We start from the raw sequence: 258,440 nt of genomic DNA, 5'->3' as shown, positions 1-258,440 counted from the left end.
GGTTTTACCCCTCACTCCCCGACACTCCCTTTCCAATCTTGCTTTTGGCCTTCTCTTGTTGTTGCAACACAGTTACGAGGACGGCTTATTAGCCTAATTGCGTGAAGTTGGCTTTAATGAGTCGAAAAACGGTGCCAAGCTTGGCCCACAAAAGGGCACAAAGCAAAAGCCGCCTCTGTTGTTGCTGCTGTCCTGCGGTGGCTTTGAATTTATGACACGGCTTTAATGGGTTAACTGGGTTAATGCTCATCCCTCAGCTCATCAACTATCCGGCTCACTCCCCCATTCATTGGGGCCTTTGCATAGTTCTCCGGCTCGAATTTTTGACAATTAAGCCAACATTTCGGTCCCATCTTCAATCCACCCCATTTCGGAGGGGGAGGAGATAAGAGAGGATGCTTCTTAAAGGACCCTCGCCAGCTAAAAAGCCAGAGAGTGCGAGTATCTTAACACGGCGACATTTTGCACAAGTCATTAGGCCCTGCTAAATGATAATTTTTGAAGCACTTTTGCATTTTCCAATTTTGGAAATACACTACGAAGGGTTGGATGTATTTGCTTGCAGCTCACAAATGATGCTTTCCCGCCATATTTATTCCAGTTACTCGTAGAGTTAAAGGATATACTCTAGTCTGAAAAAATGTATCAATTAGAAGGAAGCGTTTCCGACCCCATAAAGTATATACATTCCTGATGTATCTGTCAGTATGAAACTATAAAAGCTATAAAGTTGGGATTAAGCATGCAAATTCTAGAGATTCTTGAGCAGTGAAAGTTTGTTCCAGCACAGTGCCACGCCCACTCTAACGCCCAGAAACCGCCCACAAGCTTCCGTATAAACACGGTTATCTCGAAAACTATAAATGATAGATAGTTAAGATTTGGCATGTAGATTCTAGAGATTTTTGCGCATCACAAGTGTATTTTAGCAAGGTGCCAAGGTCACTCTAACGTCCACAAACCGTCCAAAACTGCGACGCTCACATTTTTAAAGATTACAATTTGTTTTAATTTGTGCTTAACAATACTTGTACTTGAGCTCCATAAGTTTTCTTTGGTTGCAAACTATATATTGCTTTCAAACATTTGAGTTGTTTGTAAAATCTCAAATTCCAATAAACACCCATGTGGAACTTACATCTTAGTTTTTATACCACATAACACTTAAAAATAAGTGACTCCTAGCCATCAAAAAGAGAATTGGCGCGTTCGACTTTTCTTTGAGCGTTAAATATTTGCTCTCTCCGCCTAACGCCTTCTAACTGATAACTCTGGGACTTCCCCTCGGGTTGGAGTGCAGCCAAATGAATTTGCTAATGAGCAATCAGGCTTGAAAATATGCAAGTCGACCGAGGGCACTTTAAAGAGTCTCCCCCAGCCATTAACCCTCGAAAGCCCGGCAGCAGCGTTAATCATTTACAGCATCAGTTGCCGCAACACCAGCTACAAAAGCCCAAATTATGATTATTTAAAGGCATAGCGTGGAAATTAGCGTTGGGCATTTTGAGATTCGGACAGTTGCCAAGGCAGCGGTGGGTTCGGTCTTCGGTATTCGGTCCGGTCCTCCGTCCGCAATCCCATCGGCCGGTTTGGCTGCAGCCCAGCGGCGAAAGGACGAAAAAATAAATGAAAATGAAATCCTTTTTGGCGGCTGCTGTTTCGGGGGTGTCCTCGACTAGAAAGAATTGCAATTGTGATAAAATTCAGCGTAACTAATGCCGACCACAGCAAAATGCGATAAATCGCTGGTTGGGTTCATGTTTGTACCCTTTTGAAAAGAGTCCTTGAATTGTACTAAACATCATGATGGCGAAATATTTTCATCACAAATGAAAAACCTTTCACTTCGAAATTATACTCACCTTCTTATTTAGAAAATTTCTGTCCAAGTTCTAGATTTTAAGAATTTGTAGAAGCTAGTACTGTATTTAAAAATTCTCAATCAACTAGAAGATTGCAGGTTAGGGCGCTGTTTTGCTGAAAATATTATTAGATCAAATAAATATTAACTTATTATTGACTATTTTATAGTTGTTAAGAAAAAAAAAAATTTCATATTTTCTTTTTTTATTTAAAGTTGTTGCAAAAACACAACAAAATTAAAAATTAAAAAAAATGGATTCGACGATACCAGCGAAATTCCATTTCCTTCTAAACCAGTACCGGTTGCGTTATTCAGTTAACCCTCTGATGCGCTAAGACGTTCTAGGATGTGAAAATCAAATTCGTTTTCGAGGATGCGCCGAAAACACAAAGTACTTTTTCGAAAAAAAATTGCGAAAGTAGGAATGTTATTTGGCCTTTGCAACCCTACCACCACTTGAAAAGCAAAGTATAACTCAATGTCATATTTCAGTTTTATTCAGCTTGTGGTTTTAAAAAATTAATTTTTATAAATTTTCTAAAATTTTGCAATTTTATAGGTCGATTATCTGACTGGATGTGCGAAGAAAAGCATAATTGATGGAACGTAAATAAATATAAACTATGGGACACTGATCACTGATGATATAATAGTACAGTGAACAATATTCACATATATAAATATATGCTAAAAAAAATATAATATTTGTGTTTAAAGTATATATAGATATTTATAAATATACTAAAATAATAAACTGCAAAAGTCAATGCAACACGATTAAATTTTAGGACACATATTAGGACCGTTAGGGCATTGTTGCTTCTGTCTTATAAATTAGCCCGCGTTCCGCCTATATATTCCTTGGATATCGCATTGCTCGATTAAAGGGGTAGGGTTGGGATGGCTGTTGCCTTTTGCGGTCGGCTCGGACGGTTTGTCCCCGTCTAAACTTTTGTCGACTTTTGTGCGGCTTTCCATTCCCTCAGTTCTTCACTTCGCTTCCGTTCCTTTTGCCATTTTTTTGTGGGTGTCTGTACATTTTTGTAGCATTGACTTTTGCTTTGTTTCCTTTGGCGGGCGGTGGCGGTTTAGTTTCGCTGGAAATGATAATTTTCACTTGAGCGAGCACGTGAAAACAGGGGCGGAGGTGGGGGCGTGGCAGCGGTTGGGTATCTGCTATAAATTGCCAATTAACGGCAGGTCCTGCTCTGCGGTGGATTTCATTTGCATTTCGATTCGATGCCACACAGTATAAATAACCGAAGAAATGTCATGTGCCTCGCTGCGTATACTTGATATTTGAATGCGCCTTCGCTTTAAGCGCACTCCTTTGGCCACTCTGCCCAATTTCTCTCGACCCCCGACCTGTCACGCTTCACTTGGCCGTCCGGCGTTGAATTCAAATGCAGTCGATCTTCAGACCCCCCCCCCAGAATCACCAGCTTTTTCTGGTCAAGCATCGTGCTAAATTCGTTGCGGTTTTTGCGGCTTCCTTGGCTCGTTCTTGCCCAGTTGTTTTTGTCCCTCAAAATACTCACAATAAATACACAGCGAATCGACAGCGGCCCGAATCCGGTTCATTTGCAAATTGCAATCGCAGCTGCAAAAAATTGCCAATGAATAATAGACCGTGTGTGGTGAATATGAATGAGTGGGCACACGAGAAACAACCTTTACTCTACGATTCAACCTTAAAAATTGCATAGAACATTTATTTAAGTCAGCTTCATATATTTTTGTTAAAATATTTAAAATCATTGCGAACAATCGCATAATTTGTTTTCCCTTTTATGTTCCATCTCTTTTTGGTGCAATGGTAATTGAATTTCACATAGTTTTTTATGCTAACACAGAGAAACAAGGATAATGTAAGGATATTTAGCGGCTTAAAGATTTGCCGCTTACCTTGACTTTAAAGGCAATATTTATTAAGCCTATTCAAATTTTTAGACATATGTCCTCAACAGAATTGAGTGTAAGCCCAAAGTGAAGTGAAAAATACGTACCACTTCTTTCAAACACTGGTTATAATCAAAATGAAGACTCATAAACGGAAAAAAAGCTTTGGTATTAACATGGTATAAATACAATTTAAAGCCTTTTTCCTTTACCTGCTCTGTCTATAACTGCGGTCAAGGTTTAAAATCGCATTCTAAGTATTTTACTTGAGACTTTAAAATTGTTTAAATAAATATTCCAATACTTTTTAAAGGACTATTTATCAAAGGATTAGCTGCAGACAAACCGAATCATAAACTAATTAATTTTTCAAATCCCCTTATCTCTCTCTATCGATCACTCATCGCCCCTTTTAGCTTATCACATTTCGGCTATCAAAAGTTTTATTTTGTTATTGCTTGTTAAACAACCAACGAAACAGACAAATAAATTATAGCCCATCTAACGTTCCATCGAACTGTGCATTGCGCATACGACGCGTTGGCCACTGCCTCCGTATCTATCGGTACATAAAACTGTCTGGGCAAAATGCTAAACAAATAGCCAACAACAACTTGGACAGTGCATAAACATGGCATAATATTAGGCGTCCTGCTACCACCCAATAAACGGCAACAGCACAAATTATGTTTATTTATTTATTTTTAACACTGCCCCTCTTCAGTCCACTGGAAGATAAGCCCTGAATGGCTGGCAATCGGTTGATTCGCCTAATGCATGTATGCACAGTTCGAGTATATTTTCCATAGATAATACAGTGCGTTTCTCAGCTGTGAGGCGTTAAAATGTTACTTTTTAGTTATTAACTGCCCATAAATAAAATATGTCATTTTATTATTATCATTATTATCATTTTATTTAGAAGTATGTTGCAAAGTTAAGTTGAGTTTATTTAACAACTTTTTATGTGCATAGTTTCGTTGTTAAGGTAAACAATGTATATACTGCCAGTTCAACTTCATTTAAGCACATTGAAAAAATTTGCAACATTAAAAATATTGTTATATTTTTAAAAGAATTCTCTCTCTACAGATTCTTGCGATAGAAAAAATGTGTGTGTTTCCCTTGGTTAATGTTTTTATAGTTTTAAATACGTTTGTCGATATTTGGTTATGCTTTTTCAATAAAGACGGAGTTTAAACACGGCACTGATATGCTATTTACAATCTTTGGTATCAATTCCACCGAGCTTAACTTTCGAAGTTCATGTTCATGGATGTTCGCCTGTATATATTATTTTCAGAATCATTAGAATGGTCGATATAGGCAGGTATTTCTTTTACAATAGCTTTTGCTCTAAAAACAGTTTTAAAATTAAACTTTTCCAAGGGTCAAGCCTATATCAATTTTAAAAAATATTTGTATTTATACTTTTTAATAACATTTTAATACTGAAGTGGTATTAGATATATCCGAAAGTCGGTCTCGTTCCCGTTTTTAGCTTATACTACTGTGCTAAACTGATTTATTTTTATATATATTTGCAAGTCACAACTAGATTCGCAAAGTCTTATTTATTAATAATAATTAAATTGTATACCAAACTGTTATCAAGTCCTGTTTTCTGAAAACTTTTACAAAAATGTCGTGCAGCTTAAAGCATGGCTTTATATTGGCTGCTAGTTATAAATAAAACTGCCGAATTAAATTGAAAGAGAGGGTTCAAATTGAAGCGCCACTCCTTTACCCAGCGATTATGCTATGTTTCCCCATAGCTCAATTGCGTTTTTGTCAATTTTGGTTATTGAGCGAGTTGTGATGTTTTGGTGTTCCCAGAAATTGTTTCTCATGATTTAATTTAATTTTCTTTTAACTCAGAAATTCATATTAACCGAACTTGTTAAGAATTTTTAAAGATAAAATCTGTTCCTGAATATTATGTTTAAGCAAACTGATTTCAGTTCAAATTGTCAATGTTCAATTTCGGAAAAATATATAAAATATATATTTGACGTTCGAGTGTTAATACACACTCCCATAAAGGCATAATTTACAAATAGCTGTTGAAGTTTTCGCATTTTTTTACATTTTTATATTGCATTGCAAATATACAGTCGCGGTCAAAATGGTAGTTGCGAACTAAGCTTTTAAAAAAATTATAATATTTAACATTCCAACATGAAGTACCAAAATCAGTACTAACACTTTCTTAGACATATTTTTTTCGTAAATTCATAACCTTAGCTTAAATCAGTTGTGACTTTATGAAAGAATTGTACCTAACGGTTAGATCCCAACCATAGCCTGGTAGATTACGCTTTTGTGCTAAATCGGAGGCTTACAATCATAATACATATCTATTCAAAAACTGCTACTGTTTTGAATACCACTGTAAATGGAAAAAAGTAAATAAATATGCGAATTGCTTGTGCATATCGGGAGATGAAGCCAGCTCCGCCCAGCCCGTTCCACTCGCCAATCTGGCGCTGCCAGTCGCATCCCAATTGAGCCGCACTGCGTGCTCTGGCCACAATGGAAGGCATTAAAATTAGTTTATTTGAGCCCGGTTGTGCCACTGGGCATTCCCAATCGGAACAGCCTTCCGCCCACTCTGCAGCCCGCCCACTTCCCATTTGCCCGCTGGTGTTCGGTGCATTTCTCATACGCAGTGTGTCCCATCAGCAGTTGTGTTTCTGGTTTTCCGTTTATCGCCTGCATTGTTTACCAGCCTCTACCCCTTTCCCCGTGTCTGGCCGCTTGTTATTTATTTTGAGTAATTATTGTGAGAAATTTAATGTTAAACAACTTGATAGGATTTGCAAAACCTTATCTTTTAAGAGGATTACGAATGCAAACTTCATGTGCTTCATACTTTCAAATTAGGTGAGCTTAAACGAACCATAACAAAAAACTGAAGTACCATCGAAATAAACTCCCGGTAAAAAACCGCTGTGCCTTGATTTATGTATAGCATTTCGTTTATTTATTTAACAAAATTCCTACACTGAATTGCAAATTGCCCAGCGGACAGTCAGCGTCATTGTCATCATCAACTTGCAATTGATTAATGGGCGAGCAAATAAATTATGGCAGTTTATTTAGCCACATCGGGCGGCGTAAAAAATACCGTCAAAAACGAAAATGCATGGCCTACAAAGAGTGCACATAAATTTCGCAGAGGCTTGTCAAAATCAAAAGCCCGGAAATGTCACATTACATAAAGGCACCGTATTTGCAGTTCAAACTATTCGATATTTATTTAGCCATTGATAAAGGCCGAGCAAACAAAGAGCCCAGCCCGTGGCACCGCCGAGCCGAGTTCTCGAGCAGCCATTACAGGGTATCAGACCCACTCGGGAGGTGCAGACACAGGCCTCCACAACCATGCCGGTTGGATGTAGCTGTCGGTAGCACCCGTTGCTGCTGTTCACATTGGCGCACATATACGTGATGTTCTGTACTGGAGTATTAAGTTTATTATATAGATGTTACTGCATTAGAGGCGGGAACAGACTCACTTCCGCCCTTGAATATGTAGGAGTATTTCACGCATGAGCGACCGGGCGACATTTGGCACAGAAAGTTCTCGCGGTTCTCCGTGGTATTCTGCCACAGAGCCTTCACATCCGGCACTGTGTCGTCGGCTGTTGGATTTTAGGGTACAAAATAAAGATGATAAGCAATACTATTCTCCTAGGAAGTTACGCATAAGCCTAATTTTATAAGGATTGCCTTCGAACTGTGTGCATTTTTATACCCGTTACTCGTAGAGTAAAAGGGTATACTAGATTCGTCGGAAAGTATGTAACAGGCAGAAGGAAGCGTTTCCGACCCCATAAAGTATATATATTCTTGATCAGGATCACTAGCCGAGTCGATCTAGCCATGTCCGTCTGTCCGTCTGTCCGTCTGTCCGTCTGTCCGTCTGTCCGTCTGTCCGGATGAACGCTGAGATCTCGGAAACTATGGGAGCTAGGCTATTGAGATTTGGCGTACAGATTCCTGAGCTTCCTACGCAGCGCAAGTTTGTTTCAGTAGACTGCCACGCCCACTCTAACGCCCACAAACCGCCCAAAACTGTGGCTCCTACAGTTTTCATGCTAGATAGAAAATTTTAACTGAAATGTAATGTTCTCATCAATACCTATCGATTGACCCAAAAAAAAGTTTGCCACGCCCACTTTAACGCCCACAAACCGCAAAACCCTGTGACGCCCACAATTTTCATGCTAGATAAAAATTTTTAACTGAAATGTATTGGTCTCGTCAATACCTATCGATTGATCCAAAAAAAAATTTGCCACGCCCACTCTAACGCCCATAACGCTTAAATCTGTATACCGCCGGTAGGTGGCGCATTTTAATCTCGCTTTGCTGCTTGCATATCTCCATTTAGCTGAGTAACGGGTATCTGATAGTCGAGGTACTCGACTATAGCGTTCTCCCTTGTTAGGTATACATTTTTAAAAAACTCACGTGTAACAACCAGTGGTTCCTCGCAGGGTATGTCGTTAAAGTCACCCACTCTGGAATCACAGGTTTCGGTCTGGATATTCGAGTGATTATCGTAGGCTCCAACCCAGGTGAAGTGAAAGCATTGTGGAACTGCAATCGCAGAAAATGGATTATGAAAAAATCAAATTGAAATGATGCAAAAATCATAAAACTTACTCTCAGCCAGTAGATGACAAGCGAACAGGAGCAATGGCAGACACAATCGGTTAAATTTCAGTGGCATTGTTGATAAGATTGTTAATTTCTGGGAATATTCTCTCGTATTTTTAGGGGGAGGTTCGATGATGCCACTGCGGTAGACAAACTGATAATGCGGCGATGGCAATCAAAACGATCGATCGATGGGGAAAGACAGGGTCTTATCAATAAGCTTGAAAATACTTGTTATTCACTTTGAAGAGGACTTCTTACCAACTTCAAAAGCCAGAAACTTTTTTAAATGACCACACTAATGGATTTCTTATCGTGAGTTTTTTAATGGGTCATTAAAACGAAATAAGCCCTAATTTATTTGTTTTTAAAATGAATATAACTAAACCTATTTAATTTTTAAACTTAACTTAAAAAAATGGTAATGCAAAAAGTGTGTTATATTTTATACCTTATAAAAATGAATTTTGCTCATTATTTTTTCTAAGTACCTTTTTAAATTCACTATATTATGAATGATATTGCTATTAAGTCAAGCATAGGGCTCTCTTTACATTATCAATTTTTGAGTATTTCCTATTGCTTCGATTGCAATCAGCACTTGATAAGCGTTGCTATCTCGCTTTTCCCACCCTATCTCATTGTTTTCTTTTCCCTCGATAAGGAAAGAAAGTGTCATAAATTGTGTATAATTCCGTATTCCTTTGTCATCCGAAACGAGCCAGGATGACGAACTTATGCAAATGGCATTTAATTAAATTCAAACAATCGAGACGGGTCGCCAGGGAAAACGGAACAATTAAATGGGAGCAGTTGCTAAAATTTTTAACTAAACTCTGGAAATTGTATTTGTTGTTAATTGTTCAACTGTCCTGCCCCGATCCTGCAAAGTCCAGCCCACAGCCTTTGCTCTCGCAAAATGAGTTTGAAAACAAATAAAAATGTCAAACGAATGAATAAAAGTTGTCTAATTTAATTTGTTTAGCAGGAGCAGCGGCAGCAGCCATTGGACACTGAGTCGCACAAGCACTCGCACACTCGCTCGCACTCACGTAGTTGCCAAACATTTTCGCAAATTGAATAAGCACGGAAATTAGTGTGTGGCATATAGCCGAAGCGCTGGCCCGCCCCTTGCACTATTTTTTAAATTTAATTTTTAATTGCTCAAAACAATTAAAATTTATTTGCAATTTTGTTTTTACGTGTTGGCCTGTGTTTGTTTGGCCAACTTTTCCAGCTAAGCAAACCAGCTGCCATCGCAGAACGTGCCCCGCAAACTTTCCTCCCCAGTGTAAATTGGAAAACAGGGCCTGGGGCAATATACACATAACACCCGATTCGGTGGCTTTAACTTGCACTTTGGTCTTGCCTCGCATCGCATCCATCAAACCAAAGCCAAACCTTTGAACTTTTCGAGTCAATTCGCCGTTAACCGTTACATGATAAGCGCATTTCCCAGCGTTTCCTTTCACCTATTTTCCCTCTAGTTACCATTGTCTTCCATGATGGATGGGTGTGTCATTGGCCCGGGGACTAGTATCAATCACGAGACGGAAATTAGCGTTAGTCACACATTTTCAGACCAAGCATTTTCGGGCATGCGGAAAAAATGTCACGTCAGATTCGCAACTAATTACGGGGTAGAGTATTGGAAGGATTATCGAAAAATCATTATTTTTAAGTTTCTTATTTTTGCTCAGTTGTGATAAGTCTTAGTGTGAAGGAGCAGAATATACTGGGTTGGAAAATCGTTCAGGACTGTCTATCCACAGAGTATTTAATGCCATCGTTTTGTTCAACATTACTGTGAACGGCAGTCCACGTAGTGACGAAGCGCAAAAGGAGAAGGCGAAGGCGACTAATATATATAGCCGCAGAGTTGAAAGTCTGCTGTAATGGTCTGATAGTAACGAATGATACACCAATCGAAAGATATCACAACCAAGACTTTAGAAATATCAATTGGTTTGGGAGGTAGAGCGGTGAAAGTGTAAAAATGAAAAATTAGAAACTAGGAGCTGTTAGCCTAGTTATAATTTTACTGAGAATACGCGTCGAATGACACCTCAAATGTTGAAATCCCATGCTCCGTTCAAAAGTTATTGCAAAAACAGGATTTTGGGGGACTTTTCAAAATGAAAATGTTTGTCTCTTTGTTTATGGATTTGTGTAAATCCCTTTTTTTGGTTTAGGGTTCTTGGGACTATATATGTGTATTAAGAAGCTCGAAATAAAAAACTTTTGTTCTACGACAACTAATGCTACAGATACGTGCTATATGTCGCTAAAAAGGTAATATAATTTGCTAATCACGTTACACTTACTTAAATTGATTTAATACAATAGATTTAAAGTTATATCTTAAAGTTTTTCTTTTTACCACTTTTTGGCTTTTTTCTCAAAATTGGTTCAAACAATTTTTTTTTTTAATTTTTAACTATATAGCCCTTGAGATTCCTAAACTTTTGATAAATAACACCTTTTTACATACAAATACCATTGGAAGATACTGAGCGAGAAAGAGAGCAATCCATTTAAGTTCAGTATAAAAAACATTTCTTGCTTACCTTGAATGCCTAAAACTATGCAACTATATTGCGGCAACTACTACTATTTTATAATTAATATAATATATATAACTTCTGATATCAAACAAAATCACCTCTTAACAAGGTAAGGGGTCATGACGATCGCACCTTCAACATACAAAAGTTCTGATATACAATTTTGAGACACAAAATGATTGTACATCCGACTAAATAAATACACTTTCTAAAATGTTTTGCATTTTGCAGAATATACCTTTGTATGCAAGAAGTTATAATATTTTGAATAAACCGGGCAGAACGAAAACATTTTGCCTGATGTACAATCCTTTTTTGTCAGAAATTTGTATATCAGAACTTTTGTATTTTGATGGTGCGATCGTCACGACCCCTTACCTTGTTAAGAGGTGCTTTTGTTTGATTTACAATAAATAATATTAACTTTAGTTAACTTATTCATAAAATAAAAGAAATTGCAAGAAATTTCTATAGAAATAATGTATATCAATATAGAAATATATATATATGTTCTTATTATTACGATTTCCTATTTAGCTTTAACTTTCAGTTAATTTCTTCCAACTACTAACATCCCTTTCGAGTCACCGAACATTCCCACTCATTAATTATGCAAATGTTTTGATTTGGTCATGTTTCAGGCTTAGGCACAACAATACAGCAAAAATTATGTTGCCAAAATGCAAATGTTGCGCAAGATGGCTAACTTAGGGGAAAAGAGAAGGGTTAGGGGAAGGTCGCAATCATAAAGAGTGCCATGTGATTAGCAGAAGCCTTTGGAGCAGCCTTTCGAATGGCCCAAAGTTGTTAACAGAACTGAACAGCCAGGCCCACACATCCTCCTCCTCTCCTTTCTTGGGAAATTGTGCGCCCAGCTTTAGCGAAAGCAAATGTCACTTGGGTCTTATGGCGGGCCTGCATAAAATTTGCATGCGATTAAAATTGATAAATTGCCAAGGAGGATGTGTGAATGGGAATGGTTTGCTCGACTGCCCCATACAAACACGCTCCGCCACCCGACGATGGGATTCAATTAAAAGTCGCACTCAGAGAAATCAAGGTATAGTAAAGTATCATAGGTAAACCAGCTATGAGTTTAGTATCAATTGGAGTCAATCATATATGTACAGTGTATTCACCATAACTATTTTAACTATAGTTAATATAATTGATTATTGTTGGGTCAGAACTTTTTAAATGGAATTCTACTTTTTTTCGGATTTTCATTTGGAGTCAATCTTATATGTAGTTAGCATAATTGTTTATAGTTGGGTCCGGTGCTTAAATTAATATCAGATCACAAAAAACTGGTGACACTCAGAACTTTTTAAATGAAATTTTTCTACTATTTTCGTGATCTCTTGTTATCTTAAATCGATAGCAAATTTGGGGTCAACAATTAACAACGATGCTTTACTGGTGATATAAATATGATTTTATATCAATAGCCTATAAGTTCTGTCTTTGCAGATACATTTGGTATACCCTATTTCGGCAGCATTATCGAGATCCGCACATCTTACACACACCTGGGTGCGAGAACTAATGAACATCACCTACAAGTGTAAGTAAGAAGCTAATGTCTGTAAATTTAATAAGGCGTGTTGTCGCGAAAGCTACATTTCCCCCACACTCCCCTCGGCTATTCCTGATGACTTGCTAAACCGATTTGCTAAATTACAAGGTCCCCCAGTTGGCAACGCAGCGTGGCATCTTTTGTTCGGCGAACACAGGTCGACCCCCGCGCTTCCCTCTAATTACGCCTCCGAGGCGCTGGCGAGTCCGGATCATTATGTCACCTGTACGAAAAATGCCGCACGTAATCCGGAAACTGCACGACGGACACGGAGAGGAGCTCATTGTGCGGAAATCGCATTTGGGGCCGATAGCACCGCCTAACTAACGACCAGCCAACTATACGATTAGTGTCATAAGGCGGAGTATCACCAGGCGGAGGAGGTCTTACACTGCACGAAAATTGTGTATTATGAACTCGAACAGATTTTCAAATCTTAACAAGGGAGAACGCTATAGTCGAGTACCTCGACTATCAGATACCCGTTACTCAGCTATATGGAGATATGCAAGCAGCAAAGCGAGATTAAAATGCGCCACCTACCGGCGGTATACAGATTTAAGCGTTATGGGCGTTAGAGTGGGCGTGGATCAATCGATAGGTATTGACGAGACGAATACATTTCATTTAAAATTTTTTATCTAGCATGAAAATTGTGGGCGTCACAGGGTTTTGCGGTTTGTGGGCGTTAAAGTGGGCGTGGCAAACTTTTTTTTGGATCAATCGATAGGTATTGACGAGACCAATACATTTCAGTTAAAATTTTTTATCTAGCATGAAAATTGTGGGCGTCACAGGGTTTTGCGGTTTGTGGGCGTTAAAGTGGGCGTGGCAAACTTTTTTTCGGGTCAATCGATAGGTATTGATGAGAAATTTACATTTCAGTTAAAATTTTCTATATAGCATCAAAACTGTAGGAGCCACAGTTTTGGGCGGTTTGTGGGCGTTAGAGTGGGCGTGGCAGTCTACTGAAACAAACTTGCGCTGCGTAGGAAGCTCAGGAATCTGCACGCCAAATCTCAATAGCCTAGCTCCCATAGTTTCCGAGATCTCAGCGTTCATCCGGACAGACGGACAGACGGACAGACGGACAGACGGACATGGCTAGATCGACTCGGCTAGTCATCCTGATCAAGAATATATATACTTTATGGGGTCGGAAACGCTTCCTTCTGCCTGTTACATACTTTCCGACGAATCTAGTATACCCTTTTACTCTACGAGTAACGGGTATAAAAATAACATTATGCTGTAACGAGGTATTTTTCTGTGCCTAACATTTACAAGTTGGGTAGGAAAATACTATTCTAAGCCATTTTTGAAAAATATCTCTAATTTTGTGATAAAAAAATTATAAGTCTCAAAAACTGTTGCTTATCGACTTCCAAGTTAACCATTGAAAAGTGATTGATAACGCAGTCTTTATTTAAATTAAAATTGGCATATATGATGATTAAATTCATGAATATTATGAACTCATAGTATACAGTTTTGTATACCCTTTTGACCATCATTAGATCGCGGTTCTTGCTTGTATATCCGTTTGACCATTTTCCGTGATGTATATGGTTGGTCAATTTTATATCAATTGGGCAAACTACTCATATGAAGAAGGTTTCTAGATGTAGCTACTTAGCTGCCTTTAAACATACTCCAATTTGATTTTCATTATAGCTTGTAAGGAGAATTTTCTTCGATGTATTTCCAATTTGGTGCTATTTATTACTTTTTGGATGATTGTTTTTTTTTAATGGTATCGACTATTGTTTTGAGGTCGTAGTACGAGTATCGATAGTAGCTGTAGTACTCCGGATTCTTGTAGGTTTTCTTCTTTCCTGCATTGGGCCCAAGCTTCTCCTCTTCTTCAACAATTCGGTAGGTTGATGGGGGTATGAAATCCGGGGAAGCGAAGGCCGTTGTATTCAAATGCTGGGGTGTGCATCCCTGGGGATGATCCCGAACATTTCGGGGGCTGGTGCCCAATCGCTTGAGAGCATTTTCCGCTCTGCTATCCTTTGAGTAACACCGAGTGATCCTCAGACGCCATAAAGAACGGGATAAAAGCGTGGTTCTTAAGTCACAAATCATTTTGGGAATATTGACTTTTGGTGATAGTTATACAGAGTAGGAATAATTTAGTTGGTTTATAACCGGGTAAGAGATGTATTTAGTTTCTGACAGTTTGAGTTTACTTGGAGCACTGAGATTCATAATTTCTTTTAAATGTATGTATCAGGTAGGAGGAAGTGATCGGGATCCCTAGCCGAGTCTAACTAGCCATGCCCGTCCCTCCGTCTGTCCATCTGTCCGTATGAACGCAGAGATCTCGTTTGGATTAAACATTCAGTTTCAAGAAGTTCTTGCGCAGCGCAACTCTATTCGAAGATATCTTTATTTTGAAGTTTGTTAGCTGACTAACGGGTATCTGATAGTGGAGGCCATTGACATAAGCGTTCCCTCTTCTTTTGACCTTTAACATGTGCGTTCTTTTAATAAAAAAAGTTTAAAAGTATTCTAAAAGCTTGAGGCAATCGAAAATAACTGTTCACCACAAATCATTTTCAGTTATCCAATGTTTTATTTGGCTTAGAGCTAGGCAAACTTAGGCCCCACTTAAAAGCACTAAGCCAAATATGTTTATTTTACCGCGCCCCAAAACTCGGGTCTGTCATAAACATTCGACTGTTCCACTTTAAGCCAGCCATAAACCAGACACAAAAGCCAAAACACAAAGCACACGTTGAATAATTTCGATCATTAAACTTATTCCACTTAAAATCCATTCAGGATTTGAGGGGACGAAGCGGCGGAGATAAATGCCCCGACAACCCGAGAGCTAACCCCCGACAATCAGGACCCCACAATGGACCTCCGGGCGGCGGTAAAGTTTTTAAAACTAACGTTCAACAACGGCAACGATGGCAATAAAAATCAACAACAACCCGAGCCGGAGAGCCGGCGAAATAAACGCTCGAGCGCTGAAAATTGTCAGGTCCTGGGAAAGGACAGGTAACACGTAGATGGTTCACCTGAACGCTTTTTAATACACTCTCAAGCCCACGCACATAACGGAGGCGTCCCTGATTGTGGCTTGTAAATTTATAGTTTCACCAAGAAATCGCTGCAAACTTTTTACTTCTACTGGGTCTCTGCCTGGAAACACACACTCGCAATTACATTTGCCCAGCCCCCAGCTCTGGGCCACTCGTTCCAACTTCCTGCGGCACATCCTCATCCACAATCCCAGCCAGCCAGTTGGCGACATCTAATTGCTTTTGTTTTCGGGCCAGACCGGCAATGCCGCACTACAAGTGGCTTACAAGTACAGTTGGGTCGCAAAGGTTACACCCGGGCTCCAAAGTCGTAGTGCTGCGGAAGCCCTTTCGTTAAGGTAATTTTCCGCTATAATTTCTATGCCCTGTGTGCGCTCTCAGTGTGTGCGAAAGAAATCGTAGAAAGTTTTTCGGTTTTGGAGGTTTGGAGTTAAAAGAGCTGTTAAAGCTGATTGTTGGTGGGGCTGAACCGGGTTAGTGCGTTTTCGGAGTTGAGTGGAGTAACATTATGAAATTCTTTTGGTTAAAATTGGCTTGCGCCAGAGGATATTGCCTTTTGTGTAATTCGGAAGTCATTTCTACTTTTGAAAATTCATTGTGTCAGCGCCACGGAGCTTAAAGTTTAAAACATGTTTATAAATACTACGTAATAAAAGAAAATATTTAAGTTTTCTTAACGAAACAAACTGAAGTTATTCGGGACAGATATAAATAAATAACATGAAAAGTTGTTCAGTTCTGTAATTCACCATACATTAACAAGAGAGAACGCCTTTTTTTGCAGAAAATAGTTTTGGGCACCTCTTTAAAGATATTCAAGCCTCTTCAGGTTTCGCTACCTTCACACAAGTTTATGTAAATATATTCGGCAACATTTCCCACAGTCGAAATCCTTTGTATCTGCATATTCATATTTAAAATTAAGCTCCAATCTGCTCCATACCGTATCCAAGTTCCTTTATTTAAGGCCAGATAATTTTCCTGACACCTAGAGTTCTGATAACTTCTGAAGACATTCGTTGACTTTTGTGGGTGAAATCAAAAACCCAGCGAAACAATGCTGCAGCTGCAGGAAAACTTTATGCAAATGCTACGGGAATTCGGGAACTCAAGTGCCGCTGAGTGCGGTGCTGGGTGCCGCAAATTGGGTGGTGGCTTTTGTGCCATTTTCCCACGGAGGCGACAACCAGAAACGAACAACGAACAAGGACAACCAACCGGCGAGGGGTAAAAACAAGGAGACACGACTACTATTTGGCTGCCTTCTTAATTAAAATGCGCAGGCAGTGCGAGCGCTTCATTTGGCCCGCTTAATCGCCCGCCACAGATTTGAATCGGCTTGGAGGCCGAGAACTGAGCACTGAGCACTGAGCACCCAAAACCGGGAACCGGGAACCATTTCGGAAAATCCGACCCCCACTTGTGTTCTTGCTGTTGCTTTGCATGTAAAGTGTCAAGTTTTTCATTATAATTTGCATATTTTTCGCCAACTTTTCGTCTGCCACCGCCCACCGCCCGCTGAGCAAATGACAACAATAAGCATTATGGCCTGAGCCCCGAGAAGATCCAGCTCGGCCAGGACCTAGGCAACATGCTCGTCTATCTGCTGGATACACAGAATGTATCTCTTAAGCTATTTTCAAGTTTAATTCCTTGACTCCGCTCCTTGGCCGCCTGCGTGTTTGCCCCAAAACTCCGAAGATGTTGCCGCGGCGCATAATCACGCGAAATCTGAAAACGTGTCTGGTATAATAATGAGCGCTGATTATAACTTGAAATTGTGTGTGAAAGTACAGTTGTGTGTGCAAGTTATGCTACGTGGCGCTCTTACTGCAAAAAAAAAAAAATACTTTCTTGCAACTTTCATAAGCACAAAGGTGGTAGTATCATAAAACAATGCAGCTACAGGGATTAAAAAAATAAGACTGAGTTCTAAAAAAAACAAATTAACTAATAAAGGTAGAAACCCAAAATCAAAGCAAATGATTTATTCACCGAATAATAATAACACAAATAAAAATAATATATATTAAGAAATATATATTATAACCGGCATGATTTTTATCACCCACTGTACCTCTCCCAACTCACACATTTTGTGTATTTAAACTCAAATAATGTCTTCTTAATCAACTACCAAGTTGAAGTGAAGGTGTCGATACAGGGAAGAAGAGAAAGTGGAAAAACGGAGGTCCAATATGGAGGAACTACCTCGTCCTTGTTGAAGCCCACTTCCAATTCGAGCCCTACGGCCACGTTGTTATGTCGTATTGTGCCAACATGTCCTGCCACCCACTTTCTGGAAGTCCTCCTCTCATCAGGCAGTACGTGTGGTGTGGTGAGAGCCTGCAGGATATTATATAATGTGTAGTAATTTGAATTTGAAGTGTGTGGCAGCGAATGAAGCTCATAAGCCGCAGACAGTAGACAAAGGGGCTCGCCGTGTGCCCTGTGTCCTGTGAGGATATTCCTTTCTTCTTTTCTTCGCCCACTTCGACGGGAAACATCAAAAATGTTCATGTCTCCAGGGGCGGATTAATAGGATTTTCTTTTATGGATTTATGTTGATTATTCTGATGTTATTAGTTTAGAAGCGTGACAGTCGATTCGACATTTTAAAGTAATCCGTTGATATACGACTTGGCGACGAGGGTCTAGATGCCGCCGCTTGAACCAAAAGCCCCCACTAAATCACAAAAATTGCATGGACCGCGCCCCATTAGCCCGACTTATTTATGGCAACGCGACATTCAATGGCAATTCAATATATTTTGGGGCGAAGAAAAAACGAAATCAGACTGAATTTGTATCTGGCCGTCGGTCATTTTTGGTTGGCTGGCTCGGTCGGGCCCGTTTTGGCCCGCTTTGGCCGGCCAGAAACAAACTCCGCAATCGCCGCACACAATAAACCATTACAGACGATTAATTTCATTATCCGCGGCGAGTGAAATCAAAAACAGCAACAGATTTATGCGTGCGACCGCAGGATCTCCATCGAAAGCGAATGCAATTGTCCAATCTTGTCTCGTTTTTTCCCCACTTTTGGTTTTTTAAATCCCGCATTTTTTGTTTGAGGTTATGAAATGGTATTTTAGTCGGGGATGGATGGGTTGCTTGATAAAACTGATGATGATTTGGTTTTGCGGTTTTAGGAGCGCGTACAAAAGTTCTTTTGTGCTAGGGTCTCGTGATGAATTACCCGATTGGGGAGCGCAAATGTTTCCGGATAGGCAAATCGGATCAAAGGCATGAAACGGTAAACAAATTGCTACGAAACGTTTACTGTGTCCCAAAACCATAAAAAACTGAAATTTTCAATTTTTTCTGCCATTAAAAGACGAGTCTTGTGGCTCGAAAAGATAAGTTTATTTATTGCCGAATAATTTATGATATATTTCAAAGACTCGCTTAACATTTTCTCAACCGTTTTTATTTTGACAGCTCAATTTGTTTTTTAATCATTTTTAAAATAAACTTTAGGTGTGAACATAAATCTTCGCTCAAAAATATGAAATTTAATATCAAATTCCTAGAGTTCTGTAGCATACTCAGTATTTTTTATAACTTTCATAGGGCATTGGCAAGTTGAGACAACTGGCGTAAACTTTCCTCTCCCTCAGTAAGGATTTTTTTCCTTTGACTCCCAAGGGTGCATTTAATTTTAATTGTTTCATTTGTTTGTTTTTTCGCTGTCTGTCTGTGCGTATTTCCTTTTGTGGTAAAAAATAATAATGTTGAAATAAAATGAAGTATATAAATAGAAGATTCAATTCATTAAGCAAACATCAGCAGATGGTACACATACAGCATAGTGGATTCCTCGCTCGACGCATTCCCGTTTTCGCTTCCGTTTCCGCTGCGAATGTGTTTCCCTTAGATACATTTTGACTTATTTCTATTTGTATTTGCCACGCTTTATTTTCGTGGTCGATGGCCGCCACAGGAGACATGAAAGCGGAATCCTCTCGCAGCTCCACCGCCTTCTCTGTGGCACATCCCAGTATCTGCGGATCGCTGGGGGTCATGTTTAGCTTTTTCACCCCTTTTGAATTCCTTGGCTCTGGCAGCCGACCCTCGAGGGGTTGAGCATCGGTCTCTATGGTGTTGCTGCTGCTGTTGCCGCTTGTTTGTTTGTGTCTCATTGAGCATGGATGCCGGCTGCACTGAAAGAAATCACTTTCGGGTCCTGTTTACTGATCCACAAACTCCTTTTGGCGGTTCCGGTGAATCTTAAATCGTTTAAAATGAGCTGAGTGCCAAGTTTCCGTTTGTATTTGTGTTACTGATTTATTCCGAAATAATGAATGTATTTGGTATTTTCAGAACGTTTGAAAATTGAGGTTCTCTAGAAAAGTGTAGATAGGTAAATATTTTTATCCTATCAATTTTAAGCCTAAAAAACGTTAAGAAATTAAGAGTTTAAGAGCTACTTTCAGTTTAACATGTGGACAAGAAAACAACCCCTACAGTTCTTGCTCTAAAAGTAAAAGTAGAAGCCGAAATTTTCACAGCATTCTTTTAGAAACTGTATTTAATGGCTATGTACGGCAATAAACTAAAATCTGAACTACTATTTTCAAATGATGTCCAGAATTTCGTACAGTGTAAGGCAAGTCTTACGAGCGCAGAGGAAGCCGGAGATACAGTGATACAAGGCGTGGGAGGAATGGAAACCGTTTTCGGACGGATTTATTTGCTTAAACCCAAAGTAAAAAGTTCACTTTGGCTGCGTGGCACGCGGTAACTGTAATTGTCATTATGCCCCCGGGCAGCCAGCCCAGTTACTTACTAACCCTTGCCGCCCAGCGATGCTGCCCCCTCCTTCCACATCGCCCGTCTCTTTCGCGCTGTCTGGGTGCCTTTGGAATGTTTGTCTTTGGCTTGGCAGCAAAGTGAAGGCGACTTGAATCATTTTGCCCCCTTGGACCCGCCCCGAACCAGAGCCCGCCAAGTGCTTTTCATATTTAGACGTGCTACTTATTTTCCCCACCGCCACCACCCCGCTCGTGCATTTTCTCATCATCATCTCGGCCATAATAATCATTTAGAGGAAGTTCGCCTGAGTTGCTTGGCACACTCAACAAAGTATCTATCAATATTTGCATTTAGAAGTTCCTTGCCTTCTGGCTTATTTGTTGAGTTATTAACTGGAATTAGGAAAATTGAAATGCGTTTTCCGCATAAGAGCGTGAAATTAAGCTTTTCCGCCCACACGCAATGGCCAACTTGGGTACACTTGGGTACTGTTTCGGCCATTCGCCTTAACTTTTCTAATTATGCGACACGATAATTAACTCAGTTTTCTGTCATGCGACAACAGCAAGTTAGAGACCAGCAATGGAAACAAAGGCCGGCAAAATGCCTGAATATCTCTGCCAATGTGCAATGGCCATGGCCCAAAACAGTTGGCAAGCCGCCGAAAGAGGCTTGGGTTCAGGGGGCCATAAAATGCCATAAAAACCGCCGAGAGAAGCTGAAGTTTCCAAATTGCTCTTCGATGTGGTCGGGTGGAAACGGGGTCCTTTTTTTGCTGAGTTTAGCCTGAATACCCAATGCCGATGGTCCGAAGGCAATGGCGTATAAATCCTTTGACTGATATCGCGGCCAATGTCAATTTGGAAAAGCTTTTGTTTGATTTCATTAGCTGGAAGTGTTTTGTTACATTTTTACATAAATTAATGTTTCGTGGGATAGACATTCTTTTGGTCATATTTGTCGGAACTTACAATCTACCGTTTGAGCTTACGGAAGTACTAACTGAAAGTAATACTTTTTAACATTCAAGTACATTTCGTTAGATGTCCTTACACTTCATTTAGAGCCAAATATTGCGTTCATAAACTAAGAATCTTCTTATCTGTATACAAATTATCCTGTTATAAACTACCCACCTCATTAGCAATCACATGAACCAAAATAAAATACATATCGTAATATTCCATATTCTATTACATTTAAAAACAATTTTACACACTAACTGAAGTAATACTTTTAAATTACCCTTACCCATTCAAATTACCCTGTAATAACTACCGGCCTCATTAGCTATCACACGACCCAAGAGAAAATACATAACGTAATATTCCATATTCCATTCCATTTACACCTTACAATTAAAAACAATTTGTGCTTGCTAAAATACTAACTGAAAATAATACTTTTAAATATTAAAGTACATTTCCGTGGATGTCCTTAGATTTAATTTAGAGACAAATATTGCGTACATAACCTAGGAAACTTTCTATCTGCATTCAAATTACCCTGTAATAAACTACCCGCCTCATTAGCAATCACACGACCCAAAAGAAAGCCCCTCAACCGACAGACATTCAAAGGTTAACCACAAGTGCCTGGGACCCCATTGGAATGAAGGGCTCCCAAATGTGCGATTGTCTCGGGTCTCCAGAATCCAGTCTGCAGTCCCAAGCCCTAAATTTCAAGGAGCAAATCTTAAATTAGCCAGTCACGGCGCCAGCTGAAGCTATTAAAAATTGCGAAATAATTTCCAAGCACGCTCCAATGGAGCAATTGGGGATTGTCGCGGAGTGTGGCTGCAATTACTTTGATGGTGACTGCGGCGCTGATGATTATGATGATGACGCGCACGATACACGCGGCATGCAAATACGCCGCAATCCCCCGACTTTCACAATGGGAAGCGAAAGTCAGCAGATCAACCACCGCCCCCGGATTCGCAGGGGCTTAGCCTCCGCCCTGTCGGCGGGGGGCGGGCGCTCATGGCGAGCCTTTAATCAGGGCGCATTATCAGCGAGCTATGATATATAGCTATTTGCTTGATGACTCTGGGTGTGTTTGGGCACATCTGGCGCGATAGCAGGTACCCAGTTCTGAATCGATGGGCGAGCTCTCGATGACAGGCTCGAGAAGTGCTCTTGGGGGTGCTAAACGAGTGCCAAGGGTTGGTCAATGTCTTCTTCGCAATTAACTTTAAGGGTCGGGAATCGCCTCGGTACTTGTTCTTTCGGTAATGAATCCTTTTGTAATGTGGCCATTTGTTGCGTGATCCGGTGTCAAGGGGTTAGAAACGCAGTTTGAATGAGGTGCCGGCATGAATTCATTATTTAAACACACTGATATCAAGTTTCAAAGGCAGCATATCGCTTGTGTTTTGTTTGTAAGACATTTGTAGCTTAATTAACGATACATTGTACATCATTATTTAAAATAATTGGGTAAATTAGGTTTTTGGTGAAGTGGAGTACACACTTGATTTACAGGGGGTAAAGATTTAATGAACGCATAACTCCTAGGACCCGATAAGTAACGTCATTTATACCCAGTAAACCACTTAAAGCAAAGTTCCTGCAGCCAGATTTTAAAAAGAAAAGCGGTTTGAAGAAACCAAGAAGTAAGAGAAGTCCTTAAGAAAAAGTTCAAAAAGCGAATACGTAATTATTCGAACAACATAAAAGGTTGGGGGAAGTGAGTGTACACACCGAGCCTTTGATAACTTAACCAAAAGTCCTGCGCTGCAGTTCTCCTGCGACATAACGCTATCCAATGTACACCGAAAAGTATGAAAACCGGGGTGTGGTGGTGCTGGGCAAATATTTGCCGATAATTATTCGCGGCAACTTTAAGACGCTTTAAAACAGGCGCCGCCAAAGGCCCCACAAATATCGGATCACAAAGGGAAATCTTCTCACACTCGTCTTGAATGGATGAGCAGGGAAGCCGCGCAATTGGGATGAGCATGAGGATGAGGATGAGGGTGATGAAGGAGATGGGATCGCGGATGAGGACGAGAACGAGGACGAGGACGAGGACGAGGTTGGGGAAACCCCAAAGAAGCTGTCAAGCGTTGAATGTAAATGCCAGGCAGCCAGGAGATAAGCTTTGGCCCGGGTGCGGCAAACAAGCCGGAGAAGTGTCCTTCTCATCGCTCTGCCATTGTCCTTGCGCGCGACTAAAATTAAAAAGAAGGAAAAATGATAAGGAATCGGTGCTGCCAACTTGACACAATGAACTTAATATTAATATGAAGTAAATAAAGGCACCGCCAAGTGTTGAAGTCGAGAGCTCTGCAGAGGTGGGGGTGCTTGGAGTGGGGTCGAGAAGTAAGCTCGGCGAGTCGAGTGTATTACGGAGTGCCTGTGTGGCTTGTATGTGCTGAAAAGATTTACGAGCCCGAAATTCGAACAAAACTTTAAGAGAGCGAGCCATAAATTAGCCGAGGGGGGAATAGCGTTCCAGCCCGAGAGCCGGGAACCGAGAAATGCGGAAACCCCGGCTTCGAGACTAGTATTTTGACAGGGCCCAGCCAGCCACGCCCATCTCCATCCCTGCGGCTCAACCCCTTTCAACGTTATCCCTTATCCTTTATGGTTATTGTGTGCAATTCGTGGTGGCTTCACCTTTTTATTTTCGTTTTGCCCGGGGTACCGTCGCTTATTGTTATTGATGTTGTTATCAGGCGCAATTATTTTTTTGATTTACACAATTCGATGGCCGTCGGTTTTTGGTGACAATTTTCTCGCCTCGTTTTGCGGTTGGAAAAAGGCTGGGAAAATCGCCTGGCTCATTTGGCTGGCTTAGTGCGGGTGAGGTCCCTTTCGCCGGGGTTTTCCCATTTCCCTGCCCACTCGCCCTTTGCATTATTGACAGTTGTTGTGGAATAATCAGATTTAAAACGTTAAATGTCGTCGCTACTTGGGCGGTTTTCCCAGCTTCCCCTTTCCTCCCTGTCCCTTCCTTCCCCAACTCCATTTCCATTCGGGCCCTGCCATATTTTCGCCGCCATTGTCTTCGGCTTTTATCTTTTATTTTCTGTTTGGCTTATTTTGGGAACATTTGCCAACAGAGATTGGCTTTGAATTTAAGTAGCAATTTCCAGTTTTGTTTCTGTCCCTGTTGTTCATGTCATGTAATGAATGTGGAAATATGTCGAAGCTGCGCTGGGGGTTTTTAAAGGACATTATCCTGCACAGGTTTACCGGCGATAATTTGGGATTATGATTAAGGCAATGAAATTTATTGAAATAAAGTATAATGGGGTAAAATGTATTTTCTGTTTAACAGTTTGTTTATCTTAAAAGAACATTTTGGATAAACTATATAATTATTTTATCAGTCAAAACAAGAGATATCGCTATAGTCGACGGCCTCGACTATCAGATACCCGTTTCTCAGCGAACAAAAAAGCGCCACCTATCGTTCTTTCCTATCGCACTCTATTGAGTTTGCTAAATATTAATTATTGTTTGGCTTTAAGTTTTTAATGAATTGTCCAACATTCATACAAGACGGGTTTTTAGCGTTACGGGCGTGGCACCCCGCTGAGACAAACTTGCGCTGCGCAGGAAGCCCAAAATCTGCACACCAACTCCCAAAATTCTAGACCTCATAGTTTCCGCATCGTTTATACGGAGAGACAGACGGATGGACATGGCTAGATCGACTCGGCTAGAGATCCTGATCAAGAATATATATACTTTATGGGTCGTAAAAGCTTCCTTCTACCTGTTACATACTACCCGACGTATCTAGTATACCCTTTTACTCTAGAAGTAACGGGTATAAAAAGAGCGAACCCTATAATCGAGCAACTAGATTATCAGGAATCCGTTACTCATCTAAGGATGTGCAAGGGAGACGGAGATATGCTAGTAGGAAAGCAACTGCTTCTGAGATTGCCCCCGAGCTCCACCTAGCGGCGGGTACATTGTTTGCTTATTACTTTTCAGTCCTTAGGCCTTTTCCAGACTTGACTTTCAAATATTTCACTGGAGTTCGATTTGCACTAATGTTGATACTTAGTTGGTTTTAAATATTTTTCTTGGAGAACATCATTTAATTTTATTATCTTCTTGAATAATGGTTCAGATGATATGACAATATTGAACAAATATGTTACAAATTGCATGCAAATCCGATTCAAAGTCAATTCTTATTCGACAAAATTTTTTTGGAAATATAATTATAATTAATAATTAAATTATATATATATAATTATATAATGTATAACTCGATTTGATTTATTTGTGGGATTTTGATGGATACATATTTTTGTGATTTGCAGGAGTTAGAGTGAAATAAACGTGCGCAAGAATCTCTAGAATCCGCATGTTTATTCCAAACCTTGTAGCTTTATAGTTTCCGAAATCTCAGCGGTTTGTGGGCGCTAGAGTGCGCCGGGCACATTCGGAAAACAAACTTGCGCTGGGTCTAGAGCTTAGGTAACTAAAAATGATTGCTAGATTTACTTTCGCATTGATTAAGAATATTTAGACTTTACAGGCACGTTTCTTTCTAAATGTTACGTACTTTCCGACAAAAACAATATACCCTTTTACCCCACGAGTAATTGCGGTATACAAATTTGGACTGAGATGTCGTAAAAAATGTTATTGAATTTTTTTGACTTCTACTTTTTGTGAATATATGAAAAGTTACATTATTGGAGCACAGCCTCTACATAGGCAATCTTTAATACGTTATAGGAGCGAAGGTTACTTAGTTAGTTATACTCATATGGATTGCCCGCTAATGAACCCCCAAGGTGGTCAAATTGACTTAAACAGCATAATGAAGCGTTCAAATGTAATCCCCGGCAACAACATACTCCAGCATAATTACATCACTAGTCAAATTTCGGGCAATCTCAGTTCGCAGCATAAGCCAACGTAAGGTGTTGTCTTATTTCACATAAGCCGCTTACCGTTTCCCATCTATATGGGCGAATCTCAGGGCCCCTGACTCAGACCCCATTAGGTAATGCATTCGAAGTTATTTGCAGAGCGGAGAGTCGGAGAGGGGGCGAGGGTGGGGGCTGATGGGCGGCGGTATGTCTTCACTTTCGAGGGAATTCGAGACATCCCCACACCCACACTTTGGTATAATCAAATTCAATTGCTCATTCAAAACATTAAACTGTTTATTTTTGGATGGGCGCATTGGCAAAGTGGGCGGGGCCGGGGACAGGAGGCGGCTCAAGTGGCAAGGCACTTCATCATGCCGCCTAATCATTTGACCCACTTGAGAGTTGTGCAAATACTTTTTACGTTGGAGTCCCAGCCACCCACTGCCATCGCCGTGCGACACACGAGCTGGTCTAATCCTTTCAAATGTCGGAGTCACAGTTGGAGTCGGAGCGAAGGGGAGGGAAAGTCGGAGTCGGAGTCCCTGCCAGTTTTGCATGCATGCAGCGGGAGGAAAACGGCGGAGTGGGTGGTGGAGCACAAGTGAAGACAAGGAATTCGGAAAATCTCAGCTCAGTGTAAGGTTGCACGTTGAAAATTTGTCGTCATCGTGTCTCGCACACAAAAATGGCGTTAAGCATAGAATTTTGCCAGGAGAAGGTGAAGGGAACCAAGGTGGGGTCCGGGCGAGTGGGAATGAATGGCTCCGGGGAGGGGGGACCCAGACTACGGACTGCGGAACACGGAATACGGAGTGCGGACTACGGACTACGGACCGGGGCCAAAGACAAACACATCACAGAAAAGGAGAGACGACGATGCGCCTTGGCTGCGGCTCAAGGATAAGGCAAGAAATAATAAATTATATTTTCCCTGATTTGTGTTCGTTGCCTTGAAGCATTCCCTCTCTTTCACTCTTTCACTGTTTCTCTCGCTCTGCCACTCGCCTCTCCTTGGGAAATTATTTTGCGAAATTTTCTTTTCCTCAAAAGCCGTAGAACAACAATAAAAATTATTTAACTACAAGCACTTTGAGGCTGTTGGTTTTTGAATGAATTTTCTGTTGTTGTCCAATAGGACGCAAAGAGAAGTGGCACGCCACACTTGGCACACTGGAAAATGCACTGCGCAGAGAGCGGAAAAACTCGGAAAAACCGAAAGAGAAGGCGCTCTCTTAGGCGATTTCAGGGTTGCCAGCCGTGGCTGCAATTAAACTTTGATAGATGTTGTCTGAGGTGTTTCCCCGAATTCGGGCGAAGGGCGCTTCAATCGAATGCCTGCAGTAGTTCCCATATTTCCACATGACTTGCTACTTTCGCAGCCTTATTAGTTGCGCTTTTAAGAACGTTTAAGAAGCGCTGCTGGGGTCAGAGTTCATTGATAGATAAACATAAACCCTTGAACAAACAGAAATGTGAACTGAACGCGTGGCAAATTTAATTTCAAATCCAAGATTTTAGCTCAGTCATTGGGGTTTGGCATTTTCGTTGCAAGTCACTGTCAAGGCGAAACGCAAACAAAATTGCATTTTCTGCGGAAATTTGTACTGGTTATGGGAGCTTTTTTATACACGGTATGTGAAGAGTCAGGGGGTATAAAAGATTCTTTAGTAAAGGGTAAGGTTACCAAGTTGAGAATGTACTTGATGTACTTAGTGTATTTCAAAAATAAATTTTATGTTAATCATCTACTAAAATTAAAAGATAATAAGATACTTATTATCAACTTTAAAAGTAGTTCTCTTACTTATCGAAATGTATACAACATTTTTTAAGCCAAGTGTCGGGTATTTAAAGGTCGGTCCAATTTTACTCGTTTTTTATATTTTCCCTGCTCCTCGGGACTCTGGACTTGGGATTATCGCACAGAAAAATCGCATTTAAGTGGCAACAATTGTCAGGCAGATGCAGCTTCAACCCCCGGAGTTGAACCCGAAATCTGAACTCGAAACCCCTCGAACCCCTCGCTCCCTCTCACTCGCTTCTGTGGCAACCGCAACAATAGCACCAACAACACTATTATGACTATGTATGACTGTAATGGCAATGACATTTCGCCCTCTCTGTCCCGCACATTGTCTTGCCCGACTCATTTTTCACATATTTTCGCCAAGTTAAAACTATTTCGGAACGCACTGGGGTTGTAGTTTTTGCTGTTGTTGCTGTCAGGCGACAGCCACTCGAAACCTTTAATTGGTTTTATTTTTAATGATGTTTAGGCGAGACGCTTACTATAAGCCCGACGAGATTCTATCCGTATCCCTCGACTGCCCACGCTCGCCCGCCATTATTTATGTAAATTCTGGGCGTTACATTGACGTGATTTATGTCGGCTTTCTTTCACCGCCAGTTTCCAGGGGAGTTTACTGTAAAAACAATTAAACAGCTAATTGACTGGAGGAGTAGTTTTCATTTATACTCGCACATCTATAAACAAAGAGTGAGGATGAAAGAGGAAAGTAGTTTCCAGCGGGCCAATCGATTTCGGTAGCTTCCTTTGTAATATATTCCTTGAGTGTTTCCTAATGAAGTGCCGGAAGTGCTAAATAAATATTTTTAACTCAAATTTATTGTGGATAATATTTGTTTAAAGTACGCTTGAAAGATGAGCTGGTAAGTTATGCAAAATAAATACTGGGAGTAGTGAAATACTTATGATTTTTTCATTACCCTTTGTTTTAGATGTTTATGCTACTTTTCCATACGATAAAAGGGTTAAAAATTTGATATTGTTCAATGAATGCTTTCCACTTGTACTTGGTCAATGATCAATTCAGATTATGTTTGTGCAAATAATAATAAAAACTTCATTCTATGGCAAATTTTTTTATTTCTCAATTTTATTTTTAAGAAGAATTCGTACATAATTTAAGCATAATAAATTCTTCGTTTAAGAATATTTCATAATTAATTTCGCCCGAAAATGTTCTTAAAATAAGAATGCTGGTTTAAGAATAAATCGTTCTTGAAATGAAAAAAAAACACATTTCGTGCCTTTGGCATCAGCCCAATGGGTTTGATTTTGTTCAGAGTGTATGTAAAATCAAACAAAAACATTTATTAACGATGTGAAGGGTCGAGACGATCGCACCTTCAACATACAAAATAAATTCGACTAAATAAATTCACTTCCTCAAAGTTTCTCATTCATTCATTGCTAGAATTTAAGCATCTTAAATTGACCTGTTTAATAGCATTAATAGCCTCGACTATCAGCTAACGAAAAACGCTCCACCTATCGTTCATTCCTAGCGGCTGAAACACTAACACGCCACATATCTTGGAACCTCAATCCTTCTCGCACTCTATTGAGTTTGCTTAATGTTAATTATGGTTTGGATATGACTTTTTAATGAATGAACCGATTTGAATAATTGTGTGCATGCAGATGGGTATTGATAATAAGAACAAAATCGCATTTATAATTTTAAAAAGTATTAAAAACCAAAAAAAAATGCAATCCCCATAAAGTATATATATCGTCACTAGGTGAGGTTAGTCAGTTTTAAAGCTACCGGGATGAAACCTTCCCAAAAGGCTTATTTCTATTGCAGGTAGTATAAAATATTAATAATGATAAAGGGTATCTAGCCATGTCCGTTTGTCCGTCCGTTTCTACGCAAACTACTCTCAGCTTTAAAGCTATCGGGCTGAAACTTTCCCAAAAGTCTTATTTCTTTTGCAGGTAGTATATAAGTCGGAACCAGCCGGATCGGACAACTATATCTTATAGCTCCCATAGGAATAATGGGAAAACAAATTATTTCTTTGGTGTTTTTTACCAAATAAAATCTAACGCTTGAAAATAACATTTTTTAATTTATTGTGAATTTCGAATTTAATTTTATAATAATCAGACGACTATATCATATAGCTGCCATAGGATCGATAGGAAAATTGGTGGAAAAATAATGTCAAACAAATTATAGCTTCGGTGTTTTTTGACATAATATCTTTTACTATAGGGAATATCATGTTTTGTATTTCTCAGAATTTCGAATTAAATTTAATAATTATAACTGCAAGGGTATACAAACTTCCTTTCTTGTTTAATATTTGGTAAAAATGTAAATGAGAGTTCGTTCTTATTATCAATACCTATCAACATGTCAACAATTATTGAAAAGTTATAACCAGCTCAATCGATTTGGCACACCACATGCAGAAAATAAGCTGTTTTTACTAATACGCCAACAAGCCGCTAGGGGCGCTGTAGGCTATTGGCTCTGTAGGAGAAGTGGCGCTTTAGAAGATGATGATAGGTGGCGCTTTAGGCTAGTTATGTTAGTGAAAAAAAGCAAAGTTACTTTAAGCATATCTCCATCTCTCTCGCACGCCCTTAAGCTACGTAAAGGGAAATTAATAGTCGAAGCCATCGACCATAGCGTTTTCTCTTGTTTTAACATATTATAATTTTGGAGATATCATTGTTTTAATATTTCAGAATTTCAAATGCAATTTTAATAAAAATCGGACGACTTTATTATGTAGCTGCCATAGGAAAGATCGGATAATTAATGTCAAAATAATACAAAGACCGTTATATTTCGTTTTCGGTAAACATATAGGTCATAAATTAATATGAAACACTATCCTAACATTTCTGTAATTAGTTTTTAGTGTTCTAAAAATCGGAAGGCTCTAAGCATACAACGCTCCCCCGGAAACGACCTGCAAGGGTATAGAAACGTCGGCTTGCCGAAGCTAGCTTTGTTTCTTGTGTTTTTTTTAAATATAGTTTCGGTGTTTTTTTTGACATATTAACTTATACTCTTCTACTTACTCGTATTATTCTTTTAATATTTCAGAATTTCAATTTTAAAAAAATCGAACGAATATATCATATATGTATGTATGTAGCTGCCATAGGAACGATCGGATAGTTAATGGGAAAATAATTATGGCTTTGATATTTTTCATCATATTCTCTACTACTCCGTAATACAGCATTTTATTTAATACATAAGAATCACGAATTATATTTGAGAGAAATCGGACCAATATACCATATACATAGCTCCCATAGGATGGTAGGTCAAAATAATAGAACTGTTATATTTCGTTTCGGTAAAACATTTAATCTGGTAAATTGAAATATTTCTGTGATTATTTTTTAATTTTCTAAAAACCGGAAAACTGTGTACATACATTGCTCCCATAGGAACGTCCTGCAAGGGTATATAAACTTCGGCTTGTCCAAGCTGGCTTCCTTTTTGTATGTATTTATTATTATATTCACAACCATTTACACTTCTCTCACTTTTAATATTTTCATAATAATTATTATAGTGAATGAAATGCCTTTTTAAAAACACCTTTGTCATTATTTCAGTTTTCGTAAAGATTTGTGTACCCACTTGTGTGAGCTCTGACAAGCTATTTTCCTGCTGATATCACAAATGTATTAATGCTGTTAAATTGGCCCTGCACTTCAGTAGTTGGCCCAATGCCCTTCGTCGTGCGCAGGGCCCTTCACCTGCACTCAGGTGGCCCAACAGGTGTGTCCTTGTCGCAGGGCGCAAAGACAGTTGTGTAGGTGCCCGTCCTGCCGCAGTCCGTCCGACTGCCACTCTGTCATGCCGTCACTCTGAACGCTTCAGCGCACATTAACACCCAAGTCAAGACATAATTTATAAGCAAATGCAGTTAAGTTTCCTCTGGAGGATCTCGGTTGCCGGCAATTGCGATGAAGTATCTGCTCTCATCTCTGAGAATCTGGCAAATGCCGCCAAAGCCAGGCGAAAAAAACCGACTGGGCGGTGGAGAGAGCGTCGTTCCCAGAGCGCAGCTCTCTGGCTGGAAGTCGTATAACACTCGGGTGGAAGTATAACACGCGATGCGACGTACACCCCATATATCCTCGCGGCGCTATGTCGTACCGTCAGTTTGCGAGCGTTGGTCGTCAGCAAAGGACGTGCGTCGTGGCGAATACATTTACTGGGTGCAAATCGAAGCGGAGCGTGCGGCGTGCGTAAGTCCGGAATTCCCCTTAACTTTTCGCAAAACAACTAAATAAAGTCCGTGCAGCAAGTGCAAACGGCAGTCCTCGCCGAAGTAACTCATTAAACAGTTTACGCAGACAAGATAAATACGCACAATAAATGCGAGGCACAAGGCAAACATAATTAATTACGCCGCTGTGAAGTGAGTGCGTGTGTTGAAAAAATCAAAATTAATTGCATTTCAAGCGTTTTTAAATACGCATCGAGTGCCGTTGTCAATCGGCTGGATTTTCTGCGGTTTCACTGGAGCGAGCATAAACAACAGAACTCCGAGCTCAAGTGAAGTGTTGTGAGAGTGGCCAGCGTTTCGGTGGGTCGCTTGTTGTGCGCGCAATTTCCGGTTTCCGTTTCCGCCAGAGCAACGTCCGTGTCCGGCCGACTAGGCACAACATTAATTTGCCAACGCCGAAGAGTAATAACAGCTCGCATAAAAACCCCAGTTTTTTGCCCAAAAACAAACAAGACAGAAAGTGCTACAGTTTGTTTGAGGAGTAGACTTTAGTCCCCAGAGTAACTTAGGAAAATATTTAAATACCCGGAGCGCAAGTGAATCTATATCTTCTGGTTCTGCAAAGTGATACCTAGTTAACAGGTACGTTTGGCTCACAATTTCTGGGAAATGAGTTGCTTACTTATTCCGCAGAACACTTCTCGCCCTAAAACATCCTCTTTAGCTATTCCCCCTTGGCAGGTTTGTTTCGCCCATGATTCCTGAGACCCCTGAGTGGATTATTTATATCGTGAAATACTTTCGGCATTTAATTTCATGCCCAGCGCCCAAAAGTATGCAGCAAGCATATTTCAGGCGTGGCAGGTTGTTGGCACAGAAGCGAAGGGGCAAAAACAAAGCGAGAACGAAACGGAATGGAATGACAAAAGCTGTGCCAGTGTGTGTGCAAGACAAGCAATAAAATGGCGAGCGGGCGCCAAGTTTTTGCGCGCCAAAAAGCGTGCAACAACGCGAGTGGCAGCTATGTTTATGTGCCACATAAAACTAGCGCGGCCATGTCGCATTGTTGGCTGAACGAAACCAAGGAAAAGACGGCCACACGGGGAGAAACTGTAGGGAAACTTCCGAGCTTTAGATTTCAGTTTAAATGGCCACCAAACACCTATAAAACTAAAGCAATTTAAAGAAATGAAACGGAAGTGGAATATACTAGCTAGTTTCTGATAGTGACCTCTGAACTTTCCCTTCATCAGAAAGGGATTTAAAGTATGTTGGACTTTTCAATAGGTTTTTTTCATGAATTTCTATTTACTTATAAGTAATATCAAGCCAAGATTTAAGTGGCAGTTATTTCCGCAACCTAAAAAACTGATGGAACCATTTCACCTGAGCAAATTTACCTACCAATGTCGGCTTGCAAAGGATTCTTCCTGTGCAGAACGGGCACCCGAAGACCTGGCTTCCAGGCCGTTTTATTTTATGAACTTTTATTATGATATTTGCCTTTACTTCTGCCCTGCCCTCTGCACCACTCCCCCCTCCCGGCCCTAGTAAACAATAATCATAATAATCGTAATCACAGAGCAAGGAGCATAAAGCGGAGCGCAGAGACCAGAAGGCAGAAAGCAGAAAGCACGGCGAACAATGAGCCGGAGTCGCTGGCCTTTTTGTGCTGCCTGTTTTTAGGCGCCGTTTTCGCACATGTTTGTTCGCACCTAGTCAGGCACTAAGACTGGCACAACTGCATTCACACACACTCACACCAGCACACACACGCCCAAGAGGTCCTATTGTTGTCGTCCTGTCGCACTAAATTGCGCACAATTGAAAGCATACTTTCAGGCGCCCGAGCATTTAGTGTGCACTTTTGAATGCCCTGCACCCGGCTCATCTCTCGTCCTTATTTATCGCACTTCTCCTCTTTGAAATGCCCAAAGGACGTCTCTGCGCTGGCCTTTTCGCATTCTTTTTTTGGCGCAGTCTGCAAAAGGTTTTATTATTAAATATGGCAGGGAGCATTAAATATTTCCCGGCTGTCAAGGTTCAGCTGGGAGATTACCTAAGGGAATGCTTGCTACTCGGCACACTCGCAAAACCGTTTGGCCCGAGAACCCCTTTGCGCCTTTGTGTGCTCCAACATGCGCCGAAATTAAATTAAGACCCAGATAATTTGGATTTTTGGAAAGTTTCGCTTGCCGAAAATTCCCCAGCTCGGCTAATTGACCCCAATTCGGCTAATCGATAATGCTCGAGCTGCATTCCGGCCCTTTGTCTTTCGCCATAATTTCATTAGATTGGCCTTGTCTACCGAAATGCTTTCTCTCTACGCAGGCTTAATTAGATTAATGAAAAATAGGATTAGGCGCAGTCAAAGGCCCCTGCCAAGCTGCTTAAATCAATTGTGCCCCGTGCGAGTACACTTTCGCATTTTGTCTTGCTCTTAAAGACGTTCGCTTTGGGTTTTGGGCCATGGGGCAACCGCAGAAAGTCGCAAAGTCGGCGGCCCGAGTCCTCATTATGCGTCGCTTAGCTGCCATTTGCCAGAAATGGCCTCCAAGAAAAGAAATTTCCATGCTGAACGGAAAAGTCGACTGGACGTGACACACAACAAATTCACAGCTATTTTGCCAGCCACCCTTCGCAATTTATATTTTCAAATTAATTCCACGGAATTTTCTTTACTCCAGGCAACTTTGGTTCCGTTTTGACATAATCTATTATAAGACCTCGTAATAATATTTGAAAAGTTTTTCTTTTCTTTCTTCGGGGGATGCTTTAATTGTGGGCGTGTCGGGACTTAATGAGATCGCTTGAAACCCAAAACAATTTTAATGTTTGCCTGGGGAGTGATTCCAAAGTGGAAAAATATTAATTAATATTTGCATGTGGCAAATAGGACTTATGGTCTTAAGGAGCCTGATCTTTCGGAATGTATGCCAATACGTCAGGCTTAATAAATCAACGGGCATGTGCAAAAAGTTACCTTCCAAATCTCAGTGGTTTGTGGCTGCCCCAAACACATACGAACTCATAAGTCGTGACAGTGACTTATTATAGCATTTGCGCATATTCTTGTGTATGGTTCGTCATAAATTTTATAAAACAAGAGCCCGGAAAGCTCTCAGTTTATGTGGGCTAACAAGGAAGGCGTGGGTCAAAGATTGCCGAAGATGGCAAAACTTTTAAATTTTAACAAAAGTCAAACAGGCACGTTTGCCATAACATAATCAGATTAGGTATGCTTACACATGTATGTTTATACTAGAGATTAAGGATAATACATGTGCTAGAAAGCTTTAATATTAGTAAAACCGGAAAATTTAAACTTTTTTAATAAGCTAAGTGTTTCTTACGTTGCCTTTTATACCAAATATATTTTTATCTTTTCTATGAACCATTTTTTGTAGAAGATCCTTACTTATCTATAGATTCTTTTCGGGTTTAAGTTATTCCGCATACTATTTCCATACATTTAAAATTTTATTTACCACCATTCGTTCCGCATTCATGCAAATTCAACTTTTCACCCTCCCTTTAGTAGCACGTCCATAAATTGTACCAATTTTTCAGAATTGTATTTTATATATATTTCCAAATGTTTGCGTAGCAATATTTTTCAATATTTTGCTAACGAAAACTAAGTCTATTGTTGGCATATTTTGGCAATTTCAGTTGTTCGAGTGCAGTTTAAAATGCCAGCCCATCCATGGCCTTAATGCTTTTAGCCAAAATTTTGGCCTGTTTGGGTGCCAAAAAATGCAAATTTAAAATGCGTTGGCATGTCAAAAATCCACAGAGGGTGCAAAACCGGGGGTGAAGAAAATCGATAAACGAGACATGTGAGCGTTAGTATCTGTGTGTGGGGTAAGCTTTTAGTATCTTTCGCAATGCAACTGCCACACACGAAATTTGGCAACTCACAATGCGGCGAAGTGGGGTATGAAAAGAGATAGAGCCGAAGAGAGTAAGAGCGATAAAAGAGAGCTGGCAACAAATAGCTTAATAGGAAATGGCATAAAAGCATCCCACCAACCACCACCCACGCCCCTCGCCGCCGGCCACCCACCACCCACCGCCCACTTTTCCCCCGGAGGAAAAAAGCAGAGAAAAGAAAATCTTCGCACGTATCGCACTCAAAAAATCAGTAAACGCATTGGCATCTCCTCCAAGACGATGTTGTTGTTGTTGCCGTCTGCAAGGGTTGACTCGCGGGTTAAGGGGTGCAGGGGTGCAGGGGGTGCAGGGGGTTAATGCTGAGGATGCTTTGGCTTATCGGATGGCGTTCGTAGCCCTCGTTGTCGTCGTCGTCTCCGAATATTTGGCATTAGTCAAATGCAAATTTTTATAGCTGCCTGTCTGTTTACTTGAAGCGCCGATAAGCTCGCGCATAAGCATATAGACCAAATGGATTCGGGATGCGCCGAGATGGAGCTGGGAACGGCGTCTTATGGCGGGCGGACTGGCCCTGTTCCCCGAAAAGAAGTCACTAAAAATTCCTGGGACTTCCAATAACATCGAGCAAGCAAATGTGTTCGGCTACAGCTGACAGTTGGCAAGAGTTTAATCCTAAGCCAGCACAGTCTTTCTGGATAACTCAAAAATGACAGCGAGCTCGATGTATTTACAATTTTATTTAAACTAAACCTTGATTTTTTTCTGTTTTATCACCCGTTTGATGTTTGATTATCTTAAGTATTACCGCCTATACCAATTTAATTTGAGAAATATTTACATCAATATTTATTTACTATACCAACTTAGTTTAAGATATATTTGTTAAAGGTCTTAGAATTTATTTAAAAGTAATAGCTATACTTAAATACTATTATAGAAAATGAAATACAAACATATTTTACTTTAATTTGTTTCAAGCGTAACTCTGTTTGGTTAAAAGAGGATTCAATTTAATTGAAATCCTTTTATTCTACCAGATTATGAATTTAATCAGGGAGTAAGGTATTTAGAAAAGGCTGAAAGGGGAAACCCAGTTTTGTCAAAGGATATTTCAATTAGCGGCTGCAAATACTGCGTGGATTATGGTGTATCAGTATTTCTAAAAACCTTTGCTTATTTATTTTGTAATCCATTTAGTTTGTTCACCGCGATCGGTTTGCGAGTGTTTAAAGCTCGCTCTTTAATAAACGAGCGACGGAACATCGACCTTCGCCAGCAGCATTAACGGCTACCGGAAGCACTCCCCCGCCCTATCGACCACTTACCCACACAACCGCGCCGGCCAAACACACACAGGCGAGCGCGTATCCTGGCTCTCTGCGCCTGGAAGTAGGCAATAAGCAGCGTGTTTATGTATGAGATACAAACATTTTAGCGTATTTTTATTACTCACACGGAGCAGGCTGGCCGCGCGTGTGTGTGTGTCGACAGGCTCATTGCTGAATTTATGAAAATTTTGCAGGCGAGGGTGGGACGAAAAACATTAGCACCCAATAGAGTTTAATGCGTGCGTGCCAGACCCTCAGTCGGTGCTTTCTGGGCCCAGCGGATGTGTATCCTGTCTGCCGGTCCCAGCTGTGGGTCTGTGGGTCGGACCACCCACCTTCGTCCCAATGCCACTGCCAATGCCAATTTGCGGCTTAACATCTTTGAATTATTGAGGCGCGCGGCGAGGTCGCAGTCTCCGGATCGAGAGTTCGAGGGTTCTCCACTAACGACCGCTCTCGGCTTTGGGCTTTTGGCCAAATTAAAATTTTATCAAAATGAAATTTGCGGCTTTGTGTATTTAGTTTAGTTTGAGAATTTCCAAAGTGATTTCGCTGCCGCCGTTTCCCGGTTGCGAGCGGAAGTATCTGCGAGGGTTCCAGAGGTGGGCAGTGGTTTTTGATAAATATTTCATATATTTTGCGGTATGTGTTCGGGCCCCAGAGAGCTGGAAAAGTGAAATATGAAGGGCATAGTTTGATTAATTTTCAGTGGAGCCATCTTTCATCTGGCTATACTAAATCTACAATCTTTTAAAACCTTAAACGTCAGTCGTGATTGATTCAAATACAAATCGACAGTGAGTGAAAGCATTCTCAGCGCCACTTTGCCACTTGTTTTATATTGGTAGATCCTTTGAAAAGTTTTACAATTAAACAATTAGCTTCTATGTGGTTAGAAAATAATGGGAAACGACAAAAAATCCATTATGCTGGGTATGCCTGTGGATTGATATGGATATTTCCTATTACACCTTGTTAGGGAAACTCAATTGCACGCTGTGCTCCCTAAGTCAACATTTATGACAGCATGTGGGCTCAGTACTATGGAAAACCTCAACCATTAATAAAATCAATTTTCGGGGTGACCTGCTCCTTGTCCTGCGAGTTTCTTATGGAGGAGCGGTGTGGAGCAAAAGCTTCTGGGACATATTTTCTTATAATCTGCACTTTTATTGTCTCATCTCCCTGTGACCTTTCCACCTTTGCAGCATTCTTCCATCCAGCTATCTGCCTCGTTTTCCCTTCTTCCGGCTTTTGTGTTTACATTACACTTTAACTAAGCCGTCGAAAATTATGCAATAAACTTTACTTTTACGTGTCCCCGCAGCCACTTGAACTCCGTCCGTCTCTTTCTTCTGCTCGCTCGGCGTCTCTTTCTGTCAGTCAGCCGGAGTATTGCTTTCTCTTTCCGCTCCTACATTTATTTATTTACTCGGCTGTTTGTCCTGCTTTTTTCTGCGCTTTCGCCGCACTTATCCTTGCGATTTTTGATGTTCGCGCATTGTAGCTCGTTAGGTGGGTGGTGGGCGGTGGGGTGTGGGTGGTGGCAATGGGGGGCGTTGCAAATCTTATTTGATGATGCCACGGCAAATACTTTAATTTATGCAGTAATCCTATTACAATAACAGCGGCGGCTGCGGCACCAACAACAACGGAATGAACAATGAGGAGGACAAAGGACGAAGGCCGCAGGACGCAGGGGGTGGCGCCATAAAAACAGTGGCAACAACAATGCATTTATTTCGGTCTTGTTGTCGAGCGCTTTTCCTCCTTTTTGGCTCCCTTTTGCTTTATTTTGTTTTCATTTCATGGGCCAGAAAAATCAAGCGAACCTATTTCCTGGCCCCCACTTTTCCGCCTCCTTTCCCATCGATGCGACTCATTTGCATTTTCCTTCCTGCTCCTTCTCGTCTTAGCGGCAATTCAATTTATTTTAATTTCTGCTTTTAACACAAAAAATTACCAATTCAATTTTATGACTTTATTCTTCTCCCCAGCCACGTGGCGCATTTCTCAGAGCCAACTGGGAAAAGCTGGGAACGCGGCGGAAAACCCAGAGATAGATCTGCGCTTTCTTGACACCAAATCGAAATGAAATCTGCGAAGGGCGAAAGGAAAAGGGGAGCGAAAAACGTGCGACAGTTTTCCCCCGGCTATTTATATAGATGACTATATCTTCCAACTTGTTTGCGCATTTTTGCACTGTCTTAGTTTTGCATATGCAAACAGCTTAGGCTGCGTGGAGGGACGTCTTGTTTCGGAGTATGCAAATGAGTTTATAAATAAATTTCGCAAAGAGCCCGGCAAACGGCGAGCATCTTCCAGCGAGTCCCAAGAGTGATGGCCCCTTTCTAAAGGGGCTTGCTAAACCGATTTAAATGTACTATATGTATGGGAAGTGCTAATGAAAGGGCGGCTAATCGGTTAATTTAATGGTAGAAAGAAGCATCAACCCATAGAACTTTTCTCAATTCTAGGCATCGCAATATACTAGGGCAGCAGGGAAATTTGTTAAGTAAAAGAGAAAGATTGTTTTTAAATCTTCTCAATTATTTCTTTTTTACATAGAGACTTCAATTATAGCCTTGAAATCCCAAGAAACAATTTGATCTATCTTGTTTCATTCTCTTTTGGAAAATCCCAATACCGCAATAAATTGTAAAGTCATTTGGCAACCCAGTTTCATGGCCTCGGCCATTCGGATTTCAGCCAATTTCGGTCGCATGTCGCCAACTAAGTAAATTTCATTGGCTTAGCGTTAGTTTTGCCCTTTTTCTGGTGTCTGCGTCTGCCATAAAAAGCAGATTGAGCCAGAGCCTTGCTGTTTTCCACAGATTTTGTGTCGCATAAAAATCGTAATCGACGAAAGCGGTTGCTGTATCTTTAGCTGGCACTGTATCTGTATCCATGCCAGCCAGTTAACGTTGGAATAAAATTTACATTTTATCCGAGGCAAGCTCAGAGGCAGGTGGGCAGGGGGAAAAGGCGGGTCGGGATCATTTAGAGACCATGCTAAAATTGGTTTTCGCTATTCGCAAGCTTGAGGTATTTACTCTATCAGAAGTATTATGACTATGGTGAATGTTTGTCTTGGAAAATATTAAATGTGATCTAGAAAGGCCTTAAATACTTTCTCTTTTGTTAAAACTCACTTAAATTGGCTTATTTAAAATCTTAGTTCAGCTATTTGCCAATGTTTTTAAGTTATCAAAGTTATACTTCTATTTTATAAAAATAAATAAGCAAGAGTATGTGAATCTGCGACTAGATCAGGCCGCTTCCTTTGGGTTGTATTTCGGGTTGTTTGCGGAATTTTCTTTGGCTTTCTGTCGCTTTTTGTGGGACAAAAGTGAGCGAATGGACCGTGTGGCTGCGTTTTGTAGTGTTTTGTTTGTGTTTTGCTCCCTGACCGCCTTTGGGCATATTCAATTTTCCTTATTATACATATTTCTGCCGTTGCTTGGCCTTTTCCCCGCCCCAAAACGGCGGGTTGGGAAATACTCGAGGCGAGCTTTCAATTTTTATGACTTCTGGTTCATTTTTACTGCGTTGGTGGTCCCAGTGTCTCGTGTTACCCCGATAAACGCTGCAAGTTTCCCGGCCATTTGCCCCTTTCCACTTTTCCCTCGAGCTCTTTTGATGCTGCTTTATGCCGCGCCGTGCGTTTTTTGTTGCGTCTTCAATGAAATGTTTATTGCTCTGTACTTTTATTCTGAGCCCCAACTCCTATTGATTGAATGGAGGGTCCTTTAGGATTCGTACTTCCCCTTTCCCGCCCTGGTTGATTGTTGATGTTGTCTGCGATGTTGCGACGTGTTTTTGCGACACAGAGCCGCGTTTAGGCCAAGCATGATACCTGAGAGTACAGGTAAATTGGATTTCTATTCAGGTTTTATATTCTTGTCACTGATTGACTGCTTTGTAAGTCAGTTCATTGTTGTCATAGATTTAGTCTGCGGTCCTTATGGGGTACTCATTAGCCCATTGGTTCTTACTTAGTACTTCCCTTGCATTTTGTATCCCTATTACTTCGCTGCCAACTTTATTTTCTCGTTTTTTTCCTCAGTTTTGTTGTAACTTATTGCAATTTCACACCCAGATTACGAATTACTGTTTGTTCTAAGTTTTCTAATTTGCCAAAGTGTAGTTGTTCGTCCTCAATCCTAGTGGCTATTTATTTTTGAATTTCTGTTCACATTGTTTTAAAACACTTCTGTTTTCCCTTGGCACTTCTCTTGGAAAATGCAAATTGTAAATAAAGCACAAAAGCGTATTTTTCACTTGCCACATTGTTTTTGAGTTTTTGCCCGAACGAGAGATTACACTTATGGTGTTTATTTATATCCAACTCTCGTATTATTCTTTTCCATTATTGCTGGCAAGAATAAAGCGAGAAATTCTCGGAATAAGAGATATTCACACTGACACTAAACGGAACAATAGCTCAAATAAAAATTAAATAAACTTAAAAGAACATAAAAATGCTGAATGCATTTCACCTGTTAAGGATCGGGCTTAGAATTACAAATTGTAATAAAACTTATTGGAATATAAGCCACAAAATACATTGATGTATATACAAATTTATGTTCTTTGAAATTCCTACACTGAGGAAAACAACAGATATAATACAATAAATCAGTCCTACATTTGCGGAGCGCACTGTACGTACATTTATTTAAATAAGACAGATATTTTGCTTTGTTTTTCACTTTGAGGCAACACTTCCCATCAGTATCGGTCATCTCTTCTTACCCTGAAATTGTATTTTATCTGATGTTGAACAAAAACAGTGCTTTAATATTTGTTCTTAATTAAATTCGAGTTCTCTCGAGCGAAAAGCCAAGCTAGAACAAGAATAAATAAAAAAGGAGTGCGAGCACGAATATCTTGCCAAAAGCTGCCATTGGGAAGTGGTCTCTATGGTAAAAACCCACTTAATCCAATTTAAGAATGCAACCACTTGAGTGCATACAAACTCAGACAGAGCTCTATATACACATGGTGGACGAGCTGCTAAAATTCACTCCTTTCTGGATTAAAGTATGTAAAGTTTGCCTCTCATGGGGTTCTTGGTATCACTGCTAAGCCGAAATCCCCGGCATTGCCTATGCGTTCAACAAAAAAATAAATGCTATGAAAAAACACCGAAAAATTACTGTTGTAAAATATTAGCAGCTACTGAAAACAGGGCCGTTTATTTTGCGTGCGTATAAGGAGGGTCCTTTATCCTCTTTTCTTTCCGCATTTGCCACTCATAAATTAGAGGCAATTTCTTTCCCGTTTTTACATTTTTCCGCTTATCCCACAGCCCAGATAATGTGTATATTTAGCATGTTTCACCCCGCCCCTGGAAATCCTATCAGCAAGGGATGTCGGACACACCCGCTGGTTCCATTGTTCGGGAAGGGATCTCTCGGCAGAAGTTTATATATTAGGTCATTAGGTTTGTAATAATTTGTTGGGGCCACATGTAAAGTGGCCCAGTAGTTGTTGCTTATTGGCATCATTGTTATCCCAGCTTAATGGCCCAATTGGGGGAAGTCAGGGAGTGTGTGCCGTGTGTCTGCCTGTGAAGTCCCTCCCCCAGCGACCTATTAAGAGGAAATTTCGTTTTAATTAAGCTCAGTCCCAGTCCCCGTCGCCTAAACAGGCATACTGCATTTTTAATGCCCGATTCGGCTCAATTAGCAATCTGCCCCGAAACTATGCAACACAACTTGGCCATGCATTTTTGATAGGCGCCCGGAGTTAGCTAAACAATTTTCCAATTAAATCATTTCTGGGCGCCAGAAAGTATGCCCAACTATTTGCGCCAAACATTCGATGGTCCTTCGCCCCTTCCTCCGCAAAACAGCACTTAATTAAGTTTGTTGCAGAACTGGAATTGGGGAAATTGAATTTTCAACTTTGACTCCGATTTTTGTTCTTTGGTTTTGGTTTCGGTTCTGTTCCAGTTTGGTTCTGGTTAATTCGCATGCTAATTCCCCCCAAAGTGGGCAATAAAATGGGGCCAACTGATGTCCATGTCCTGGTTCTCTGGGCCCGGATTCAGGTCTGTTTCTGATTTCTGCCGGTCTCAGCACAAATTTGTGCCGAGCGGAAATGTCTCAGTTTCGGTGCGTAATTCTCCAGCATACACACACAGCCCGCTGCCTAGTATCTGTGTGAAAGTCGCTTCCTTTTGCTATTTACGTTCACATGTCCGTAAGCACATGACCTCCATATAAAATAAATTACTTTAGTTATCTAAATGCCGTACATGTGTGGGTATATGGCTGCATGTGTGCGTGCGCACGCGTCTGTCTGTGTGCAGCTACGCCCTCTATTTCGCTTTCTTTCCCCTCACCCCCCACGCTTTATTCGTGGGTTCTTAATTTTTTCCTCTTGGCACAATCGTTGGGTATACGTACACGGATACTCTATACAGCAAAGCATCCCAACTACTGAAAGTATTTGCTTAATATCTGATTTCTGATTTTTGACTGCTACTTTTACTACAAGCATTTTTCGAAATCCGATAAATATTATGATATCTATTTTATTGTTATCCTTTATTCAGAAAACGTGTTTTATTTGCATCGGGGGTATAATCATTTTACAGGTTTTCTTATATACACAGAGAAAACTGTCCAAGAACATTGTTCTTGAATTGAGAATATTCGTTCTTAAAAACCGTGTAAATACGTTTTGCTATCAATATAAGAACGAAATTTATTTAACAACTTTATTTAACAACTTTTTTACACCGAGGACTGACTTAATAGTTTATTTGTACATTCAATGTACTTAAATGATTTTCAGCTTGATTCGAGCCAAATAAAAACATTTTTAATATTAAAATGTCGTTCTATTTTTAAGAACATTTTCAACTCAGATGAGAACGTCAGAATTTTCTTTGTGTACTTCATTAGAATTTTGAATATAAAGCTGGTTATTTTCACTTTTTGTAATTCATGTGTCATTAGTTACTTCCTTTAGACAATAATATCTTATACCACTTTGTGCCTCATAAGCAGAGCATCGCAAAGTTGGCATGACTTACTCGAACTTAAGCATTTCTTGGGTTTTCTGCTCGCCCTTCGTTGTGCTGGTCGTCTTTTTTGCTTTTAGCCAAACAAATGATAACAATAAATTACACTCTCGAGATTTGGACGAGCTTAAGTATGAAGTGCAGCCAGTCGATGTCGATGCGCTGGTCTAAATAATGAAGGAAACATGAGAGGGGGCTCCGGGGGCGGCGGAGGGACAAGGACGAGATGGGTTCGGTGGGCGGGGAAGTGGGGCGTGGCAGATTCGGGTTTCGTTAGATGCCACATCAAGTGGCAAACGCACTTGGGGGATTTTTTCCTTTTCGCTTCCCTTGCCATTCTCCTACTCATTTTTTTGGGCAGCAAAAATAAATGTTCTAATTTAGCGACTCAATTTGTGTAGTAAATTTATCAAAGGGCGGCCAGCCATTGTGTGATAGGGCCACGCCCACTCTTGGCCACGTTCTCTCACATAGACACTCGACTTACATTTCAGTTGCCATTTATAAGCACGACTGCCGTTTACCTTGTGTGTGCTATTTGTATATTAATTTTTGGTCTGTTGCGGTCAGCAGGTGATAAATCTACTCAGGTGATAATAAGTGCCATTGGCAGCGATTTGTTTGGTTTTTATTGCATATGCTGGGGCGCTTGGGCGTGGCCAGGAGTCGTTTTTGCCAGCTACTTAAGTGCGAAAGCCATAAAGCGAGACTGATTAAATGGGTCCTGCCGTGATGGGGAAGTTGGGGAAACAATAGGGGGACCGCATAAAACGAAACTAACGAGTATATCTCCAATCTTACGCTCGAGAGCGGAAAACTCTTAACCCACTTAAGCGGCGGCTGAAAGCAGATGGAAAAGTTTCAAGAAACAGGCGAGCTGCGCCATAAAGAAGGCTTTAAAATATCCCCACTGAATGTGGCAAAAGTCAACAGGAGCTCAAAAGTTTATTTCAAAACTTCTCGACCAATATGAATGCCTCATATAAAAATGGAAATACAAATATAAGCTGGAAAACGAGAAAATGAGGTGCCCAGCTACTGGAAACGCACTCAACAAGTGCACTTTGGCGCTGCTTAGCGCCTATTTGGCCGACTTTAAACATTTTTATGGCATTTTTACGGTCATAAAAAGTGAAACACAGCCCCCCACCGCCTGGCCTCAATAAAAGTTTTGTTTTGTGCGTTAATATTATTACGACATTACGGCAGAACCACTTGGGCCAGATGACCACGTCGACTGCACCTCAAGTTGGGCTTCATTATGCGGATGGCTTTGCGTCTTGCCCATAACTAGGCAGTAATTTTTCAGCCACTAAAGTTGGTAAGGACCCACGGCGTTTTTAAGCATTATAAATACTCTAAAAAGGCTTTGAAGTTGCAGGAATTTTTAGTTTTGGTCCACAACTGCTTGGTTATTTAGCTTTAACGCATTTGCGGTGGCTTTAAATATTTTCATATATTAGATTATTAACTTTTCACCTCTAAATTTAAATCTGATTAAAAAATAAAAAGTATATACCAAAGGCTCTGAAAAACTGTATCTCTTTATATGTATCTGCTTTTCATCTGTGACCCTTTAAGATTGTTAAATCCTGATGGTCGGCTAAAACCTCCGGGTAATGAACCTATTTTTCGAGGCTGCCTGCAGAGCAATCTATGAGGTGGAAATGTACTCCCCAAACAGCCTGATACGCGAGTCGAATTTTCCTGTTTCACACACTATTAGGAATGCCCCGAAGTGCCATAATTTTTTATCCGCTGCCACTGATTTGCGCAGCGGCTCGTAAACTTGGCCGGGCTAATAAACTCATGCATGGAGCCCGACTATCTGGGTCAGCCGAGGAGCCACTGCCATGCAGACAGAGGCACTAAATAGATGGTGGATTTCGGCTCCTTTAGTGGCGCCCAGTTTCCTGGCCCATTGTTCGCCACATCAATGGGAAAAGTGGGGAAAGCGAAAACGCATTTTCGACTCATTGTTTCTGCTTGCCTTCCTCTCGATTTTTCCGCCGTGGATAAAATATTATTTTTATTTGCTCCGCTGAGCACATCTGCAGCATCAGCGGTCGTCGGAAGAAGGAAACTGCTGACTTCACCTTGATGCATGCGCTTTTCATTGCAGGCCACACACACACCAGCCACGAATTTCCCCTATACTTTTTCGCTTTTCCTATTTTGGCAACGTTGGCAAAACATTTTCCCCACTGCCACCGAAATCAATATGCTTTCGTCGCCAGTCCTTGGCAAGTTAGCAAAGTGCCACAGATGCAGCTCTGCCACCGCTTTTCCACACACCGCCGCCGACCGCTTTTCCGACCTACTTGCTGCTGAAGCGAATTTTCTTGTCATATTTTCAATTTGTGTCGCTTCGCATTGGTTCGCAGAAAACGGTTGTAGGTGTCTGGATTCTCGGCTGCTTTATGGCCCCGGTTGACAATTGCAATAAAAATGTTGCCAGGGATTATAACAAGCGTATAATGTCATGCCACGACACCGCCCCACTCCCCACTCCCCACTTTCCCCACTCTCCCCATTTTCCCTTTTCCACCCCCCGGCGAGGTCAGTGGGCGATGCAGCATCGAGTTTCACCTGCTTTTCCTTTCGGCTCTCGCCCTGTTTCGGCTTTTCTTCCCGCTTTGCCCTGTCATGTGCAAAATGTCAATTGTGCTTAAGGGCAAAGGTATTTGATTTCAGTTTTAGTGTTTGTGGAGGGTTTGAATCTCTGCCTTCTACTCGCTCCCCCCCTCGGACATTGTTGGGCGTTGATGCATGAGATTTCGGCTACCATTTTTGTTGGCCCAAGCACGGAAAGTATCTTACGGGTGCCAGATGAGGGGTTGAGTTTCGGATTAACATTTCTGTTTACCCAGAGCAAATTGTGTGTTTTTAAAGCTTGTTTGAGCTACGAAGAGCAAACACGGTTTCTTTACGAGGGAAACTTGGGGGAGTCTTCGTTATTAATTAAACGTATGCAGTAAAACATTAGCCAAAGAAGTTTAAATAAGGAATTAACTGATATAAATACATACGTTTCTTAATAGGCTTTGCATACTTAGAACTTGCAATGCCATACCATTTAATTCGGACCTTAGTCATAATTTACAAAATCATAGATCATTTTACAGCAAAAGTTACCTATTATTATTGATTAACCAATACAAACTTATTCTGAACTATTATCTCTTTCAAAACTTTAGTTTATTATTACTTAGGCATTTATTAAGTACTCTTCTTTTCTTTAAGAATTGATGTTTTTCGTTTCCTGAAACTACTTAGCAACGGCACCTTTAAAACATTTCTGTGCCAAGTACCCATATCCGCACATCCCCGTATCCGCAAAAAGCGAATTCTCAGTCGGCGGATAATATACAGCTCATAGCCAAATGAACTTTTTTTATTCGGTGGCAGCCAAATGAGGAAAATTCCAAAAGCATTTCGTTTAGGTCAAATGAAGGCCGCTGTATATCCCGGCAATGAACAGCAGAATGCGAAAAAATTTAACAAGCCACGCACAAAATTAGAAACGTGCGTGGGACGCAGACCGCAGGGGGTGGGCTGGAAAAAGGCGTTGGGAAAAGGGGTTGGAGTGGGTTGGGAGAAGTGGGTGGCTGGGGGGACGACAGACAACTGAGCGCCATGTTTAGTCCGGCCAATACAATTACGATGGCCATAACCCTTTCGGCGTGTAATACGCACGTAGTGACCAACCACTCGCCCCAAGCCCGCTGACCACTCCGCGCTTTTCCGCACTTTCCCCCTTTTCACCCCCTTTCACCCCCTTTCACCCCTGCCACCGGCGGCCAAACACACACAATACGTGGTCAAATAAATTGACGCCAGCGACGACGCACCACAAAATTCAATTACACGTACAACTCTTGTATTGCTGTCCGGTTTTTTCCGGCGTATATTGAGTCCGGCATTTGACGCCACCAATCCGTACTCATGATTTTGATTTTTCCCATTTATTGGGTGCTGCCAACCCAGACCCCAGCCGAAAATCTTAAAATGAGCTTGCAGCTTGGAGTTGAAGCGTTCAACTCAACTTAACCCTCGGCTGGACTTCCGTGGGCGCATTGACCCCGGTAATGGGATTATGGCCAAAGCAGTTTTAGCCAACTGTTCCTCTGGCTTTGTTTGTGTGCTCTGTTTGGGCTTTGTTTGGCCAGCAGTGGGCAAATCCAGTTATTAATATTTTATGCGTTTCTTTCTATTGCCGTTCGCAATCCCTTCAAACGCCGTCCGCTTAGTTGGGCTTACGGTCGGTAGTTGTTGTGGGCCCGATAAAAGGGTTTCGGTCGGGCTTAGACCCCACACTCACAAACTCATGGGAAAACGCTTATGGAATCAGTGCATGCGCTTCAATTGCTCTCGACTCTATTATCCAGTTAGACACACACTCAATTTCCGAACCGTCTAGTCCGTTGGCCTTAGGGGCTAACGAGTTATAAATATATATTTTTTATTTCCACCATTGTTTCGTTCTGGCTTAGGTATTTATCCGGAATTTGGCAGCGAATACCATGTGTGAAAATTGGTAGATTATTTAGAAATAGGATTCATGTACTGATTTGCTGCACTCCAATAGGAAAATCTAAAATTAGATTTCGATGCCTAATTGATTTAAGTGCAGTAAAGAACTACTTGAACAGTAATACTTGAACTGTACTAAAAACTATTATGAAAAAAATCCCGATATCGCTTTTACAATTATTTTCAAACATTCAATATATGTTTGTTTTTTTCTTCCAAACCAATGCCTTTCGATACTTGTCTTAAGCTAAATATACTCGTTCTGTGTGGGACAGTACTCCAAATGCTTAGTTATCTCTAGAAAAAATTCAACAAAGTATCCGGCCTAATTACTTTTGAAAAAATATGTACAGCTTTTATAAAAAACTACCAATCTCTAGAGCAACTTCATCTAAGCGCAGATGAAACTGAAGAAGAGCTTTTTTTAACTCCATAAAAAAATTTAAAAAACTCAAAATAGTAAGAAAAAATCCCAAATTTTTAGAAATTTGAAAACAAATTAATACATCTTTTTAAAAATACCGTTTATTTAATGCCTATAAAAAAATTGTGTTGATGCTGGTTCGATAGTCGTTGTATCTTTGCCAATTTCCCCGTTACCTTTTGCAACCTTTCCTAACTAAAAAAATTAAAAGCTAAAAAACAAAATGGTTTAAAAATAAGTAATGCGAAGTGTTTTTTAAGTTTTGATGATTGCATTTGTATACAATAGCTGTTAAACAGCCGATCACATTTCAACAATCATGCAATAGTCTATCTGTTACTATAAAAAAATATTGTATTGAAAATGAAAAGAATAAAAAAAGAAATCATTAAAAACACTTTGTGTTCGACTTATATATACCAGTTTAACCGTTGAATTATTTCCGAATTTAAGTTATCGTTTTTAATTTATATTCTTTCTGTCGGCTTGTCTTTCCGTTTTTAATAGCCCTTGTGTTATAACTTATAAGTAGTAACAAGGAAGAACGCTATAGTCGAGTACCTCGACTATCAGATACCCGTTACTCAAAGGGAAATGGAGATATGCAAGCAGCAAAGCGAAATTAAAATGCGCCACCTACCGGCGGTAGACAGATTTAAGCGTTATGGGCGTTAGAGTGGGCGTGGCAAAATTATTTTTGGATCAATCGATAGGTATTGACGACACCAATACATTTCAGTTAAAATTTTTTATCTAGCATGCAAATTGTGGGCGTCACAGGTTTTCGCGGTTTGTGGGCGTTTAAGTGGGCGTGGCAAACTTTTTTTTAGGTCAATCGATAGGTATTGATGAGAACAATACATTTCAGTTAAAATTTTCTATCTAGCATCAAAACTGTAGGAGTTACAGTTTTGGGCGGTTTGTGGGCGTTAGAGTGGGCGTGGCAGTCTACTGAAACAAACTTGCGCTGCGTAAGAAGCTCAGGAGTCTGTACGCCAAATCTCAATAGCCTAGCTCTCATAGTTTCCGAGATCTCAGCGTTCATCCGGACGGACAGACAGACGGACAGACGGACAGACGGACAGACGGACAGACGGTCAGACGGACAGACGGACAGACGGACAGACGGACATGGCTAGATCGACTCGGCTAGTGATCCTGATCAAGAATATATATACTTTATGGGGTCGGAAACGCTTCCTTCTGCCTGTTACATACTTTCCGACGAATCTAGTATACCCTTTTACTCTACGAGTAACGGGTATAAAAAGATGTAAAACTATTTACTTAAAATGTTCCTTTCATTTTATAGTTGTGCGGTTTTTCTTATTTACTTAAAAAATGAATTCTCCACACTTCATTTGTTGGCTTTTAAACAAAACATTCATACACACAACTGTCTGATTCAAAAAACTACTTCCATATAAATAAATATTTTCATCGAACAAAAACAAACTTATTTACCGACCCAATTTTATTATACCAACACAGTATTTCAGTGGGAATTACCAACTCAAAATTAATGCTTTTTGGGTATTTACTTCACATTTAAGAGCCATTTTAATGTTTGCCCGGCTTAAGTAAATTTACAGTCCGTAAGGGAGTGGCACACACTGAGCTTCATAAGTCTGTGGACGCCCCGGGCGTGTCATAAAACGCAGTTGTAAAAAATATTTCATTTCCTGCCAAATGAAAATCTCTGCCACAGATGCAATTTTCCTGGGGCAACAATTCAATTTCACATTTTGCCAAGTACGCACCGAAACACGAAATATTTTAATTGGAAAAACTACAATTGGTTATCTAAATAAATGTGTGCCACAGTGCTATAAAGTATGCCGCTCGAAATTGTATATGCCTTGGCAACAAAGGACAATGAAGGCCAATTTATGTGAGTTTTATTTGCGCTTTCCAATTTTATAGACGGCAATCAAACGCAAATTATACGAGTCCAAGTGGGGGTGGCACAAAGCCAACAATCGACTGGGGAAACTCGAGGGACGCCGCCCACACCCAAAGCAATTTAAATAGGAAACCAATTAAATTTAAACACAAAAAAAGGTAAACAATAGCACACTGACCAGAACTTCTGCAGAGTGCAGCCATAGCAGTGCAATCAATTGCATTGCGTGTCATTTGTTTGTACTTTTTGTTTTGTCTGGGGGAGGCCTTTGTTTGATTGTTTGCCTTCGTGGCCAAAACAGCCTGGGCTGGGCATTGGTGGGCACTTTGAGCCCCGAATGGTTGCATTTCACGGATTTCAGCAGTGGGTTGATTATACAGTCGATTCAGCTGATGTGATTTGGTTTTCCGCACCGCCGGTCAGAGGGCCTAGGGTTCGCAGACTCCTTTGGGGTGTTGGGGTGACAGGCGGGGGACCGGTGACCTCCATCTGCTGCCGCCATAAATTAATGGCTAAAAAGGCAGGCAGGCAGGCACTAGACTATAATTTCCATTTGGCAAAAGTATGCCAACAAACCAAAACAGAAAGCCAAACACATGCCAGGCCAAAAATGCAAAAGGAAAGCCAGCAGCACCAGCAACTAGAAAAAAAACAAAGGGCGAGGCGAAAAAACACAGAAATCGTTGTCGAGCCATTGCTAATGGAACATATTTGCGTTGAAAAGGGTTTTCCAGCCATGTCTCCGTGTGTGTGCGTTTTGGCCTGAACTGTTGGCAAAACAATAACAAACAAAAAGGGGCGGCTGGACTGGCAAAAAACTATGCGTCGCATTCCGCATGAATAAACCCGAAGCTGGGGCGCATAAAAAAATATGGGGAAAAGAACGGGGGGGCATTTCGAGGCATTCATAAAAATGTCGCAAAAACAAAACGCAGCTGAAATAAAAAGAACTTTATGTGTCATTCATTCAGAGCCATGTGAAAGGCATCAGCAGCAGAAAACGGATTGTGGGTCGGAAAGTAGGGATCCGGGTCCAAAGTAGCCGCTGCCGAGCGGGTTCAGCGACATAAAAATTGTGTGACAACCAGGAACGGAATTCCCCCGACTGGGCGGGACGGAGTGTGAAAAGGCACGCATGTCCTGTGGTTATTGTTATCCTAGCCTGACAATAGAATTTTTAATAAATTAAAAGTGTTTCTAGGCTGGGCGGTCGTGTTTTAATTTTCGCTCGCAAAACTGTGCAATAATAAATTGATATTCCATTTGCATACGCATTCTTTTTCTGTTGTTTGCGGTCGGTTGAAGAGTTTTTGGCCGAAAATTGTTTGCCATAAATAATATGTTAAAATACGTGTGCCTGTGCCTGGCATCCGCCCAGAAAATAATGTGTTAGAGGCGCTGTGTCACTTACAGTGCCTGCAAAAGTGCTGGAGTGTGATAGATGGGGCTAACTTTTCCCAGTATCCCTGTATATTTAAATGGGTCAGCTGTAAACAATCAAAAAGTTAACCCATACCGAAATGTAAAGAAAACTTCTGCTTTGGCAGGGCATATTTTGTTTTCAGGAGAAAATCGGAGGGAAATCCCCTGATGATATTACCGTGCCAAAGTACCCAGCTTAAATTGGGAAAGTACGTCGCTTAAGCTTGGTGAAAGAAGCGTGAAATGTTATTACAGCCAAGCCTGCATTATATGTTATTTCTAGGCTTTTCAGGTGCTTTCCGATATTCATCTGGATCAATTTCCCACCTATGGCATATGCATGTTCAACCATACAAATCCCCGTAAAGCTCTGCTAATGCATTTCAATTAAACCACTCATTGCCAGCTGCAGACCATCAAATGGCTTTATGCATCAGCATTATTGCACTCTCGCTGCGAGATCAATATTTGTATAATTTTTAATGTTTCGGGTGCAATCGGATTGCAGGCGAGTGCGGAACGGAACTCTGGGCGAATGCGAAACTGCCATGGCATATAATTGGGTTTTTGGTAAAGTCGAAAACAAATACAATTTGTCTTATGCAAACAGCAAACAGGCGAGCTGCAATCGCAGCAACAAAAACAGCACTGGACAAACAAACAACGCGTCGTATGCGCAATCAACGACAGCATTTATTTAAATATTAAAATCAGCGCGTCGCCAGCGAAAACTATGACATCAAAATAAATGCAAACGCACGTGTATCCATGGGATCGCGTGTACAGTACCTGTGTTTGAGGGCCGTCCATATATGTGTTCGAATTATATGCTATTCATGCGACGAATTCACGCCATTTTCAACACGTGATTTTCACACCGCAGCGACGGCGAAAACAAATCCGGGCACACAACACATTCACAACATGTCGAATGTTTTCGCATACATTGACGCGCTTAATTAATCATTTAAGCCTTTTGCTTTGGGGCCCACGGTCCGGAAAAACAGTAACGACAAGAGCAAAGTGCCGAGAGGACTGTCGTTGCTCGTATTTGTTGTTAAAGCAGATACAAAAATTATAAATTACAAAGCTTGTTACTAATAACATGCTATCGTTTTGTCTTTTCAGGTGAGTGATTAGTGTGGTGACGTTGGACTTGATTGACAGGGGATTGATAGCATTTAAATGTATTCAAGCGCATTTCAATCAGGAGGTATTTATATGAATTTTTAATGCTTTCTTTGATTTGGAACCCACAGTGTTATAAGCTAGTTAGTTAACTTAGTTTAATTAATTATTTCTTGTTTATTAGTATTATGTACACACAAAAAATGGATTGGTAAAAATTTACCAATATAATAGTAAAGCGGTCTCCAACCATAGAATTGTCAGTTTTACCCATCAAATAGTTACTCTTACGTGAGGTTTACCATAAAAAATAGTTATGTAACTATTAAAATGGGTAGAATGGACCCAACCCATGACTTGTAGTTAAATACCTATTTTTATAGTTATCCAACCCATAAAATGTTGTGATGTGAATTTTCTTTTATTAAATATAAACCTATCAAAATATTAATTAAATTCATGGATAAGTTACTGTGTCATGGTAGGCAAAATAAAGATTTTTGAGAATATATGTTTTAAGTAAAGTCTACTACTCAGAAGCCTAGGTGTACGAGTTGGGAATTATAAACAACATTGTATTTAATTCTTTTGTGTGGAAGACTTTACTTTAGAATAACTATTTTTGGTAGTTAATCAACTATTTACAATTGCAGTAACAAAATACACATATCACTTGAACGCAACTATGTAAATAGTGGATGAAGTACAATATTTAATTTTTACTAATCTATCTGCATTGTTCAACTTTACCAACCAATTTCTTTGTGTGTAGTAAGAAGTTCAGAATCTTCTAACGCTGTTTTACCCTAACTTCTCTAATCTCAACTATCTGATTTGCTTTCCTTTTAATCATCCCCCATATAACCGCCGTGTCAACGATTGCCGGCGACACCTTGATAACATTGTCACCTAATTAACACGGCACACGCACTTGACCTGACCCAGGCACGCAATGTTCCGCATCCGCCCCGTGGGCCCTTGCAGAAAAGCAAAACGACACGGCATTTATGGCGCTAAATTGTGAATTATACAGGCAACAACTATTGTAGAAAGAGCATGAGCCCAGGTTAACTGCTTGGGAACTCGGCTAACAGAACCGGAAACGGAAGTCGCCCGTCAGGCGCCGTGGAAGGAGGAAAGGGGAGGGGGAGGGGGAGGGAAAGAGAGCCAGCCTGTTGCCTGTTGTGTGCCATTTAAATATGTCATAATTTCATTTATGTGCCCTCACACTGCCGCAAAAGTCAGACATGTCGTGTACATACTTGGTGTGTGTGTTTTGGGTTATTTTTATGGCATGCACGAAATGTTGTTGAAACACCTGTCGCCATTTGCGCCTGCTTGCCGGCTTTCTCTGCTGATGAGCCGTCATATATTTGAAAACACCCGACTGGCGGGGGATTTTTGCAGGACAGGGGGCTTAGAGCCAAACCTTCGAATTGTTCCGGGAACTACGGGCACAGGGCATCGCAGATTCGACTCGATAAACCCGCCTTGCGATCCGCCTGCTGGTTTTTTCGCTGCCTTACAACCGCACGGCTGCAAATTATTTAATTAAGTGGCACTCACCTCGCTAATTGTTTAATTACGGCCGCACATGGTGGGTGTTTGTGTAGTTCGGTTCAGGAGCATTTTGCTCGGCAACTTTCAGCAAACTGTTATAATTGACAGCTCCAGCCAGGACGACGTCGCAACCGCCGACCCACTTCCCTACCTTCCATCCATCACGACGGCCTGGTGTTTCCGGTTTCCGGTTTCCCGTTTGTCTTGGTTGTGGCGAGCGGTAATTGCCACGCCGCTAAGTAGGAGCAACTTTCCTTACGGGATGTTAACAAGTTACATAACTTACCCGCCGTTGCGGAGATTTAAGAGCAACAATTTGGGCTCATTCATGTATAATACTTACAGATTCGGAGTTCAAAAACATGGAACAAATTCGTTCGACATCCTAATTGTTTTGAACGCTGTCGGAAATCGAATTTTGTATTTTTATGCTGTTTGTATTCCCATGCAATTAAATTGAATGCCTCATTTTGGGGCAGCGTTTTTGTGGATCGTTTAATTAGCAAGGGCATAAATTAGTTGCCATGCTGCGCGGGCGAGTGCTCGATTTATTGATGTGTGCGGCCATCTAAAATTATGCAAAATGCAATTTTATCTAATTAAAATGGACACGGCCAGAGCGGGGCTACCTCCTATAGCGACTAAGCCTTTAATGAGCTTATATTTATAATTTTCTGCTCGCTGACCCCCGCTGGGATTGTGTGTGTGTGCGTGTGTGTGTGGGTGTGGGTGTGGGTGTGAGTGCATAATTCGTGGCATAGTTTTGGGCGCGCTTTGCTTTTAATTAACCTCGATGGCGGGTTAAACGCTTCGACACAACCACGACAGCAAATACCCACATAAATAAATTCGCGTGGCTCGCTGGCTATATTTTCATTTGGCACGCCACATAAGCGCTGGGAAATGGATAAATACAACATTTGTCTCTGTTGTCCTCTTTCGAGCTCCGTTCTCGTTTCCGTCTCTTCTCTCTCGACCTGATCCACTTAGGTTTATTAAAAAGCTTGCCCCACTGAAACTCAGACTCAGTGTCGCTGGCTGGGCTTCAGCTTTCAAGTGAAAGGAGCCCCATATTACCTATTCAAATAGATGACGCAACGAGCCGACTTTTAATAAGGTACGGGCGTATGAAAGGAAGGTAAGATAAGGGTTTAAATGTGGGACAATGCTATCCTTTTCCTACTTAAAGACAATCATTTCTGAAACACTTGTTAAATTTTGAATTTTTTTGAGTAATATTTTTTTTAAACGTTGATCAGGCAATAGTTACTTTAGAAAAACAAAAATAAACAATTTTTCTTATATTTTTTTTAAAACACTACAACTATAAACATTATATAATTAAGGAAATTTCCAAAATTCGAACTCTAAATTAAATTTAAAAATGGCTTAGTAACCTTAAGAATCAAAATATATTCTTGTTTACTAAAAATATCTTAACCAGTCCCCTTAATTATTTTGAAAAGTGAAGTTTTCATTCAGAGAGCATAACAGCCAATATAAAATATATATTTATTTAAGACCAAATTTTATTTGAACACGCATCCTTGACCCTTACATAAGCACTTTCTAAAGTGTATTACTTAATTCGTCGGCCTCGGTCGCAGCTTGTTGCTATTTTTTCCCACACTCTTTAGCTTGTTTGGCCATAAACAATTTGCGTTGATATAGAATTTCCGGTATGACGTAGATATGCGAATGAAATGCTTTTTTAAATGTTTGTCGCTTCGAAGTCGCCATCGTTCCGTGCCACATGCAAGTGAGTGTGTCTCCCTCTCTTTCCCCCGCAGCTTGCCCTTTCGCCTCCGCACACCACCTCCATGCATGTCGCTCCATTCTGATTTTGCAGGTGACTTTTTGGCTTTCATCTTTGCCGTGTCTCTGTCTCACCTTTTTGCCGTGTGTTTTGTTTGGCACGCAAACTTTGCCGCTTGTATCGAGGGTCATGTTTCATGTGGCTTCCGCTCCGCACCTGTGTGGGTGTGAGTGTGTGTGCAGGTGTTTGTGTGCAGGTGTTTGTGTTGCCTACTTCCAGGTGGGTCAGCAGTGGAGCGACTGTGTGGGGGTTGCGTGTTTGGCTCCAACTCGGTCGTGTTCCGCCGAAATTTATGACGACAATCGTGTCTATCTGACTGTCTGTTTGTCTTGGCCTGTTGCCTCTAAGCGTTTGACTGATAAAAATCACACTTTAATCATGGAATGCACGGAACAACGGAAAATAGGTTCGAATTTCAAAGTTTAATTATTTTACGTGTTTGTGAGTGCACGGTATTCTAACTAGTGTTTGGTAGGCTGCTAATTCGTCTAAAAATGTTATTGTTGGTGTCTAAAAATATGCAAAACAAGAATTTAAGCTAACCATGGCAAGCCGAACTTGATAATCCCTTGCAGCTTAAACCATGTCATGCACTCACAGAAAGCGTTGATTTGAAAGATTTGTGTATAAATTTAGCAATCGTCCCTAAAATAGCTGTCGTCCAATTTTTCGAAATTGTAAAATTTTAAAATAATGCTATACTCTAAAACTTTTACATATTATTTCTTAGTTTTCTGATCGTTTCTATGGCAGCTATGTGCACCAGTCGTCCATTTAAAAAACGATTTTATTCATAATTGGAAAATTGTAAGGAAGAGCTGAAGAGTATACGCAGATTTGAAAAGTATATATTCAAAAACAACGAAGCTACCATTTTTGTTTTACTTTTTGCGCAATAATCTTCCGATCGTTCCTAATTCAAGTCCTAAGCCGCTCCAATAAAATACTATTTTATTCAAAATCGTAAAATGTGCTGTACCACAGAGTTGGAGAGAATATGATCAATAACAGAAAAGCTAGAAAACGAAGACTTCTCGGAAAGGTTTATTCCGATATCTTCAAAACTGAGAGACTAGTTTGCGTCGAAACGGACGGACATGGCTAGATCGACTAGTCTAGTGATGCGTATACGTCTCCTTCACTGCGTTGCGAACTTCTGCCTAAAATCATAATACCAAAAAGGTTGCAAAAATATTATTGTTTGTTTCTAAAACTATTCAAAAACAATTATTCTACCTATGTGTCCCTATCGAAATGGTTCCAACTAATTCCTCATAACAACAAATTTCAACTAATCAACTTTAACAATGAAATACAATTATTAAGAAACTTTTTGTAGTGTGCATCCACACTTTTCTTATCTAAGCTTCAAAATAGAGCGCGAAGTCCCCCTGTTTTGTCTCTGTAGAGTTTAGTGACCTGGAACTGCACTCGCTGCCAAAACCCGGGTGAGCCAAAAATGCGCAGCGCCTAATGGCCGAAATAGAGCCATGCACCATCTCGATTTCTGAGAGGCCACCCATAATCGAACCCCAAATGAGAAATTCTTGTTGCACACTGAAAGGGGCCAGATTCCGGCCGTGCATTTGGCCTCGTTTTCATTACATTCCGCCTGGCATCGCGGCCGGCGCCTAAAAGTAGCCTCTGGCGAATTTAATGCACCCACATCCACATCCCCATCCCCATCCCCATCCACATCCACATCCAGATGCACTTCCACTTCCAGTCTCCCAGCGAAATGCAGACAGCGGGCGGCTTCGTTTCGTGTCCATTAAATCGGTGGGCTCCAGCCGCTGAGTGGTTATTGATTAATCGCCAGTCGGGACTTCCCCGCCGAGAGCTACGCTGTCTCCGTCTCGGTCTCCCCGGCGCGCTTGCCCCCTGACCCCGACCCCGACCCCCGACCCCCGACCCCGCCCCGTCGCGCTCAATCAGACCCCTCTTTTTGTGTGTGAATTCAAGTGTGCACGGAAGCGCTGATAGCTGATGTTGGCATGTGGGCTTTAAGGCAGCACTTAAGTTAACCCATTAACGTCGGATGTGTTGGGCGCCATAAAAAGTTCCTCAAAAATGCTTTTATATCGCGAGAAGAGACGCCGATTGCGGAATCAAGTGGAATCCCGTGGGGTATTTAACCTGATATAAAATAGTTGTGTTGGGTTACCGCCCTCATGCGGTTTTTCAGAATTCCTACGGCCCTCAAACGAAACTTTACAATATGCTATGTGTTGAAACATTATTATTTTTTTTACAAACCAGGCCAACGGAATACCCTTTTGATATTCGAAAAATAATCTTTCGGTTAATGAAGGAATCCACAAAATGTATAATAATGCTATTCCCATTAAAGAAACAAAAATTTGCCAGTAAATGTTGTTGCATAATTTAAAATGCAATTGTTTCAAACCTCGCAGGGGATTCCATGGTGGCCCGGATATGATTTCATATTGCTCTCCGTTTATTTTCGACGATTGGCTTTGGCGCTCATCGATTCATTACATTTGGCTTTCCACTCGCCAAACCGACAAATAAATGCGAAATTTCCGCGCTCGTGTATGCACATTTTCGAAGGCTGGCAATCAGGGGGTCTAAAACTATGCAGCATGCATTTTTCACCAGCCGCAGAACAATGATTGCCATTGTTCGCCGCCGGCGAGTTGTTTTGTTGATTTACTACTGACCCGATTTTCGGGCTTGTCAACACAATGGCCTAGTGACTAGCCGGGAATTGTCGCCGCTGCCCGGCTATGTGAAACTAATAGTTACATTCTGGCGTTCACACGGGTTAACATCCCCCACCGTGGGATGGCATAACTTTAGGCGCCACATATGCAGGCCATTGTTTCGGCGCAAAGAGGCATGCAACAGACATGCCACGCCCCGAGCGCCCCTTAAAGTTCCAGGAAAATGCCCAGAGTTATGCACTGCAATTTCTTTTTCGCCTCTTTTCCCACCCACAGCCCGAAACCAGCCGCGAAAGAATGTTCGGCTGGGATTTTCCTTTTTCCTTTTCCATTTTCCCCTGGCCATGCTGCTTCAAATTGTTGCATATTTTGCGGCACATGTGTTGCCGTAATTTGGTTTACACGCCCACGACTTGACAGGCGGCAGGAAAACTGGGAAAATGCGATGACGAGAACGTTGGCAGCATGGCAGTTTGATTTTAGTTTTCCGGCATTTCTTTTTGGTTGCCGGGTATCATTTTCGGGCCAAACGAGTCCAATGATCGCCCCGACTTTTCATCGAGCTGTGTCAGTTTATCTGCTGAGATCCCCAGGGTCCATTGCTTTTTCTTGCCCCTAATACAAACTCTCGCCTCGACTGCAGTTTGCTGCCTCTGCATTCTGTGATTTTTCATTGTGCCAGTCACTTGCACACACTCTCACCCGCTCATTGGAGGTCCTTCAGCTGCCTCTTGTGTGATATTGAGTGCACTTTGTCAAAAGTTATTTTGCAACATTTGCTATTATGCGCTCGATAACAATTTTATAACATTTTCTCCCGGCCCCGCTCATTCTGCCCTTGCCCCCAGCTCGCTTTTTGCGTTTCGCAATTTATTGTGTTACATATATTATTATTGTGTACTGAAAAATGCATTTTTCATGACATAGCAACGACCCGTTTGGCATTGGCAGCCCGAATTGGGTTGCCAGCCGCCCGTTCCCATGCCCCATTTCCCATTTCGCATTTCCTATACTCCCATATTCCATACTCCATCCTCCGTCCTCCGTACTCCCGACCACGGGCAAAGTTTTGGGTAGAAAAATGGCTCTTGGCCGGGGTTCTGGGCTCGGGATTCTGGGTTCGGGACTCTGGGCAGCACCACCTCCAGGTCCTCCCGCTCCACGGCGTGCGTATAAATTGTTTGCGACAGTAATTGGAACACAATGTTAAAGCATGAAATTTTAATTTGATTTCCGATCGAGCCCTCCGAGTTTATTCAGGCTTGCCCGCAGATGAAAAGCTGCCCCACATTTAAGTTTTCGGAGAGTCGTTAAGGGAAGTTGATACTATTGAACGCATAAATACGAGGCGAGATATTCGGATATCAAGGGGTTTATCGGCTGCCCCAACTATTTATTTCAGGTTTATAACAAGTTTGTTGGAATTTTTTATGGCTCAATTATTTATTGAGAGCTTATCTTGCTTATATAATTATATAAAAGTGTTATTTTAAGGATTAAACCCTTTAAAGGATTTCAAATTAATAATAATGTTAAAATTAAGTCTAACAATATTCGAATATGCAAAATAAATTCTGTCATTTACTTTTACCAATTTAAAATTCTCGTCTTCAAATTTAAGCAAAGAAGTATGTTTCGTAAATTCCTTGGGTTGCAAGAGTTAAATGCAAAATTTTTCTGTAAATATTTATCGAGAATTTGCAGAAGATGCACTTTAAACGATTTAAAGTTGAATACCGTCTCGGTAATTCGTCGATTCCCTTTGAACTTTCACATTTCCCTCGTATTTTATTTCCTGGGAAACTTGTCTGCAACTAGTTGTTGACTTCAATTTACCCGCTTGATTGTTTTTTGACGCTTCTTTGGCTTCCGTCTGCGGCCTCGGCCATATGCCATCACCCGAATGGGGCTTCCATGCCACTCCGCCGTAATCGAATGGCATTTTTCGAGACTGGTCTCCAGTGCCCAGGTAACCCACATGGCAACACGCCAGCTGCCTGCTGCCATGGCCATTGTCTTGAGTTGGCCTGTCTGCCCTGTTTTGACTTGGCATTCATCCGCCTTTGTTACGGCCCAATCGGAAGTGAAATTAAAGAGGGTCCCAGTTTGTGTACGTTTCTACGCCCTAATCCCATTAATTACAAATCCCTCTTCAAGAGGAGGCAGCCTTTAAGCCGCTTGGCATTATCAATCAATTGCAGGACTATCTTATCGACCTCACATGTGGAATGTTCTAAAATTCGATTAAAATTCAGGAAACCTATAAAAGCCAACGAAACAGCAACAACGAAACTCGCATCATTAATTTTTGCAGAGGGAATTTATCGGCTAGGATTATGAATGTTGAAAAACAGACAGAGGAGGGAAAGGGGAGGGCCGGGAAAACCCATTTCTAACTTTCTTTTCCTTTTTGAGAGGGGCTCGTTTTTCGCCTACCAATCATTATTCAATATGTTGACTTTTGTGCTTTCCACATTTGTTTCGCTCCAAGCCACATAAGTCATGTTGTCGGTGGAAAGGCGGAAAATGGGGAAAACGGGAAAATGGGGAAGGGCATGCAAAAGACAAAGAAAAATTTTGTACAAGTGGTTCGAAGGGGCGCAGCGCGTCGATGTGGAAATTGTGATAGTGAAAGGAGGATGGGGCAGTCCTCCCCTTTCGCCCGAACAATGAACTGTGCGGCAACACTGTCGAAGTTGTTTAACTTTGCATTTGTCCGGGCTGTCCTGGCTGCTGCTCCTTTTCGTCCTTCGTCCTTCGACCCCCCGCTTCCCCCTCCCAACACCCCGAGCAGCAGCTTAGTGTAGCCTTTGATTAAGGCCACCTACAAGTGTCAGCTGGGCGAGTGAAAAGGATCCAGGTGTCGATTCTCAGGTGGGAAATCACAGAGCTTTAACTGGCAATTTAAAGTTTGTTTGCCGAGGCCTTTAAAGGTTTTTTCAACGGCTCAAATATAAATCACGTAAATCGGAATAATCTGCAATAATGGAATGCATTAGATTCATTTTGTGTTTGTCCAGCGCAAATGCAATTAAAAGTTTCGAAATTAAAAGCAAATACAAGGACCGAAAAATTTAATTACGCGTATTAATTCAGCCGTGGCGGAATGAAAAATTAAGACTATTCTCCCGCCGCTCCGTATATCCCTGTTTATTTTCAGCTCTTCCCACTGGCAATTCATCTGCCATCAATAAAGCCACCGCAGATGGATGGCGGTGCCGCAGTTTTATTGTTTTTCACCCCGTCAATTATTGGGAAACTTGTCAATGGAATGATTTTCCAAGGCGCGCTCGGAAATAAAAATTGAAGCTGCAAATGAACTTGCCATCGAATGGAGCGGGTTTGGTTTTGTAAATTTAATTTGCGTTTGCCCCACTGGTTTGGCCCGGCACTCGCCTCTATTGCCTGATGTTTTGCGGCTAACCAAAAATGTTCGTCTGCAACACATTTGCAGTTCTGCATCCACAGCTCGACGAAATGATTTCGTCCGAATTTCCCCGTAGTCCCTCCGTCCACCAATTTCCCGGGATCGTTTGCATTGTTGCGGTAAATTGGTAAAATTTACATACCATTGGCTTTTATTGTTTATGTATCGCTGCCATCATCATGAGCTTGCTGATGATGACTTTAAAATTGCGGCGGTTGAAATGTCGGTTGCCGAGACATCCTTACTTTCAGTTTTGCTTTCGTTTTAATTGGTTTGCTCAGCCCTCAAAATAACACCAATAATTGGCATTTTCTAATTATTCCACAGTTTATCTGTGCTTTTCCACTGCTCGATTATTGATTTGTTCAGTGAGCTGAAAGTAAGTCAATGCATTGCTCATTCATTGGGGCAGAAAAGTGTTATACAAAGTAAAGAAAGTTCTGACAGTTTTTTCATTACTATTGGCTTTACGATTAGTCTTATGCTCGATTACCGACCAAGTTTTAATCAGTTAACTGTAGCCATTTATTATTACTTTCTCATCATTATATTAAAGTAAGGTTATGCGAATTACAATTAAACTTTGGTAAAAAATGGTCGTACTCCGTAATCTATACCAACTTTTCAAGCCGTCAAGCCGATGGGAATTAAAAATGTGCAATACAATATTCGAAAGATACGATTCATTTATGTAGTACATATTGCATACCACACTTGAGAAATTTATATTTTCTTGGTTTTTAAAGATTTACTTTCGCTTTCTCTCCCCATCGCGGGCCATTTTTAAGGCCATAAACCAAATGCCACTCCACATTTTGACCATAAATAAAAGAGCGCACCGGCATTTAAGTATTTCGCTGGGGAAACGTGCGGGAAATGTGGAGAACTAGTGGCTGCTCCCTCTCGACAGCACCTGCCCTTAATGGATTTGCCACCATATGCCTGATTTATGCGACAAAGAAAAGTCGAGGGACTTGCAATGCATCTGCCATTGTCCGATAAGTTGGCCCCCAGCCGCCTTTGGCCAACCTTGAAGCTCCTGTTAACATACAATGGTCGTGTAATAGTTTGTCACTGGGTTTCGTTGTTGGCCTGGCATAATGACAGCTGTGCGACATGTCATGGGATATCATGGGATATCAGGACACCAGGACACCAGCACACGAGGGGTACGGGGGCAGTGGGTGGCCGTATGCAGAGTCACATATTGATGATGTGCGTCAAATGTCGCTGCTGTTGCTGTCAATTTTGTGGGCCACAATGGCGGTGCTCCCTTTTTCCACTCCGCTTGTTTGTCAGTGTTTTCCCCATGGCAGCGGTTGCTTCATTTATGTTGCTCAGGGGTCAACTGTTGTTGTCGCTGCTCTTATTGCTGATTTTACTGGCCATGTTGCCGCTGTTGCTGCTTTTGTTGCAGCTATGCAGCAGCTGATGCCGCTGCTGCTGCTGCTGCTGCAGCTTGTTTGACAAATTGATCGCCTGATATGTTTGCCCAATGCTGTCATTGTTGTGCCGAAGTGGCCGCATAGTTGTTGCACCCACTGTTTGCTGCCGCACAAGCGTACTCGGAGCTGCATTAGTTTACACTACACTGTACACAGTGGTCTCCCCTGTGCATTTTGTACTCGAAATTGCTTTCGATGTAAATCGAAACCTTTGTGTCCGGCAAATACCAAAGCCGAGACACAACTACTCCAAATTGGTAAGCCCTTGTTGGACAACTTTGTAACGGACTTTAGATTGGGCTCAGATTCTCCAGTCCCCGGCTCTGCGCTTCTCCATCCCCTTGCCAGATTCACATATGCATAACCGAGGCCGGCTCGTCACTCGTCAGTTATGAGCGGGGGGTACTGGGAGTCCTGGGCGTCCTGGCAACGTCAATTCGTTAACAGCTCCGTCAGCTTTGCTGCTAATTTTGTTTGCCTTGTGTCGCTACCCAAACCCGGGCACCCAGTCGCAGTCACAGTGCTGGTGGAAAGTATGCGCACGCTTTGTGGAGTCCGAGTGCCACGGCACCCAGTCCCCAGCCCACACCCCTCACTCGCTGTCGTCTCTTTGTTTGCTCTGCACTCCAAACACTGCAGACAAAATGCTGTCGAAAATGTTGCGCCCGATGTCTCTATTCTGTGTCCTCCATCCAGTTAATCCGCCTAACGTTATGCAACAAAGTTTTTGTGGAAAATTAATTAATTTCATGTGCAAACAGTTGTTAGATTTTTCCCTCCCCTGTTTCACCTTTCCCTGCCCTGCTGTTTAATTGGCTTAAAACATTTTTGCTGCTTTCCGTTCTAATTAAATCTCCGTTTTGCAGATTCCTCTACAAATAGTACACATGTGCCAACCTGAAAGCTGAGCGGTTTCGGACGGGAATACGTCGCATAGGAAAATCCATACCAACGAACCCTGGACAAGTGATGAAGTCATGAGACCGACATTCGATCGACGCCTCTGGATATTATTGTTCATTATTTCAGTACAATGTAAGTAGCCAACAGCCGAAAAAACCAAGGCAAATCCCTCCTCACATATGTTTTTTATGCCCTGCAAGAGTGAGTGTGTGTGTGTGCGGGATGTGGAAATGAATGGGCCAAGTGGCCTCAGCAGGCCAAGGAGCTCGTATATTGCCGGGCCAGAGAGAATGGACCACTTTGTATGCCGGCAACGTGTGAAAAATAGTTCACAGATAATCGCAGTCAGGCAGGTCACATTATTTATGCGCCAGCACACCAGCTCAGCCTCGTCCACATCCTCATCCTTGCCACATCCTCGTCCGCATCCTTGGGATCCGCTTCTCATCCCCTTATCAGCTTGATATTCTATGCCACATGCAGCAAACAAAGCCATTTCTTTTATTTGATGTGCGATTTTGGGAGCTAAAATGGAGAAACGAAGCCGAAGAAAGCTGACCCTTGGCGTTTTCTGGTTTCTGGCATCATACAGGCCACCAAAAACAGGTCCTGCATATCAATGGCAACGGTCTGTAAATAAGCGAAGTTCATCCCCCTCTCTCGAGGAATTCCCCTCTGATGCAATGAGTAATATGCCATTGTCAATGTCTATTAGGTCCATGCGGCGTATGAGTAATATGCGACAATGTGATTTATTTTCAGAGGCTCTTACTTATTTTCGGCCCCACAGTATTCTGTTTCATTCCCAAAATCACGCGATTCCTCTCCTATAATGCGCCATATGTGGCTGTCACGTGAGCAATACTATCAGTTAGGAAACAATATGGGGGCTTGTACTGACTAAAACTAGTAAAAGTAGCTAAATACATGTATAATCAATTTAAGTTTTGTTTAATTTCTGAGTTTGTTAGGATTACTTTACTTAAATGACAATCAATTATAATTTAATAATAATAAAGTTTAATTTAATGAGATTATACTGAGAAAAGAAACGTGATGGTGTGGAGCGTTATCAAATAACTTCAGCCATGTGATCGGAATTACGTTTCGGCAAGCGACCTTTAGAACTCTAATCAAATCGGGAGAATATCTTGCTTAAATCCCAAACAAGCTGTCGCATTCGATACCAATTTTATGGAGTATTCCCAACCGCTCACAACTTCATTCACCGTGGGGTCACTTCAAGGTTGCAATCAGCACTGCAAACAGAGAGGAGAACCCGAACTGAAGTGGAAATTCAAGCACTCCCCCGCTGGAAATGTGAAGAAAATGCCCGGCATTTTCCCCGACAGTTCGCACACAGCGAGCGGAAACGGAAATGCGCGTTCAAGAATTTTAATCTGCATGCGCAATTTCGCGTGTGAGCTGTATGCCAAAAATGGCGCGCACATGTCGGCCAACTGGCGACTGGGCCAGCACCACCCCACCACCCCGCCACCACGATCCACTTCCACCACATGCCCCACTGTGGTGCGCCTTGGAATTTCACGCGTTTATTTGCAAAGATTACGAAATGCGACCGGTTGCCGCTAAAGTTTTGTATGCGCTTCCTGCTGCCGGCGCTGCCTTTTCCTTCTTGTCTGGCTGTGTGCGTGGCTTTCCTTCCCGGCTTTCCCCGTCCGCAGCCTTCTGGCCATTTTTTGCCCTGTTTGCTTGTCCGTCCGTCCGCTTCGCTGACTTGTTATGCATGCAAAAGTCTGTGGCAAATACACAGACCCTGGCCACCACCACCCACCGCAGCCCAACGAAGCCCAACCGCCGGCAGTCCTCGGCAGATGGGAGTGACATGCAAAATATTTTTGCATAAAAATGTTTGCCCAGCAACACGGATCGGAGTCCTTGCCGCATCCTGGCAGCTGCATCTTACCCTTGCTTTGATGTGTGCCGGGGAGAAATGTTAAATTTTAAAGCATTTCAATTTCGCATTTTTGACACACGCAAGTTGAGCATGTAATTTTGCGAGATATAGTACACTCGCCTCCGGTTTTGGCATTTTACCTTGGATGCCCATGCCTTGAACGCCCTCCCCGGGGACTTAATGTCCGGCATTCTATCTGATGTATTTAAGCGTACTGCGTTTGCTACGTGCTGGCCATGCTAAGAGGGCCCTCGACTCCTTTTTCCTCTGCAAACACGAGGCGACAGCAGCGACGGAGCATATTTCATATTTAATAAAGTGGGTCGCATTTTATTGAGGGGGCGCTGATAAAATCAGATGATGATCTGCCACATTCCGTGGATTATTGACCTGTTTCATCAGCTCTTGTAGGTTATTATTTGTGTCCCATGTTGTTTCATGGAATTTTTTATCGCAATATTAAGTCGGGTGCTCGGGAGCAGATTGTGCTATGCAGGCGCTTAAATTTTTACCATCAGGAGCATTTCTGTAAACCAAATGCCATCATTAAATGAAATCTGCTGGCCACACTACATTGTTTCTAGAGGGGATGAACATCAACATCAACCACAAAATTAAAGTGAATTTTTAATACCATTTTTGTTAAAGTTTTGGAGTACATCAAAGCGCGGCGCTCGGCTCAATGAAATTAGGGACAAAAGGAATATATTAGTATGATTAACAAGCTTCTCCCTTATTAAATATACCCCATAAAGTAGCCCAAATTTAGTGAGAACTTATCCGTGGAGCCGCCGGTTTTCCAAGAGCACCGACCGCAAGCAATATTTCTTGGCCCACAAAAACGGGCAAGACAAGAGGGGCTCTCGAAACTGCGGCCCTGATGATGTCGATGGGTGTGGTGCGGGAAGCTGCCAAGTCGGCGACTTAGTTAGCCACTTTTCTTTCATAGAAAATGCGCCTTTTGTGCCTCAAGTGGGCACCCCAGCCAAGCCCACGACTTTTGTCTACTCGCTAACCAACTCCAGCGATGCCGCCCTGCCGATCCCCTGGCGATCCGATGGAAAGAAAAATAGAGCTGGCGCAAGTTTATTTTAAAACTCGACTTTTGTACGCTCAAGTTTACTTTTGTGGCGAATTACTTTTCGGTTATTTTTGTGGCCCAGTCATCGCCTGTTCTCCCCGGCCGGCGAGTATCTCTTAGCTGATTGTCTTGTTGCTCGGGTGTCGATGCACAAGCTGCAGTGGTTCAGTGGGTGGCTGTGGTTTTGGATGGCCTTGGTGGTGGGTGGGTGGGGGCTATTGTGTGCGCCAGTTGAAGTCAGCAGAAGACTGCCTGCGCAGAATGCAATTATTAAAAGTTTTTCAAGTTGTCCGCTCCTCATACATTTATTCCTCCTTTTCGCCGCCGCTTTTGTCGAGCTCTGAAATTATAGCCGGCGCCATTTTGCTGTCCACAGTTCTCGTCTTAACCTTCTACGCTGTCATTTTTTGCTGTTTAACATGGCATAGCAAATGTAGTCCATTGAAAAGTTTCGCGTAAAGTTTGCTTCGAAGTTTTCGTTAAAGACGTGAGTGAAAAAATGTTGCGAGCGGCTCTTAAAGCCATGTTGTTTTAGCCGGAAATGGGCACGGATCGCGGAACGAGAGGCCAAAAATGCCAGCGAAGCGGAAACACAGCTAACAATAAGAGCCGCAAAGGGCAGAAAACGCGAACTTCCGTTTAAAATTTCCTAACATTTCAAGCTCACCCCTTGACCCCGGGGGTATGCCCCCCGAAAACCCCCAAAATACACCACCGTGTGGTCAACACGTAACAGACGCTCCTGGGCTTCCTCTTCCTGTCCAGACCAACCGACCAAAATTGGCCGCACACTAAATTGCACACCTGAGAATTAATGCGCCGGCCACTCGAAAGGCGTTTTCCGAAGCCCGAGCGGCGGGAAAATGGTAGATGGTGAATGGTGAATGGTAAATGGTAAATGGAAAGTGGAAAATGGGAGCAGCAGCCGGCCAACAAAAGGTGTGAAGGCCGAAAGCGATGCAACCTGCAGTCGCAGACAAATGCAAAGTCAAATGCTCTTTGCAGACAGACGGGAAGCCCGTCTAAAGTTGTTGCCGGTTGTTGGCAAACGCCTGCGGGCCTTGTCTTCTTTTGGCCAAAATCGGACAGTGGGAGCACAAAGTTTGGGTACCACTCAGGGTAGGTTAGAAACTGAGCTTGAAGAGTACACGAATTGAGAGATGAAGTACACAGAAACAATGTAATATTTTATTGGAGGTTATATTACGGGTAAAAGTCTCGCCCTCTTATTAATGAAAAGTAGAATAAAATATAAAAATATCAATTCGACACGCACCATATAAATAAAGACTGAACAAACCAATTAACGCAGAGCCCAAATGGAAGGGCCAATATTTCCGTGAAGTTATCATCCCAACGTATCTCACAGAAATGAAATATATATCATCGGCCGTAAGCCCTGGATGTGGGCAGACTTTATTGACCAACTGTATAATGTGCAATTCCCTCTGCTTTTCGACTTCTTTCCTTTTCCGAGGCTCAGACAAAGTTGCCGTCCCATCCGCTCGGCTTTTCCTTCGCTCGCCCTTTGCTGGTAAAAGCAAGTGAAAATAAATTAAGTGGAAGTAAGTCGTAACGAAGTGATACATAATTCTTTGTACTTTTCTTTTTTTGGCTGGTCGAGGTCCTCCGACCCTGGCTCCCTTTTGGCGCCGTTTTCTTTGTGTGCTTTAACAATTGAGTGCAAGTTTGGCGAACGAAGCCAAATCGAAGCGCTTTAAGCCGGGTATTTTCCAAGGTCCACAGCATCAACGATGTTAATTAGCAGCACTATTAGCTGTAGTGAAATTCCTAAAGAGCGCAGCAAGTCGGGGAAAGTCGGTCGAGTTTTCTCCCGCCGAGCTGTAACCTAATATACCGTAATTCGGCTTTAATGACCCAGCCGAGAAGCCCGAAGAGGTCTTCACTTGGCGTCTAAATAGCCCAAATAACTTAATATCAACCTGAAACGCTGTGATTGAGAGGTGGCGCCCAGCGAATTTCGGGCTACCTTTTCCACCTTATTGCTACTTAACTAAGCCAACGATATCATTTTATTACATGGCTTTTGGCCAGGACTGCCGACTTGCCGAGCCGGCGCTTTCACTTTCCCCGGAGCGTGGCTTCAGCAGGACAGCCTCTCACCTTTCAGGCGCCCGATCCCAGCCCCCCTCCCGGAGGCCATTAACGTGTTTCGTTTCATTTAACTTTTACGCTCTGCCACCCCCCGGAGTCCCCGCCCAGAAGTCCTGCTATTTAGCACAGGTCCAGGGCTTCCCGAGCGCCCCGACCTCCGAGTTTTCGTCCCGGGAAACGAAACTTTTACCTGCTATCCGCTTGACCCACCGAGACCACCCAGCTGTGGGTGTGGGAGTGTAGCGTTAGATGTGACCTTCGGCGCTGACAGCAGCCGTCATTAACCTTTCATGACGAGGGAGCCTTAGCAGGAGCAGGAGCGGGCGCAGGAGCTGGAGAGCCCGGAGAACAATCAAGCGGAACAGGTGGAACCCCCACGGAAGTTGACAACAACGGGAGCGGCAAAATCGGAGGCAACAACCAAAGTGAAACCGAAACTTTGTCGAGTGTTTTTGAGACAATGTTGTGTGCTATGGAGTGTTTGATGTTGTATGTCCCATGTAGTCCCGTTGAACTTTGACTGTTGCGGGCTGTGTTTTTGGGTCACCTTGCAGCGAAGTAATTTAGCTTTAATGCGTCTGGCGATGTGACAGTTTCTCCCCGGGTCCTGACCCACTTTTGCCTGGCACTTTTGTTTAACTAACCGCATGCCACGCCCACGCCGCCGCAGCTGCATATAATTTGGCAACCGCAGTTTCTGGTGCCTGCTTTGCATTTGGCATTTGGTGGGTGAAATGTGTGTGCCAAACGAATTTGGGTTGTCGCAAATAGCCAAATTGGGGACACGGAAAAGTGCAGCCCAGTAGCCAGGCCAAAGCAAATAGATGGACTTAAATATGGTACATGTAAGCTCCAAGGTCGCAAATGCATTTATAGCAGATATGGCAGAAGGGCTAAATATGCTGCCGGCATTAAAAGGCATCCGGCTACACTGAAGGAAAATGGCTGCCAGGGGTAGGAAGGTAGTATATTTATCTAAACATGGGAAATACAATCACAATGATCTTTGCTCTATAACTCATAGGTCAAATAAGTATTTCCACATTTTCCGAAAAACAATGCGTCTACTTCTAAAGCGGTTCAATTAGCATAATGGATTTGGCTGCCAGCAAAAAGAAGCTCAGAACATAGTTATCCCTTACCCTCACCTAAACTCGCAGTGCAATGCCCTGGCAACCCCAAGGCCGCACGGACTGCTCTCAGCACGGCACTCGGATGCATTCCTTACGGAAAATCAATAACCATTGCATAGTGCCACGTGTGAAAGGACCCCAACCCAGAACGCCTTTCAGTCGGGCTGGGACAACTGTCGCTACATAATCATAATCGCAACCATGATGAAGCAGCGTCGGTGACGACAACTACGACAATGTCGACTGACTGCCCCGAGTGTTTTATCCTTGACAAATCCCTGTGCAACAATCAGCAGCAACAGCAACACACCAGCGCCGCAAAAAGAACCTTGTGGAAATGTTACAAGCGCAGTGGAGGTGGGGAGCACAAAAGTTGACAATGGCAAATGCGCAGCAAAACGTCTAAATGAGGCCGAGGCTGGGAGGAGACCCGACTCGCCGTCTGAACGAGTAAACTCCACTCGTTAAGCTCCCAGCTCCCATTTCGCCACCTTGCATCCTCACCACCTTGCCGGCTGGTAGCCGCAAATCGGGGCTTGAAGACGATCTTCCCTGCCCTAGCCACCAGGGCCTTGGCATGATGGATGACAATAAACAAGACAAGCGGGCACGATTGTTTGCCGGCCTCCCCAGCCCACCCTTCATCATCATTGTCCCTCACCAAGTCTGTACTTAGCGGGTCTGTTGGCATTTCCCCGACCAAACAATAGTGGTTTATCCGGCTGGCGATGAAGCCAGTCTGAAATGGCTTTAATGCTTTAGTGTTGAGTCCATCTCAAACCAGAAAGACTAACATTAATCAGTCAACACGGTTCTTTGTAGAGCTACTGATCTAGATTTGGAAGCAACAGGCCTTGGATCATCGTCTCCCTTTAAGTTTTGTCGGATTGTAGTATTACATTTTATTAATGCTAGACAATTTAGTAATAAAAGATAATACTGCCATCAACTCATCTTTATCCTGGGACTCCATCTCCCACGTCTCCGTAAGCTTTGTTTTCGGACTGTTTTCCGGAGGTCTCCAACTATTTGTCTTTTTTGTCCTTACATTCCACTTCCTTTACCTTTTTTGAGATCTCATTACATTTTTTTTTGAACTCAGCTAGTTCACAATCTTTCTTTTTCTCGGCTTCTTCAGATTGTTTCTTTTTCTCGGCCTCACATTTCTTTTTCTGCTTGGCTTCCTCGCATTTCTTTTTAAGCGCGGCTTCTTCACTTTTTTTCTTTGTCTCGGCTTCCTCACTTTTTTTCCTTTTTTCTTGCTCACATTTTTTTAAAGCTGCAGCCTCTGGAGAATTCTTCTTAGGATCACCCTTTTCGCACTTTTTCTTGTTTTCTTCTTCCTCACATTTCTTTTTAGCCGCTGCTTCCTCACACTTTTTCTTTGCTGCTTCTTCCTCACACTTTTTCTTTGCTGCTGCTTCTTCACACTTCTTCTTGGCTGCTTCTTCTTCACATTTCTTCTTGGCCGCTGCTTCATCGCATTTTTTCTTACGCTCGGCTTCATCGCATTTCTTTTCAGCTGCAGCTTCTCCACATTTCTTTTTTGCCGCCGCCTCATCGCATTTGTTCTTTGACGCAGCATCTTTACATTTATTCTTTGCCGCATCTTTTGTGCATTTGCTATTTGGCGCCGCTTCCTTACATTTCTTCTTAGCTGCTGCTTCCTTGCATTTCTTCTTAGCCGCTGCTTCTTCGCATTTCTTTTTTGCCGCGGCTTCTTCGCATTTCTTTTTTGCTGCAGCCTCTTCGCATTTCTTCTTTGCCGCTGCTTCCTCGCACTTTTTCTTCGCCGCTGCTTCCTCGCATTTCTTTTTACGCTCGGCTTCCTCGCATTTCTTTTTCGCCGCTAGTTCTTCACAATTTTTCTTAATCGCAGCTTCTTCACATTTTTTACTAAGCTCGGCTTCTTCCTTTTTTTTACGCTCGGCCTCTTCACGCTGCTTTTGGCACTTGGCTTTTATTTCCTGGAGAACGCGCTTTAGTTCGTTTTCTTCTTTGGCCTTTTTCTTGTCAGCCTTATTCAACGAGCTATATTCGTCTTCCTCGTTAGGTTTACTACAGTCTAGTGGCTTACCCTCTTTTTTCTCCTTTTCCCTCCTCGCAGCTTCTTCGGCAGCAATCTCCTCGGCGTACTTTTTCTGACATACCATTTTCTGGGCGTGAACTGCACAGGCTTTCTTTATTCCAGATAACATGCACTTCACGAGGGAATCTACGGTTTTAGAATCTCCATTAGGCTTTGAGGTTCTCAGTTCCTCGCAGAGTGCCTTGTACTGCTTTCGCTCACAGTCTTTCTTCTCGGCGGCTAGCATGCAACTGTGCTTTAACTCATCAACGGCTTCGTCTAGACTTTTCACATCAGATTCCGTTTCCACAGGGTCTTTGGCTTCAGACACCTTATTCTTCTGTTCTAGTAAATGCTTTCGCTTCCTGGATATCCTTGAACATTTCGGGGGTTCTGGTTTTGGTAAGGGCTCTAAAGCGCAGTTCTCATCTTCCATCTTTTTGCAATAGCACTCTTCCTCATCGACCTTTTTGGAAAACGATCGTTGATGGCTGAGATGCAAGGGATCCGAAGGTGTGCCCGGGGCAGGAACATTCAGTTGGGAAAGGTACAGAAGACAGCCATTGACTTTGTCCCAGGACAAAGAGATCTTGACTCTACGCCTTCCCCTTATAAATACTGCTTTTGAGTAAGATGCATCCTCAGTTCCTGACAGGACTTTTTTTCTCTGATGCATCCTATGCTGGGTATTAGTTTGTTGGGATGTATCCACTTCCGCCGACCGATCACCTGCTTTGAAGATGTTACATGTCTTACTACTGCAATTTAATTTTAGTGGCTTATTTTTCGAATCAAAACCATCGTGTTCTTTGTTGCTAAATACTCGTGGCTGTCCTAGGTAAACGGATACGGAATGCAAATTGGTGTGGGACTTCAAAAACAATCGGTTCCATCGGGGCTGCTTTAGCTGGTAAACGAGAGATCGTGAGAGATGACGCCCCATCGACGCCATAACCTAAGACCAAATATTAAGAATTTAGAACGAACAATTTCGAAGACTTTAGGCTAAGGAGTTGGGTCCAAACTGAAAAGAGGAGGGTTTTTACATATTTACCGGAGACTACTTGAGTAATTTTTGAAGGAGCTTACTTACAGCAAGGTTAATTAAAACCGTTGCTTAATAATTGAAGCCAGGTGAGCCCATGCGTTGTGTCAATATTAGTGCGTTGTAACCCTTAAGCGGACCCAAGTTTCCTGGCCCACTTTCTCGCGAAAGTAGGCTGCGATTTTGATTCTCTCGGGGTGCTTCCCACCTGCCTGCTGGCCGACATAATAAAGCAATTAAAGTTTTACACTCCGCAGACCCATTTCACATGTTTGCCGCTCACATCAACAATGAAATGAGCATTTCCCCAGTACACATGTGCGCAATTAAAATGTAAACGTGTCAAACACATGGCAGACTGCTCGGGCAGAGCTTTCGCTTAAAAATTAACAGCTACAGTGCCGAACAAGTTGCAGAAATTAATGACAACATAAAGGAATTTAAATACGCAATGAGCCCGGTGGGCGGTCGGGTTGGGAGCACTCGTAATTGCGGTGCAAGTTCGCAGTGGCAGTGTGTGCGGCGGAAAGTTAAAGCACACTTATGTGCGACAGTGTTGCCAAGGCGGGCGACTCAAACTCACCTGTCTGCTGTTGTCTGCTTGGCGGCGCATGAAGTGAAAATTAATTTCTAAATGCGGGAAATTAACAAATTACAAACAACGCAATGAGGGGTGGCGTGATGGGCTGGCAGGCGGCGGAAGTAGACATGCCATAACTCACCGCACAGCCCCCCCACCCACATGGAGGCTTCGGAAGAGATGCAAAGTTCGCGGAGCAACTTCCTTATAGAGGGGGTCTGCGAGGCGGCGGCTCCTGCAAGGTGTTGAAGCACAGGTGAGGCACATTGTCTTGCCCTCGCCTGGGGCCCCGCCCACACCTCAACCACCCCGCATACTTCTGGCCGCACTCAACTCACAAACGCTGACAGGTGACAGGTTTGCTAATTTGAAGCAGTCCCCGAAAATGAAGTTAGCGTCTGTCAGCGTCTTCCCCGGCGTGATAACGGCCTTCCCAGCCCCAAAGGCCCTCCCCCAACAACCCCTTCGAATTCACACCTTTGGCAGCCACAGACGCGCTGCGGTCGCGCTTTTAACATTTAATTAAGTTGTGCTCGATTTTATGTTCGACAAAAGTGTTTGTCTGCCGCTGGCTCTCTCGAAGGGATGTGTGTGACTATGTCGTGGTTGCGGCTCCGCTGCGTTGTTGTCATTTCTGAGGTTTGTGCAAAGATTGGAAAACTGTTGATGGCGCCAAGGCGAGCTGTTTAATTCCACCCCTTCTACCTTCCTGAGTGGTGCCCCCGCTGCAGTACCACTCAGGAACCGAAACCACGCAAGTTTACATTTAGTAACTAACTGCTGTAAGTATTCAATCAATGCTTTAAGTGAATAAGCGATATTGGAAAAGAGCGGAACATAATAACTTCAAAGTCCGATTTCAATCGGAATTTTAATGATATGTTTGGCTCACCCCTTGAAAGCCGTTTCCCGAATTCTTAAGAATGTTAACTCTACCCTGCAATGTTTAGAAATATATATTAGATATATCTCTAGTTCCTATTGAGTATGTTTCAAATCTACTGTCATATGACATTAATAGTTAAGATATACTTTTATACTTTCTGCCAGGGACCGTTAGTAATAATTATTAATTTTTTTTAGATACAAGCGGAGCAGTTTAAAAAAAAAACAACTTATACCAGGACATTTCTTAGGCATCATATTTTCAATATCTGGTATAATTTTTTTTTTTCAATTTTTATTTAAAACTTGAAGGATAATCGTTACCTAATCTCATCAATATTTCTCAAGGAATAAGTTGTATTTTTCCATCAGAAAATAAAAATCAACAAGGAAGAACGCTATAGTCGGGTACCTCGACTATCAGATACCCATTACTCAGCTAAAGGGACCAAAGGGAAATGGAATGCTGAAACAAACTTGTGCTGCGCAGGAAGCTTAGGAATCTGCTTGCTAAATCCCAATAATCTAGCTCTTATAGTTTTCGAGATCTCTGCGTTCATACAGACAGACGAACCTGGCTAGATCGTCTCGGCTAGTGATCCTGATTAAAAATATATATACTTTATGGGGTCGGAAACGCTTCCTTCCGCCTGTTACATACTTTCCTTTTACTAACGGGTATAAAAAGTAAGCTATATTTGTCAAGCGGCAAATAAAACTCAAAGTATACTAATAATTTCTGGAGCTGAAAATTAAACTCAACATATAATCACTATTTTTTGATATTTATTAAAACTAAAAAAAATAACCATTATTTTTGGATTAATAAACAAACCTAACAAAATAATCATTATAAAATATTTTTTTTGAAATAACTTATAATCATTACAGTCCCTGCTTTCTTCCATAGACAGAAAAGCTTTTGTAAAAGGTTCAGGCAGATTGCTTTGGTACTAAGAGACGGACATGCTGTGCAAGAATTATCTGACAGAATATTCTGAAGTTGTAATACACTTATAAAGAGTCATTAACAGTTTTACTTTTTATTTTTTAAATATCAGAGTATTCGTTCCGATTTATGTAGTCTTATACACATTAGGTTTTATTTTCGAACCCGGGGTCAAAATTACATTTTATAAATTACGACAATCAAAATTTTAATTTTTTAAATTGAGGTTCGTGGGGGCTGAATCTCGGGTTTTAACCATGTGCTCGCGGTTTTCCGGCTGCCTCCTAACCCGTTTGTCCGCTCCCCAGACACGTGGAACCATGGGCATGGTGTTCAAGTGGCAGCTGCGTAACTACTGCGATCCACCTCTCATGGATTGCGAGGCTTACAAGGCTTTTAAGGAGCAAAAAGCCCTTGCAATGAAAAAGAAGAGGATGGCGGACAAGAAGGCGGCGGCCAAGAAGGACGCGGACCGCCTTAAAAGCCAGTTGAAAAAGTGCATCGAGCTCAAGACGAAGGCGCTGAAGGCGAAAGTGGAGTGCATGACGGAGGAAGAGCAGAAGGCCATGGGGGAGATGATGGACTGCGTGATGGCGGGTGTCAAGAGAGTCTGCCTGAAGTCAGTTATGCAGAAATACTGCAAGGAGCAGGAGCTGAAGCTCCGCTACGAGCGACTGATAAGGGAGAAGAAGATCAAGGAGCTGATGAAGCAGTGTTCTGCCACCCAAGAGGAAGGCTCTGCGAAAGACGGCAAGGATTCCAAGGAGAAGCCGCCCGTTAAGGCGGAGGAGAAGAAAGAAATAAACAAAAAGTCAGAAACGCTTGAGAAATGTATAGAAGAAACCACCAAACTCTTAGAAGACGAGTTGGAGAAGCCAAATCAAAAGCAGAAGGAAAAATCGGCGGCCAAAAATCAAGGGAACGAAAAGGACAGATCTAACGATAAGTCCAAGGGAAAAGTTCATAAACCCACAAAGAAAGCCAAAGATGACGCTAAAAATAAGCTCAGTGTAAAAGTTATCAAAAAATCATCCAAAATGAAAGACCATTCCAAAACAAAACTTAAGAATCAGAAGAATCCCAAATTAGATAGTTGTAAGGAAGAGGACAAAAAAGCAACCAAAAAGAAAGATAGTTCCAAAGTTAAAAATCAGGAACAGAAGGATCCCGTAATAGATAACTGTAAGGAAGATCGTCCTCAAAAGATCGAATCTGCAAGTAATGATTTCAAACAAGAGAAGAAAAAAATAAAGGACAAGAAGAACGAAAAGAAGACGGAAAAAGTGGAAGAGCAGGTTTCCGCGGTTAAAAACAAAGAATATAAAAAAGGAGAGGACAAAACCAAGAAAGCAAAAAATGACAAAAGTAAGGAAGAGAAACCAGAACAATATAACAGTCAGAAAAGCAAAGGTGATACCAAAGTTTCCGAGCCAAAAAATAAACACTCCAAAAAAGAAGATACGAAAGATAATAGTGAAGAACCACAAGAGCCTAAAAATAAGCAATCCAAAAATGCTGATTCGAACGCTAAGAGTGAGAAAGGGGAGAAGAAAGAAGAACCTCAAGAGCAGGAGGTATGTCCAGAGGAGCCCAAAAAGAAAACTGAATGTCTTAAGGAAGAAAGGAAACCCGGGACTAAATCTCCGTTTGAGCAAAAGATGGAAGAATGCATGAAGGAAGAATTGGAAGATGTGCGCCAGGCCCAGAAGCACTTAAGCCCCGAGGATAAGAAAAATGTGGCGGCCTCAGAAGACTGTCTTAAGGCGCAAGTCAAGCAGAGGTGCCGCATGATCGTTATCAAGCAAATGTGCGCAGAATCCTGGGGAGAGCCAAAGAAAGCGAGTAAGTGTGAGGAACAGAAAGAAGGAGCAGAGAGCACGAAATCAAAGGACTCTGTGAACGACAAGACCCAAAAGTGTGTGCATAAAAAATGGAAGGACATTTGTCCATTTATTCAAGATCTTACTGAAAAAAACGACGTCGATTTTAGCAAAGCTTCTGAGGAAGTAAAGGAAATGATGGTGAAGTCTTGCCAAGAGGAAGAAAAAAGTAAGGAGTCCGAAATCAAGGAACTGGAAGCGGATATCGAGAAATGTGCCTTCCTAAAAAAATGTGCAGATGCAAAGCTCAAAAGAAAATGCGATGAAATAGAGAAGAAGAAAAAGTGCAAAGAGGAGGCTCAAAAATTAAAATGTGAAAAGCAAGCTTTAAATAAATTATGCAAAGAACTAGACAAAACAAAGGACCATATAAAGAAAAAGGATGTAACGCTAAAGTCCGAGTGCAAGGACTCAAAAAAAGAGTGTGATGACGAAGTTAAGAGGAAGTGCATTGAAAAAGCTCAAAAGAAATTATGCGAGGTGAGGAGAAAACGGGCAGAGCAAATGCAAAGTGAAGAGGATGGTCAAAATAACGAATGCAAAGAGTTGGCACTAAAGAAAAAATGCGAAGAAGAAAAGGTAAAGAGGAAATGCGAGGAGAATGAGATAAAGACGAAATGTGAAAAAGAGCTTACAGAGAAAAAGTGCGAAGAAGAGGCTAAAAAGAAAAAATGCGATTGTCTAATTAGGGAAATCGAAAAGCTGAAGAATGAAGAGCAACAACTAATGCTTGCGTTAAAAGAGCTGGAGAAAAAAGAGGAAGACAGGAAGAAACAAGAGGAGGAAGAGCAAAAGAAAAAATGTGAAGAGGATAAAGTCTTGAAAGAATGTGAACAATTTGAAAAAAAGGAAAAAGACAAAAACCAAAATGAAAAGGAAAAGAAGAAGGCAGTCACGCCAAAGAGTGATTCAAAAAAATAAAATCTTAGAATCTTCGTAAGGAAGAGATTCAAAAGAATATAATTCGCATTTAAGGCAATTTGGCCTTTTTGGCAGTTTACGAAGGCTGCGGTTTCAGGAAGACCAGAGAATCAAGAACGGGCAAGATGACACACAGGCTTAGAGGACGACGGCGTTCGCAAGGCCGGTAGTCCTCCAGTTGATTCCGCTTCAAGGTTTGAGGAGCAGGTGAAAGGTGACCCGTGTCATCGACTTCAGCAACTGGGCGATCGTTCTTGCGACCGCCACCGTGGTCTTGGCCAAATAAGACGACAACAATGGAACGCATGCGGTGTCGTTAAAGGCCTGTGGTATAGAAGGTCTTCGTGAGACCGTCCAGTCTTGGTGGGTGCCCAGGCCATCATCATCATTGCCCGTCTGGCCCTCGGTTATCGGTTAATTCCATGCTGTCATGAGTAACCTCCACTTTGCTGAGTTGTATTATAAAATCTTTCCGACGCCCCCACGTAAACTTGGCCTTTGTTCTTTTAAGCGACCATTTAAACCGTTGCTTAGCATCCGCAGCGCTCGGGATCCGTTTGCTTCACAGGGGTATTATTTCGTCGATGAAAATTCTGCTGATCTGTCCTTGGTCTAGTTTTTTCAAAAGCAACGATTCACGCAAATCTTACAGTCTGCGACCGTCGCTTACCAGTTCAATTCTCCGATGACAAGAGACATTCTCACCAGTGACCTTAGCGATCTGAGTTTATCGTGTTATTTCCAAAGAGGTTTTCTAGACGGTCTGCATCGTTAACGGTAATTTATCCTCTTTACGACAAGAATATGGGGGAAGGCAAAGGATTTTCTGACTTGATGTATGCCAAAAAGCTAAGTGGGTAGTGGGTGTTGACGAATCACCATGAATAAATGTTGAGTGGAATGAAACCATTTGTACTGGGTAAGGTCCAGACGAGTCTTGCCGCCAACTCATGTTTAAGGGACAACGAAGGGTACTTCGACTGCCAGGAGCCCTGCTCGTGGCATTAACATTTGTATTTTAGCATTACAACTGTAGGACCCACAGTTTTGCGAGGCTTGTGGGCGTTAGAGTTGGTGTGACACCCTTACGAAACGAACTTCACCATTTATAGTTTCCAAGATCACGGCGTTAATACGGACAGACGGACAGACGGAAATGGCTAGATCAGCTGGGCTGGTGATCCCAATCAAGAATATATATACTTTATGGGGCCGAAAACGCTTCTTCGACCAGGGGTTACAGTAATGAGGAACAAAGTAGCTCACACAATGGGAAAAACTTGGATTTTAAGATTACAGTATTTTCGGGAATGCCTATTTGTGCAAGTTCTGTTTTAACCGTTTGTTGCCCCACCTGGAACCTAGCCTTGAGCATCAAATAACTTCTCCTAAACCTTAAACCGACGATAAATTAGTTACAAAATTTGGAAGAGGCAAAGGTTATCAAAGCTGCATCATACGAGTATTTCTTCAACAAGCTTAACTTAGTAAATTAAATTCAAACATACCTTAAGAAATGGGTTTCTGAGAGCCTACTAATTTGAAATTGATGCCCGTTTTCTAATATTGCTCCATGAATAAATATATGGATTGCACACATATGCCGTGTATTTACTTACGGGTATCTCTGCACCAGAATGGCTAAAGCAAACAAAATGGACAGCTCACAATATTGATTGCTGTGCTGTTTTATTGATGAAATAATGAATTTGCCACCGCACAGACCCACAGACATCTGATAATATGGCCAATGTCTGTCGTTGCCTTGGATATGAATTTTCCGACATGATAGCGAAACTTATCGGGCATCGGAGCAAACCAGCTCGAGGTGATGGCCTTGTGTTTGATCAGAAAACGGGCAGGACGTCGCTTATTTGGTTTTCATTTCGTATTGATTCACTGTTAGTCCTGGCATTTCTGGCTTGGCCAAAGCAAATTTGCAGACGCCTGTGACCCATCACCAACAGCCATCCGTTTAAATTATTAACGTATGAGTAATTTTTATGACATATAAACAACAGTCTGGGCTGGGGCACGGCTCCCAGGATCCTTGTTGTTTCTTCTCCGGCTGCTGCTGTGTGTCATGTGTCGTCTCTCCTCGTTTCGGGCTATCCATTTCCCAGACGACCGAGTCCCAGTCCCATGTGGCGCTTCTGGGGAGTGGTTTTTGTGTGCGACAAATGAGTTGTGTGTAATTAAGTTCGGGATGCCCCCAAAGCAGACTCCTAGTTGCCCCGGGAATTCTGGCCGAAAATGGAACTGATAATCTGACTCCCAAGTGCACCGGCTCAAACAATTTTTACCTCCGAGCATTCCTCATTATTCAAACTTTAATTAACACTCGGTGTTTTTTGTTCTCTCTTTAGGTAAGTGCCTTCCTGCTTTTGCGTAAGTCCAAGAACCAAACTCAATCACTAATCACGGTAAAGAGCCGCCCAGCCGCAAAACTTTCGGTCAAAGCCCGGCCTTTAATTTGAAAACTTTGGCATATCCAAAAATAGAATATATGTAGTATATACGTGCGGGAAGAGTCCACAGAGAACCAGGGACCAAACAATTCGAACACTGCATTCCACGCAATGGACGGGCCAAAAATCAAAGCATATTTCCCGGCGTGCCCGACGCAACCGCTAGACCTAGACTCCGTCCGGCAAACCCGTTCCCGTCCGGCCGGCCACATAGTTTAAACAAACTTTTTTGTTTGAAAGCGTAGAACGTGCGGAGCGAAAGGAAAAAATAATCATAAAAAGGCAGAATCCACTATTACATTAAAACAGAAAAATAATTGCGAAAATTTCTCTCCAACTTTTTCAACTTTCTCTGCGTTTTCCCGCACTTTTTTTGCCGCGCCTCTTGTTGTTTTTTTGGTGTCTGAATGGCAGGCAAATTTCTGTTGCCATTTGCCACGCCTCAATGGCGAACTTTAAAACGCGCTGACGACGCTCATTACAACTAATAATGTTAATAATCATTAAAGGAAGGAATTTCAAAATATTTCGGGATTGCCGGCCGCAGGGGAGGTGGGCCCCAAGACTTCTCTTTTCTGGCACTCAAATTGCAAAAATTAAAATACTTTTGCAAACTAATTAAAATTGTGTTGCATACTTTGGGGCCCAGCAGCCAGTCGTCCCTTTTTAAGTTTCCTAAGCCTTTTCCCCCGATACAAGGAAATTAGCCGGCCACCAAGACGTCGATGTCGATGTTCGACTCCAGAATCGATTATTGTGGCTGGTTTAATGGTCCCGCCCGGGCTGAAAACTTTTGCCATTTTTCTTTCTGTTTCCCTTGGGGATGATCGGGCAGCTCAATTGCAGCTTTCCGGGTCTTCAAATATCAACATGGCCGGCTCTTAAAGATGCAGAAATTAAATTCCGCTCCTGAAACCCAATTATCCTTCGGCTGACAACGGGTTTTCGCATCACTGGGCTGGCGCAAAAGTTACAGCATTTTCCCGTGCCCACAGCAAGAGATGTCTCCTGCGGATTATGTGGGATATGGGATATTCGTAGGCCCGCCAGGCTGTCACACTCGCAGGATGCATTAAATTTTATGGACGGAGGGCTCGAGGAAAGGGGCTGCCTGGGCTGGGAGCAAACATCAAACGCGTTAAGCAACTCGAAAGCTCAGCCGAGTGCATGAAATGCGTCGCCTGCCCCTCACTAGAACGCCATTCAACACGCCACGACTTTTGCAGCCAAAGCAAATCAAAAGGAAATAATGGCGCTCTGGCGAGAATCGAGGGGTATCGGGAATCGGAGTAGATGACAGCTACACTGCGGGAAAATGTTGCCTAGCACAGTCATCGATTAAATGGTTCCTCTTGTGTTTTGCCGGGCATATGCAAACTTTCAATATTTGTGGAACATCAAAAAAAAGTGGGTTTAAAATCTTCAAAATTATTAAGAACAAAAGAAAGCCCAAAACATAATATGCAATGAAAATCATACGTGTAATGTGTGTACTAGCTATATTGAATCAAACTAAAACACCTCATCCCGAGGTAAGGGATCGTGACGATCGCACTATCAACATACAAGAGTTCTCGAATTTCAAGAGAGTATGATTCAAAATAACAAAGTTTTAATTTAACTTTCCGAGTAGAAGAGAATATGATTTCATCGATCAATTTTATGATAGCTTTGGAATATAGTTGTTCGATCCGGTCGGTTCTGACATATGAACTATCGTAGGAGAAAGTAGACCTTAGGAAAAGTTTTTAACGAGAGCTTGAAAACTGAGAAAACAACTCGGCTGTTGATGCTGATCAAGAATATATACCAGGGCTCCCATAAAAAAAGGACAGATGTGGAAAAAAAGTCGTATTTCTGAGTGAACCCATAAAATTAAAAGGGATTGTTGACTACTCTTAAGCATTTAAAGCCAAGATTTATGGAGCACTCTCTTATGCTCAAGTCAGTGGTCGTCAGCAGAGTCAGAGCATACAATTACCTATTAGAGTTGTGGTTGCGGTTTCGATTTGCTCAGCAAACCATGTGGATATGTGTGCTCTTCTATAGTGCTTCTGTTGGCAGAATGCTGGCAAAGCGCCGGCAGAGAAAATGATAATTTCTAGAATTATACCATTATTCGTAGAATAAGTTTAAAAATGTAGTGCTATAAATCTACAAGAGTGCGTCGAAAATGTGGTTGAAGACAGAACAGAAGATCTTGTAAGACACCTAAATATTAATATACAAAATATAAATGTCTTGAAGAGCCAAAGGTTCGAAATAATATTGAACTGTGGGCCTAGGCGACTGCCGCTGCATTTCTCTCAGTGCTGCACCCCCACATCCGCCCAAACACTCGCTGGGTAAATGGCGCGCACGAAGTGCTCACATGCACCTGCCAGAAAGCATTCGCTGCGTACTCCCTGGCGGCTGGGATGGGCGGGGAGGAGCCTCTGCTCCTGGATGGATCCTGCTGCCTGAATGCTGATGCCGATGCCGGCAATTAATTAGGATTATGTGTGTCGTCTGAGCAGCGCCTAAAAGCATGCAACACATGTGAGGTGCTCGTTACGGCGCCCGCCTTCCCAGATCCCGTCCCCATCCCGTCCCCATCCCAGCCCATCCACATACCAGAGTCCTGAGTACGGAGATTGCACCGTAACCGTAATGGAGCTGCAGCAGCTTGACTTCCGATGCGTGACATCTACATCCACCGGCTGGCTAAATAGTTTGATTAAGCAAATTTATGGCTGCGCGCTCTCAGGCGCATTTAATGGCGGCTGAAAGGAGCAAACAGAACCCAATCAATCATCGGAATCGCAGCTTGCACATTTTTAATGATGTAACGTCAACTGCTCATTAAAAGCCTTCCACTTGGCTGCCTCTCCCCCGCATCGCCCACCTCTTCAGCATTTCCCAGTGTCTCTGACCGCTTCTTTTGACCATCCTAACGACTTTTTAAGTATTTACACACAATTTGGCTCGGCCAACTTTTATCGCAAGTCTGGGCAAACATTTCTATATTTCCCAGCTCACTTTTCTCTTAAGTTTACGCTTCATTATCCTGCAGTTGTCTGTGGCGAAGTGCAAGTGGCAGGACATCAGCTTGAGGTCTGAGCACCCCTTCACATGTCCTGCGCCCCGGTGCACTCATTTCACCGGGGAACTGTTGGAATGATAAGCCTCCGCCCGTCTGTCTGTCCGTCTGTCCGACTGTCTGACTGTCAGTCCAAAAATTTCCATGTCTCTGGTTCAGTATCTTGTTCTGCAGCGCCTCAAGGTGTGTCACCTGCAACCCGACTGGCTTTCCTGCTTTCTTACAACTTTCTGCATCTGACTTGAGCTGCAGAATTTGTGTTTGCCCGGTCAGATTGCCGTCCTGAGGTGTTGCACCTTTTTCTGAAGTGATATTCCTTGAAAGCGCCCCTTAATGTCTTGTTTTCGGACATCTCATCACACTTGAATGCAGCTCTGAGGGAAAACCTGTCTGATTGCTTACTTCGCAGCTTTTGCAGCTGCTCGAAGGGGGAAAAGCCCGCAAACGGCACGTGCCTGTCTATGCAAACAGCGTAGTATTTCGCCGGAATGAAGAACTAGCTTTGGTCAAATCGACACTTGCCTGGATATATCCTGGCAGCTGCCTTCCTCCGGTGCGACATCAAAGTGAAAGTCACGCATTTACGTGTATTTGCCACTTTGTCTGGCGTTTTTTCCGAACCACTTGCACTCGGCAGATACTGCAAAGCCGGGAGAGTCTGGCTCCACTTTTCCCATTTTCGTCTGGACTGTTGTCTGCCTCATTATGTTTTGCTCAAGCCCCAGCCACCGTCATCGTTTGTCGTGTTCATCTTGGCAATATTTTTATGTAAACAAGCCAAACAGACAGCGCCAGACGAAATTGGCAAATCATCGGATAGACAACAACACAAGGCCAGACGGCGGCTGATGCCCTAACGAACCGAGAGTCCTGGCTTCCTCCAGCCCCTTTGGCTTTGAGCAATTATGATTAATTCTCCGGCCCCATTTCGCCGGCATACACTTGCAAAAATTTGCCATGTCGATCAAGCATCAGCGAAAAAATCAACTATACAAATTTAATTGTTTTCCAAACAGTTTACCTAAAGTTCTTCCTCGAAGTCATTTATAAATATTAAATTGAATTATACACATTTGGTCTAAAGGCATTTCGTATTATATATTCTTACTTTAAATGGGCAGGTATGTTTTTGCCATGTGTAACATTTAAACATCACATCATTGTTGTCTGGCATCAGATCGAATTTCGCAGCAGCCCCGACCTTGATGGTTATTTGTGGGATAGGGAAACGGATGAAGATTTATGGGGGTTATCCAGCCCTTTTCTTCCGGCTTCAAAGATCCCACTTTGCATAAAACGCACATTAAGTTTCGTTAGCTGCCTGGCAGCCGTAAAGTGTGCTTTGTGTATTTCGTTCGGAGCTGGCAACGCCTTGGGTAAACACTCGATCGCAGGACTCAGATTCAGTGAGTCCTTGCTGGCATTCCGGCACTGGCAGTAGTGCCTCGGCTTTTGGAGCTCCGTTTGTTTATTTACGCACATGCGAAGGAGGACTTATTTCATATTCATAGAAAAATTGCAAACACATGTGCTTGGCGAAAGTCCTTGCAGGGTGGGGTGTGTATGTACAGATACACATATGTACTTGGCGAAGGAGAGACAGGAGTAAATCAGCAGCTAAGTAAGTAAAATGCTTCATAAATTGCTTCAAGTGGCGCATCTGGCTGCTGGCAGCTTTCTCAGGCGTAGTGTCCTGAACCAAGGACTCAGGACCCTGCCGCCTCTGAGCCGCCATACACCAAATATGCACCCCCAGCCACTGCCTTTATCCTTCGCTGGCTTCCGCTTTAAAGCATATCATCGTGCATAAATCTAAATCAGAGCGCAAATACAAGAAACACAAATGAGAATCAGACGCATCATGATGAATCCTTACACATCCTTGCTCCCCCAAAGTCTGTGGCAAATCCAGGAAAGCGTAAAATTTACGCACAGTCTCCAGAACCTCGCAAGATATTTGAACTTAAATGTTTTTGATTTTCAATGCCTTGCCGGATATGTATTTTGACAATATTTTCCCGGATGCCAGACCCATCTCAGCCCCTGCCGCCCCGGGCATAACTCAAACAATTGCGACAGATTTCCGAAAGGATTTCAGCCTTAGGAGCTGCTCGACGTTTTCTTTATTTATGTGTGAATGTGCTTAAATATACGTTTTGCAGGCAGTTAATAAGCGGAACGTGTTGATAATTTTTGCCCGGGTCCTCGATTTGGTTGCTTGTTCGGGCTTAATTGCTTGTAACATTTAATGGAAAATTAATAAGTTGAGAAATGTGCAAAGGAAGTTCGGACAATTTCATTTTAGGTCACTCCAAAATGGGTCAGTGATTTTTCGCTTGGGCGGAAAGTTTCCTTTATTGAATTAATTTTGTTTGGAGCCGAGTTGCTTAGATGGAGATAATAAATTTAATATAAAAGGCCCGACAAAGGCCGGCATTTAGGGAAAGTTTACTGTTACTCATTGGGACTAAAATGCATTTCCACTTGAGCGCCGAAAAGTATGACAGGGCAAACACTACCGAACTCGACCGCAAACATGCACCTAATTGCCGCCCACTTACCTGGCACCCCAGCTTAATTATCATTCGGGGTCGCCCGGCTGCTCCAGGACAAGTTCTTCGGTTCGGACCACTGCATCGATCAACACTTGGCTCCAGTCTCTTATTACATAATTGCGCCTAATGACATGCAACGAAATTACCTAAAATTCAATTTCCGCACTGCCAGCCCTGGCCACAGGACACACACAAAAGCCAGAATGGGATAATTATGACCCTGACAGTCCGACTGTCAGTCAGTCATTTCGTTCCGCTCGGCTCAAAGCCCGTTTTCCTTGGCCATCTAATTGATATTTAATGCTGAGCACAAGCGGCTGCACTGGCTGAGCCGGATGAAAATTATGATATTTAAATGGAATGATTAACCCTACACGGGCACATTCTGATGCACATGCACCTGCTTTGCGGCTTAATTAATCACCTGGCATGCAGCCGTAATTAGAGCCACTTTGATTTATGCTGTTTTGCGGCAATTATTCAGAGCCGAGCTGGGTGCCAAAAAAGCGAGCCACAAATTGAAAACTGTGTCAGAAGAACACAGGCAGAAGCGCCAGAGGGTCCTTGGACATTTGAAGAAAAACAGAACTTTTCCGGCGCCAGACATTCAACCACTTTTCCGACTGCTTCTGTGTTATGTGCTCATGATTTATTATTTTACAGAGCGGAAAAAAGGGACTCCACCTCCCTGCGCTTTTTTCTGCCAGTTCATTTCTAATGTGCGAAATGACCCAGTGACAAATTGTAGAGCCAAGTTTTGGAAGCTTCCGATTGTGTGTCATTCGGATGAAACTACACTCGGAATAATGCAATTTCCAGATTCTTTGTCCTTTGAAGTTGGCAACAGACCATTTATTTTACAGATCCTTTGCTTCTTTCGAGCGTGTTTTCGAAGACAACTACTATACATAACCGCAGAATGGAAATTCTGTGTTGTGAATTGCATGATGATCTCATCAGAGAGACAGGATTTCTTACATATTAATATTATTTTAACAAAAATATTTTCTATGTTTTAAATGAGACCTCCTGAAATTTTCATTTTATATGAATTTCACTTATTTCGGCTTGTGTATGGGGTGAAATTGGTCGGGAAACCGGGAAACACCCACTCGCGGTTTTCCTTGTGGCCTGTTTAACTGGACACTTGTCGACCGAAATTTATGTGGACTTTCTCCAAGATTTATGTTGGCAGAGGTCTGGGCGTGGCTCTGCCAAATATCGATAAATTATTGGCACAATTTTCAGTACTCGCTGTCTTCGAGCAAAAATTAAATTATTTTTGAACTCACTGCCCCGCTGAATGAACTTCAAAGCCTTGGTTGTCCGGCTGCATTTATAATAAACTTAAAATTTGTTTGTGCTGCTCATAAATCATTTAAACATGCCTCGTTAAAAATCAATTTCCCGACCGAAATCAAAAATTCATCTGTACATTTCCGAATTTTTTACCCGAATATTTCAACGCAATTTGAATGCAAATACTTTTGACGTCATTATTGAGAGCGTTGGCAGCCATTTAATCATGCTCTCCGCAGCTCAGCAGAAAAATATGCAGATGGATCTTCCTGCCCCTCCCTGAATTTTCCATTTCCCCTCCCATTTTCCCCGCTTTCCTTCTATGTTTGGGCTTTGCCGCAGTAATTTCTTTTGGCTTTTGAGCGTGGAATGCAAATGCCGAGCGAAAGTAGTTTAGAATTTTGCGGCTCGTTCGAGGGATGTTTTCTGCGGTTTTGGGGCGCAGCGAAGATAGAAGAGGCTGGGGACCAGGACCAAGTAGACATGATATTAAAATTCAATATGTTAATGAGAAACGGTCGCCAGGTGGAAGATGTATCCCTTCCCGAAGGTCAGACAAAAACTTTGTTAAGCTGTCGTGGGATATTTAAATTTGTTGCCGGAATGCGATTGCTGAATAGTAAGTTAACGACTCCGACTGCCAACTGGGGCTACTGGAGAAGGTATAAGTCCATTTCCAATTCCATCCATGTACAGATGTTTTTTCTATGCAAATGGAGGAATTTATGCATAATTTGAGGTAATTAAATTTATTCCATAATTATTTCAACTCTATTGGCTTATTAAGCATTTTATTCTACAACAATTTGGCTTGTTTTTTCGTTGACACATCTGTAAATCAATTCGTGACAGCTAATTGCCATTTCCAGTTCATTGGTGTCTAATATGCTTAATTAACAAGCGACATAAATTAAAACGTGACCAAGCAATGTCAAGTCAAAAACAATAATCACATTAAGGGCATGTAATGAGGTTATCAACAGGTTTATTGATGCCCGATTGAAAAAAATTAAACAATTGTTTGACCTTATGTAACACAAATTTAAAAATAAAATAATATCACAGGAAAAAAAATATAAGTTGAATTATAAACATGTTTTTTCCATCTTAAAGATACACAAAAGTACCATCGACTGCTCGTCCAACCATTCGTTTCCTATTCATGTATTTTATGCTTTTATTAACGTGAAAGAAATGGTACCACAATGGCAGCGAAAAAGAAGGAATTCATTTGTCAGGACGCTAAAAAACTGACACTAAATAAAATAAAGCAGACAACAAAAGGGGAATCGAACCAATCGAATCGAAGCGGGCGGCGGTAAAAAGTGCAATCGCTTTGAAATGCCTTTACCAGGGTCGGGCGGATATGGCCTTTGGCGGAAATCCGTTTAATTTGCAAAATGCCAACAATGCCAGCGCAATAAATGTGACAAAAGCAGAGTCAAAGCTGCAGAATACCACAAAAAGTTGTGAAATCAGCAGAGATGGCAAACACCAGTGGCATGCCTCCCATTAAAGCGTTCCAGCGAATTTAGAATGCATATATAATTCATTCGATTGCCATTTTTTAGCTGTTTGCCATGTCAACAGGCAGTGGGCAATAAAATATTATTACCGCGGAAACGGATGGCATTTTCTATTTTTTGCCGGCAAACAACCATGTTGGTTTGATACTCACTTGTATAGGATTTTTTTCTCGAAATATTTCTTAATCAATTTCTATTTTGGATGAAAATGATTTGCAAGTGTTTAATTTTGGGATTGGTATAAGAGATATGGCTTGAGCATAAAAATTTGAAATGTTTTTTGATGAATAATTAATGAATAAGTTGATGTTTTCAATAACGCTTTTAATTCAATTTTATTGAAATTAGTTTTCTCTTTTTACCGTACAATTTGTAAGATTTTATTGAACTGTCAACTTTTGAGGCCAGAATCGATGGAGAAGTCACTGAACGCTCTTGGACCATTATTCATCTATGCAAAAAATCAATGCGTTGGTCTGCCCACCGCCTTTGTCGTTGTTTTTTAATGGATGACACTACAAAAGTGGGAGTTGCAGGCGAGGGCGGCCCCAGCCACGCCCCACACCGGGAGAAATCGGGGTGTCAGGGAAAGGATTCGCAGCAGCCAGACAAAGACTGTGGGCCCACCCAGCATTGCGTCTTGTTTAATTTGTGGGCCCCACTGACAGAGAATGCATATGCATAATATTTTATACGAGTTTCCCCATTTATGCAGTGTTTTCTCCCTTTTTTGGCGGGTGCGACAGTCGTCGTGGGGCGACATTTCCATGTTGTGTCTGCCGTGTTGTTATGCCAGTGATTGTTCGTTGCTGCATGTTGTTCCCTTTATTGTTATATAAATAAGCTATAAATTTCGCCGGGAAAGCAATGCCCACAACACTGGGGCCAGACAGAGATATTTATAGAAAATTGTGATATTTTTTAAGGCGCACTGCACGCACTGAAAAAGGCAGACATTTTTATTTGCGTTGACAAATTGAACGGGGTTGGAAGACACGCTTAAGCTTTCGATAATTTAACCAGACACTTACTTTTTTGCAAAGGCTTTCTTAATTTGATTAGTTCTGCCTAGACAGCTATAAATCAAGTCTGGATAAGCCGGAGTGACATCCCCGCAGTGCTGAATCTGGGACAACAGCCCGAACTCTGGGATCTCCGCCCTCTAAGCCCGGAAAATCCCCCATATTAAATGCTCTGGCGTTTCGCGGCGGGTTGTGCAACTCAATTTAACGCTTAATGGCGAGAGCCCCTTCCCCGTTTGGTAATCCCGAGTGCCCACGGTCGTATCTCCCTGCATCTCCGGCCCAGGACACCCTCGTCCGAGCATCCCCTGTGCATTATGTAAGCAACACGTGGCACCTCCTCACGCCTCCCGAGTCGCGCTAATAAAGGTAATTTCACCGCCCACCCAACAACTTTTCAATGTCACCGGGATGACAAGTTGGGCGGTTGTAATTTGCATGACAAGGCGACGGGACTGGGTTCAAAATGCGTCCATTTGTTGGCTTTGACAGTTCCTAATTGCATGTGTGCACTCATCGAATCCTGATAAAAGAAATTAAGGTGCTAGAACACGTGTCTCATTTCGATTTATGCAGATGTCCCCCGTCAATAAATCTACACTCATAAATGCCAAAATACATGCGGATATAAATCCTCATTATGCCCTGTGCAAACTAATTAAATTCCATTTCTGGTTTTTAATTTAATTTTTACTGTTTCGTTTGTTTTCCTCCTTTTTCTTTTTTAATTGTGGTCAGGTATTTTTTAATAAGCCAGTAATTTTGGCGCATTACTTAATGTAATTCAGCCCAGTGGTATTAATAATAGCCCCCGAGCAAAGTCCGCATCAAAAGTAAATCCCATCACGAAAATCCTTTTTCGGAGTTAAGCCTAGATGATAACAGTCACTTAAGTTATATGATATACCATTAATTATGATTTGCTTTCGGCTGTGAATAGAGATAGAAACTAGAACTATTGTGAGATAAATTAGCTGCAAACAGCTAGACAAAGTGTGTCATATTTAAATGTTAAAATATTGAAATTGGGTATTTTATAGTTGGTACTCTACAGCACAGTCCCCACAGGACCTTTATTGTTTTGCAATATGCAAATATATAATTTTTTACGTTTTTTCCAGTTGTGTTTTTCCATGTTAATTTGCCGCTATTGTTTGTGTCTGTGTGCGGAATATTTTTTGCGGCAAATTGAAATATATGACAACCTCTTTTTGTGCATATTTATCCCTTTTTTACACTTTCCGACCTCCTCGTCCCAGTGCAGAATACCGCAGCTTTATTGCATAAATGTGGCGATTTAATTAATATGCTTAATGAGTTGCAATTAAACACACATAAATAGTGCAGAAGAAAACATTGGTGTTCGAAATGGGGCTGAGTTGGGCAAAGCAAACAAAGAAAATTAGCAAAAATGTGTAGCAAATTAAGAGAGTAAACAAATAGAGTGGAAAACCTGAATTAAATCAGACCAAAGGGGTGCCACATGGAGGTTAATTAAATCAAAGTGGGTTTTAATAGCCTGGACCCGAATGAATATAAAGGGCACAAGTAGCCAAGTAGCGGATCGTTATAGGGCGGCTGATCCAGATTTCTTCTCGGCGGGAGAGTCGATTCCAAGGACCAGCATCTGGCCGCATCCATCCTTTCGATTCAATTTCATTTCCATACCGCCAATCCTATCTTCCTGTTGTGCCAGGCTTGTTTTCCACCGTTTTTTCCCTGGGTTTTGGGTACCCAGTTGCGTAAGTCGTTCCCAGCCACGGCCTGCCGACTTTGCATTTGGCAATCAAAAAAATTGATTAGAACCGAAATGGCAATCGCTGGCGGCTCAGAGCGGGGCTGGCCAGGATTTCCTCCCGCCCAAACACAATCGCACCCCGGACACTGGACAGTGGACACCGAAAGCTGGAGATGGGTGCGGCCAATTGGCAAAATGGTAGCCTGCCCGGCAAGAAAAAATGCTGGCAAAATAAACTCCGACTCCGAACGAAAAATCTGAACCCGCAACCAAAGCCAAAAGCAAAACTATGCAACCGAGTTGCTCTGCCTCGGTCCGAAACTATTTTTTGGGTCTATTTTGAGGTTGGGCTGGGCACATCATCAATATGAAACAGGGGGACATGCATAATCGGGCGGATGGCCGCCAGTGGGCTGCATTTATGCGCTGCTTTGCCCGGATAGGAAATCCCGTCCAGACAGGAATTTCCAAATTCCATGGCGGGATTTGGGGATTCGACGCGGGAATAGGATGCACCAGTCACGTTGTTTTGGTGTTTTCGGTTCGTTGGCGGTCGGCAAAGATAATACACGAAAAAATTGGCTGCCAGTCTGGCCAAACGGAGCGGGAGGATACCAAAACAGGGTTTGGGGAGGTTGGCAGCGAGATATCTTGCAAATCAAATTAAATCAGGGCCTAATCCTTGGAGATGAGCTCCCACTTCAAGTGGCAAACGACCAACATTTGTCCTCATGAAGCCCCTTCCTCAAGCTCATTAAATCCGCCGGCAATCCCACCAGACCAAAGGATCTCCAGCTCCGGCGGTGTACGTGACTATTAATTAGAGCAGTAAATATTGTGTCTGTTCATGTGCGATTACAAGTAGACGGGGATGAGTCGGGGGTGTCGCGCCCCAGAAACGGGCTCTACTCCTTCTGGGTGGGCGGATACTCCGCTGTTGTTGAGCCAGTATTATGATAATTCGCTGTGGGCCGGCGGTGTCAAAATTGTATTTATTCTGGCCAAGACAAACAGTGCGTGTGCGTAGGTACTTACTGACGCACATGCAGATATGCGAATTCGATTATGAATTGCGGTGACCTTTAATCCTCCACTGAACACATTTGTGTTCTATCAAGAACGACAAGGTGGTGCTTTCCTAAAATATTGCTCTATTACTTGACTTTCTGGGTAATTATACGGGGAACATTAACGCGACTTGAAGGCCCAGCACCATCTTTCGTTCTTCCTTGCTCTTCTACTCCAAATTTTCAAACCACTGCCTATTCATGCTTGCAAACTTCTTAACTATACCAACACTATTGTTCGAATTTGTTCCAAGGAATACCTTTAAAAGCCGATAAAACTATCGTATTGTACTACAAACGCTTTCATGCTCTTAATATTTAATGAAACTCACCCTGTTTGCAAACTGTTGTCTTTGTTTTGGTCTGATTGCATTAATTAAATGCTCTGCACACAGTTACAAAGAGTTCTCTGGCAAACACACAATCGCCTGCAGAGGGATGTGGGACCCCGTCTTCCCCGTCAAAGATTTCTGGGAGTTTACAAAAAGTTAGCTACAACTTAACATGCCAAGATTTGACTACCAGAAACTTTTGTCATACCACACACGCCAGAAAGAAGAGCACTAAACGAAGTTGTAATCTCCGAGCTTCCAGTTCTCCCCTTTAAGGGGAAACATCCACCCCATTTTGGCTCGAACAATGTGCACTGGGTAGGCGGCCCTTCAGTTAATTATAAATACATTTATGTCGCCTCGAGGCCAAATTAAAGCATGGGAATCCAATATCGATCAAGGAAAGTTCTATGGGAACAGGGCCTTCAAGCCGGCTAATGCTGACAAACTGCAGCTTTGGCACAAAATTGTTGCAGAAATTTATTATTGGCTTAACGGAGCGTTGGGATGGGGCGAAGGGGAGAAGCTGAGTGCACTTTGGCGCTGAGGAGCGTGGGTTATGCACCCACCCACCCAATCCACCCACCCACTTCATCCCTTGACCTGGCCGAAAGCCCCTGTGGGAAGGTGGGAAGCGTCATCTCCATCTACGTGACTGGGAAATTTCTGCTGGCGAGTCTGCTGCCATCTCGCCAAAGTAAAAAGGGATAAGGCTATCCCAGCGAGGGGTACAAGCCACTAGATACCCCGAAAATATACTTTATGACATAAAGCCGAGGAGTTATCGTGCTGCAGCACAAATGCCAACTGATGGAGCTAGTCTAAGGGAGATAAATTGTGAGATGTCGAATTTATAGCTTAAGGTTTTATGGTTGCATGTCTCAAATCTTGGATTGCCGTGGCTGAAATATTTATTAAAAAATCTTCCTATTTCACTATCAGTTTTATCGATTCACGTTGAATAAATTCACAAATACGACCTCAAGTCTATTGTAATTTTAGTTCCACTACAGACATAACCTAACATATTTCATGTTTGCTTTACGAGGACGAAGTCTTTCCTAGGCGAAGGAATATAAACCCTCGACCACTTTCGCAGAGCTCTTTCCCTGCGTACCTCTCCAAATTTGTTATTTCTAACGAAAATAATTTTTAATTAAAAAAACAATTAATAGCCGGCAAAGTGCGACAAGACAACAGTGGCAATTAGCAAATTTCAGCAGCACACACGCCGGCATTTGTTAATAAAAGTGGTGTCCTCCTGGCTGCTCCGTTGTCGGTCGGATGGTCGCTAGTTGGCTGCTGACGCCACTTTAGCCAGCGACTTGCCCAATTACTATAACAACGGCGGGGTGAAGCGGGGAAGTGAAAGGGCGGGCAGGACGAAGTGTGGCATTCAAATGGCATGCCGCAGGACACACCGACACCAGCACTCGTCCTTGCATCGCATCGCACTCGCACTCACTCACACATGCAGGTTGGCGGGCGAACGGAAGAGCCAACTCAAAGTTTTTTCATATCCTGTGAAAATTATTATGCGCTTTTGTGAAATAGTCGAAGCCAGCGGCCAAAAGCAAATGTTTGTACTGCTGCTGCAGCTCTGACCAGGAGAGGGGGGACCGGACCCCACCCAGGATTCGACAGTTGGCATCCTTGACTCCGGCGTTCGAAACTTTTGTCAAATTAGTTTTTTCCTTTCTCTCCCTGCTTTTGTGTGGCTTCAACAGCTTGTGGACAACGATGTCAGCGTTGGTTTTAATCATTATCTGTCCTTAGCCAGGACTTTCGTGCACATGTATGCGTTTTGGCCGGCGAAATACGACGAGCATTAAACAAATGTATATACACACGTCCGCTATTTGGTAAATTAAATGGTTGCGATTTATTTAATTGTGGTTTCGAGAACCCAACATAAGATATGATATCACTTTACGTTCGTTGTTGAAATGGCTAAATGGTTGAATATGCTAACAAAATAGTTTTTTAATTGCTCTTTAATTCGAAAAAGTATTTATCAAGTTAAATAGAACCCATTTAGTCAGACTGATACAACTGTTTTAGAATGAATCAAATTCAATTGTTATTTTCGAGCCTAGCAAAATATAACAAGTACCTATAATATTGCATCCATTCAAATTAATTGAAATCATTTATAATTTAAAATAATATTTTTGTAGTCCCTGTTTTACGAAAATTCTAATTCTAAAACCCTCTCTTTTCTTTCAGGTAAGTTAAACCCTTTTTCAAACGGAAGCTGTGAGTAAATGAAATACCTTAAGTCATTGTCTGTTCCCCCTGATTTGTGTGACTTGGCTTGAAGTTGGACAGAAGACCAAAGGGAAAACCTTTTCCTTGTAAAGAAGAACTTTATCATTTTTCAAAATGCATTTAATTTCATTCCATTTTGTCGCATTTCACTTTTGGGCGCCGTGTCTCTTTCGCTCTTTGACAAATCAGACGGAGGTAAAGTTATAAAACTTCATTTGTAAAAGTGCTACGTCATGCCGGGGCAGGAAATGAGGAGGAAGTGGGTGGATGTGGGGTGGAAGTGGGGTGGAAGTCGGGCGAGGGCGTGGCCGGGTCGTGTGAAGAGCGAAGGGCACGAGTTAGACAAGTCATCAAATAAATCCCTTTTAGGTATAAAGTTCTTTGCTTTACTTTACTTGCCAGCCACCCACCACCTCCCACCGGTTTTTCCCCTCGGGTCTCTCTGGCAAATTTTTTCATGCCTGAACTGTTTGAGCGGAGAATTTAGCAAGTTTTTGCTTTGTTTGACAAGCGCCAAGGACAATGACAGCCGATTGAGAGGGGGCAAGGAAGTGCGGCAGGAAATGGTACACAGAGAAAACTATCTAAGAACATTGTTCTTGAATTGATCACATTATTCTTGAATTGAGAACATTGTTCTTGAATTGAGAACATTCGTTCTTAAAAACCGTGTAAGTACATTTTGGTATCAATATAAGAACGAAATGGTGAGAAGAGAAAAGTTAAATTGAGTTTATTTAACAACTTTTTGATAAGTATACACTAAGGACTGAACTAATAGTTTATTTGTACATACAATGTACTTAAATACCGCCAATTCAACTTGATTGGAGCAAAATAAAAACATTTTCAACTTAAAAATGTCGTTCTATTTTTAAGAACATTTTCAACTCAGATTAGAACGTCAGAATTTTCTCTGTGTAGTTGCATCGCCCCGCTTTTCCGACTTCTCCATTGATTAGTGGGCAAACAGTGCAGTGGAAATGGTTGGGTAATCATATCATGTCCACCCTCTGTGCCTATTTGAGCCTGTCATCAATCAGGGCATTATGGCCAATTGAGCAAACATTGTGAATTTGTCATGGTTTAAAATCGTTTAACTGCGATGACATCTAATTGCCATGCACTTACTCCTCACGTACCTATCTCTTTCGGGCTTTCCTGTCAATTTCCATTTGAGCGGATATTTGTCGAACAAACTTGATTGATTTTCCGAGCTCTCCGATTTCCTTTCCCCTGTCCCCTCTCCCCTCTTCGGTTCCCTTCCACCACGGCTCATAAGCCACAAAATGCATTTCTAGCAATTTCCTTGTTTGGCCCATTTTTATGGCGCATGTTGCATACTTTACGGCGTCTCTCTGTGTGCACCCGCCCTTACCTTCAACCCACTTTCTCGCCCATCGCCGCCCACCTCATCTGCTTAGTTTTTCATCCAGACTCAGCCTTGACTGAAGTTTTTCAGGAAATCATTGCACCCAAAGGCGGATACATCCCGGTTGCCCCGCCGCCCCTCCGCCGACATATATATGGTATGTATATGGTCCACATCCCCTGTCCGCACTCTCTTCGCCAGCTGTCTTCGGCACTTCAGCCGCCGCTTAAGTTGCACAAAATGTAATACATTTGATTGCACTCATGTTCAAGTTCTGTGGCCAAAGTGGCTGCTGGATCTGGAGCTTCAAGGGAAGAGAAAAATGCGGAGCTGCAAGGCGATCCAGACCAGGCCCACTTTCCACCCACTTCTCTGTCGGATTCCCTCCATCAGGTTGCCGGATTCATGGTCTCCTTTTCCTGCTCAAAGTCGTAAGTGAATACGGATGCCGTTCATGGGTGTGGGAGCCTGAAAATGTTACAAATTGATAGATCCGCTGGCACATTGGCAACAACAGCCAGTAGCAGCCAATTGCAAACTATCTGTTTATTAGCCCAAACACGAGGAAAAGCCTTGGCAAGCGCATTATATGAGAGCGAGATGGATGAGCTGCAGGATGGTTCATAATATAAGCTTCAGGTGTTTCATAACTTTTGGATGTGAGTTCCTGAGAAATTTAAAGATTTGCCAGTTGCACAACTATGAATTTTATCAGCACAAAGGGTTAGTCAGAGAACAAAGCTTTGCTAGTTATAATGTGCCTGGTATTATAATTTAATCCCTTCTAAGTATCATTGCATTTAACGGGCCTTTGACGCACTTCCTCCCCAACTCCCGCGCCACCAACCCCTCTCATTAATACCCATTACTGGCGTCTTTCGCTGTGAGTGGCCCTTTACATCATTCACAATTAAATCTGATTAGAGGGTTAGCGGGTCCATCAGGTTCAATCAAAACTGGCATGTCGAGAGCTCCGGAGAGGCGTGCAGGCGGACAAAGCCGGCGTGCCGGCCTAAATGGCCAAACTGGCTGCCTGTCGCCTGTTTCCCCCCACAACTACCCGTTTGCTCCATTCCAGAAGCACGGCTAATAGCCTTTAACCGACGGCGGGCAGTTCCACCATTAGGCTGCTGAACCGGGAGTTAGGCGGAAAACTTCTGTCGTCGGAAAGCGGCAGTCGGCAGTCGGCAGTCGGCAGTCGGGACCACATCGACATCCGTTCAGGTTGAGGCATCGACATGCTAATAGCTTTGAACTTTTCGCAAATTGCAGGCAGTGCGCCATCCCAATGGCAACCGCCTTTTTGCAACTGCAATAGCAACTGCAACTGCATTTGCGTTGGACTGTTAATTACCGTTATTGAACTTGTTTGATTGGCACAAGTTGAAAAGTTGGGCGAACCGAGGCAAGCGCTGACCGTCCGTCCGTCCGTCGAGCATTTACGTTTAACCCGTGGAAATCGAATTTCCCGAGCGGATGTATGGATGTTTGCTGGGCGAGGGTGCAGCAGTTTTCCCCACCTCCCTCATGCGATGTATGTAAATAAAGGCAGCGTGCTCGCCAGCCACTTGAAAAGGCGTGCGCCAGTTTTGCGATAATATTTCCTGCAATTAACCGGCTTTTACCTTTCCTTTTCTGGCAACATGATATCTTCACCACAGTATTCCAACAGTAATATCGTATTTCTTTAATTTTATAATTTTTATTTAACTAACAATTCTGCCTGAAAGTTCTTTTGGAACATAGTTTAAAGAGTATAAGATTGCTATTTGTAGCGCATTAACACGGATCTGGTTTTTTGAAGAGAGTGTACAAATGATCGCTGAACTTTTTCCAAAATTATTCGTTATAAAATTATGACCCATGTATATATTTTATTTTTAAGTTATATTTTTAGAGCCCATAAACCAAGTTTAGAAAGCTTTAAGAGAACCTTTCTTCGTTAAGACCTTCGGTTTTTAAGGTGTAATCAAATATTTTTAGATCCATCGTTAAGTGAAGAGATAACACAGTATAAAACAGAATTGGATTTTAAAACCCTGTTTGAGGTTTCTATAGCCTGGATAACGTTTAGATTGTGAAGCAAACTAAGTTTGTGGTGCATTTCTTGATTAGCATGGGAATATCTTTAAAGCCCATTTAAAGTTCAGGTATATGTCCTCAAAACTAACTAAATGAAAGGCATAAAAATAAACATTTTATTCCTATAACCATTCTTTGAATTTTCCAATTATTTAAATGCTTGAAAGTTCTATAATATGTTATCTCATTATAAATTAGTTTTTAATAAAATATGAGTTATGTTATATTATTTAGGTATATCAGTTAGGTATATCATTTGTAAAAAAATACATATGTTCCTGTAATATCCTTAAATTTGTAAAGTTGATTTTTTTAAATAAGAAGAAAATATAAAAATGGCTATGGACTTAGCTATAGGTAGGTGTAGCGGCACTGTTTTCAAACCCATCTCTTATTTTTCGAGTGTACAATCATACTTTCCGACACTCCTCGCTATGGCCACCACACACGAGTACCACTCTCGCAAGCAAAAACAAACTGCAGCTGGACAGGAAATGCATTCAGCGCCGGCTGTCAATTGGCAGGCAATGGCCAATACAAAGGCAGAACTGGGCAAAGCAAGATGGCGGACATTGTCCTTGTTGTCCTTGTCATCGCTGCGCTTTTCCCACTGTCATCGCCATGCGGACATGTGTGGCTGTGAGTGTGCCAGTGCGATTGCCTCGTTGCTTTCGTTGTTTTCGTTGATTTTTCCACTTGGCTTCCAGTGCCATATTGTTAACGCGCTCGGTGCGGAGCGTTCTGCCATCCCGCTCTCTCTTCGGTGCCTCGGATGCTAAAGTTGACTTTTTACTGATTTGAACTGCAAACTTTTGCCGTAGTTTAGTAGTTGTGGCTGTTGTTCTTTTTCGCAGCAACCGAGGGATTTATGGGGGCTCAAAGTGCTTCTCGGTTCTCGGTTCTCGGTCTCAGCTCTCGAATCTCGCTTGGGTGTGAAGTAAAAACTTTGTCCTGGCGTAAGTAGGAGAATCTATATACGTATACACACATAGACCCGTGTTACATGTGTAGGTGCTCGGGCACTTGGGCATAAACTTGTGCGAGTCAGTGTGTAATCAGTTTTAAGCCAACTGTAATGCCAGCAGATGATATCGATTCAATTTTCAGTTCTTTCGATTGGAGATCCAAAAATCTTGTTAAAGTGGTCAATTTATTAATACTGGCTGCATTTGGTTCGCTACAAGCTGGAAAAAATGTGAGCTTAACCCCGAGAAGTAAAGCTGGCAGAGGAAATATATCCAATTGGGATGCAAAGTAAAGCAACTGTCAACTGGGGCTAAATTATGTCCAATTCGTTGAAGAAATGGCAAAGAAGACTGGGTGGCTTTGTCGATGGCAATTGCAATTGAATCCAGCTCGTAGCCAAGCGGCGACAGAATTCGTGTGGGTTCTCCGAATGCAAATTTCGGATATTTATGGCCAACCCATTTGGTGGATTTATTGTTCTTGCATTAGTTGTACACCCACTTCGCTAAAAGATGCGATAAATAAGGGCGGGTCTCGACTTAAAGGCTTTTCTTAATTGCAACGACACAATCGCAAGCTCTCGATGATGTAATCAACCTTGCGTCAAGCTCGTGCGGAAAATTCCTCGTACGTAAGTTTTATAAATTTTGCCGGCACGAATTCAATTTCTTTTCCACTTTTTCCGCTTTCACTTTGCTTCAATTTATAAAATTGAATATCGGCAGCGAAACTCGATTTGTCCACACACGACCACGCCCACAGGGGCAGGGCGATTGGTGAAGGGCGAATAGGACCTACAGCTTTCTTGGCTATGTTGCGTAAGTTGGAAAATTATCCGGAGGGCCGAGTATCTTAAGCTACTTACCCAGTAAGTAACAGACAGTGGGCTGAGATCGACGTTTTAGGTAACATTTTCAAATGGATTGAAGTCGTATTTTGATGACAGCCGATAGCCAGGGGATAAAGTCCTTATCTTATCTATCTTATGTGATTTATTTAAGTAAAAACAATTACTTTCTTAAATTTGCTTAGCGTTGAAGTAGATAAATCATTTTTTTTTTCAGTTTGTAAATGTATGTAAACAGGTTTATGTCACCATTTCCATCCTCTGTGCTCGACTGTTAAATCGCTTAGTGCGTTTCCTTTTGGCAGCCTTTATCGCCTGCCAATTGCTTCATATCCTACCTAACACACACATGGAAATGCCTTGGCATTTCATTTAAATACACACACATGTGTGAGGTGTATAAAAATTGCCATTTCCCAGTGATTTTATGGCGCCCACTGCTCTTCTTAGAGGGTCCCCATCCCCCAAAGCCGCCCTATTTTCTGTTTTCGCCATCACTCTGAACGCCGTTGACAGCTTTACGTTTTGTGGGACGCACAGTGACTTACATAAGTACAGCACCCACCCACCACTCGCACACAACTGCTCCTTTGTGTGTCATTTAGCTTTTGTCTCACGCGTGCCAAGTTCCCCCTTTCCCTCGTTTTCCGACTTGTTTGTGCTCTTAATTTTCTTGCCAAGTTTGCAGTTTTCGCAACGTTTTTATATGATTTTTATACAAACGTGATATATTTTTCTGATGCGCCCGCTCGCTTTTTATTATCGCAGCATCGCCCCTTGTGTGTGTGCTTTTGGTCTTTGTCCTTCGTTCTTCGTCCTTTGTTCTGGCTTATTCAATTTCATTTATTGATTCCCTGCTTATCGCATATCTGCGGCCCAAGGGGAAAGTGAGCACCCTACTTCTGATTGATGAACGCAAACTGACGGGGATGGACGGCCATGTGGTGGTCCAGTTTGTTCCAGAACTCCGTCAGGATGCCGCAGTCCAAGTGCCGCTCGTGCGGCGAGAGGGCGAGCAGGTGCACCTGCAAGTTGGCCAGCTCCTTGCTCACCGGCGTGCCCCTAAAGTGCAGGTGGAAGGCGCACACCTGGTGGAAGATGAGGGCGGGGTTCCCGCCCTGCGGCCAGCCCTTGAACTGCCAGTGGGGTCCCATGGCGAACACGGCGGCCACCCGCCTCCACTCCTCTGGGGTCAGCCGGGTCACGTTGTCGATGACCCTGTAGCTCACCAGTTCGCCCTGAAATTTGCATTTGATAAAGGTAATTAAGCCACCAACAAGCATAAGTAGATTAGACATCCTAACCAACCGTAGATTGCACTACAATAATGTTCCGTTATCGACCCCTCTAGTGGGTAAATTATTTAAAGGAGCGAGTGGAAATGCAGGAAACTTAAGTTTCTTACTTCAAAAACATTTACTATACTTTAAACTACACTTTAAATATTTAATATTATTAGAGAACTGTGCCCTTTTCTGAAACTAACGACTTTGACGTAAGCATTTACGACCATAAGATTCCCCCTAATCCCGTTCAACCAGGAATTCCAACCACCACATTCTTAAACTGAAGATACTTGACATTGCCAGCAAATACATTACCCACCTGAAAGCAGTGCTCGATGGTGACCTCGTCGAGGCGCTGGCCGGGGACCAGGGCCTGACGGGCTTCTCCCACGGACACGTAGCGCAACTCCTGAAGAAGCTGCTTGGCATTGTGAACGGTGACCAGGCTGGTCAGAGCTTCCGGAACCACGATGATGGGCATACGGGATAACCGCTTATCCTGGCGGAGCTTCTTGCTGGCGTTCTTGGCTAGCTCCAGTTTTCCTTTTTCCGTATTTGTTTTCTCGGACTCGGTCTTCCAACATTCTGGATTCAAGCCCGTTGCTGCGACCTTTTCCCAATGGCTTCCCCGCGGGTTGATGCCAAACTCCTCCTTGCCCCTGAGGAATCTCTCCTGGCCATAGCGGTTGTACTTGGACTTGGGCGGCGGTTTGACCGGCACCTCTTGCGTCCCCCCAAGCGGCGGAGGAGCTGCGGGTTCTTCTTTCGGAGAGTCCTCAGGCTTGGACAGCATGCGACGACTCTTGAAGTCGTAGACGAGGGACAAGGTCTTCAGGACTCCAGGCAGCTCCTTCCCGCCCAGCAGCTGCTCCTCGCGAGTGGGATACTGCCTTTCCCGCTTTATAGTCTGCTTGCAAAGCTCCACCTGCTTTTCGTGCTTCTGGCGATCCTGCACCCGCTGCAGCGTTCTTATCCGCTTACCCTCGACATCGAGGTCCATTTTCATGGCCATGCGCTTGGCCTTGATAGCCGATATGGCCCCCACGGTCATGGTCTGGGCAAGGGTCTTTGAACTCAAGTCCATTTCAGATCGGTTGTTCTTTTAGACACTAAAACTGGTAGATGGAAAAAAACTAATTTTGTAAACTTCAATTCAATCTTACGTCTGATTGTTCAGTGACTTTCTGTATTGAAGGGAAAAACTCAAGGCATACTAGTTCACTTACCACGTATATTCAGTGTTGGTAAAGACATAACAGCGTTACCAGACTTTGATAACAGTCGACGAGTACCCTACTCGCCCGGTCGTAACCCAGCACTTCAACGTACCGCGTATAGCAAATTTTGTTAGAAATTAACATAAAATAAACCTACATATGACACTAGTTCTATTAAGTTAACTTTATACGTTGTATAGGAATTGTCAACTTACAATTTTGTAGCTATAATAGATTTGAAGTGCGACCCTACTTCAATAAAATTAAAAAGAACAAAATATTACGTAGAACAGCGTTTGCTTTTTGTTTATTATCATTTTGTATGCAATTAGAAACTAATTTAATACCAATTGACAAAAAATTGTTTTCCGTTTATAAAGCTAAATTTCTAAAGAAACTTGTTTACTTGCACTTGTGTTCTATTACAGATTCGAAAGAAAGCGTCTCTTATTTCTGGATTATGTAAAGGGTACTACGTTTACCTTGTATAAAAATCTTTCTTTTCTTGCATGGTATGGGTTCTTCGAGTTAGGGAAGATCGAGCTACGAAAGTTCAAATGTATTTTACTGTTTGTTTAAAAGTGATATGACGCGAATCGACTTTAAGAAGTTTGTTTATTAAGACAAAGATATTGAGTATTGGTGTTTTTTTTACAGTCACACGTAATAAAAACCTCTACGCCCAAAATATACTCATTCGTCTCAATGTTTCAATTATTCCATTCATGACTGCGAATTTTTAATCGCCAAACCTAGAGAGGTCCTGCTTTCGCTCTATAATTCTCATTCAGAGGCTGGCTTTCTTTCTGGCCGCCTCCTTTGTTGGCACATAAAAAACTCATAAATATTCAAACTTTCTCGCAGCCATCGTTTATTTTTGTGAAAGCCATTATTTATTTTTATTACATTGCCTTGGTCAGTTGTTTGCCCCGCTGCCCCTCTCCGATGATTTTTATTTTTCCGCCTCGAGTTGTTTTTATTTGTAAGCTATTTTTATTTGACAAAGTTTCACCCTCACCCACTTTCCCGGGAGAGCGTCGCAGAAGGAATTGTCCCGGCTTTGTGTTATTGACTTTAATAACATTTTAGCTGCAAGGCATGAAAATATTTTTATAAATTGTGTTTTGTTTTCCCCGGCTTTCTTGCATTTTCCCAGCATCGCTCCGCTTTGTTTTGCCTCCGAAGCCTGAAATTGATTTCTGCAAGGGGGCCACTCGAGGTCCCATCATAATATATGCATCCATCGTGTCGGCCAGCCAGCCTCAAAAGCTATTAGCTGGCTAAGCCCACCCTCCCGATTCCCCAGTTATCGCGGCCATAGCCCGGGGATGCCCGTAATTGCTAAAGCGAAATTTCATTACCAAAAACGACAAGGGCGGGCGGGGTGAAAGTTGGCTGGAAGTTGGCTGCAGACGGGTTTCGTTTCGCGTGTGATAAATACCGTGAAAGGTCGCCGCCATCGCAGCTCGTGAAATGAAATTTTCATCCAGACTCTTTTGGCAGCCATTTTGCCGGCGCTGCACTAGAAAATGGCTGAATGGCGGATTGGCGACGGTGGCAGCGGCATGGTTGTCGCCATTTTTGTTTATGGCCGCATTTGTCACGGCAAATTGTATTGCCAACCGGCGGGCCTTTGCCATTCCCCGGCTTTTTTTGTCGCGTCAAGAATGCGGCATAAAAAAAGCGATGAACCGAAAGGCTCACCTTGCGTCTATGGCACTTTTGCATGTTAATTAAACCGGCGGGATACCGGGATCATCTGATTGCTCATTCGGCTCGGTACTAATTAGGTTTATGGCATTATGACCGGAAAAAATATTGCCTTATGGGAGGTTTTTGTTTTCGGATTCATGTTTCACCCAGAAGGGGCCAAGGTTTTCGAAGTCCCCATAAGAGACCCCACAATAGCTGGTCCAATGGCCATGAAGACCGGGAATCCCGAAAACAATGCAGTGGAATTGAAATTGAAAACAATGGCTCACTGACATAGATATGGAATGCCTTTTTGCCGCATTTAGATAGCCATTCAGGGTTCTTTTTGCGAAGAGTCAGCGAAGCGGACACGAGAAGCGGGTGCATAACTTCAAATTTAATCAGAGAAGAATGCGACCACGCATAGCCATTCTGGCCGTGGGGAAATGGAATCATCGCTGGCCAGCGTTTTGCACTCAGCTGCAAGGAATCGCATCAAGGGGGAACCAGCAGGGGAAATGGAATCTGCTGGCCTTCGGGGATCCCCCTCGAAAACGGCAACTGATTTCGCCTCAGTGACAAGACAAGGCCATCAAATATCGCCCCAAACAGACCTTGGCCAATTATTGTTTGTGGCCCTCTCGTTTTATTACGTAGCCGCAGCGTTGCCCGTTTACGGCACACGACCCTCGACGGACGGCTCGGTCGAATCGCTTAATGTGCAGGCTGGAGGGGGGAAAAACAATTTTGTCAGCTTATAAACAGTAAAAATAAAATGCCGGGCTAAACAAATACGAGGAGCAACGACATCACTATAAAGCGCCATTGAGACCCGAACACATGTAAGCTCACACACAAGACACCCTGGTTTGCATGCATGTAGTACGTACACAGAGAAAAGCAGTGGAAAGTTATAAAGTGAAATGTGCAGGTAAGGGCTTTCCTTTGAGTCATCAACACTGCAATCCCTTCGTTAGGGTAATTGGTTTTGGTACACCATGAAATTAATTAGGGAATTAACTCCAGAGTGCACCGGAAGAAGATATTCCCTCATGCAGCGGATGGAGTCATGAAAGTTAAATACAAGCTTACAGAAACTCTAATCAATTTTTGCCAGTGCACATGTGCTGGCTTGGCTCCCTTCAAGGCTGACACTTTATTACTTTTCTTGGCGAATTATTTTCATTATGGTTTCGCTTTCGGAGCAGATTCATTGCGCAGGGCAGGGCAATTTAATGGAAACGAGATTGGCTTCAGCTGAAGGTGCAATGAAGCCACAGACGGAGAATGGAAATACGCTTGGCAAGCGGGCAAATAATGCCAGGTCTGATCGATTTCAATGACCCACTTTCGTCGCTGCCGCCGCGAGGACCACAAGTTCCGATCAAATTGTGACCCAAGGCGAGTCTCGACCACATCGAGACTACTTTTAGGGGAGTGACAGGCTGCACAGGATATGAACTGGAGATCTGTTTGTGTACTTGATTGTCCCGGCTGTGCTCACACACATTCCACCCAGCACAGAGTCCGCTAACCTTTTCAAAGTTCTTTAAAAGTCGACGACTGCCGCCGCAGCTGCAATCTGTATCTAGTATCTTTCCTTTTCCAGTCGCAACGTGTCCACTCGGATGTCTCTCCATCATGTTTGCACATTTTGATGTCTGTTTGATGTGCAACAGTTGCACTTCAAGTGGCCAGTTGCTGCCTGCCAACTCGCTTTGCGAAATATCAAGCATTCGCCATGTGGTCCGACTCTTGGCACTTCCGCCCGCAGGGGCCACTTGGCCAGAGAGAAACTTTTTATTCAATTTGGTTTTCCTCAACTGCAGGCAGCTGCTGTAACTTCCCCGCAAAATTGAATCCGAGAACGGATGCCAGCACACGAAATTAAGCGGAAACTCTGGAATTTATTTGCAACGGGTTATGACAGAATATTTATATCGATTTTCTAAAGCGTTGCCATGTCGCAGGCTTTAATCAAACAGCCACATATCTGCACATTCAACTCTGGGTCTTTTCCATCAAGCCAAAGTTGAGATGCGTCTTTCCTTCCCAGAGAATTCGTGCAGGCAATCAACGAGTCAGCCTTGACGAGCAGCTGCAACTTCAGGCACTCGGAAAAATAGTTCATCGGTTTGAACATAGTTTGTAATTTTCTGTTATAGCATTTGTTTTCTAATAAGGCTTTTTGTAATATAAACTGATTTCCTCTAAAATAATACCTTCAATATATATGAATATTTTCCGGAAGGTACCTATCTAATTTGATAATTGAAAACAAGTTCCTCATATACGGTTTTCCTCTGAGTGTGCAGGTGAGTAAAGACTGGCATGACATTTGCAAGCCTGCAGGAAGTGCTCTTCAGACGGAAATTGCGACACACATATAGCCTGCTTCCTTTGACTCATTTCTCTCTTTAACAATATGCGCACGTATGCTAATGCCTGTGTATCTCCCGCTTCCCCTAAATTACCGTAATTTATTACAGAAAGTGGGTGGCCTTTTTTCTTCTTCAAATGCATTTCAATTGCCAAGTGTGTCAAAAGTTTCAACGCTTTTCGGGCTTTTACCGGCTCACCTGCCAACTGTTGCCCTCACCTGTTTCTCGGCTCAGACTGTCTGTCTGCGCTCCTGGCCAAAAGCTCATCACATTCGCCACTTAGTCAGCTCGTCAGCTTTTGTTGCAGCATTTGCCGCTCCGTACACTGGGAAATAAAGTAATCATCTTGAAAAACTCAGTAGTTAATATCAGCGGTTTCCTTTTTTGGTTGTAGTATTCTTAAATAATTTTAGAAGATGTTGAAAATTTTTATTTTTGAATTAGCCTAAGTCATGTTAAAATCTTAAGGAGTTCTTATAAATTATATATAATTACTCCCTAGAATTAAGAAGCAAGTACAGTATTTTTGAAGTGCACATTCGTGCGCAGCTCGGTGCAAAATATTTTAGAGCGCTGTATGGTATGTGCAGCAACTGTGAACTGTGAACTGTAAAATGCTACTAATTGTTTTGCCGCCAATTACGTGCACAAGTGTGTGTGGCAACGAGCACGTGTGTGCGTTTGCCTGTCGTTTGATGTATGCGCTCTGTTTATTAAAATTTATTTTGTCGAGTACCTACTTTTCGCTGCTCGGCTCCCGAGCTCACCTAGCTGGTAATTTGTGCATTTTCGCATAGCATTTAGCACACTTTTCCGCACTTTGCGGCTTCGACTGACAGCGGAATGCACGAGGAATGCTGCCGGAGGAAAGTTATGGCTTCTGCTTTCAAATAGATATCATGACAAACGAAAGTTAAAATATTAAAGGGTTATACTAACGATTAGGTGATATCAATACATTCTTTCTAAAGTACATTAAAGACAACCCCGAGGTGAACCAGTGCAATTCAAATTAAATGGATTGCAGGTAAACGACCTCTTATTTATTTAACGGCGTAAATGCTCCCTAAACACTTTGGACAAAAACCATTATGCCTACCGCTGGCCAAACAGGCTGACCTGGTTCCTGGGGCTACACACCCACTCCCACACCCACAGCCACACCCTCAATCAAAGCCAATGCACTGAGGCGTTAAGCAGGAAGGCGATTCCGCCTCTCACGGCATAACGCGCATACGCACTGTTGTCCGGAGGGAGGTGTGTGCGTAAGTGATGGCAAACAAACATAAAAGCAAACAATAAATGGAAAGCAAACCGTACACTTTTTGTGAAAATAAATGATTATTTAATATTTATTTTCATGTTGCTTGAGCAAGGTAGACGGTGGCGGCTGCATCATTTTTCATGCCACTCGATGTGAGTCTAAGTGCCTCGTGGGCCCAGCCATTAATGCCAGTTGATTGGTCAGCAGAGGACTGCCGTTGGACCCGAGGAAGCGCCAGACAAAATACCCTCACACATGTATTTATTATTTAGCCAGCATTTCTGATTATTTACGCCTGATAGGACCGGGCTCTGGAGGGTGTAAAAATGATTAAATGGATGGGTCAGCCTGTCTTTGTTGTCTGGCCTTAGTTTTAGATCTAAATGGGGGTTTTTGCTTAGGCTAACGAACGCCGGGCTCGAGTGATTTATTGATTTAATTGGGAGCCGTGGAAGCTGGTCAGAGAATATGAAACATTAGCTGGCATCATAAAAAGGTAATAACACCGTGTGACAGACATTTCATGAGGACATCACTTACTGTAGCACTGACCGTATAATTAATTGTATTTTGCTAAGACGTCTTTTTCCTATTTAACTCACTGCTAAACAGCTTAGGAAATATTTTATATTTAGTTTCCTCAATAAATTATTATTGCAAACTACTTATAAGCATATTTCCAAGCCTGTGTCAAATCTTTATTGTTCTACACATATCCTTAGCTATCCATAACCACCTTCGTTTTTCAAACCAAAAAAATCACTGAACCGTAGAGACAATCAAAACTCGCAAACACACACCCTGCTACCTCAACCGCTCAGAAAAAGCTCGGAAAACCTTTTCAGTTTTTTCCACTTCTGCATCGATGGGAAAGTGAAAAGGGCTGACCATTTCGAGGAGGAAATTCGGTCTGAAAGGAAGACTCAAGTGGTTGGTCGGCTCGACGGCACGTTTAATGAATTGGAAGGTAATAAGCAAGGCATTACGGCTATTTCTTCATCAGGCCTCTCCCCTTCGTCCCTGCTATTGATTTTTATTGAATGCGAATTTTTTGTGAGCCACCCCTCCCCCCAGCTGTCTTATTGGATTTGTGTGCAAGTGGAAAAGCGGAAAAGGGGGTCTGCCGAAGTTAATAAGATTTGCCTTTTTGTTTTTCCCAGCTTAGCTCTTCCTGGGCTCCCTTTTGGGCCAGTGGTTAGGCGAATTAATTAAAGCACATAAAAAATGGTCGAGTGCTAGGAATGCAAAAAAGTCACCCGGCTTTGGCCTGGGAATCGGGGGCCCAACTACGGAGCCTCACAAAGTCGGGCGCCCGAGCACGCATCATTTAAGCGCTAAATTATAGCTTACTTTTATGCGGCAGGTTATAATTCACTGTACGTGCGAAATGCAGTTGCAGCCAAAACTGGCAGTGGTGGTGGTGGTGCCACTGTGGAAATTATCATTTTAATTGCGCATTTCCCAACGCCACATGAAAACAGCAAAACATTGAAAAAATAGTCGGCAAACCAAAAGCGCCAAAGTCAAAGCCCAAGTAAATAAATTATGCTGCAGACTTCTGCAATAACAAAAATTAACAAAAACAACAGCGTTTTATTGCGCGACTCGTCGTTTTATTTGCATTAATTTGCTCCGCAGCCGGGCAAACGGAGGGCACTAAAAAGTACTGTCAGAAAAAAGAGGACTCACATCTGCAGGCAAAAAATTGTATAGGAAATGCCACGCCCCCACGACCGCCCGCCCCCCGCCGTTAAATGTGCACAAATTAAAAAGCCAACGCCGCGAAATGAAAACATGATAAAGTCGGGGCGCATCCCAAACAAAGTTGCCATCGAAATTTGGTCACGTGCCACCTCGCTCCCGAAACCCCCAAAACCCCCGAAACCCCCAAAACGCCCGAATCGCGCCTGTGTGGAGTTATTTACGTGCCTCGCACATTTTTGGCGCTTAATTCATGCTCTATGGGGCGGAGGGGTTGGGGTGCGGCAGCAGGGGGAGCAAACAAACAGCCAAAAGGACGCCCAAACAAAATGAAACTTCTTGCTCGCATAGGGACAAGACAGGACAGGCCGGCACTTCGGTCGGAGGTCCAGAGCTCGAATCTCGCTGTTTGTTGCCTCAGCATTTGTTTGCTCGGCACTGCGAAACTGCAGCATACTTCGGGGCGCCGGCGCATCGCGGCGTATACTTAATTTGCGGTTGGCGCTGGTCACAGCACGTAGCCGCTAAGTATGCTACGCCTAATGACCAGCAGCGGCGAATGGCGCAGGACACCGTGTCCTTTGGCGGGGAATGGGAAATACCCTGTCTCTATTGTAAGACTGCGACCACATAAGTATGTTCTGGGGTAGTAAGTTGTATAACATCCATATGTCTTGAAGTTCAAGCTTAAGCAGTCTGTCGTAGGAACCATTTGAAATTAATAAGACTAAAAAGAGGAGCAAAATGTATTCTAAGACATTATTATTCGTAGTATACTGACTGAGACAACAAATACTTCTCAGTACTTCTACAGACTACTATACCATTCCATGTGCCCCCAAGCATATCAAGGTTCCAGCGAACCCCACTACAAAACAGGGATACCCTCACTGTAAAACCTCGCCAGGGCTGATGGAACAAAGTGCCGACCTTTTTGGCAGAGTCGCCGGGCGACATAAATAATACCGAAGAAGTCGTGATGGCAGAAATAGGAGCGGCAGATAGGAGCTCTTTCTTTTTTATAGATGGTAAATGACCCGACCCACGAGTTCCTTGCATTTAATATACCAGGACCAGTAATGTTCTATCTAATTTTTGTTATGCCGCGCGTGCTGAAGTGAGAAATATGGCCGCCGAACGTGGTCAGCTGGGCGGGGAAAGGGGGCTGTGGGGATGTGGGATCTCCGGGCCCTGAGAGCTATCAATTTATATTAGGCCCGCTCGCTTGCAGGCCAAGTCGGCTGTGGTCCAGACCTCGGTGTCACTTTAAAACTGCAGCCCGGCCAAATTGAAAGCAACTGCCGGGCAGAAACAGAAACAGAAACGGAAACAGGGCGAAATAAAAGGGGCAAGCTGGCAAAAACTGGCAACAAAATGCGGAGCAGCAACGGCAGCAAAAATTGCTCTTAATTGGCGGCAGCCATTAAATGCAATTTATCAAACAGACGACAGAGACAGCCGCACAAAGCACACACAGCACAACACAGGCAGTGTGTGTGGCGGCCAGGGGGCAGGTGAGCGGGGCTGCAACAGTTGACAATTAATTTGACACAATTGCAAAGCAGAGGACGCAACGCACCTGGCCAGGAGGAGCCCAATTGCACCGACTTGCCGTCCTGTCTTCACAGCGACATTGTGTAAACGTGGCCGACATTGTCCTCGCATTCCGTTTGTGTGTGTAATGAGGCAGCTGCCGCCTGTGCAATGAAGTGGCAGTCCCCGTAATAGCCACATACGAAGGTCGCAGCCCCAGCATGCATAATCGTAAAGAACCGGGCACGCAGCTACTCACCCATCCACTCAGTCAAAAAGTGGCAGGAGAAAGCATCACGTAGCTTTTAGCCGGCGAAAGTAACTAAAAGTGTTTCAAGAGCTGTTTCAGACCCGTTCTTTTCCGGGATTAAACTTTAACAGAGCCACAGAGACTGCAGCTCGTGCAATAAATAAGGCATCACTCAGGAACTTTCAGAAACAAATTACTACTAACATTAAAACCTGAAGCTATGTAATGTGTTATCTTAATTAAGAGTTAGGCAAGATTCAGCTATTGCCATACCGAATTATTGCCAGCGCCAAATTGATCCATTCAGATTGAAAGGCAGCGCAGAACCCCTTTTAGCTGCCTTCAAGATGCTAATTAGTCGATAACGTCAGCATTTCTCGTTAATATCAGGGACCATAAAATTCACTGAAGCCAGCAAAATGTGGTAAGATGTCAATTAATTTCCCGACAACCTTCGCATCGAATGAGACCGGCAAATATCCATGTTCACACAATAATTTTGTGAGAGCGTTCAGAAGCGATTAAAAGGCTTTTAGTTTCCAATGGCAGTAATGAGGGGGTGTAGTTGCACTTGCAGTTGCTCTGCTGTTTGCTGGCTGGCCGCAAAAGCCGCCACCGCATACCAGGCAAAGTGCAGTCTGCCACGCCCCCTCCCCAGCCGCCCCTTCCAGGACCCCGACTGCGAGCTCTGCGCTTGCATTAAGTGGCGGTTGGCAAAGTTGTCGACGTTGTGGAACTTAAACAATGCACGAGGCAAGCGACTGCAAGCAGGAGCCGCCTCTCCCATTTCACCAGTTGCAGGCTGCACCACTGCCCACCTGCCCACCCAGGGGGGGGGGGGGGTACCATAAGCTGCTCAGGATTCGGTTGGAGGTGAGACTGAGTGGAGAGCCCGGTCATGGAGACAGGGGATTGCCAGCTGTTCTTATGCCTTAAGGACATTAACCTAATCAACGCTGGGTGCCAGGCCCACACTCACACACACGCACATCCCGGCAGAACGGGTTGCATAACGAGGGCGTCTGTTGACACTGGTGGGGGAGGGGGGAAACCAAGTCGAGTTAAGTTGAGCCATGGTATTGACTGCCCGGCGAGTTATTGTTTAATGTTTGGGCCGTGATTCTGAACAAGTTGCGAGCTTGTAAGTCAAATGGGTGGGGCAGTCTTACACAGAAAGAACCGAGTCGATCGATTCAAGAATAAACCTTTAAATGGAAAAGGGTTTTCTGGAAAAATACATTATAATGAAATTGTGTTAAAAATATAGCCGGATGAAGCTCATTTCCATTCCGAAATCTAAAGTGTTGTCAAATAACAGTTTAAACTGAAACCCTTTCGTTGTATAAATTGCATCCATTTTTAATCTAGCATGAACATTAACTTCACTACCGAGATCTTGGGACTAGAGTGCATTCCCAGTGCTGGAATCATGCAAAAAAGTAAACACTCGGAACTGCAAATAGGCATACGCAATGAGAGCCAGACTAATTAGAAGCGGACTGGCATCAGGACAATGCAGCTTACATACATGCCAACCTTTTCCCTTTCAATTATTCAACTGGACGATTGGCATTTGCAGAAAAATAATATTATTAAAGACAACACAAACACGGAGATTCGAGTGCATTAAATTAATGTTGATGTAGTGAGAAAAAACTCTAGTGCCGCGAAATGAAACTCAACTCGATGTCATTTGCATGTTTGCCTGGACAACGTGAAAAAGTCCGGGAACGAGTGGAAAAAGTGGGAAATCGATGAAATTTGCCGGTTAAATGTGACAGGCACCCACACCCCGCGACACGGCAGTATAATCGGCTGACATATATATGTCTGCATATATGTGGATGCACGTTCGAACGCGTAATTATGTCAGCGCTTGATCGTCCCGCCCTTAGGCGCGTAGCCCCATCGTTTTGTCAGTCCATAAAAGTACACGGCTTTTTGCATATTGATAAGGCCGCACGTAATGCTCCATTGAACTGCCATAATTGTCGTGTGTGCGAAGGCCTGGAAAGCGGAGCGATTTTTACACAAAATTATTTGCAATTATTGCGTAAAACTGCCTGATTTATGAGGGCAATCGAAAACCAATATTATTCCGCAAAATGTTTGAAAAACAATGCAATTAAGCGGCTGACACCGCCTCAAGGCAGGCAATTAATTCGTGGCTGCATTTTTAAGTACACGTTTTATTACTAACAAGTGAATGTGGATAGATGGGAGTGGAATAAACGTATCTGAGTAAAATACCACTTACCACAAGCCAGATATGAGATGTGTTTATAGGTCATTTTTAAGTAAGTTCATTAATCATTGATCGCTTACTTTCGATTTCTCGGTAACGCTCTTGAACTAGAGGCCGAGGCAAAATTAAACAAACGAAAGTCGCCCAGTCCCGGGGGGCTAATGAGCAGAGTGTGGAAGGCACGTTTGATTGTTGTCAAGCACCGGCGTTTTATCAACTGTCAAACAACCCACTCCAAGTGCTCCGGACTCCCCGATCCCGATCCCGCCCAGAAATTTATGCGGCGCAGCGTATGCCACAGAAAAGCTTGAAGCTCGAGCATGCTCGAGTGTTTGCCTGAGTGTGAGTGTGAGTGCGGGAGTGGGTGTGCGGGTGTGCAAGTGTGCAGTGTGTGTGGCAGCTTCATTAAATTTGCACGCACATCTCATGGGCGGTGGGCGGTGGGTGGTGGGAGGTGGCAGTGGGCGGGGCCACGAAGACGAAGCCAACGCCAGTTCTGTGCAATTTCCAACGCAATCTTCATTTACAACTTAAGTTACAGCACAAACAACTACAGCTGCATGCAAACAAACACACACTCGCCGAAAGTGTAGCCGACTTTTAAGCTGTTGTGAAAACATTTTAGCGCTCACATGCTCAAGGACATGAATGCGAGTGTGTGTGTGCTTGGAAGGGAGTTACGACTAGTACATAACTAACCCCAGAACCCCCCTTAGTTATGCCTATGGGACTCGCCCGAATAGCAGGATATGCCAGGCAGAAATTTATTAGGCGCATTGCACACTTTTGTGCGTTCACTTGAAAAATGACAACTTTAATTTAGCTACAAACACAAAGCCAACGGGCAGCCGAGTAAGAGATGAGTAACGCCCTGCCGACGAGAAAAGGGCTGGAAGACAAAGGCGCCGGCCAGACAATGGGAACGGGAATGGGAATGGGAGTGGCAGGGGGAAGTGGAAAGTGGAAAGTCGAAAGAGGGCCGAAGGACAGCGAAGAAAGGGTTCAGAGACTATTCCCGGGGCTAGATCTGCTTTTGTCAGCTAACCACAGACATTGGCTCCGCATTCCGACACGAAGAGAAAATCATATCATATATAGATATCCATATCAAGTTCTATCTCCATATACCCTCAATTATCTTATGGTTGTACGGTTGGCAATAACCCTCACTACATTTACATATGATTACAGTCATATTGAACACCATATTGTTATTAAGTTTACTCTGCAGCAATCTCAGTTAGAGTGCGAGGGCCTTAGACATACAAAAATTGGAAATAATACTTGGCCTGAGCCTTGCTTACATTACTTATGTCACTACTGTATACAGCGAAATTAAAGATCTTGAGTGTAGGCCCTATCTGAAAGAGTGATGTAATAATCGAAAATGTTTAAACTGCATAGTGCTCCTAATTGTGAAAAACGGTGACAGATAAATTTTAGAAGACTTTAGTTATTTGGAAAGTTTGTGATATTATAGTATCAAAATTTGTTCCTAAGTACATTATAATGCAGTGACAGAAATAACGTCCTTCTTTTTAATGGATCAATCAGACCTTTGAGTTCAAAAAATATTAATTCATACTGTTAGAAGCCGTTTTAGGTGATTTTAAATCTTAAATCTGGATCTGTTTTGGATCCGATTTGGCTTTGTCCATCAACTGCCAAGGCGTTATTTCATCAAATCCGACTATTAGATATCTAAAATACAACAATAAATTTGTAATTCTAAGTTTGAGACACATTTTCTCTCAGTGCTGCTGATAGCTGCCGGCTACAGTTGACTTTGGGATCGCATAAGCGGGAACGGGCACAGGAAGACACCCGGCAGTTGTCCTTTGAAGGGAGTTGCCACACCCAAGCCGAAGCCCGTCCTCTTCGCAGCTCGTCTCAGATGAATATTAATTACCATTTGAAAGCTTGTCATACACTTGTGTAAATTTATCAACAACAACAGGAGTGCTAGCAGGAAGACATCCAGAGTGACAGGAGAGGGGCGGAAAAGGGGAAAGCCGAGGCTGGATCTGAAGGAGACAATAAGCAGACTTGTCAAAGAGCAACAAACGAGGGGCACAGAGCTAGGCATGAAAATAGCTTTGAAAGTGCAGGAGATTAGGCCAGGATTTGCATGCATTGGGAAAACATTTCGAAAGGACGCTCCACATCGTTCGACTCCTTCCTCGGCTTTTCAATCAGTGCTGCTGGCTGCTTGCCTTCTGAAAATTCGAAAATAAATGCATGAGCCCTGAACGCATTCTACATGCAACAAAGCAATGTAATTGATACTCCCCCCAGCATAAGTTGCCCTTGAGTCTTTTTCTCCTGGTGCCGTTTGGGACCGAAAATTCCAGTGGAGCTGGAGGTGCAACTAAGTACACAGTCACCAAATCCGGATCAGATACATCTGGATTTTGAAAGATGACAATTTCTCACTAATTGTCGTCTCCTTAGTCGGTTGCTTTTTAAGCCTTGCAAAATGTAGGCTTCTCTTTAAAAAAATATAACCTTGAAATGTCTGTATTTTAATATATTGGTACCCCAAATATCTGTTTTAACTATTTTCCAATTACAACATCAACTTTGTTTTTCCGTGTGTTTTTGACTTACCGACCTAATCGGCTTATTCTGTTTGCATGCCTTTCGATTGCAGGTACCACCTATACACAACCACAGAATATCAACGCCAAGTCAGTGCAGAAAACAAAGCCCTCCGAGCACCGGGAAGCCTTCAGCAGGAGCAGGAGCAGCAGCCCCAGCTGGCCCAGCATATCAGTCGGGTCGGCCGAGGATGCAGTTGACCACCGCGGCGGTGGTAAGCCGGCCAAATGCGGCAAAAACTGCCAAAAGACCAGGGCCAAGTGGGCCAAGTGGCGGGCGCAGGAGAAGCCGCACTACCAGGCCCACCGCGCCGTGCTGCACAAGGAGGCCAGGCAGAGGCAGCGCCGCGAGACGGAGGAGGACGAGCTGGACTCCCTGCTTCCGGCCAGCTCGACCAGCACCTCCACAGCGGTGGCCACCACAGTCCAGGCCACCAGCACGAGTTCCCTGGCCACCAGGAGCTCGGCCCACAACGAAACCAAGGCCAAGCGGCCGCGGTCTACGCTCCACCTGGCGCCCGAGGACCTGCAGCCCAAGCCCAAGGAGCCGGTGATCATCATCGACGACGTGGAGGAGTTCGACAGCGGAACCAGCACCAGCGACCTGATCGCGCGGAAGAGCCGCGAGGAGGCGGAGGAGGAGGAGGACGAGGGTCCGCTGGAGCCCAGGGTCCTGCCCCTGCGACCAGTGCCGCCAAACCCCTACGAGGCCGAGGAGATGTCCGTGGTCTACGCCGAGCAGCACTCCGAGATCAAGCTGATGTGCGAGGTGGACCTGGACATCGCCACCAGCATGTGGTACAAGAACGGCCAGGTGAGATGGGTGGTCCTCGCCAAACAGTTCGCCTCTCGCCAAGGTCCTGGAAATGCAAAGGACCTCTCAGGCTGTCAGGCGCCGCCAACTTGTGCTGACTTTAATTGCATTCTTAGCCTTCTGCATTCTTTTGCCCACTTCCCGTCTTCGTTCTTTGTTTGTCTGTCTGACTGCTCCTGGCTTTATTCTCATTCTGGCCGAGACGTCTCGAGTGGCAGGGCTTTTGCCCTGTGTCTGACTGCGACTCCGGTCCTTTGTCGCTTAACTGCCGCATTATGCAAATAGGATAATCGTTATTATTTGATAGTTTCTGATGTCAAAAGCGCTGGCAGAGCTCATCTTTCGAGGGCCGCATTTTTGCTCGATTGCCTCATTATGCAGCTACGAGGGCTTCTAATTACGAGTTTTTACCACGCCAGAACGCCCACAAGCTGGCTAGAAATGATGGCTACAGTTGAAATTGTTAAAAAAACAAAAACGAAAGCATGAAGTAAAAGTTAACCCGCCAGCAAAGCCGAAAGTTATTGAGTTGTAATTGCGAACGCAAACAGTGGCAAGCTGCCGGGCAAAAAACCTCTCAGCATAATGCAATTATAACAGTTTGCCGAGTGCTAAGAATGTTTTGCACACACTTTTTGCAAACAAATACAGTCCCGACAGAGATAATTCCTTAAGCAGGACATGGCAATGCCGGAATCCTAATGGAATCCCCATCAGTGATGTTGGAAAGGCCTTTTGAAATGATGTTTACCTTAAGTGTTGTATGATTTCTCAGTTTTTCAAAACTATGAATGTTTGTTGTTCCTGAAAGGGCCTTACCTCAGAAAAATTGTCCACCATGGATTATAGTTTATGCTCTGGCTGACAGCTTTGCACCACTTAAGAAACGAAGATACTTTTACAATTTAATTGCTTTGATAATTGTTTTCTACACGGCTATCAACAATCGCTGACTCGAAATTTATAACAATGGATGATAACTTTGTCTTTGATTCCAATTATAATATATATTCTGAACAATTCATTCGAGTGGTCATAGCAATCAAACAAAATTACCTCTTAACGAGGCCGTGACGATCGCACCTTCAACATGAAAAACTACTATTTTTTGACAAAATATTATTACAAAAAAAATACATTTCCTTAAATTGGCTCATTCGGAACTCTGCAACAGCATTTATTCCTAACAGATCAAAATTTCTACATTCTCCCATCAACACTTTCAACTGTCTTTCACCCAAACCAGTAGATTTTCTTAGTTTTTGCGATACACTCCCATGGTGCGCTTCGTCACTACGTGGACTGCAGTCCACTATAATATAACCAGAAAGCCGCGAATTCTTTAGCAAATTATTTTACTATAGCTCTATGTAGACCTCCAAAGGGAGCCAAACTGGTCCGAAAAAGAGCAGGCCCAGCACTTTATGAACCCCTACAATTTGGCGTTCAAGCCTCGCAGTTAAGTTAGTAGGCCTCTGCATTGCTGCAAATATGTGTGGGCCGCAGCCGAGGCACTCTCTTGGGCAGGTGTAAATACAACAAGCTGGCAGGCCAAGTTGTTGATGGGCAAATAATAGTTGCAACTAACACGGCAGCTGCAGCAGCAGAGTTGCAGCCAGCAGCAGCATTGCCACTTTGTGTACGTGTCGGAGCTATTTGTTGTTGATGTTGCCACTGGTGTTGCTGTTGTCTGTGGCAGTTAACTGGCTGCTGTTGCTGTTGCCTCTGCACTTGCCATCTGCAACCTGCAACATGCCACCAGCAACTCGACGCGTGGCGGTGAAAAGAGTTGCATACTTGTGGGCGAAGCTGGCTAACATTGTTAGGGCCACAAGCTGCGATTGTTTGCCTACTTGTTGTTATTTGCATATGCAAGCCGTATTGGATTCCGTCGGAGCCACTAAGTTGCCTGTCAGCAATTTGAACTCGGGATTGCCAACGGCGTCAGCGATGTGATTGCACCCGCATTAGCTATTTTATTTGGCGAGAAATGCGTCAGATCCCGCGAATCCCTTTCTCAACCAACAGGGTGTCCTTAACCGCGCTGTCTCTTGTCTCGCCTGGCAATTTGTTGGCTTTATAGAGCCATATTTTTCGCAGGCGACAATTGCCAGACATAAACCTTAACCCGGCAACAGAGTCGTCGGAAATAGGAGTTTTATGGTTGCAGCCGCCCTGCTGCACACTTTGTGGCGCTGGCAGCTTATTTATGGCCGGGTCTCAGGTTTAAGGTCAACAAACCCGCTTTGCTGGCACAAATCCTATCTAGCTGCGCCCCGATAAGCCTCCATTAGTCAATTAGGAGCGAACTTAAGACGCAGCCTTAATGGGCAACTTGCCATCCCGAGGCCTGGATGCAAGTGCAGCTGAGAGCGTAAATCACATCAAGCCGGCAAATTAATCAGTCAGCCTCAGAAATCCCAAATGAAAATGAGCGACAATGCGGTGCCACTTAGTGGGGAGTCGCGTGGTGGCGGCGGAAAGCGGGGGATCCCGGGAAAGCCGGGAAAGCGAGTCTTAAGTTGCTAACACGCCGCCGCTCTGTACCTTTGACAAGTTTATTAAGTTAGTTACAATGTCGGCGCTGGTCGACGGCTGCTCCTGCCAACTCTGAGTGCTCCGATGGCAAATAAAATCAACGCCAATGCAGCCGGAGCACCGGGAGCAGCATCCATCGTATCTCGCATCTCCGCCTGCCATCGCAGCCATTTCCCAGCGGTGCAATTGTATTAGTTGTGTTAAAACAAAGCCAGCCATGTGTAAGCGCCGAGGATGAGGATGGGGATGCGGATGAGGACGAGGATGAGGTGGCATCCTGGAGCGGGAGATAGAACAACAGTAACGAGCAGGCTGCGGCAATTACAACAGTGATGCGGCAACATTGTGGGCAAGTGTGTTGCAGGTTGGGGGCATTCGAAAGGGACGGCGCACCCTCAAGCGAATGCTCTTTCCTTCTGCCGAAATCCACCTGCAACATATAGAACAATCCGAAGAAACTTAAGGGGGAAACTTACTCGGGAATAATAGTTCGAGAAGAATCAGAAAAATCTTTTTAATGTGTAAATTAAACACAAGGAGAACTTTCGTCACAGCAACATTCTGAGCAAGCTACTTGGAAACGTGCTGAAAAATCTATCTTTACAGAGAAATCGATGGAAACTTAAAGTGAAACTAGAAAATCCAGCAAAAATCTACAGCAGAAATCTATAAGAAGCCCAGTAGCAACACATTGAAGAAACAGCAAATAAATGATACAGAATTAACCCACCAGCAACGTTCGGGAGAAACCCCAGAAAAAGAATATCAAGTCGTAGCCGAGCGAAGGCTTTAAGTTCTCTGGTCTGGTCTGGAGAAACACATATATTTCGTGATTATCCCCAGTTGCTCCATGTACCCGTTGACTCCGGTCCTTGGCTCACTCACCACCCACTCCCTCCAAGCCCCATTGCATTGCTACTGCGGCAATGACATGCGACAAGTGTTGCACTGACAGCTTGCAACATGAGCGACTTTTGTTGTACTTTCTAGAGCGTTGCACAATGCATTAGAGTCCCCGAGCGGGAACAACAGCTAAAGGAGTTCATCCCATCCAGGATACGGGGTTCGGTATCCTCCCACTTCGGGCGTCTGCTTGTGCGAGTGCCAAGGAATTTATTGTTGGAAATTATCAAGAGGCTAATATATTTGCCGAAAGCAATTTCGAGTTAGTGGCTCGGGGTCGGGGAGGATCAGGATGGGCTTGGGGATGAGGACGGGGCAGGGAGTGCGACAGTCAGTGAGCAATGTTGGCTGACAAGATTTTTGCAATTCCAAGCAAGTGATAGATATAAGTAGCCATTTCTCCCTGCTCCTTGGGCTCCACTCGAAAGAAATAAGCGTCTGCTCGGAATGGTTGGAGCTGAGGGATTGCCCTTTCGCGGAGGAGTATGAAGCTAATTGTCAGCGAGTGTCAATGAAGTGTGTGCTCAGAAGGGGCATTTATTATTTTCCCCATTAGAAGAGGGGAATGTGAATTTGGGGCCAGGATGAAACCGGAAAATGCATAACATAAATTTGCATTATTATTCATGCAGAAGGGAGCAACGGCGGTTGGGCCAAAATTAAATGTAAATCGCGAATCGCCGAAAGTTCGCCAACAATGCAATTAGAGAATTACAAAACCCTCAACTGTCCACCGATAACGTGGCCACAAATTATGCAAAGTTATGCGTGCTCGCCTTCAAAATATTCAGCAATTTATGCGAATCGCCGCAGCTGACAACACAGATGCACACGCACCGCCCCTCCGCCGAGGAAAAACAAAAGCGTCTGAATTCATAATTACCCGAAAACAGGAACGCAGTCAGAGGATCGCCAACAATGGCAGGCCCGAAACAATCGAGCGTGTAATCCGGCCAAACGCTCGACGCTGTAAACAAGGATTTGCCACGCTCATTTAACGCTTTTGTCCGGCGACCATGTTGCCAAACCAGAAAAATCCAACACGACCAGGTGCCAAAGGCCTGGTCGCTGGACACTGGACACTGGACACTAGCCCTGGTGGAAGTGGATGCAGTGGACGCCAGAAAGCCTCGGATCGCCATCGACCTCATAAATTTCCAACTGAATGCCCCGCTGCACAGGCACGCAAAATCCAGTTTCCACTTTGCCAGTCGCCAGTTTGCCATTGCCAGTTTGCCATTTTGCCAGTTTGCCAGTTTGCCAGTTGCCAGTCAAATGCGTCGTTGGTTAATAAATTTTCTGCAAATGGCCGTTGCGGCGACTGCGGCAAATGCGCGCCGGAAGTCGCCTCACGCACACATCGATTCTGCGGGGGGCGGGGGAAGCCCCTTTTGGGGAAGTGAATTTCATATACGCATAAATATTTGCACTGCATTTGAAAAATATACACCAGGCGAGTCGTACGAATCGTAAGCTCTAACAAAAACTGGCAACGGCAAACGCAAACGCACAAACGGAACCGGAAGTGCACCATACAAATATTCTGTTTACAGATTTTTTACGGATTTTCTATCCCGTGCCTCGTTCAATTTTTTGCCCGGTCAATATTGCCAGTTTTCAGTGGAGCATTTTATTTTGAATGAATAATCCTAGTGTAAAATTGTGGATTGTATTTCTATTTAAATAGCATTGATTCATTAAATGGATTTTATTTTTAAAAAATCTTTATTCATCTTTGTTTATTAAATGTTTGTAGGGTTGTAGGTGAATAAATCAAGTATAACAAGAATCGTAACGAAATATGTGTGGATCACATGGAATATACCCAATTGAGGGAGTGTATAGCCTGGCAATTTAATGCGCCTCAGACATCCGCCTTAATCCAAGCCCAAAAGTTAATCTCTCCGCCTGCAAATGCAATTAAAATCGTGTTTCATTTATGGCCGCCCTCTGCTGACCGCGCTCTTTTTAGCCCGACATTTAATTGGCACTTAAACGCATTAAGCGTGCGAAACATTTCCACATATATTCATATTCATATTCATACTTTTTTGTTCTCGCATTCTTCATAATTTTTTGTGCTCTGCGGCTGGAGCATTTGAATGCGCACATAAATTTCCGTTTGCATTAAGCCCGAGGCAGACAGGCAGACAGACAGACAGGCAGGGATGGCCAACAACTATTGGCTACAGTTTTTAAGCCGCCAGTTCATTGTTGCCACATTACCAGTGGATAACATGTGTGGCGGCGGGGGCCATCGTCCTCATTTAATTGTCATTACGAGTATTGTGTTTGTTTGGAGCGAGATGTAATAAAATTCCAGCGATGCCCAAGTGTAAATAAATGGATATGAAAACATTAAATGCAATTGTTTCGCCGCCCGGCTCGTCGAGCAGGGCGGATTGCATTTAATGGGGGAAATTTATGGGCATTTAATGCGCTGCATTAAAAGTTTCAAAAGGCGCTTTGCATAATTCCGCCAATGACATTAGCTTTATCGCCGCGCAAACTTACCAGCGCTCCTCTTTCCTCTTTCTCCTCCTGCAGGTGGTCCACGCCATGGACCGCACCGCCCGCGTCACCGACTACCGCTTTATCAAGGAGGCTAATGGCGCGCTAACCATCACCAACGTCATGCTCGAGGACGACGGCAAGTGGCAGTGCGAGGCGGAGAACACGAGGCGCTACACGGAGAACGCCCGACCCGTCAAGCTGGTCGTCCTGGGTGAGTATCCTAGTCTTACCCACTCTCCACTCTCCACCTTCCACCTTCCACTTCCCACTTGGGTGGGCCAGTCTCGACTTGGCCAACAGCTTAGACAAATACTAAAGGGGTCGTGTCGAGCCATTTGCCAAATTAGCCGGGGACGAGGCCAAGTTGGCGCTGGCAAATGCTCGCTTTTATGGCCACGCCATCACTGGCAGCAAAAAGCATCCTCGAAATTAAGATAAGGTCGTGCCCCAGAATTGGTAAACATTGGGTTTTTCTCTTCAGCGCATGTTCTGAATGCAACTTAACTGAGGGAATCTGCCCTAAGCTTCATTTATTGATTCAAAAATTACTGTTAGGGCTTCAGCTATCTTTGTCACAGGTTAAACATCATTCTAAAAGGAATACTATATGTTTTTAACGTTAAGCAAGATTTCGAAAAATATTTTTCGAATACCTAATATTAATTCATTATCGAAATTAAAAGCTTTCTTTTGTTCTAAGCAGAAACTATATAGACTCGTTAAGTGCCACTTGCAATATTATAATGTTTGTTATAACCAAAGTAATGATTAATCTATAAAGGAATATGATAAGGCAACACTTGGAGACCACAGATCTTATGATCTTTTATCATACAGTATTTATAATTTGAGTTTGCCCGTATGATATTAGACAAATATCAAAGTGCGAAACAATAATTTACCCATTAAAATTTTTTTTTCGAAATGATGTTAGCAAGGAAAAAAGATTTGGTTTTGCTATTAATTCATAATTAAATTTCTTTATTAACTTAGACATTTTGGTAATACTGCCTTTTTGTGTAAATATCAAATTATCAAATTTTCTTGCTTATCCATTTTACTAATGTTCCTCTTGACGCATCCCACCCACAGATCGCCCCAAGCCGCCGTATCTGCTGATCGACTCCCGCCGCCTGGACGCCAGCAACCTGTTCGTGCCCGTGAAGGAGAACTCCGAGCTGAACCTGGCCTGCGTGAGCGAGGGCGGCAACCCGCGACCCTCGCTCACCTGGGAGGTGCTCCTCAGCCCCGGCGTGGACCGGCACGCCCAGAAGGTGTCCGCCGAGGTGCTGGAGCTGGAGGAGATCAAGGGCGAGAAGGTAAGCCGGGCAGGGCTCCGATCCGATGAGTGACAAGTGGCGGGATGTCCGAATGGGATTCGTAATGGCCGTTCGGCTGGAGTGGAAAAACCACAGCATCGCCGGCCAACAAACACATTAGGTGTGGCCAAAAGCGGCTGCCGGCCAAACAACGGCTCTTCCGGACGACTGGCTGAACCCAGTTTGCGGTCGGGCCAAATTTGTTTGTCTTGCACTCGAGCATAATGAAAAGCAGACATTCGGTTGAGCAATGCAGGAGTTTAGTCAGCTCGACGCCACTCCCACTTCGCCCCCACTTCCACCTGTCAAGCACACACACACGGCCCCAGGCAGTGTCTTCCAGGAGACGAGTGTGTGTGGGTGCTTGTCGCTCGGACCCTAAATGCCACAAATTTGCGTGTTCGGCTGGTCACAAACCCAACCCCATCCCACTTACCACTTACCACTGGCCACCCACGGCCACTCCGCCCCCCGATGATTGATTGAAAACTGTGCCAACAAAATTTCCATGCCAAAGCCACAGCGGGCGGTGGGTGGTGGGTGGTGTGAGGTGTTTGGTGGGTGGGTGGTTGGGTGGTGAGTCGCACGGAGTAGTGTTCGGCAAGGTGGGTGCCCTTGCCCTTGGACTTTAATTTAAATTAATGATGTCGCGCTGATAACAGGCCTGACTAATTGGCCGCCCGAGCAGCCGCCTGTCATTTGGCCCAATTTGCCAGTGTTTAGCATAAATTTTGAATGTGAATTTATCTGGACTCCCCTCCCCGCAGATCGACAAGGACGGCTACAAAATCAACAGTGGGGCGAAGAGCGAGGCCCGACTTCCCGCGGTCTACAGAGCCCATCATAACGCTCGGATCCTGTGCGTCATGGAGCATCCCACGCTGAAAATTCGACAAAACGCCTCGCTTCTGCTGGATGTGCAGTGTAAGTTTGGGATACTTTTAAGTAGTCTTCATAGGAATATTTTTAGCCTTCCTTATGTTTTTATTACCACTAATTATTGTTTTGTGCGGTTAAAAAATATTTAATTATTTTATTTAAATCAGTCCTTTTTATATTACAATCATTTTCATACATTTAAACATGACAGTATAAAATTAATTCATTATCAAACTTTTCGGATCTGATTAGTTTGTCAGAACATGCACAGGGTACAAATGTAATTTATACTCAAATAAAAAATCCTAATTAAAACCCACTTGTCATAAAGTTCTCTCGAACTTAAGCCCATCTCACTGTTTATTGAGAAATTAACAGTGCTTCAGTGAGTCATCATGGTAAGGTCACCCGAACTTTTAATAAAACCCAAACAGGGCGAATATCTCACCACGTTTAATTACCTTAAGGAGGGCAAAAAACGAGAGTGGAATGATGCAAATAAAAGTGAAACCAAAAAGTAAATGTTGATTGAAAAGTTAAATTGCGAAAGTTAACACACGCCGCCAGCCGGGACCAGAGCTCGGCAGAATCGCAGCTGAGGGCCAGCTGGGCAGGGAATGAAACAACACAGAAAATTATTATGCACCTGCAGCGAACAAAGTCAGCGGAGTAACCGAAAGCAAAGGTGAAATTGTATTAATTGAAACAGCAAAAAGGGACCAGAAGGAAAGGTAAAATCAAATTGCAATGAGACCGGCCGGAGAAAGTCGAAAGAAAGCGCGACAGTTGAGAAAAGGACGCCAGCGAACAATTGAAATGCAGGGGCAAAAGCTGCGGAGAAAAGAGGAGAATTAATGGAAATTCGAAGCCCGAGAGGATTGCAGGACTCTCAATTAGCTTAAAATAAGAAGGTGTCGAGAGAAAGGAGGAAGGATTCGCAGCTTTAATTTTCATAAGCCCCGTAGCCTTCATTTTACTTGGAGATCTCGAGAAACAATAATGTTGAGCTCAGATAAGGACAGGCTATCATATGCTTATACACGCTGATATTGACTGGTGACCCCGATGGCCTTGTACTGGAATTATCGCAGCACATGTTCAGCAGCATAAACAATACCTCTATGAGAATTGGTTGTCGTGACCCCTAACTTTCCCATCCATCAACCGAATTGCACCTGAGATGATTCCCTCCGCGCAACAATGGAATCGCTTTAAAGGAGACCCTGCGAAGTCCGACTCGTGACCAATTGAGGTGGACAATATGCATGCCACGAGCAGCCACAAAATAACCGGGAAATAAAGATACGAGTCCTGGGGACACCGCAGAAGTGACGCAACCGGACATGGAATTGGGAATCAATGCCAGTGACCGGTCGGTGGGTCGATGAGGCGAGGCGACAATTGGAAGACTAGCACTAATTGGCAGCAAAAAGCCGCACACACGTCCTGGCCACCAGGACACCAGGACACCGAACACCAGCCGGGTCCTCGCCCTGAGGAGGGTCTCAATCAGCGCCAGGATCCGGGGACGGACCACAGTTATTTGCTTTATTAATGCCCGTGAAGCCGCATAATGCCCTGACAAATGCCCAGGTAGTGGAGAGCCATGAAAATGATTGGAAAATATAGAAAAGCCGTGTGGGATTTGCATGGCACAGAGTCCTTGATGTTTTGCGTGCTTTGGTGTGAGTGTGAGTGTGATTGTGTGGGTGTGCGGGTGTGTGCCGTGTGTGTTGTGTGTGGGCTTCGGCTCTGGCCAGGCATGAAAATTGCAAAAACCGCAATAACAACAGCACGAGGCCTCAAACAATAATAACGGGAGCAGCAACAAGAACAACCGCAACGTTTTCCGGGTTCAACAAAAGAAGGAACAAGTTCGTCCTGATTCGTCCTGTTTTTCCTTTTATTGTTCCCGCTCCCCTTTTCTGCGCTTGTATAAATTAAAATGCACACACATGAGAGCGTTTGCCCAGCCCATAGACATTGTATCCGCATCCCAGTCCGCATCCGCATCTGTATCTGTAAATGTATCTGTAGTGAGTGCTGCGTTTAATTTGCGCATTTTTATGCAGACAGTTGACAGACAAATCAAGGACATGGACAGGGATCACTGCTCCCCGAAATGCTGAACAATTTAAGCTGGAAAAGTCAACTGAAGGAGCAAAGAAAATATTTGGGTTTCCATTTAAATTAGAGCTTTTTAGGCCAACATTTTGCTTTTAATTTGAGCAATTTGAGAAGATGCCAAAGTGCATTTTTAAAACCGGCCCTTCCCCAGTAATTGTTTTCCTTGCCTGAAAACAATATGGCCAAACAGTTAAACAATTTCCAGCCTTTGTGTCGCCCGGTTTGAGTCAACAAATTGATGGACCACCATCACACACCACAGACACGGGTTGTTTTTCCAGCCCATTCATAAATATGTATGACGTCTGACGACTGACGACTGACGGCTGTCTGGCTGCCGGTCGTACTACTCGTACATCGACAGGATCGGAGGCTGAATTGAATAGTTTGGCAAACAACCGACAAACAAATTCATTTGTCCCTCGGCATCTGCAGACCCTTTCCGGGCGCCTAATCAAATTGTATTAGTTACAAAAGGCCACAAAGGCGACTGGTGCGCCGAAAAATTGAAAAGATTGAAATGAATGCAGGCCCATTTGGGTAGCATATTTTGGCCAGACCTGCCAAATGGCCAGCACTAATTAAAAAACATTTGATTTATGCCTATGAATATGCATTGAATAGGAGTGCACATGTCTGCCTGGGCGGGGCGTCCCATTATTTACATTTACATTTAGATTTACATTTTGTCGATGGCTTTTTGACATGCACTGAATGGATTTGTGATTGGCAGTTTGGGATTGAAATCGAAGTTGTATTTTGAATCGTATATCGAATTACTTTTGGACGAACCGGAATGAGTTGTGGCTGCCGAAATAAAGAGCGCCGAACACGCCAAAACTGAAAATGATATTACGAATTCAATGCCGCTAACTAAGTAAACTTCACGGGCTACTCTGAATGGAGCGCTGTATTAATTGACACCTGGTTCGCTGGTAATTGAGTGCTGTCAGCTTGGCTACACATTTCATTAATCAGAACCTATTTTGGTCTATTAGGAAAGCAATGACAAGTGTGTGGAGTTACAAACAAATCAAAATGAAAATTGCGAATTTAGAAGAGTATCGTGATCTCTTCGGGAGAACTCTGTCCGCCCAGCTTTAAAGATTACAAATTCGGCAAGTATTTCATGACTTAACCCCTCCTAATTTAAACTGCAATAAGAAATCCACTCGCAACTCGTACGACAATAAACGCGTTCTTATTTACCTTCCTCCCAATACAGACTGCGCCTAACGTTTGCATTTAGTTTAATTATAAAAGTTTTTCTTTCTTGCCCTCAGTTCGTACCCCTGCTTTTGAGTAATTTTTTAATTAAAAAACTATTTTGTTGATGTTGCCACAGTCTAGTCGGTGATAGCGCCGAAATCTGCGGAAGAGTCAACCGAAATAACCATCTGTCCCGTTGCAGACACGCCCTCCTTCGCCATATCCCGCACACCTGGCTTCGGCTATCCGCTCCGCGAGGGCATCGAGGTCAGCCTCAAGTGCGACGTCGACTCCAATCCCCCGAGCACTCCGCGCTGGCAGAAGGACGACGGTGACACGCCGGTAAGTTGGGCCATTGAGAAGTGCACAGGAAAAAGTTCAGATACTTTCCACTCCGTGGTCGTAGGCTCTATCGTTTAGGAAGTAAAGTTAGGCATTTCAGAGTCCTAATGGAGGAGTAAGTGATGGAAACAATTTAATTTAACTTGGACGGTATTACTTTTCTTTAATGGATTAACAACATTATATTATTTTTATATAATCAAATAAAAGACTTTACTTTATCTTATCTTTACATATCAATAGGTACTAAAAGGTATTAAAGATAATTTTCTCTATGACAAAATAATTCCCATTCTAATATAACATTATAATGTTAGTAATGTTATTTTAACTAGCTTTTTCAATAAATCTGACAAATGTTTATTTTATCTTTAAGAGCTCGTGTTAAATCTAGCCAAATTATTATTTTTTATATATGCCCACATTGGTTATTCAAAAAATATAGAATTTCTTCCTGTGCGTTTGACTTGCCAAAACTGGAAAAGTGGAAATGCGTGGGCCTCGTGCATTCGTAGGCCGCCCATCGGAGTTCGGCCTTTTGTGTGATTTTTGGCCAAGGAGCAAGTTTTAAATGGATTTTCGTGCAGTTGTCGCTACCTTGCGAAGCCGAAACTTGCGCGAAACTATTTGCCTTGCCTTAATTACCAAAAATTGTTTACGCATAACGAGCCAAACTCATTTCCCATTTCCCATTTCCCGTTTCCAGGCCAAAGTGCTAACACTCTGATTTCCCATTTCCGACTATTGCAGGTGCCGCAAACGGGCGATGGATTCCTCAACTTCACATCGATAAGGCGCGAGCATTCCGGCTGGTACAAGTGCACGTCCCGGCACCTCAACTTCCAGTACTCGTCGATTGGCTATTACCTCAGCGTGCGATGTGAGTACCCCCGTAAAGCAGGCCGTAAATTAGACCGCGTATGCGTGAAATTGCCTTAAAAATGGCGCGTGATAATATTTTGCCCATTAGTTTGTGTCAGTAAAATTGCTGGCAGCACCACCGGCCCAAGCCTTCAGAAACCCTGTAAAGCCCTCGAAAACCCTCGAAAAAAATGAACAAAATCAGCGAACATTTTACGACACTCGCACATGGCGCTGAGGACAATATTCGGTGATTTTTTCGGGGATGTTCCCGGCACTTTGCGAGGCGCCTTGTGGCGCCACCCCCTGTCATATGCAAAATGTGGCAAATTTCATTGGCATTGGCATTGGCATTGAGTGGGTGTCTGCCCCCGCTTCCTCTACTATTCACGCTTACGCGCCATTTTGCTGTCAATATTTTCCGTTTTGCGGGTTGGGTTTTATACCTCTTTGGTCGGGGGATGTGCGGCACATTATGCGCTCAGCGCGTGTTAATGCTGGTAAATATTTTTATTGAATTTGGGCCCTGACAGGCGGCCTAAAAGCAGCCATCAAACCGCCAAATCGAATTATATGTCTCGAGAAAACTCATTTGCAGCCTCATTAGGCGGCCAATGCAATCGAAGGAGCTCAAGGAATCGAGAACTGCACTGCCGCCCCTCGAAATCCATCTTAGTCCCCCCGAGAACTCGCTCATCAATCACGGCCAAAACGGAAAGCCGAACTAGAGAAATAAAATATTGGTAATAACAGCTTGACAAAGTGTTGCCACTTTTTATGCCGTCGCAGGGATCGGCAGGCCCAACTCCCATCCGTCCCCAGGGGCAGAGTCTTCGCCACTCCTGACAGCCGCCTGTCGCTGCTCATTACGGGGAAAACAAATGCTTTATTAATAAAAACAAGGAAAAATGTTTCCAAAAGGCCAAAAAGTGACGGAGACGGCCGCCCCATCGACATTATCGATGATTGATGGGGGCCGCCAGGAGGAGAAAGAAAAGAAAACTTTTCTCCGCATTTTCCAGCGAAATCTAATTGTGAGAGACGCTGAGCTGGCAACATGTTAAGCACATAAATCAATTTGTAAAACGTTTTATCGAACTCGAACTCCGGTCGAGGGATGGAGCGGACGGAGCGGAGCAAACTGCCGAAATGGCAGATCCAACTGGCAGCAGTCGGCATCTAAACCCCATTTGCGACAACCGGCGTCCTATATGTGTACCTATAAGATATGGCAGAAGCACAGACACGACTCGCCTGTCATAAACTATAAAACAGCTGCCCGACCCATGATAAATGGCGGCCGGGGAAGACTTTGATTTCGGGGGAGCACGGCCCACATTCAAGTCGGGGAAAACTGATAAATCGCATTTGGGCGGGGGAGCTGCGAGAATCCCGAATCCCGAGTCCCAGACAGACGTTTGAATGCGGGCTTAATTGCTGACGATATGTTTCCTCCTCCGGATCTCGCCATTGAGCTGGAAAACAGGTACACAGGTAGCAGCAGCGAGGGGAAAACTTTTCCGTCGACAACAACGAGGACAACGCTGACGAACTGCAATGAAAAAGCAATCAGCGATGCCCTGCCAAAAGAAAAAGAACGGCCAAGAGCGGAATGCGGAGGGCCCGCAAAAGTAGGCAATTGGACGCAGTTGCTCAAAGTTTTCTGCGCCGGCCACTTTCGCGTGATTGATTCGCCCGTCTGGAGGCTTCGGAACTGAGGACTAAGGACGCAGGACTCGGGGCTCGGGACACAGGACACGGAGAGCTTGTTAAAACGTCGCTAATTTGACACGTACGTCAACAGGAGCGGCGGGCGTGACGCGGGGCCAGGACTCAAGTCCTGCAAGTGGGCCACGTTCAGGTACACATAAGCCAGGCCCATTGACCGAAGTTCTGTTTGCCAGCCTCATTAATGAGTTAAAGTTAAAGTTCTCATTGGGCTAATTAATGTTGAGTGGCTTGCTCGAACAATGTGCAATTAGCGAAGTTTGCCAATCCGAGCAATCTGGCAGAAAAAGGCTTCTGAGGCATATCGAATGTGTGGGAGAAAATCAAGAGTTCTTTCAAAAAATGTGTTTCTATGACTTGGAATGTAGAGCAAAAATGCGAAGATGTTTAGACATCCATACATGCCGCAGAATGAACAAAAGGTGCTTTAATTGTTTACACGTTTCACTTAAAGGAAAAGTAAATATTATGTTTAACCTATACATACAGCTCTATCCATTTTATTAGTGTGTAAACTAATTTGGGAAAACGTTCAAAAGCCAATTATTTAATCGAACAAAGGACTTTGATTATCGTCTCGAGCAGTCCGGTGACAGAACTCAACTCCATCTTATTCTCCAGGGTCACTTTTGCGGCTAGCCCTGCCACCGAAATCCATGTGCAAATTGCATTCGCCTCGCCCTGAACTGATTTGCCCAGCCAACTGTCAAGAAAATGCACCACCAACACCGCAAGGCTCTGCCACATTGTCAACCACTCTGGAGGAGAAACAAACAGAAGCCCACACGTCCTTTGAAGCAGGGCCAAACGAGTCCCAGCGGATACAGGACACTCGAGCCTTTCCTAACTGAGGGCGCATTACAATAAAATTTAATTCTCCACGCTATCGTAAGCATTTCGATTGCGAGCCATTCCTTACGGCCCAACTGCGCCGATCGGAGAGTCCTGGCCATGTTATCCATTATCCTTCGTCATGCTGGTTATCGCGGTTTAACTTTATTGTCCTTCGACCATCCCCACAAGACGTCCCATGTCCTGCTCCTCGTCCTTCGCCACAGCTTTGGCCATCTTGGATTTCTGTGTTTATCGGCGCGCACGATTATTAGTTTTTTGTTTGCTGCCTTTGTTTTTATAGCCGGCGATTATGTTTCGGTATGTGTCGAGGGTCCCACGTCCCGCAAGGATTTTCAATAAAATTTTATTTGGCGCTGCCTCAGATGAAACCGAAACTCATTTCGACTGGGTGCCTTTTTCTGGGCAACTTACAGAAATATTAAAAACTCATTGCGGACAAATGTCTCTGAGCAGAGTATTTTTTATGGCCGCAAAGTTTCCCCCTCGCCTCGATGGCATAAACGTAAATTTGCCGAGAGATTATCTTTTATGGATGTGGAGCAAGACACAGTGTCTTCGACTGCGCCCCACCAATTTGCATCCGCCCTCCTCAAATGAACTACTATCTGCTGGAATCCCCGTTCCGCCCGCTGCATCTCGCATCCAGTGCAATCATCTTCAATTTCAACTCATTGCAAATTAATCGCGTGTTCGCTGAAAGTCTTCAGAATGCTCCCGGCTGCAGGGAAAATTAAAATTTATAACCAAGACACAAATGCAATCACAGCAGCCCGAGTTTGCTCTCTGCCGCTTCCGCTGGCTGTTTATGCAGCTTGTAAGTTAAGCTGATTGTATCCTGCGATGATGATGATGCTGCTTCTCGCCGGCCTCCTTCATATTCATGACTAACTGCGAAGATGAAGAGCCAGCGGAAAAAATGCAAATTAATCTGGGGCGGCGGGAGTGCTAATGAAAGTTGCAAGCAAAAAACTGCTGAAGCCCCTCGCCAAAGAATTTAATTTTTCACCTACAGCATTGCCCACCCGCCGTCGAGAGTGAAACTTTGCAGTGCTGAAGGATTTATGGATCACGCCGGCCGTCAAATTCACACTTCGGACAGCGGATAGGATGTGTCGACACATCGATACACTCTGCGAGGGTTCGGCAGTTCTCATGGGATCTCTGGAAGTGACAGGCGAGCACATCCCCCGAACTCCCTGGGTTCTCGGAGGCGAAACGCCAACGTGGCTGATGATGATGCGTTATGATTAATGATTGCTCGGTCTCCAGGCTGCCCCGTCGTATTGATCCCCTTGTTTGCATTAGTGTTTGCTGTTTGCCCTTCATATTTGCTGTTGTTGTGAGTTGGGATTTACTCGAGTGGGCCTCGTCGCCAAAAGATGTGCGGTAAGAATCACTTTCTCCCTTTCTTCAAGGACCTTTTCTCTCAATCCCCTCACTGTCGCCATATGGGCGGTACTCGATGCCCATTTGTTTGCCTTTGTTTATTTGTTTTCTGGCCCTTTTCGAAGTGGGAGGACACTTTTATGAATGGCCATTCAGTAAAATATGCGTGAAACAAGTGCTGAAATTATGAATGTGAGCGAGTGTTGGGGAAGTATTGAAGGAGTTGGGTTCTCGGGGAAGGGAATCGATTTCTAAGCTGAGTACTTCGAGAGCGTGGGCGTCTAATGTATCGTTTAATAATGTTCTTTTGACAGCCCTCTACCATCGTTCCTTTGTCCGTAGTGCCATCTATATAAAGGGATATTGTAAGATACTCTGACTGGATAAATACAAAGTAACATTTTCGGATGCTTTTAAAACAGGGTTTGGTGACCCCGCAGTCCTTACAAGTATAATTTCAATGGGCTAGAAACAACAATTTAAATTTTTAAAATGTGAAGCTGGCACATCCCAGATACGCGTCAAATTAATGGGAAATTTCAGGGATTTTTCTCTGCCTCTGTGGACTCCCTTAGACACTTTTCTTATCACATCGCCCCAAAACCGCCGCCAGCCTTTGGCCAATGACAAATGTCTGTCAGTTGAGCCGAGACGAGCAGAGCTCATTAGACATTTTCGCTGGCTCCGCGACAGAGGGTTCTTGTTTCAGTCAGGGCTGCACCAGAACACCAGAAGACCAGAACACCAGTTCCCTTAGCCGTAATGGGACTCCGCCCCGACCCCCTGCTGGCCATTGAAGTTGTCAATTTGGGCGACGACGCCTTTGTCCGCCTTTGTGTTGGCAATAAAAAATTTTATAACTACGTGATTTTGACTAAGTAACACGCCCGTCTGCCGAGGGGAGGACTTTTGCCATTGTCAGCAATAAACCCCGGTCGAGGGTTGGCTGTCGGCTGATTGACATGCGATGAAGGGTCTCCGGGGCAAAGGAGCTTACAACTAATTGTCTCTTTTGCTCTGGAAATACCCTACCCCTTCTCGAATCTCGGCAGCGGAACTTCGGGGGCTTCGCCATCGATTAAAGGTGCCCCGGTAATTAGTAGTTTCTGTTAATTGTGCGGCTCACTTTTGGGTCTGCTAATTTGAAGACTGCCCTGGCCCGAGGAGTTCGGTGGACTTCTCCCGGGATCCGGCACTTTGTAAGGCTCAGCGCTTTGTCCCCATCATCGCATTTTTCTTCGCCAGGTCGCCACTTGGCAACTTATTGTTATGATATCCGGTGGCAGACAAAGGACCCCGTACCTGCCGCACACTTTTAGGCACATGTCAGGAAAATTGTTATTTATACCGTAATATGAACAGCCCATAAAGTACGCCGCACAAAGGACGCCCTGAAATTTAAAGCCACCTCCCGGCATGGAAAGTGGAAAATATGCGAGTGTGTGCTGCCCGCCCCTCAAAATTAGAATGGAACATCGTTGTGGCCCCTTCCCGCCCCCGGAAACGAGCATAAAATATATGTATTTATGAATTTGCGGTGGAGAAGATTGCAGCCCAGGCAATTTTCCAGCTAGGCGAGCAGCGATTTTCACTTTTAGTTGGCATCAAAACGGAAGTGACAACTCATTGCGGAGTGACTCAGGTGTTCGCACCGCGTCAGCAATTTGTTGCTGGCTCTGTCATTGAAATATTGTCACATTTGACAATTGCCAACATCCCTGGGATTTGCACGGCACCAAATTGCTGGTCTGAAGCAGCGACTCTATGATTTTCAGTTTGTTTTCCGACACACATAACAAGAAGAACAAGACAAAAACATATTTGTGTTCCATTATTGGCGAGTTTTTTCCTCTGGATAAGCAGTGTATTTTGAAATGTTGTGTGATTGAGTAATTCAATGAAGCAGGAGTTTGTTGGTAATTATATTAAGCTCCTCACCCCATTTATTCTCCGTGTACCCTTAGGCCCCATGTGGTCGGAAGTTTGCAGCCCTAACTGACGGCTTCTGCTTTATGTCCTCTATATTTTCAGTCGATTCGGTGGATGTGACCTCGGAGCCGGATGATCAGGATGTTTCCGTGGCAGCTGCCTCGCACAACCCCAACAAGGGCCAGCTGGAAGTGCAGTTGGGCGGAGCGGTAACCCTGCAGTGTCCTCAAGGTAAGCGATACGAACGGCCGACTGCCAACTTCCCGTGGGCCCAGAACTTCAAAGGAATACGCTTCTTGGGCGGGGCGAAACTGCCGAATTCGTGGCCCATTTAGAATGACAAATGCGTCTGGGCCGTAATTACATTTTACATTTTACTTTCTTTTTCGATCGGGTCGAGTCGTGGCCTTTTGTCCGCCTCTTCATTAATTAGCGCAATTGGAAATTAATTATGCGTGCAATTTACTTTGCTCACTTTCGGCCAAATGGCGAAGATAGACAAATGGCTCGGCGTCCGTGGGAGTGACGCATCAATTAAAGAAATTAAAACTTGCGTGCCGAGTCCCTGGAAGTCAATTAATTAAATTATGCACTGGCTTTCATGTCCCTTCTCCCCTCCCCCGTTTTAGGCTCCCTGGGCTGCTGGTCGCACTTGGACCCCATTTCGGCCCGGTTGCGTGGCCTTGGCTACGGCAGCAGCCAGCCCACGGGCCAGTTCTCGCTGAAGGACGTCATGTACCAGGACGCGGGCATGTACAAGTGCGTGGGCCAGTCACCCACCAACAAGAAGAAGCTGGAGGTCCTGCAGAGCGTCACGGTCTCCGTGAAGGGTAAGTGAACGAAGATGCCATCTTGCCCCGAAAAAAGTTACTCCATAAAATTGAATTTATGTGTTTATAAGCCAATACAGAAAACACTTCCTAAATGTATTATTTTGGTCCTGTTTTTAATCAGTCCGCCAATCAGACATTGTACATTTGGGGTAAACTAATTTGCTAATTAAAAATTGGATGCGTGAATGCTTTTAAGTAATTAACACCTGGTTTTACATTTTATTGGCTGTTTAAACATTTTTAGTTATTTAGTATCATCTAGCGAAACATCATTAAAGTACAAAATAAAAGCAGTTATAAAGCTCACTAAATTAAAAAAAACTAGTGAAACTTTAAAAGGGCGACAGAAGTAGACATGTGTAATTTTAAATTCATCTATAGGGTCTTTATCTATAGCTTTTAGTCCATTTATCCTAAATGGAAGTCAATATCAAGGAAATTTATCAAAATATACACAATGAACTTTTATACCCGTTAGTAAAAGGGTATATTGTATTCGGGGAAAAGTATGTAACAGGTAGAAGGAAGCGTTTGCGACCCTATAGAGTAGATATATTCAGGATTACTAGCTTAGTCGATCTAGCCATCTCCGTCTCTCCCTCATTTTTGTGTGAACGCTGTGATCGCTGAAACTATAAAAGGTAGACAGTTAGGAAAACAGATCTAGATTCCTTAACTTTGTACGCAGCACAAATTCATCAATACCATTTAATTTACCTAATAAAAATCGCCACGTCCACGCTAACGCCCACAAACAGCCATAAACTGTGGCTCGTACAGTTTTGGTGCTAGAAACAAAGTATACATTTAAATATATTGGCTTCGTCAATACCTATTGATTGACCTAAAAAAGTTGGTCACGCCCACTGTAACGCACACTAACGCACATAACTCTTAAATCTGCCTGCCGCCCACATTACAATATATTGAAATCGCGCATAGATGGCGCTTTACAATCCCGCTTTGCTGTTTGCATATCTCCATCTCTCTTTTGCTCCCTTCAGCTGAGTAACGGGTATCCGATAGTCGAGACACTCTACTAAAGCGTTCTTCCTTGTTTTGGTTATATATGTTTGTATCTCACATTTGAATTCAAAGTACCCACACACATCCAAAATCTTTTGTTAAATTGATCAATTGTAATGTTTCCAACCCATTTAATTGTCAATATGACATATGAAATAGTTAGTTACACACAAATTACTATTTTGTAGTAGCCTTACAGGTAACCAACGCAACTACAAGACACCCTTTGTTTTTTTTACAGTAGTGAACTGTTTTTGTAGTTACGCAGCTATCCGTAGGGGTCCATTGTACCCCTACTATTTGTTCGTGTGAAGTTGGCAAAATAACTCGTTTAAGCGTGCCAATTCATACTCCCATTGGTCACCCGAGAGTTAGTCACACTTCCCTAAGAAACCCCTGACCCCTGGAGGCCCCGCGCGCAATCAAAGAAGCGAAGCTGAATCACCAGAAAATTGGGTGTGGCCCAGTTTCGACTGACTTTATCGAGGATGGGACTCTTGTGGGCGATGGGTGGTTTTTCCGAACGGGTGGCTGCTCAGGTGACAGCGAGGAGTTAAAAACATTAAAAACTTTGACAGCAGTTTCGGGACACGGCAGAGCCAAGGAAAGCAAATGAAAAGTTTTATTTTCTTGCTGTCAGAAGTTCGACATTTTACTTTGCATGTGATTTTCCCCAGCGAATCACCCTTCCGCCGCCCTCCCGCTCCTCTGGTTTCTGTGCTTTTTATAGTCGGGCTTATCGCTCGTTCTCTTGTCGCATTGACACTTGTCAAAATCTTTGCCTGGGCGTGTGGAAAACGACGCATGATTGATGACATTGCGAAAGGCAATTCCAATCAGCTTGCGCACTTCCTCCCGACTCCTGCCAGAGATATTAAGTATACGACGAGTGTAGGGGAATTGGAAGAAAAATTGGAAATCATGCTGCCGGAAATTAAGGAAAATGCGTTAGCTTTGACTTCACATCACCTCCAGTTGTCTGCCCCGGCAAAGCGCATTAAGTTGTCTTCAGGCAAAAGCCAAGTGGACATTGAGACAATAAAACTTGCCAAGTGGTCGAGGGGTGGTGATATGGGGCTGCGGGTGGGGGTGGAGATCCTGCCGTCTGCAGGAGCAGGACGAGTTGAGGACCTGGCCAAGCTTACCCTCGAGTGCAATCCAAACATGAAACAGCTCAGCTCCCAGATCTCCGGACGAGCGAAGCCAAGCAATCAAACAAAGTCCTTGCCGAGGACCGAGAAGTGGGCGTTGGGTGTGGCTGTGGATGTGGGTGTGGGTGTGGGCTGGATGGGATGTCGGTGTCCTACACGAAATGGAGACACTTATAATGCTCCCGCATGCAATTTCAAGGTAAGACAGTTTGTCATTAAAACTGCGAAATTGAGTGCTAGATAAACAAAATTCCAGGCAGCCGGGAAAGTGGAGTCCTGGAGAGGGAGTGGGGTGTCGGGGTGGCACAGCGTGGCTGCTAACACTTAACGCAAATAAACAACAAGGGCCGGGATGGGGTGCTGTCGGTGGAGGGAAGCGTGAAATAGTCATATTTATCAAAGGCAGGCGGCAACGGATTCCCGGGCTTCCAGTCAAAGACGTCAGGATAAGAGAGGGTTGAGTGCAGGACAGCCAAACAATAGATTAAATTCGGAGCCCAGCAGCCAAGAAAGGGGAAAATACTCCCAGTCAGGAGTTGTGTGTGCCAAGAATCCATGGGATGCTTAGTTGCTTCCACTATTTGTGTTTGCTTGTAAAATTAAACAAAATACAAAGAGCGACTCCGAAAAAGTTGTCCTCGACTGTCTGCAAAGTTTCGCATTTCTTTCAAAAGAAAAAAGCACAGGAAAAAATCATTGATTGTCACTTGTAATGCTCTCTGTTCAAGTTATGTTTTTATTAAAAAAACTTACAAAAAAAGCAATGTTTAAACTATAATAATTATAAAGCTCTTAAAGTCTGCTCCAAAATTGAAACATTTGTGAATACTTCTTAATCTGCTTGTCCAACGTTTTCGCATTCTCAAGAATGTTTAACTCGTTTCTTCCTGCAACACAAGTACCAATCAATTTCTTTCAATGCTGCCTAAAAAGGAAGGGAATCTGGAGACCATAAAGCTTTGTTATGAGCAACCGACCAATAGAACCCCGTAATCGCTCCTCAAACCGTGAGCTGCACTGATTACCTGTCCATAATTACCAAGTCAAATGGAGAAGGCCAGAAAGCGATGACAAAGGGATTACTGCGGCCTCAATCATTTGCTTCGTTGACATTTTTGATTAGTCCGAGCGGAAGGCGGGCGTCGGCAGGGCTGTCTTCATTATGCATATGAAAGTTGTGCGCCCCTTTGTTTTCCCTGGCCCTCCTAATGAACTCGTGACTTAAAACTGCAGCCTGTGTTGCCTTTACGCTTCGTTTAAGCCAAGAAAAAAGCCGGTGGTGGGCGGAAATTATGCAGCAAATAAGAAGAGAAGCTGCTGCACCTACTTGCATATGCAGCTACTTGAGAGGCGGGCTGCGAGTAAAATAAATGTGCATATGAATTTTGAAGAAAGCCAAAGGATTCGCGGCGGCCCCAATGCAAAGTGCACTTACTTACCCACACACTCGCGCCTGGAGTATCTGTGTGCGCCCAAATTTATGCTTGTGTTAAAGTTTAGTGCGTGTGCTGGCAAAAAGTTTGCAGCAAGAACTTGAGCAACAGCAGCTGCAAAAATGTTCAGCACTCACACAAATTAAATAACAATTTTCCCTCACAATTTCGCCATCTTTTTTGGTTTCTTTTGCCCTCGTTCGCTGTCGTTAACTTTATGTGGGCGTTTTCTTGTTGACAGTGTGTGTGCGGGGGCGGAGGAGGCGTGGCCGGCTATGCATATGTTAACTGGCAGTTGGCAAAAGTAGCTCAGTAGTCGACTTTGCCTCTCGCCAGCGTTTTTTCCTCCTGCCTTGCATTGCAGTTTTAAGTAATTTAAACAAATGCTGCGAAAAGTTGTGGCAAAGTAGATTTTAATAACGAATATCCATAAACGGACTGCCATGAAGGCCAGCTGACGTGCAGTCGACCATTTCCTGAGACTGACAAAATGATGAACTAACACTAGGTGTCACTTCCTTAACGGGCTAACAGGATGGTCTCCTTTTCGAAATCCTGAAAGGTTGTCTACAAAATTACCTAGCATTAAAGCTTAGTTATATCGCAAGTTTTTAAGGATCCATTCATCAATCTCCGACCCCATATTGCATTCCCTTTGCGTAATGCCAAGCTCCCTCCCAATGATTATTTGCGGAATTTTTATGAGAACCAGGAACCAAGGAACCAGAAACGGAAGAGCTGTCTGAAGTACAATGGGACCCAAGTTCGGCCTGTTTTAATAAAAGCTTTTCCACGCATATTCCACGCTTAATTTAGACCAAGAAGCGCGGGCCATCTCATCGCAACTCCCCTCAAGCGATACGAGAACATAAATATTGCTTTATGCCCTGGCACACTCGAGTCGCCCTCCCATTTTGGCCATTCCGTTCCCGGCCCTGTTTTATGCATGCTAATTTGTAATATGCATGTTGCTCGCTTTTGATCAACGCACGAGGAGAAATATTTTCGCATTTCCCCATTTTCCATGCGTAATTTCTCTTCTTGGCAAATTTGCTTTCGGAATTTGCCGCGTTTGCCAGCAAATATTGCTTTGTTTCTACTCATTAGGTTTGGAGTTCGGGGTTGGCCATTTTTTTCCTTTTTGGGTTTCCCTTTCAAAAAGTATGCGAACGATTTTTTTCGCCCTCCCTGTGCTTTTCATTTGTGCCTCATTTAAATGGCAATTTATTGCGCCCTGCGACAAGACTTTAAGGACAGCCTGGAATTTTCACAGCAGCTGCGCTAAATTGCATGTTAAATGCCTCTGAGCCCCTCCCTAAAAAACGATCTTGAGCACTAGATAAACGTTTCCGAAATGGATTTGCCGAGGGTTGAAATGAATTAAAAACTTCAAAGTCTTCTTATAAGGAAACCCAGGGGAATCTCTGATAAATTGGTAAATAGTTTAACCACTGTCTGCAAAACACTTTGAAGTACGATTTGGGATTTGAAAATAATTTGATTTCAGCTCAGCAATTTGCTGGAAAGGCCCTCACTTCGATTTCCGATTGATTTGCTGGGCAAATATTCCAACTTTCCCTAATTATAAGCAAGCCAAATGGCTCCGTTTCCTGCCAGCAAAGGGGATGTGCATTCGAAATAGTTTTCCCGTAAAAGCCAAAGAAAAACATTTGCCCAAATGCAATGCCAGAACTTTCCCTGACTCATTACTGTCGTCCTTGCTCCATGCTGTCGACAGTTTTGTGTCCTTTTCGGTGTGTTGTCTTTTGCACAGAACGCACCCAAGCATAATTTTTACGCTTCAATTTTCCTGCAGAGCACACAGTCAGACCTAAAAAATTGTTGACTAAATTATAATTTTCCATATGTGTAGCCTGCTCTGTTCCAATCTCTGTGCGGGTGGCTGTCTGGAGTCGTTAGTTAAAATATGAAGTCAGAAACTTGTCATCAAAAACACCCCGGAAAGCTAAAAAATGGCTGCCAAGGCTGCATGTGAAAACTTTTCAGACAGTTGCAGAAATCATTTTTGGCCATTTCCAGGAGCGAGAGCAAGCGAGACACGCTAAGTGTGAACGGGATAGCAGCAACAGAGCTGCCAACTTGTCGTTTTCCGGACAGATCTGACCCTTTTTTAATGGACTTAGCTGAAAATATTCTATCGGAATATTTTTGTTTTTCTTTAAGAAGTATATTATTTTATGTTTAAAAACTAAGTAAAGGGCCTAGCCCTGTAATACCTAACAGTGCATCACCTTTAATTTATTTAGTGCACTTAGTAGCCGAAAGTTCAAAACTTAGGGTAAAACGAGTTGTTGTGACTTTCGACCGGGAACTTATTATATAATTTATGTTATCTAAACTAGAAGCTTTCACATCATTTGAATTACAACTATCGCTTGTCAACGAACATATAAAATTATCAGTATAAGCTTTAAAAGATCTCTGAATATAAAGCTGTTCCATCCAAAACTTAGAAATCCACATTTGCTGAGATGATATTTCAAAACCGATTTTTATTTTGTTAAACTCCTCTTTTTATAGCCATTAGTGCATTACAACAGTGGCGGCCAATGCGTCGAGGGAAAGAAGGGCATTAGAATGTAAATAAATCAGAGCACTTTGAAATATTTTTGGAACGCTCCAATGCCGTAACTCGGCTTAACATATTTTCTTGAGTTGGCGGGCTTTTTAATGACATCTGGGCCGAATTTCATGTCAATGTCATTATCAGTAATATATTTACTCGCGATTTTTTTGCCCACAGAAGTACAATGTCATGTTCACTTGTAAACCTGGAAGTTTTTACCCTTTTTTTAACAAAGTAAAATATATACATTTATTTATTTATTTATATAATGAAAATGTATACATAAAACATAAATACATGTTAAAAAGCCATTATTAAGTGAAAAAAACTTTTTCTTTTGTTTTTATATACATTATATATTTTCCTTGACTGATTTGGGTAAATGGCATTACTGGTGGGCAACTTTTGTTGGGGTTTCGGGTTGTCTGCAGCTGCAGCGGAAATGAGCTGAAAAAGTTGTGCAAATAGACGCCACCAGACGTCGCAATGTCGCCAGTGGTCCAGCCAACCACCACCCCCTTTTCCGGGCGATCCAAGCCCGCCGGATGCGAGCAGTAAAACAAACTGAAAGCCTTGTGTGTGACCTCTCAGGGACAAAAATCAAGACTAATTCCCGCCACTTGACCAGTTCGCACTTGGTTGGCAAAAATATTAGCAAAATGCAGTTGATTTCCGCACTTGAGCATGCAAATTCCGCGCCACAAGACGTCGAGTGCTGCCAGCAGGAGGAGATTGGCTGGAGGGGTGGCTGTCAACCCGCCTGAAATCGCAGCCACCAATTGTGCCCAGCGGCAGCCACATTTGCTGGTTTTGCACCGAACTAATAAGTGGGCCGCTGAGAGGCAGCTGAGTTCCTCTACAAGGATGTCAGCCCCCTGCCAGTGGACCATGCCACGGGGAACCCATTTAACCCTGTCAAGGAAGCGGTCTTAATGGGCTGAGAAGGCAGTCGGACTTTAACGACTCATTACGGTTGTCAAAATTGGTGGCATCCGCATTTCAGGGGATAATGAGCTGTCCTCGCCTGTTTTTTGGGTCGGTCAACGGCCTGGCAAATTACTCGATGCATATTTTAATTGCATTTCTCTGGGCAGGAAGTGCATATAAAAATGTCGGACATTGTTCGCAGTGTGCAAAGTAATTAAACGCCGTCGCCACAAAGCTAATAAAAATGTCAAATGTCAGACGATAAAGCATAGGCCTGCCACACGCACCCCTCGCGCACCTACCACCACCCTTTTGGGGGCGGGGGCGTGTCTGGTTGGCATTGCCATAACCGCAAACATTGGCACCATTCGCCTCTGCACTCTGGACACGCAATTTTGTCAGGCGCCTACGCAAATATATGGGGTAACCGAGGGGTCCTGGCGCCAGGTGCGGCAGATTTTCGAGGGGGTTGAGGCCTCCCCTGGGTCCTTTAACCCCTTGGTGGCGAGGTTCTCCCGGGTTGACATTCGGAATTGAACGCTCAATTTCGTGGCCCCAACTCTTCAGTTAGCATTTTTCAAACACTTTGGCTTACTCACACAGAAGGGTCGTGGTTCAAACAAAATCCTATCCATTTCCTTTTTTACAGGTCGAACAGTATAAGCTAATAATATTCCAATACTAGATTAAATTACGTTAATACAGCGCCTTACAATTTAAATTACCTGTGCTTTACAGATCTTCAGAAATCTGTTCAGTGTGCTCCAAAATGTCATTAAAAAAGTGTCACTGTTTGACAAGCACTAGCAGTTATAATTTGTGCAAATGAACACTAAATGAACGTTCGATTCCATCAAACTTTGACTTCACTTTCATCTTGTTCAACCATAATTCTGTGTGTTTACCAACATCACTTAAAAGTTTTCTGACATCTCACTTTCACGGCCCAACGTAAGCAAACAAAAAATGCAAAAATTTATTAAATTTACAAGTGGCAGGTAGCCTGGAAACAGGGAGGGCGGATGCAGGAGAGGAAGAGTCCTGGCAACTTGCAAGTTGGCAAACTGCAGGACAGAGCCGGGCCAAAAACCGAAAACTTTAAGTGGCACATGTGAAGCGATTTTTGGCAACTTGTGCAATTTGCAATAGCTGCAGGGGAAAGGGGGACTGTCTCAAATTGGGTTGCCGTTTCATACGAAGCTGTTCATTCAAAGTTCGGTTCTATGCGCACACACGCTCATACATATTTGGCAAACTTTGCCGGTCCCGGCCAAAGTATCTACGTATCCGTGTATCTGCAAGTTGCAATCTTGCTGCCAGGCAAAAGTTGCCAACCAGCCACTCATTTGATATTGAAAGTGAAAGAGCATATTTAAATACGTAAACTACGGCGGGTGGGGCATCCCACATCCCACATCCCACACCCCACATCCCATCCCATCCTATGCCATACCATTCAGTTTTACATGGTAGCTTAATTTGTGTTGACAACGTTGCCAGCCATAGAAGCGCGCTTTGTAAATTTTCAAGATTTGGGTTACAGATATTTACACGAGTGTGTGGACGGGCACACACACAGGACCTGAAAAGTGCCAGAGAGAAAAGATAACCCTGGTACATCTAGAGCTGCACTTTACCTCCACCATATATCAATCTCTGTCTAGATCTCGGTCCGGTCCTCTCGCCACTTAGAGGTCATCGCAGCATCAAAGTTTGTTTGGCCACTCTTAATGGCCCAGTTCTCCTCTTTCGGATTTAGTACAGCAGTGCAGTTGTCCCCGAGCAATTGACTTTGAAGTCGACATACTTGAAGGGATTTCAATTAGGAAAAGTAAAGTATACCATAGGTGTTCTCGAAACAACAAGAATACGTACGTTAACACGGAAAAAAACTACCTTAGTCAGGAAAAGCGTTTTGAACTAAGAAAAATTGGCTTTGAACGAGAGATTTATTATTTCTTCTTCATTTATTAACATTTTAAGCGGATGAAAAAGCGTGATAAGTATTATTCTTAACTTATTTATACCTAAATTGGCAAGGAAATCTCCGTTTTATCTTTGGCGATTTATACATTTTATATCGGTCTTATAGAGGTTTGAATACATCATATTGACCCTTTGCCTATAGCAGTGTTCTTTGTCTGTACAACCAAGTCAATTTCATTTAAAATTCCTAATGCCGCAGGGCAGCCGTTCTTAAGATCGCCCGTAAAACGCGTGCTCCGACTTTCAAAACCGGAGCAAACCACACAAACACAAGATTACTTTGCAAAGTTTTCCAACCTTTTGGCTAAGTACAAGCGACACGGTGCCGCCGCCCAGCCCCTCATTAATTTTTGAGCAGCTAGGCCGGCCCAAGAAGTTGCCAAACTTAAAATAAACGCCGAAAAGCCCTGGACCTGCTTGAAAGTCGCATCCCTCACTGGGTTAACTTGTCATCGCGGCGATCAATAATTCAGCAGCCGCTTCGTCGACAATAAATTCAATTAAAAGCGCCCAAAGGTGGGTGCTGTGCAATTGGCAAGTGACAAATGGCCGGCTAAGAGCAAAAACAGCCCGCTAATCCCTCTTTGATTGCTCAGCCCGGGCACGTAATTTCAATTTGAGCCTCGGACCCGTTGCTTTGTTTTTTCAACGCCCGGCAATGATTTCGGTACACAACGAGCCGGCAGTTGGTAATTTTATTTGCAGCTTTTTGCATTAAGTGCACACAATGTTTATTAATTATTCAGGGCCAGGACATGGAACAAGCCAGTGGCCCTGCTCCTGGATCCAGGGATCCACGGACCCACGTCCAGTCGAGCTGCTCCTCGGGCAACCATTGCATAATTGAATATTATGATTGTTATTTTCACTTGCTGCCTGTCGGATTGCTGTTATCTTAGCGTTTACCCGTGGAGCTCTGCATACTTAATAACGTTTGCCGGACTCTCAGCCGGAATTTAAGGTGGAGCCCTAAGCCCCCGGGGCATGTTTGGCAAGCCGTTTAGGTCTTCTGGCCCGCTCACCTGTAATTGCTCTAATCCGAGCCGTTATGCCATCTCTTTGGCATCTTGGCACTTACAGCTGTCCAATAAAGTAAGCCCATGGGAGCGTTCTTCCCCAGCTACAAGAAAAGTATTCGTTGGGCTTGAATTATCCAAGAAGTATTTGTTCAGATTAAAAATTGAGCAAACAGACTGGGTCGAATGCTTTAAAGTGGCTGAGAGTGAGTTATAATTATAAAAATATTATGTTTTGCCCCATTTAGAAGCCGCTTTTCAGAACAAGCTCCACCATTCCAGCACTCCACTCTCCTTCTGCGTTTGAGAGCATTCAAAAGTGTAGCCAAATTCGGCTGGCTTAATGTAATTACATGTTGCTTTGGTCCATTGCCCGAAGAGTTGCTTTGGCGGTTCCTCGCTCCTCGTTTGCCCAATGAAATTTGCATGTTTTTGCCCACTTTCGGGCACTAGACAACTTTTCCTGCCAGCATTTACAGCTGCAACAGCTGAAAATAAATATTTAAACAATAACAGCAACTTTGCATGTTCTACAATTGTTGCAACAACAATGGGCAAGGAAACGGGGAGCGGACGCGGCGAAGTCCTGCAGTCCAAAATAATAAAGTTTTACGGCTGAAAATTACTCAATTCCCGTTGCCCGAAAAAGTTAACTTAATTTTTCGTAGTTGCCTTTTGTGCGAAAACTTTGCAAGAGGTGAGGCAACAACAAGAGGGGAAAACGTTTTACAACACTTTGGCTGAGGAGTGGTAGATGCTTTTTGGAGCTCGGGACTTCGCCCCATTGATTGCACGTCGCCGAGAGCTGTTGTCCTTTTTCCCCCGCCACTGCATTAAATGCGTTGGCATTCTTTGCGAACGGGCAGTGTTGGAAAGTGCCCTCGAAAGCAGGAGACGAAAAATAACAACCGAAAAAATAATTGATTTTCTGCGTTCATTCGCGAGCTGCAATTACTTGGGGAAGACAACTTTTCACTGTCCGCCCCCTTGTTTTCTTCCTTGTTATTGTTTTTCATTGGCTGGGTTCCCCTCCATAAATTGAGTTCTTTCCAGCGGCCTTTTCCCTGTTATTATTGGTATTTCACGCAAAGATTGTCTGGGAAGCCGTATTATTTAAAACGAACTGAGCCAAAGCACTCCCCTTCCATTGCCGCTTCCCAACTGCGGGCAATTTAAAACTCATTTCTATTTGGCGCCCCGGGTGGACCGAGTGGAAATCAAATTAAAAGTCGCACCAATGACCAAAGCACTGACCTTGGGGGCACGTCTACAGCCACCCACCTGGGCTCTGGGGTGAAATGCTTGCACACGGCTCACTGGCTGCAAATCAAAATAGAATTTAAATCTCTTTGAGAGCTCTGTGAATGGATTGCTGAATGGGTAACGGCCTCATGCAAAAATCATTTTTGGCTGTCAAATAAATTACACTTTTTCCTCGGGGACGAGGGGTGGGCAGGCCGAGCAGGGCTCGCCAAAATGGCGTTGAACGCATAATTTGGCAGGCAGACACAACCCTGCCGCACTTGCTTTAATTGATTTTACAGTTAGTCGGCCAGGTCCCTGCAAAAGGGGGTTTCTGGTTATAAATTTGCGAGTGTCGAACGGAGTTCTTCGATTTGTTTTTGTTTGTGTCTGCCTGCCCGACCGCCCGCCCGCCCAACACTCATTTGCACTTAACACTTTCGACCATTTTGTTGGGCTCGCCATTGCGTCACAAGTTTATCTGGCAACCCTGCTCCTTCCCCCACTCGATAAGTCTCTGTCTCAGGGCGATGATGAGGAAAATTGCAAAATTTCGAGCCTCTCGATAATTAAATATGCTGGGAAACAACAGAAGAGGTGGCCAGAGAGCAGGGGCTGGCACATGTGTCTAATTGGATTGTCGCAGTGTTGGCCAACAGCGTCGGGCTTTAGCATCTCACAGAGATAATCCCCTACTCTGGGCACACGGCCCACATAAGTTCCACAAAATTCGCTTTGGCGCAAACTTTTTAATGAAGTTTCGGCGTTCTTGGGCCAACTTTTCCTTTGGCCCACGACATGTTGTCCTCTATTTATTTTGATTTTTCCCACTCCACTCCGAGCGTTTACTTTTCCAGAGGTGCAGATCGTCCTTGTGGGGCGTTTGGCTGTTGCTGGGCTTCTGTGGCAGTAAGTGGCACATTTGTCGGGTGATACGCTTTTAATTAGTGGCGATGGCAATGCTGATGGCAATGGCGGTGGCGGTAACGGTGGCCGTAAACTTTCCGCCCTGGCTTTAATTGCAGCTGATGCGAGGCGAAACAAACTTGGCATCGGAGTACAGTTGCGCCGGAATTGGCTTAGCATGTGTGAAGTGCGACGTAAGGGCTTACAGAAGTTTGCTTAGGGAATCTCGGTGCGAAAAGTTCCAGGGGCTGGCTAACGAGCCAATGCTGTGTTAACTGCGAGAGCAAAATCACTAAAGTTTTTAAGAGCGATCCAGCTGTACTAATCCTCCTCCCATCTTATTTCACCAACCCAATAACACGATATTTTAGGTCGTTAATGTTCTAAAGATGATGTACATTGATGTATAAGGATGTGAAAATTCTAAAAGCACATATCATAACTTCTCATATCTAAACACAATTGGGAATCATTTTTACCAATTCCTAGCTAAGCCCCCGTCTTCCCTCTTCCCCTTTCAGGCGCTCCCACAGTGACGGCCCTGAATGCCACGCCCATCGCCTATCCGGGATCGCCGCTGCACCTGAACGTGGAGTTCTGCGCCAATCCTCCGGCCCACGCCGCCCGTTGGTTGCACGGAGATCGGGTGTTCACGCCCGGAAACCAGTACGGCAGTACGGTGCTGGCCTACGCGGTGAAGGTGAGTGACGGCGCAGAGGTAGTCCACGACGGAAATGTAATCGATTCTCCCCATCCGCAGGATCTGCCCACGCCGTTCTGCAAGGAGGCGCGACTGACCTACGTCAGCATGCACGAACGGGTTCCGAGGACCTTCTACTTCGTGGTGTCCACGCCAGGTGGCGTTGCCGAGGCGGTTTTCAATGTCAACTTCACCAAGCGCCACCGACAGCTGTCGAACTCCATCGACGACGACGAGGAGGAGGAGCTGAACCAGCCGGAGCAGATCCACTTTCCCGTCTTCAATGGCAGTCCCGCCAACGGGCTGGGCTGGTGGGCGGTGGTCTTGGCCCTGGTCTTAGCCCCCATATTTAGAAACAGTCATTAGATTAGGCCGGATGGTGTGCGAAAGATGGTTGAGTGAATGATTTCTTTGGGAGTGACTGACGCGCGTTTATTACACCGATTGTTCTATGTAATCTAACCCCTATGGCTAAGCATACGTATGGATTTACCCAATTACTCGACATTACCACGTGGACTAAGCTACACAACTACTACTCTATATAGCAATACATATGTGCATCTGTAACCGATTTAGCCAAGCATCAAAATTGCCGTAGGCTAAGACCCCAGGCCCATCAGTATCCTTACAACCACTCTTCTAGAAGCCTGGAAAGGATTCAACTCTTTATCCCTAAGCTCTTCGAATATTTTACTATAACCCCTAGCTGTAACGGTAACTTTAACCTTAACCTTATCGCTGTATGTCAATGTGTATGAGTGTGCGCTTAACTTAAATGCCAAAGCCAGATATCGTAAGGAAAAGTTTACAATTCTTTGGGAAAACATTGTTAAAAGTTGATTATTACGAATACTTTAAGTTCCTTTTCGATAAAGAAGAGAGATCGAGGAAGTGACTGATTTTGTTAAATATTTTGAAAATGTTTAGAACTAAAAGCACGAGGAGAAGAACCTATAGTTTAAAATGTATATGAAGAAGTGAAAGACGAAGTAATACTTACCAGGCACGAACAAATTCCTTCCATTTGAAAAGTTTGCCAAGAGCAAAGAAACTGTAAGATATTTTGGAAACGAAATTAAGCGAATGATCAAAAGAGTTTTAACCTAAACAAATTGGGTTCTATTAAGCATTAAATCGCACCTTTTCGTTTCTTATGATTTTCCAATCGTTTGAAAGGACCAAAAAAAATCGTTTCCATTTACTACGAATATTTTTATAACACAAAGTAAGCATTCATAAGTATAGCCCCAAGAACAAATGAGAGACCCTCCACATAAGCGATAATTGTATATACATATATGTTCAAGTAGAGAATTGCTCAACCCAAAAGAGAAAACCTAAAATATACAAATACTATATAAAATGTGTTAAATGTTGTTTGAAAGCAAAAATAAATCGATTTAAATATCATACGTAGCAGTTCCACGAGTAAATTATACAGTATTGTATGTAACATAACAGACCACACGGCAACTTAAACGTTCGATTACCAGCTATTGTACATTATTTCAGTTTAAAGATCAGCAAAGAGCCAGCAAAGTCGATTGCTTGCCACCGAATTTTTTGTACAAAGCCCAAGCTTTTGTAATTTATTTCTTAGACGATCTAAGCTTCAGATTATTCTATATCCTATGCGCAATACATACAAATATATATCGATAGGCTAAGCGATCAGTGTAAAAACCAGAAGTACTTAGAAGAACCTAACGCCAATTTAGCAGCAGAAATTAAACTTGCAGAGTTCAAAGAATTCTGGCGAAGAGCATTGTAAAATGATAAGTTGAGGTTACATTAATCATTAATGCGAATACGCGTATATAGAGGAGTATGCCCGCCAGCATACCTATATGTGTGTACCCTATGTATAGTTCAGTTTAGTGATTTAGTGATTTCGCTCCCTGGGTTTATTGTCAGCAAAAAATTGCGAAGTGTAAGAACAAAGCAAGCAACAAACACGTCGTCATGTTAACTAACAAATAACTTACTAAACAAGTGAATGGTCACAGTGCGTACTGTATTTATGATTCATTGTGTTGGTAATATTTACAAAATATTATTTATAACGAAGCCAACAAACAACAAACAGACATATATAACTAAAGAAGTACTAGCTATAAGTGCAACACAACCCGAATGTGGCAAATTAATTTTAAACCAATGAGTAATTACGATATGAGAGACAGAATGTTCATCTGTAGTGCAAAATGTTTGGATAAGCGAGACGGGACACTAATAACCCATAAAATTACGAATACAAATACAAGTACGAAATACAACAATACGTGTTACAATAAGCAGAAACGGTTTACATATATAAGTCATAGGCCCAAGAGAAATGTAAGCAACCACCACCAACAACAACCACAAGGAAATCACTTTTAGCCGTAAACGAGGCCTCGGAGAGGGCCAGAATCTCCAAGATGGGAGCGGATGCAGCACGGAGCCGACAGCAGAATCAAAAACTACTCTTAAGCGACCCCGTTCACTGCCCAGCAATGCAATAACTCCGGGTTCTTGGCCAGGGTCAGGCCATCCGGCCAGCCAACTGCGTTTAAGCCAACATCGCAGGGCAAGTGGCCAGGTGAGGGGCGGGCATGGGGCAGGGGGCAGGGGCAGGAAGGTCTGGTCGGGGCAGCCTGCCGAGGAAATTTACAAGTTTAAGTGACAAAGCAACAAAACAAAATAGCCAATTTAGCATAAAGTAAAACACAGGCCGGGAGAATGCAAATAAAAATGCAGATAAAAATGAAGGGCGAGGGGAGCGGCCAACAGAGAGCAAACAGAAACAAGCGAACACCACACACAACACAGAGAAATGAAAATGAACATGGAATAAAATTTAAACGCAGAGAAATGCAACAAAAATGAAATTTCTTTAACTGGGTGGTCGTGGTGGGGTCCCATCAAGGGCCGGGAAAGCGGGAAACCCAGCCAATCAATCAGCAACCGGGAACGCCCGTCATTAAGCTGCAATGAGGAAATCACTTTGGGAAAAACAACCAGCCGTCGACACTGCAGATACTCTTTTGTGGGCAATACATAAAAAGTTAAGTGGCAGCATTATTTTTTTTATTTTTTAAATGGCCACAAACTTGCAGTTTTAAAGAGTAAGTATCTTTCGGCTAAAAGTAGGAAGTCTTTAAGTTTTGCGTTCGCGAGATGTGTCAACAAATGGATTGCCGCTGTTTTAGTTAGCTTTGCGATTTCTTCTTACTTGCAAATTAAAATGATTCATAAGTTGAATGATGAATATCGTTAAAAGTTGGGTCATAATATTCCTATAACCCCTACAAAATTGTTGATCACTACTGGTTCTTGAATTTTGTTACAGGGATAAAGCTTTTTTACTTGTATGCATCTTTTTTTAACAGTGACAAATGGAACTTCAAGCAGGGGCGGATCCAAAATGATGTTGTGGGGGGATATATAAAAACATTCGTTCAGTAGAAATAAAAAAAATGGAAAAAAATACATATTCCTATGCGCGGATCCACGGGGGTGGGGGTTATATGGGGGACCCCACCCACTCGGTTAAAGAATATATGTAATACATATGTATTTGAAATTTCTTTATTTCTACTCAACAATTTTTTGTATATCTCCCCCCACAACCAAATTCAGTATCCGCCACTGAATATGAGGGATAGATCCCCCCGTGGATACGCACGTGACTCCAAGAACACTTTCCATTCCGCGCACTTTGACCAAACATTTGTTCGGGGCGAATGGGAGTCCAAGTCCACGGAACAATTGGCAAGCTGAACCCAACCTGAATGGAATGCCAATCATTTTTGGCACTCTGCATTTCAGTGGCAGTTGCATCAATATCAATCAGGGGCCAACGAAAGGGAAAGGCCGGCCGAATGCAGCTTTTGGGTGACCGCAGGCTCGGCTCGGTTGTGTGAAGGAGATTCCGGCTTATGGTTTGGTTCGGTTTGGTGCATTGGCCCAATCCCAATCCCAATCGCAGGTCCACAGTTGCGTTGTCAATACTAGCAGCCGAGCAGCCAGGCAGCCAAAACAGCAGCAGCTCTTGTTTATTAGTTGGAAATCAAAAGTACATCGACACCGCAGGATTGCAGTGGCCACACTGCGGACCTGGCTGCTACACTTTTTGGCCTAAAGAGTCGGGCAACCTGTTTGCCGACAGCACCGGCCGCGGCCTCATGTGCCCGCAGAAACCGTCGATAACCAGGCCGGTTTCTGGCGCTAATGACAGTGAAATGCCTTCGATCCGCGCGGCGCCAGCGAGATTACAGCGAGTGGGGGCGTACCGTACAGTGAGGCTAATGGTTGCACTAACCGCTGGCAAATATGTTCAAATTCCCCGATGCAATGTACTTACAACAGTCGAGGGACTTAAAACTAATTCAATACTAATAAACGAGTGAAGCAAACTTCGGCAATCATACTGAGTAGGAAAATATTCGAAAAATATTTAGTTTTTTCAGTATTATAATATTTATTAGTGCTTTTAAAAGGCATATTTTCAGTAGAAATCCGTTATCTTACCCACTTCTTCGATTGCAGTTCTTGCAGTGTAATTTATCAATCAAAATTCCCGAACAGTGATCGAGTGGAATAAACTCGAAGTGTCGCAGGTTCAATGTTTGGTGATGGTGACTCTGTGGCTAATGTCGACGCACGCGCCACGGCGAAAGGTGCTCCCAGTAATGGTTAATGGGTAATGGTGAGCCCGGACCACCTCCAGCCCCCTTTACTGGACCAGCCTGCAGATATCCGCAATCGCCAATTGGCATTACTGTGCGCATTTTGCTTTAATTGTGGCCTGGCCAAAGTCAAGTACGAGCACCCGAAACCGGCTGCGAAAACTGGCAATTGGATCCCCCGCCCCTTTTTGGGGCAAGAGCCACTCATATTTCAATTTGCTTATGATAGGCGCCATCGTCGAGGAACCGAAGTCCACAGCCCGGCTCTGACCATATAATTGCGGGCTTAATGCAGTCGCAAAATGGGCGAGTCGACTGATAAGTTTATGTATGGACAGATGTACATTTGGCCTGATAAGTGGGTTTTGCCTGCGATTGTGTTTTCCATTCACATCGGAGCCATCATGGCAGGAGAAATCTCCTAATTGGGCTTTGGGGGAAGTGGAGTTGCACAATGGGGAGCAGAGCCAGCACTGCAGTCATCGAGTTTTGGATTGAGGTGATTTAACTTTATGAGCTCAAGTTCCCAAGAAAGCCGTGAAATACACACCTTTCAGCCACCGATTATTCCCTTTGCTATTCACGCCGAGTTTCCGCTGACGACTTTAAGCGCGCTTAAAAGGCTGACAATTAAAATCGTTTTCATTGCACATCGTTGGGCGCCAATAATTCCCCCCAATACGCTTGCATGAAATTTCACAGTTCAATTAATGCATTTTAATTTTAACTTTATTTTCCAATTTACTTCACACAGTTAAAATGGACGCAAGGAACAACGCCAACAACGCGGGAAAAGCGTGGAAAAACGCGAAAGAAAAAAGCAGATCAGCCTGAAAATTGTTAACGCAAAATTAAAAATTGTTTTTGATTGATTGTTGCATGAAATTGGCTTTTGGTCTGGGCCCGCCGCACCGATTGGTCCCATTGATTGTAATTACCTTTTTTCCACTCTTATATTTCATTTGCCCTGCGCACTTAATTAGCCGACTGCCACGCCCCCTGCCCGACGCCTTTTCCGGCTGACTGCGCTTTTTGGGAAGTACAATGAGTAAATATATGTGAGCAACGCCGGTCCGGCAGCGAAATTAAGCGAATTGCTTTTAATAGATTTTTCCGCAGTTTCTGCGATTTCCTTTACTGCTGTCCCATTTCACTTGCGGTCAAGGCATCTCAGAGATTTCCCTTGCCAAGTTTTTGACGGTTTTGTAATGCTGCAGCGACAAGTTTTTCCAGGCGGAAGGAAGCCGACCGCAGGTGACTTCTGTTACACTTTTAACAAATGCTGATCCGGCGAAAATTAGCCAAGTTAGTTGCTGGTCTTGGCAATTTATGGCTCGCATTTCCTCGGACTCGGTTGGGATTTTCGGATTTCTTCGGCCAGGCCCGCCTCGCTTATGCAATCTCTCCCCTGGCTTTTCATCATAATTGTCTCTGAGGTTTGGTGCGACTGGTGCGGAAAACGCCGGAGGAAATGCCAACCGAAAAAGCGATCTCGGTCCCATTTTTAGTTTCCATTTTCCCATTCCAGCGACATTGGTGAAAGTCAGATGTGTGTGCATGAGGCATGCAACATGTCTTTAATGAGATGCAAGCAGATAAAGAAGCTAACCGATTATGGGAGGCATAAATCACACCTAAATGCCCGCTGGATCTGTATCTGTGGGTAATAGGGGTGTTAGCTGTGGTAGAACGCCCGCTTTCCCCATTTTTGCATTGACAGATATTTTGTGGTGGAACACATTCGGCTAAAGCAATTCAGGGGTGTCACAGAAATCTCTTCCAAGCATATGTATCCCTAAAAGCCAATCTTGGTGTCCCAGACACCTATCCAGATGGTATTTAACCAACCATTTGATGGGCTTTGTTAACACTATAAACTATATGAAGCAGGAGCGATTATTGCGACAGCCAAGAAAAATGTGCATTTACAAATCATTAATTATTCGCCTATAACGATTTGAACTTTAATTAGAATACAAAAATTTGTTTAGCTAAAATGTTCTTTAGGGGCTAAAATAAAATCAATATCACATATATTTTCTGTTAAATAGAATTTAACAACCTCCTACTCCTTTCTAAGCAAACTCCATTAAATGGTAATTTATGTTTCACAAGAAACTTCGTTTTAATATTTGTTATGCCAATTACCTGTCATAAAACCATTTAGTTGCCATTCCAAAATTGAAATATTGTTTAAATGTATTTCCATTTAAATGCATCTCAAATAGTTCCCCCATAAAAATAAATATCTTCAAAGCGAGCACGAGAAAAAAGAAAAACGATGTCATTAAATATGCAATAAATAAAATGAATTACCAAAGCATAAATAAAAAAGTCGCATTTTAATAAATCAGGCAGAAATAAAAACAAGTGCACCGCTCCACCGCTCCACCGCCGCCCGCAAAACCGCATCCACATTAATCAATCAGCCGAAAACGTCAAACGCTCCACAGCAACGCGCCGCGGACTGCGCGAATACCGCCTCATTAAAAATTAATGAAAATACCCCGGGTAAGCGGAGGAAAAGCGTATGAAAACAATGCGTTCGAAGGTGATCGAACCGACAGGTGTAAAGCGAGTGCGATAATTGCATCAGGTGTTATGGGGCAAGGAAACGAGCCAGGGAATTCATGTCAACGGGCGGGGAAGCAGGTGGCAAAGGGCGTTTAGGGCATGACAAGGGCTTTCGCAGTGGTTTTAGCCATGTGCCTTTGGCATTTCCAGCAAAACCAGTTCCAAAGTTTCCCGCGCCAGCCTTTTTTCGGCAGGGTCAATGCTGCCGCCGTAGAAAGCCATAAAAACAAAATTGTCATTGCCTCGAAGGAGTGAAAGAGACGGAGGCGCTTGCGCAATCGCCGGCTGGACAAGTTTTATGCTACACTTTAAGGATCGCAGCAGCAACAGCAGCAGCAGCAGCAGCATCAGCAACATCGGTTGCAGCAGCAGCAACATCGGCGACGAAAGCAACTTGCGACCCACGACGATGAAAAGAAAACGAAATGCTCAGTGCCCGACGGTTTCACTTTCATTCGCAACGCGCACGCGCAACTGGCAGGTCGCACGAAAAGAGCACCTGAAAATACCTACCCGACGTACCGCCAAAGTACGCTTTTGTGCCATCCGCAGCCCAGCGAATTACAATTGTTTTAATCGAATAGAAAAGTGATTATAAGTGCGCTTTAATTGGACGGCAATCAATATAAATAATTGAGTGTTTTCAATTCATTTCGCTGCATCCCGAACCCACGGCACAATACCAATAAAAATCCCGTCGCGCAATACTTAATGGATGCAGGTAAATGCAAAAAGCGATTGGAATATTTTAAATGCCCATTTAACTGTGGAAATTATTATTTTCTCTGTGGGCGCAGAGCAAAAAACCATTTGAATGTGCAAATTGAGTTAGAAGCGGTTGAAATTAGTTCGTGATCCGGTGTTCAATAAATTCCCTCACACGGAGAAATTCAATGCTTTCCTGTGAGGCCACAAACCAAGTCCTGAATGCTAAATGGCAATCAAAAAGGACTTAGGCGAGCATGCATACGAAATGTCTCCCGTTTAATGGCCCAGTTCAGATCATTATCCATACCCAATTAAAGCCACAATTTCCCTACCGAAAGCTCCGCTTTCTTGTGTTGTTTGGCCAACAAGACAGGCAACAGGGGGACCGGCTCAAAGCGCCCCGGGCCACTTAGCCATGAATATTGCAGGTGAAATATGTTTTGGCATGCATATTTAATGCCTATCAAAATACAGGCAGCGGCAAACTATGTGAAAACCCGTACGAACCATTTTAAACGCCATCAATTTCAATTTTCCAAATTAAATGCGTGGTGCAGGCGGCGCTGAGGAGGGGGCTAATTAATAATTCATTACGTTGCCAGTAGCAATGACATAAGCCCCAAGCAAACGCAGCCCCAAGTTCAACAACTTGGCAGGAAAAGCGACAAACGTTTTAGGGAAAATCTCTGGCGAAAGAGAAAGAAAAGCGCCGAAGTGCCAAGGCAGCCACTTAGGAAAAGTCATCATCCAGCGACGTATCGGTTGAAATCAAACAGCCCGACAAGTGAGTGGCCATAGTAGTCAGGAGCGGAGTCGAGTGGCTCGGATGCGAGTGGAGTGCAGGGGAGGCCAGTGGATGGCCTTTGGAGTGGGCCCAAACAGGCTTGACGACTCCTCCATTTGTCGCTTGGAATTTGTCGTGGTCGCCGGGGTTATTCACACCACCACTCGCACACCGAAGCCCAGCTGAAGCTAACTCTTTCTGCTTTTGGCCATTTCCGTAATAGCTCCATGTGGCCCCACCGCCACCAACGACATCTGCTAACGGCGGCGGCCTCGCTCTGCTGTCTGTTGGCCATCATCGTCCAGCCGGCCCTCTCGGATGAGCCACCCCCGCCAGCACCCGCATCCCCCGCCCCCGATCTCCCCCAGAACTCCACGGAGGAGGCCACGCCAACTGAAGCCCTGAGTGACAGCAGCGAAAAGGAGGTGAGTCCGAGTTCAACGAAAGATTTTGACAGGCAATGAGCGTCGCTTTTGACAGCTTAATAAGCAGGCAGCCGGGCAACTCATCCGCGAGGTCATCGAAGGTCCCAGCTTGGACGGCGAACTGCAGGAGGACGCGGCTCTGGAAAGGGAAATCGAAGACAAGGGCTTGGAAAAGGAACCGGAGTTTGTCGGGTAAGACAAAGATCAAAGCTAGGCCTAGGAAGCCCTACAGAAATATGAGGTTTATGTCCTTTTTAAAATTAAATACCTTTTATACTTTCCATTTGTAAAAGCATTAGTTTGATATCTTAAATCTTTAAAAATAGTTCCAGAAGCTAGCAAAAAATCCTTTAAGAATCCACCTGTTTTAGTAATCCCTTCTCCCCGTTACCAGTGTTCCAGGCTTTCTGCCCACTGTGCTGCCTGCCAGGGCCTCCGACAGCCCTACCAACGGACATGGCTACATCCAATTTGAGATCAACGATGAGCTGCCCGTGGAGGTGGCTCGTCGCCAAAGGCCAATTGAGCAGACCGTAACTCGCTCGCGAACGGAGACTGTCAACGAGGTGCTGTCCAATCTGTTCCCCAAGGGATTCTCGGACATTTTCCGCTTGAGCGGAAACACGGAGCCATCCACCAGCGCACCCACTACCACCACAACCAACAAAGCGGTGGCTCGGCCCACAGTGGTGGATGTGGTCAGCACCACCGAGACGGTCACCACTGAAAGGCCAACGGAGGCCCCAGCCCCGAACGCCACCTACTACAGCTATCAAACGACCGTCACCAAGGAGTACCGCCGGGAACTGGGGCCAGGCCACACGGAGATCGTGGTGGAGCAGATCCGGGATCCTCAGTTCCGGGACGGCAGCAACCACATTTCGCGGGATGAGCTGCTGCGGATCAATCGCGCTGCTGTGGCGGCTCCGGTGCTGCCAAGCTTGCTGCTTCAGCCGGAGGGCGACGACAACGAGACCCTGGTGGCGGCAGAGAGTGCCCCCATTGTGATCCTGGGCGAGCACGAGGCTGAGCTGGAGGAGGGGCAGGAGATCAATGACAACCAGATCGCGGAGACCCGCCACGTGGGCAGGGAGGCCTACCAGCAGCGACTGCCGGCTCCAGCTCTCAATGGCATCGAGAGCTATGCCAACCAGAAGGGCCCTGCACAGGATCAGGAGATCAATGTGCACATCGTGCACGATGAGTCCTTGGGAAAACCACAGCTGGGAAAGGGAAAGGTAGGATTGAAATCTGGATAACGCAGGATATTCCGGTATTAAATGCTTAATATTTTCAGGCGGCAAAGGAGCAGACCCAGGTGCAGCCGGCCCAGCACGCCTTGGATCACTTTCAAGCCCACAGTGAGCAGAGGTTCCAGCAGCATCATCAAAGTCACGAGGCCCCATCGCGTCAGTTCCTGAAAAGCTTCAACCCCATTGTCTCGGGCAGTGGCGATGGACCGCTTCCGAAGGGTAGTTTCCACTACGAGGTGCAGAGTCCTCCGCAGCTGCCGAGCCCGCGACAGCCGAAGGAGGGAGACTACGCCGGACAGTTCGTGAGACCTGCTGCCCAGTTGGCCTACCAACAGGAGATCAGCCAGGTGAATCCACAGGTGCAGCATCAGCCGGAATCACTGCACACCAAGGCCATTTCCTCGCCCTCGCCCTCGCCGGAGGTGCAGCAATACTCCGGCTACGGAGGTCCCACTCCAAGCAGCCTGGTGTTTGTCACCTTGAATACCCCAAGTCCTCCTCAATCCTCACCTGCGCCTGCACCTGCCGTGGCTCATGCACCCCTGGAGCCAGGTGTCCAGATCACCGTCAATCATCCGGCTCCACACAACTACGTAGCCGAGGCAGCCGCAGAGCCCTCCCAGCACAACGTCCAGCATGCTCCGGCTCCGGCTCCCAAGAAATCCAGTCCGTACACCTTCGTGGAGGTGCAGAAGTCCGTCAACATCCACAACAAGCTGATCACGGAGAAGGATGGACGATTGGTGGAGCAGCACGAGACGATTTATCACCAGCCCTATCTGCATAACCAGTTGCCGCAGGCTGCTCCAGCTGACCCTCCGAAGAACTATGCATCCCTGGCTAAGAATCCCATCCACGTGGAGTACGACAGTTCGCCCCAAGAGGTGGCCATCTCACACGCAGCCATCCATTTGGACACTGATCATTCTGGCCACTCTGATTCGGGTCCTATTCAACAAACTGTTCACCCGGGTCCTGTTTACACGACTGCTCATCAGGAGCATCCGGTGCAACACCATGAGAATCAAGTCCATCAGATCCATCAGGATCACCAGATCCTTCATGAGGGAGATAATGCACCTCAGTTTCATCACGATCATCAGGTGCTTCACGAGGGGGATCATGCACCTCAGTTTCATCAAGGTCATCACGAGGGGGATCATGCACCTCAGTTTCATCAAGGTCATCACGAGGGGGATCGTGCACCTCAGTTTCATCACGATCATCTGGAGCACCATGACCAACCCTCTCTACAACCTTATCACGTGGAGAAGGTTGTGGACCACGACCATCATGGGAAGCAAGTGGTGGAGAAGCACATACCCGTTCCCTACGCCGTGCCGCAACCCGTACCTGTTCCCGTTCATGTAGAGCACTACGTGGATCGGCCCTATCCTGTGGAAACCATTGTCGAGCACCCCGTTCCTTATCCCGTGGAAAGGGTGGTGGAGAAAATCGTGGAGAAGCACGTGCCCGTGGAGGTGGAGCGAATTGTGGAGAAGCCCGTGCATGTGGAGAAGATTGTGGAGAAATTCGTGGACCGTCCGATGGCCATTCCGATTCACGTCCCCGTTGCAATTCACATGCCCATGCCGCCAGGCCACTCCTCGCTGGCGTTTTCCCACCATGGCCATCCCAACTCCCTAACTCCCTGGTCCCATTCGGTGGCCCACATTCCGCCGAAGGTGCTGCAGAACTACTACACCAGGATGCTGAAGAAGTTGCTGCCCCAGTTCGCGGCCAAGGCCCCTGCCCCTCAGTCCCCGTCCCCCAAGGCGGTCAAGTTGAGCAAGCCGGTGGCAGCACTCAAGCAACCGGTGAAGCCCGTGAGGGGCGAGGCGCCCAAGGTCGCCACCTTCAGCTTGGCGGACATGAAGTTCGACCTCCGACCTCCGCCGCCGCCGCAGGGTTCGCCCTGGCTACAGGGAGCCCGCTATATTTACAACACCCTGCCCGCCGACTTGGCCACCGCCGCCGCCTCGGCGCCCGCCCAAATGGTCAAGTCCTACATTGGCCCGGTTCCAGCCACGACATCTGGCCACTCTGGCGACGGGGACGCTCCGCTGACCAGCGAGTTCGATGAGTTCCAGCGATGGCGCAACGGGCACTCCCTGAAACGCAGTCCCGATTTCGGACGCAACCTGCAGCTGGAGTACGGATTCAAGCCCCCTTTGGTGCCATCCATGGAAATCGACGACAAGGGCAATCCCCTCAAGCAGGCCGAGCAATCGGAGACGCAGTGACGAAGGTAATGATGCGAGGAGAGCGGAGGAGAAAGCGTGCCAAAATATAAAGCTATAGTAATTATTGTATATTTATGTAACATATTTAAAATAATGCATTTAATAAAATTATACTCCTTAAATGGTATTTTACATGAAACGCTGTGCTTCCTGTTCATAATCACCTTCTATGTAGACACATGTGGACCTATTTGAATGTGTAAGCATTGTGATTTGCAACCTTTTTCGTGACAGGTCCTTAAGATCTCTACCCTAGTCCACGCAGCACTTTGCAAATTGCCGACAATCCCCGAGAAAAGTGCACATGTGGCTGTCTGCGAGTAAATGCTCAACTCAAATAAATGCGGCCCTCATTTAAGGACAATATTAATTAAACAAATGACAGCTACAACCCTGGCATTAAGCCGGCGACGAGACTGTACCCAATTAGGGGCTAGGAGTCGCATAAAAATAACGAATTTCCTTAAGTAACATTCATGCAAATGAAAAATGCGGCATTTGCGTGGAAGGGTTCTCTAAGGGAATCCCTTATCTGCCCTCGAACAGGCACAACGCCCCTCCAATTCGGGGCACTCACGCCTCGCATAAGGGTGCCCAAGTGCAAAGATTTATATGACAGCTAATAAATTCACAACACATGTAGCGCCCAGCAGATATTAGGAGATACGAGTATTTTCGGTGACAAGCCAAGGCCTCGCACGTCTCGAGTTTTGAATGTTATTGAAGCGTGTTTTCGCAGGGCCAAAAAAACCAGCCTTGCAAATGTTTGCGCAGCCAGTCGAAAATCACGTTCTGCGAACTGCGAGGCTGCAGCTGACATTTGACATTTGGAAGGCTTTCGGGCGGGAAATAATAGGGCGGGGCGTGCCGACAAACAGTTTAGCACACGTGTCGAACGGAAACGGAAGCCAAGACTCGGCAAACAATCGGAAACTTCGAGGAGCCAAAAGATAAAAAGGAGTTGAACAGAGGTGAAGGATTGGCTTTCACTTCTAGCAATGATTCTGTTTTAGTTTTATAATGTTGAACCACTTTTGGAGTAAATAACATTTTAAAACATTAAAGGAGTAAAGCAATGTTGGAGGAAGCCGTGAATCGCCAAAACATTTTTTTCTAAATTTTTACACATTTTTACATACTTGCCAACACCTCTATGCCATGGTTATTCCTCCTTTTAGTAATGGTACACCCTACGTAACAATTTATTTAAGTAATTTTCCATCGAAGTCACTTAAAACGCATTACCGATATGTTAATTTATGCAGCAAATTATTATCCGAATAAGTTTGTCAGCTCCTTCGTGCCATAAATCATTAGTAAAGTAAGTGAATTCAGCAAAATTATTAAATGGAAGTTAGTCAACAGCCCGGCGAACTCTCTTTAAACTCCGCCCATTTTTGCACTGTCTGCGGTGAATTCAGGCCAACTTTAGCCAAATTCAGTATCGTAAATCAAAAATTGTTCATGCCACGCCCCCAGATATCAAAAATCAATTGCGATTGCAATTGCAAATGCATTCGGCACTTTGATAGACTCCCCGCCGGGGGGTCAGAAGCGGAGCCAGCCAACAAGAAAGATAAGCATGGGAACAATTGAATAATTTATATGCAAATAAATAAAAGTACTTTCGGCACAAAGAGCTTTGGCAGAAAGCGAGCAAAAAGCGTGTGAAATATATTCTCCGTTCTGGCCACAAAAGGCGTGACACACGCTACAACGGCCGTGTTCCAGGAGTTGGCTTTTTTGGCGGCCTTCGAAGGCCCCACCTATAGGACCACCCACCCTGCACCACCCACCATCCGCCACCCTTCTGCGCCGAAAAGCTGTCGGCCTTTTCTGGTTTGGCTGAACGCTCGCTGCATGTCATTGTCAGGGGCTGCCAACTCTGCATTTGATATACGATGTGTTGGCAAGCCGCCCAAGTTGGCGGCGGACCGCGGGCAGGGGGCGTGGCACTGCGAGACAAATGCAGCTGAACCGAAAATTGCATTTCCGCTTTGGAAATTGCGCAAACTTCCGCAGCGAGCGGGGAAACCCGAATCCGAGGCCAGAGAAAAAAACAGGCAAACGTCGCCAGACAATTGGCAAAAATTTTCTATAAAAGTGTGAAATAGGCCGTCACCCCTTGGCCCCCGAAAGGCTGGGAGGACTGGTGGTGCAGATGAGGCTGACATGCCGTAAAGTGGCCCCACTGAACCACAGAAAACTTGTCACACAAAAATGAACGCAAAAATGTCAAAAGCACACAAAGATAAGGCGAGATGGAGGTGGAAAATGCGGGAAACTCCGGCACAAGTGGGGGAAAATGCCATAAGAACGAATGAATGACTTTGGAATTGCACGAAGAAGTGTATGCGAATCCCCAAATATAAACGACTCGAACTCTGTCCCCTTCTTAATAGTGGTTCCATAGCCACTTTTCCATGCTTAAAAAATGTCCGTAACCTCCGAGTAATTTCAGAACCCAGGCTATAAGTGCAGCTTTCAGTTGACAAGGGTTAGTTTCCATGTCGCTTAACCCGCTAATGGGCGGCCATACCTGCGGTTGGCAAATCGATCCCCTTAAAAACCGCAAAGAGGTAAAGGTAAGGACTAGCAAATATTTGCGCCCCCACTTCGTCTAGACTGGGATTTCAAACTGCCTTTGGCAGGCCAACAGAAAAATAAATTCTAACACTTACCAGGCGACAACCGCAAACAAACAGGAAACCAGCTGAAATTCTATTCAATCAGAAAAAGAAACAAGTCGTCTGCACGTACTTGCAGGGCAAACAGTCATAACTTTGGTGCATTGGGAATACAATGCAGGGGATATCTATAGTCTGGAGGACAGTGTGAAAATATGGGGTCCAAAACAATGGCTAAATTACGAAATCAAATAAAACGAATATAACGAACAGAGGTCTTTTTACAGAGCTGTTAACGAATGATTGGCCCAAAAGTATTCCACACCAAAAAGCAAATCGATTTTTGCGCATGTAAAAACCGAGTAAGATTACATTTCTGTTTACAAAATGGGCGAAGCGATTTGTTTATTGTGCCTAGAGCGTTGTCAAAAAAAACATTTCATATAAGTGGACTTTGGGATTAAAAATTTCACATTCTATTTAAACCAGTTACCTTCGCGATATTAATAAACACAAACAACTAATAACGAAGCATTCTAATGCTTCCCCCATCTTATTATCGTTGCCTTTTCCACCCTAATCCTTTGTTGAAGAAGATACAACACATCCTCGAGATATTAAAAGGGAGAAGATTTCATTCCGACCTAGCTCACAACTCGGCAACAATAAGAATACGCAATCAATGGCTCCCCATTGCAATGAGGAAGTAAAAACTAATCAAAAACCTCAATTGCAATGCTGAAATAAATGCAGAAGCAAAATATTGGCAAGTCTGTGGGAGAAAGCTCAGGAGCAGCAGACCTTATTGTATCCACAGCAACAACAATAATTAGAGCAAGCTGTGCAGGTTTTTAAGGAAGTAGAAGCACCAAACACCCTTGCAATCCGATGGTTTCCCGTGTGAAAAAAATAAAACTTAAATTTCAAAATTGCTTATCATGGTGTATGGTCACCTTAAAGCACTTAGAACCTTGTGAGTTTATTGGCTAAAACGCTGTCCATGAATAATTTCTTTAGGGTATAATAAGAAGCCATAGGCAAATAAACTGGCCACTGACAATATTAGTTGCAGACGACCGACATCCCGCTGCGTCGGAGGAAAGGAGTCTGATTTTGATAATAATAATAATCATAGCTCAGATGAAAACTATCCACGTCCAAGTTGTGATCCTGGCCGGGACGATGCTGAAATTATTATAGGCAGCCAACGCAAAGCTGGCCAAGGAATTTCAATCAGTGGCGAAGACGACGGCAGCAACTTTGTGATTGCATAACTGCGTTGCGGCCGAGAGAAGTGGTTCCTGGCTTCTTGGCTCTCAGCAGGAGATTCTCCACACAGGTTTTCCGGCTTTCCGGTTTTCCTGCAATTTTCTGTCAAAAACAACGGCCGGCAACAACAAACTCCGGCCGGAACTTTTTGCTGGGCCACAAAGTCACCGGAGCCGCCGAACCCACACCTTTCGGGTGGTGGTGGACCACACTTTTAGCATGCGTGCGGTCAGCAGGTCGAGGATCGGGGGTATTAGTTTGCGGGCACTCGGGGCTGGAAACTGCAGACTGTAAACTGCAAACTGCAAACTGCAAACTGCGAACTGGCAACTGGAACTGCTGTCGTATATTGGCAAAGTTTTCGTGTTCGACGGAGGCTAAGGGGGTTAAGTCCAAGTGTTTATTTTGTACCATAAGAGTGGAGTGCTTGTTTGCTTGTGGCAAATTATTTAGATTGCGAAATCTCGGCTAAAGATTCTATACATAGAGAAGAAGTATTGACTGGTGATGCTCACCCCCAAGACGCCTGCAAACAGTGGTACCAATAAGCAAGTTAATAAGGAGGTCAAGGGATATCAAGAGAACAACAAATTTGGGAAAACGTAATCTTCTTCGACTTAATCAGACTAACATTCCTAGCAAAAACACTCGTACAAAATAGCTAATAAATTAACAATGTTGAGTAAATATTTTATTGCTTACATTTTAAAAACTTCATTGCATTAAAAAGCTTGTATTAAACTCTCATTTTGTTAAGTAAACCCGATCTTTCCTAAAAAGTACAAGCTGGCAGCACTGTCACTAATTCACTTTACGACTTCCCAGAGACACAAATCCTAACTTAATTTCCCCAAACTCCCCAACTTCTTCGGATGGCATTATCTGGATTCTCATTACCGGAATAATCTTCTTTGTGCGGCGAAAACCCCAAACGACTCACGCAATAGTTAAGTATTTAACGACCCTTCTCAAGTCGGGTGTGTCAAGTGCAGTTCTCCCCTAATCCCGCCAAGAACTCCGCTCCGAGCCAGCAATTGCTTTAAACTGTTTACACTTTACGTCGCCAAACAGCGTTGGTGCAAAGGAAAAGCTCGGCTTTACTTTAGCAAAGCAATTTTCAGTAAAAAACATTTAAATTTCCACCCAAGCCCCATGTGACTGCGCGCCATTTTGACACTTAATTATTTCAATTGAGGCTGAAAGGGAGGTTATCTCCCAACTCGCCCTATGTGGGGTCTTTTGTTTTTCAGGCCGTTTACCTTTTTTGCCCCCTTTTCGGGCTCTCGTTAACAGCTTTTTACAATATATATACACACAGATATTTAATCGTGTGTTGGGAGCACTGGTCTTTGTTCCGAGGCAGCCTTTGTCTGATGATTTTGTCGCAGTCTCATTTACAATATTTGCCACCCTGCCAGCAGAGAACACAACAAATGAAATCAGCATTAGCTGCATTGGCCGTTTGTTTGGGCTCGTCCCGAATCCAAATCCGAGCCCAGATCCAGGTTCAGATTCAGATCCCGACCCAAGAGCAGAACCAAATCCCACCCAGACGACAGGCGACACATTGTACAAGGCCCGAGGACCGCAAATGATAAAGAAAATCACTGCAAACCTTTCCCATTCCAGTAAACTACTGACAAATTGCGGCGTTGCATGACGGGTAAATACACTACTATAAAAACAGAACAAACGTATTATTACGTAAAATACTACACAGAAAAGTAATGTTTATTTTTCCAGCAGAAAAAAATATCAACATTTTTATAGCTTATATTTACACATGCGCCAGACTACCAAAAATATTAAATAACAACAACGGCTCATTTTATTGTTTAAGATTAGTACAAATATTGTTCTATAATTTCAATTTATTTCAAGCCATTACATAAAAATAACCCTTTTTCTACCTTACTTAAAACTTTTAATTTCTAGCACTTTTTCGTCATCCCATACCTTTGCTTAACTTAAAACAGTTAACTTACATTTTGCGCTTACATTTAATATATATAATCAACCTGCATTTGGCCAGATGTTTGAAGTCATCACTGAAAATATATTCTTTACTTTTGGGGTTAAATATCGTATTAATTGCGTAGTGTGAGCCCCAATAGTATCCTTATTGTTTTTACAAGAGTAGCACAAAGAAAAATGAAGTCCTTTCAGAGATTCTTATCGTTTTTCCCCTTAATTCGGACATGCCCAGCAACCAAACAGAGAATATTCCCCCATGTTTTATAACTTTGAGTGCGATAGAGGAAGGCGGCGATTTAACAATTTTAAATAAAATTGGATGTGATTCTGTGGGATTACACTTTGCCGCCGATCGCAGAGAAGCTAGGTGAGGGCCTAGGACCGGAAGCCACATGAGAAGCCCCCGAAGCAGAAGCCAAAATGACATTTTGCGGCCCATTCCCCGAATTGTCAGGGCGAATTTACAAGAACCCTGGCCAAATTGTGGGCGTGGTCGCAGACAAAAGACAATTGAAGTTAATGTGAGCCCAAAAACACTTGCCACACCCACCAGCGCCCAAGCAGGGCCACGCCCACATCCGATAGATAGGGGGGAGGGGGCGAAAGGCGAAGGCAGCTGGCCATTTGGATTCGGTATTTTACTTTGGGATTATTTTGTGATTTATGCGGTCTTCGAGTTGACATGCAGATTTAGATTAGGAGCCGGGCGAAGGACATCTCTCTGGGAGATGGAATGCAGCACGCGCATAAATCTGCTTTTGGCCAGGCCGAAAAGGAGGGCGGTCGGTGGCGTATGAGTGATATTTTAGTTTTGTCGTTTTGCGGCTGCCATTTTGTGTGTGGCATTAAAAGATTTCGGAGTTCGGATTCTCGTTCTTGGCCCGTTCTTGGGCTTCGGACGTATAAAACAAGGATTTGCCATTAGGGCAAATTAAATGTCCCAGCTCAACTGGGTGTTCCGGCTGTCCCTGTGCCCGGCTAGTGGCGATAAAAGTTTAATTAATTATATGGTCAGTGGCCACTGAGTGATTTTGGTTTATTGTATCCGCATTTGATTAGCCACGGGCCGTAGTATATTTATCATTCGGCCATTGGCTAATTAATTTCGAGCCATCTTGCCGGGGACTGGATTGGGAGTAGATTTGGCCTGAGGAATAAATAAAGTTATTAATGAACCTAACTACCAAGTGACAATTTCACCCATTAAATAATGAATTGTTCGTAAATGTTTTCCATAAAACCTCTTAGTTTTCCCTTCTGCCCTGACTCGTGAAAAGCAATCATTCGAACAATTAGAAATCGTACTTAATATCAAATTGTTTGCAATTACAAAGCATTTTAGTGCGAACCGGAGGACACAGACAATAATGGAACGACACATGAGGCCAGCACACAGCCACACACACAAGTGACACCCTTTTGGCCAACTCTCCGACCACAACAGCAATAACAACGATAACAACAGAGTGTGGCAAGGGAGGGAGACCTGGACCTGTTAGGACGGTTCGAGCCAAGTCGAGCGAATTTGACTTAAAAATGGGCAAAAAATTGCGGCAATTAAAGTGGCAAATTGTTTCGAAGAGGCCATGTTCGAACGGTTCTCCGACATTGTCATGGAAAGCCCCCTTTCGCCATTTCCCCTGCTGTTTTCACATTGTGAAATGGAGCCTTAAATGAGTTTTCAGTTGACTTCGTTCGGTCTCTCGACTCTCGCCTTCCAGTTCATCTCCATTTGGGTTTTGATTGAAAACCCCTTAAATGCCCTGAACAGAGTCATTAACAGAAAAATGGGGAAAATACAAACAAAATGCACCGCATTTATTTTCGTTATTTATATAAAGGGAGCCCCTGGCCCAAGCATTTAGTTTGGGCAATAAAATAACTCTTCGGCTGCGACAATTTATGCATTTGGGTTTGGCCCAATCGAACCCAGTCTACAGATTACCCATTACCCATTACCCATTTTGCATTCGCCAGGACAACTCTTTCTGGCCTTCTTATCTGCGCCCGACTGGGGTTCGATTTTTATGTGCATCTCAGGCCCAGATAAGCCCTGAAATATGGCCAGACTTGGCCGGCCAATGTCTTAAAGGGAGTCCAATCGAAGTGGGAGCAGCTGCAGTCCTGCTCGGACTATCTGCCACCGAATCTCAATTAACATAATTCACCTAGACCAACGTGGAAGTGGGGTTCTGACTGGCATACCCGCTCATAAACTAACAGTTTCGGTAGGAATTGTCGCCCCCAGATAGCAGCTTCCCTAAACAGGACCCGAGTTTCAACCCGGACATGAGTTCAGCTCGGGAATAAGGGGAGCGGCTCATCTGCTTGGAAGTTGTACACTTAAAAAAGTACTTAGGGCCTAAGTATCCCTTTATTTGGAGCTTACATTTTCATGCATGCAATACATAGAGTTCTAAGAATAGGTAACTTCTAAAATAAGTAGATATTTCATTTTTATTCACTTTAAATTTTAATTTTAATTTGCCATTCCGAACTTACTATACATAATGAAATTTAAATTTAAAAATAATGACAAGCTATAATTGGTAAAAACATGTTTTACTATATATTAACAATTTTTCAAAATATACCAACTCAATATGTATTATAGGACTTAAGTATTTTTGGCCGTTTTTTGTCTTCTTTAAACATTTGTTTCCCTTTTGGAATACCCTTACTGTTTTGAAGAACCATTAGAACTTGTTTAGTACAGTCCAACATTCACAGGTAATTTTATAACGCAAATCCCAAAGTCATGTGTTCGTTTATTTTCGCTGTGGAGCTATCGGCGGAGTGCTCGAGAGTTGGAGAACTCGCTCATTGTCAAAGTGGAAATTGTGTTCATAAATCAGAAACTGTCGCACATGTGTGACCCCGCAACCTCCGAACTCCCACTCCTCCTGTTTATTGTGTTGTCAATTTGCTGCGCTCGTTGGCTTTCTGGCTGCGATGGCGTAATTAGATTTCGGCCTGGTCTAGTCGGTTCGGTTCGGTTCGGTTTGGCTTGGATTGGTTTGGCCAGGATAGATGGCGGCTGGATGGGCTGATGGCCTGATGGGCTGATGGGAAGCTGACCACGAAAACGGGAAGTGTCGGACAATTAAGGCAGCAGGCAGACCAGCAGGGAGATCCCGATCTGGCGAATGAAGGAAGCTGCGAGCGAGTCAATTAAAACGTTCGATACGATCGCTATCGCTGCAATTTCCTCGAAACCAAATGACCAACTGTCCAAGTTTTGAGCCACCAGCCAGCCAAACAATTTGAGGGCAATTAAGTGGCATGGCCATTGTCAAAACTGGAACATCGAATCCGTCGGCTCAACCAGTTAACCGGGATGAGCGGCTGGAAGCGCCAACAGAGCCACACATTTGGCCAGCAATTGTTGCCCCTGATTCAGGCTCGGAGTCACTTTGTTAGTTGGTTAGACTTCCGCACAAATAAAGCCGAAGTCTGGAGGAGATGGGGCCGGGAGATGGCGACGACGACTGCATCCGCAATGCAACTTTCTGTGTGAGATTTCCGCCTATTGCAGCTGCAACTGGCGACGCATCTGGTGGCGAACAGGGGCTTCCAGCCGGGAAGGGGCTCCTCAACTTCTGGCGCATCTTCGGCGGCTGAATTTATTACGAGATTGCAAATATCCACCGCGATTAAGCAATTATGTGGCTTTCGGAAGGAGGTTGGCACATTGCCCGAGGAACGTGTCAGAGCCGGCGAGTCTAAGCTTGCCAGGGGGTTTTAAAAGAAATAATGGTTGGGATTCCCCACCTGTATGTTCGCCTCTTAGATAAACGTAAATTAATTTGGGAACACAGTTTAAAATAAAAATTAATTGTGTATTTATTTAATAGTTTATATTGCTTCAATGAGCCTCTGTGTAGAGCCTTGTTCTACTGGAACAAACTTCCATCTCACATGCGGCTGGACCCATGCTCTCCTAGGGAATTAATTAAGAAAACCCTTTACAATTACCTTTCGTCCCTTAGTATTTAGTTTAGTAATATACAAGTAGCCAGTTAAGGTACCAACTGTTGGCGAAATAAATAAATAAATAAATAAAACTGTTTTAAATCAAAATAGAAAACGTTAAAGATTTATTTTCCTCTTGTCTACATAATTATTTTAAGGGATGTTCGACAGTGTTTTCTTACTTAGGAAAGACATTTTCCCCTTCTATATTAGCAGATTCAGTACACGCCCCTGCCCGCTTACATGGCTTTCCTCTAATAACTCAATTTCAACACCAGCAAAAGCAAATGTGAAAGTGCCAAGAGTCGCCTCCTCGCACCGCCCCTCCGCTGGCAACCACCAATCATAGCCGAAAATCCCCAATCGGCTCTGCATCTGGCCCAGGTTTGATGCACTCCACTAGATAGCTCGACCTCGGCACTCCAGGCCGCTTTGGAGTCCCACAATGGGCTGCAATAAAATAAAATAAAGATAATTTGTCAGCTACTTCATCGGCGGCAGCGCGTGCGTGACTCGCGGTTGCCTGTTGCATAATATCTGCAGTTGAACTTTCCCATGGGCTGGGATCCCCGTGGCCCGTGCCCCGTGCCCATGCCCCTCCCCACGCCCTCCCGAGGGGATAAGTTCTTCCTATAAATCACATAATCAGCCAAGCCTTATAGGAAATGCGTGGCAAGGCATTTCTCTTGTTGCCATTAATAAATTAATTATACAACCATGACGGCACCGAGTTCAGTTTTATCCTCAGAGGCACGCACACGATACAGTAAAAAACACAAAAATGCACACAAACGAAACAAAAACTTGAACATTTTTTGTCATCAGCACAACAACAGCAACATTTGCAAATGTTGATGGTCAAAAGTTGGCTGACGCCTGGGCCAAAGCCATGGCCAAAAAAGATGCTTGAAATGCAGCCAGCTAAAAGACAAATATCAAGTGAGTGGTGAAAATTTCAGTTTCTAAAAAGCGAAAAAGGAATGCTCTACAAAAGATAAAATTATTATTTTTAATAAAATTTTCTAAGAAATAAATAAGAAATAAAATGTTGGGGAATCAGAATGCAAATTTAATTTTTGAGAATCCTATGAAAAGCAACGCAAGACTCTCATAATTTCCATTTTTCCCAACGGGCTGGAATGCAAATGCATTTCCCCGAACAAATCCCGAATTCGACTTCCTTCTGGGCGTTGCAAATTTAATCATCAGCTTATTATGCCCACACTAAAAATCCACAAAAAGTAAGTATGAAAATGGAATAGCAACACACCAGACCAGGCCAAGTCTGCTGGCAAAGAAAATGGAAAATGGGAAAAGCGAGAAGCGAGGCAACAACAAACCGGCCGTCTACGTGAAAACTGCGCGGCCCGAACACACACAAAACTCAAGTGGCGCGAAAATTCGAGGCACAGTTGCAGCAGCAGCGCGCAAGCGTGCGGTTTTCCTCCTCAGTTTTTCCAGCCAAAAGTAAACAAGGCAAAGCGAAACGAAAACTCAAATTAAAAGTCGCATTAAACAAATGAGAAACGAACGAGGACTGCGACGAGCAAGTTTAAACAAAGCTCAAAGACAAAGTTGAATGGAATAGTCAAAGTTTGTTTTTTTCCGCAAAGGATATGAGGATATCATTTTGCAAAAAGACTTTCATTACATTTCTTAAAAGTGCTGGCTAACAAGAATACTATATTCTAGGCATCAAAATAAATTAAATAATCGCTAAACTAAAAGTTGAGCAATAAGCCATTACAGGATTGTGGTATTAACAGGCAAAAGTGAATTTCAAAAGTGCAAAACCGTTTAAAATAAACTCATTTCCTCAAATACATTTTGATAGCCAAATCAAAATATAAGATTGGCTAATATCGCTATCATACAAAATTTGACGTAGTAAATTTTACACTTTTATTCCAAAATTGGGAACAACAGAAAAGTTTTCTTATAGTTCCCAACACATCACATTTTGGGTATAGAATGTGTAGGCCATAGGGGTCGAGTTGATTTTTGAAAAGTAAATAATGCGAGAGGCGAGACAAAATTTAAAGGACTAAAAAATATACAGTTGAATAGCAATTTGTCTAAATATATACATTTTGTTTAAAAACACATTTAATTTCCTTGAAGGCATTTTATTAACCACTTAAACCTCACATAACAGCATAAAGTTAGTAATGTGAGTGGTTAGTACAAATAATGCGAGTGCTTAAAAAACATTTTCCGCCATTAACTCCTGACATAGCTTAGCAAACTCATCAAATACTTTTCCAGGCAGCAAACAATAAAGTTCAACGCTGAAAAAACTCACTTACAATTTGCATTAAAAATAGCAAGATAAAGAAAACAGCGTGGGAGAATAACAGAAATTTAAACAACAATTACAAATTGAGCTGCCACTTTTGTGGAAACGCGAAAAGTGCAACGTGCAACGTGCAGCGTGCAACGTGCAACTTGACGCCTCATTTGCCCGAACTTCCGCCGACGTCCGACATCCGAGGCGACCCAAGGAAAATGAGAATGGCTATCTGCGGCGCCGGCCCCACCTTAATGGTAAGTGCACGGGGTTCATCATTCTGAAATTTTAATATAAACAACCGACAACTGCGAGGGCCATCGAGGCGTGAAAACAACAAGCGCCAGTGGAGAGTCTTCGGGCGAAATGGCCTGGGAAAAATGTCGGCCGTCGCTGCGATTTTCATTTGCGGGCAGGAAATGGACGATCCAGTCATTCCATATGGTCTCCTCTTCCCCTTTCCTGGCCCGCACATTTTGCAAATAATTTATTTTCATTGCACTTGAACTTCAATTAGCCAGGAACAGAGGCGCTCGGGGTCTGGGCCACAGCGTTTCCCGCACTCATTTAATTACCAGCCATAAAAATCATAAGCCGAGTGCGAATGTTTCAAAGTCTTTTGGCGAAATTCGTTACGCAACTGGCATTGATTGTTTCGCTTTGGGGAAACTCTCTTGATTTTATGACCCCGGCTTTATGAAGGCTGTGTGTGCCGCTGTGGTTATCTAACCGAATCGCAATCGGAATCCATATCCAACTGCCGGACGAAAGGAAAATGCAGCCCCATTTGCAATCGAAACTGGAAATTTGCAATTTAAGTGGATGGAAAAAAGTTTGCTGCCATTTCTGGCATTTCTTTTGAGGCAAGTTTCCTTGTGGCCCAGGAAGTACCATCTCCCTGCCGCTCTTTGGACCAGTCAAGTCTTTTATGTGCTTTGAACTTGACTTTGCCTGGGGTTTTGGCCAGAGAAAAAGACCGACTGGTTCTAACTGCCGCCACTGCAGTTGGTAACTTGCCCAGCCACCTCCCTCTGCCACAGCCAACAATTAGCCCAAGCTGTGCCTTTTGCCTGCTCCAGTTTCTTCTGGTGTCTCGACTGGGCTTGGGCTGCTCTTGCTCTTGGTCTTGGCCTGGCCCGGCTCTTGGCCCTCTCCACTGGCCTGGGAGCCGAGCCACGTTTTTCCGCCTTGTTGCATACAACAGGAGGCGATGCCGTAAGCGCATGTTGCAGCCAACAATTATACAAACTTGTGGCCAACAGCAATTACAGAAACCATTTAATGAAGCAACCTGCTTCGGAGCAGAACAATAAAGTCCAGAGGGAGAAATGGATGTATTGATTGGTTTGAAGACCTTGCCCTCGAGGCGGACTGCAAAAACGCTTAACAAAGCGTAATGTTTAGAAATGATTATTATGAAATTAAATTTCACTAAAGCCACAAGAAATATTTCCTGAAGCTTCTTTGATTAAACAAAAATTGATTCCCCTTAGCTGCGTTGGAAGCAAAGAGGTCGTCAAAGGCCGAGTTACTGTACTAAAAGTATCACCCGCAGTTTGTTTCCCTTACCCAAACAAGACCTATATTATACGCCTTGTAAAATAAACCGAGAACAATAAAAGATTGTGCAGCACTTTCAGATTGTCGGTACAATAAATATATCTTGTAAGCAGCTGTACAACAGAACAGCCAATGGTAAAAATGTAATTTAATCAAACTTTAGCTCCTCCTGCAAATATTAAAGTTTCAATTTGGAAACTAATGTCAAAACAAACGAAAACTTTTCAAATGCAATGCAGATGGACGGAGAGCCCCGTTCCTCTGCCTCTTAGCGGCTCGTAAAGGAATAGTTAACTAGTTTTCGCAGCACTTTTAAGGACATAAAATGCGAGTGAACAAACAGAAACAAACGCAAATAGCAACAATTTTTATCGCTGCTTTCTATTGAATTTTAAAACGAATCCAGCGCGTGTCCCAACTGGAATGAAAAGACACTTTTTGCGAGCGAGGAAATAAACCCAGAATAACCCACCCGCCCGAAAGTGTTAAATAGAAAGCACATAAAATTTTATGCAACCCAACTGTGCGGCCTGAGGTTGGGTGTTTTCCCTCTGTATAGAAAACGCGATGCAGTTGCCAGGTTACTAGCCCCAAGGGGCGGGAGAACGGGGCGTGGCACAGGGGCTAGTATGGGCGCAGGGCGTGGCAGCTTCATAAAAATTCACTCAGGCGCAGTTTTAACGGCCGTTAAATGTTTACGCGGTTGCATTTTTAACGACCGTTGACAGTTCATTTGGATTTAGCTCGATGGGCTTAGTTAAATAACTGCTGAGGAAAAAAGTGAGATAAGTCAGGGGACCCCAAAATGTAGCCATTTACATGGCCAAAGGCCTTGTGGCACTTGCCGAAAGTTTAGCTGACTGGCTGGATTTACTTTAGTTCCTGCAACTGAGCCACTAAAATACCTCCACAACTTTCTTATCGCAGTCCATCGCGAAATGTAAGTTAATGATACAGCTGGGTGCATTGCATCACTGACCAAACCAATTCGAGTACCATAATTGGTCTTACGTAAACCGAGAGTGCAAGAAAAGCAATTGAAATCGAGCATCGATGAGTTTAATGGCCATAAAAGCCAAGTTCAACATGTTGACGTGAAAGTGGCGGCCAGGCGAACACCCAACTTCGATCGAGAGGAGCGCGTGCGCAACTCGTTTGGTGTGTTTACTTTTATTTTTCGAGAGTCCAGTCCAAGCCGAGAATCGAGCTGAGCTAAAGCCAGGATCCAGTTGCAGTCGGACCTGTAGCTTCCGTCCAAATGCGGATCGGTGGAAAGTGAAAGTGGGCAGACGACCAAAGAGCAGGTGGAGGAGTGGACATACTCGGATTATTTATGGCTCTTTTTTTGTAAGCCAAAGTTGGTTCAACCCTCGCAGATGGTCAAAAATTATTGTTTACGACTGCGTTATGAACAAATTACTAAATAAATTTATCGAAAAGACTTTTTGAAATCCGCAATACTGTAATTGATGTGTAATTTTAGGATTGAAACAAAGAACAAGTTTGTTTCTTTTTTAAATGCTTGATTAAAGACATTTTTATCCCAAACTATGATGATCAGAAAACACAAACATAACTGGATTGGTCAAATAACTATAAAAATCCGCCATCCATCGATATATCGTCCTTTCTTAAACATCTCCAGGATAGGATTGGATTTAAGGTCTGTTAGAAAAATTTGGGAAGGGACCGAAGGACTTCGAAACTTTCATCCGTTTTTGAGCCGAAAGAGATCCTTAAAGTAGGAATTTCTACAGGATAATGAACACCCTAGTAAATCAACTACAAACTGGCTTGGGCCCCATAAGGCAAAAGTTTTGTGATGGTCAGCTTTATCCATCGAAATGAATCTACTTAGGGAATTCTTGTTGTTATTATAATCGATACCGCACGAAAAGAATGGTCGCACCGAGTACTCGCTTTTGCTTTCTGTTTTTCCGAGGAAGAAGATGTAAAACTGAATATCTTATTGTTTCTCGATTAAATAAAGTCATTAAACGTAATTGTTGAGATTATTTTAGAACCAATCACCGCCGATCCTACATATATGCCAAAAATACGCAATACGATTGCGTCTTAAAGCAAAAATGTATGTATTGAATGCATGTATTGAAGCTTAGGAGAAACTTTACATTTAAAAAATGTATTATTTCAATAATTGAATGTCTAATTTATCTTGTTAACAAAGACATAGGTTGTACTTATTGAAAAAATTCAAGCCTTACCTTTTGTTTCACTTTCTCTTCCTGTTTAGATACTGATCCTGACTGTGATTCTGACATTGTGTCAGTCTACAGATACCTGGCAGCGTTTACCGTCTCTGGAAACCTTTTCCTCGTACGAGGTAAATACTAGATACCCAAGCACTGTAAGACACCGAACCTAAAATCCAATTTTCACCAGGATATGCAGCGTTACTTTGACCAGCGTAATTTCCGGAGCATGCGGCACATTGACAATCCCACGGACGATAGTTACCTGGCGGCATTCAATCAGTACAATGAGCAGCTGGAGGATCAGCATCCTAAGCGGGTGGGCCAAGTCCACTCCAGGATCAAGCGCGAACAACGCCAGCTGCCCACAGCACCAAGAATGCTGCGCTTCGAACTAGCGGATGCCGTGGAACCGAGTCCGGAACTAAAGCAAATCCTGCGACAATACCATGCCAGATCCTTGAAGGAAAATCCCACTCCTATGAGTCCAGTTAGTACAACTCAGGAACCCTCACCGGCTGTCAGTACCACCAAGGCTACAAAAGTTAAGTCCCGGAAACCTCGTCGTCAGAGGCGATCGGTTGTTGGAGCCCAGCAACCAGCGGATTTTAAAGTCCAGATGATTCCATTTGAGGAAACAGACGCCAGGGAACCCGATCCCGTGACAGCTCAACTGATCAAGAAGGCTCGCACCCTGGATCTGCAAAGCCAGGCCACCAGATCTTCTGACTTTCACCAGCCAAAACCGCAAGTGGCTAGGAAGCAGCCCTTCCAAGTGAGGATTCGCAAGACGAAGCGCTCCAAGCGCTCCGCTCCGCAGATGGTTAAGTTTGAGTTGGCGGATGCCAAGCCCTTGCCCCAAAGAGCCGGAAAACAGTTGTCATCTGAGATTGTACCCACCCTCCTGACGATGGAAACCCAGGCACGGAACAAGACCCATTTTTCCCAGTTGACCACACCCACTCCTCGGGTTGAGGACAACGACATACTAACGGGAGAAGCCACGGCGGAAACGAAGCGCATGTATGTTTATAAGGAGTCACCTCTCTCTTCTGGACATGTGAAGAGCAAGAAATCCTTGAGCGCACTGCCCCATGAAGTTCAAAAGGTCATCGGCCACCTGATGAAGGATGGACTTGGTGGCAAGGCGTATGTCAAGTACCTTCCTGCCCAGAAGTCCGACTACGAGCACTACAAGGCCAAACCTCTATCCTATGGGGCTAAGCCTTTGGGTAACTATATTAAGTACATCAACAAACCGGCAGAGCCATCTGCAGCTCCAGCTCCCGTCCAAGTGCACATCCAACCAGTTCCTGTGGTGGAGCAACTCCGTTACGTATACACGCCCAGCTATGTGGCAGCTGCCCCCACAATAGCCCAACCCATTGTGGTCCAGGAGGCGCCAGCTCCCACAGTCGCAGTGGAGGAAGTGCACCACACATACACCGCAGAGCTGGCTCCACCGCCCACCCAAAACCTGGAGGTGATTGTGCCACAGTTCAGGCCTTCCAAGCCAGACCCTCTGCTGGCCGAAGCTCCTGCCATCTACGGGAAACCCCAGGAGTCCTACAACTACGACATCCAGCCGGAGGCTTCCCCCCTGATCAAGATCGAGTACCACGCCCAGCCGGATGGCCTTAAGGACCACTACAAGCAGCTGCCAGAGTTCCAGCAATTGTCCACCCTTATTGGCAAGTCCCCAGACGACCAGATCCACGGCCTAACCTATCTCCTGGCCAAGGAAATGCAGGCCAAGTTACAGAGGCAGGGCAAGCAGCTGGTGGATCGCCCACAGGACAGTACGGCACCGATCCTGTTCCACCCAGGACAAGGTCCATCGCCGGCACCCACTCTCAAAACCCTGTTGGATCACGGCTCCCTGGGCGTCCAGCCGGGTCGGCTTATAGGCATGGCCAAGACCAAGCAGTATGTGCCCATTATCGAGCCGGGCAACAACGACGTCAAGGAGCTGCCTGCGGCTTCCAGCAGCGAGGCCTCCAAGCTGCCCACACCCAGTTCCTACATCGACTACACCCACGGACACGGTCTGTCGAACGGATATGAGGGCGTGGCCAACGCGGAGGAGCCGGTGACCACGGTGGAGCATGTGGTGCACCACCCTACGGTGGCCACGCAGTTGCTCCACCAGGTCCAGCACCAAAATCCGCACCAGCACCACCAACAGCACGTCCAGCAGCAGCACCACGGACTTGTGGCCACCGTCCTGCCGGCGGAACTGGATGCGGACAAGGGCGTGAATGGTATCCACTTTGTGCACAGCCAGGAGGACAAGTCGGTGAGTTGGGATTGGAGGCTTAAGAACCGAAGATTTATTCACCCCTCAAGTATAAGCCAGTGGCAGATGGTCTTCTCTAAGTGGAACTACCTGTAACTCATCTTGTTTCATAAAAGATATTTAGATAATATTTTCTCGAATTTAAAGTACCAGTTAAAATGTCAAATATACAATGGCTTTAGTTCGATATCAAAACTTATTCTTGTTGGGAACATATCTACCAAGCTAAAAAGATTTATATTTTAATTTAGTTTAATCAATTCCATAATCTAATTTTCTTTCCATTGAGACACTTCCATACCAAAATTCGTTAATGTGTTAGTTCGCCCCGAGGAAGTTTCACTGTAGTGTCGGCTGGTAACCCCCCGAATGCATTAAATTAAAGCATACCTCAGGGCGCCGGGTAAAAGACTTAGCGCTCTCCGAAAGCGTGCCCATTGATTGGCATAGGCAAAAACACAATCAGCATAAATAAGACGAGCTGGGGCGGCCACAAACAAACACGGTGCCAGACGGATAGACACTCCATTGCACGACACTGCGGCAGTCACAACAATGGAATCCCCTGCAGCAGGGACTTCGCCAGGACTCCCTGCGCACCTCCGCACCTCCGCACAACCTTTTAAGCCCACCTCGCCCCCCGGTGCCGCTCTGTGTGCAATTCAGTTTGATTGCCGATCCATGTCTCGCCGGTAATGCACTTAATCGAATAATTTTCAAGTTCGACAAGCATTTTCAATGTCGTTAGCCAGTCCCAGCCCTCTCCACTTCTCAAGGCCCTTCCCTGCGATCCTTCGTCTGGTACCTGGCAACACAGCCACAAAAGCAATGCAAACGACTTCGTCTTTCATTACTATATAGTACTATCCGTTCGACTGCAGTCTGCAAGTGCACTCAGAAAAACTAGCTCCACTCCTGGACCAATTTTATACTTTCCATTTTCAAGATTACAATAATAAGTGTAGATCTCACAGTATCGGTTCCGAAATGGTCTTCAAGGTCTGATTCATGCCATCACAAACATCATGGTCTTTAAGTTTCGGAGAAGAGAAGGTCCTTATTGTACAGATTTTCCAGAACATTTCACACATATTTTCGTACAAGTGTATTTGTGTCGGGCCGACATTTTGGGGCGCTGTCTGGACCAATTGATATAGATATATGGCAGCTGATAGGGTATATATTCATTTGGCCAACCTCAAGCACTTGGAGCGTGTGCCAGGGAAATGCACTCCATTCCACATGCGTCTCGGAATTAACATTTTCTTTCACTGGCGGAAAAACTTTCGCGCAGCTTGGGGTTTCCTGAATTTAATTTATCTGTATTTCTTTGGCGAACCAGAAGGCAAAGTCCCGGGCAATGGTGCGTCTTTGTGCGCAGCCAGGCAAAAGGCCACGAAAAGTGTCTTGAAAATGCGAAATGAGCAGAGTGTGTGTGCAGAGTCACCAGACACACCTGAGATGGGCCAGAGAAAAGAAAGTACAGCAGGTGGGGACAATCCCGGCAAAATAGCGAGTATAAGGACCAAAGGCAGCGATAGTCGTATTAAAATCGAACTAAGATGGAATGGGCGGAGTATTTACTTTGTCGTATCAATTTGTTGTAACTCTCAATATCTTTTAAGAGGTTGGTGGGGACTTACAATTGAAATGCCTTCGTCAAAATATCTTCGACAATTTTTTTGTGAATATATGACCAATTCGGTTTTTTTTAAATAGGGAATAGTAGGATATAGTGACAAACGATTCGTTTTTAAAAAGCCACATTTCCAAAAATTAATACTTTTGAAAGGCTTAAATGCAGAAAAAACAAGAAAGGAAGTTAACCTCGGCAAGCCGAAGCTTGTATACCCTTGCAGCTATAATTATTAAATTTAAAAACACAAAAAATGATATTCCCAATAGTATAAGATAATAGTCAAAAAACACCGAAGCTATAATTTGTTTCATATTATTTTTCCACCAATTTTCCGATCGTTCCTATGGCAGCTATATGATATAGTCGTCCGATTTCGATAAAATTTAATTCGAAATTCAGAACTAACTAAAAAATGCTATTTCCAAGCTTAGGAGGTTATATGCTAAAAAACACCAAAGAAATAATTTATTTTAATTTTTTTGTCCGATTATTCCTATGGGAGCTATAAGGTATAGTTGTCCGATCCGGCTGGTTCCGACTTATATACTACCTGCAAAAGATATAAGACTTTTGGGAAAGTTTCAGCCCGATAGCTTTAAAGCTGAGAGACTAGTTTGCGTAGAAACTTCTGACTGAAATCAATATACCCTCTGCAAGGGTATAATAAAGTACCACGAACTGTTGCTAAAGATCTTATTAATACTTGTATATATTTATTTGACTTGGTTTTCCACACACACAAATATATAAACGCTTTATATTCGCTGTTTGTCCGATTCACTTAAAATTTTGACAACATCAAAATAGATTAAAATATATTTTTTAACGCAAGACTTTAAAAAGCAATTATATTTCTATGTATTGAACTCGGTTCTTCAACTACATTTCGCATTTTACGAATACTAGTCCGAATATCCCCCTCGAAGTCCCGCCACAACGAAATAAACCACAATCTTACGCCGAAAATTCTTGGTTTACTTGGAAATATCAAAACAAACTATAACACTTGGCCGAAGATGTCTCCGGCCAGTCGTCAAGCACTCATCACACGGCAACATAACCACCGCAGTCGGCTATTGGACCTCACTTCATTTCCGGACAGGCCATTTGGTAGACGAACTGAACGAGTGTGCGAGTGGGTCGACCCGTCATGCGCTTCTTGGTCAGGTAGGGCACCAGTCCGTACTTGGTCAGGAGTCCCGTTCCGCGGGTGTCCAAATGCGCCCAGTCCACGCAGGGCACTAGTTCGTGGAGGATGGCTGCCGCCAAGCAGGAGGTGGCCAGTCCTCGGCCATCGTTGCTCAGGTCGTAGGACCTCTCGTCGGTGACCTGGCGCCGGTAGTACTGCCATAAAGGAAGGCGCCACACGCGGTCGCCCGAAATGGAGCCGGCCCGCTGGAACTGCTTCCAGATGTAGTGCGAGTTGGACCAGATTCCGGTGGCGCCGCCACCGAAGGCCTTCTTCACACCAGTGTTCAGGGTCGCTATGTCCACCACCAGCCTGGGCAGGTAGGTCTTCTGTCCGTAGAGCAGCGGGTCCGACAGCACCACCACGCCGGCCTTGTCCAGATCCCGCACGGCCATCGACTTGCCGTTGAGCAGGGTGACCACGTCGCCGGGCTTCGCGGACATCCCGGAGGGCATGTTCTCGCACAGCGGGATGATGCAGGTCACGTTGATGGGCAGCGACAGGGCGGCGATGCAGCGCATCATGGCCACGCAGCAGGCGGCGGCGGACATGCTGCCCCGGTACTCGTCCATGCCCTCGCAGGGTCGCAGGTTGAGGGCGCCCGAGTTGAAGGTGATGCCCTTGCCCACGAACAGGATGGGCTTGTCGTCGGGCGCCGTGCCGCAGTAGCTCAGCTCCAGGAGCACGGGCGGCTCGCAGCTGCCCTTGGCGATCATCAGGAAGGCGTTCAGCCTCTGGGCTTCGATCCAGTCCATGGTCCGCACCTCCACGGTAATGCCACACGGACACAGTGCGTCCACGGTGGCCTGGGCGAACATGGTGGGAGTCATGCAATTGGCGGGTGCGTCGCTCAAGCGCCTCGCCAGGTTCTGGGCCTCCGCCTTGAAGATGCCCCTCGTCCAGCCCTCGTGATCCGGCGACTCGAAGAGCTCCAGAGTCGGGACCAGCGGCATGTTCTTCTTGGACAGATTGTCCGGGAAACGCCAGACGGCCAGCTGCGAGCCCTCGGCCGCCTGCTCCGCGTAGTCCATGCCGTCCACCAGAACATTGGTGATTCCCTGCTGCTGCAGGGACCTGGCCCCCACGCCGGCGGCCACGCGCACAAACTCCATGCCCTCGTCCAGCATCTCCAGCTCGTTGAACCCGATCCCCTCCAGGCCGACGCCCACGACGGCCACGGCCGCAAATTCGGTGTCGATGTTGTGGAACACCTTGCCGCGCCCCAGCCGCCCGTCCAGCTTCGTCTCGCAGATGACCTTCATCAGCTTGCCCTGGACCCGCTGGTCGATCTTCTGGCCCGCCGGCGTCAGCTTGGGGTCCTTGTCGCCCTCCTTCTGGTACAGTCCAACAACCACGCCCTTCATTATCGCCTTGCCCTCGCCGCAGGAAAATCGCACCCCTGCACTCGACAGGACCTGCGGCTTGCACAGGGCACTCACGCTTTTCAACGAGCAGTGGAACTGACGTAGCTTGTTCATTCTGATGGCGGTTGGCTGGCTTGATTATATTATGATACTTCGGAATCGGTTTAGGGTCTCCAAAAATCCCCTCAACGTTACTAAATACAAAAGATTTTGGGCGTTTAAAACAAGTCCGTCTGGTTCCACACTCGAAATTTTCACGAAAACCGAAACAAAGGCTAAGAAAAAATAACCAACTAATTCGAAAAAAGAAGACGGAGAATTTTTTCTGGGGACTTTTTAAAACAAACGATCTGTTCTCTACCGGCGTACGAATAAAATGATACTGAACATATTGGGGCCAAACATTTGGTAGTCCAACTGTCATTGGCACTTCAAGGAAAACGTGATTGGAAATTTGTATCAACTCGGTTTGGCCACTAATGGGCCTAAAAAGTCCGCAACATCTTAAGTCCCTTTGGGAACAGGCTAATTACTCTCTCTAAATTGAAAACTGTAGAAATTGATTTTATTATTGTTTTTTGATATTCAAGCTTTCGAGTAGTTAGTAGTTTAGTGGCTTAGTCACAAAAAAACCTATTTTCCCCATGCTTACAGAGGCCAAAAAACATTTAATTTCGAACCATAGTAACCATCTATAATAACACATAACACATTGCACTTACCAGAAATATAAATAGCTTACGGTTTGAGTGTGAATCTAATTTGCAAGGCAATTGCAAACTATTTCCGAGTGATGCAAAAACCCAGAGAATTATATTATAGTGCCATTGAAAAGCTTTTCGTCTGAGTAGAGTGTTAACGTACAGTGTCCAAAATGCAATTGCCACAAAGAGGCCAAGAGGACCGCTTTCCAGTCAAGATGGCAACAACTTGCTTTCCCACTCCTCAACTCTCCTCCGCCAATGCCAATCCACTTAAAATTGTTTTCGAGCTGAATTTTGTTTTGCACCGAGCAGCACTTTTATTCGGCTCTCAATCGTCGAGTCGGGGGTGAAAAGCTGATTACATTTTATTTATTGGCGCCACCGAATTGCAATGGGGATATCAGCTTCACTCGGAACCCGACTTTGGCGTTAATGCGCATTAAGCCGCCTGACCAAGGGTGCAGCAGCTCCAGTAAACAAGGATGGAGTCGCAACCGGCTGGCGAAAGTGGGATCTGGGAGCTGGTGCCGAAGCACACATTGTTTTACTGCCGTTTAGCATGATTTTTAATAGGCTTTTGCCTTGTCCTGTCCGAGTTGTTGGACTTGTCGTCATCGGACTAAGCCTGGTGGGTCGGTTGGCCGGTTGGCCGGTCGGTCGGTTGGTCCGGCCGTTAAACCCCAAAAACGCCGCCTGATGGCCATGATGGCCCAGCAAAGGGAAGCCCAGACATTGTCCTGCTCCTGCTTCTGGTCCGTCCGGTCGGTCCGTCCCTGACAGGCAAACGACACTTGTTAGGCTCAAGTTTGGGTGGAGGTTAGGCCGCTTTGGGCGGATTGGCCAGCAGGAGGAGGGAGGAGGGGCGGTGGCTGGCCAACATGCCGTTGCAGTGCTCGTCATGGGACTTGTTTGACGGCATCTGCCGCTCCTTCTAACGTGTGCGAACATGGTCAGATTTTTCGGGCATTTGTCATTTTATTGTGGTCGAAATGGTTGGTAATGGTCGTCACTCAGTCTCTCAAGCGGCGTACAGGGAAAATTGCCTTCAACGAACTCTCTTAAAACGAATAATAGGGAGTGTTTGGTAAGCCTCAGAAAACTTATCGTTTCATAGTGTGCTCTTTCATACGAGACCTTAAATGGTTGTGTTATCGGATTCTAAGATCAAACATTAATGAAATTTTTTTAAGTATGTCTGAAATTTAGACTCTGAATACCTTGCATAATTTACTGATCTGAAAATAGAGAAAAACTGTCTTTAAGTCTTAGGAAAAGTAATGATTTAGATTCAAGTTCAAGTTACCTCAGCTCTACTGTGTTATGTTTGCGTTTGTTTGTATATTCGCTTGCCATCTGCAGGTGCAATATTTTCTGGCTCCCACTCACATATTTTAATTTCATTTTTATTTCAACCCTTTGCCGTTGCTTGTTTTCTTTGCCTTATACTTTTTGTTGGGCAGTGTGGGGCACAACATATTTTTGCAAGTGTTGAAAAGAGGTTGCCAGGGATTTAAGTTTTATTTAATGGAGCCCTCCAACATATGTTTCGGGATTAAAAGTTCTGCTCGGGGATTGCGAATCACTCGACAAAAGGGTTTTCGTATTCCCAGCAGAGGGTTCCCCTGAAAGGCTGAAAGGCTCCCCAAATTCCTCTCGGCATGTGTTGCTAATGTGCTCCGAGTGCCTTTGTCCTGCAATTGATGGGTGTTCAGTGTGTCTCCTTTTAAAGAAATTTGCAAGTGAAAGCCTCGAACAAGGCATACGAAATTGGTGTCGATTTACCCAGCCTGCCCCAGCACATCCGACCCGATGGTTGACTTTAAATTAGCTTCACTTCATTCGCTAACCATAATAAACCACAGCCACCCATCTTCAACTACAAGGACAGCTAATATTCTGCCCTCCGAGAGGGGAAGAACTACATGTAGCCGGGTCCCTGCCATTGCCTTTGCTATTCCTATTCCTATTCCTATTCCAATGATGTTTGCAACGTATTGACAGTCACATTCGCATAAAAATCACGTAGTTTGACATTTTTCTTGCTGCTCTGCCATTTCGTTAGATGGTTTTTTTCAGCTGCCGCTCCGGCAGGTCTGCAGGTCCGACTCCCCGGGATAACAAGGATGTGGAGCAGGAGGACTTCCAGGAGCAGCAGCTGTCACGCAATCAGCCCGAGAACAGAGCCAACAAACTGATAACTCAATTTTGGTCGGAGACGCCACAGCTCGAAAAATGAAAATTGCTAACAAGCGAGCCATAAAAACTGTGGGTGGTTGCATTTAAAATGCTCCCCCACTTTTCGGCACTCTCCCGAAAATTATACAACAATTTTCGTAGGAGGTCCGCCGGTCTAATCATCGTCCTGTTCGGATGCTCTTTTCGGGTCTCGAGCTGCAGCGGTCATAATTGCGTGGCCAAAAAGTTTCGTCGCAAGGCAGCGGCAATTGTGTCAATGGCTGCCGTGTGGCACCATCGAGCCAGGACATCCATTTGCCTGACGAACGCTGTTGAACACGTTCCACTTGAGGGGGATTTTCGCACTCCCGCTCCACGAAGGAGCCCTTCCGAGGTCCCGTCCTCAGGCCAGGCATCACCCACAAGCACATGGCATTGAAGCAGCTCCGAACGCATTACATTGTAAAATTGGTTTTTGTAAATTGTTTGGACACAACATTTATTTCCATTTAAATGCGATTTGGCCCGACCCGGTTGCCGGCCATCCTCGGTCCCAGCTCCTGTTCAATTTTAAATGAGCATGCAGCTGCAGCTGCCACGTCCCCTGATCCTGCCCAATCCGGACAGGATGCCCACGCCCCTCCTCTCCAGTCTCCCAATCTCTGCCTGTGTCCCTTGAGGTTTTCGGGCTTCGGTTCGAGGTGTTTGCAGCGCTTAAACGAATTGTGTGAATAATAAACGCAACACATTGGGCCACTGGCGTGGGCAGGGGCGTGGCAGGAGTCCTGGGCGGCGGCTTTAGTTACCCAACAGGGATTAGTGCTATGGCACTGGGCGAGGGGAGTACGGAATCCTTTCCGGCTGAGTGCAAATCATGGGCTAATTGAAGAGGGTAGCTAACGCAACGATTTGAATGGCTAAGAACGAGATTAAGTGGGGTCTCACCAGGCTGGAGTCATGTGGAAATTTAATACCATAAAATCTAATGCTGTCCGCTATCCCATTTGATTTCATGTAATTTATCTCAACCACTTTGGTAGCCTTGTCTAGAGAAAGTGTGGCTAAAAACTAATGGGGGTTGTCTCAAAGTGGGGTCCTATATATACTTGTTATAAAAAGAAGTTAAAGGGATATGTTGCACTAATTATTAAATCATTTAATTAGGTTCAATCAGTTATATTTTGAGGCTTAATAACTTTATAGGAATACTGTTACTTTTTGTCTTTTTATAAAACACATTAAGTTTATGTTGCTTTAATTTACTAGGCACTTTACTGTCCCTTTTGATATACTTATGGACTGGGCTAGTGTTATTTTTCACTGACAGCCCGGGGGCATAATAATGTCGGTGGTTGGCCAACTTTTCTTGATGTTTCGACCGCAAAAACCTGACAGGCAAACAACAAATCGAATTAAGTGGAAAATCACAATGAAATCCAGTCGCACGGTGATTTGAGCCACGCCCACGGATAATGAACATCCTGACCCCCCAGGGCCGCAAGGGTTAACCACAAGGGCAGTGGCCAGGGGAAGGTTAAGGCCAGGCCAATGCCGCAGGGCAAACAAAAGGCAAAAACATTTTAATGAGCGCAGATGAGATGACAAAGCCACGGAACACGAGGGCAGGGGGAAGGGCCCGGGAATAACAATGCTGATTACATGCAAATTAAAAGAAATAAAAGTCAGCCAACGCCTTGGATGTCCGATGTCAAAGCATTTTCCTCTGGGCCAAAGGAAGTGGGAGTGGTTGGGGCTCGGAAGTGCGCATTAAGTTACCAGAGGAGCCGGGCGATGGCTTATTGCTTTTCGTCCTGAAAGAAGTCGGAGCTGGTCGGCATGTCAATTTGGACATACTTCGGCCATCTGATCGCTCACTCGCAACTAAACGAACTCACGTAGTTTGGCCTGCAATTGCATTTTGCACTCGACTTCGCTGCACAATTCGCTAAGAGCCAGCGCCAATGGAAACGTGTTAAATGCAAAAAAGTGCCCATCGAATCCAGCAGTAAACTTGGCTCGCAGGGGCACTTTTGTCATATTTGGCCAGCCATCTATCTGTTTATCCATCCATCGCAATCTGATGGAGACGGGGCGCAAAAAACGGCCACGTCATCCGAAAAAGGGTCCAGTTCAATATGGCACGTGATCTGATTCGGATTCCACTTCGCTGGGCTCTGTACTTTTTGCAGCAAACATTTGGTTTTGCCCCGACATTTTTTATCTGCATTGTAATTATGTTCACTTTAATCAGACCCACTGGTAATGAAATTCCGAATCGCAGAGTCTTGCTGCACAATGTTATATCTCGTCTGGACTCTACCCACAAATTTGCATACTCGTCCGCTGTTGCGGTCTATTCTGAATTTTTCTTCCCAGACATATAGAAATCTATTAACATTTTTACCGTGCTCCTAATGAAGCCCTTACCATCGCAGAAATATTTTTTGCATTTCATTAGGAGATGAAGGAGAGTGCAAATGTTGGCAAATTGCTGAAGCAGAGAATTTATTAATTATGTTTATCGCGTTGGTGGTAAAAAGATGAGGGGGAGAATGCAATCAAATTGAGTCTTTTCTTGGGGGAAAACTCCTTAAAACAAATGTCAATCAGGACTGCAATCAAAAGAAAACACTTGTGCTAGGTCTATACACTTTCTAAAGCCTGAACAACTTTTGTTCCGTCACATGGAATACATTTCCCGCAGTCAGTGAAATCTAGTCAACAATGTAACTTAATTAAACTTAATTTACAACTCATTAACATATCAAAAAGTTGCCACGCCCCTCTGGCGCACAAATCTTGGGCCAGGCCATAAAAACCACAGAAGCAGCCCAAAACATGTAGCGAAAGTTGCCAACAATTGTCGTCGGGATCCCGAAAACATTTGAATGAGCGGAAACGGAAACGCACACTCACACCCGCGAACACACATCCGCCTGCTTATTTTATTTCATGTGGCTGAAATGCGAAATACTTACAATAAAAAGGCAAAGCCAAAATTGTTCAGGACACAACAAAACGACAGCTATGCTGCATGCAGAATGCCACAGATTTTGAGGGGGTTCGATGGGGGACTCGGGGACTGGTCTCGTATATTGTTGCAAATTTCATTACGATACAATTTACAATCGCATGCATAACAAAACGAGCCGTGCGAGTGACAGACAACCTCGTGTCCCCACTCCACATCCCAATCACCACCAGCCCCTGCAACTCCCAAAATCAGCTAAGACCCAATTCTGCTTTTGCAGTCCATTGACGCGACTCAGGCACTGAGAATACCCTCGCTATCACTATTGTTTTGTCTAAACAAAAATATTTAAAACATATCGGAAAACAATATCGGAACCTTTTCTATGTAAATACTAACTAACTCATTTTTTTTAATTTTTTTGAAATTTAAATTTTGAAATTCCAGAAAAGTATCATTTCCGACTTATATTAAAATTCAAATATTTTGGTTTTCTGACCGTAGCCCTAGGGTGTTGATGTTCCAGTCACAACCCCAAAATTTCCCTATACGTTCTTACATTCGCTGTTACTTAAGCTACAGTTGTCACAGCGCGTGTTCCAGTTGTCGCGTTCAGTCTCCACTGTACATGACAGTGTGCTTAATGCATTTTGCATCGCATACTTTTCAGCATGCGCACGAGTCCCCCAACTACAGCAGTGTGGAATGTGCATATAGTGCGGGGCAGGGCAGGGGGTGCTGGTGCCGAAAACCGATTCCAGCCCCTTTGGAGGATGCAACTTATCGGTTTACTGAGCAATCTACGCAAATACATAACTAACTTATTCCCCGCCCGTTCCCTTGTGATTTCGTTGCAGCTGCAGCAGTACGCCTCAAAGTATGCGTTCGGTTATCGCATACGTGATTTCCATACCGGCAACGATTTTGGCCACAAGCAGAATCGTGATCTCCACGGCGTGACACGCGGCCAGTACCACATCCTCTTGCCGGACGGAAGGATCCAGAACGTTATCTACCACGCCGACGACACGGGCTTCCATGCGGATGTCAGCTTCGAGAGCGGGGCGAAGCACTGAACTGTCCACACCAAGCGGCCTACCTTAAGTTACTAATAGGGTCTTTCCTCTAAAAATGTGCAATAACCCACTGACTAGGGTCAGTTTATGGAGGGCTATATACTTATAGAAGGAGCCCTCTTCACCGACTCATTGAAGAGTTACCAAATTGGCTAATGACTTTCGCAGGTAACGCGAGATTAAAAGTAGCCAAACAGAAGGACAAATTACTTTCAAAACTGTTTTTTTAGTTCAACAAGAATTTTGAGCAACATACACAGACTCGAAGCAAAAGATTGTAATTAAAATAACGATTGTAACGTCTTTCAAATTCTTTTCAAACCAAAATGCAGATAGCTAAGACAAACATAAAACAATCGGTTAATATTAAGAAACAACTTTCGACTTCCTTCGACCATTTCGCTTTTAAAATAAGAGATAATATTGTTGATTCTTTCTAAGGCCTCTTTTACACCAAAAATACATAGAATTGAGCATCGCAGCGTCGATTACTGTATTCAAGGGTAAGCTTATAAGTCCCATGTACAACTTAAAGAACAATTGTGCGCAGAACATACGCCCCAGATTGGCCATTCATTGTTTTATTGTTCAACTAAATACCAAATAATGACATTCTGCATTTTCTATTCTTGTTCAAATGCTATCATAGATATTAAGTGATTTCCATCTCATTTCTGGTTACTTGAGCACTGCTCAAATTAGTTTAAGCTCATGAAAAATGTATTTTAAATTAAGGAGCCAGTGCAATAACGCATGCAAACAATGCCAACCAATGTGTTTAATCGATGTGCAATAAAGTGAAATCAATAAATTACTGACAGCATGCGTGAACGGAGGTCTCTGACAAATTGAGCAGCTTTCAGCAAGGCGACTGCGAAATGCCTGACGGAATCGATTCGAGGCAAACCTTCGAATGGTATTGAATTGGCAGATGCGCTCTGCTCCGTTCGCCTTTTCTTCCATAATTGACTTTTAAATGTTCGTTATTGTGCGTTTAACGCACTACCTGAGCAATTATTCAAGCCTTGCCAGTGACCTTTCGCTTCCGCTTGGCCTTTTATGATTTTGGCTTTTGTTTCCCACACTCAGAATAATAAATTATTTTAATTAAATTTTGAAAATCGTCCAATAGCTGTGGTAGCCTTTAGAAAGCCTTGCAAATATATATATTATTAAAATGCCTTTCTTCTTCAGCAACAATCTAATGATTCCCAAATGACTGCCACACCATTTGATTTTTACTAGCATCGTTATCACTTACAAAATTGTTGGGCTTCTTTTATTGCACTTCAAAAACTTAATGTGATGGTATAAAAACAAGTGGTTTCCTTTTCTTCTATTTACAATTTATTATGTTTAATTATAAGTTAGTTGGAAATAGAACAACTTCAAGAACCAGTGAGCAGCACCGTTAAAAACATAATAATATATTTTTTCCCAAGTGCAGGCACTTTTGCGGTACGAGTACTATCCAATTTCGATCTGCTCAAAGTCTTGTTTGACTTTAATTAAAATTGTAGCAAAATTTCTTCTTGCGATCTTCGTCCATCCGCTAACCATTTATCATCGCCGAAGGTCAAGGTGATTCTGCTGGGTGCTCTCAACAATTTGTATTGCTTGTACTCCAAAAATTGTTGTTTAATTAATTTGCCTGCTTGGAATATCGATCGATCGCATCGGCTTTTGTGCCCCATCATCATCGTCAGCGGCGTGACGTACTTGGCCCGAGAGTCCGGGCCAATGGCTTCCAGTTTCGATGTCATCGCAGATACAGAAATATGTATGAAAAATACCACAGATCAAGAATCGCAATCACATGTGGCTCTGCTACCATTTAAAGTTCAATGTTGCCAACAATTGTAGAAACAAATTTCAGTCTCGCTTACTTCTGTAGTTGGCTTGTTTGTGTCGTTAGCCAATTTGTTGCCACTTTCCGGCTCCGCACCTTTAATTTGCTTTTGGCATTACCCTCTGTATTTGTTCTGCTGCCTTTGCCTTTGCATTTTTGCGTTTGTTATGTTTTTGTTTTTAAGGTTTTTCGGTTTTTCATGACGAACTCATGCAGAGCTCATTAACTAATTTAAGTGGCTGGCCCAAACAGTCAGCCAGATAAGTCTTCACATGGAGCTGAAAACCCAAATTATATTTATGGTTTCGTTGGAAAATATTCGATGCTCATTCACCCTTCTGCTGAATAATTTATGAAGCTTTGAACAAATCCACCAAGGAATTTCTGATTAAATATGTTGGAGAGGAGTGGCGGTATGGTGAATTCGGCACCTTTTGGCTGCCACTGTGACATACGTAACTTTGAACATGATCTTTTTGGGTTTTTAATTTTCGATGGTTTAATTGTTTTGACATTAAAAAGTATGAAAATGATTTGTTTCCAACGCTCAGAACTGTACGTTCTCCTTCAGAGGTATTATGGCTCGGATACATCATGGCCCAAGTTGGTACTCAATCTTACCAACTTGATTGACATTAATTGCCAAAGCGACCAGGCCAAGAGATGCACACGTCACTCACGGCGGTGCACTTCTTATGAGTTTTGTGAGCATTTTTTGTAAGGTTTCTTGTTTTTTCTCTGGGTAATTAAGCAATTCTCGAGTTAATTAAAACAAAAGTATAGAAGAATGCACAATTTTGACAAGATTTATGTGGGCTGACCTCAAAAGTTGCGGTATGAATTCTGTGGAGCAATCCATGAGAACCAAGTGCATTATAATTATGGTATTATATATAAATCAGCGCATTAGGCGTGGCAAAAAGAAGAAAAATTATACTCCACGCCCTCGCAACTCGGAAACCCTGAGACCAAGCCCATTCTCAGGCTGCATGTGAAGCCAAAAAAATGGCGAAGGAGCAGCGAAGTTGAAGTTTTCGGCGACGATAATAAAATCCCATTTAAGTTTGACGATAAGTTTTGACCATTAGTCGCTTGCCAGGGGCTGTGGGGGGTCTGTCGTTGCGAGTTAAATGCCTGGGATTTTCCCCCACCTTTCCTTTTTCACCACCAAGTTATGGAGCCAACTTCGGTGGGCTCACATTGCAATTGATAAGCAACTTAGGGGCGTGGCTAATGCCCTGCCAAAACTTGGCCAAATGTTGTCACCCACTGTATTTGATATATGTGGCGGGGAGGAATTTATCTGCTGCAGATCAAAATGTGCGAAAATTTGGCAGCGACAATTGGCAGAGCTATTTGGGGAATTTCCTTTTTTCGAAGGAGAGGAGCAAATGAATTACTTTGGGTTCTTCCTTACTTTGTATTTAAAGGTATCTTTTCTGATTAAATATTTCATTAAGACTTTATAGACCATATGATGTATGCCACCACAAAAAGGAAACTATTTTGTTGAACATTTTTTTAAAGCAAAATATTAGGGCGGAAAGGAAACACATAAATAAATTTAAATTATAGAATACCTTTGAAAAATGTAATATAGCATTTATTTTAAGGTAAAGCTACTTCTAAGCGGTTGTGCCCAAAATAATATTATTTATGATTTTAGAATTTCTCGCTTCTAAAGTTGTACAATTGAGTACCAAGAAAATACAATTTTTTCTAATTCATTTGAGGAATCATATACTAAAAAGATCTAGGGAACTCAATCATTTGATTAACTTGATTCAGAGCGCATTTAATTGACTACAAGTAAATGCCAGTGGGACATGTGTCTCAATCAGAATCGTCCTTTGTCCTTCGTTTCCGCTTAACTTGCTCGTCGTCTGTTGCAGTCAGTCAGTTACCGAATGGACTGCAGGTGCCACCCGCAGAGCCGGAATGAATCCGTATCTGTATCTGCGCTTTTGTATCCGTGCTTCAGAGAAAACACGTAAACAAGTCAACGCAGGTTACGACTCAATCGCTCAGACCTCCGGATGAAGCCCAGTGAAAAACTGGAGCCAAGGGACTTTTTTCTAGCTGGCTAAATAAAAATTAACAAGGATAAATGATGCGAGCAGGCAGGCGATGTCAGGGAATGCTGGTAATTGTCTAGCTGCCAGAGTTGCCCTCCTCCATTATTTCACAGGGTTTTTCTGTGGGTGGGTGTAAATTGATTAAATGCAAAATTGGAATATGCAAATGCACCCACACACACTGGCAATGGGCGTGGCAAAGGGCGGGCAGCCTGGTCTGAGATGTGATTTATGTTAGGTGCAAAGTTTTCCACAACTTTTTCCTCCACTTGGCCTGCCTCGAATTCATTCTTCTCGCCTTTTTTTGGGTGCAATGAACGCAAGTGCAGAAGATGACGATGACAATGAGGATGCACAAGTTGGGGAAGGTGTGAACGCAGAAAAAATTCGCTTAATTTGTCTAAGGAAAAGCCAAGAGCATGAAAATTTCCATTAAGAAAAATGGTGGCAAGTGTGGCAAGTGACAGGGAAAGCTCGACTTTAGCCCGAAGATTGTTGCAGGAGCGCTGGAAAAACTTATCACAGTTGCTCGCTGGAATAATGAGAGCAATCAACAGGAAACTCCGGCAAAGAGATCAAATCAAATCAGAAGGAAGTGCCAAAGGAGATGGCCTTAATGAAAGCAATCAATGGAGCCGTTAGCAACTTTAAAATGATCATTACTCGGTAAGTTTTTAATGAGAATATCAGTTTTACCAGGAATTAATACATCAAGAAGAAAAAATATGTATCGCGGGTGCTACAGAAACCGTTCAGCGCTGAATACGCGAACAATTTGTATTGATGTTTTTAAAAACTTCCCCGTACATTCTTATTTTACCAATACCATTACTTATTTTTAATGTCACCTCCAAAATAAGCTCAAGTATTTTCTGTATAGCAGATATGATCGAGGGGAAATGCCAAGCAAATCGAACGACATTTGATGCGCCTTCACCGCGCATCTATCGGAAACTCCATTTATTCCATCAGAAGTCCAAGACATTTGGTCTATAAATAGCAAATGGTAAAAAACGCGCCTCCGCGCCGAAAAAAATGCAAATCATTCGTCTGGACTTAAACCAAAATAAAACAATGATCGCTGCGGCTTCGACCACTTCTCACACCAAATTCAGAGGGCCATGGCGGCAGCAACAGTTTCAAACACAGCAGCAACATCAAGTCGCCACAGCAACAACAGAAGCCGCCACAGCAACAAAAACATTAGGTCTAGGTGCAACAATAGTTGGGAAAACAATAACAATACCTGCCTTGGCGGCAGCAACACCAACACTAACAACGACAGCAGCAACACCAACAACGGCAGCAGCAACATCTATTGCTGGTGGCAATAAAATGCGGCAATTACATAGTTGGCTATTCTAATTCACTCATTTTTAGCTTGAAAAAGGTGCGCCTGGCCGGGGATTGGAATGTATTTTGGTTCTACAGCAACAGCAACACTATCAGCAACAACAACACTAACAGCAACAGCAGCAACAGTGTGCAACAACCATCAACAGGTGATTCGCCTGAATGTTGCACGAAATGGGCAAAACAAATTCGAGGAAAAATCATCTTAAATGCTTCTTCTGCTGCAGAATTTGAGTCTGTTCTTTTAAATGTTAATTTTTTCTTTTTCTTCTAGCTGCAACAATTCAATAAACTTTAAAATGTCAACAGCTGGGCGACAAAAAAGCGCAAATGGTTATCGAAGCCCACGAAATGTTTGACTAAGTTTTGCTTCCGCTTGGCTTAGGGCTCTCAAGTGTCCACTTGATGAATTAAGCGGGAAATTTGCAAAACTTTATTACTTTGGACGTTTTGAAAAATGATCGAAAGCTGAGGAAACCGAAACTGCAACTGCGGCAACAGCTGCCAAGGCAATGACAGCGAAACAAAAGTTGCCCAATTGATGTCAAGTTATTGTTGAACGAATCAAAAGGGAATTTTCAACACAACTTGTACTTGGCGCTATTATATAAAATTCGCCCCATCACATTGCTCTAATTACATTTTAAGTCGAAATCTTTTCGTAATCGCAGCTACCGCAAATGCACTTCATTTCGAGAGCGGCTCAAAGAAATTTCAATGTGGCCGGGAGTGTGGGAGAGGACGGGGAACAATCAGTTGGCCCCGATTGTCGGCGGGTATTATGTTGTTAAGACGGTTTTGACAGTCCGTTCGCCTCCACGTGAAGAAGTGCGTTCGGGCCTCACACACATGTCTGCAGCTCAAGGGTCACGGAAATCAAAAGCCAAAAGTAACAAAAAGATGTTCAATTGCTGATCATAGCGGTCCAATGGACCATGGCAACAGGTGTGAGCGGTGGTGGCAGAGGTACCCGTTTATTTGACGTTAGCTAGAGTAACCGGTGAACGGCTACACAAATGGTGATTGGTAAAAACAAGGGCAGTATGTACACAACTTATTCATTTATTAACATCCATCCAGTAATATCCCACATTTTCTAACAGATAGAAAGAGTTAAAAACTTTCTCAAAAGGCGTTCGAGAAGTTTTTATTTTTTTGGTAACAAAAAATATAGTAATGGATTGTTATCTGCAAAATAATTTATGTTTCGGATAAAAAAGTTTAAAGCATGGAGCATAATAAACAAGAAAGGAAACTAAGTTCTGCAAGCCGAAGATTCCATACCCTTGCAGGTCGTTCCCATGGGAGCATTGTATGTATAGAGCTTTCCGAATTTCAGAAAACTAAAAAATAATAACAGAAGTATTAGGATAATGTTTCGCTTTAATTTAGTACCGCTTATGTTTACCGAAAACGAAATATAAGGTACTTGGCATATAAGGTATTCTGGCATTAATTTTCATATCCTTCCTATGGCTGCTGTATGATGTTAGGTTAGGTTAGGTAGGAGTGGTTGGAGACTAAATATTAGTCCCCTCACTTAGGCCACAATGGGCCCCTTGTGATACCACATGATCTCTGAAAGATCCGTTTCCCTAGCTCATGGGTTTACTGCCTTCGCGAAGTATTCTGTTCTTCTTAAGAAACATAGTAGTTTTTGAATGCTTACGTCCTGGATGGCCGCAAGGTTCGGAAGTGTGTAGCTACCTAGGGTTTGAAAGCGCTTTAGGTTATGCGCTGGGCAGAAGCATAGGAGGTGTTCGATGCTCTCCTCTTCGTCTATCTCTTTGCAGCTGCGGCAGAAGTCGTGGTTACTTAGACCCAGCCTTGTCGCATGAGTCCCTATGAGACAGTGGCCCGTGAGGGCATTTAGGAGAGTGGAGATGTCCTCCCTACTACATTGTAGGAGAGTTTTTGTTCTTTTCGTGTTATAGTTTGGCCATGTGAGTCTAGAATTGTGGCATATTGAGATTGAGTTCCAACGGTTGTTGGAAAGAGTATACAATCTCTGCCTGAGTAGGAGCTTGCAGGTAGCCATGGGCATCCCTACCGTGTCCTTATCACGAAGGATATCGGCGGTTGTCCCCTGTCTTGCCAGCTCGTCTGCTATGCAGTTGCCCTCAATGTTGCGGTGCCCAGGCACCCAGATGAGGCTGATTCTCAGATGAGTGGCCATCTCGTTAAGAGATTTGCGGCATTCAGAGATTGTTTTTGAGCTCGTTGTGTAGGAGTCGAGGGCCCTGAGGGCAGCTTGACTATCCGAGAATATGAAGATATCACTGTCTTTATGTACAGACGTGTTCAGGTGGGTAGTGGCTTCCTGAATTGCCATCACTTCCGCTTGGAAAACACTACAGTGGTCTGGTAGGCGGAATGAGACTTTTATGTCTAGTTCGGGGGAGAAGACTCCCCCACCTGTTTGGGAGTTAAACTTGGAGCCGTCAGTGTATATGTTGACGGCGTTTACGAATTGATGTGGGAGGTTGTCCCAGTCTGAACGGGTGGGTATATGAATTTTGTATCTTCTTTCGAAGTTGACTATGGGTGGGACGTAGTCTGTATAACGTGGTAGGGGTGAATGTTTTGATAGGATAATGGAGTGACCCGTGGAGCCCGTTGTCCAAGCCGCTGCTTCACGGAGTCTCAGCGCTGTTGCAGATGCCCAGCTTTTGGCAAGTAGGTCCAGGGGTTGGAGATCGAGAATTGTGTTTAGTGCCTCGGTGGCGGTAGTGCGCAGCGCCCCACTGATGCAGAGCTCTGCGCTCCTTTGGATCTTGTGAAGGATCCGGAGGTTGCAGTTCTTATCTAGAGAAGGCCACCAAACGATGTTTCCGTAGAGGAGAATGGGCCTGACTATTGCAGTATATAGCCAGTGAACTATCATGGGGGAGAAACCCCACTTCCTCCCTATGGCTTTTTTACAAGCGAAGAGGGCTATGGCCGCTTTGCGTGTGCGATCTAGGATGTTATCAGTCCAGAGGAGCTTTTTGTCAAGAATGACACCTAGGTACTTTGCTTGGTTGCTAAGGGTTAGGCGCGTTTGGTGTAGTTTTGGGGGAACTAGAATTGGTACCTTGTACTTCCTTGTAAAGAGAACTAGTTCGGTCTTTTCCGGGTTAACTCCCAGTCCACAGCCAGCCGTCCACCTGGAAAGGGTGGATAGGGCTGTCTCCATTAGATTACAAAGGGTTTGCGGGAACTTGCCCTGCAGTAGGATAACCACGTCATCCGCGTAGGCTACCACTTTTGTGCCCGCCTCTTCTAGAAGTGATAGCAGTTTGTTGACCACCAAAACCCATAGAAGAGGTGAGAGTACGCCCCCTTGTGGGGTTCCTCTACTGACATTCCTGGTCGAGAGGGCCGATCCCATAGTGGAGTGCACTACCCTGCTGGTTAGCATGGTGTGTATGAGTCCCACTATGGGCCGCTCAATGCCCAGTTCAGTCAGAGCACCAGTGATCGCCGTTGGGGTGACGTTGTTGAAGGCGCCTTCTATGTCTAGAAACGCTGCAAGAGAGTATTCCTTATTGTGGAAGCCTCGTTCTATACTGTACACTAGAGAGTGGAGGGCGGTATCGGTTGATCTACCCTTACGGTACGCATGCTGTGCGTCAGAGAGTAGGCTATGGTCGATGGTTAGTCTGATATGGGTGTCAATTAGCCTTTCCAGGGTCTTCAACAAGAAGGAAGAGAGACTGATCGGGCGGAAGTCCTTTGGGTTAGTGTGGGAGGGCTTGCCGGCTTTCGGTATAAAGATTACCTTGACGTCCAGCCACCTTGTTGGAATATGGTTTAGAGCAAGGCAGCCGTGGAAGATGGCTGTCAGCCAGGGAAGGGACATATCTAATGTCCGTTGTAGCTGGGCCGGGAAGAACCCATCTGGGCCAGGTGATTTGAAGGGCTTAAAAGAGTTAACTGCCCACTGAATGCGGTCAGGGTTTGAAATGTTGGCAATACTCTGGTCGTCTAGATTCACCTCTATGTGGAGGTCCTCCACTACCTGGGTATTGTTAGGGAAGTGTGTGTCTAACAGTAGTTCAAGGGTTTCCTGACTGTTTTCCGTCCAGCCATCAGCATTGGTTTTAAGATAGCCAATGGTAGCTGGAGCTTTAGCTAGAATTCTTCTGAGTCTGGATGCCTCCGCAGTAGATTCTATGCTACTGCAGAAGTTAGCCCAGGCTCTTCGTTTTGATATTCTTATTTCCTTTTTGTATAGGCTTAGTTTTGAATGATATAGATTCCAGGAGGATTCGCTATTGTTGTATTTAGCTTTATTAAAGTAAGTTCTACACTCTCTTTTAAGGTTCGCTAGGGTTGGGTTCCACCATGGGGGTTTGTGCTTTGTTTTGACTGTTCTACTTGGGCAAGCCCTTTTTAAGGCCTCACCGCAGATATCAGTAAAAGTGTTAACTAGGCTATCTAATTCTTGACGGTTGCGTATGTGTGTCGGAGGAGCGGGTAGGTTCCTGTTGAGGAGATTTTTATAGTATCCCCAGTTGGTTAATCTTAGATTAGTTATGTTCTCGGCGGGAGGATGTTCAAGACTTATTGTAAATTCTATGTATCGGTGGTCCGAGAATGAGTGTTCGATCCCCACCTTCCACGCGTCTAGCTGGTTAAGTAAGGGATCAGATATTAGAGTAATGTCTAGTACTTCCCTCCTATTTCTAGTGATGAAAGTTGGGTCATTACCTTTGTTGCAGATGAATAGATTTGATTGAAGGAGATAGTCGTAGAGTAACTCACCCCTTTCGTTGGTGTTTGTACTTCCCCATTGTGTGTGGTGTGAGTTAGCGTCCCCACCCAGGATGAGTTCCTTAGATGAGTGAGTGCGTATGAGTTCTTGTGTAGTGGTGTTTGGTAGTGGCCCTTCGTGGTCGTGAGCCAGATAGAATGATGCTATGGTGTGATGGGTGTGTTCGTTTAGCTCCAGTCTGACCGTGGTAAGGTCGCCTTCGCTAAACTGTGGAATAAGAAATGTGTTAAAGTGTGTTTTTGTAAGAATGCAGGTTCTGGTTTTACCCTTGTCCTTGGTGTAAAATAGCTTGTATAGGGGGGTTGATAGGCCACAGATGTTGTTACCAACAATCCATGGCTCTTGAATGAGGACTACGTCTATGTTGCCTGTTGCCAGGCGGGTGAGGAGGGCAGCGGATGCTGCCTTGCTGTGGTGCAGATTAATTTGCAGAAACTGCACCATCTTTGGGACTGGGGTCGGGCTGGGTACCCTCCGCTTCCTCCGCTATGTCCTGGAGGACAGAGCGCCCTGGTCGGGTTGTGTCCTGGGTGCACAGCTGTTTCAGGCTCTCCGTCAGCTCCGAGTCGGTTGACACGTAGCCGGTGAGGGTGGCCTCCTCGTGATCTGGTTCGTCGTCGCTCGGGGGTTCGTACGACGCACAGGCAGCCAGGTTGTCTGCCGCTGTTTTATCGGTGTCGTAAATACGAAGCTGCACCTTGTCGAACCCGTAGTTTACTCTGTGCTGCTGGGCTGCGAGGGGTTCCAAGCAGGCCTGGTTTAGGAGGATAACCACGCTCATGGTGACTCGCTCGGTTTTCTCCACCTTGACCACCTTCCAACCGTCTGTTGGCAGTTTTGGGTTGAACCTGGTCAGCAGGCTGAGTATAGCCTCTGGTTCCGATGGTTCCGACGGCAGCCACACCCTCGCTCTCGGTCGAGACGGGATGTCCGCAGCCTCACAAACTGCCAGCTTGGCCCCGGGGTAGACCTCGCCGACTTTGTCAATTGCAGCCTTATAGAGTGCTGCCGATCTCTCGTCTTCGCAGGCGATCAACTTTACGTTGCCCTGGTACCACCCTGCATCTGTGCAATCGGGTGGCGGTCCTGGGTTCTCGTCCAGCACTTTCAAGGCCACTGTCGCAAGGGCCCGTCTAACCAGACCCCAATGGTTTCTTGGGATCCTTCCGCCTTCATCGCTCTGGTCGATGACTCCAATGATCTTCCGATCCTTTACCACCTCCGCAAAGGATCTCGACCATGTGCCGCGGTTGGTTACTTTGGCCTTCTTGCTCGCTGGTTGAGCTGACTCCATCGACCTCTCTCGCTTGTTGCTGGTAGTCATAGCGATGTCGAAATCTGGGATAACTGCCTTCGCCCAGGCTATGTCCTCTTGGATTTTCTGGTAATCCAATTTCGAGGTCTGATCCTCACGTATCGGATTGGTGGCCAGCCGTTTGAGGATCCTAGTAGCCTTCTTTCTTTCAAGAGGTCCTGCCTGGTTAGGTGGTACCCTCTTAAACTCCTTTGCCCTGGTACTCACCATGAGACCGGCTTTGGCGCTCCCCTCAGGTTGGAGTGGCTGGTTAGCCACACCTACGCTGGTGGGAGGCTTGGGCTTGTCATTATGGCGAGTTGGGCTTAGCCGGCTGCGTTGTTCGCTGGCCTTGGCAGGGGTCGACGTCGCGTGGACTGGGGTAGTCAGAGCCGTGATCTTGCTCTTACTTTCGTCGTTGGTTACGACTTCCGACTTTATAAGAGTGTCGGGCTCTCGTCTTGTGCAGTCTTTTTGTTTGTTAATTGTTAAGTTCTCCATGTTAAATCCCACGAGCTGCGGAGAAAGGACAGGTCCACCCGGGCAGAGATCCGCTGTACCCGGGTAAGGCTGACTTAGAACAGGCGGTCGCCACTTGCCTGAGCTCACCGTTTGAGACTGAGTTATTTGATGACTCGGGCTCCCAGCCAGATTGACTCTCGGCACGGTACGAGTGACACCTTAGTCCAGCCCGGGGTGAGATGAGTTGTGTGGGTGGGAAAGAGGTAGGTTCAAAGAGTGTGGGAAGGGGGTGTGTGTGAGCTATTTGTCGGAGGCGGCAGCACAAGCGCGACGTCGGTACTGCTACGGCGCAGATACCCGCTGACTGTCCGGGGCTACTTATTTGCGCTTCGTGTTGGGGGCTTGGCGGTGGCCGGGCCGTGTCCAACTTCCACGCTTATTCGTAGCTACCCTGGAGAACCAGGGCGCTCGCTATCCGCAACCTGCGACCCGTTCGGTAGCCTTCAGCTCGGCGCCCTCAGAGCCATCTCACTAGCTCTTTGGCACGAATCTGCTGTATGATAAAGTAGTCCGATTTTTATTCAATTTTTGTCGAAATTCTGAAATATTAAAAGAATAGAAGGTAATATGTCAAAAGACACCGAAGTTATATGTTTTACATTTTTTTTTAAAATATGTTTATGAGTATTCCTATGGCAGCTATAAAATATAGTTATATAGTTATACTACAAGCAATAAACATACAACATTTGGAAAGGTTTCATTCCGAAAGCTTTCAATTGAGAGACTAGTTTGCTAGAAAGGGACGGAGGGACATGGCTAGATCGACTTGTCTTGTGATGCTGATCAAGAATATATATATGGGGTCAGAAACGTCTCCTTCGCAGCATTGCAAGCTTCTGACAGAAATCATTATAAAATAATATAAATTTAAAAATAATAATGCACTGTTTTGTACAGATCTAAAATTTTTGGAACAAATATAAACTATTTTATTTAATAGTACTAATTAATCATGCCCTATCTGGCAATGCGACAACAAATACTTGTAACCCTTGTTTTATATACTTTGACTTTCCATTAAATGCATTGAAAATATTTCCAAAATAATTAAAACATCTTACGGTCCCAGGAACCAAGATTTGCCATCACTGGCTGTGAGACGAGCTCTTTGAAAGTGTAGCTATTTTCGGTCGGTGGCTTCCCACAAAAATTTCAATATCTAATTTTAATACCGCACGCACGCACACATCATCACCTCGCAAGTGGTCACTACAATGCGAAGAAACTCTGAAATCAGACATCGAAAATAGATTGCTTTAATTGTTATTTAATCTCGCCCCTCACGGAGCAGTGTGATACATTCAAGGTTAATTGGTTATGGGATTTGATGCCTGACGGAAGGAAGGAAGGAGGAAGTGGGCCCGGGTCCAAAGCCCTTGTCACGTCTGCGAGCCTTGTGCAATGGCCAACGGATAAGTTTTGGACTGCGACTCCTTGGCATGAGCCTCACGTCATAGATTGCATTTTGGCAGAGGTGCTGCGGGAAATTGGGACGCCACATGAACACGTTTGTGCAGCTTGTGCAATTTTCCCCAGGCAGCCGCGTCACGTACTTCTCACCAAACTTATTCTATGTTCTGCTGCTTTCCCGAAAGGCGAACAGCAACACAAAACCCAGGTCTTGGAAACACACAGAAAGGGCGACTGTATCTGCGCAAAACGAAACCTATCATCTGACATTCCCAGTGACATTTTCCTCCCGTCTCGATTTCAACTGCAGCGCCCGAGGGCCCAGACTTCATAAAAGCTAAATATCAAATTTGGCCGAGTACTTAATGGCCAGGTATTTAATGAAGTCATTCGGGGCGTTGCAGGCTCTCCAACTCGCTGTTATACATCCGCCCAGCGAGCAGGCTTCATCATCGGCTAACCCATTCATTTATCATCTGGTTGCCCACCATCGTAACGATCGTGCCTCGGCGATGATCTGCAGCGTTTTTCACCACCTCAGACTTGGCCCAAACGGAGAGCGAGCGCCGTTCTCTTCGGGCCATTCTGAGAGCCCGAAGCTCGAGAGGCAGATGATCTAGAAGTTAGGCGCTAGACTTGCCTCAATTGTTCAAACCGCTTTTTCGTTACTTTTAGGTGCAGTTGGCAACGCGAACGCCGCTGCCTCCGTCGCCGGCGCAGCCAGCGTCGCTGCCAGCGTCTCGAGCGTTTATTATAAAAAGCAAGCGCATCTCCATTGTCTAACCTAATTCAAAACGTTCGTGTACTTCGTGCGGTTGTCTGGGAGAATCGAACAGACCGATCCTAAACACTCCTCTGCAGAGGTCCACACTCGAGAAATCCTCCCTCGAACAAAAGCCATTCCCGCCCAGTGAAAGTAAGAGTCAAAGTTTTAAATAAAACCAGTGCCCAAGGACTGCCAATTAAACAATGTGCAATAATGTAGAACCCAGCCAACACTTGGTCAGATTGTTAAACTGCATTCATACATAAATAAATATAAAGCCGAGCTCTGTTCTTAATTCCCAACTCTAATACATTTAATTCGATTTCAACTTCAGCCAGCGGCGTTGTGGATACAATATTTTTTGCCATCGCCTGAACATAAAATCGAAACCCAACTTACAATATGATGTCCTTCAAGTCGTTCGTCTTGCTGGTAAGTATTCAACATAAATAAGACAAGGCCATCTATTTTTAAGGGGAAAGCTAAGCCTACATAAATCAGTTGGCCAAACAAATCATATGAGATTTGGCAGGCGAGTCTCTGGCTAACGCAAAACTATGTGCGGAGGCCAGAAGTTAAGCTCGTTATATGTCAAATTTGTTTATCGTTGGCACGGAAAACGGATCCTGGTCACTCAGTGTCCTTTTTCGGCAACAATGTCGTTTTTCTGATGCGGCTTTCGGGGAACTTTAAATGGGATTTGCCAGGGAAACTGAAGGGAACCACCCATCAACTGGTAGTTTCGAGTGCCAGGCAAACAATTTGGTTTTCCTTTTTTGAAACACTTGCCGTCAATGGCAACGAAAACGATTGCATAACTTGGCACACGGCTGCCACAGAGACTCTCATCATCATCACCATAATCCCAAGCCCAATCCAAGTCCACACACAAAGTCAAGTCTCTGAGGGGCAGAGAAACCCCGTCGAATCGAACAAATTGCAAATAATCAAAGACACTTAGGTGCTCCACTCCGCTCCGGTTAATATATGTACTCCTCTGAGGGGATGCGAATTCGATATTTGGCAACATCTGTGCGTGCCGAGTGCCACGTAAAATACGCCCCAAATCCAGGCAATATTCTATGATTGTTCCCAACTAAACACTTGACAAGGGGGGCTAAAAGGTTGGCGGGCGGGGTACACATATTGGTAATATTTTTCCCTTTCCCAGTTAGGCATCGTTTGAGTGAGTCCCCATCTGAACGAAATTGCAAACCTTTTTTCTAGCTTGAAGTTTTTCGGTTAAACGTTTCAATGCTCGCGCTAAATCTTTTAGAACTCTGCGAATATCGCACAACTGTGTATGTGAATACATTTCCAAGAGTAATAACAAATCTAACCCGCAATCAACAGCACACCTACAAAGTCCAAAATACTTTCACTTGTCCGCCTTTGTTAAAGCATTTTGAAGCGCGTTTTGGGACGACGCCCTTAAGCAGGCAACAAAACGAAAACCAGGGTTTCCTGGTCTGTTTGTTGTAACTGGGGCGTGTTAAACTGTTGGTGCGACACTCGGATGCATTGCAGGCCCAGACACAAGACCACAGTGTCTGGAATCCATCCAAAGTCCCTTGTGCCGCGTTACGAGGGCACAGGGGAAAAAGTACAGTGGGCAAAATAGTACTTGACTGTATCTGAGGAGCATAAGACTTCAAAGCTGATATTAAAAGTATGCAGTGCAGGTAAATGAGCAATGCTAAAATAGAAGTGATTGTTTTGGGTGGCGACTCGCTATTCATATCCATTTGTGGCTGCTTTCTCCCAGTGTACTTCCCCAGCCCTGGGCGTCTGGTCTGCCAAGCAGATAACTGCCAAAAGGTAGAGCAGACGGTAGAAAGAAATAGAGTTTGAGAGCAGAGAGTAGAACTCCAGCCAGACGCGTGTAATTTGCCGCTTGTAACTTTTTGACTTTTCACCAGCGATTCCGTTCCCCAAAGCCTTTTTTGCCATTTTGTTTTGGCCTGGCCCAGGCCAAAAACAGCAGACGAGGATCCGGAAGGGAAATAAAATAAAAACCGGGAGCCAGCTCCCGCCCACCAAAAGCAGACACTCGATAGACAAATGGCCGCTGGCCAGTCAAGTGCACGGGCTTTTGAGAACATCATGGCGAGCATGTTTTACATGTTAATTTCAGCAGTCCCCGCCGGCCGGAAGACCCTCTACATACACCCACACCGTCACCCAGGGACTCCAACTGCTGCTGCATATTAATGCCCATGATCCCAGCTGCTCATTTTCGCACGCGAAAACTGCAGAGTGGCAACTAAGAATCCGAAAAACGATTGGCGGCGATAGGAGCCATCGACTGCCATTCAGGCACGCTTTTGAATTTCAAATGACAAGCCTAAAATATTCACAGTTTGATATTTGAGTACGTTGCTGATGAGCTGGCAGGCCGAAAGTCGGAGCTGCATTCCGCAAATGCTGAATTGTTGTAATTTGGCCACGGCGAATCGGGAATTGCGAACGAGGCGGGTCAATGCTGCCTCCGGCTCTGATTAGAGCCGCCTGATTATGGCCAATATCTCGCATGTCTGGCCAAAACCCTTTCATTGGCTCTTTGCGTCGCTTCGCTCGGCTGCTGACGACTGGAGTGTAAGCAATTGCCCAATGACTGATGGATAGGCAAAGGGTAGATCGGCAGGATACTTACCTTTTCTCACTGCCCTGGTGAAACCTGAAAATAAGTCGTTATATCATTTTGAATGATTTATAGGTGGGCAACATCCAACCAAGAGGGTACTACACATCTGATCGAAAGATATTTCTGCACAAAAACAAAGAAGTTACTCAGATATCATAAATATTTTCTTATATTACCTATGAAAAGCGTATCCCCCCTTCGTTATTTAAGTTCAACTCCCCTCTTGCATTACAAATTCAATTTTAATTGAAATAATTTGGCAGATTTGCGAGATTTCGCTTGATGCCGCTTGGCATTGCCTCAAAGCCGATCTGTGCCTTGGTAATTGAGCCCGGGGGTCGTGGACGGGGGCTCAGACCCATTCTTCTGCCTTGGATGTATGCAATTCTGCGGCTTCACCGATATTTGCTGCATCTTTGTGCGGTTTTTATTGTCTTTGGCAATGGCTTGAGTGCCGGGGGAAAAATACAGCCGAAGAAAACCCAAATAGCAAAAAATTAATGACGCTTGAGCAAGCGGCAAGTGCAGCAGCCCGATAGCCAGATACATTCAAGGGAGGGCTTGCAGGGAAATGGTAACCAGCCAACCATCTGCGCCTTTGTGTGTATGTGTGGTAATCTAATTAAATCGAAATTTCAGCTGATTACAAAAGCCCAGCCTCCGCCTCCGCCTCCAAATCCGCTAATTGCCCAACCAAAGCCAAAGAGTCCAACGCGGCGTATGCGCAATGTGGTTAAGAGGCGATTCTCTCCGGCTCCCTTCGGCGAGGAATTTTTAATTGCACTCCCTGGCTGCAAGTGTTATTCGGTCGGCGTTTTTGCGGGTCCACAACAGCTGGCAATTGGAAAATTGGTTCACTGGGGTTTTAGCCGAAATTTTAACATTTAAATGGCTGAGAAGTAATTTCCACTCAAATATAAAATAACTCTGCACACTCTTCTGAACCAGAAACCATTTCGGTTGTTGCGGCTGTTTCAGACCAATTGTCGAAAATGAAATTCCCACTTCTATTAAGAAGAGAGTTCATTAAAGAAAAAACTTAACTTAACTTAACTTAACTCCTAGCAAAAATAACAAAAACATGAAGACAGATATAAATTAAACAAATATGTTACAAAATATGCTAGGTTTAATTATATGAATTTGTTTTTATATTTTACATTCAAGAAGGTCTTTATAAATATATCTCAAATAATGCCCCTTTAGCTGTTAATCAGTTTTTATGAGACGATCTCCTCTAAAAAGCTCCCACATAGTTTTTATAACATTTTAAGTAATTGTGGATGTAGCTCTACAGCTTGCAAATTCATACTTGGCCATAAACAACTACTTGAAGTATTCGATCGTAACATATAATTTATACGATTTTTTTCTCGCCCGTTTTAGGCTGTTTGAAAGGTTAATATCTTTATGCTCCAGCTGGCGGCTTGGCCGTGTTGATGTGGGTGTGTTATTGAACTCGGGTTAAGTAGGGTTAATGTGTGTGTATGAGGGGGATCTACTAAGTTACGATCTGCCAATGGGTAGGGGACCTGGGACCAAAGAAATTGACTGATCAAAGACGAATCCCCAAGGAGCGCAAGTCGTGAGACAAACTGGCTGACCTCTGATCTTTGGCATTGTCCTTGTGGCCGCCGGGCACGTGACTCTTTGGCAAACAGCTGGGAACATTGGGCCAATTGCACAAGGAGAGGGAAAGATCTTATTGAAATCGACTGGCAAGTTGCAACAAAAGACTCAAGCGGCGAACTGCAATAAAAGTCAGTTCCCATTGCAAGCTCTCTTCTCCCGCTGCCTGCCATTCACTTGGCCCATTAACTTTTATTTCGCCAAATTTGCATTTCAATGCCCCAAACTGGGGGAGAGCAGCGCAAAAAGAGGCTAAGACCCGCACAGCAACATGCAACATGCAACAGAGCACCGGAGCGATGCAGATGGAGATGGCGATGAAAAGGTCAACCAAATGTTTGTTGTTCTACTGAACGAGTCGCGACGCGGAGTCGTGTCGTGTGTCGCAAGTGCATGTTAATCTAACATCTATGTAGGGGACTTTTTTCGGTTGTTACTCTGGTAATTGCTGGGAAGCAGCTGCGGCGAGCTACGGGAAAAATGTGCAAAATTCCATAAATTAAGACAACATGGCATCCATAAGTAGGAAGCCCGGCCGAACCTCATCGACCAAGTGTGGGCGTTGCAGAATGCTGCTGGTGTCTAAGGTGCCGCCGCTCCAAAATGACGCAACTGTTGTAAGATCCATGGCTTCCATTCCCGATGATGACGTCTTAATCACAGGCCCAGAAACTAAGCAAACAAAATGCCATGGTCCGATTCGAACAACTGAGATATCAAACGCTTATAAGCGCTTAAACTCTTCCCAGACAGGGGCCAATTAAGTTAATTAAAATAAATGCAACGGCAGCATCTCCGTCCGTCCAGATATTTGTGAAGACATCTCGGCGTAAACATTTTTATTGCCCGCCATAAACTTCTTAGCCTGGCAATCTGATGCGGCGATCCGATGCGATCGGCTTAAACATATTAAATGCTAACCGCCCATAAATCAACTTAGCTCCAGACAGTCGAGTTTGCCATTTAAGCCGCATTAAAAAGGCAATTGTCATAAATAAATACATCTGAGCGGATCGCTGTAATTCGGCATCCGACTCCGTAACTGGGTCGTGATCTAATGTGAGCGGGGAGTCCGACAAATGTGAAGATTTGCACAGCCATTACTTATTTATGGTATGCAAAAATCAGCCAGAGGCGGGATGACCTATAAGCTCTATAGGAAAACACATCTACATCTTCCTCAAGTTTTAATTTACTCGGCGAATCTGTTGTACATGCCGCTAACCTGCAGTTAATGTGAACAATATTTGTTTATGTTCTGGGTGGCCCTCAACTTGAGTGACCAGTGGGCGGACCCAACATTCTGTCTAGAACTGAAGAACACGCTCATACTCCAACATAGTTGAACATATTATTACTTTTGACGGACTTCCGCACATACTTCTATACCCAGTGATTAATTATGGAAGTGCTCGGGCAAAACTTGTTGATTTAATAAAACAAATTCAATTATTCGCAAAGAGCTCGTTCGTGTAATTAACAACTCAGCCCGGCCAACGGCAGCAGCCATGTAGCATAATAGCTGTTTAACAGTAAGCCGGACAAAGCACACAATTGTTAATTTATTGGATTGCGCACGATTAATGATGCTTCAATGCGAGCCGGCTCGTGCCTTTTGGAGTGGGGAAGCCTGCGTGCGATGAGCACCAAAGTGCGGGCACTTGGCTAAAGCAATCTTGGTCATAGACTGCTGTTTTGGTAGCACCACTGGGGCAAGATCAATGCCTGTTGCTCCACCGAGTCAAGGTGCTGCTGGGCACCAACCATGGCGAATGGGAAGCCCGCAGGCCGTGGCAACCCAAGGAAAACCTTCGATATAATTAACATTTCCCAACAATGAGAACAGAATTTGAACCATATAAAAGATGCGGTTGCTATAGAAACTACTACATACTATGAAGGGTAAGCGAAGGCACTTTAACCGCCACCAGAAATTATGTTGCAGAGCTTATAATTTAAATAACTAAAAAACTAAATCCAAGGTTCTTGTGTTTTTGTTCCCGACTCTGCCAAAGTAAAAGGGCATGTTTCAGTCGTCGAAAAACAAAAGGTTATTTCCTTGTTATGAACCATGTTCCAATGTAGAAAAACATTGTGTTCTTTTATTTTTAGCCATATTATGGTCTTTCTTTGTGATCTAATGAATGCATGCCACTTAAATAAGTGATATATTTAAGCTCCGAGGATTTCAAACCATTTAGGTTTTTAAATCCAATACTTTGAGATTAGGCCGATTACTTTATATAGTTAAGCCCAATGTGGCCATCTTAAATATCCAGCAGATTTGTTTCAGCCAAACTGTTGCCTCGACTACTCTTCTGCGAACTTTGCCTGAATCTCTTGTTGCAACTTGGCATACTGCACTTTTTGGCAACTCCGTCTCCTCTTGGCCATTAAATTTCGGCTGTCGTCAAGCTGCCGCAATTTATTTTGCGGTTCCTTTGCCTTATTTAATTAACACGAAAATTATTTGCCGTTATTTTATTGAAGTCAACTAAACTCCTCTTCGTTTTGTGTAGAGATAATTACATTTGTTTTACATGGAAAATTGCAGTTGACATGCTTATTGGCCAGGTTTTTTGTGTCTGTTTCCGTTTCGCGCTTTGTACTTGACGATCTTGAAGGTTAGGACCACCCAGCACGGTAATTGCGGAAACTTTGGTGGAGCTAATTAATTTAAGTTTAAGCTCATTTGATGGGGGAGCAAAATGGATTAAACGCCGGCGGTAATTGCCTGATATACAGCATTAAACATAAGGTAAATGTAGTGTATAGGAGGGGGTTAAATCAAAAATTAGATTTATGAACGTTTTCGTATTTTAACCAGAGACTAGCAAGGTAAAAGTTAATACAAATTTAATAATGAAAAGCAGGAGAAAAACTTTATATCCGAAGCGCGAGAAAAATTATGTTTTTTTATATAAACGTAAACATAAACGTATAAGCAATAAGTAGTAACTGGAAGTGAAACGGAAATTGGAAAATTGTAGTAATTTATACAGCATAAAGTAAAAGTAATACATAAAGTAATAAAAATGTTATATTTGGTTAAATGAGTAATGATTGTGGAGGAACAATTGAATAAATAGGCGTTAAACGACAAGGTGAACTGGAATCACTTTAACTATAATATTAATACATAAAAATTCTGAAAAGAGGTACGAGAACAAATAATAAAACGTATTTGTATTTTCGCGAAAACAGATTCTCCAGCAAGATTATAGATTCCAGTGAGTTTATCCATGGGAAAGCCTCGTGCGAAGCGGAATCCCGCTTTCCTTGACCAAATAGTCTCCCATGTGGCTGAAGTTACACGTTCGGCCAACACGTCGTATGTGCAATTAAGCAATATGCACACACACCTAATCAGCAAACAATGTGAAGCAGTTCCCACCTGGGATGCTAATGATAATAATGATCAATGCCCCAGCAAAGCCGCACATAATATATATTCTGTGAGTAATTTAGTGCCTGAGCAGCGCTTCCGCAATCCGTTGCAGCATGTAAATTGAAAAGTTGGCAGAAAAACCAGACATTAGATGACAGGCAGAAGCCCGCGGCTTGGCCCGGCCAAGTGGTTATGGCAACTAGTTGACCGGCGGCTGTCAGCTGCCTGATGGATGGCTGCAATCTGCAATGTGGCTGCGTTGACGAGCTGCCGTCACCAGCAACCACCAGCCACCAGCCACCATGTGCATGTGTCAATTAGCCGTGTTTAAAGAGCGGAATCGGCGGCAGATCGCCACTAACCTCCGCCATTTGATGCCCTTTTGCGGGCGATGAGCAAACGCCTTTCGGGCACGTTCTAAATAAATTGCCGCCGCTTCGGCTTTGGCTCCGTTCCGGCTCCGGCTTGGATAGAGATGCACCTGCTCTGAGGCTGAATGTCAAACGCGATCTTATCGCCGCTTCTACATCCATTTGCAACCGTTCACTTTTCAGTTCGCCCTCTTAACTTAACCTTTAAGTCACTGATATAATGTCGCACAAGGTGTCCGGCTTTTTGCACAGCGAAAAAAAAAAAATACAAGAGTTTACGTTGAAATATATTGATGTATAAGTAATTTTAGGGATCACCCTTAGGGAATCACAACATTACGCAAAATAATATATTCTTCAGGAACAATACATTTAGGAATCTTACAAGGTGAACATTATAAGGCACTATTGGACTTTACAAATTATGTGATACAATTACCGTGGATATTAAGAAGCCCTTACTTTATATAATTCTTTTTTATTTTCAAATTTAAAGAATTAAAAATATTTCATAATAATAACTTTGTTGATCTCCATAGGTAGTCGTTGGTGGAAAGGCCAATTTTAGAAGGTCAATTTTAAAGTTAGCTTTATCCAAGTGCAGTATATCCTTCTTAACAAACTTAATTTTGTTCAATGTTTATTGCAGAGCTTATCCCTCGCTGCCATCAGTGCCTATGCCTACGCCCAAATCGCCCCTGGCTCCAACGCATACCTCCCGCCCACCAAGAACGGCTACGACTACTCGGAACCCAAGACCCCATTCGTGAGTACCGCTCCAATCCGAATTATCTGGCCATGTGGCTGTGGGGCTATCTGGCCATGTGGCCATGTGGCCTGGCCAACCGCCTCAAATTGAATCCCAGTCAACGGACTAATTACGGCCATCATTCTGGGAGCAGTTGCAGGCACAGGCGGGCGGCCAACTTCAGTCTGCAGCCGAGATTTGTCGCCGCATTTATCACCCAGAGTGCTGTGGCTCAACTCAATAAATGCTGCACGTCATGCTGCTGAATGTCGGCCGAAAATGATGGCACCATTTCGAATCGGTGAAGGGCTTTGGCTTTGGCAGTTGAAAATGACTGGAAGTTAACCTTTTGAGATCCGTTAACTGAGCGGCAGATCGTTGCGAAAATAGCAGGTGAACTTCCATGGCTCGAAGTTCGCCCAATCAAGTTTCCTTAGCTAAAGCTTTAGAGTTATAAACTATAACTTGTAATTTAGTCCGACAGTCATGTTCAAAGGCGACGAGTAAGGCACTAGACATTATTCTCTAGTAATGTTTAATGTTTTGAGCTACTGCAGCTTGGCCCCATTTTTTTATGCTTCCTCGAAACATTTTTATAGTTTTCCATTTGCTAAAGTGTCTGTAAATCCGCAGAAGCCCAGCCAACCTGGCAGACCAGCAGCGCCCGGACCTCGGCCACCATCTCCACCCGGCACTCCCCGCAACATTCCTGGCCAACCAGCCGATGTGAGTATATCATAATTATCATCTGCCAAAATCGTCAGACATTAAAAAAATCAAAGCTCGCTTGGTAATGCCCCATTGGAATGGATTTTTCAAAGATCAATTTTTATTTCAATGGAACGATCAAAGTTCGCGCATAGTTATCAGTATCAAGTGTCAGATCAAAGATCAGTTTGGAATGTCAAAAAAACAAATAAAGTTACAATGATTTCAGAAACCTTAACTATCTACGTTTCAAGCTTTTTAAATAGATTGTGCTTGTAAATATATAATCGAAAATAAATTACAAAGCCATGAGAAGAATTCAACAGCAATTCAAGTAATGATAATGTTATTTGACTTAAAAACACTTTTACTGTCTCATTAAATAATATAAGAATCGGTTAATAAAAATGTCGAAGTAATTTATGATGTTTTTTTCCATTTATTGATTAGTAAATGATACTTTAAATATTTTTTTACAAATATAATGATGGCGATTCTGAAGTATAGTTATCTTACACATTAATATTTATATATCTTAATCTTCATTGATCTTAGGACCATGTCCACGTGCCCGGTATGCCGTATGACTTCGAGTACGCCGTTCAGGATCCGGAGACCGCCAACGACTATGCGCACAAGGCGTCCAGCGACGGCGACGTGGTGACCGGCGAGTACCGCGTCCAGATGCCCGACGGACGGACCCAGATCGTCCGCTACACCGCCGACTGGAAGACGGGCTACCACGCGGACGTGACCTACGAGGGCGAGGCCACGTTCCCGCAGGGTCCCCAGCCGGGAGCACGTGGTGGCGGCGGCGGTGGTGCCGGTGGGTACAAGTACTAGGCGTGGGTGCTGCTTTGACTGGGTCAGCTGGGGTCACATATCTTGCGAAACGTGTAAGCCTTACGATATACCAATAAAAAGTATTGATAAACTAAAGCGACCGCTGGCGTTTGAATTTTGAACTGCGGCTTTTCCTGAAAGCATTACGATATTCAGGATTGCTAAAGCTCTGGCTTTCCTCCTTTCTGCATCGAAAGGAATCGAACCTTTCAAAGCTGGACGAAGAATTTTTTATTTTTACCCTCGAAAAAGCACTATTTTGGTTCGAACAGCTATCATTCCGTTGTAATCAATATTTTGAAAATTCCCTTGTTTGCAGATATTTATTTTCATTCTTTTATTGCTTTATCAGTGTACGTACTAGAGATTTAGAAAGGTTAAATTCCCTTTATTGATAAAACCTCTTTAAGCTTCTTCCGAGTTCTGAGTTCCTTCGCAAACCGCCCCCTGTTGACCGTTTAAGCAACTGAATTTGAATGCGACCTATGGCCAACGATATTTGGACTGCTCCCGCGCAAAGTTTCCCCATCGAAAAGCTCATTCTCCATCCAACTGTCACCTTTCTCCAGCTGACGCAACAGATGTTCGGCCAGCTGGGGGGACACGCCAGTCAACATTTCCTGAGCGCAGGCGCGGTGGCAGGTAAACAAACACCTGTGGGACTCCCACTGAGGTAAACAAGTGGAAAGCGCAGGAGCGCCAAGTGTCAGAGCAGGCGCACTGAACGCCTAGAAGAGCTCGGCGAATGGTTGATGGCGACACTCGAGGGTTATCCCTTTCCGGCCAACGGAAACCCAGTTAGAGAGCTTTAAGCTGGCCCAGAAACGTCAAAGAAACGTCAAAACGGGCCACGACAGTGTAGAGAGAAAAGTTTTCGCTGGCCAACAACACACACACTCGGAAAAGTGCTGGGTCGCGCGAGAAAAGTGCTGAAAATTCATGAAAAATCGGTGAAAACAGACAAGTTTAAAATGCTGTGCGCTTGAGGGACCGTGAGATATAGCCGCATTCGAAGGGATATAGTGACACCGCGGTGGTATGTTACCGGATGGCCAGGGCAGGTGGCCAAAACCGAGCTAACGGGGTATGTGGTGCAAACGTGGTGCGTGTGTGCCTGTGAGTGTGTGAGTGCAGCTGCAAAGTAGGCTAAGAAAATCGCATCGCCTGGTATTTATGTCGCGCTCCCACTGGATCGACCTCCATCATCAGCAGTCAGTAGACCATAGGAAAGATCGGAGGATTCGGGGGAATCATGGCCTGGTCGCGACTCCTGGCCTGGTGGCGCCTCTGCTTGGGCCTGCTGTCCGTCTTGGTCTGCTTGGCCCCGTGCGTCAATCTGCAGCCAGCCGAGAACATCAACTACAATCTGTGAGTGCGCCCGCTGCGGTCTTCCCCTAATTATAGCGACCTTTTCCCACCAGGGTTCATTCGTGGGCCGACAAACTGGGCATGGAGCTGTTTCATCTGGGCGATTTCATCACCAGGCGCAAGGAGGTGCAGGAGGTGAGCTGCCGAGAGCATTTTATTGATTTTTCCGCCGCTCCGTTTTCCCCATTTTCCAATCCCCATTCCCCGTTCCACGTGCCCCACTGTGTGTGTTTTCGGTTTTCTGTTTTTGTGCGCTCCTTGTTGACGTCTCTCTGAGGCTGAGACTTCGGCTCGGAATTTGGGTTAAAGGCTGCCCGAGCGGCAATTATAAAGAATGTAAAGCAGAAGCCAGATGAGAAACTGCGGGGCAGTACGTCGAAGCACCAATGCCCTTAAACACCGCTTTAATTGGTTTTAATGGGAAACGTCGAGTCATTTTAAGTTACTAGACACTAGGTCACATTTAAAAACATACTAACGTAACAGGTTATACGGCTTTCGTCTTAGTTAGCGATAATGAAACCTCCTAAATCCTTTTCCAGAAGAATATGTACCTATAAGTATAGTTCGATTTTAGGTGGGGTGGAAAATATTAGGTACAAATGATGGGGCCTTAGAACTTAAATTGCATCTAAAAAGTAAGTTAAGCCTCAAGATACACCTCATATTAGGTTTTTTTTATAAAGAAGGGTGCGTAACCATAATCTTTAAGCCTATGAGGTCGGTTTTCTGACCGACACAGCTGGTTACTTATTTTTAGGCAGCGCAATCGGATTTACAAATTAAATGTTTCCGTCCATGAGTTACAACAGTTGTTTGTGCCAACTGTTTATAATTCTCTGTATGCATGTAAATGTCTTTGCCAATGGGCCTCTGGGGCCTCTAAATGGGCTTTACGGGGAGGTTCCGCCTATGACGTACTTCTAGAACAACAATGGTTTGGGGAAATCGTACAAAATTCCTATTTTTCTTGAAACATCCGTTTAATATATTGCTTATGCTTAAACTTTAAACAGAGTTTCAAGGATGCGAAAGTGGTTTCGCGCAACGGCGCCTCCATTGTCGACTCGATGGCCAAGGAAATCGAAATGATGATGGACCTCAAAGTCAGTGCAGTGAGGGTAAGTGTTCTCCTGGTACCCATACAAAATACTATCTATTTAATGCCGATTATCTTCAGCGGATTATGGACACGGCTGAGAATACGGCTCTGTCGCATCAGAACGATATGGCGGACAAGATGTTCTCCTATTACAGTGCCAAGGAAATGCTGGAGCCCGGCGATCCCGTACCCCCTATACCGACCCCGGCGCCCGATATGGACAAGGACATAGGCGAACCGTTGATCTACGTCCAGCCGAAGGTGGTGGTGCTGGAACCCCGTCCGGAGTTTCACAACACTCCGGTCAACTTCAGCGTTAGCTCGGTCCACGTGCCAGTCAATGTGTTTGATCGAGGTTTGGAATAATATGATCAATATAATCCGTATATCTCTTCTCTCCGCTCTCGACCTATCTCTCTCTGTATTTCTCTCTCTTTTGCTCTGTGTAATTGTAACTGTATTGTCGCCTGTGTGTATTGTCCTTATCTAACGACCCCGTTCCTAACTGCTATGCGATCGGGTTTGGGGTTATGGAGTTACCAGTTTCTAATAGCTAATATCTGAATATGTTTAAAGTATCACAGTGGAACTTCTTATCTGAAAAAGTTAATTTTCAAATATTAGTTCAGATAAGAAGTAAGCTTTTGTAAATTTTATTTAGTTTTCATAAAACCTAATTTTGTTGGGTTAACGGAAATACTTGAGTTTTCACAAGGGTAATTGGACATTCAGATAAATTGGAAATCAATTACTATATCAGCTGATCATTCCCCAAACTCAATTAGGCAGGGTGTAGAACCTTAAAATCGCCTCTAGCTCGCTCTCTATCTATCTCGCTCACTCGCTACTTACCTGTTTACTAGCTCGCTTGACCGTAGAAGTTGATTTTTTTGTATGCCATACAAATATTTGAATATATTATAATACAAAGCGTTATAATATAAAGCCATAAGCTGCGCCTTTTCCTATTTTTTTTATTTTTAAATCCGCTTGCGTCAATGCGTGCGATGAACGTGTGCGCAAGTCAAGCAGGGCATTGTGCCGCCCGGCCCACCCACCGTACCTAATGATCCGCCGAACTTGACTTTGATGATTCTCCGGGGCCGCCGGCGGTACAATGTCCACGTTGACGCCGCGCTCGCGTTTTGCGCCAGGGAATGTAATAATGCAAACCAAAAATGCGAATGCTCCACTGCCGACACACGCGGAATGCTTGCCAAAAACCGTATAACACCCAACTTGAGCCACCAGAACACAACCCCAAGAAAACCCGAGAGCCCGTAAAATAACACTAGGATTAAGTGCACGACAGCAGATGAGGATAACTAATCGTGTTTCTTGCAAAATTCTTCCCATTTCTTTTAACATGACAAAAACCACAAAAAAAACACCCACAACCATAACAAATTATCCCTCGATTATATGACACAGCACCGGATGTGATCAAAGCAATTCAGTGGTCGGAGAATTTGGATCAGATATTCCGCGACAATTACAAAAACGATCCCACATTGTCGTGGCAATTCTTTGGCAGTTCGACTGGCTTTATGCGTCAATTCCCTGCATCGAAGTGGCGAAAGGACGTACCGGTCGATCTATACGATTGCCGACTACGCTCCTGGTACATGGAGGCGGCGACGAGTCCGAAGGATATTGTTATCCTGATGGATGGATCCGGTTCAATGTTGGGACAGAGGCTAGATATCGCAAAGCATGTTGTCAATACGATACTCGATACATTAGGTACAAATGACTTTGTGAACATCTTCACCTTTGATAAGGAAGTCACCCCAGTCGTCGCATGTTTCGAAGACACACTGATTCAAGTATATATCAATTATGTTTGTTTTTACCTAATTTCTCTTGATTTAACGCATATTTGATTTCTGTCTATCCCCACAATCAACAAAAAAACAACACCACCACCAAAAAAAATCCGAAATCTCAAACAACACACCCAATTGATGCCACCGAATACGAATACAAAACTCCACAACTATCCACATCCCAAAAACTCCGAAATTCATCCAGGCGAATCTGGGCAACATACGTGAACTGAAAGAAGGGATTGAATCGTTTAAACCCAAATCGATCGCCAATTATACCGCTGCATTGACAAAGGCATTCGAGCTATTGGAAGAGACCAAGTTGAGTTCGCGCGGGGCGCAGTGCAATCAGGCAATCATGATCATTGGCGATGGGGCGCCCGAGAATAATCGCGAGGTCTTCGAGTTGCACAATTGGCGGGACCCGCCGTACAAGCCGGTCCGTGTGTTCACCTACCTGATTGGCAAGGAGGTGGCCAATTGGGATGATATACGGTGGATGGCGTGCGAGAATCAGGGCTACTACGTCCACCTCAGCGACACCGCAGAGGTGCGCGAGATGGTCTTGAACTACATACCAGTTATGGCCAGGCCGCTCGTCCTGGGCAGGCACGACCATCCGGTGATTTGGTCGCAGGTCTATGCGGATATCGAGGTGGGTAGCGCCCCAAAAGGGGTGCCAATCTTTGTTCCCCCAAATGCGGATAGCAACGTTTTTCCCCAAATTCCCATCTTATGTGCGTAGGACACAAAACTCTCCGACTATCTGTGGGACATCAGCCAGTGCGAGTACCAAAAGGCCGACGTCCTCGAGTACTGGCAGGTGCACGACCGGATGCTGGAGCCCAACGAAATGCACCGCCGGAAATACAGACGGATGAAGGAGGTGAGTTCGGGACCCAGCTTAACGAGTACAAGTGAACATAGCAAGCATCATTTTTAAAATGGCTTCGCAAGTCGAACAATTCGTCCGAAAGAGGAACTGCCATCGGATATAGCTTTTAATTTAGAAAATGATCAACATTATCTTCATTTATTAAATGCGTTCTTCTTTCACAGACCTGGAATCAGCCCGTGGACTCCAATGTGTACCAGTTTATGACCACCGTATCGATGCCCATCTACGATCGGCGTGAGAATGCGGTAAGTGAAACTGACCACAAATCGATCGCGCCCTTGGCACGGGGGAAAAGCTATCGAATCGAACTCTATCAAGCGAGTTAGCACTGCCAAATTTTTAGCGGAAAATGAAAGAAAGAAAACTGAAATCAGAATCAGAATCAGCAGCCGCCGACGCAGCGACGAATTCATTTTGCCCCTACTCATTAACGATCGAAGCAAGAAATCGAAATACAGCAAACCAATCCGAACCTATCTATGTAACAACTCACTTTAAACTACTACTACTACTACTGTATTAATAATTTATGCGTTATATATATAACACACTACTACCTACTACTACCAAACTATACACAACTATACCACAGAATATCACCGAAGAAGTTTTAATAAATGAAGCACTCTGGGAATTGCAAACACGTGAGGTACAAACTATAATGCCAAATTCTAACAAATAACAACCAAATCCAAACTTAACAAATTTCGAACGAAATTTTTGCGTATAACGTATTTATTGCTCTTGATAAAAGTTTTATATACGCCAATTAATTGCATATCGTATTGAGCTCTACCTACATATATACTCGTATATACATTATCCGTATATATATCAAATAAAGTAAACGATTTGTTATACTTTGCGCTACATACATGCATACCTAATCCATATTTAACCGATATATACTATAACTAACTATACTATAACTCGTATATAAATCTAGCTAATATGGTCTAGGACCATGGCATTCTTTAGCAACCTTTTGACATTATAGTTGACCACGTACTGGGTTCAACCCCCAAAATCGAATCCAAATCCAAAAGTATTCTGATGTTATAACGAAATCAATTCGAATTGGTCCAGTATTTATCGATATCTAGATATTGATTTTCTTTATATAATCGTACTCGTAATGTTATAATAATTTTTATAAGCAATAATCGAATTATAGCTATGCCTAGTTGATTACTAAACGTATAAATAGAACATTTTATATAGCATTTTGAGTAGTAGAATTTTCCATTTGTTGTTTTTAACTAAGAAAGATTGGGTTGAGCGGCGATCGAATAGACTCTATATATATATAGTGCTAATTGGTAGTCCCACCCTGTCCAAAATCAAAGAAACCCCACCCTATCCCCTAACAAATAAATGTTAGATCACATTGATGTTTAGTAAGTACAATCATTAATAAAGCGAAAGAAAGCAAAAATCGGAGAAATCCTAGGCTACTGCTGAGGACCTATAGAGCACACAAGAACAACCACTACAGATCAATTTATATATATAAATATAAACCAAAAACACACCTGAGCACCTCCCAATCAAGAGGCCCCGATTCCGACGGAGTTTTTATACCCTTTTGCTGGACAGGATATAGTAGGGCGCAGATCGAATAGGACCAGAATCCTTAAACGCACCCCGTCGCGCTTTCCGCCCACCGACACCGCAACGCCTCCAACTCCACCCGCCCCTAGAATAACCCTATTTAAGTTGCCTTCGTTCCTAGATATTGATTTATTAAATACTACAAATACGAATTCACAGCGCATTAATCTAACGACCGATATAAATCCGGTTGCGAAAATAAACCTTCAATTTGTGAGTAAATTGTATCTAAATCAAACCAAAACAAAACAGCAAAATCTAACAAAATGCAAACGCCCATCCTAAATTTGTCACTTTCGTTTGTCTAAACCGCATGTGTGACTTGATCAAAATTCTTTTTGGCCCTTTAATTTTCATCTAATTTCTTAGAGCACCCACGAAATTTTTTATAATTTACCTTATTCAACAATTGTGTAATGCCTCTATTCATTCCACCAATCCCCGTCCTCAGCGACAACCCTATATCTTATGATTTCTTGGCCAGTCCGATCAAGTGCTTGGTACTAACCCGAATAATTCATTTCTGCAATCCTAGAATAAGATTTCTGCGGCACTTTCTCTCTTTGTATATGTATGTGTGTAAAGCTTCGCTAAATGGACCCTACAAAACTGAACGATCGCTGATCGAATTCCTAGTCTATCCTCCTCTCTGTAACTCTTTATCTCTCTGGCAACTGGCATCTTGTAGATTTCCTGCCACGACCAATAATGTTTTTGTGAAGGGTATAAAAACTGTGAAAATAAATACACTGCCAAACATTTGGAACACCAACAACGCAAACAGATACGCACAACTGTACTTTCTTCACAAAGAAGAAACCTCTACACTTGTAAACCGCTTCTTTCACACAATTTCAGTTTACAGCCTCCCGAAAACCCACCCTTTAAAAGATTTATTTGTAAATTATACTTTCTATCTCTATTGTTTTATTGTTTTCCAAAGCCTCTCCGTGATCTTAACACTTTATTTCAAAATTTTGGTTTCACACCCAAAACTCAACGCTCTCATACGCTCTTAGTACTACTCTGCTAGCCATGTAATTAGCCGCTAAAACAGAAAAAACGCTTAACTAAATTCTTTGTAAACATCAATACAAGAAAACAAAATGCAAAAAAAAAACAAATCTTTGAAATCGACTTTCTTGACTGTACTCGTAAGTTCTTGCGTAGTAAACGATGCTTCTCATATTTGCATTCGACATTGTTTCCGTTTTGATTTACATCTTTGTATTTTACTTTGAGATGCCTTAAGGCGTTTTGTACTAGCAATGCCATTTATCGAATTCAAATTTCAAATTCATTTTTCAGTATTTGATTAACATGCAAATCCAAAATTAACTACCAATTCTCTGTACTTGTAAAATTTAAAGTCCAACTTGTGTATATGTTTCGTTTCCAATCACTTGACCTGACACAACTCTAAATATATATTTAAACTTCTTACGCACAGACTAGGATTGCGAATATACTGGGCGTGGCCGGCACTGATGTGCCTATTAATGAAATCAAAAAGCTGCTGTCGCCATTTACGGTAAGTTAGACGTTGGGATACCATAAATTATCAATACATATATCGATCCTATATCGGCCTAGAGGCTGTTGAATTGCTGAGAACCAGGGTTATCATCTATTTCTTTAGAAAGTCATGGCAACTCTGTAATATTTTAGCATCACCAGAAGGCATTATTAAATATAAAATACATTTAGAAGTATATTTTAAGTTCTTACCTCAAAAATAATTTTAGGCAATATCTTATAACAAACAAGAAAGGCACCTTGCTTCGGCAAGCTGAAGTTTCTACACCCTTGCAGGGCGTTCCTGTGGGAGCATTGTATGTACAGAGCTTTCCGATTTTTAAAAAACTGAAAACTAATAAAATATTTTACTCCAACGATAATAACGGTCCTTGTATTATTTTCACATATTTATCCGATCGTTCCTATGGCAGCTATATGATAAAATCGTCCGATTTTTTTAAAATTTTATTCGAAATTCTGAAATTTTAGAAGAATGATATTCCCAAGAGTTGAAATTAGTATGTCTAAAAACACGGAAGTTTTAATTATTTAAATTTTTTTTAAATATTTCTTGGATCGTTCCTATGGGAGTTATGGGATACAGTTGTCTGATCCGTCTTGTTCCGACTTATATACTACGTGCAATAGAAACTAGACTTTTGGGAAGTCTAGAGACTAGTTTGCGTAGGAACGGAAAAACGGCAGACGTACGGATAAACGGACGGACATGGCTAGATCGACTCGTCTAGAGATGCTGATCAGGAATGTATATACTTTTTAAGGTAGGAAACGTCTCCTTCACTGCGTTGCAAACTTCTGACTGAAATAAATATTCCCTCTGCAAGGGTATAAAAAGATAATGATACATGTTTGTACTACTGAAAAATGTGTTGCTATGCCACAGATGCATGAAATTCCATAGGAACCATTTAGGGACGTTTCCTTGAACACTGAAATGAATTGTTGAATTTTCAACACTTTAGCAATTTAAAAGTTTAGGAATACACAATCCAATATATTTTAAGCGTAATATTTAGTCGATAAATATTATCAGACTTTTCATTTTAAAAAAATATTGTTTTGTAATGCATTATAAGTTGGGTATACTTCTACTATTCGGTATCACGAATAATTCTTATTAAATCTATATATTTTTCACAGCTTGGCGTAAATGGCTATGCGTTTATAGTAACCAACAATGGTTATGTACTATTCCATCCAGACTTTCGTCCAATTGTAAGTGATCTTATAACTTGTTCTTAGAAAGTGTTAAGACTAACCCACGGCTCTAACCTAACAGTTCCAAGGCTACATATTAAAGCCATCGTACAATAGCGTTGACATGATTGAAGTCGAGCTGTTGGATGACGATCGAGCCGCCAGAGACTTTAATCCAGTGCTGATGACGGTATGTCTTTTATCAATATTCTTTAAAGTTACGTTCTTTAATAGTAATACCTTTTGTTAATAGATACGAGATTCCATAATCAATCAGTCGACAGGCAGCAAGTGGATGTTGGTCAAAAATCATTTTGATGAAATGGTGAGTAACGTTAGCAAAAGAAAGTGTTGAAATTTATCCTCAGAAACCAAAAACCTTATAAAAATAGGGGCAGCATCGCTGAAGTTTAACAAATTTTCTTTTAGTATGTTATTATACTCGTATTAATATTCATTTATGGTATTTTTATTTTTTCTTTTATTATGTAATTATATTAATATTAGGTAATATTTTGTATATTTGTAATCTCCGGGCATTATGACTCGAATAAAGGGTAAAGTTGTGGGATTTTGAACGCGAAATTGATACAAAATCAATCGAGTTAAGACCAGAAAATGTTTGTTTGGGTTGTCCTATTTGTTGTTCTAGTGTTAAGGATTCTCAAAAATGGACACTGCAATAGAAATTTTCCTGTATATAAACACTTTCAGTTCACTTCAGAAAAATTTGTATTTTTGTTGATAATGGTTAAATACAATTTGATATTCCTTTTGAAGGTACGATCAACATGACCATTTTAGATCGTTGAGAAGTGTTTATGTTTGATACTTTATAGAGTTGCACAATTGTCCAACTTGTAAACAATTTTTGGTGAATTTCCCTATCATTGCTCTTATAACCTTTTCTGATACACATTGAATTTTGTTTAATTTAAAGAAACGGGTGGCTCGCATAAAGCGACAATACTATTGGACGGCCATTAAGAAGACCCCCTTCACTCTGGTGATTTCCTATCCAGAACAATATGGCGTAAGCCACATGGACATTCGAGCTGACCAGGAGATCCATCGAATCTCCATAAAGGGCACAAACTTACGCAACGTCTTTAGTGGCAAGCGATGGAAAATACATCCTGACTGGTGAGCTGCAAGCAAGTTAATAAAGATAGGTGAAAACTAATCGAACTATCTGACATTTTTAGGCTATTTTGCAAGCACAGCAACAGGACATTCAAAACGCCAGAGATCGAACTGCTGTACTTTCTCGAGCGTATGTCTGAGCCTGGCTGGCGATGGCCAGGAAGTCGTAGTGCTTTGCCCCCGGAACACGCGGCGGCCATGTTTTGTAAGTATATAGTACCCAAACACTTCCGGTAACATCCATTTCCGAATCTCGTATCGATCGCTTCGATAAGCCGCCGCTTTCCCAGACTCTGTTTTGCGTTTTTGTGTTCGATATGCGAAAATTACGATTGCGATTTCAATGTTCATGCAAATTCACAGCTAACAACTCATCAACTGGCCGTTATCCATCAATCAATGAAAAAGAAAGCTACTATTGTGAGTAACGAATATCAAAAGTCATCACAGTCACAGTTGTGCACCCACCAAAATATACACGCACTCAGTAGCACCGTCCTCATTTTTGACCTCTCCTGCACCTGCACTTTTGGCGAACTGGCCGATAAATGTAGCCTGGTCCTAACTTAACTCGTAAATTTTAGGTCGAAATGCACTGGTAAACGGTGTAAAACCCTTTAGAATCTATAGTGTACTTCATTAGCCTAAACCAAGCATTTAAAAAACTTCGATATAAGCTGAAATGGTGGTTTACAATTTACAACACTAGAATTTGCTTTTTTCTTTACTAAAAGAAAAACAGGCAAAACCAAGTTGATTGGGCCAGTTTAAATCCTCTATTTTCATAACATTTATTACCGTTTTAATTTCAATTAGTGTCCTATGTGTTTTGAAACACACTGTAGTTAGCTGCGGAATTTGCACACTCAAATCGTTGCATGTCACAAAGGACTATTAACTCTATATTATGTAATTACTATGCTCACATGAAGCTAATAATCGTGAGTAATGGTTACAGAAGTAAGGTGATCTTTACTAGAGCCACTAATGCCACTGCAACCATTACTTCAGCAAGTTCCTCCCTTACAATCCTGGATTGATTTGACCCTGTGAATTTGAATTTCAGGCGATCGGCAGCTGATGCAGGCTCTGGTCTTCGATGCCCGAGTCACCGGGTGGTTCTCCAACAACACCAGCTTCAACTCCAAGGACGACAAGGGGTAAGTGGCGAAGAACGGCGACTTTGGGGGTCTTAACAATGCTAGGCTTGACTCGTCAGACACCTTCAGTACAGTCAACGCCATGCACTCGAGTTTACGCACCGGAAAAGCAGCACATATTAACCGTTTTTATTTCTGTGTACGCCCTTCTTTTTCTCACATTTATTTGCATTTTATACCAATTCTTTGTCGTCCTTGTCGCTGTCGTTTAATGTCTTTCTCATATTGAATTTTTGCACCCACCACTCTAATACTACTCTACTGTATCTATATATATGGACTCTTAAATATCCCGAACTTGATACCACAAAACATAATGCCTCTCCATTATGAAATACCAAACCATTCACAAATATAGCACAAGCGCATCAAGCCCAATAGCCGTTCTAATGGGTTTGTTGCCAAGGTAAACAATGAATGATAAACTTCGATACTCAGTCCTCTTAACTAGTCTAAGTTGTCTAGTCTCCATGTTTTAAATAATGTTATGTTGTCTGGTTTTCTAATTAACTGATCTGTTTGCACAGAAATGAATTCAAGCAGCGCTTTGGCGTCACCGTCGCTTTTTTGGCCACCCATAGTGGCCTCACCCGCTGGCATGAGTTCCACTCGAACGCTGCCGAGGAATCTGGAGTCGGGTGAGTCTGGGGAACCCCGGCAGTTTTGATGAAAGCTAAAGCTTATGGGTAATCCACTTCCAGCGAGACTTTTAGCCAGAACAACACACGGGCCATCGATGAGATTTGGTATAAACGCGCCGTGGACCAACATTTTGTACGGGAAGAGAGCTTCGTATACTCTGTGCCCTTCGATGCGGGTGGTAAGTTGAGATGTACATTATTTTCAGACGTAATGTGACGATGACATTTTGTTTCTCACCCGTAGAAAGCAATTCAGAGATCCTGGTGACCGCTAGCCATGCAGTTTTCCACAATGAGGGCGGAAAGACAGCGCCGGCGGCAGTTGTGGGCTTCCAGTTCCAGCACTCGGCGCTCTACAAACTCTTCCACAACATCACCGGCAATGTGGGTAAAGCCCCTGACCTTTAACTATTTACTTACAAATTCTCCATAGGCCTGTGCCGTGGATGACAAAGACTGCTATATACTGGACAACAATGGCTATGTGGTCATATCGACGAGGGTCCACGAGACTGGGAGGTTCTTCGGGGAGGTAAACGGAGCGATCATGAAGCGTCTGCTGGAGGAGAACGTCTACAAACAGGTCACCGTATACGATTACCAGGCGGTGTGCTTCGAGTCCAAGAACGACAACAATGCCTCCAGCATGTTGCTTTCGGTAGGATTGGTTTAACTGATTGACTTGGTTAGTTGCAGTCTAACTTCTATAACTCAAATAGTGGCTTGTTATAGCGAAATCGATCTTTCGCTACAGATACAGTATTTTACCCTCCAAAAACTCGTCTTTTATTCCCCAACATAGTTTTATATTAACGGTTTAATTCTCGAAATTTAGTGAGTTATAGAGGTTCGGCTGCTTGACACGAATCGGTACTAATACCACACCGTTTTTTAGCCCCTGATTCATCTGCTGCGAGTGGGCAAATGGCTGCTGCATACGGCGCTGTGGTATATTGTGCAACTGTTGCAGTGGGCGCCCGGAGTGTCCAGCCATTATGCGGATATGTACGGCGACTCCAACGACACCGAGCCTCCTCCGCCGGAGCCGCATCCGGAGCACCATGGCCGCAACGGCAATGGGCACGGGAAGAAGGACGACGACTACTGGCTGCGCTACCTGACACTCCACCGCACACGGCTCAAGCCGTGCGACATGAAGCGCGAACTTTACACGCTGTACAAGGAGAAGGACAACGTTGTCTACAATATGACAGCCCATGCATGTGAGCGGCCATTTGTCGTCCTGCCCATCCCGTTCAGCAACCTCATCCTGCTGGTCATCGACCAGCTGTGTCCACGGGACGGCACCGTCGTCCTCACGGTCAATCCGCAGCCGATCGACTACCACCTGTCGGTAAACGACTCGCTTGCCTGCTACAAGCAGGCTCGGGAGTTCAACCGCATGCGGCCCCACAGCTGCATCAGTCGGCACGCGAATGTAAGTTCTTCGGGTCCTTGGGGCTGGGGTTCTGCGGTCCTTGGGAATGAGCTAGAGGTTGTTTTTGATGTTTCCTTACTTTTAAGTGATATACCATCGCTTATAACTGTTAGCAGCCACTTAATGAGCTTTTAATTAGGCGATTGTAGGGCATTGTAACGAACGATTCGTATTTTGAATGCCACTTTTCCAATAATCAATATCAAGAGTTTAAAAGCAACAAGTTGCTGAATTTATTGAGCATATTCGTGTAAAAGTTTGATGGCGAAATTCCAGAGGAGTTAAATTGTAAAGCTCTTGGACCAATTTTTTTCACTTTTATAAGTTGTAGGGTAAGGTGACGAACTGATTAGTACACGCTAAAACTCTATGCAGATGTGAAAATGATTTATTATACCCGTTACTCGTAGAGTAAAAGGGTATACTAGATTCGTCGGAAAGTATGTAACAGGCAGAAGGAAGCGTTTCCGACCCCATAAAGTATATATATTCTTGATCAGGATCACTAGCCGAGTCGATCTAGCCATGTCCGTCTGTCCGTCTGTCCGTCTGTCCGTCTGTCCGTCTGTCCGTCTGTCCGTCTGTCCGTCTGTCCGTCTGTCCGTCTGTCTGTCCGTCCGGATGAACGCTGAGATCTCGGAAACTATGAGAGCTAGGCTATTGAGATTTGGCGTACAGATTCCTGAGCTTCTTACGCAGCGCAAGTTTGTTTCAGTAGACTGCCACGCCCACTCTAACGCCCACAAACCGCCCAAAACTGTAACTCCTACAGTTTTGATGCTAGATAGAAAATTTTAACTGAAATGTATTGTTCTCATCAATACCTATCGATTGACCTAAAAAAAAGTTTGCCACGCCCACTTAAACGCCCACAAACCGCGAAAACCTGTGACGCCCACAATTTGCATGCTAGATAAAAAATTTTAACTGAAATGTATTGGTGTCGTCAATACCTATCGATTGATCCAAAAATAATTTTGCCACGCCCACTCTAACGCCCATAACGCTTAAATCTGTCTACCGCCGGTAGGTGGCGCATTTTAATTTCGCTTTGCTGCTTGCATATCTCCATTTCCCTTTGAGTAATGGGTATCTGATAGTCGAGGTACTCGACTATAGCGTTCTTCCTTGTTTTTTCTTTAAGATTGAGAAATGGCCATGGATAAGAAACAATAAAGATAATGATAGTGTCAAAATATACCGAAACAAAATTTCTCGAATTTAATTTTTTATTTCAAATTGCTATTAAACTGATAAAAACAATATAAGACTAAAGAATTTTAAGTTATCTTTTAATACTATATGCTTATTTTCACAAAAACCACCTCAAAATCAATAGAAATTCTTGAAAAAAAAAGTTCATCACCTACAAAACGTTCCCTTAAGGTACTGTTGGAAATTTAACGGTGTAAGACGCAAAAGAAAAAAACACAAAGTACCAAAAACTGTTGCTAAAGACACTTGATTAATACTTGTATAAATGTACCAAAAAGGTGATGGCGGATATGGACGGATTGTAGGTTAATAGCAACTTATGAGCCTCTGATGGCGATGTAAAGCGTTTCCTCTCTCCCACCAAATTTTGGTGCAAATCAAATCAGTGCCCACTTAATAATGTATCTAATTGTTCCGTTTCAGGAGAGCGGCATCAAGCTGTGCGGAAAGGCGTGCTCCGTCTACGCGAATCTGGGGCTCCTGCTCCTCTGCCACATACTGAGTCGCTGGCTGTAACGGCGGCCCATGGGTTTAGCTTAGATATAGACTATGTTTTTGTATTATATACGAAGGGCAATCCGGGAGGTGGGAAATTTTTTACTCTAACGCTTGAGCGCAGTTCAATATTTTTGGTCACCTATAGAAACTTTTCCAAATTAGTTGTTAAGTAGCTAAATACTAGTATGCGTATCCGCATTCGCATCCGTTTCGATCCTGCGTTCGCTGTCGAACGGAGCGAGCGGACACAGTGAACGCGGACAGTGTGTGCCGCCTATGACGGACGGGGCGCAGGGCTTATTGTAGACCTTCCAATAGACAGGACAAACCGATATTTAAAGCATACACATATATTATATACATACGCATAATTGAAAATTCCAACAACGGCCTTAAACGACTTGCAACCTTCAAGTGAGCTGAATGCAAAGCGCCGTCATCCAGGCGACAAAACTTATGGCACACACTGTACCAAATGCCGACTACTGCCCATGGTTATGTGTGTGAGTGAGTGTGCGAGTGTGTGGGTGCGTGTGCAGGTGTGCGTGTGTGTTAATCCTAATCTAAGAAGGCCACATTTGTAAGTAACACCTAGCTACGAGTTTATGTTTAAAGAACGGATCAAGAAACCTATCGGTAAAGGCGAATAAAGGAACCATTTAATTATATATACACACTCATACGATAATACGATATACCTACGAGTACGCCCGGTACAGTACATGCTAACTAATTTAAGTAGCTTTTGTATATTTGCTTAGCTTAGCCCAAAAACTAACCGAACGTTCAGCCTCGGAGCCTTGAAAAACTACATACTTTTATAGACATGCGTTAAAGGATGATGTACGCCACTAAACAGAAACCGAAACAAAACAAGCGAAAAACCGATCTTAAGGCATTGTTTTTATATACACTGATGATGACGATACCTAGCATTACCCACAAGTACCTACATACAAAAATGAGAAATACTTTTTATTACTAACTACTTGATACGAGCCACAGAACTGAGCCGAGATCGAAGACGATTGAATAACAGCAACAGCATCTAGTGACTAAATTATTAATAATACTACACTTAAACATTGAATAGTTAAAATTTACCATGACAAGCCATCGTACATCTAGACAACTCTCAGCCGAGAGGATCTCTCCTCCAATAGGAACAGAACTTGCTAAGCTTTAGCCCCACATGTCCCCATGGTAGTGAAACTAACTTGTGCCATTCGAACTGCCTAGAATTTGTTATTAACTATTTAATATTGAACTCATAAGCGCGGTTTTAGATGCGACTAACCGGGAAACCTGTTATCCTCCTCGCAGGTTGTTTCATTTCTTATTCATTTTGTGCATCCCGATGGAAAGTAGGGTGGAGCAAATATCAAGCTTGCAGGCCTCTTCACCAGGACATTAAGCTCGATCTCAAATTTAAAACTCTCCTCACGAACAAACAAACGAAACAAAAGAAACAAGACACTCTTGCTGGCAACCACAAATGTACTACATACATATACATATTTCGAATTCAATCAAATACAAGTAAAAACCATTTGTCTAATGTGCTAAAAGAAGAAACTGATAATAAACACAAAATAATTTCGAAAATCAAAACGATTGTTTTCTTTCCAGTAAATGCAAATGAAAAGTATTCTGGTTATTTGAAATATTTGTTATGCTTAACAATTTATTTTAACACAAGTTTATATTATTTTACACAACTTTCATCGTATTACAAAAAGGCCTTAAGTTCATAATTAAAATCTAATTTAGCTAAATGACGAGTTCTCTTTCTTTTTCTTTTGTCGAAGTTCCTTTTTCAGCATTTCAGTAGTTGCCGTGGTTTTTAAAAACATAAATAGTTTATCAGATTTAGCATTATTGTTTAGATCGACCGTACATGTCGGCTGAAATGGTACACTGGTCTACATAATTATATTTCGTATGTATTGCAGTGATTTCTAATTAATTCGGGTATTAAGTATGCCTATGCTGCATGCAAACAAAATAACAAACGTATTTTACAAGACATGTGTAAAAAAATAAAAGAATCTAATACGATAGTTTAGAGTTATAAAATGAAGTCTGTCTCGGTTCTGAAATCTCAATGCACAAAAGTAAACGTCAGGAATTAACGATCAATATGACGAACTCATAAAGAGTGCACCCTTTTTATAAAAAAAAGGTCCAGCAACGCTTAGGTGGAGTAGTCGACCGCTCCGCTGCCGTTCTGCTGCATGCGGACTGACCGGCGTCGGGTCAGTATGCGGGCCGGTGCCGCCGGAGCAGCTGGATCGCTAGCCTCAATTGGAGCTCCAACCACCACTCCCGTCTCTGCGTTGTTGCTGGTCGCCGCCGCAGCAGCGGCCGCCTCTTCACTGGCCATTCCGGCCACGGCGTTGTCCAGGACTAGCGGCACAGCCACTGGCGTCGTCACGGGCTGATGATCCTCTTCAAGCTGAGAGTTGCGTCGCGTGGTTATGCCCCGCAACTTGGACTTTTTGGGCGGCAGAGTACGAGGGGCAGTAACTTCCCTTATTGGCGGCGCTTCCTGGACGGTGTTGCCCACTGGGGTTGTTATGGGCACAACTATTGCTGGCATCTCCTCCTCCTGATAGTTTCGCTTGCGGGCTAGTCGCGCCGCATTCCCGTTGCTATTGCTGCTCTCGTCCGCCGGTGGTATCTGTGGCACGGCCACGATCTGTTCGTTGTTAGTGTTGCCATTGTAACAGTCTGAATTTGATGGGTTGCTCGCCAGACAGGCGTTCTCGTCGATGGTCTCTAGTTTGCCCACCGTCTGGATGGTGCCACCATTGGTGGTTGTCGCCGGTGCCACAACCTCATCCTTCGTGCTAACCTGCTTTAGCTGGGCGTTCTCCTTCTCCAAGGTTTGGATGCGATCGCGAGTGGTCTTCAGTTCTTGCTGTAGAAACAGAATGGTGCTCTGCATGCCCTCCACATCCTCGTCCAGCTCCTGAAGGAAGTCGTCCAGCTCTGCGAATGGGGGGTTTTTATTAGGCAAATTTATCTCCTGGTAGTGGGTAAATGATTTTTCTCTTAATGCTTATATTTCGCAAAATTATATTGAGATCGACTTTGAATTTTGAAAAAACAAGTTTTCACGTAATAGAGAAAGTTCGAAATTGCGTTCAGTTCTAAACATTAATTGAATCAATTGAAAATGACCTACCCGACTGCGACTTCTTGACCTCCTCGCTAAAGCTCTTCTGCATCGCCAGTTCGGTCTCCAGCTTGGCCAGTCTGCCATTGGAGGTCATCTTGCCCAGCTCCTCGTTCTCCTGGTAGAGCAGACGGCACTTAGCCATCAAGCGCTTACCCGTGTTGGAGTCCGGTGTGAATTTCCAGGCGGACAGCTCATTCTGGGTCTCCTCCAGCTTGGCCTTGGTGGCCTTCAGTTCCTTTTTGAGCCGTTCAAACAGAAGGTTGACCGCCGGATCGAGAAGGGCAGTGCGCAAAGCCAAGGCAGTTGGCGCCTGTTGGGCCTTGTACTCGGCAATCTGGCTCTGAATGCAAAGAGAAAAACATTTGTACTCGAACACTTGGGGTTAAAGACAGGTGAGCCTACCACATAGTCCTGGAACTCCTGCTCCTTGTTGGCCAGCCGCCGCATGAGGATCTTCTCGCGCCGCAGGGCGTCCGCGCACTGCTGACCCATGCGGGCCTGCTCCAGTTTGAGATTCTCGATCTCATCTGCGAATCGAAGGATAGGATTAGCTATTGGAATCTGGAGGGGGGTTGCAAGCTGAGAGAGCCACTCTGTTTTTGGTTTGCACGAGACATTACAATATTGTTCTATATGTATTTTACAAGTTCTTAGTGGGCAAGGCAAAGTGTTTGTTTAAGGTGGAACTTAATACGAAATCATACCAATGCGTTGCAATCATTCGTGTAAGTTCGTGACATGGTCGGTGGAAAAGGCCGCATCCCGTCGTCAATCTCTGGCTGATAATGATATTGATATTGATTTTGATTCGATGCGAGGGTCACAACCACTTGAACTTGCACACGATCTTGATTTCGATTTCGATCTCTTCGTTATCTCTGGCATTATCTCTGGCACTTGAACAACCACACCTGCCATTATTTTCGTATTGATTTCTTGCGTTTGCATTGGCATTTGCATCGAACTCGGTTGGCGATTGAATTTGAATCTTCGCGGCATTTGTGGAATTGCATACACTGTGGGAAACAACGACGTCTGATTGATACATTTTGTGGCATGGCAAAACTGAAAATATTTTTGAAAAACACTTGCAAAAAACTCGACGCACACACTGGGATCTCGAAAGCTTTTTCGCATACATGCATGTGTATGGGTTTCAAAAGCTTTCCCCTTCTCTTTTTCTGCGGCATTTTCGAACACTCTTTTGTCATACAAAAAGTTTATTGACTTGCATTTTTGTTGTATTTGTTGTGCAAACACGTACTTTATTTTGTATATGTATTTATTCAGGCGAGTAATTATTTATGTATTTTTAATTTTCTGAGGCAAACAGTCTGTGTGCGTGTGTCCCACATTGCATGTAAATCGATTGATGGGCGGCCAGTTAGGCGTTAAAAAATCAATTGAACAATCTTATCAATTGGGAGTACACACGCACACACCCGTTTTGGCGCCTTTTCGAATATGTATTATTTAACACACGAAGCTAAGTTTTTGGCATTCACTTTTCGCACAATTTCAACTAAAAATAACTTTACTTTATTTTCATTTTGGTTATGCACTGTCACTTGTTACTGGGTTATTTACTATTATTATTTATGCTCGACAAGAAGTGAGAGGGGCATAAAGAGAGAGAGAAACATAACAGGGGGCGGAGCGGGGGCGCAGACACGTTGTCTCTCTTCTTCCTCTCCCCACCTCTGCACTTCTTCTTCTTCTGGCACGTAGGCAAACGAAAAGTGGTCGCAAAACGAAAACTGTACTCCGCAAAGACGAAGAAAAAGCGAGAAAACGAGGAAATTGGAAACCTCCGCTTGGGATTATTTAGTTATTTTAAAATATTTGGCGGTGTTTTTCATTATATTACTGGAAACCCGTGTTTCATTTTGTTATTCAAGATTATGATAGATCTTAACTCGTATTAGACAAGCCTTAGCTTTTATTTACATTGAATCTGGTGCTTTCTTTTATAAAAACCTCTTATTACTTTTTCAATTAAAAACGATTCTATTCATTTTGTAGCTTAGTTTACAAGCTGTGTTGATTATTATATTTGTTTTGTTATTGATTATAATTATATTTTGTATAGTTCTTTTGCACAACACTTTATAGGCACTTTAAAACTTTTACAGGCTTCGTTGCCTTTGCTCTTAGTTCATATTTGGCATTATATTTATTTTTTATTTCGTGGTCCTTTTAAGCACTTTCACTGTGTGGAGTTTTGCTGGGGTGGTGTGTAAAAAAATAACTTAAAACATAACCAAAACGCCGCTGAAAGAATGTTCGTTAAAAAGAGTGTTCGCTTCGATTCGATTCACATAATGATATACGTTGAGTTCTTTTCCGAGTGTTTTTCATAAACAAATTCAATGGCACAAAAACCCAAATGGAGGGGAGAGAAGTAAACTAAGTAAACTAAGTTTTCTTTGGTGGATTCTTTTATACAATTTACACAGAGTTGACACTTTAAATCGTGGTTTTTGAGTTTGAAACGAGTATGTATGTATATAGGGGGTAATATACAGATCAGATCTCTGATCAGATAGCAGTGTACCAAAATGTGCAAAATACCTTCGAGCAAGCGTTGTCGCTGTTCGGCGGCTGCAACAGCCTCTGCAACAGCTGCTGCGTGTTGCTGCTGCTGCTGTTGCTGCTGGAGTTGCTGATGCTGCTGCAAGTGTTGCTGCTCCTGATGGTGGTGATGGTGCGGATGGTGATGATGGTGATGGTGTGACGACGTGTCCTCCAGGCCCGAGGGCGTTGGGGAGGCGGGGCCGCCGCTGACTCCACTGTTTTGGCTGCTGTTTAGGATATTTAGGTTTTGCTCGTATTTGGTCGGGGGCATTTTATCGTAACTGTTCATCAAGGGTCTTTGATCGTCCATAGTCATTGCAGCGACACTCATTATTTGAAAATTAAAACGCTGTTGTTGCTGTGGGTCCTTTGCTGGCGTTGTTGTTGTTGTTGTGGTTGCTTTTCATAGGGGCCGCTCGCTCACACATTCACACACAGACGCTCCCACCAATACTCCCCCACTCACACGCACATTCGCACACACCAATGGCGACGCGTATTGCGGACGTTTTGCAAAACGTCAATTTCGCGTACTTTTCGCGCTTGCTCAACGCTCAATTAATGATTAATCGCTGGTTGGTCCTTTTATTCACACTTTACGTATGTTTTTGGTCGTTTGGCTGCACTTTTACGGCGTTATTCCTTAATTTTTCAACGCTCCGAAGAGATTTCTCGATTGCTGCTGTTAACTGTTGTGCGAATCCAACATGGCGGAGCTGGAAAATACCAGATTTGCCATTATGTACGAATGCACCCCTGGGTTCGGGACTCAGATATATTCTAGCTACGGCACGCTCCAATTGGCAGGAGATTATTATCGATAACAATAGAAGTGCTAGAGTTGCCGCACATCGCATCTCTCCCAACGCTGTTGATAAGGTGGTGTAAGTATGGTAACCTACAAGTTTTTTTATACTAAATAACACGCGGATGTGAACAAGAACTAAGTTTTGTCGAGAATGCACATATCATTAATACTACGCCGAAGAAAAATAATAATTTTTTTTGCGTCACAGAATGTACTTGTACCAAATCAATCAGCGGGAAAAGGGCATTTCAAAATCGCAATTATAGCTAAAGTTTGGTTATTTTTTACGGCCTGTAAGGGGTCACACTGATTGACTGATTGGAAATTGTTTTGTTTTAAAAACGTAAAAAATGGAAGAGTCATCGCATGTACAAGTTAAGATGGAGCAGCAGAACATAAAGGAACGTTTGAATTTACATGTCAAGCGACGCTTGCAACAGGATGCGGAAAATCCCATAGAGAGTACAGAGTTATTGCCGAGTAATCCAAACCCGAAGCGCAGCAAGGGAAAAGATGATTCCAAGCCTCGAAAACCCTATCAAAAGCGCACAGAAAAACCCAAAACGGAGGCAACAAAGTGCAAGAAAGGTGGGATTATATATTTTGTGTGAGCATCTCATTAGAATATGGTTTTTTTAGTTGGACAACTCGGCAGTCCGGCTGCGGAGCCGGATCCCTTGGATGAACAGGAACCAGAGGGCACTCTTCTGGAGGCGACGGACGGCAAGTCCGTAAGACGGGACTGTTGCAAAAACGCCGACATTCTGAACATGGTATTGAACGTTAAAAAACGCACTCTAATGCAGGATCCCGAAGTTCAAGCCTTCTGGACCAAAATAATGACAGCCATTAAAAGCTGAATAAAAGTATAATGCTTACAATCGGCCGCCGATCAGGGTATAGCTATACCAGTTAATCGAGAGTACAAGGGTATATTGGATTCAGTATGTAATAGGAACAATGCCTTTTCCGACCCTATAAAGTAGGTATATATAATATTGATGAGGATCACTAGCCAAATCGATTAAGCAGCATCTGTGCGTATGAGCGCTAAAACTTCGGAAACTATAAAAGGCAGAAAGTGGAGATTGGGCACGCAGATCCTAAGGATTTCCGAGCGGCGCAAGTTTGTAAAAGTTTAAAAAGGACTGTTAAAACTGTGGACAATACTCATCGTATGCCAAATGATGATCAAATCGTATCATTCATTAAAAAGTTTTAAGCAAATAAAGGTATCCACGCCCTGCAATCTTGAAAACCGTGGCTTTGCCGATTGCAAGTCTTGATCTCTCTCACACATTCTTTAGCTGATAGTCGAGGCACTCGACAATAGCGTTTTCTCTTGCTATAAGTTGTTATGTTAATATTTAAAAAAGTTATTAAATAGCGATGTGTAAGTAAAATGAAAGTACTACAAACCAACACAAATAACACAAAGAAATCTGTACGGGGTGACGCGTCGGCCCAAAACACAAACAATAATATGTGATGTAAGCCTTTTCAATACATATGTAATTTAATTTGAAACTATTGAATCTTTAAGTACTTAAACAATAACCATAACAAATTGTGACATAAAAAAATGTTTGCTTATATAACACTTTCGAGTTATCACTGGTTTCGAATGGACTATAATGGCGGATTTTCAATTCTGCGGGTATACAAGTATGTTCCATTTTCTACAATAATTTAATTCTGTTTTTAAAAGTTATTAGGGTTACTTCTTTAGTAATTAAAGTACACCCAACATGTGCACGGTATTTACAACCTAGGTGCCTTTATCAAAAAAGTAGAAAAATTAAACGGAAACAAAAATAGCACTATTGACGATTTGAAGCTTCAATGGGCCTTTTTAATTCATCAAGGATAAGTACTTTAATTTGATTTCATAAATAAAATGAAAGTGAAATATGGGTCAAAAAAGGCGTTGTAGAAAAGCCGCAATGACCTCATAGCTGTCAAAAGGTGCATAAATGCAAGTAGGTCCCATTAGGCTTTCTAGGAGCTTACCGTTTAACATTAGTAGGTATATGAATAGTATGATATTACGTAGAGAAACATTTTACAGGCGTTTGAAGTATTAATAAAATGTCCCTTGACTGGGAGCGCAGTAAGGGTCAACAAATTTTTACTCCGGTTAACGATCTTAAAAGAATAAACATGGTGAGTCTAGTAACAACAAGGGTACGGCCATGTTTATCATACTATGGTGTACGTTCATATCATTAGGAAAACCAATAAAAGATCAACATATTTACGTTGATACGCTACTTTAATCGGAATACAAAATATATTTGCTTTGGGAAAGAGAGTCGTCTGCAAAACTAAAGAAAAAGACTACCCTTGATCCATTTTGGAAGAGTCATACAAGGAAAGATTCTACAGTAAAGCAGGAGCGTTTTTGATGTTGTTGTAGCTGAAGCTTATTATATTTATAAATTGTAGTATTAATGTACACACGGTCCCTGGCATGCAAGAAATGCTGCTGAACAATTTAAATTAAGTCCAGCTCCTTTTAATTGTAAAGTTTAATAACAGACAAATGAAAATTGGTTTGTGTTAGGTAAAAATACAGATAATCTTTGAGGCATTATATATTGAATGATGGGTTTCTACGCAGTTCTGTGCCAAGTAATGTTATTAGCTAGCTTGTTCGAAATGACGGCTTTGATAGCCTGCCTCGAAAAAGCAGGTTCTTATGTGGACGGCTGTTCACGTAGTGACGAAGCGCACCAGGAGAGTGAGTATATAGCCGCAGAATTGAAAATCTGCAGTGATGGTACCGATCGATACGAGTGATACACCAATCGAAAGGTATTGCAAGAACTAACAAGATTGGTAAAACCAAGACTTAAACAATTTTAATTGGCTTGGAAGAAAAAGTGTAAAAGTGAAAATGTAGAATTTGAATTTGGCCTGGTGGGAATAAATGGTGCATGAGAATACTCGTCGAATGACACCTCATTTGTTAAAATCCTATGCTCCGTTCAGTTAGTTAGTTAGTTAGTTATTCATGTACACGCTACAATAGAATATACCTTTGTATGCAAGAAGCTTAAATATTTTAGAAAGAGTATTTATTTAGTCGGATGTATAAATATTTTTCGTCACAAAATTGTGTATCAGAACTTTTATATGTTAATGGTGCGATCGTCACGACTCCTTACCCTGTTAAGAGGTGTTTTTGTTTGATTATTTATTATTGTTTGGTTATAATTTTAAATGAATCGTCCGGCTTAAATACATTTTGGCATGAAGATGGTTATTGATAAACTGATTCAAAAAATTTAAAAAAATGTAGACGCTAGACCGGATTTAGCGTTATGGGCGATAGAGTGGGCGTGGCACCCTGCTTGCGCTGCGCAGGATTCTCAGGAATCTTCATGCCAAATCACAAATTTCAAGCTTTTATAGTTTTTGAGATCTCAGCGTTCATACGGATGAACAGACAGACGGACATGGCTAGATCGACTCGGCTAGTTATCCTGATCAAGAACATATATACATAATAAAGTCGGAAACGCTTTCTTTTTTTCTCTGAGTGTAGGTGTCCAGAAGTGTGCTCGGTTCATTAGGACACGGCAAATCTGACGTGAACAGGGTACACAAAACGGGACTCACGACCCCCCTCTCCCCTCGACCATAAATCTTCGATCAAGCAGATAAGATTTTAATAAAAGAAATTGGTCAGTCGGAAGTAGGAGTTAAACTTAAGAAGTAAGCCATTACACCAAGTGCGTCAAAAGCAACTTTCGAACTTGAATAAAAATGAATAAAAAAGTAAGAATATATAAAAACCTTGACGATCTAATGCAAATTTTGCTAAGGATTAGTAAATATTTTTTCTATTTTAGATTTTTTTCTTAAACACAGAAAATTTAAATTTTTCTATACTTTAGAACAAGAAATTGTTTAGTATAGAATATTGGGATTAGGCATGCAGATTCTAGAGGTTCTTGCGCAGCGCAAGTTTATTCAATCAGGGTGCCACGCATATGAACGCTGATATCTCTGAAACTATAAGAGGTAGAGTGTTTAAGATTTAGATTCCTTATCTTCGAACGCAGCGCAAGTTTGTTACACGAATAAGCCACGCCCACTCTAACGCCCGCAAACTGTCCAAAACTGCGACGTTAGGCAGCTAACGCCAACAAACCGCCCACAAACTTCAAAATTCGTCCTATGAACACTGATATATGGGAAAAAACATCAAAGCTGGAGAGTTGGGATTTTAGATTTAGATTTCTTAGCTTCGTACGCAGAGCAATTTAGTCACGGCAATGTGCCACGCCCACTCTAACGCCCACAAACATACTTATAATGTGGCTCCTAAAATTTTAGTGCAGAAAAAATAATTTGAACTGACATATTATTTCATCAACACCTATCGATTGTCCTTGTTCACGCCAAAAGCGCGTTTAATTTCAGGAGACAGTGTCGAGCGGCAGTTTTATCCAGATTTCTATATCTCGCGCGCTCGCACTGCCGTCCGCTCTCCCTCTCCATCTCTCCCCTAAGTCTCCGCTCTGCTCTGGAGCGCTTAAGTTAAGTTAGGCTTAAGCAGTTCATGTTTCAAAGTGTACTAATAAACACCTACGCACGTCGCGTAAAAACCCAAAAGTACCCGCGTATTTTTATGCGTACCACTCGATCTTGGGGCTTCAATTATTTCAACGATCAAGCCGCACCGCCCCAACATTTTGGTCCAGTTCGAGCCGGATTTCAAAATCTTTGGACTTTCCTCTCCTGGAGTTTCCTTTGATTTTGTCCCAGCATGCTTGAAACACTCCAGATAAGTTCCGCTTACTATAATTGCCGGTCATACAGCCAGGTTTTCGAACCCTATTTCGACTAACTTTCTGTATGATATATTGTCTAAATCCAAAAGAGATTAATCCGACGCAACGGCATTTAATATATGTATTTCAATTCCGTTACTTGTGCCCGACAATATTCCAGTTTCCTTTGCCCAAATATATTTTCAATTCCAATCGTGTGTAAAATATAACTCAGCCGCAGTAAAAAATTCCCGGTCATAAAATTTTCCCTTAAGATTTGCACTCTTTATTTTTTACTGTGTTCCAGCTGCATGTGTATATTTACAAAAACAATCTAATACAGTCCACTCCAACTACTTTTCTCGACCTACAAATACGGCTAAACTATTTCTAAAATTAAAAACAAAGTGACAATATCCACAAATTTACTCCAGCAAATCGTTTGCAATTTAGTTGTGCAGGTGACAAACAAACGCACCGACATACAAACATAAGCGAAGTCTTTCCAATTCCCGCAACGTTATTCCGCTATTCGCACCCCACATATGTACATATGTACAGTGTACATACATACGTATATCGCCAGTGCACAGTGGGTCAAGAGCTCACAAAAAAGTGTTCCTTTCAAACAAACAATATTAAAGTCCTTAATTCCTTACATAAGTCCGACCATCCGATATATTAAATATTTATTGCCTATCCGACAGTGTGACCGTATATATTTACAATCTTAATTGGTTCCTAAATTCCAATTTGATTCCAATCCGTTTCCTTACATCAGAATTAAAATTCTAAATTATTTAACGTCATGGCAACATCAGTAAAATCCGCTTTAACCCGATTTATGGCCACAGCTGACTGTCTGATCCACTTTGAGGCCACTGTGAACGCTCCAGGTGCTCCTACACCAACGTTATCCGCCTATAAAATCCGTCGCGATCATCTCAATTCCTTGTGGCAAACGGTAAAGGCAGCATACGACATATGCTCCGACTGCATTATAGCCGCAGGCGAGAGCGCCGCAGACACAAAATCCATACTAAAGTCCAAGTATTACCAAACGTACTCCACTTACGAAATATTTGCCGCGCAGCTGATGGAACAAATCCAAAAGGGCTCCTCCCAAATACCTCAAGCTCCAGTAACTCCGTCCCAAAATTCGACGTCTTATGGCTGTCGGCTCCCTCCTATCGACACAGAGGTTTTCTCTGGCGATTATCTTCGCTGGCCGACTTTCCGGGACCTTTTCACGGCAATATACATAGACAATCCGAGTCTAACGCCCGTTGAAAAATTATTCCACTTAAATTCAAAAACAAGTGGCGAAGCTCATTCCATAGTTTCAAGATCCCCACTCACCAATGATGGCTTTCGCTCAGCCTGGAATAACCTAACTGAGCGTTTCGAAAATAAGCGATTGCAGGTGAACAGTCACCTGAAAACACTTTTCAATGTGCAATCCATAGCACAGGAGTCGGGAGCAGCCTTAAAGGAACTTCAACGCACTTTTCAAGGTTGCTTAACTTCCTTAAAATTTTCCGGTGTTAATATTGAGAATTGGGACCCTATCCTGGTTTATATCTGCTCGACAAAACTACCAAAGCTCACTCTCTCATTATGGGAGCAATCCATCCAAAATAAAGCCGAAATTCCTACGTGGCTTGAGCTTGATGCATATTTGACGGAGCGCCATCTAACTCTTGAGGCCGTCGATAGCTTCCGATCTGCCAATTTCCACCACGTCCAGTCCAAAGACACAAATCGAGAGGCAGAATTTCCAAAAATAAATTCCTTCAACACAAGGTTAGTTCCGATAACCAAAGGCTGCGATCTGTGTTCGAAGAAGAACCACCCCGTGCGTATATGTCCACGCTTCCTACAGATGACGGTAGAAGATCGCTTAGCCTATATCCAAAGGAAGCAGTTGTGCTCCAATTGCTTTGCAAGTAGCCATCAATTCCGGGATTGCACAAGCGCTCACAACTGTCTCACTTGCCAAGATCGGCATCACACATTGCTGCATCGAAACAGCGGTCCTACTACTCCGACGATTCCATCCGACCCTCCAAGGCCAGTATCCGCCTCAGTTCCACACATCATTTCGTCCTATTCAACGCAAGTTTCCGTACAAAAAGTTCCTCCTAAGAATACTCCATCCGAATATTGGGTTCCATACCCCGCCTTGGATGGCAGACGTACTCGAGGTATTAAATCCTACCAATGCCGAGTCTGCCAAAAGATCCATCCTCTACGGAAGTGCCACCACTTTCTACGGCTAAGCCCCCAGAATCGGCTTCAGGAAGTACATATCCAGAAGTACTGCTCCAATTGCTTGGCTCACAATCATTCCAAGGACTCCTGCCGCAGTGGTCATCACTGCCACAAGTGTGGAAAGGCCCACCACACTCTCCTACATACGGACGACCGATCTACACTTCCAACATATTCCTGAGCCTACTATCCTGAGGTTCTTGCTACGGGTGTCCTCGCAAGGGGGGGGAGAATGTTCACGCCAAAAGCGCGTTTAATTTCAGGAGACAGTGTCGAGCGGCAGTTTTATCCAGATTTCTATATCTCGCGCGCTCGCACTGCCGTCCGCTCTCCCTCTCCATCTCTCCCCTAAGTCTCCGCTCTGCTCTGGAGCGCTTAAGTTAAGTTAGGCTTAAGCAGTTCATGTTTCAAAGTGTACTAATAAACACCTACGCACGTCGCGTAAAAACCCAAAAGTACCCGCGTATTTTTATGCGTACCACTCGATCTTGGGGCTTCAATTATTTCAACGATCAAGCCGCACCGCCCCAACAGTCCTAAAAAGAGTTTGCTACGCCCACTCTAATGCCCACATAACCATATATCGAAATCGCGGGTAGGTGGCGCATTGCAATCTCGCCTTGCTGCTTGTAGATCTCCTTCTCCGTCTTGCTCTCTTAACCTGAGTAACGTTTACCTGAAGGAATAATAATAATAATTAATATATTAATTAATATTCCAGATTTAGATTCCTTCAGATAAACGAATCTAAATCTAAAATATTAGTTAATATATTATGATAATAATAATAATTAACATATTAATTAATATTCCAGATTTAGATTCCTGTAGATCTTATAGTTTTCGAGATCACTGCGTTCACACAGACGGTCAGACGGAGAGAGCTAGATTGACTCGGCTAGCGATCCTGATCAAGAGGATATACTCGTATACTTTATGGGGTCGGAAACGCTTATAAATAGATATAAAGCATCTGCTCGAAAAAAATCACATTTAATTATATACAAACTTGTCATCTTAAGAAAACTAACTATTTTTCTCCTATTCTGGACTGACCTTCCTTAAAATAAGAACATTTTTATTAATCTTAGAGCGACTTTTCTAGTATTTAAAAAAATAATTTTATAAGTGTATAATTTGCAGGGTCGGGAAAATCTCCCCCTCACTGCAAGGGTATACAACGTTTTTATTAACAAAATGAAATGTACAATTTTCCAATTAACTAAAAGTTTAACAGCTAATACTTTATATTTCAAATATTGTTTTGTACATTTTTTTGGACAACGCTAAAACAGTTAAGAAGACAAAATTAAAAAAAAAGTGTATAAAGTTTGTGGATTGTCAGGGTTTTCAGTGCGCAGTCTCGTTCTCGCAGAAGCCTCCCAGAGAACTGTTTCGGAAATCTCGCCGGCCGCCAGAGAAGCGGCCTGCGGACAACTGCGGATTCGACAGAGCGCTCAGAAAGAATTTCACCGTGTTTGGGGTTGCATCGCGTCGCGTGATCGCATCACAGAGTCCACAAAAAACAAGGAAACCTTTGGCATAATATCGACAATTGGGAGTCCGAGTTCGATTGCGTGACAACTTAAAAGGTAGCCAAGAAATCGAATCGAGTGTAAAGTGGCGAAATTTCGCAATTTTGGGACCATCGGGCCATAAAGCCGTGTTAGATAATCCCGTTTCAGTGGCGCGGTTCGCTATCGATTTAACTTTTTTCGCTTGGTTTCTCAAAAGGGCGCTCGCACCCCTCTCTTTCTTTTGAAGTCCACCCTCCTCTCTCTTTCTCATTCTCAGGGTGACTGGTTCTCTCTTTCTCCGTTTCTCTCGGTCGCTTTGACTTTGTGCTTCGTCCTTGCGAGAGAATTTGCACTGAAATCGCACTTAAATCGGACCCCCCGCCGGAACCCTTCACCCACAACTTTCCACCCCTACGCCCACAAGCCACCCCTTTTTCACCACCTTCTGCCCCCGGACACCCCACCCCCACCCATTTGCCGAGCCCTTCTCCCTGACATCCGATTTTCTTTTCGCTTTTCATTTCGGGGTTTTTCATTCCACTTTGGTGTCATCAGCTTGAAATAGTTCGAAAGCCAGGGAAATTCCAAATGTCTCCACTCTTACGTAAATAAATAAAAGAAATTTGTTTCGAAAGCAAAACTTTGTGGAAAAGTATTGCCAATGTTCGTGGGGGTCTGGTATTATATAACTACCAAAGTAAAAGTGAAAAGTGACTTTAAAATAATGGAGAAATGAAGTGCATAAGTGATTACAAAACAAACTGAAACTTCAAATGGTTCGAAAGGAAAATGGACATCGAAAAACAATGCTGATTTACAATTCAAACTAAATAGATTTAAAAAACCAGAGTAGCTGAAATAAAATTACTATGCCTAACAATCAAGTGGCTAATTATCCGATAGCCAGTCTCATAAGCTTGCCTCTATGACCAAGAATCCATTAATCCCCGAGGCTTTCGACGGCATTACACAACAAAAGAACAGACCCAACCCCTAATAATTTTACCTGGGTGACTATTTATGCCACTTGTGCTGCTCAACTTTTTGTTCGTTCTATTTTTTTAATGGCTAAATCGATATGCCAGATTCGTGCTTCTGCCAATTGTCTGGGCTATTACATAACAACAAGCAGAACCAGCTCAAAGAAAAGCCCACTGGCAGGAAGGGAACTCAAAACATTTCCCGGAGGAAATGCCAAAAGACGGAGACAGTTGATAACAAAAAAAGGAGGAAAGGGGGTAGCGAAAAAGTGGGCTAGCACAGGACCTGAACTGGGTCAGTTATTGAATTTTCCGAGGAGAGAAGCGTGGTGTTGCATGTCCTGCAAAATGCAACTGAACATCGAATGCTGATGGGAAACTAACATGAAATAGCCCCACTCAATCAAGCCATCCCCTCCATCGTAACATATCATATAGCCCCATATAGCCTGTCGATTGGAACTCTTCGTGTTTGCCTGTCCGTCGACCGACAACAACCCCATTTCGTTGGGATTGAGTGGCCGACATGACAACGGCCCCTTGACTACCATATTGATTGGCTTTTCATTTGCTCGGTTTTTAGTCGTCTTCCTTATAAGGAGGGAGACCTCCTCCGATACCTGAGATTGTGTGCCAGAAACCCTAATTTTTTGGCTACAGCGGGGGGTACGCGTAATGTTTCTATTCCGATCTGTCTGCCCACTTTGCTCTTTCTCCATTCCCGGGTCTCTACAATTTCGAAGTGGGCCCAACGGCAGTGCTCTAGAATCGAGCTAAGGCTTCAGTGCATTGCACTTTTCCGATTACGTGCCATAAAGGGTTTGCAATGGGGCTGTGGTTACAGTGAGTCCGAAATGGCCAATGGAACTGCAGGGGTTCCGGAAATGGGTTGACAATGTAATTACTTAAGTGGTCGGGAAATTGCTCATTTAAATTCTGGTAGTCATGTGGAGTATCTTATAAATTCTGTAATATTCGAATGCAGATACTCGTAGGTATTCGTAGGAATATAAACACATTTCCAAAATCGAGCTTTTCGTGTTTCTTATGAAAGATCTTTTTAACGATTGATTCAATTTTATTAGGTTGATTTAAGGTGTATCTAATTCTGGCACAAAATGCTGTAGGTAACATGTGTGCAATGTGCAATGCTCGTAGTCCACTTAAACCTATTCAATCAGATTTGACGTTCGTAAGCGTAGGCAAAGCCCAAGAAAGCCTTTTCGCTTGACAAATATGAAAAAGGAAAATAGATTAACCCTTGGCCGGGGTGGCTTCGAACCACTTACCCACAAATTGCAAACGCTAGCAGAACTATTAAAAGGCCCAGAGAGCGGTGGATAGACAGCAGGGGCTTAATGGGAGGTACATATTGGTATTTTGTTACCTAGCTACCGACAACCGTTAGCAATTACCCACCGTCCACAAAAACTGGTAGTGCAGGCTGGGAAAATCAATTGCCCGTTGGAAAAAGGGAAGATGGTACTGCGTTTGAGCAATCATTGCAATCCAATTAAACGGGCAGTCGATCCCAAGACAAGAAATAAAAAGTGGGTAAAAGTTTTAAAAATCAGCCGAGAATCTCGTCATTCCAATGGGTCCCGCATGGGATCCACAAGCTCACTAATTGGGTCGCTAGAGGGCGCGCGTCATCAGAGAGAAAGAGAGGGAGAGCGGACAGGAGGGAGTGGGCGAGGGAGAGCGCTCTAGTTGCATTGCGTCGTCTCCTTGCCGTCCCTTTCCCGCCCGCGGGCTGCACTCGATTTTTCTTCTTCGTCCCACTTCGTGTTTTCGCCCCTTTCTTTCTGCTTCTTTCCTTTGGATTTATTTTTGCCCTGCGATTTTCACTTTTCATTGCAGTCGAATTATGTGGAACGTTTTCGCTAATCGTCCGCGGGTGGTTCGCAATGCATATCTGTACAAGTGAATGTTTCTGAATTTCTGAATTACTTTGAAGTTTAAACTTATTTTTGCTTTCTCGTCGCAACTTTCAGGCTAACATGCTAATTTAGCACCGAATCAGTTCGCAAATTGTCCATCGAAAGCGAAACCCAAGCGCCAGCGAACAAATTGTTGCTCCAGCCGCCGGACAAACAGCGTGGATTCAAAATCCAAAAGTAAAGATTAAATAATTAACAGCAATAAGCCCAAATACATACAAAATGTCGCCATTCATGGAAAAGACGTTGTTGTTGTTAGGCGTGCTTTGCTGCATACAAGGTAAGCCAAAGCCCCAAAGTTTATGCAATGCGAAAAACATTCAGACCCCACATACACACACACTGACGCAGCCCCAAGCCCTGACATTTGGCTTTATGTAAACACACTTTAAGAATAGTATGCCATAATACCACGGATCGGATCGTTTAAAGAGCGGAGACCTTAAGTTGTATATAATTTAAGCCGTTGCTTATAAAAAGTTGAGCATCAATACATTTTGGGTTCTTTGGTTGATATCCGATATTTGCATATCTCGGAACTTAGAGAAATCTACTTTTTAAAATAATTGGATTTATTATATATATATTTTTTCAAACATTATTGTCTTACAAAAGTCCATTTGTCCTTGCATTCTTTTAAGATGTGTAATTTTTAAGCTGCTGCTTTTATTTTAGATACTGTTATATTTTATTACTGATCAGGTTTAACTAACTTATTTGATTGATAGCAATAAACTTAAAATTATTTTAATTATTTTATTATTTAATTAACATTTAGTAATACAAGAATTATCATATGTAACTCGTAGTTACAGTTACTGAATCTTTGTAACTATACCTTTCCATTGGGATTTTTACTTTTTGAGTTAGGTAGTTGGTAATGGCTTATTTTTAACAAAGCAGCTTAGTTTCTTTAAGATTAAGATTATAAAAGAACTATTATTACGTAATTTATGGACAGCTCCCATAAGCAAAACCGAGAACCTATATAATCTTGGCTTATAAATTTAAGACGCCTACAAAATCCATCTTTAACACAATTTACCCAGTTATTGAAGTTAGACAAATGTTTAGAGTAGTAAAGAAAAGATAATTCAAAAACCTTGAAGGAGCAGGTGCTTATATATCGTCACATATGGTTTGAGATAGTTAGTTAATAAATAATATTAGTAAGTAGGTATTTTACCGGTTTTTGACCTCTCATTTGATACATTTTTTTAAGATATTATTAAGTTAAATTATTATTATACATTAAAAATTTATTTCAGCACTAAGAAGTATTTGGCTAGAATTATATAAATACGAAGCTTATTGCAATTTTTTTTTTTTAGGAACAATTATTTTTATTTTAGGAAACTTACTTTATTTAAAAAATATTGCCTATACTAATTATATCCCCAATAACTCCAAATTTGTAGAATCCAGAGAGAATACTTTTTGAGTGAATTATAATTCACATTTGCCTAGTTCCTCTATCTTCATGTCTTCTGTATGGATCGTTACTCTTCTATTCCAACTTCTAGTGACTACTGCCCTGATGTGCTATGACTGCAATAGCGAGTTCGATCCCCGGTGCGGCGATCCCTTTGAGCCGTACTCCATTGGGGAGGTGAACTGCAGCAAACAAGAGCCCCTGGAGCACCTCAAGGACAAGTACAAGCCCACCCTGTGCCGCAAAACCGTTCAAAAGAGTAAGTTAGAATCAGACAGCCTAGCACTCGCTTATTCACCCTGACTTTCCCTAAAGTTTACGGGAAGACCCGGATCGTGCGAGGCTGCGGATACATCCCAGATGAACACACCGACACCAAGTGCGTGAGGCGCTCGGGAACCCACGATGTGGCCGCCATCTACTGCTCCTGCACCAAGGATCTGTGCAACGGAGCCGACTCACCTGTTGCCAAGTGGATGATGCTGCCCCTCGTCTTCTTCGCCGGACTTACACTCCTGCTGAACTCGAGGCACACAATACGATTCCAGAGCTCGTAAATTGAGCTCGATCTAGCATTTCACTGAGTTCACTTGTACTTATCGTTTTCGACTTTGTTTTAAGTGGTTTTTCGTTTCAAGTCTGCAATTGATGTTCATTTAGTTGCATAATTTACTTTAATATTTAATTTAATTTGTTCGTAAGCGTAAAAATAATAAGAATAATATGACAATTTAATTAACTTACCTTATGGGTTCACACAGACATTATAAAAAGCAACAGGATATAAACAAGAAGGTAAACACACTTTATGGGGGCAGTAATAAATAAAAATTGTTTAAGCTTTTGTTGAAAATTAATTTAAAAATACAAAAAAACTGCCAGTAAATGTCTCCGCCTAAAAAAAAACCGTCGACCCCGATAAACTAAATAAACAATACAGATCGCTGATCCATTGCATAAGTCACAATCCAAATACCATTTGTCATGATGCAGAAATACCTTATTTTATTCTGAAGCAGATTTACCATCTTTGCATAAGATCAGAAAAAATAGGTGCATCTCTTGTTCAAGGCTTATGGATTTTGAGAAAGAGCTGTAAAAAAACCCGAGAAGTTTTATAAATATTTCAGTCTATTTTTCGTTGTTTGTGAGTTGCATTTTACCCAGCATTTTGCCTAGTCAGTTTATAATTGAGGTAAATCCTAAGAGGCAAGCCCCATTGAAACCTGTGAGTCCAAATCACACCTTTCTGTACGGGATGTCCCCTGCAACAACTTGAATTTGCGATTTTATTATGTCGAAATTCTTCTACTATTGTGAAGCGATTTTATCGTATTTGATTAATTATAAAATTATTTGTAATTTGGAGCTCATGTGTCTTAACGTGTAGTAAATGAGCCATTACTTATGTTTCGTTTCCAAGCTTAGTTTTCAGTTTTTATTTAACTTAAAACAATAAATGGGGTAGGGCAAACCTCAAAGGCAACCCCCTTATGAAGCCTGTTAGTGCAAATTCTAAAGATGAACATCTATCTTTACGGCAAAGAATTTGCAGTGATGTGCATTCATAACTCATTTAAATCCCGAAAATCCATTTTCATGAAGAACTAAATTAGAAAAACTTATTAAAATTTACACGAAGTAAATAAATTAAAATAAGCCTACTTGCAAAAAAAGCGAATCCGTAAAGTAATAATTCTGAGAAGGAAAAATAAAATGTGTCCATTATAAGCATCATACAAACTAAACAGCTATGATCCCGATTACATTTTCACAAAATTCGACCTCCGTCTGGTAACAGTGAAAATGAAAACATGGGTAATATACATAAATCTTCCTAATACTTTAGACGGAAAGTGCATAAACATTTTGATTTGTGTCCCCAAAACAATACTAACACAAACGAAGGTACAGTCAACACAGAGCATGGCAAGATATTAATAAACAGAAACACTAGCCAACATATAAAAAACAGTTACAAACACATCATTTTGTGTAGAAAAAAAAAGATATATATATATACATGAAGAATTGCATAAATTATATAACATTATTTATTTAGTTAAATATTATTAAGAATTATATGGAAAGATAATGAGATAACAACAGAGAGAAGCGAGAGCATATGTAGATAAACCTAACTAATTTTAATTTATAAAATGAATAACAAACACTAGCCGTTGTACCGTAATAGAAAAAAGAAGAAACAAATAATAAAATGAAAAAACAATTTAAAATCAATATTCCATTAACTAGTCAGAGTACTTAAGATCCCATAACTAAACCAATTATGAGGAATAATTATTTTAATTTTGTTTTTCATCGGAAAGACTTTTTCAAGAAGGTAACCCAAAATAATTGCAAATCAAGCACATCCAAAAAATACTGAAAAACACAAGATCACGCCAATCTTTATAAACTGCAAATGTTTGAAAATAATAAAGAACAAGTTAAAACACCTTTTAGCGTGGATCATATCATTGAGCTTTGCTTCACAAGTGACGGGAAGACATTCTAAGTAAAACTAAACTAAAACAAAATGCAAACACAACGTACATACATACTTATATTTCAAATTATTTAATGCAATTGAAATATAATAATGAGAAAATATTAATAATAACAAGTTTTCAAACAAGTTACTGAAACTTAAAAAATGTATGGATAAGTAAACAAAAAGTAAGAAATCTACAGAAAGAACACACACCAAAAAGCTTTTGTCTGCGCTGGCTGAGTCGAATATTCTATAACCATAAATATAATACCTAAATATATATCAATATCATTTCCTTTCGTTTTTATATCACACCAACACGAATAGCAACAAAGTGGGAAAATTATTTATTATGCAAGAAGATGATAACAGAAAAACACAGCAGAAATAATAGAATAAAATCCATGAGCAGAAAAAAGATGCAAAAAACAAGAAAAGTAAATAAAGTGAACTTGTTAATTTTTAGCATTTAAGTCTGTAAAGCTCCGCTTGTAGATGAAAAATCAATAAATAAACTAAATAAAAAAGTAAATTCAATAAATGGAGACAAAAAGCTATAAGCTTTCACAACAAATACAAAACAAAATTTAATAAAATTACACGGGTATTTAGCTGCGAAATCGTATCTCACAACTTAAAACACTATAGTGGGTGTAAAATATGGGTTTATGGATTGCCAATACAAAAATCCAAAATGCATGAATTTATGCAAACAAAATGGTCGAGATCCAAAAAGACTGAGATTTTTATTCCTTTCTGAATATTCTATATGGCTTAAAACCGATAAAAAAATTTAATTCATTAGTAAGTCCTATAGATAGTGATGATATAAGAGAGTGGTAAATCGGAGTTTGATAGACTTATTCAACGAGTGCGACAAGCCGGTGCTGGTGGAGCAAGGAGACGGATGATGACGAGGAGGAGTTCGAGGACCAGGGAACAAAAGAGTAATGTTACGCAACGAAATTCCGGGCCGTGAGATTTTCGTTCGGGCTGTCGTTATTGAGCTCAGCGTCACAACTTATCTGCTGAACTCACACTTGTGAATTGAACTCATTTTTCCAGGGTATAAATTGAAGGTGCCAGTTAAGGGAAAAGTATTTGCTTTTTTGAGGCTAGGCTTAAAGTTCTTGATGGTCGAGCGCCCCATTACTCTAACGGAAGGGAGATGGAGATATTTTATTCCGACTTTACACTTAGCGGCGATTACATTAATTGGTCATAACTTCTTAATGAATGGTTCCATTTTATAGATAGATTTATAGGTTTTGTTAAATAGAAATCCTGTATACAGAGAGATTTAACAGTTTTAAGCGTTTAAGTGGGCGTGTCAAATTTATTTTTGGGTCAATCGATAGGTGTTGACAGAACTAATAAATTTCAGTTTATATTTTTTGGGCGATTTGTGAACGTTATATTAAAATCAAAACCGATTTATTTTAAGTGGGGGCAAAACATAATGTTTTTTTTTTTTAAATTTAAAAAAAAAAATATTGTTTAAAAAAGTGAAATTTTAAAGTAGATATTCCAGAGAAATAAATCCAAAAAACGAATTTAGGCGGAAAACTACAATTGGCGATACAGATTTTAAAACAGAGGTAGTTTTTGAAATTTGTCGTTTTTTCACAAAGTTTAAAAATTTTCTGGCAAGTAAAAAATGTATAAAATATTTTTTCGAAATCCGTTCTGTTTGTAAAGAACGGCCCATATTTTAACTTATACGCTCCTTTTGCCTGTTACATACTCAACAAGTAACGTGTATAAAAATCTTAGCAGTTAAAATTGGTTCCTACCATGTGGGCGGTACATTTTTGGGCGGTTTGTGGGCGTGACATATTCGAATATGAAACTAAAATCCCAATTGTCTATCCTTGATAGTTTCCGGGATATCAGCGTTCATATCTACGCTTTTTTTAAATTTGTGGGCGGTTTGTGGGTGTTAGAGAGGGCGTGGCTAAATTTTTTGGCCAGTCAATAGGTATTAAAGAAGCTTGAAGAATAACTCATAGTTTATATGAGAATAACTTGTACTTAATTAATATATTTATTAAATTAAATGTTAAACTTTTTTTTAATTCTCAATACAATTTTTATAATTTAGAATTGGGTTAAAAAGAAATCATACTTAATTTAAGCATAATAAATTCTTAGTTCAAGAACTTTTCATAGTTGATTTCGCCTTAAAATGTTC

General features: G+C 43.3%; 14 protein-coding genes across 33 annotated transcripts; 8 read left to right on the top strand and 6 right to left on the bottom strand.

The window, feature by feature from the left end:
- Positions 1-6,843: 6,843 nt before the first annotated feature.
- On the bottom strand, positions 6,844-8,605 carry LOC108019690 (uncharacterized). Of its 2 annotated transcripts, none has more exons than XM_017087583.4 (4): positions 8,435-8,605; positions 8,240-8,368; positions 7,282-7,407; positions 6,844-7,218 (listed from the first exon to the last, which is right to left on the bottom strand). In XM_017087583.4, the coding sequence occupies exons 1-4, from the start codon at positions 8,499-8,501 to the stop codon at positions 7,097-7,099; spliced, it is 444 nt and encodes a 147-aa protein (XP_016943072.2). In that variant the 5' UTR covers positions 8,502-8,605; the 3' UTR covers positions 6,844-7,096. The 2 variants fall into 2 exon arrangements, with proteins under 2 accessions (XP_016943072.2, XP_016943071.1); XM_017087582.4 differs by having other exon boundaries at positions 6,844-7,223; positions 8,435-8,604.
- A 5,483-nt stretch (positions 8,606-14,088) lies between these two features.
- LOC108019692 (uncharacterized) lies at positions 14,089-14,734 on the bottom strand. Its single transcript, XM_017087586.4, has one exon. The coding sequence runs from the start codon at positions 14,654-14,656 to the stop codon at positions 14,291-14,293; it is 366 nt and encodes a 121-aa protein (XP_016943075.3). The 5' UTR covers positions 14,657-14,734; the 3' UTR covers positions 14,089-14,290.
- Positions 14,735-32,160: 17,426 nt separating this feature from the next.
- tei (irregular chiasm C-roughest protein teiresias) lies at positions 32,161-155,176 on the top strand. The gene is made up of 12 exons (XM_017087841.4): positions 32,161-32,872; positions 65,694-65,862; positions 119,146-119,906; positions 125,895-126,072; positions 126,954-127,180; positions 127,948-128,104; positions 131,598-131,737; positions 132,488-132,617; positions 138,599-138,727; positions 139,126-139,326; positions 152,125-152,303; positions 152,364-155,176. Exons 2-12 carry the CDS (start codon positions 65,805-65,807, stop codon positions 152,667-152,669), a joined length of 2,466 nt encoding a protein of 821 aa, XP_016943330.3. The 5' UTR covers positions 32,161-32,872; positions 65,694-65,804; the 3' UTR covers positions 152,670-155,176.
- Positions 72,865-75,101, bottom strand: LOC108019825 (axoneme-associated protein mst101(2)). The gene has a single exon (XM_017087842.4). It carries the CDS (start codon positions 74,995-74,997, stop codon positions 73,003-73,005), a length of 1,995 nt encoding a protein of 664 aa, XP_016943331.3. The 5' UTR covers positions 74,998-75,101; the 3' UTR covers positions 72,865-73,002.
- On the top strand, positions 77,619-81,022 carry LOC108019823 (axoneme-associated protein mst101(2)). Its single transcript, XM_017087840.4, has one exon. It carries the CDS (start codon positions 77,762-77,764, stop codon positions 80,303-80,305), a length of 2,544 nt encoding a protein of 847 aa, XP_016943329.3. The 5' UTR covers positions 77,619-77,761; the 3' UTR covers positions 80,306-81,022.
- LOC108019826 (parafibromin) lies at positions 103,608-105,395 on the bottom strand. Of its 2 annotated transcripts, XM_070994916.1 has the most exons (3): positions 105,376-105,391; positions 104,532-105,321; positions 103,608-104,164 (listed from the first exon to the last, which is right to left on the bottom strand). In XM_070994916.1, the coding sequence occupies exons 2-3, from the start codon at positions 105,294-105,296 to the stop codon at positions 103,823-103,825; spliced, it is 1,107 nt and encodes a 368-aa protein (XP_070851017.1). In that variant the 5' UTR covers positions 105,297-105,321; positions 105,376-105,391; the 3' UTR covers positions 103,608-103,822. The 2 variants fall into 2 exon arrangements, with proteins under 2 accessions (XP_070851017.1, XP_016943332.3); XM_017087843.4 differs by having other exon boundaries at positions 104,532-105,395.
- A 4,824-nt stretch (positions 155,177-160,000) lies between the features above and the next one.
- Positions 160,001-165,102, top strand: LOC108019556 (uncharacterized). Of its 3 annotated transcripts, none has more exons than XM_036814171.3 (5): positions 160,001-160,271; positions 161,266-161,467; positions 161,535-161,659; positions 161,862-162,705; positions 162,765-165,102. In XM_036814171.3, the coding sequence occupies exons 2-5, from the start codon at positions 161,270-161,272 to the stop codon at positions 164,961-164,963; spliced, it is 3,366 nt and encodes a 1,121-aa protein (XP_036670066.3). In that variant the 5' UTR covers positions 160,001-160,271; positions 161,266-161,269; the 3' UTR covers positions 164,964-165,102. The 3 variants fall into 3 exon arrangements, with proteins under 3 accessions (XP_036670066.3, XP_036670063.3, XP_036670064.3); XM_036814168.3 differs by having other exon boundaries at positions 161,523-161,659; XM_036814169.3 differs by lacking the exon at positions 160,001-160,271 and having other exon boundaries at positions 160,350-161,467; positions 161,523-161,659.
- An 11,130-nt stretch (positions 165,103-176,232) lies between these two features.
- Positions 176,233-194,599, top strand: Cpr50Ca (Cuticular protein 50Ca). Its single transcript, XM_017087391.4, has 5 exons — positions 176,233-176,272; positions 177,071-177,349; positions 180,907-180,996; positions 181,056-183,161; positions 194,061-194,599. Exons 2-5 carry the CDS (start codon positions 177,311-177,313, stop codon positions 194,277-194,279), a joined length of 2,454 nt encoding a protein of 817 aa, XP_016942880.3. The 5' UTR covers positions 176,233-176,272; positions 177,071-177,310; the 3' UTR covers positions 194,280-194,599.
- Positions 185,755-187,739, bottom strand: S-Lap7 (Sperm-Leucylaminopeptidase 7). The gene has a single exon (XM_017087521.4). The coding sequence runs from the start codon at positions 187,465-187,467 to the stop codon at positions 185,884-185,886; it is 1,584 nt and encodes a 527-aa protein (XP_016943010.3). The 5' UTR covers positions 187,468-187,739; the 3' UTR covers positions 185,755-185,883.
- A 13,708-nt stretch (positions 194,600-208,307) lies between the features above and the next one.
- Cpr50Cb (Cuticular protein 50Cb) lies at positions 208,308-218,734 on the top strand. Its single transcript, XM_017087574.4, has 5 exons — positions 208,308-208,457; positions 208,642-208,739; positions 216,989-217,105; positions 217,721-217,813; positions 218,351-218,734. Exons 2-5 carry the CDS (start codon positions 208,710-208,712, stop codon positions 218,636-218,638), a joined length of 528 nt encoding a protein of 175 aa, XP_016943063.1. The 5' UTR covers positions 208,308-208,457; positions 208,642-208,709; the 3' UTR covers positions 218,639-218,734.
- A 764-nt stretch (positions 218,735-219,498) lies between these two features.
- Positions 219,499-236,319, top strand: stj (voltage-dependent calcium channel subunit straightjacket). Of its 11 annotated transcripts, none has more exons than XM_065863637.2 (24): positions 219,499-220,006; positions 220,060-220,141; positions 221,023-221,127; positions 221,187-221,463; positions 222,540-222,934; positions 223,140-223,589; positions 223,680-223,820; positions 223,994-224,077; positions 224,425-224,481; positions 226,894-226,974; positions 228,123-228,197; positions 228,262-228,369; positions 228,433-228,504; positions 229,120-229,322; positions 229,385-229,527; positions 229,686-229,742; positions 230,389-230,482; positions 230,841-230,888; positions 231,010-231,120; positions 231,184-231,302; positions 231,368-231,507; positions 231,557-231,781; positions 232,019-232,561; positions 234,200-236,319. In XM_065863637.2, the coding sequence occupies exons 1-24, from the start codon at positions 219,891-219,893 to the stop codon at positions 234,290-234,292; spliced, it is 3,819 nt and encodes a 1,272-aa protein (XP_065719709.1). In that variant the 5' UTR covers positions 219,499-219,890; the 3' UTR covers positions 234,293-236,319. The 11 variants fall into 11 exon arrangements, with proteins under 11 accessions (XP_065719709.1, XP_065719708.2, XP_065719707.1 ...); XM_065863638.2 differs by lacking the exon at positions 224,425-224,481 and adding an exon at positions 225,603-225,656 and having other exon boundaries at positions 219,500-220,006; XM_065863636.2 differs by lacking the exon at positions 224,425-224,481 and adding an exon at positions 225,603-225,656 and having other exon boundaries at positions 232,019-236,319.
- fl(2)d (female lethal d) lies at positions 235,929-240,741 on the bottom strand. 4 transcript variants are annotated; one of them, XM_017087942.4, is made up of 5 exons: positions 240,027-240,167; positions 238,160-238,471; positions 237,858-237,982; positions 237,462-237,795; positions 235,929-237,265 (listed from the first exon to the last, which is right to left on the bottom strand). In XM_017087942.4, exons 3-5 carry the CDS (start codon positions 237,945-237,947, stop codon positions 236,469-236,471), a joined length of 1,221 nt encoding a protein of 406 aa, XP_016943431.1. In that variant the 5' UTR covers positions 237,948-237,982; positions 238,160-238,471; positions 240,027-240,167; the 3' UTR covers positions 235,929-236,468. The 4 variants fall into 4 exon arrangements, with proteins under 4 accessions (XP_016943431.1, XP_065719713.1, XP_016943429.1 ...); XM_065863641.2 differs by having other exon boundaries at positions 238,160-238,520; positions 240,027-240,145; XM_017087940.4 differs by lacking the exon at positions 238,160-238,471 and having other exon boundaries at positions 240,027-240,741.
- A 389-nt stretch (positions 240,742-241,130) lies between these two features.
- Positions 241,131-242,435, top strand: LOC108019649 (uncharacterized). The gene is made up of 2 exons (XM_017087532.4): positions 241,131-241,425; positions 241,477-242,435. Exons 1-2 carry the CDS (start codon positions 241,188-241,190, stop codon positions 241,695-241,697), a joined length of 459 nt encoding a protein of 152 aa, XP_016943021.1. The 5' UTR covers positions 241,131-241,187; the 3' UTR covers positions 241,698-242,435.
- Positions 242,436-249,322: 6,887 nt separating this feature from the next.
- LOC108019873 (UPAR/Ly6 domain-containing protein crok) lies at positions 249,323-256,835 on the top strand. Of its 3 annotated transcripts, none has more exons than XM_017087943.4 (4): positions 249,323-249,478; positions 252,378-252,603; positions 253,847-254,014; positions 254,071-256,835. In XM_017087943.4, exons 2-4 carry the CDS (start codon positions 252,546-252,548, stop codon positions 254,310-254,312), a joined length of 468 nt encoding a protein of 155 aa, XP_016943432.1. In that variant the 5' UTR covers positions 249,323-249,478; positions 252,378-252,545; the 3' UTR covers positions 254,313-256,835. The 3 variants fall into 3 exon arrangements, with proteins under 3 accessions (XP_016943432.1, XP_016943434.1, XP_070851015.1); XM_017087945.4 differs by lacking the exon at positions 249,323-249,478 and adding an exon at positions 249,989-250,007; XM_070994914.1 differs by lacking the exon at positions 249,323-249,478 and adding an exon at positions 252,288-252,306.
- Positions 256,836-258,440: the final 1,605 nt, after the last annotated feature.

Source organism: Drosophila suzukii, chromosome 2R (assembly GCF_043229965.1).
Source record: "Drosophila suzukii chromosome 2R, CBGP_Dsuzu_IsoJpt1.0, whole genome shotgun sequence".
NCBI classification, from domain to species: domain Eukaryota; kingdom Metazoa; phylum Arthropoda; class Insecta; order Diptera; family Drosophilidae; genus Drosophila; species Drosophila suzukii.
Note: the sequence above shows the minus strand (reverse complement) of the source record. Positions and strands in the feature narration are given on the sequence as shown.

Bases quoted from the DNA above. Each gene is read 5' to 3' on its own strand.
- LOC108019690 (XM_017087582.4), bottom strand. From the start codon at position 8,501: ATGCCACTGAAATTTAACCGATTGTGTCTGCCATTGCTCCTGTTCGCT. The intron at 8,369-8,434 runs GTAAGTTTTATG...CTGCGATTGCAG, and splicing joins TTGTCATCTACTGGCTGAGA to TTCCACAATGCTTTCACTTC. The intron at 7,224-7,281 runs GTGAGTCTGTTC...TTAATACTCCAG, and splicing joins CTACATATTCAAGGGCGGAA to TACAGAACATCACGTATATG.
- LOC108019692 (XM_017087586.4), bottom strand. From the start codon at position 14,656: ATGATTTGTGACTTAAGAACCACGCTTTTATCCCGTTCTTTATGGCGT.
- tei (XM_017087841.4), top strand. From the start codon at position 65,805: ATGAGACCGACATTCGATCGACGCCTCTGGATATTATTGTTCATTATT. The intron at 119,907-125,894 runs GTGAGATGGGTG...CTCCTCCTGCAG, and splicing joins TGTGGTACAAGAACGGCCAG to GTGGTCCACGCCATGGACCG. The intron at 131,738-132,487 runs GTAAGTTGGGCC...CGACTATTGCAG, and splicing joins AGGACGACGGTGACACGCCG to GTGCCGCAAACGGGCGATGG.
- LOC108019825 (XM_017087842.4), bottom strand. From the start codon at position 74,997: ATGGCGTCGATGGGGCGTCATCTCTCACGATCTCTCGTTTACCAGCTA.
- LOC108019823 (XM_017087840.4), top strand. From the start codon at position 77,762: ATGTGCTCGCGGTTTTCCGGCTGCCTCCTAACCCGTTTGTCCGCTCCC.
- LOC108019826 (XM_017087843.4), bottom strand. From the start codon at position 105,296: ATGGACTTGAGTTCAAAGACCCTTGCCCAGACCATGACCGTGGGGGCC. The intron at 104,165-104,531 runs GTGGGTAATGTA...TGCAAATTTCAG, and splicing joins CCATCGAGCACTGCTTTCAG to GGCGAACTGGTGAGCTACAG.
- LOC108019556 (XM_036814168.3), top strand. From the start codon at position 161,270: ATGTGGCCCCACCGCCACCAACGACATCTGCTAACGGCGGCGGCCTCG. The intron at 161,468-161,522 runs GTGAGTCCGAGT...CGCTTTTGACAG, and splicing joins GTGACAGCAGCGAAAAGGAG to CTTAATAAGCAGGCAGCCGG. The intron at 161,660-161,861 runs GTAAGACAAAGA...CCCCGTTACCAG, and splicing joins AAGGAACCGGAGTTTGTCGG to TGTTCCAGGCTTTCTGCCCA.
- Cpr50Ca (XM_017087391.4), top strand. From the start codon at position 177,311: ATGAGAATGGCTATCTGCGGCGCCGGCCCCACCTTAATG. The intron at 180,997-181,055 runs GTAAATACTAGA...AATTTTCACCAG, and splicing joins AAACCTTTTCCTCGTACGAG to GATATGCAGCGTTACTTTGA. The intron at 183,162-194,060 runs GTGAGTTGGGAT...ATTTCGTTGCAG, and splicing joins ACAGCCAGGAGGACAAGTCG to CTGCAGCAGTACGCCTCAAA.
- S-Lap7 (XM_017087521.4), bottom strand. From the start codon at position 187,467: ATGAACAAGCTACGTCAGTTCCACTGCTCGTTGAAAAGCGTGAGTGCC.
- Cpr50Cb (XM_017087574.4), top strand. From the start codon at position 208,710: ATGATGTCCTTCAAGTCGTTCGTCTTGCTG. The intron at 208,740-216,988 runs GTAAGTATTCAA...TGTTTATTGCAG, and splicing joins TCAAGTCGTTCGTCTTGCTG to AGCTTATCCCTCGCTGCCAT. The intron at 217,106-217,720 runs GTGAGTACCGCT...GTAAATCCGCAG, and splicing joins CGGAACCCAAGACCCCATTC to AAGCCCAGCCAACCTGGCAG.
- stj (XM_065863635.2), top strand. From the start codon at position 219,891: ATGGCCTGGTCGCGACTCCTGGCCTGGTGGCGCCTCTGCTTGGGCCTG. The intron at 221,128-221,186 runs GTAAGTGTTCTC...GATTATCTTCAG, and splicing joins TCAAAGTCAGTGCAGTGAGG to CGGATTATGGACACGGCTGA. The intron at 224,078-224,424 runs GTAAGTGAAACT...ACTATACCACAG, and splicing joins ACGATCGGCGTGAGAATGCG to AATATCACCGAAGAAGTTTT.
- LOC108019649 (XM_017087532.4), top strand. From the start codon at position 241,188: ATGGAAGAGTCATCGCATGTACAAGTTAAGATGGAGCAGCAGAACATA. The intron at 241,426-241,476 runs GTGGGATTATAT...TGGTTTTTTTAG, and splicing joins GGCAACAAAGTGCAAGAAAG to TTGGACAACTCGGCAGTCCG.
- LOC108019873 (XM_017087943.4), top strand. From the start codon at position 252,546: ATGTCGCCATTCATGGAAAAGACGTTGTTGTTGTTAGGCGTGCTTTGC. The intron at 252,604-253,846 runs GTAAGCCAAAGC...TCCAACTTCTAG, and splicing joins CGTGCTTTGCTGCATACAAG to TGACTACTGCCCTGATGTGC. The intron at 254,015-254,070 runs GTAAGTTAGAAT...CTTTCCCTAAAG, and splicing joins CCGCAAAACCGTTCAAAAGA to TTTACGGGAAGACCCGGATC.